Below are 288,358 nucleotides of genomic sequence, written 5' to 3' on the forward strand. Positions count from 1 at the left end.
TTGCCTACCTACATTTGCTTACATTTTCTCAATCAGTATTATTGATTTTATATTTTACTTTGACTCATTTTATTTGCATAGATGTAACAAGAAATGTTGATTAATATGTAATTATCTCTTTGTATGGTTTTTTTAATGGAACAATATGATACTAAGATTCAAGAGTTTACTTCTATCTGTAGGTTTGTAAGGCCCTATGGTTTGTTTTTTGTTTTTGGTTTTGGGTTTTTTTGCGGTACGCGGGGCTCTCACTGTTGTGGCCTCTCCCGTTGCGGAGCACAGGCTCCGGACGCCCAGGCTCAGAGGCCATGGCTCACGGGCCCGCTCCGCGGCATGTGGGATCCTCCCGGACCGGGGCACGAACCCATGTCCCCTGCATCGGCAGGCGGACTCTCAACCACTGCGCCACCAGGGAAGCCCAGGCCCTATGGTTTTAATTTATTTCTATGTGCTTACTAGTTCAGTTGAGAGCAGACTAATCCATCCAATTCATTCTACCTGATTCTGTCTACAGTACTTATAATTTTAAGGGTGTCCTTTTTATAAAAGATACTCAAGTTTCTTACTGTCCTTGTCCTGTCAAGAAGTGGCATCCTTTTCCACCTCCAAGGCTGAGTTCCCTAGTCCATAGAGCAAGTACCAGATCAGGTTCCTGAAGGATGCTGTAGGCATCACTTCTGCATGCAAAACATAGAACATGTTTTTATTACTGGGTCTGTCTTGTCTAATTAAATGGAATTTGTAGCATGGTAATGGTAAACATTTGATTTTTCCAATTATATTCAGGTAAAAAAGAAAACCAGTTCTTACTGAACCAATACAAATAACTACATTGTCATGAAAAGTAAAGGTCTTTATTAAAAGTAACTTTGGAGGGGGGGGAAGTAACTTTGTATAATGTTTAACCATTACAACTAATTTCATGAGTGTTTTAATAGACAAAGCCAAATGTAGCATAAGATTTTACAAAATCATTAACTCTATTTTTTCTTGGAAACTTATTAGTTTCAATTCTATATAAAGAATTTTCATAAGGTATATTTTTCTCAACACTGAGAATTCCAATTCGGAGTGTTCCATTTAGTTTTTACACAATTTAATCTTAAATTGAGGGTTAGAAATAGATTCAGAAGAAAAAAAGGGGTTCTCTCGTGTTCATTAAAATAAAAAATTAGATTAACCCCAACTAAATCACTTTATTAAGTCCCTTTAGTCCTAAGCAATTACTTCTTCTTTTACTGGTCTTGAGCTGTGCAGTCTACCTTCATGAATTCACCTGCTTCTACATAAAAGACTTGGAAGTCCTGACTCATTCACTTGGTATAGTTAGAATATTGTTTGTGAGAACAAGGTCAGCTCATTTGGGAGGCTGATATCCATGAGTCAGTTTCCTGTGGTATCAAGAGTATCTACCGCGTCTGGTACAGTTCTTACTGAAGCTCTTTTGACATTGCTTCTAGAGGCCTTTGTTTTAAAGAGAAAGAAGATGTTGATAACAAGACCAAAAAGTCTGGCTTATTTTACATCACAGTAAACAACCTCACAATGAAGGAGAATGAAATTCTCTTTTGAGGTATAATACAAATTCATTTAACAAAACTTTTATCAGTGAATGCCATAAAAGAACAAGCATATTAAGGACAATAAGAGAATTCTAATACATCTCTAGGGCCTTTAATTTACCCCATAAAGTATATATTATTACTGTCACCAGTTGATAAGGTTATTTTAAAAAAATTAATTGGTGGACAGTTATTATACCAGTCTTTGTACATGACTATAAATATGCCTCAATCCAACCTGAAAAGTACATAATTGTTGCAATGTAGCCACAGTAATTATAAATAATTATTGTGTTTAATTAATCTAGGACTATTTTTACTTGTTAGGTGTTCTTATATTGTGGGCTTGAAAAGCAGAACGACTCCCACTGGGAGTGTTGAGCTAATTAAGAATCTGGAGAATGCAAAATACCACCTTTATTTCTTATTTCTTCTTGTATATGGCTAGAAAGCAGATCTCTGGGGTTGCCCAGTGGTCATCTAGGAAACCTAGAGATATTGTATTCATAAAAAAAATCTTGGGCTTGCCTGGTGGCGCAGTGGTTGAGAATCTGCCTGCTAATGCAGGGGACACAGGTTCGAGCCCTGGTATGGGAGGATCCCACATGCCGCGGAGCAACTAGGCCCGTGAGCCACAACTACTGATCCTGTGCGTCTGGAGCCTGTGCTACACAACAAGAGAGGCCGCGATAATGCGAGGCCTGCACACCGTGATGAAGAGTGGCCCCCACTTGCCACAACTAGAGAAAGCCCTCGCACAGAAACGAAGACCCAACACAGCCAAAAATAAATAAATAAACTCCTACCTGCGACATCTTCTTAAAAAAAAAAACAAAAAAACTTAATAGTCTGCTATTTTCAGTTGGAGGGTTAAATTTTGGAAAAGTAGTATCAAAAAGAGTGTCAACAATAGAGGTTGCAGAGTCAAGAGCCCTGCCATCAGGTAACCCCAGGTGGGCTCCCAACTTAGTTCAGCATCCCAGCTGCAGTGGTGCCACTCTGGGAAAGCACATCTCCTAAAAGGACAAGAATTTTTGCTAGCCCCCTACAACTCCACCCCAGCCTATTACACCCCTGCGCCCACCTTCCCCTTGAATCTCTGTCCGGGGATCAGGTACTGGTGCTTAAGTTGGGAGCTGTCCTGTGAAGGGCAGAATTAAGTAAATTCATCTTCTTCTGAAGCCTTAAGTTTGATTGCGGCCCAGGTGGCACTACCCGTGATTTTCCAGCAGAGGTTGTGGAAACCTTGACCAGTAGCTACCGACCACTCCCCCAAGGGGTTTGTGAGACTGGGCTTTCCCATTGTCAATTAGTGGGAAAGTTCATGTAAATGTGTCCCTGCCTTAGACTGTACTGAGATATGGGGCTTCTGTCTGTCAGAAGACAGACAGCAGGTGATGGGACACTTCAAAGAAAAAAATGTCTTCAGATAACAGTTGATGTGCAAATGATGCGGAAAGCCAATTATCCTAAACTAATCAGGAAATCAAGAGCTTCCCCTTTGGCCCCTGAGGGTTACCAGTTTTGTAACTATAGTGTCCAATGATCTTTACAAGTTAAAGTACAGAAGAGGTCAGAAAATGTTCATTCATTTTATTCACATGAGACTTGTTACCCAAGGATTAGTCATAGAAGCTTTGATTCTAGGTTTTCTCTATTCTGCAGGTAAGAATTACATTAGACCTCGATTCTTCAATGTGACTAAGAACTGAAGCTATTTTCTGGGAGCAGGAAGACAAGACAGTTCTGAAGACAATTTTTTATGAACAATGAATTTTCAATATGTAACAACTTACACTGCATAAGTTATCAGATAGAATTCTCATAGCCTTGGTATATTAAATCTCAAAGTTTTTAAGAAGTTAATTTCCAAATCAACAATCATAAATAGTCAACTTAAAGATATCCTTTGTTGGTGTCTTTCAGAATTTAGGACATAATTTTCTGACTTGTAAATTTTTACTTTCTAGTTAATGGCAGAAAATAATCTGTATTATGCCAAAGCAATCTGAACATTAGAAGTTAGTTACATAATGGATGCAGAAAATTTTTCTATATCTATGTTAAATGCATCACACATTCATCAGCTTAATGTTCTCCAAATAGGGCAGAGTAATTAAGGCTTTCTTAACTCCTTTTTATAATGACCAAAATGACATCAGAGGAGAATGGTCGTGTTGTTATTTAAAGTTGATTCACCACTCTTCACCTCACTCTTATATGGAAACATGACTGCTTTACCACAAAAATAAATATATCAGAGGATATAAATATGAGCGTAAGTTTTAAGCACCTAAGGACAATGAATAATAAAAGGCATAAAAAAAGCACCGCAATAAGAAACACTGATCATTAGAAACAGTGAGACAAAATGGTTATTAAAAATGAGATTTTGTTAAAGAGTATTCAAATACATAACAGAAGCAAAAACATTGAGTGTCTTGACTAAATGAAGAACCTTTGCTATCTGGAAGAGAGTAACTTTACTATTTTTATGAAGAGCATGCTAGTATACAAACATTGATTTATCATTTTATGAAAAAGAAAACCCAAATATTATTACTTTTCTTAGATCATCTATATAAGATTTTGCAATAAGAGATTCAAAAGCCCTTTTACATTTTATATATAAACTCATTAAATTAAAACAATTTAGTCAAAACATTGTAAACATTGTATTGCTCATTTAAACTCATTATATGCAAGTATCATGAACTATATAGTGAATAAAGTTTACTTGCCACAGATATTCTACAATTGTTATATACCCTCAGATTTGTATTTTAAAGTCTAATTTGGTATTATGGCAAACCATAACAATTTTACTATTTTTAAAAAGTTACTCCCTTTTTGCCTTGATAAACAAAAACACATTATCTTGCATGTGCTTTGCCTACATTCACACTGACTTGATTTCTTAAAATAGAAAAAGTGGGCGCACCAATAGGAGTTAAAGATATTTGTACATACTGTTAATTCTTTTATCTGATAGTCATTCTATAACATATAAAAATAAGGGACAGGGATATATTAAAAATTTTGCTTGAGTATCCAGAGATTATTTGTTAATTATCTCAATGTAATATTAATCCAAGTTCTTAAAGTTAAGTGGTATTAAAATTCAATTTATGCTGACCCATTACAGAGAAACAAAAATGTATGTTAAAATTTTGTTAGGTATGAAATTTGAAAAGTTTTTCCCAGAGTGTGTAATTTTGCCTAAACAACGTAATGATTTGTAGCCCTACCTCAAGTTCCAGGAATAAAACTTTTTAAAAGACAGTACTTACTATAATTCAATTTAGTTGAACCATAAAACCAACATGGGACATTTAGAGACTTCTGATTAATTAGGGTATGTTATAAATTAGAAAAAAATGCTAACATTAATTCTAACATTGTGATAAAAACAGGAAGAAAACATATGATTTATTTAGAACAAAACTATCAAGCCATATGCATTTATTCAAGAATTTCCCGTGATTAGAAATATTAGTAAGCTTCATTTTAATTCAATAGTAAAACCCTTCAAATTTTGTTTTAAAGTACCAAAGTCCTTAACATTATTTGATTCCTTTTACCGACCTGCCTTCCTTTGCTTTTTCTCATCTCACATAGCAGTGAAGTCCATTAATTCAACTCAAAACTAAACCTCTGTATTTTTTCCTCTGAGCTGTACACAGGTCAGCAAGTTAGTTTATATAGATATGCCAATGAAAACAGGCACTTCATTAAATTTAAGAGATTGTTTACCCTAATTTATTAATTTTCTCCAAAGATGGTAAAATATATAAGAATTTGTCTAAAAGATATTTATATCACACAACAGAAGGTCATTATCAAATTCTGGGCCAGTGATGATTTTCTCCCTATTTTATTGTGTACCTTTATGTGCTGTTTATTTATAGTCCCCATCCAGTCAGATGGTGGGTCAAGTTAGGGACATAATTGTTGAGATTTAGTAATACCTTATTGTTGGCATACTGAATATCCCTCACATCTTATTTTGACTCATTTTTATATTTCTGTGAGATTTTCCTGTTTTCTTTTGAGAGAAAGGAGAAAGTTATACACTCCAAACGCTTTAGAGTTTTCAGAAGGAGATGCCACTTCAGACAAGTTAAAAGCAACAATTCCCACTACAAAACGTACTCAGGCTCACCAAAAGCTTGGTTTAGACAAACCAAGCAAAACCCTCTCAAAAGTTAGAACTCTCCATTTTACAAGCCATGCAAAACTGTCTTCATTAGTTACTGCTACAACAGTGATTCAACTTGAGTGTGCAGGAGAATCACCTGGAAGGAAGGCTTATTAAAATACAGATTCCTTGACACTCAGTTGGCAATAAGTGCTTTAGTACTTAAAGCCCAAGAATTTGCATTTCTCACAAGTTCCCAGGTAATGCTGATAACACTGGACCAAGGACTACTTTGAGAACCACTGTCCTAGAATGTTCACAGAATGACTGATTTTTGTGCCCAATTAATCTGCCAAAGATTTTGGAGAGAGAGAGAAAAAAATGAAAGAGTAGTAACACTTAAAAACAGACCACTTTAGGGCTTCCCTGGTGGCGCAGTGGTTGAGAGTCCACCTGCCAATGCAGGGGACACAGGTTCGTGCCCCTGTCCAGGAAAATCCCACATGCCATGGAGCGGATGGGCCCGTGAGCCATGGCCACTGAGCCTGCACATCCGGAGCCTGTGCTCCGCAACGGGAGAGGCCACAACAGTGAGAGGCCTGCATACCGCAAAAAAAAAAAAAACAAAAAACAAAAAAACAGACCACTTTAAAGGCTAATTAACCTTTTCTCATAAGAATAGGGAAAAACTTGAATTTCATTTCACATCCACAAAAAGCTTTACAATTTCATTCATGTGTCAGAAAGAAGCAGAGAACACGAAAATTCACTGACCCACATCTCAAAGTGTGACTCTCCATTCCAATGAGTGCAAAAATTTTGAGCTCATGCTGTTGTGCAAAAAGAAAAACAACACAGAGGATGCTAGAAGGTATCAACATCTTCAATACAAATAGACCAGAAAAAAAAAAAAAGGTGTAAAAGACTATCTGCCAGATGCCCTAACACTTCCACCTGACAGAAAAGTGGCTCCCTGACATTACACAAAATCAAAGAGCTGTGGTCTGACAACAAATTTCCAAGAGTCTTGGACACAGAGGCCTAAAATCAGAATGTCTGGGTTCTTCAGGCCTAAGTAATATCACACTTGTGTTATCTCCAGCCCAGTCCACAAGCTGTAGACCATGCCGGTGTCATTGTTATTTGATTCTGTTTTCTCTATTTTTGCTATTCAAGAATTCTAAAGATTTGGAATTTCTTCCTTTTCTCCTAGGAGGACATAAATACATTGATATAATAAAAATTGTTATTCCTTCTTCCTTGAAATTTTATTAAGAATTCCAGAGTAAAAGATTCCATCACCCTCCAATTTTTTTTTCTTAGTTGTACAAAAGCAAGGATGAACGGCTCTCATTCTTCATTGCCTCAACGTAGGCTGACCCCATTTAGTGATACAGTGGAGGATAAATTGGCACCAATGTCCCCAAGGCCATCAAAAATAAGCTACACAAAATGATTCACCGTGCTGTTTTAACAATTTTTGAGGAATTTATATGTAAATTTTTACCCTTTATAAAATCTGTAATAAACTTTATAAATGTAATTTGACTTTGCCACTTAAACTCATATAAACATATTGATTCTCTTACATGTCATACAGTATGAACACTTCCCCAGGTCAATAAAAAAAAAATCAAAACTGTTACCTTACATAACTGCATAATATTTACATATAGATGTAAATAAAATGTATGTATGTGTGTATGTGTATATATGTGAGTGTGAATATACATATAACTTAATTCTACAAGTTATTTAATCATTCTCCTGTTAATAGAGATTCGCCATGGTCTCATATATTTTGCTACTGCAAATGAAGCAGCAATTAACATCTAACTTTCTGGAATATGTATTCTTTCACACTGGTGCTTCAATTTCCATAGGCCCAAATCCCAAAAGTAGAACTTCAAGGTCAAATGGTATTTTGTCTTTAAGAAAAATAATGATTATTGGCAGATTACTTTACAAAAAGTTTCCAATTCACCTTTCTACCAACAATGTATAATGTTGGTATCCCTGAATCCTCACCAGCTCTGAATTTTTAAAATATAATTGGATGGATGAAAAAAATAGTTTCTTCTTCAATTTGAAATTCCCTGTTCACTAATGAGATTAAATATCAACATTATTCCTTTAAAATGCAAATTCTGAAAATATGTATAACTATAATAAATGCCAAGAGTCCTGGTAAATTAAATATCAGAATTCCTGAACAAACAGAGCACTGGCTGTGGAGCTGGAAAGTTCCTATATAAATCCTAGCTCTTCCACCTACTAGTTTTGTAAATGTGGGCAAGTTGCTTAACTTTTCTAAGTTTTAGTTCCCATAATATCTAAACTGGACTAAATCATCATACCTTCTTCCTGGGGTGTTGTGTTCACGTTAAGGAGTAACATCTTGTTAAAGTGGTCAACACAATTCCTGGCACATAGAAAGAAAGCAACGATAAACATTGGCTGGTATTACCAGGATGCTTACCACCTTCTAATACACTCTCTAGGTTCTTGAGTGAAACATGTGGATGCAGAGCAAAAGTAGAATGTCACCTTGGTGATCTCAGTGTATTCACATTTCAAAAATTTTTAAATATTTTGCTGGCAAAACAAAAGACCCCAGGGCTTCCCTGGTGGCGCAGTGGTTGAGAGTCCACCTGCCTATGCAGGGGACACGGGTTCGTGCCCCGGTCCGGGAAGATACCACATGCCGCGGAGCGGCTGGGGCCGTGAGCCATGGCCGCTGAGCCTGCGCGTCCGGAGCGGGTGCTCCGCAACGGGAGAGGCCACAACAGTGAGAGGCCCGCGTACCGCAAAAAAAACCCCAAAGAAACAACAACAAAATAAAGACACCTACTGTCTTTATTGGTTACTGACCCTGTCTTTAAACTCTAGAGGCAAACAGTATAAAGTGAGAACATCAGCAGCCCCCTCCAAAAACAAAACCCCAAAATAAAGCAAAACAAAGTGAAGCAAAACAAACAAACAAAAAAACACATAAATGCAAATCTTAATAGTGAGTTCATGGCATTCTTACTGGTGAGATGGTAGTGTTTCGAAGATTGAAATTTCTTCATAAATGAATAGGTCTCTCCTGTGAAACCATATCATCACCTCATGCATCCACTCACTGTTCCTCTTTCCAGTATTTTACATCTTTGCTATTTGTCTCTGTAAATTCACTCATTCTTACCGATCTTCCATTCTTATACTTTGACTTGTTTTATCAGCTTATAGTAACCTTTATTGAATGGTGGTTTGCATTTGTTTACCCTTGGCTAATTCAGAGCACTTGGTATAATTTCCTGTAAATCATGTTCCTCCCTCTCACAGCACTGCATTATTTTCAATTAATTTCCAATGAACTTTTAGCTGTCCATGCTCTGTTAGAGCTAACAGAGTGAATCCCTGTTTAAGCTAATGGGTTCAACTTCTTCAACAAACAAATCTTTCATGAAAGCTGCTGACAAGCCAGAGATGAACTGAATCTAGTTTCATTACTTCTCACTTTCCTTGATCTTTCTCTTACTCTCTGAGAAAGAGTCCTAACATCCTGGTGCTGATAATAATATGATGAAAAGTAGAGAATACAGTCCAAGGAGCCAGAATATTTTTCTTAAATCTGGTATGATACTTCTTGAGCACCAACATTCAGCAACAAAAAATGTTAAATTTGTATACAGCAATTTCACTGACAGGAATTTATCACATAGATAATCTTGCAAAGGTACATAAACCAAGATTAGACATTAATGTTGTTGGTAGCAGAGGGTTTAAATGAAGTGTTCATACAATGCAATTGTTAAAAGTAAGAATATCTTGAAGATAAATTATTAAGTAAAAACACAAAGCCTAGGTAATCATTTTCCAATGTATATGTATATCAAATCATCTTACTGTACATCTTAAAGTTACATAATGTTGTCAATTCTATCTCAGTAAAGCTGGGGAAAAAGCACAAAGCCTAGGTTCTGAGCATCTTTTTGTGTAATTCTGAAAGATAGTTATATTTTCTATAACTTATTTAAGATATATATTCTATACTGGGGGATATGTGTTAAAATCATTTTTAGAAAGGCAAGAAATTGTTAACAGCTATCTGCAGGGAAAGTTCTAGATGTATGGTGGTGGAAGACTAGAGAAGAAGAATTTTATATTTTATTTTTACCTTAATTTAATTCTTGGATTTTCTTATCTGGTGCATGAATTATATTTTTATGTCAGCGTGAGTTATCAGGTACATGAAATTATGGCTGTTTTTCTGTTTTCTCCCATTTATTTTTGTGTATAAATAAGGAAAAATGTCTTTTTAAAATTTGATAATTTTTAAACCACGATTTTTAGGAAAGTACTCTGCTATCTTCCTAACTTTCCTTTCACAAAGTCTGTTTATGTTGTACAATAATTATTTTTTCAGGACGGAGGTCTTATAAGGTAGATACAAAAAGTGGCATATATCTCTTGGGTCAAACTAATTTCATGTTATGAGCAAGATTGTGTAATGTCATCTTTAAAGACCTTTCTCTGATCTATCAATCTACAAAGTTAAATAGCTGAAATCACTTCCCAAACAAATTCTTTTGCAGTCAGCAAAATGAAGCAATTACATGAATAAGTTTTTCCACTTGGCCTATTTTTCTGCCCATGGTTATTAATCAGTCTCACTGACTACATTTTCCGTTTTACATCCACTTTCAGGCACTGCTCCAGGTGGCCAAACATTTCACATTACGTAAATAAAATAAAACAGAACGTTTGCCCGTTTAACAAATGGATGTACTTCATATCTAACACTTCCAGCCTCTTTCAAAGCACTCAGAAAAACACAATATTGTTTCTATAAAAGGACACTCAATATTTTCATTCTATTTGGCCAACTGGAATTTAAGTGAAATTTTACTCCAGCAATCTTAACCAAATAACTGAATTAATTTAAATTGACACCCTATTATCTACTAGCTTTTCGAGACCTTTGGCTTGATTGTTTTATTGCTTGCCTTGTCTCCTCTGAATTCAAAGTCTGGAAAGTAGCTCTTCTGAAACAGGTGTTTCACATAATGATTGTTTTGAATGCTGGATCTTAACCCTGGCTATGCAACAGAATCGCTATTTCTTTATACTAATACTCTGGACACAATCAGGTAGAGATTTGGATTTTATTGGGACAGTGTGAGGCCAGGGCCCTTTTTTTAAAGCTCTAAACATGATTCTATTATGCCCACACATATGCCTTAGGCCTCAAACAGGACCAAACACCACTCCTGCATTAATGATACTTCTCTTAAATTTAACTCAAGTCCTTACCACTGATAGATTCCTATAGACTGATCTGGCCTAGTGATAACACAGTTGTAACAAATCTACTTACAATATCTGTGTTCTTCATAGGAATTGCACTGTTATAAGGTTAATGGTTCTTGGGTCTGAAAGCTTTAAAAAATAATGATGCTTGTCCTACTCCCAAATTCTAAAGTGTGACTGGGCATTGGGATATTTAAAAATGTTCCCTAATGAGCAGCCAAGGTTGAGAGCCACCCTATAGGACTGAGATACTTAAGAAAATCCAAGTCCTGTCTTGTCAAATATAATGTCCCTTTTTCCCAAAGAGATCCCGAGTATATACCTAACCACAGGATAATGACAGACAAAGGGAAATAAAATACAACAACTATATGGACACATATTCTGCTTTTTGAAACTTGGTTTGAAAATTTCTGTTAGAGTTCATTACTAGAAGTCTACCTCTTGAAAGCATATTTTCACTCTGCAACATAGGGTCTAGGAAAATTAGTGAGATTAGAAAATTTTTTCCATGGCCTCCTCTCAATTTCTTTTATCAGCTTCCCCTTTTTCTCTATCTAGGAACCATTCTTACGTCACAATCTCCAAGGGCTCTGCTCTCAGCTAATTAACTAAGACATTATCTTTCAAAGTATAAGATATTTTCTCACAAGGATGCAGAGTATCAATATTTAATAGGGCAGGTAATGGGAAGATTTCAACTGTCTTTCCAGGGATATTACATCTTCTCGCTCTATTCATCAGAACAGTCAGGTCTCTAGACCAACATAAAAAAAATCACAGTTGAAAAGTGAATTCCTGTTGTGTCCAGTACTGTCCTGATTTTAGCAACAAAGGTTCCACATCCAAAAAACCCCTCATTCCTGAGCAAATTGGGAGATTGATTGCCCCCCTTTCTACCTGTGTCTCTCCCTTTCGTGATTGGCTTATAAACATTGCTGCTATGGTCTGAATGTTTGTATCTTCCAAAACTTATGTGCTGAAATCGTAACCCCCAAAGTGATGGTATAGGGAGATGGGGCTTTGGGAGATGATTAGGGAATGAAGACAGAGCCCTCAGGAATGGGATCAGTGCCCTTATGAAAGAGACGCCAGGGAGATCCCTCCCCCTTTCTGCCATGTAAGGACATGTGAAAAGACAGCTGGCTGTAAACTAGCAAGTGGACTCTCACCAGATACCAGATATACCGCTGCCTTGATCTTGGATTTCTAGAACTGTGAGAACTGTGAGAAACAAATTTCTGTTGTTTATAAACCACCCAGTCTGTGGCAATTTGTTATAGCAGCCCAGCAGACTAAGACAATGGCAAAGGTCACAATTTTTTTAAAAAATTATTTTAGTGCATTACTCATTGCTGTTTTTGTATTTTTTAAATACTATATACTCATTAAGAGACATTAGAAATATATAGAAAATAGTAAAGAGTAAAACCAAAATCATTGACAGAAATAGTCACTATTAAAATCTTAGCACATTCCCTTTCAGTATTTTTTTCTCTGATTTATATTATATAATGTCAAAAGAAAAAAAATCAGAGATTCACTCCTGTCGACCAACTGTCCTTTGCCTCTAGATAATTTTGGACAAATACATAACTTAATTCTATCCAAGCTTCCCTTTTACAGACTCCATGCAGATTAACCCTCTTCTGTTAAGACATCATTTCCTGAGGCAGAATAAATATGGTTACTAAATATATAAGCTTTCTGAGTTAAGCCATAGTTCAGTTATGCTTCCCTAAGTTTGTAGCAGTTGGATTTGGAATGGCCACAGAACATTTCTTGGACAGCTTCTAAGAATGAGTGATATTTTCTTTTGCAATTTGCTTCTTTCTTTTTAAATTCAATTCTTGTAACATAACTATAACTTGGGGTACATTTTTGTCTCATGTTCATATTCTAGCTTTCAAAGTTCATGTATATTTCCATATTTATGTATTTAAATACTATTATGTAAAAGATGTGCAACAATAATGGGATTATACTGTACATACAAATTTGTATACAGCTGTTTTGAAAAGTATATAAAATAATATTTATAAAATAGGTATAAGATATTGACATACATAGTAAAACAATAATGTATCCACCTCTGAGTTTCAAAACTAGGACATTGAAATACCATTGAAGCCACCTGCTTTGACCAGTCCCTCTCTTCCCTGCTCTATTCAATCATTTATTAGGTCCCAAACTAGTTTGTTCTCAGATTGCTTCCTATCTACTCTCCTGCTCTGTTTTGTATTTCAGGAAAATACATTTCCAGGCATCTGTGAGAGGCAGTGGAAGAAGCCAGGGTATCAGCTCTCTGTCTCCTGTGGTATCTCCTGCAAAGCTCGTCTCTTTCCTGGGGGCCCAACTCCTGACAAATGGCCCCTACTTTCATGGAGCCAACTACAGTAGACAGTGCTGATCTCAGCTCTAGCACCTGCCTGAGATTCTGGTCTCCTGTCTCTGATAATGATACCTCCTGAGGCAGGAGACAGATGGGCCCCCAGGGCAAATGGTTTGACTTCGTTCCTTGTGGACCGCTACTCAGAGATGGGAATAACAGGACAATTGAGAGAGGAGGCTGGGCCCTTCCCAGATAGAAGGTAAGAGACCACATATTCCTCATTCTCAAAGTCAGGAGACCTCCCCGACTACACATGAGCAGAAGGGCTCCTTAGAGGCCAAAAGGGGAGTGATGCCAACTAATGCTCACTTACCCATAGGCCTCTTCAGTAGAATCCGTCTTGGCTAAGAGATGTGCACACACACATGGGAAAATCTTGAGATATACCAAATACAGACTTTGAACCAGGCAGATCAAAATGATTGGTCAAAGGAAACCCAGAAGAAATGCCCCATAAAAGTGATTCAAACTGCCACGAGGGCACGACTCTCTCTCTCTGAGCCCACCTGTGTGTCTATCCACATGTACTGTACTTCTTTTTTCTCCTAATACATACTTTACTTGTTTCACTACTTTCCGTCTTTGTGGGAATTCCTTTTCTGCAAAGCCATAGGGCCAGGGCCTTGTCACTGACCACTGGTCTACTGGCTACGATTCAGTGCTCTCACTGACGTGACCTGACCTCAGTCACTGGCCAGGAACCAAAACAATGCTACAAGCCGCTGCAGGCTGAGGCCACCAGAGATCACTCTTACCGTTATCCTTCTAGCCCTAGGGGAACTGCTGGTTTCCTGCTCTTAAGTAGCTAACTCACCATGCCTGGTTTGGCTTCCATCATCTGCGTAATTAATTATCTCCATTAACTCACCTCTACTTGAAAGACCAAGAAGAGTTTCTGATTTATAAGTGGACACTAAAAGCTCTTCTATTTCTAGTCTGCTAGATTCATCAAACTTAATTATTTAATTTTATTGAATTTACTTTCTGCATCTCCTGAAATGATGATTTGCTTTTCTTCATTTCACTTGTTAATGTGAATTACATTTATAGATTTTTTCTATTGTTAAAAGTCCTTGCATTCATAGAATAAACCCAGTTTTCATACTATGTTATCTTTCTTCATAGATTGCTAGACTTCATTTGCTAATTTCTAATTTACAATTTTTGTCTTTAGTTTCATGAGGGAAATTGATTATAATTTTCCTTTATTGTACATTTCTTTTTTTCTTTGCGGTATGCAGGCCTCTCACTGTTGTGGCCTCTCCAGTTGTGGAGCACAGGCTCCGGACGTGCAGGCTCAGCGGCCATGGCTCACGGGCCCAGCCGCTCCGCGGCATGTGGGATCTTCCCGGACCGGGGCACGAACCTGTGTCCCCTGCAGTGGCAGGTGGACTCTCAACCACTGCGCCACCAGGGAAGCCCCTATCATACATTTCTTGTATAATGTTGGTATCAAGATTGTAGTGGCCTCATTAAATGAAGTGTTCCTTCTTTTTCCATTCTGGAATACTTTTTGCTTTTTGTGTGATAATACATTTCTTGAAAACATTTGTTAGAACTCACCAGTAAAAATGTCTGGACATGTTGGTTCTCTTTTTGTGGGAAGAATTTTTAGCTTCTAATTAAATATGTTTAATAGGCTAGGAAATTTTTCAAGTGTTTTATTTCATCTTGAACATTGACAAATTTGAATTATGAAAAGTCCTCAGATATTATTTCCATGGATATTATCTTTCCCTAATTCTATTTTTCTTTTGTTGATATTAGATATTGACCCTATTTCTCTCTCTGTTTCAATTCAATCTCTGTTTCACATACACATTTTCCTTTCCTCCCTTTGCTATATCCAGTATAATTTTTTCACATCTAACTTCTAATTCACTTATTTTATCTTTGGCTGTTTCTAATCTAGTATTTAATCTGTCCTTTAAGTTTTTGATTTCTATGATATTTTTTATTTCTAAAAGTTCTCTTAAATTATTTCCCAATCTGCTTGATATAATATATTTTTTTCTAATTTATATTCCTGGAACACTTCTTTGATTTCTTTAAACATCTTAAATATAGCTTTTATGGTTATATAATAGTTCTAATATCTGAAATCTTTATCATTCTATTCTATGTTTCTGCTCATGATGCCTATATCCTCATGAGTTTTGTGATAGTCTTGTTTTTAATTTCATATTTAATGGAATTTTGTCAGTGGTAATTCTTTGAGACCTGCGATACATATGGATTTCTCCAAAGTTGTTTTGTTTTTGTTTTGGCTAGGTTCTTGGAGATAACACCAATCAGGGACAGCTATAAAATAAATTTTCAATTGAGTTTTTAAAAATTATATAGGTAGTAAGATTTTAAAGTACAAATTCATGTGAAGATGGACTTGTTATTCTTCCTTCTCAACCTAGCATTAAGTTTGGGGCAGAAAATTTTTGTAGTTGGCCCCCTCTGAGAGGCAGGGTTTTTCCTAATTTTCCCTTTCACTGAAATTATAGTCCTTTGGAGTTCTGGCTTTAAGCAGAAGACTCTGGTTGTGGTGGTTGCGTATCTCTCTGGATTCATATAGTCTCCTCATGTTTAGCCTATCAGGTTTACCTTAATTCCTTTACAGGTTAGCAGTACTCATTTTAAAATGACATGTACCTTTTATCTGGTATGAGTACATGTTATATAGCAGATTGGGGGTTCAGCAAATCCAGTCTACCATATTCTTGGTAGAAAAATATCTCCTGCTTTTTGAAAACATTATGTCAACCATTTTTATTGCCATTAATATTTTTTATAAATGTGCTTCCAAATAACTTCACAGCCTTTTTAAATATTTGTTTGTTACCCTGTATTTAACTAATCTGCCCCCTCCTCTCTGTTTTTTTGAAGTGAAGGTTGTACTCAACTCTGTTTTAAGTTAAATTATTCTCATATTTATATCCTGTGAAATTTGTTGGCATTATATATTAATTATGAATAATTGATCATACATAATGTCTTTAATAGAATGTTTTTTCTGTAAATATAAATTTCATAAATCTTCCTTTAAATAGCTTTATAGAATTTCCTCTTGTTTAAATAATTGAAGACAAACCTCTTTCTTCCATTTCCTATTGCTTCTGGTCAGTTGCTCTCTCTTTTTCTTCCATAAGATAAATTAAAAATTTTTAGTACCAGACTCTATGATGTAGTATTTCTTACTCCAAGCCTCCCACAGCATTTTAAGGATTCAAATTGACCTTTTCTTCTATTCTTCTTATTTCAAGTTGCCAGTGTGCCAATACCTGGGAAATCTCATCAAGGGTTTAACAATCTATACCCTACGGACTCATTCTTTATTTCAATTTGATCTTCCTTATTCTCATTCAATTCTATTTTTTTTTAGTAGTATAAGGTCTTCAAGCTCTTTATTCTCTAATGCATTTTTCCAGGTTAGCAGCTGTAACCCTTACTTGCCCTCATTCAGCAAAAAATAAATGCACTAAGCTTCTTGATAGCAAATTATTATAGCAATTTGAGAACAAGAAAATTGATGTACTAATAAACAAATGAGAACCTTAAGGTCGTGTTCCTCACAAATGGAACAGAGCTGGGAATCCCTGGGACCCTCCTGGGTTTTATTCTGAACAGGCTAAACATATCACTACTTAAAATTAAGTTTTTCTACAGTTCTCTGATACTTGTTTACATTTATTCATGTTTACACTTGTCCAGTTTCTAATTCTCTAGATTTTGCTGCTCACAAAGGGGTCCTGGGATAAGCTTCACTTGGGGCTTGTTAAGAAGGCAGCATTTCAGGCCCCTCCCAGAACCATTAAATCAAAATCTGCAATTTATCAGGACCTCCAGTTAATCTGTATGTGCAATTCAGTTCAGAAGCACTGATCTGGCAGACTGGAAGATACTTTTACCTGCCTCATAAGTTTTAGGTGACATAATTAATCAAGCAAAAAGATCACATTTCTTAACAGAAGGAACAATCACTGACTATACTTTGAGGGGCAAAATGATACAAAACAGTATGATACTAGCAAAAAAAACAGAACTATAGATCAATAGAACAGGATAGAAAGCCCAGAAATAAATCCACACACCTATGGTCAATTAATCTATGAAAAAGCAGGCAAGACTATACAATGGAGAAAAGACAGTCTCTTCAATAAATGGTGCTGGGAAAACTGGACTGCTACATGTAAAAAAGATGAAACTAGAACATTCTTTAACACCATACACAAAAATAAACTCAAAATGGATTAAAGTCCTAAATATCAGACTGGATAATATAAAACTCTTAGAGGAAAACGTAGGCAGAACATTCTTTGACATAAATTGCAATATCTTTTTTTGATCCATCTCCCAGAGTAATGGAAATAAAAACAAAAATAAACAAATGGGACCTAATTAAACTCAAAAGCTTTTGCACAGCAAAGGAAATCACAAATAAAACGGAAAGACAACCCACAGAATGGGAGAAAATATTCGCAAATGATGCAACTGACAAGGGATTAGTCTCCAAAATTTACAAACAACTTGTGTGCTCAATATCCAAAAAACAAACCCAATCAAAAAATAGGCAGAAGACCTAAATAGACATTTCTTCAAAGAAGACATACAAATGACCAAGAGGCACATGAAGAAATGCTCAACATCACTAATTATTCAAGAAATGCAAATCAAAACTGCCATGAGATATCACCTCACACCAGTCAGAATGGCCATCATCAAAAAATCTACAAACAATAAGTGCTGGAGAGGATGTGGAGAAAAGGGAACCCTCCTACACTGTTGGTGGGAATGTAAATTGGTACAGCCACTATGGAGAACAGTATGGAGTTTCCTTAAAAAAACTAAAGCTAAAGCTACCATGTGACCCAGCAATCCCACTCTTAGGCATATATCTGGAGAAAAACATGGTTCAAAAGGATACATGCACCCCAATGTTCATTGTAGCATTGTTTACAATAGCCAAGACTTGGAAGCAACCTAAATATCCATCAACAGATAAATGGATAAAGAAGATGTGGTACATATATATTGTATTGTGGTACAATACAATGGAATATTACTCAGCCATTAAAAAGAATGAAATAATGCCGTTTGCAGCAACATGGATGGACCTGGAGATTATCTTACTAAGTGAAGTAAGTCAGACAGAGAAAGACAAATATCATATGATATCACTTATATGTGGAATCTAAAAAAAAAAAAAGATACAAATGAACTTATTTACAAAACAGAAACAGACTCACAGACTTAGAGAATGAACTTGATAAATAGAATATTTATAAATGGAATATTTCCTGCCATATCAATACACAAAGGATGTCACAGTCATCAATGATTGCAACCCTCCAACATGAGCCGGTGAACCCTGAGGAAACTCAGGGCTGAAAAGAATATCTGCCTTCTAGCAGCCGTCAGACTGCAGCCACTCCCTGCAGTGAGCCCTGAGGAAACTCAGGATGTGAAAATACAGGATCCTGGCCCCAAATGGCTTAGGTGCATATCAAAGGAACTATTTCAGTGAGCTCAGACTCTTGCATCTTCCCATACATAGAAAAGCGCTAAATTCCTTAACTTGAGATGTCTGGTTTTCTTTAATTAACAATAATCTTTTGATGTTCCCGACTACCTGCCCTTATCGCAAAACCCCTGTATATCCTGGCTCCCCCCACCTCGCCTCCTCGGAGCAGTTTCTCAGAGTTACCTGAAACACTGTCTCCCAGGCTGCAGTCCTCATTTTCTCCAGATAAAACTTAACTTGCAACTCTCACATTGTGCATTTTTTTTAAGTCAACAAACTTAGGGTTACCAGGGGGGAAAGGTGGGGGGGAGGGATAGACTGGGAGTTTGGGATTGACATGTACACACTGCTATATTTAAAATAGATAACCAACAGGGACCTACTGTAAAAAAATAAAACAGTAAACTTACCAACCAAAAAAAAAGAAAAATGAATAGAATCTTAAGAATCTGTGGAACAATATCAAAAGTTCTCATCTATGTGCACATGGATACCCAGCCAGAGAGTGAGATAGGGGGATAGATTAAAAGTGGACATGAGAAAAATTTCGGAAATTTTTCATTAACTTGATTGTGGTAATGACTTACACAAATGTGGAAACTCATTCAATTATACACCTTAAATTTAAATATAAAAATTTAATGTCAATCGTACGTAAATGAAATTGCTTTAAAATTTTTAAATTACATACTCACACAAAAAAAGAAGAAAAGTAAATGTCCTTACACCCCCCCAAAAAAAGCCCAGAGATGATAGAGACCCAGACGAAGATTTTTTACTTAAGACATGCCTATGATGCAGTTACAATTGCTGAATGAAACTGCTTAAACAATTCGATCCAGATTTCATCTTTCTTTGAGGCAAAGGGAGGAAACAATAGGCTTACAGAACTCTAGGAACTAGAAGTCAGCTAGCAAAAACATACTATCCAACCTACTCCATCTCATCATATTGCTTTCTTGAAAACATTGTACAGAGCCAGTTAGCATTCAAAAAGCCAACGCTTCTAATTCTAAAAAAATTAAAAGACACACTGTAATTTTATTTCAAACGTCTTATAGAATACTACTTAAAATTCTTTTCTTCTTGCTTCATTAAAATCTTATTAGCAATATGTAAAAACTTCCACTTTATTAGCAATCAGTAACCTCTCTTCTTCTGACCAGCATTATTTTCTTTTCTATTAAATATAGAAAATGAGATTCTGGGAAGTATACCTAAACTTTGTGATCCTGAGATTTTGTATTTTCAAATTGAAGTTACTATCCTCTTGTATCACAAAAACAAGTACTTAAGATGGTTTAGATTATATTTAAATATTGTTGGATGAAATGTACTTAGTGGCTGAAGCCAATTATGTTACAAACCATGTGTTTTTCAGTACCAAATTAAACGAAATGGAAAAACGATGACAGTTATATCTAGTATCCCTGCTTCAATATTGCACAAATCAGGATCATACATATTCTGTTTTATATATATATATATATAAGTTCTGGGGCTTCTCTTCTACTTAGAAATAAAATAATTCATAAGTAAGGAAATTGTGTGTTTATGTGTATAATAACAAAAGAATGGGTAGATCTAAAGACCCAAATTGCCTGAATAGCCAGCTGAGTACTTTAAGCAGTATGTATTTTTACTGCAACAATTTTTTATTAAACTTCAGTGATAAGTAAGCAGTGTATACTGAACATCATGAATACTTTCCTTGGCGAGTCAGGATTATCTCAACACAATACCAGTATCATATAGATTAGAGTTAAAAAGCGACTGCTCTTGGGACCTTGGGGTATTTGAGTGATGTTGATAGCACATGAAGAGAAAAACATGCCAGTAGAATTTAGTCTGCCACCTGCATGAACACACTCTTGCTATTTCTGAATGTAAAGGATTCCCTTAGCTTTTGAAGCACTTCGACTCGTGTTTGGATTTACCTGTAATCATGGGGCTTGACAGGCTCTACCTTTCTGGTCCACATTGTGCAATGAATACCTATTTTCTGTTTCTTCCTAATCTCACCCATTTTGATCTCTTCACCTCTAAATCTTATTTGTATTTTACAGTAAACATACATAACACATATGCCAATAAGTAGAGTGGAGGATGGAAAAATTGCCAGACAACTTTGTTTAATATTGTTCTTTTCACGAACTAGACACCATAACACAGAAAAAAATTTAAGAATGTGTGCATGTTCAGTAGCCTTCAGTGCTTACACTGGTTATTGCAAAATTTGCAGGAATCAAAATTTGTTGAAGATTCACTAGGTCTGTGCTGGTTAATTTTGTGTGTCAACTTGATTGCATCACAGGGTGCCTAAATATTTGGTCAACCATTGCTTTGGGTGTCTCTGTGAGGGTGTTTTTGGATGCGATGGATATTTAAACCAGTGGACTAAGTGAAGCAGATTGCCCTCCCTAATGTGAGTGGGCCTTATCTAATCAGTTGAAGGTCTGAATGGAATAAAAAAGCTGACCCCCCGCTTGATTAAGGGATTTCCTGCCTGACTGCTTTTGAATTGGGCCATCAGCTTTTTTCTGCCTTCACATTTGAACTGAAGCATCAGCTCTTCCTGGTTCTTGAGCCTGCCCATCTTTGAACTGAAACTATACCATTGGTTTTCCTGGGTGTCTAGCTTGTGGACTCACCCTGCAAATCTTGGACTTGCCAGCCTCCATAATCATGTGAGCCATTTCCTTATAATGTATATACTATATAATATACAATATCCTTTTAGTTCTATTTCTTCAGAGAACCCTAATACAAGGTGCCTCACATAATTTCAGAATTTTGACTAAGAAATAATAATGAAAATGCATTTCTTATAGTGTTCTTTAATCTACTATTTCCTCTACATGTGGTCTTATTTGTGTGCATGGTTATTGTTATAAGATCAGAGGCTAGTGGAGGTATTTGTCATGACCTGTTAACTTTTTCTTCTATACTCAATTTCCTGACCAATTCATGCTTTCCTTTTGCCCACCTCTGCCAGATTTGGGGACAAGTAATAGATTAGCTCATGGTGGCTATATTAAAGATGAATTTTCCTTCAATCAGTCCAATTTTTAGAAAAGAGACTAGTGAAATTATTTCAGATTATAACTTCAAAATCATTAAGTGGGTTATAGAGCTAGAGAACAGAGTTGACCCTCTCCATTCTCAGATGGTTATAAGGAAAACTGTATCCACAAAAAATATAATGGAAGCAGAATCTCTTGTTGCATATTCAACAGCTATTTCCCATTCCTCCTTTTTTTAAATTTTTTGGTAGCCTTTCAGAAGCTTGAGTAGGCCAATGTCAAATGTGTGTTATTACTCAGAATCAGGCTATTTATTAGCTACCAAGCAAATGTATGTTTACTGGAATCATCTGTTCTTTTTATTTTATTTATTATTTATTTATTTATTTTTGGCTGAGTTGGGTCTTCATTGCTGCACGCGGGCTTTCTCTAGTTGTGGCGAGCGGGGGCTACTCTTCATTGCAGTGCATGGGCTTCTCATTGCAGTGGCTTCTCTTGTTGCGGAGCATGGGTTCTGGGCGTGTGAGCTTCAGTAGTTGTGGCACGCAGCTTCAGTAGTCGTGGCTCACGGACTTTAGAGCACAGGCTCAGTAGTTGTGGCGCACAGGCTTAGTTGCTCCACGGCACATGGGATCTTCCTGGACCAGGGCTCGAACCCGTGTCCCCTGCATTGGCAGGCAGATTCTTAACCACTGCACCACCAGGGAAGCCCCCCCATTCCTCCTTGATAACAGATCCCTATTATCATTTAGGACCCTGGTCTCAGTTGATGAACCATGAAGGAGTCTGAGTCAACAAGGTAATATTTTCTCTTTGCTTGTGGTTGTTTTAGAGGCAGATCTGTGATGTATTTCTGACCTCTGAGATATAAGAAGAAATATGTTGAAGACTTCTGGGAAAGATTTCACCTCTAAATAAAAAAAAAAGAAAGCCTTTTTTGCCCCTTTCTCTATTTTCCTACTTTGGAAACTTCCAAATAAGTAGAGCTGCAAAGCTATTTACAGCTTTGAGGTGATGAGCCTGCTGGTGACATTCGATACCCTGAGGAAGGCAGAGTGAAAGGATAGAAAGAAACTAGTTTTTTAAGATACCACTGAGCCACCAAACCAACCCTGGGACCAAGTACCTTAAGACTTCTTGTTAAGTAAAAATCAAATGTTGCTGTGTTAATTAAGTTTTCTATTGCTTTCAACCAAACACAACCTAACTGGGATAATCTAGAATGATTAATTATGTATTACAGTGCATGAATTTGTCTTTATTTTTCAATGGTTCTTTCTGGTTATGTTGGCTTCATACTGAGTAGCCTATCTTTTCTTGCATTATACATAATTGCATTATGTTAATTTCTGTTATGATGTTTTCTATTGACATTCTCATTAATGTAATACCATATGGTTGCCTTTGCTTGCACAATGTAATCTGCAAACATACATTATTAGAAATATAAATAAAGTATTCTCTTTATACTAATGGTCTAAAGTACCCCTCAGAAGTTCACAGAGTTTAGAGCAAAATGCTTTTTTTTTGGCAAAATAACATTTTTGTTCTTTAAAGAAACAACTCTTGATTTGATTCCAGGCCATTGTAGAGACTGAAGTCCTGTCAATGGAACAAACATGACAACATGAACTGCTTTTCCTGAAATGAGTGCTACCCAATTAACTAGTCTTCTCCATTAGCAGGTGGGAACAACATATGTGGACTTGAGCCAAAACAGATTCCAAAGACACAGTAAGCTGCATGAGCTTACTGTCTGCACTGCTGCCCCTCCTTAATGCTCACCTATGTCTTCATGGGAAGTTCCCTCTGGCCAGTTGACCAATGAGGGGAAAGCTGAGCCTAATTTACAGAAGTCACTGCACAATATATCAGCACCAGAGAAAAGTAGATTGCTTAGGCATTATGGTCCACTTGAGTGTAATCTTAAGAGAACTTCAGGCCATATATATGGTTGTTCACTATTCCTGTAAGGAGAGATAGTATTGATTTATATGTGGTGGCTAATGATTGGCTAAGCGTGTAGGGACTTGGAAGGAACAAGACTGGAGGTTGGTAACAATGAGGGTGGGGGAAGAGACATGGGGATGAATCACTGAGAATGAACCAGAGTAGGAGAACATTTGTGCTTAATGGGAATGCTCACCAAACTACTGTCAAGAAGATTATCAATCAGATATTCACTTCAGGTGTGATACAACCTCTTTCACCAGGCACTACATTACTTGTCAGAAGGCTAGTGACCAAAGCAACCTTGATGGTGGCAGTAGAGAATATGCTTGGGCTCAGCAGCATGCCCCAGTCCTCTCCAAAGCCAGCTTATCTGCAATACTATTAGGTGTCCAATATGCAAGCGACAGGGATCAAGGCTAAGCACCCAATAATATGTCACTGGTGAACGAACCACTCGCTTTTTGGCAGGCTCATTGATAATCCTGGCAATCTTCTGTCACAGTGGCAACAGGGAATTTTATAACTGGAATAGATGTTCATTCTAGGATTACGTTGTCTCCATTACTGCACACCGTGCTTCTCTGATTACCACTCTCCATGAGCATATCAAATACCTTATATGCTGCTGCAGTATCCAATTCTACATTGCTCCTATGCAAGGAACCTGTTTTATAACAAGAGAGTATTCATTGGACTTGCCTGTCTCACCATTTACCCTATCACCCCAAAACAACTGTTATTACAGAACGGTGAATGTTCTATTAAAGTCTCAATTGCAGTGCCACCTGAGAGACAATGGCTTGTAAGGTTGGGCTGATACTAGAGGACGAGGTGTGTGTTCTGAACTAGTAACCAAGCATGAGCTTGTATGGTGTCTCCCACAGAGCAAATACGAGAATCTTTGATCTGGGTTATGGATGTCAGAACGACACCATTCACTGTTAAAACTACTGATCCTTTCCAACTTTTTGTCTCCTATCCCTGAGATTCTAGGCTTTGCTGAATTAGTACCCAAGGGGAAGAGCCAAAGCAAGATTCCACTGAATTTGAGGATGAGACAGCTATGTGGCCTTGAGCGGTCCTCATGCCCCTGGACAAACAGTAAAAAAATTTAAGAGTGGATCCATTGTTGGCTGGGTTAACAAACCTTGACTCTAGAGAGGAATTAAAATTGCAATTCCTGAGAAAGGTAGAAAGGACCCAAGGGTATCCCCTAATTCTGCCAAGTCCTGTGGTAAAAATTAATGAAGACTAATTGCCAAAACCTGGAAGCAGCCAAGATAGCCTTCAATAGGTGGATGGATAAATAAGCAGTGGTACATCCACACAATGGAATACTATTCAGTGACTTTTCAGAATGAGCTATCAAGCCATGAAAAGACGTGAAGAAAATAGATGTATTTTGCTAACTGACAGAGGCTAGTCTGAAAAGGCTGTATACTGTAGTATTCCAACTATATGACATTCTGGAAGCCACATAAAGACAGTAGAAATATCAGTGGTTGCCAGGAGTTGGCAGGGAGGGGGATGAGTACATGGAGCATGAGGTTTTTAGGGCCCTGAAACTATTCTGAATGACACTATAATGGTCAATACATGATATTATACATTTGGCAAAATGCATAGATCTGTGCAACACGAAGACTGAACCCTAATGTAAGCTATGGGTTTTAGTTAATAATAATAATAATAATAATAATGTATCAATGTTGATTCCTCAATTTTAACAAAAGTACCACACCAATACAAGATGCTAAACTTTCTTGGAACTCTGTACTTTCTAACTCAATTTTTCTGTAAACCTATAACCACTCTAAAAAATGAAGGCTATTAAGTTTTAAAAATAAACTAAGAATGACTACAGCAAGCTCATACAAATAAATTATGAAGGACGTTTCTGTCAGGAATGAAGATTTGGTCACTTTACAATGTAAAACCTCAACTAGCAGAGATGTTAGCTAGGGGCACATGGTCATTGATACCTGGTCACCAATAATGACCTGGTGACCATCCACAGAAACAAGGGCCTTAACTTCCACCCACATTTTCTTTCCTGTATTGTCTTGTATATATTTATATATCTTAACAGTTTTTCCATCTTCTTTCCTTTCCATTTCTCCCTCTTTTTTTTATGTAGGGTATATTGAAGGTTAATTTTGAAGCCGTACTTGACAAAATATCAAGATAGTATAGTGATGGACTTAGAAGAGGAATGGACATCACCCAGAACTCTTGGACTTAAAGTAGATGCTGCAACTGGTGATATTTTTGGATTATTCCCTTGTTGTAGAGATGTAGGGAAGTGTTCACTTGTGGAAGAAATCGTGTTATGTTAGGAGGAAGCATGGGTCTTTTGTGATTAATTGAAAAAAATAAAAGTTTATGTTAATATTGAGCAAACCAAAAGATGGGTAATTATTATAATTTGAAGTTTGTTCCTATTTTTGCGGAATTCCCTAGCCTATCAGTCTTGATGGGAGTAAGAAACTATTTCTTGCTTTAGAAGCTAATACACCAAATGCATGCTTTCTCCACCTCCTTTGCAGCTAGGGTACCAGCATATGATTTAGGTTCTGCCAACCTGTTTGCCGGTGCTGAATTTTGACTTAGGAATTCATAGAAAAGAAACAGATTCAGTTAAGCTTTCTCTGTTTCTAGTGGAGGCAACGCAGCAGCTGCTAAAGTGTCTGCGGTGTGCTGCACGGTGGGTGTGATAATAGTTTAACAGTTGGCCTCAGATTGTGCAACAGGTACAGTTGCCGCCTTCTGCGAGCTGCAGCGTTAGTTCTTAGCGACGGTGGCAGTGGTTTCCTCTCTGGACCAGTTCTACAACATGGTTTGGGGCACGTTTCCTGTCTATTTAACTTTAAGTCTGGTTTTACAGCCTTTTCCACAGTTCCACAAGCTCCCCAATATTTCTGTGATAAGCTTATTTACTGTTAAAATCAGGCATATTAGGCGTCTGTAATTTATATTTTAAAAAATCCAAGATATACAGTTATAAGAGAGGCACAGCAAAATTTATCTTTTTAATTTAAGATATAATCTATGTCACATCAGGTAAAATGAACAAAATTCAACAAGTTGAATTGAGGTAAAGACCAAAGATATCTTAAGCCTGGCTGGTCTTAAAAATGTAACTGGATAGGCCTGAGGTTTTTGACTAAGTAGAAAAAAGGTTACATATGTGTGTATATATATATATATATATATTTATTTATATATGTATATATATGTATACATATGTATACATATACTTAAATATATTTATAAACTAACATTTTAAAAGGCCTGGAGTGTTTGGGTCCAAATGTTCTGGCTAAAAATGTTGATTCTAACCTTGTGGGAAAAGTGGAATGTGAAAATATACTGATAATCTGAAATCAGTATTTTTAAGTGCTAGGAAACAACTTTTTTGTAGATTTTCCATGGGTATTACATGGAAAAGGAAATATTGGGTTAATTAATATGAAAACTGTAGGTGTAATCATAATTAGAATTTTTAATTTTTACTTCTTGAAATGTTTAATATGTCTTGTGCTTTGTGAATCTCTAAAAGTGTGAAAAATACAGCTTGATATTTTCTAAATGTATTTGAACATGGACTATTTTACTTATTAAGTTAGCAAGCAAATACTCCCCTAAACACTCTGGCAAATCTGGTATAGATCAATTGTGAGCCAACATTTTAGCACGAATCTATTTGAATGGTTTTGGCTGCAAGTAACAAAAAGCATAATTCAAACTGGCTTTTATAATAAAGAGAATTAGGATAACAAAGAATTAAGGATAGTTTAATGCAAAGGTTTAGCAATGCCACAAAATAAACGCTTCTTGCCTCTCTGTATCTCCCTTCTACATTATTAAGTGTCCGTTTTATTCTATGGCTTGAAATTCTGTGTCATCACAAGATAACTCCCTCATGCTTCCTCTGCTGCCATCAGAGAGAGGCTATTTTCCCCTCAATCATTGAATTAAAAAGCTGTGCTCCCTTCTGATTTGATTAGCTGGAAGCATATGCTCCTTCCCACACCAATGATCATGACCAAGAGTGCTTGACATGGGGGTCATTCCACTCAGATGTTGTCATGGCTGGGAAATTTACTGTCTGGTCAGCAGTATGTGTGGGCAGGGAATACTGAATGCTTAGGAGGCCACTGCATGTATTTCCATTTCAGTAGACTTTGCCATTAAGATACTGCTACAACAACAATCAGAAGAGCAGAGTCTGGGGCCCCCAACTTTGTTGATCTGACAAAATGAGGTTGTTTTCAACTGGATAGTTTTAAAGCTCACCTATGCCCATATGTCCTAGTCCAAATTTATTGTAAACAATTTTCAGACCCATATGTTTAGGATATTCCATTTGTTTGTTTATGCATGAGTGCATTGCGTATTATACATATGTACATCATATGTATAAATATTTACAATATATGCGCATACACACTCCTACATACATTAAACTGTTTTCCCTAAAGAGTGAAGAAAAAAGATGGGTGCCGGAGTCGAAAAGAAAACTTTTACTTTATTTACATTTGTAGAATATGCATCTAAATATTTTACATTGTGGATGTATTAATATTTTTACAGTTTTATTTATTATTTATTTATTTTGACTTAAAATGACAGACATGTATTTTCTCACAGTTCTGGAGGATAGGAGCCTGAAATCAAGGTGTCAGCAGGGCCACGCTTCCTCTGACACCTGTAGGGAAGACTCCTTCATGCTTCTTCTAGCTTCTGGTGTTTGCTAGTGATCCTTTAAATTTCTTGACTTATAGATGCACCGTTCCAATCTCTGGCTGCATCATCACATAGACATCTTCTCCCTCTGTCCTTGTCTTCACTTGGTGATCTCCCATAATTTTAAACACTACTTTAAAACCAGCAGATGAGTTCCCTTAAACAAATTTGGCTCTCACCTAAAAGATATCAAAGTATATGGTAGAGGCACTTTGCTTCTCAGTCTCCTCTATAGAAATTTAGAAGGCCCCTACATTTCAGAAGGGTCTAACATTTGTAATTACACTCATGCACTAAGGTCTACAACTGTCAACCAAATACTGACAGAAAGCTACAGGATGCGACATAGAGGTGGAAGCTCCAGGGTTTGCATTAGCTTCTACTAGTTCTTTCCACTGTGTCTGCCATGTTTCATGTTATTGTTATTTAGTTACTGAGCTAATGTACTTATATTTGTAAAGGGTCTCGTGTGAACCTGTAAATAATTAAAGATGCATTAGCTCCCTGGAGGACCAGCATGAATTCCCGAACAAGCCAAAACACCTAGGGACCTAATCATGCAATTTCCCTAAAAAGCCTAGCTTTGAGGAAGAAGTCACATCACTCAGCAATGAGTAATATAATTACTCAGAGCAGTTTGCCTGGTGCTCTATAACATTCAATTTTCAGAATTAAAGGTAATGCAATTCAAAAGAAAAATAGCTGGTTTTAACAAATGAATGGCCACATCAACTATTGAAAGTGTCTTTGGGTTAGAGCCTCTGTATTAGGGTTTCGCAAGGCTTATACTCTTAATTAACATCCCATTTAGCTTGCTGTAACTTCCAGTAAGCTTCTCCAGGACAAAACAAATCAGAAATTGATTTTTGATTATAAGTCAAAAAGCAAAAGAACTGAGAAAAATTTTGAAGAAAGAGGTCAATCAGGACTAATCTTTCCAAAAGGATAAAGACAAATCAGATAAAAAAAGAAGCAGATATAATAAAAAACCCTATGAAGTGCGCCTAGAAAAAAATCATTTATTTTTTTAAGAAAAAAGGTTTAACCTGCCAGAGGAAAGAGTTAGCAGTTTGGACAGGAAAACAGCCAAATACCAAAGAATTACTTGAAGTCTAGAAGAGGAAGCTTTAAATTTTCTCAGAAAGAATTGGGTTGCTAAAGGATATAGTGTAGTTAAAAGTTGTGACATAAGACTTTCTTATAGTCTAATCTCAACTCAATGATTTCTAACTTTTTAGAATTGTATTATATGTTTAATTTATTCATAAAAATTGTGTTTCATTGTTTATTCATTTTATCATAAACATAACAAATGCAATGGCATTAGATTTAAATAACTCATTGGATTTAAAATGAGAAATAAATGTGCCCCTCTCCCCTACCTACACTATTGCACAGAGAAAGGTGCTGTTAATTTCTTTGTCCTTGTATGTTACATTTCCTTTTCCAAAAATGTAGTGTACGGGGAGACCTTCAAGATGGAGGAGGAGTGAGACGTGGAGATCACCTTCCTCCCCACAAATACATCAGAAATACATCTATATGTGTAACAACTCCTACAGAACACCCACTGAATGCTGGCAGAAGACCTCAGACCTCCCAAAAGGCAAGAAACTCCCCCACGTACCTGGGTAGCATAAAAGGAAAAAGAAAAAACAGAGACAAAAGAATAGGGACGGGACCTGCACCTCTGCAAGGGAGCCGTGAAGGAGGAAAGGTTTCCACACACTAGGAAGCCCCTTTGCGGGCGGAGACTGTGGAGGGCAGAGGGGGAAGCTTCGGAGCCACGGAGGAGAGCACAGCAACAGGGGTGCGGAGAGCAAAGCGGAGAGATTCCCGCACAGAGGATTGGTGCCGACCAGCACTCACCAGCCCGAGAAGCTTGTCTGCTCACCCGCCGGGGCAGACAGGGGCTGGGAACTGAGGCTCAGGCTTCAGTCGGAGCGCAGGGAGAGGACTGGGGTTGGTGGCACGAACACAGCCTGAAGGGGGCTAGTGCACCACAGCTAGCCAGGAGGGAGTCCAGGAAAAAGTCTGGAGCTGTCTAAGAGGCAACAGACCATTGTTACGGGGTGCACCAGGAGAGGGGATTCAGAACACCACCTAAACGAGCTCCAGAGATGGGCGTGAGCTGCGGATATCAGCGGGGACCCCAGAGATGGGCATGAGACACTAAGGCTGCTGCTGCATCAGTGGAATACCTGAATAGAAAACGAATCATCCCAAAATTGAGGCAGTGGATGTTGGGAGCAACTTTAGACTTAGGGTTTGCTCTATGCGACTGACTGGTTTCTGATTTTATGTTTATCTTAGTTTAGTATTTACAGTTTATTATCATTGGTAGATTTGTTTATTGATTTGGTTGCTCTCTTCCTTTTTTTTATGTATATAAATATTGTTTTTTTCTTTTTCTCTTCTTTCAGTGTGTATGTGTAAGCTTCTTTGTGTGATTTTGTCTGTATAGCTTTGCTTTTACCATTTATCCTACAGTTCACTCTGTTTTTTTTGCTTTGTTTTGTTTTGTTTTTTAAGTATAGTTTTTAGAGCTCGTTAGCATTCATGGATTTGTTTTTTGCTTTGGTAGCTCTCTTCTCTCTTTCTTTTTTCTTTTTTTTAAATACTTTTTTTTTTTTTTTTTTTTTGGCGGTACATGGTCCTCTCACTGTTGTGGCCTCTCCCGTTGCGGAGCACAGGCTTTGGACACACAGGCTCGGCGGCCATGGTTCGTGGGCCCAGCCGTTCCGCGGCATGTGGGATTTTCCCATACTGGGGCACGAACCCATATCCCCTGCATCGGCAGGCAGAATCTCAACCACTATGCCACCAGGGAAGCCCGATACTATTTAATTTTTGAATTTTTAATAATTATTTTTATTTGAATAACTTCATTTCTTTTTATTTTCTTCCTTTCTTTCTTTCTTTCTTTCTTTCTTACTTTCTTTCTTTCTTTCTTTTTTTCTCCATTTTCTTCTGGGCCATGTGTGTGACAGGGTATTGGTGCTCAGACCAGGTGCCAGGCCTGTGCCTCTGAGTTGGGAGAGCTGAGTTCAGGACACTGGTCCACCAGAGACCTCCAAGCTCCACATAATATCAAATGGCGAAAGTTCTCCCAGATATCTCCATCTCAATACTAAGACCCAGCTCCACTCAATGACGAGCAAGCTACACTGCTGGACACCAAATGCCAAACAACTAGCAAGACAGGAACACAACCCCACGCATTAGCAGAGAGGCTGCCTAAAATCATCATAATCATAATCATAATAAAATCATAACACCGCAAAACATACCACTGGGCGTGGTCCTGCCCCCCAGAAAGACAAGATCCAGCCTCATCCACCAGAACACAGGCAATAGTACCCTCCCAGGAAGGTACACAACCCACTGAACCAACCTTAGCCACTGGGGGCAGACACCAAAATCAACAGAAACTACAAACCTGCAGCCTGTGAAAAGGAGACGCCAAATACAGTAAGTTAAGCAAAATGAGAAAACAGAGAAACACACAGCAGATGAAGGATCAAGGTAAAAACCTACCAGACCAAACAAGTAAAGAGAAATAGGCAGTGTTCCTGAAAAAGAATTCAGAGTAATAATAGTAAAGATGATCCAAAATCTTGGAAATAGAATGGGGAAAATACAAGAAACGTTTAACAAGGACCTAGAAGAACTAGAGCGCAAACAATGATGAACAGCACAATAAATGAAATTAAAAATTCTCTAGAAAAAATCAGTAGCAGAATAACTGAGGCAGAAGAACAGAGAAGTGACCTGGAAGATAAAATAGTAGAAATAACTACTGCAGAGCACAATAAAGAAAAAAGAATGAAAAGAATTTAGGACAGTCTCAGAGACCGCTGGAACAACATTAAACACACCAACATTCAAATTATAGAGGTCCCAGAAGAAGAAGAGAAAAAGAAAGGGATTGACAAAGTATTTGAAGAGATTATAGTTGAAAACTTCCCTAATAGGAGAAAGGATATAGTCAAGTCCAGGAAGTGCAGAGTCCCATACAGGATAAATCCAAGGAGAAACATGCCAGGACACATATTAATCAAACTATCAAAATTAAATACAAAGAAAAATTATTAAAAGCAGCAAGGGAAAAACAACAAATAACATACAAGGGAATCCCCATAAGGTTAACAGCTGATCTTTCAGCAGAAACTCTGCAAGCCAGAAGGGAGTGGGAAGACATATTTAAAGTGATGAAAGGGAGAAACCTACAACCAAGATTACTCAGCAAGGATCTCATTCAGATTCGACAGAGAAACTAAAACCTTTACAGACAAGCAAGAGCTAACAGAATTCAGCACCACCAAACCAGCTTTACAACAAATGCTAAAGAAACTTCTCTAGACAGAAAACACAAGACAAGAAAAAGACCTACAATAACAAACCCAAAACAATTAAGAAAATGGTAATGGGAACACACATATAGATAACTACCTTAAATGTAAATGGATTAAGTGCTCCAACCAAAAGATATAGACTGGCTGAATGGATACAAAAACAAGACCTGTATATATGCTGTCTACAAGAGATCCACTTCAGACCTAGGGAAACATACAGACTGAAAGTGAGGGGATGGAAAAAGATATTCCATGCAAATGGAAATCAAAAGAAAGCTGCAGTAGCAATTCTCATATCAGACAAAACAGACTTCTTTAAAATAAAGACTATTAAAGAGACAAAGAAGGACACTATATAATGATCAAGGGATTGATCCAAGAGAAAGATATAACAATTGTAAATATTTATGCACCCAACATAGGAACACCTCAATACATAAGGTAAATGCTAACAATCATAAAGGGGAAATCGACAGTAACACAGTCACAGTAGGGAACTTTATCACCCCACTTTCACCAATGGACGGATCATCCAAAATGAAAATAAATAAGGAAACACAAGTTTTAAATGATACATTAAACAAATGGACTTAAGAGATATTTATAGGACATTCCATCCAAAAACAACAGAATACACCTTCTTCTCAAGTGTTCATGGAATATTCTCCAGGATAGATCATATCTTGGGTCACAAATCAAGCCTCGGTAAATTTAAGAAAATTGAAATGGTATCAAGTATCTTTTCCAACCACAACGCTGTGAGACTAGATATCAATTACAGGAAGAAATCTGTAAAAAATACAAAACACACGGAGATTAAACAATATGCTACTAAATAACCAAGAGATCACTGAAGAAATCAAAGAGGAAATCAAAAAAATACCTAGAAACAAATGACAATGAAAACACGACAACCCAAAACCTATGGGATGCAGCAAAAGCAGTTCTAAGAGGGAAGTTTATAGCAATACAGTCCTACCTCAAGAAACAGGAAACATCTCAAGTAAACAACCTAACCTTACACCTAAAGCAATTAGAGAAAGAACAACAAAAAAACCCCAAAGTTAGCAGAAGGAAAGAAATCATAAAGATCAGATCAGAAATAAATGAAAAAGAAGTGAAGGAAACAATAGCAAAGATCAATAAAACTAAAAGCTGGTTCTTTGAGATGATAAACAAAATTGATAAACCATTAGCCAGACTCATCAAGAAAAAAAGGGAGAAGACTCAAATCAGTAGAATTAGAAGTGAAAAAGGAGAAGTTAAAACTGACACTGCAGAAATACAAAGGATCATGAGAGATTACCACAGGCAACAATATGCCAATAAAATGGACAACCTGGAAGAAATGGACAAATTCTTTGAAAAGCACAACCTTCTGAGACTGAACCAGGGAGAAACAGAAAATATAAACAGACTGATCACAAGCACTGAAGTTGAGACTGTGATTAAAAATCTTCCAACAAACAAAAGCCCAGGACCAGATGGCTTCACAGGCAAATTCTATCAAACATTTAGAGAAGAGCTAACACCTATCCTTCTCAAACTCTTCCAAAATATAGCAGAGAGAGGAATACTCCAAAACTCATTCTACGAGGCCACCATCACCCTGATACCAAAACCAGATGAGATGTCACAAAGAAAGAAAACTACAGGCCAGTATCACTGATGAACATAGATGCAAAAATCCTCAACAAAATACTAGCAAACAGAATCTAACAGCGTATTGAAAGGATCATACACCATGATCAAGTGGGATTTTTCCCAGGAATGCAAGGATTATTCAATATATGTGTATCAATCAATGTGATACACCATATCAACAAACTGAAGGAGAAAAACCAAATGATAATCTTAATAGATGCAGAAAAAGCTTTTGACAAAATTCAACACCCATTCATGATAAAAACCCTCCAGAAAGTAGGCATAGAGGGAACTTGCCTAACATAATAAAGGCCATATATGACAAACGCACAGCCAACATCATTCTCAATGGTGAAAAACTGAAAACATTTCCTCTAAGATCAGGAATGAAACAAGGTTGTCCACTCTCATCACTATTATTCAACATAGTTTTGGAAGTTTTAGCCACAGCAATCAGAGAAATAAGAGAAATAAAAGGTATCCAAATTGGAAAAGAAGAAGTAAAGCTGTCACTGTTTGCAGATGACATGATACTATAGATAGAGAATCCTAAAGATGCTACCAGAAAACTACTAGAGCTAATCAATGAATTTGGTGAAGTAGCAGGATACAAAATTAATGCACAGAAATCTCTCGCATTCCTATGCACTAATGATGAAAAATCTGAGAGAAAAATTAAGGAAACACTCCCATTTAGCATTGCAACAAAAAGAATAAAATACCTAGGAGTAAACCTACCTAAGGAGACAAAAGACCTGTATGCAGAAAACTATAAGACACTGAAGAAATAAATTAAAGATGATACAAACAGATGGAGAGATATACCATGTCCTTGGATTGGAAGAATCAACATTGTGAAAATGACTATACTATCCAAAGCAATCTACAGAATCAGTGCAATCCCTATCAAACTACCAATGGCATTTTTCACAGAACTACAATGAAAAATTTCACAGTGTGTATGGAAACACAAAAGACCCCAAATAGCCAAAGCAGTCTTGAGCTGGAGGACTCAGGCTCCCAGACTGCAGGCTATACTACAAAGCTATAGTAATGAAGGCAGTATGGTACTGGCACAAAAACAGAAAGATAGATCAATGGAACAGGATAGAAAGCCCAGAGATAAACCCACGCACATATGGTCACCTTATCTTTGATAAAGGAGGCAAGAATATACAGTGGAGAAAAGACAGGCTCTTCAATAAGTGGTGCTGGGAAAGCTGGACAGCTACATGTAAAAGAATGAAATTAGAACACTCCCTAACACCATACACAAAAATAAACTCAAAATTGATTAAAGACCTAAAGGTAAGGCCAGACATTATAAAACTCTTAGACAAAAACATAGGCAGAACATTCTATGACATAAATCACAGCAAGATCCTTTTTGACCCACCTCCTAGGGAAGTGGGAATAAAAACAAAAATAAACAAATCGGACCTAATGAAAGTTAAGAGCTTTTGCACAGCAAAGGAAACCATAAACAAGACCAAAAGACAACCCTCAGAATGGGAGAAAATATTTGCAAATGAAGCAACTGACAAAGGATTAATCTCCAAAATTTACAAGCAGCTCATGTAGCTCAATATCAAAAAAACAAACAACCCAATCCAAAAATGGGCAGAAGACCTAAATAGACATTTCTCCAAAGAAGATATACAGAGTGCCAACAAACACATGAAAGGATGCTCAACATCACTAATCTTTAGAGAAATGCAAATCAAAACTACAATGAGATATCATCTCACACCAGTCAGAATGGCCATCATCAAAAAATCTAGAAACAATAAATGCTGGAGAGGGTGTGGAGAAAAGCGAACCCTCTTACACTGTTGGTGGGAATGTAAATTGATACAGCCACTATGGAGAATAGTATGGAGGTTCCTTATAAAACTAAAAATAGCACTACCATACGACCTAGAAATCCCACTACCGGGCATATACCCTGAGAAAACCATAATTCAAAAAGAGTCATGTACCACAGTGTTCATTGCAGCTCTATTTACAATAGCCAGAACATGCAAGCAACCTAACCTGTCCATTGACAGATGAATGAATAAAGAAGATGTGGCACATATATACAATGTAGTATTTCTCAGCCATAAAAAAAACGAAACTGAGTTTTTTGTAGTGAGGTGGATGGACCTAGAGTCTGTCACACAGAGTGAAGTAAGTCGGAAGAGAAAAGCAAATACCGTATGCTAACACATATATATGGAATCTTAAAAAAAAAAAAAAAAGGTTCTGAGGAACCTAGGGACGGGACAGGAATAAAGACGCAGACGTAGAGAATGTACTTGAGGACACGGGGAGGGGGAAGGGTAAGCTGGGACGAAGTGAGAGAGTGGCATGGACATATATACACTACCAAATGTAAAATAGATAGCTAGTGGGAAGCAGCCGCATAGCACAGGGAGATCTGCTTGTTGCTTTGTGACCACCTAGAGGGGTGAGATAGGGAGGGTGAGAGGGAGACACAAGAAGGAGTGGATGTGAGGATATAGGTATAGCTGATTCACTTTGTTATAAAGGAGAAACTAACACACCGTTGTAAAGCAATTATACTCCAATAAAGATGTTAAAGAAAAGTAGTGTACTATACTAGTATACGTACGGTCTATTCATGAACTTTGATTTTATCATTTAATATGTCTTAGATCCCTTTTCATAACAGCATATATCTCTACCCATGATTTTTATTTTTTTTTTTGGTACGCGGGCCTGTCACTTCTGTGGCCTCTCCCGTTGCGGAGCACAGGCTCCGGACGCGCAGGCTCAGCGGCCATGGCTCACGGGCCCAGCCGCTCCACGGCATGTGGGATCTTCCTGGACCGGGGCACGAACCTGTGTCCCCTGCATCGGCAGGCAGACTGTCAACTACTGCGCCACCAGGGAAGCCCATACCCATGATTTTAGTTATTGCATAGTGCATCATTCCGATGTACAATTATTTATTTACCCAATCTCTTATCAGTGATTATTTAGATTGTTTCCAGTTTGCCCTTGCAAACAACACTGCAAAGAACAATCCTTACACATATATTATTGTACGTGTATCACAGGGTTTGTTCTACCAAAGAGAATATACATTGCTAATTTTGGTAGATGCCACCAAATTGTACACCAAAAAGATTTAATCAGTACACACACTCTCTAAGATTATGTGTGAGAATAGCCCTGGTTCCCAACCAGGTATTTGACAACCGTAGATATTACCAAATATAAACTTTGCCAATTTATTAGTTGATAACTGGCAGTCCAATACTATTTGGATTTGAATACCTTGAGTTATCATTGAGGCTGAGCATCTTTTCACGCATTCATTGGTAATTTGCTTCTCTTTCTCTGTTGTCTCTCTTTTTCTATGTTATACAGGTTTCCCAAGCTTTCCAAAAATAAAATGAAACCTTTCCTAAGCCAAAATGGCATAAAGCAATGCAATTACCTTAAGACAGATCTTGCTAATGGACACACAAAATAAATCGAGGTAAAGCACAGATGCTCACTGACAAAGTTTGAAGGTATTGGCGGCTTGATGCTGAGATGTTGAGTGTGGAAGGAGCTTAGTGATACCACTCTCGCTGCTGGGCTGCGCTATGCCTCTATAACGGCTCTCAGCAAAACAAACGCTGAAGCCTATTTCTTCTTTTTGCCTTTTTTTTACAAAAGTGAAAAACCTCTTTAGATTTCTTCCAGTTAGTGAAAAGGCAGGTAGTCCTGTAAATCTTTTGTAAAAGAGAAGTGGCAAAAAGTGAACTTTAGAAAAGTGGGGGATATGTGTACTTATTCATACCATCTACCCTTCTGCATATTGGGCTCTTCACTGTTTTCTTAATCATTTGTAAGTTTAAAAAATGATCTATTTATCGGCTGCATTTTAGTCTAATAATTTTTCTCAATTGTTTATCTTTTATCAATGATTATGGAATTTCTTGCTATTTAGAAAGGTTGTTTAAAATATTTTATATAAACTAATTTTATTCTTTGCCATTAATATCGCTGGGTTTGAAATCTTCCAGACCTCCCTGTAAACCAACTACAGGAAATTTTCCTCAGAGATAAATTGCCTTTTTCCCATTTGATTGTTGAGAAAGAATAACATTGGCAATGTGAGGCACTGAAGAAATTTAATCTGTGCATAATTGCTTTTAACCCTCATAATAATCCTATGAGATAAATATTATTTATTATCCCCATCTTAAGGACAAGGAAACTGGTTTAAATAATTTAAGAACTTTGCTTAAACTCATAAAAGAAGTAAATGGTGAGACCAGAATTCAAATCTAGGCAATGTGAATCTGAGCTTGAGCACTTTGCCTCTACATTAACTATTTCCTTTTGAGATTTCTATTACAGTGCCTGCAACATTTACAACACTTATTTTTTACGTCTCCAAGAAATCCTTTGTAGGGTAGGGAATGCATTAATCTCTGCATTCCCCAGAGCATACCACAGGACCTGGAAATCAGAAAATGATGGAAAATATTTACTGAAAGAATTATTAATCTGTGATAGTTGTTATAAACATTCAATTAGTTGTGCATGCTTACCAATTGCTATAAGGGAGTCAAAAGAAAGAAATTACAGATCTTTTCTTGGAGAATTTATAGTTTACTACCGGAAAGTTAAACTATATATACTTCAGTCTTGTGAAAGACTGAAGGATATTTACAAAAGAATATCTACTTAATCCCCAAGAGGCTGTATTAATAATGAAGCAAACAAGTTTGTTCATAAACAACTGAATAAATGAATGAATGAATGGTTTTGCTTTGCCTTGCCAGTTATTTTTTTCCCCCAAGATCTCTACTCTTATATTATTATTTTTAAAAAGTATCGAGTTAACCTTCTAAAAAGAAAAAAAATGAGTGTGTGGCTCAGTTTGGAAACAAAGTATTACAGAGTAGAAATTCAGGATTAAGGTCAGATTCTATGCAACAATGCTGAAACAGAAAAGCCTGATTTTTAGCTCAGTTCTCCAACTGAGTGCTAGGTGAGTGCTGGAGGTGTGAGAACGTAAGCCAGTATAATTGGCTTTGAAATACATCTTTGAAAAATTCTGTCTCGTTATGGCATGCCACATATGCTAGCATTTGACCCCTGGAAAAAAGGATGGTATCACACCGAAATCTTGACTTACAATTTTTTCATATTGCTCGCTAAATGGATTTCTCTCTATTTCATTCTTATGTTGAGAGCAGACAGAATTCTTACTCATACAAAAGGGATAGTCACCTGAAGCTTTTCCTTCAATTATCACTAGAGTGAGAAAGTTAATCAAGGGATTATGTATATTTATATATATCAGATAAATAATATGGATAGGTTGTAGGATATATAGGGTATGTTACAGGCTGAATTTTGCCCCTCCTCCCCAATTCATGTGTTGAAATGCTAACCCCCAGAACCTCAGAATGTGACTGTATTTGGAGACAGGGACTTTAAAGATGTAATTAAAGATGTAATTAAGGAAAATGAACTCCTATGGGTGGTACCTGAACTAATAGGACCGATGTTCCTATTTGAAGAGGAAAGTTGGACACAGCTATGCATGCACACAGAGAAAAGACCCCATGAGGACAAAGGGAGAAGATGGTCATCTACAAGTCAAGGAGAGAGGCCTCAGAATGAAATCAATCCTGCTGATGCCTTGAACTCGGACTTGTAGCCTCCAGAACTGTGAGAAAATAAATTCTGTTGTTTAAGCTGCCCAGTCTGTGGTATTTGTTTTAGTAAACTTAAAGAACTAATACAGGGTACAGATAGATAGATAGATTTTTATATTTATATATGTATAAACATTCTTTTCTGGTATGTAGAGAACAAGAGGAAAAGAATCTCACATCTCTCTTCCTTTCTGCTCTTTTTGGATTGCAGACTCTCCTCGTAAATACAAAAAGTAATAATGCTAACAAAGTAAACAGAAAGGAAAATAATACTATTTTTGACCCCTGTGCAATCTTTTCTAAAATTACTGCATTTTTTTAATTTACATTGAGAAGTTGATGTTTAAAGTTTTATTAACGTGGAAGAACTCACTACTCTTCCAAACATACAGAAATAATAGATAAAATATGATAGAGGATTCTTTTAAAATACACAGCTGAATTAGAATAATAGAAAGTAATTCCCTGCCCCCACCAAGCACAGAGCCAAGCATCACACTGCAGGTTGCTATAAGACCTAGGTCTAAGGACTGAAAGTTAGGATATATATTGAGAGAAAGAAAAAAGGATAATGCAAATTTCATAAAATAATAACAATATTAACAATCAGGATAAAGGGTGTGTGGGTATTATGGGTGCTACTGTTTTTTTCATGTGCTCAATTTCAAACTTAAGTTTGAATTGTTTCCAAATAAAAAATCTTTAAGTTAAAAAACAGAAAGATATTTTTGGGTAACATTTTCACACCTAGGCTTTTCAGATACAGGAAGTACTCCAAGTGCTGAGCAAACTCCATAAGAATAAACGCATACCTACATACACCACAGTGAAATTGCAAGATACTAAAGACACAAAGAATATCTTGGAATCCACCAGAGAGGAAAAGCACATAACCTGCAATGAAAGGCAACTAGATTATTGCAGACTTTTCTTCATCTGCCGTGAGAACAGGCAATAGAGAAATAACATCTTCCAAGTTGACAACCCTCAAACTAGAATTCTACAGCCTAATAAACCATCATTCAATGGACAGGGCTTAAAAATATTACCAGGACTTCCTTGGTGGTGCAGTGATTAAGAGTCTGCCTGCCAATGCCGGGGAAACGGGTTCGATCCCTGGTCGGGGAAGATCCCACATGCCGCAGAGCAACTAAGCCTGTGTGCCACAACTACTGAGTCTGCGCTCCACAACTACTGAAGCCCGCGTGCCTAGAGCCCATGCTCCACAACAAGAGAAGCCACCACAGTGAGAAGCCCGCATACTGCAACAAAGAGTAGCCCCCGCTCACCGCAACCAGAGAAAAAGCCTGCCTGCAGCAACGAAGACCCAACGCAGCCAAAAATAAATAAATAAATTTGTAAAAAAAAAAAAAAAAAAAAAAAAGAATTCCTGACTGGGTAATGGGTAGGACATCATAAGGTTTTCTTTTCCACAGAGTGTCTGACACAGTTGCAATAATTTATTAAATAAAAGTAAAAGTCACATTATATGAAGAGACAGAACAGGTCAAAGAAACTGGGCTTTCTAGATGAGTGTTAATCAATGTGGATCTAAAAGCAACAGGAAAAGCAAAAGGATTTGGGCTTGGAGTGTGAGGAGATTTTTAGGTGCTGCAGAAAGGCTGTGGTGTCTTTCCAGGAAAGCTGGAATTGGGTTAAAATAAGATAAGATAACCTCAGTGAAGAGATAAGTTCTTTTCCACTGAATGTCTCCTTCAGTGGAGAAATTAAAGTAAAAGGGGATTTCTTTATCATAGAAAGGGGAGAGGGAGGCCACTGTTTCAGAGGGAGGAGAGCTGTGAGAGGAGGGATCTGGAAAGAAAACCTGTGAGTCATGAAGAAATGATAGTACACGAGAAGGTGGATACTTTGATCAGTTAAGGTTGCAGTAAAAGGTAAGGGTGTGTGGCTTGACAGAATGTGTTGGCTGCATGTTTTCTAAAATAGTTAATTCCAGCAGTCCCTTGACCCTTCCTGGCTGAGGAAATAGCAGCCTAGTGGATGAAGGTTAGACCTTTCTAGAAGAAGAAAGAAAAACACTGTCTTTTAAAAACTAGTCCAGAAAAATAATAATTATGAGGGGATAATATGCCCATTAATTTATTAAATGTAAAGAGATAGCTCTATCTGCTTCTCTATCTATAGCACCATTGATTTATTTTACTTTTTTTCCTCTCTCTTTCCCACCCAACATTTTCAAGTACTTTTCAGACCACTGAGTGTGCATTGTCTCTGGGGAGGGATGTGAAAAGATAAAGCAGAGGAAAATGTTTTTCAGGCTTTGGTTTCTAAGGTTCTAAGCCTTAGGGAACTAGAGAGGATTCTAGACTTACCAAGGTATTTCGAGGCAGAGCAGAATTTTCCCCCACCTTCTCATTAAACCAGAACCAAAACCAAAATGAGACAAAATCCAAAATACTTTGGGTTCAGATTAGAAGAGAGAGAAGAGAGGATGATGAACTTGGGAAGAAGTAAGACCTGGAGAGAGAGCCACCCTTAGAGTCACGCTGAAAGGAAGGAGGAAAGTTGCAACAGCAAAGACCTGCAGCCACATATGTAATTGGGGGTCCAAGGAGCTGGACCTGAGTGAGCTGACAAGCTTGCGCTTGTATAAGCAGAATGTGCTGCCTCATCACAGGGGTAATGCTAACTGAACTTCCCCTCTGTAGCCTTGTGTAGATTCATTCTCCACAGCATTGTGCCTAAGGATCACAAGTGACCCCTGTCAGTGCCCACAGGTGTAGATAACAACAGCTCTAAAATGCCATTGGATGAAAGGGGGTGGGGAGTTTTATATGGATGAGGAAGTCCTTATTCCTGAACCCTGGTAATGTTACTGAACCAAACTTATGTCCCTTCACCTGACTCACAGCAGAGACAGTTTATTGACACCAGGTTGTGGTGAAGGAAAGTACAGTGTTTATTGTAGGGCCAAGCAAGGAGAATGGGCAGCTCATGCTCAAAAGATCTGAACTCCCTGATGGATTTCAGGGAAGGGTTTTTAAAGGTAAGATGAGGGAGAGGGTGGCAGGGTGCCTGATCAGCTTGTGAACACTCTTCTGATTGGTTGGTGGTGAGGTAATCGGGAGTCAACATCGTCAACTTTCTGGTTCCAACCAGTCTGGGGTCTACATGCTGGTGGTCAGCAGTTAACTTCTTCCACCTGATGGGGGCTTTCATATCTGCAAAACAACTGAAAGATATGGCTCAGGATATTATCTATAACCCTTGACGAGGAACTAAATGTCTTTTGACTTTGTTTTATGGATAAACTATTATTATTTTATGTTGCTTGACTGCTTTCCTTTGTTTCTGCATTTTCTCACTTTTTAAATTAAATTTGCTCTTTGGAACTCGGGAAAGGCCTAGGAGGCTAAAACTTTTCTATAAATAAGAGGTGTGGGGGGCTTCCCTGGTGGCTCAGTGGTTGAGAGTCTGCCTGCTGATGCAGGGTACACGGGTTCATGCCCTGGTCCAGGAAGATCCCACATGCTGCGGAGCAGATAGGCCCATGAGCCATGGCTGCTGAGCCTGCACATCTGGAGCCTGTGCTCCGCAACGGGAGAGGCCACAACAGTGAGAGGCCCACGTACCACAAAAAATAATAATAATAATAAGAGGTGGGGGACTTTGTGTGGGGGCGTGGGCTGTCCCTGGGAAGGCCCCAAAGGGTCCTGCTCAGTTTTAGTAAGATATACCCCGACTACAGAGCCTTCCACCAATGTCAGATAAGCAGTATCTAAATGGCCCCTAGAAGTAGGGTTTACTGAAGAAATTCATTTTAAAAAGAAATCTTTTCTTTTAGAGTTGAGAAAAGTAGAGTAAAAGTAAAATAAACACCTCATTTATGGAAGTGTAACAATGTTTGCTTTCCATCTTTTTGTTGTTGTTCGTTCTGAACTTTCCACGGGAAAACAAATGATCACTTCAAAATCTGTAATTTGAACATCAGGCTAAATTTGTTTAAAATAAACTAAAATGTTTTAAAATGCCAATAATCCTCATAATTATTGAAAATTTAAAAATAAGGAGAAAAAAATTAAGACATTCATAATACCAACATTCAGAGATAAATACTTTTAACATTTTGGTATAATTTCCAAGACACTATGAGACGTAACCATTCAGATGTAAAGAATCTTACTTTGTAAGAGTTTGATTTCACACTGTTTTTTCATCTTACAAGGCATATGTTGAGTGTGACAAAATGGGAGCCACCATGAGGGCATGAAGGCATCTTTGTAGGTATAAAGTTCGTGACTTTTGTAGTAAGTTTTCTTTTCAAGAAACTCACAGTTTTCTAGTGTATACCAGCAATGGTCTGGTGGACTGTTTGCATTGTCTTTATTGATTTATTTTTTCTTTACTGTTTGTGTCGGTCAACAATTACCACCACAATGCTGAGTAACAAATCCACTCCAAACTCTGTGGCTTAAAGCAGCAATTTATTCTTATTAATGTGTCTGTGCCTGATCCAAGCTGGAGTAGACTGGGCTTGGTTCCAAGTTGCAAACTGAATCCAGATCTGCCCTACATTTCTGTCATCCTTCTGGGAACCAACAGATTACCTAGGTTATGCTCTTCTCATGGTGATGGACAGGTGCAAGAGAGCAAGTCTAACCACACTCACACATTTCAAGCTTCTACTTGTTTCACATCTGTGAACAACCTATGGGCCAGAACAAGTCGATGGACCAGCCCAAAGGCAAGGGCAGCAATGTACACTATACCTGGCAGGAGACCAAAGAGAGTCACATGTCCAGCAACAACTAGTAGACTTTGCTCATGCGGATTAGAGGGCAGGAAAATTATTGAGTAATAATGGAATCTATTCCATTAAATTTCAATACAAACATTGAGTATCATAAGTTTGCTTTGTCAATTCTTGAAGTGATTGTATACTGTTAAGGTCAATGGTACTTACATTTTGATTTACAAACATTTCCCTTATGACAACTTTCCATGAATGACTCACTTTCATAAGATAGGAGAAGAAACATACATTTTTATTGACTTTATCATTACTAGGTTGTTTTGTAACCACTTTTCCATGACAGTAACCAGTAATAGCAATATTAATTCTAATTCCTGATTCTATTTTAAATTTCCCTTGTTAAACTAGAAGTTTAAACAGGTAGAACAATCATTTTAAACACAAAGTATTCCCTACACAGGGCAGTAGAAAGGCTAAAGACCCCAAGAGAAGAGAGGGTCAGATTTAGGAACTAAGACCCTATAAACTGGTTTTAGGGATCAGAAACTAGGGGAAAGGGAAGAAGGCTCTTTGACTGCCGTGAGAGCCTGTCCACTGATGACATCTCACGCTTTCATAAAAGCAAAACCCTAAATGAAAACCAACAAAGTGACTCTGAAAAGAGTGCTCTGAGGTAGCTCCTCATTTCAGCCAAATCCCACCTGCAGCTGCTGCTTTCACTATAAGTTTCCATCTCAACAGCCCTGGAAAGAACATGACTCTATTCCTTTTTCCTCCTCCCTCCCTCCTTGCCTTCCTGCCTTCCTTCCTTCCTTCCTTCCTTCCTTCCTTCCTCTCTCTCTCCCCACCCTCCCTCTCGCTCTCAGTCTCTTTCTCTCTTAAATAAACTTTTTTCTATACATATTCATAAAGTTGAAAGCAACGTGAAAACCCATTTAGTGTATACCTCTGCTATTAGACTGGACCACACCTAAAATAATCTGGACAGAAAAGAAAAACTCGGTGAGAGTTGGCAACCTTTTAGTTGGAAGTTTGCTAATGTCAGCATTTCAGGAGGCTGGTGTGCCAGGTGGCAGGAGGAAATAGACTTGTATTATATGGGAGATATGAGCTACTGGCACTGACAAAGTAGTGCTGCTATCATGGCTTGGTCTTGATGGAATCAAGCTTAGGTTGGGCCTGGTGTAGCTCTAGGCTAAACTGTTGGCTAAGATTGATTTGCTAGGACAGGCAATAACTTCCCTAGAACTGCAAGCATTTATATAGGGCGACTGTTTATGTCACCTGCCCAGTTTGCCATACAACACTATTGTTGAAGAACTCTAGCCAGCAGATACTGAGCAAGTCGTGCCATGTGTTTTCCCTTTCAGAATCTTTCAGTGGCTAAGAAATTCAGATGTCTGTGCTTCACACATAAGTTCCTTCATGATTTGATATTTGAGTAGCTTTCTAGCTTCATCTGTAGTAATATTCTGTCCTCATGCTTCATGCAGTGGCATGGTAAATGTTTTAACTGTCAGCTCTCTGGAGAAGAAAGTTGAGGCCCTGCTTTGCAGTGATTCTGACTTCTGTGGTGAATATTCCCATTTTAGCTGATCTCAAGCTACCAGTGTGAAATCAGTGAAGGGAGAGTGGGGAAGAGCTGTGTACCATTGGTCTTGCAACCTTATGGGAGCCAGCTTGGGCACACCACTGACTCCAGACCTTCCCACAGCCGAGAATGTTCTTCACTTTCTTTACTCCTACTCTGCCTCCGATACTCAGCATCACTGATACCCACTTCCCCCCCAGCTCATCTGAGTTATGTGCCCAATGTGCGTTTCACACTCTCCTTCCTTCTTTAAACAAGCACTTATTGTTTTCTGCGTTTCACACCTTAGCTTAAGTATTAGAGAAATACTGTTGAACAGAGCAAATTACTCAGGCTCTGGGCACATTTGCTCAGCCTTGTAAGAGAGGAGGACAAACAGTATGTGTGGTACGTGCTGTTACTGGGGTAAGCGCAGAGGAGGGGCACCAATATGGAGCATAGCATGCAAGTATTCTCACTACTTCACTGTAAGAATAAAATGAGAAGAAATCCAAACTGGGAGGAATAAAATAATACATTTTTTTGAGATATTTCAACCCCCCAAATATTAGTGAACACTCCAGACCCAGTCTAGAGAAATGTAGTAAACTGGTGATGTAGTAAATGATTTTTTATCAGACCAGTAAGAGATCAGTAAGAGATATTGCCTTCATTCTTTCTCACGTGCTGCCCCTAAACGTGAAATGAGTAACGGACTTGGGCCTAACAAATCAGAATACTTCATGCACTTGACCACAGTGATTGTCCAAAGATAGACCCTTGACTGGAGGTGGGTGGCTAATCTCATTACTTTTATCCTGGGATTCATATAGAGTTCCTGGGGAAAAGAAGCTATCTTTTCCCCCCTGCCCGGGCTTAATAAGCTGGAATGTTATAGGGGATTACCAGAGGGCCATTTTCTCTGGTATTTGAAAGTATGAAAATGCCACGCAGAAATGGAAATGGGAAGAGAGAGACAATGGGTTGAGTTGAGTCCTCAGTTCAATTCCCTGAGCTGCTAGGTCTACCAGCTCTTGCTCTGGTCTGCTACGCCACCCAAACATCCTTCCCAGTTGTCAGAGCCAACAAATCAAGTGTTGCTTTTGCTGGTTTGAGTTAGAGTTCTGTGATACAACAAAACATTTCCTGACAAATATAGTGACCCTGGATGTGACCTCAAGGGGGCAAGACTGGGTTATAAAAACTGCACCTCCAGGGAGGCACTTGTTCCACGTCCCTCGAGCTCCTTCCTCTACCTAGAATCCGTATGGGCTCCCAGAGGGCACCAAGTACGTGGGCAGGGCCTACAAATATGAATAAGAGGAAGTCCCTGTGCAGGGACTTACCACTTACTTATGACAAATGCATCCAGACAATATGACAGAAACCTACCAAACTGGGGAAGCCAAGAAGGAATTAGTCAATTGTAGATAGGGGGGAGGGAGAGAATTTTTTAAAAGCAGTTCCTGGGGCTTTCCTGGTGGTGCAGTGGTTGAGAGTCCGCCTGCCGATGCAGGGGACACGGGTTTGTGCCCCGGTCCAGGAAGATCCCACATGCCACGGAGCGGCTGGGCCCGTGAGCTATGGCCACTGAGCCTGCGTGTCCGGAGCCTGTGCTCCACAACGGGCGAGGCCACAACAGTGAGAGGCCCACGTACTGCAAAAAAAATAAATAAATGAAATAAAAGCGGTTCCTTAATAACAATTAATTCTTACTAAGCAACTCCTATATTTCTCTTTACAGGGGCTTATCTCATTTAAACCTCTTCAACTGTTAATGGCTAAGGGCCATTGTTCTTCCCATTTTTCAGATAAGAAAACTGAGATTTTATGTAATGACAAATTGATATTGGATACCTTGCCCAAGTTTCCAATTCTAGTAAGTTGGAGAGTCAGAATTTGATCCTGACTCTTTTACTCCAAAGCCCAGTGGGATGAGGGTTAAAGTTGTTCCACAGTTAATATCGTAAAGAAGAAAAAGAACATATAATGGAAGTTTTTACCTGAATTAAGAAAATATTGAAATTACACGGAACACAATTCATTGCCAACAAACAAACGCAAACCCCAAGTGCTCAGTCATCTAAAGCTGTTTAAATATGCCACATATCCCTCTTAGGTGTATTACAGGCTCAACATTAATTAGAGAGAAGCCTGTTTAACTTTACTTAATCCACTTTCCCTCAAACTTATTTGAATCTGGAACCACTTTGGGGGGAAATCTCATTATATACTATAAAATTAATATCCCATGGGACGCTCTTGGGGAAATGCTTCTCTTTTTCAGAAGAAAGTATGAAATGTCGAAGGTCATAACAAAGTGAAATCAATTAATCAATACATATGTACTGAGTACCTCCAATACACTCAGCAATGTGCCAGGAGCTATTTATGGTCAGTGGAAACAGAGTAAGTAACAGGGGAAATCTAAATTTCAAGGAATTTAAAACAAAGCAATAAAAGACAATAATTAAGGCTTCAAGTCAATCCAACAATTATCCATTAAACTACTGTGCATTATATTAAAACAGGCTCTTCTGTAAGCTCTGTGGTGGTTACTGAAATGAGTAAAACTAGTTCCCGCCTTCAAGGGACTTACAGTCTAGAAATGGTGAGTTTGGAAAAGAGGAGATATTAATGAGCTGGAAAAATCAGGACAGATTTTTTTGAAGAAAAGAGTATGTGGTCTTAAAGGAGTTAGTTTAATTTTTTTTATTATTGTTTTTAATAAAGACTTAAAACTTCTATCTGACTAGAGTACCTATGAAAGAAAAGGTATTGCCATCCAGAAGATATAAAACCTCCTAGGAAAAAAATAATAAAAATCCAGAAGAACCAATAGGAAAACAGAGAAAGCCTATGACAGCCAGCCATACTCAGTTATACTTGTATACTCAAAAGACTACAAATTGCCAATAAACACTTGAAAAAATGCCCAACCTCACTAACAATCAGGGAAGTACAAATAACAACAAGGCAAATATTTTTCATCCAACCAATTAGAAAAAGATTTAAAGATTGATAGTGCCTGTTGTTGGAAATGTTGCAGAGAATTAGGTATTCGCAAAAAACAGTTGGCAGAGTATAAAATAATTTTGAGAGCAATTTGCTTGTACCTATCAAATTTTTAAATTGCCAGTTCCCTGTAATTCAGACGATCCACTTCTAACAATCTACCCAAAGAAACAGCTGAAACTTTGCAGAAAGTGTGCATTTGTTGCAAATTGTTTTAATCACAAAACATTTTGAAAAGCCCATCATGACTGCAGAGGCATGGTTAAAACATATTCAATAAAATATATTTTATTTCATTCAATAAAATTCTCTGCAGGAGCTAAAAGAAATGAGCGAGATCTCTTTGTACTGACTGAGAAAGTTCTCCAAGACAGTGGAAAAATCAAATTGCAAAACAATGTGTATTACGTGGTTCCTTTTAAATTAGAATGTATATGTATAAACCTATGAATATATGTACATTTGTGTGTGGATAGATGAATGCAAGAACCAAGAACGGGAGGATTCTCTTATAACTATTAATACCAGTTACCTTTGGAAGGAGGAGTGGAATTAGGGGTTATGATAGATGGGAATTTTCACATTTTACTCTCTGTACAAATACATGTCTTAAATGGTTTGCACTGAGAATATATTCATGCAGTATTTATGCACTTTAAAAAATAAACAAAGGAGAGGTATTTAAAAGAAAGTAGAATTAATATGATTGAGTGCAAGCTGAGAAATTTAATGAGTTTGTTTGCATGGGATGGTGACGCATCTCATCTAACTAGGGCCGAGGATGCATCTACAGTAGAAACGAGAATTAAAGTTTAATGAGAGACAAATGGGACTAAATTAAAGAGAAACTTGGAACTAGAAAGAGCCGTTCAGGTTTCACACAATAGCTTTGATATTAGTTAAGTTCATTAAGATTGCTAGAAAGTGCCCTAAAACCTCCACACGACCACTGTGCTGCCCCATCTGACCTTAGGTTAGGGGTGGGGTAAGGATTAAATTCAGATGAATTTCATATCAAGCCACCTAAAATCCTCCATTTTCAAGGTTGACTTTGGTTTGCCCCTACTTTGATTGCTAGGCCAATCAGATGAGGTCAAGATAGCAGGATTAGTATCTCTCAAAGAAAAACTACTAGCTGCTTTGTGACAAACTGCCCAAATCCACTTGTTTTAGAAGAGGCCAGCTGGGGCTAGCAGAGATTTTGAATTGGGTGGATTCCTTTCCATTATAGAACAATTGCAAGAAGTTATAGAAATCTAATGATTGACAAGAGCTTTGAGATTGCCTTCCTTCCAGTGGCTTCCCATTTCTCTCAAACTAAATTTCACTTCCCCACTCTGGCTTAAAGGCCCTTGGTGACCCCTTCCCATAGCGACCCCTCCGACACAACCTCTCCCTTTTTCACTCTGATTCTACCACAAATGATCACAGCGCGCTGTTTCCAAGGTCGACCAAGCCTGCTGGGCATTCCCACAGCATTTGCTACTGATAACACCATCACCTATTTGGGAAAGAGGGCTGCTCTCTTTGCTAATCCTGTCTCCCACCCTCTTTTCTTAATCCCCATGGAATAGCAGAGGTCAGGCTTTTACTAAGACTTTACTGAGGGCTGGGATTCATTTGGGAAAGGAAGTTCGATGCAGGAAAGAGAAATATAACTGCTACTAGAAGAGGCTATTTTGAGAGCCCATAGCCTCCAGGCATCCCTCAGAATCCATTATGGGGCTTCTTGTTGGCTTGAGTCCTGGCCTGCTGCCATTAGTGGGGCCAGTTTACTCAGCAGTGAGACTTCTGAACATTTATCTTCCTTAAAGTTCAGTTCAACTGCTGAAAGGTTTGGAGAGAGGAAAAGGTTCATTGCCATCTAGTCCCACCTTAGACAAGCTAATTAACCCTTTTGTGCCTCAGTCTCCTCTTTTGTAAAATGTGCAGAATAATAGGACAGCTTCCATATAGGGTTATTGTGAATTAAATGAGTTAATATATGTAAAGCATTTAGAGCAGTGTCAGGCTGCACTACTAAGTTCTGGATGAGTGTGAGTTATTAATACCCACATCACACCATTGAACTTAATGCCACATTTCCATTACCTTACACTTCTGCAGTTGAGGCTTTTAGCATAGGTGAGGAATTTACTTTTTTTTTCTAGTAAATCCTCTCTGTTGTCTTGGGATCATTTTTCTAAAGCAGTGGGACTTTTTTTGGCTAGACTCTATCATCCAACACATAGAGTATTATTTCCAATTACTACGGCATACCACAGATGTTCTCTCTCATCAAGAATAATGATTTTTTTTTTTTAACAAAGTGATTAAGGGCCTGTATGCACTATGTTCCTGAATGCATGCGAGTGTGTGTGTTTGCACAGAAGTGTTTAAGGCAGGGATATAACCTCTTCCTCATCTCAAAGGTACATAAAGTTTTTAATAAGACCACGGATAATCTAAATGTTTAAATAGGAGTCTGAGATGAGTCAGGGTAAACGGGATGCTGGCTATGAGCAGAGTTGGAAAGCATCATGCCATAAAGATCTAGCATAGGAACATTGATGCCTTGGCAGTTTTTATGAGAGAAACTTATCTTGTAGAAATGCATACTAGATAGAAAAGTTAGTTTTTAAATTTTTTATTATCCCTTAAAATTTAAAAATATTTAAACGTATCACACCTTAAGGGCATGAACAGAGTGAGGTTAGCTTTGTTTAACCAAAACAGGGCAGCCTGTGAAGCTTGAAGAAAAAATCAAATGTAGGACAAATCACAAGGCCTATTTTATGGAGTGAGTGGTAAGCCAGGAAGGAGGTGAGCCAGACCAAAAACATTTGGTACCTTTAAAACTATTTCAAATTTACTTTGGGAATGCAAGCTTGATGGATAGACAACTATAAAATAAATTCTTGTGAGTTAACAGATTTTAAGTTTTTAGAGACGTTAGGGTACAGAATGGAAGGAGGAAGTACGCATGATACCCAGTGTTATGTGGAAGAGAAGAAAGTGCTTTTGGTAGCCAGGGGGCCTACACAAAGCAGCATATTCAGGAAGGACTTGAACCCGTCCTGCCCTAGTCAGGAAGCATTTCAGGAAGGATGTGAGCAGATGTACCGTGACTGTGCCTCTACTACATCAAAGACTGCAGTGGTCCAGGTAATGCAGAGGAATGTTTCCTCCTATAATGCACAACGAATGTGATGTATTCCAGGGCGTACCACAAATCATTTCGTGTTTTCTTTCTGCAAGATAGAGGAGTTGGAGCATATAATTTCTCATTGCTTTTGTCTCTCTAGAATCTTAAGAATCCATCAGGGATCACGGTCATTCCTAATTCTCCTAAAGACATTGTCACTGTCAGTATTAGAACTGTACAGATTAAGGGTCTGAGCCAGTTTGACAACTCTTGGGTACTTATACTGATAAGGAAGCAGACCGAAGCTGGAGTATCCATAAAGAGGTTGAAGGGACGACCATTCATGCATTCAGCCAACATTTCAGCCTCGCTCCTATATTCCAGGCACTGTATTAGGCACTGGGGATGCAGAACCAAGTGAGGCGTGGTCTGCTCAGGGAAGCAGTCTCAGTGGAGAAAAGATCAACAAGCAAAGCGCTGTTAGAGGCCTGTCCTAGGGCATATGGCAGTATAGAGGCAGGGCAGCTACATCAGCCCAAGGTGTTCTTAGGCAGAACAGAAAGTGAGGCTCAGAGCAGTATCTCATTTCTAAACAAGACAACAGGATTGTAGAAGCTTTCCCTTGATTGGCGAAAAAGTGGCTTTTTAAAACAAGCCAAACAGATATCCATCCTTTAGGGAGACCCTGGCACGTGCCAGATGATTCTGCCAATTTTTCATGGACGGAAACACAGAGCAGGGAAGAACTGGTGAGTCTCTGCAAGTAGAAGTCCCTCAAAAGGGTCTGTGTTTCCTAAACGGCGCTCCAAAGGGACTGAACTACTTCCATCCGGGAGAAAAAGACTCTGGCAGTCAGGGCACGGGAGGGTGTACGTCTGGAGGCAATTCAAGGCTTTTTCCATCTTGCCTGATGTGGCAACAAGGAAAGATTTGTTCGTTTTATTTATTTATTTTCCATTTTGAACGCTTTTGCTTTTCCCTTCTTCCCCCCTCCCAGCCACTCGGGTTTGGGTTTTCCATATGACTCATAATTCCTTCCGAAAGTGGAGTCGAATTCATAAAAGTGGTGGTGCGCGGGGGGGGGGGGGGGGGGGGAGGGGCTGGGAGCCCCAGGGAGTCTTCACTACCGACATTCCCAGCCCCCGGCGCGAGCGGCGGCCGGGCTGGGGAATCCAGCCTGCGCTCGGATGGCGGATACTATCAGAGCCCCGGCGGCCGGGACCGGGTGACTTCGCGGCGGGCGCGGGAGGGTCTGCAGCGGGCGACGCTGCAGCAGCCTCGGCACGGTCGCCGCGCCCCCGGGCGGGAGTGTGCGCGGGTGTGGAAGGCCGGCGTGCGGGCCGCGAGGGGTGTGCGCGCGTGAGGCGGAGCGGGGCTCGCCCCTCGCCGGCGCCCGCCGCCCCACGGGCGATCGCTCTCTCGCCGTCTCCGGGACCCCCGGACCCCCACGGCCTTTGGTCCGGGCGGGGGAGGGAGAAAGTGAGACTCTGTGTCATCATCATCCATTGTGAGGAGGGGAAGAAATTGGAATCCAGCAGCGGCGAGCAGCAGCTGGGCGGTCACATCTGGGAATGCAAAGCCGACCTCCCCCCCCTCCTCCTCCACCACCTCCTCCTCTCTCACCCAGGATCACTTCCGAAACCACTTCGCCTTCAGCCCCTGCCTCGGCCAGAGGTTTCATTTTTAACTGAATATTTACGAAAGCTGGAAGCGTGCGAGGGGGTGGGGTGGGGTGGAAATAGCGGCTGCTTCTTTTCCAGGGATTTATTTAATGGGGATGTGTTCAAGGCAAGAGCGAATTCAGAAGGATATCGACGTCGTGATCCAGAAGTCCAGAGCTGAGAAGGACTGCCTGTTTGCAGGTGAGTTCTCGCCTTTCCAGAGCCTCGGACCCAGCGCCAGCTTCCTCTGCCTGCCCGTCACCCCCTTTCCCAGTTTTCTGGCCGCGACGTGTGTGGCTGGGGATAGGGGGTGGGTTGCACGTTCTCATTCCCGGGGTCATTTGGCAACAGCTGCGGGAGCGGGAGCCAAAAGGGGGAGGGGGTGCCAGCCTCTCCCCTTCTCCCCTCCCCCCTCTGGGGCGGCCACTAGCTTTGGGGGCAGAACCCTGATGGCCCGAGCGGGGGTCTAGGCGGGGGAGCCTTGCATTGTATTTTTAGTCCCCGGTGAACGCCCGGAGCGTCCGAGCCCGCCTCCGGGGTTTCAGCAGCAGCGACCCAGGCAGCGGGTTGGACTCGCCGGGTTTGCGCAATGGGCAGAGCAGCGGCGGCGGCTGCCGGGAATGGAGCCCGCTGCGCTGCGCGGCGGTGGCCGGCTGCGCCCGGCACCGAGGCCCCCCGTGGGGCAGCGCTGGGCCGATCTCCCGCCCCTTCTGCTCCCTCTAGTACCTCCGACTGGCAGTGCGATGCCCCGGAAAGAAAAGGGATTCCCGAGGTTCCGAGGCGCGCGCCGCCCCTGCCTGGGGGTCGCCTTTCGTCCATTTTGCTACCCCGGGAGAGGGACTGGATTTTGCTTTCGCAGCCGCGACCTCGGCTGGGGCCGCTTCCGGCTGTCCGGACCGGGAAATTCCCGCCGTTGCCATGGCACCCGGCACTTGTTGCGGGGGGCGGCCTCCCGCGGCACCCGGCACGGGGTGCGCGGCATCCCCTCCCGCACCACTCGGAGAGCGGACCTAGGGGCTCTCCAGCTCTGGCCTCCCGCCCTGCCCCGCCCCGCCAGGTTTCCCTTCGGCTCCATCAAATAGGGGGCCCGAGCCATGACCGGGGTAAAAAATCCACTCCAGGGGTAGCTTTTAACAAGACTTTTCGTTTCAGATTTCAGATACTCAGACTCCACCTTTACTTTCACCTACGTTGGCGGCCCCAAAAGGTACTTATGTGTAGAGTTGCTTCATTTCCTGTTCACAGGCTTGTGTTTCCTTTGTTCTTAGCGTGTTCCGTGTTCCGGTATTTTTTCTTCTTATTCTTATTCTCTTGTCTTTTAGCCACGTCCCAAGCCTGAGGTCCCTCGATTTTAAATAGCAGAGGGGAAAGAAATATGTTTGATTCAAGTGTTTCTAAGATCACGCCACGGGCTATGAACAGAGCTCTCACACTCTTCGTGTTAAAGCTGTTCTACAGTAGTAGCTAGCTCTTGAGGCTTTAGGGGTTGACATAGGCGAGTGCAAAACCTGAATACTGGGCATAAGACATAACATGTCACAGAATAGTTTGATCACATGTGGTGATTCTTCTGGTGAGCTGGGGCTGCATGTTTCCATGTTTTCTGAAGGTTGACATAAACATGCAGTGTGCCAATTCTCCATGCTTTTTTTTTTTTTTTAAGGAGTCCTATTTTGGTGTTCATAGTTGGAAAGAATTTGGGAGTTATATGTAGCTGGAGTGTATAACTTCTTTCTTGAAGAGGAAGAATGAGAGGTGCATATATTAATACTAAGTTGTTAACAGTATGAAAGAAGCCCAAATCCAATTTTGTGTTTAAAGAATTAGAGATGAAATGAAAAGTAATCGTTAAAATATGCTTTGCTGTCTTCACTTGTTGAGGTAGAATTTTCTCCCTGTTAGCCCTTTGGGGACACAGTGGTTTAAAAGAGCAGTGGCCACATATGAGAACTGTCAGAGTTTTAACCTTGCTGTTCGGACTTGACATTCACTACCATTTGATCATATTCCAAAATATGTCTTAGCTAATGGAAACATTTATGAACATATAAATTGCAAAAGAAGCTTTCTTCTGTAAATACATTTTTTACAAGCTTGAAATTGTTACGAATCTTAAAAATGCTTTGGATCTGTGTTGCAATGTACATCTCAAAAAAGCTTTCATTGAAATAGTTATTCAGGTTTCCCATATGCACAGTACACCTAAGTGTCAGGATTGGTATATTGATTTGATTTACTGGTTGAAAATATAACATATGGACTTATTGGGGGAGAATAAAATTACAGTATTTCTCAATTTCCTATAGTACCATCATTTTTGAATAAAAAGAATCAATTAGAAGAGATTCAACTAAATTAACGCTGCTCCTACACTTGCTATCCAGAGAATGTTGGTGTATGACTAATAATCTCTAGAGTTGTTTTAAGAGTTAAAATACGCTGTGTGGCCCACTGAAAACATTCCCCATGCAGTCAGGTTGATACCTGCTTGAGTTGTCTGTTTCACAATTGTGGTTCATCTCATGAGGGGTGCGGACTGGGAAAGCCCTGGGTAGGCTTTTTAACTAACTAGCTTTACTATTTCCAATAAGATAGTAGAGTTGTTTTGGCCTCAGTTTACTTGTCTGTACAAGGGAAAGCCCTGGGTAGGCTTTTTAACTAACTAGCTTTACTATTTCCAATAAGATAGTAGAGTTGTTTTGGCCACAGTTTACTTATCTGCACAAGGAGGGGGTGAACCTTACACTTAATCTCTAAGATCTGTTAGATACTGCACTAAGATTGTTTATCAGCAAATTACTGAACTAGTGTCCACACAGCAAGAGGTGAAGGTATGAACGCCTCCAGGAGCAAGGCCTGGAGGTTGGGATGAATAATTAACTAATTGAGATAACGTCAGTTTTCACTGTAGGAACAAGTTTCCTTTTCTATGTTATCCTACTAAGAGATAGTTTTTTCCTTTGGTTCCTGATTTAAATAATGGGGAACTTGCATATCTAACGTGGAAGAGTCTGCTTTTCAAAGATGTGTTGTGAATTGTTGATGTGATTGCTTTGTCTTCCCAAAAGCTTGTTCTATAAACCAATATATAAAAGATTGTTTTGGTACAGTAATAATAGTACCCTTAATGATTATCCCTTTATGGGTTTGTAGCTAATGGCAGAAAATAAATTTTCCGAAAGAAAAAATATTGTTTTCATGAACTACATTATCTACATTAGAATCTGATATTTATTATGTATTTCTCATTGCTGTGTGTCAGTCGGGCATTTAAAAATCAAATAATCCTCCTCTGTTTTGATTTAATATGCTTATCAACTTGTAATATTCAATTAATAGTGTCATGTCGGGAAAACTAGACTTATTTCCGGATTAAAGGAAGTTGGGGGTCTTATGGAGAGATAGTACATGTTTATCTTGAATTATATTGTACTATCATTTCATCTAAACCATTGAAAACATTTATTTTTGAGAAATGATTTCAAGAATAATTTTCAATTCAAGTTGTAGATAAAGCAATCTGCTCTTTTGTGTCTGACACTCTCCAAGAACAATTACACTTTGTTCTAGGACAAAAGTTGATCTTACATGTTACCCTTCAAAAAAAGAAATAATATTGAGAATTTTTTTTAAATGTAAATTTATTTGTGTTTCTGTGGATAAGAGGAAATGCCAAGAGGCCACTGTGACAGGACTGGCTGCTGTCCTAGTAAATTGGCCTGTCATTCAGAGGTTGTGAGAGGGGCAGAGTTCCTTTCGCCATTTGCTCTCCTACCTGGGTGGACTTCAGGTGAGGATTGAGGGGGAGCAGACGGTCAGCTGCAAGACTGGGTTCACTTAGTTCTCCCTCATGGGAAGGTTCATGGAATTATTATTATCCTCAGTTTTGGATTGGATTTGCAAACTGAGGCTCAGAGAGTTTAGAAAACATGCTCAGATTTACTCAGTTACTGATGAAGCTGCCATATGAACCCTGTTATGTCACACTTCTGAGACCTGTGCTCCTTCCTCTACACCAGTGTTCCCAACCTCTTTGAGACCTCTTTGAGACACTCGAACATCAAAAATATTATGCAGATGTTTACTTGAGAGCTGTAGTGTTAGTGTCATTTGATTGAGAAATAATGAGAAAAGTGTTAAATGTTAAGAATTGATGGGCTTCCCTGGTGGCGCAGTGGTTGAGAGTCCGCCTGCTGATGCGTGCCCCGGTCTGGGAAGATCCCACGTGCCGCGGAGCGGCTGGGCCCGTGAGCCATGGCCGCTGAGCCTGCGCGTCCGGAGCCTGTGCTCCGCAACGGGAGAGGCCACAACAGTGAGAGGCCCGCGTACCGCAAAAAAAAAAAAAAAAAAAAAGAATTGGTAATACCATCTACGTATGCTTGAAAACTTGTGTTATACATAGGGCAAGACTGACTCATTGTAGCAATGGTCCTTATAATGCTTCTGACTCCTGGGCTTCTTTGGAAGAACTCCAAAGTCATCAGTGTTCCAGGGCCTGCTGTAGGCTCCTACCGAATGCTGCCCCCCATTTCAGGGGTGTGCTAAGAACTATAAAACCGGAAGCCTCAACTGTATACAATTTGTAAGTTTATGCAAAAGTCATTCCTTCCTTGTACTTTGTCATGCTGTGATCTCCTGCCTCCTTCTTTCTCCTTTTTTGGTTGGCAGTAAACTCCTTTCAGACCACTAAGGTTTGGGGTTATGGTCCTTCATCCCACTTGCAGTCAGTTGTGCAGTTAGTGGTAGAAGAAACAGAAGGGATAAAGTGGGTGGTGACAGCTACTGAGAGGCTGGGGAAGCAGGCTGAGTGTCTGGGGCCAGGAGTTAACAAAGAGAGCAGGGAGAGAGCCCCACATGAGCCTGGCCGTGGACCCCTGTGGGATTCCCTGATTGTGAGCTTTTAGCAAGAAAAGTATTGTGAAGATATAATTGAAGTTTTAAGTGTAGATTGTTAAAAAAAAAAAAAAAAAGGAAAAAAGATAAGCCAAAAAGAAGAAAATTTTAAAAAACATGATTTCTCCATCTTCTATTAACATATTAGAATTTATTCTTTCAGAATTTTTATGTCTATATGCATATAAAATGTATGTATCCAAAGACGGTATTATACTCTTGAGACCTCAAGAGTTTTTCACCTAAGAATATGACATGAATGTCTTTCCTTTAGAAAGAATATGAAAATAAAGAAATGTTTATTGAATTAGGATTTTTCCAGTCAAGGAGTGTGCATGATAAGAAATCTAAAATTTATATTAGAACTTATTAATAAATTAGAAATTTAGTATTTAGTGGAATGTTCAGAGTTGCCTGTAAATGTACAAACTGTACTGTATGAATAGACACTTTTTCATGTGGTCATGGGTAGATTGACATCTTTGAAGTGCACTCTTCTCATTTAGGAGTTTCTGTCCACATAACTGTTTGTGTGACACTAACAGTAGTACTCCACAATCTCTCAAATGACGTGCTACCTCCTCTTTCTCCTGGGCCTTTGCACACCCATCCACATCCTACCCTCCCACCTCTCAACCCTAGTCAGCTTTCCTTGTCGAGATCTTTGCTAACCCAAATTCCCCTCTGAGAAGCCTTTCCTGGCATCCTCTACCCTGTTTGATTTTGTTAGGTGTTTCTAAAATCATGTCACATTGTATTGTTAGCTACTGTTTACTTGATCATCTGTCTGGCCATAAGCCTCTCTGAGGCAGGGTCTGTCTTATTCATTGCAATTTGCCCAGCCCTTCGTGCACTGCCTAGTACTATATATTTTCTCAGTAAGTAGATGTTGAATGAATCACTAAATGAATGCTAAAAGGGCTTCTGGCAGGTGAAAAACAATTTCCTAACCCAAATGACCAGGTGTAGAGATACTCAGATAGTTCAAAAAGCCCCCAATCTGGTGACGTCACTTGGACTGGAATTTCTTATGAATCCAGAAGTTGCTTACCCAAGTTATAAGCCCCGTTCTCTGCCCTGTTCAAATGCTTTCAGGAGACAGATAATGCAATTGCTTAGGATAATTGAGAGTTACAAGGACTTTGGTACACTGGAGAGTTTGGTTTCTAAAAGTATTTAATTCAGTTAAAAAAATCAACACCACTCTGGTGATCAAGCACATCTTCTGGGGACCCTAACCCACCTGGACTCCCAGTGTATAATTCCTTACTCATGGAATGCTATGGAAAGAGAAAATCTGATTGCCAAAGTGCATTTGTTTTCTTTCGATTTTCTTAGAGAGGAGGCATGTACCTGCGTGCAGGAGTTGGGGAACTGCGAGGGTGGAGAAGTAATTCCATCATCTCGAAAAGATTCGTCAGTTTTCATTATGAAAGAAGTACATGCTCATTCTAAAATCTTGAAATATGTAATTATTTTGAAACCATCAAGTGCCCCTGAAGGTGTCAGAATGAAAAGAAGGATCTTTTTTTTTTTTAAGTAATTAGGATGCTCCTGTTAGAAATGGGGACTTGTTTTCCATAATTTTTGGTTATACCAATTATTATTCAAAATGATGATTTTTTTTAAAAAAGTGTGTGCCCTGGAGCCCTGGGATCCTACCTTAGAAGTTTGGGGTGACCGGTGGAAGGGAGTGTGAAGGAAGCTGAATGTGTGAGAGCCAGGCTTTCACATCCCTTTGTAAATCACAGCTGCTCTAGCTCTTTTCTGTTCCGTATAACATTTTCTTTGAAAAACGTTTCATTGGTAAATGAGTTTTAAAATCATTGACCTAAAATAACCACCAATTTAATACAAGTGTAACGTTATTGAAGCTTATATAGTAAAAACATATTTAAACTCCATTTATTTCATGGATTAAAATAATACTACTAATCATATTTATGGGCATAACCTCTGCTATGCTTTTTGCCTACCTTACATCCTGTATTTGCAACAGAGAAGACCAGTAGGAATTTTGTCAGCTGTTTTACATTTTATAGCTAAAGAAACTGAGGCTTGGGTAGTTTAAATAACAGAGTTAGTAAGAAGCAGAATAGGGATATATTGCAGAGTAAGTCAGTGTTTTTGTGAGGTTTTAAGGGGCATTGATTGAACTGGCAAGACTAGAATAGTAGGGAATGTTTGAGCCTAGGAAGGGATTGCTATTGCTAGTGGAATGTCTGCCAGGGGCAGACATCTCTTTCCATAGCATTCCATGAAAATCTACTGCTTGGCAGGGGAAGTGCCCAAGCCCAGTGCTAAGCATTAATAGTAGGAAACTTAGGTACATTCGCTGTGGAATCCTTATGCAGATATCCGGCCGACCCATTTAAATTCCCCATCATTTCTTTCTGCAGCATTGGGTGAAAAAAATGAATAAAAGTGAAATTTCATCAGCCTTAAAGATATTTTGTAATTCTCTGCACACGTTGGCTTTTGGATGGATATTGTGCTATAGTAGATAAGTATTGCTTTAAAACAGCTGCCACTGACTTTGTGTGGAATTTTAATCAAGTTATTGATATATAATCTTCCTTTTTTTCATTCTCTAAATTTCTGAAATCCTATCTTCCATGTACCCCCAGGAAAGACTAATCAGGAATATGTTTTTATTAATAAGCCTCGTCATTCCTATTTTACTGTGTCATACTTTAGGTTTTCTGTTCAGTCATCTCACTTAAATGCTGGGTACTTCAACCCAACACATGAAACAAATCATCATTTCCTCCTTAAAAGAAGCTTCTCTTCCCAGCCCTTCCTTGGGCGGTATCACATCAATTGAGCCTGGCATGGGGAACCACGGTCTCAGGTTTCATGTATCCCACCATCCTCTTTGCCTCCTAAGCTCCACCAGCTCTTCCTTTGCAATCTTGGTTGGCACCTTCATCCCTCCCCATGTTTACACTTGGTCTGGGCCCTGATCACCTTGACTTAGGTCAATCACTTTAACCAAGTGCTTTAAAATACTTGATTAACAGCTACTCACCAATCCAGTTCATTTATACTTGAATTCTTTAAGCATGAATTTAATCATAGCATTTACATGCTCAGAAGCTTTCAAATGCAACCAAAGTTTATTCCGTATCAAATTTAATCCCCCTTCTTGGCTTTCAAGAGCCAGCTTCCCCATCCATTCATATATTTCTCAGCCTTCTAAACACTGACTCACTACTATTTGTTTATTGACCTCATCTCTCCACTCAACAGCAGTTTGTATTAACTTAGTGCATTAAGCATATATAGCAGCTGTTCAAGGTTTATCGATTGTAACGTGTTGCTTAATATTCTTGGTTTGGCTATCAAGATCGTGTTTTTTATTATCACGAAGACTGGTTCATTTAATCTTTCTTTGACCCCAAGTAGCAACTCCGTGAAAATGTATAATGTATTCACATACAAGAAGAGGATAGAGTGAGGCCCTGAGTGGAACAAGGTGAGACTGAGAAGACAAAATGAAATCTGAGGAGGGTGGGATTAGGCTATAAACAGATTAGTCCCAATCCATTACACAATAACAACAACAGCAGGTCTCAAGTGTAGCTTATTTGCATATTGGTGACATCCTGTTTGTGGCTGACACCTTCTCAGTATTAAATGGAGGATGCAGATTTTCCAGTGTTAAATTTAAAAGGGAGACATCCACTTAAGTCTTTGTGCAGTCAGATCAATTTTCCTTATACCGAAATTAGCAAACAAGATGGTTTCTTTCTGAACATTTTGAAATGTAGGTTGGAAAGACCTTCCCAATGTCCTGAAAATGTTCTTAGGATTTGTCAACCAACTCTGAAGTGCTGTAGTTATTTGGATTTTCATCATCGCTTTGTTTATAAAGCAAATACAGGTTGTTATTATCCAAGAATCGTTTGTAGATTATTTACTGTATTTGAAGTATAGAATTGAGCCAGAGACTAATAGAACTACTTTACATTCGTTAGGCTTTCACATCTGTGCAGAAAAAAGTTCAGGCCAAATTGTAAAACAACAAACCAAAAATACTATTAAGGATAGAGCTGTGTAAAAGAAACAATAAGTCAAATAAAATGTCACACACAAGAAATCAGTACTGTTTAAAGACTAGAACTATTTTAGCAGAGTGCCCAGAATATAGTATTTCCCAATATTTCTTAAATGATAGTAATATTTTTCTTAAGTGCTATGTGATAGTATTTCCCAAACTGTTTAATTAGATGTTAGGTATGTGGCCAGATAATGCCTGGGAAATGATTAGTTAAATAATATTGAACAATTTTAATGGTTGTCTTTTTAGAGACTTTTATATGTTAGTGTGCGTTATGCATACCCAAGAGGTGAATGAAGCATTCAGGGTTTTTCAGACTTATTTGATTACAGATCTGGAACATCTCGAGAGAGTCATTTTGTGGAAGACCCTTTGGTAAACGCTGTCTTATTCATTAAAAATAGTTTTTGAGCTAACAACAGTATAATATAAATGGAAATTGCCGATTCACATTGAGCCCCGAAGAATTTATTTTAAGTAAGTTTTGCAGACCTTGCTTCATGACAGTTAAAGGCACTTGGCATTTCATGCCACCAACATTTCCACATGAGGATTTATCTTTCTGGGTCTCTCACTCCCTCCTCAGTTGTATTGAAGTCACTTATGATGAGGGTTCTCAACTATTCTTCGTTATCAAAGCACCCAAGTTAGCAGGACCCTGTTTGGCACATGATTAGAAGTCAGCTTCATAAAGAAGTATTAGAGATAATGATTCTGTGTAGCAGAAGGATTCATTATGTCCTCTTAAATTCTGCCACTGTAACTGCAGTAGAGCTTCTTAGTGGGCCATCTTTGTTGGAGTATATACTGTGGGAGAAGTTGGTGGCGAGACAAATCTAGAATTTATCTAAATGTTTCATTTCTTTGACAAATTACATTTAAAAAATCAATGTGGTTATCTATTTTGTAAACTCATTTTCCTCCCAGTGACCACATAAGAAAATTACTTGAAGGAGTTTTACAGCATTTCTCAGAATGTTTTCAACATTAGTCAGGAAGCAAACTCCCTCTTTAGACAGTGTCAGTCGTTAAACTTCAGGCAGCCACACGTTTCTTTTGGTAACACATGAATAGAGGATGAACCATCTGCTTTACAGTGCACTCCTGGGGACACAGGGTCAGGTCTGTATTTAAAAGGATGCATGTTAACAGTTGATGTTTTGTCTATACAAACATTTTTGTGATTCAGGAGAACCAGTGGAACCTCACACGTACCGAGATCTGCTTAGTTCTAGGTTTCTTATTTGGAAGTCAGTGTGCAAAATCTTAACAGTGAATTTGTGATTGTGTCCATCTACATGTATTTGTGTCATTGATCTTCTTCAGAACAAAGTCTTCAATATTGGCATGCGGGAGACCTAAGCAGAAGGCTAAAATCTGCTTCATGGATAAAAGCTGATGCAGTCATCCTTTCTCATTAAAATGCACCACAGCTAGATATACAGCAGCAAAAAAAAAAAAGGCCCTCCAGCTGAAAAGCAGTCATTGCTTTATTACTACTACAGAATTTGATATGATTTCTCTAGTGATTGGTCATATTCATTTTTAGCTAACTAAGAAAGAAGTTTGAATAATTCACTGCAAGCCACATTCTTTCTTGATTCTTTTTGGATCAGTCCATCCTTATGAGAAAACCAGCCTAGAATGGTAATTTCAGTGAATTTCGATTAAGCGATTTCAATCAGAGTTACATATTCTTGGCTGAATTTGACCCCCCATTGATGAAACTTTGGTCAAGAAAGATTTTAGACTTAATTTTTTGAAATTATACTAGTTTGATTTCATATGAGCTTTCTGTGTTGACTTCCTATGTCATTAATTTAAAATTTCCAGTATTCTCAATTCTTTTTTTTTTAAATAAAAAATTTATCTATTTATTTTTGGCCGCATTGGGTCTTCGTTGCTGCGCGTGGGCTTTCTCAAGTTGCGGCGAGAGGGGGCTACTCTTCCTTGCGGTGCCCGGGCTTCTCACTGCAGTGGCTTCTCGTTGCAGAGCATGGGGCTCTAGGCGTGTGGGCTTCAGTAGTTGTGGCAGGCAGGCTCAGTAGCTGTGGCTCGCGGGCTCTAGAGCTCAGGCTCAGTAGTTGTGGCACAAGGGCTTAGTTGCTCCGTGGCATGTGGGATCTTCCCAAACCAGGGCTCGAGCCCGTGTCCCCTGCATTGGCAGGCGGATTCTTAACCACTGCGCCATCAGGGAAGTCCAGTATTCTCAATCCTTGATGTCCAATATGTACAAAATTCTTCCTAACCAAAAGTAATTGGTGGGGAAAAATCTACTTAGGGCAATAGTTTCCTAAAGGGGTATTTTTTCAAAACAGAGAAATGTTGACATTTTCAGCCTTTGAGTTATATTCTGGGAGATGTTACATTTCAAAGGTACTTTGAAATCAGAATTCAGGTGCTTAACACTACACAGCTATTAGAATGGCCAAATTCCGGAACACTGGAAGCACCAGATGCTGGCAGGGATGTGGAGCAACAGGAGTTCCTGGCGGGGAGGCAAGGTGTAGGTCCGGTCACTTTGGAAGACAGTTTGGGCACTTTCCAATAAAACTAAACCTACTCTTACCTGTGATCCAGCAATCACACTCCTTGGTAGTTACACAAAAGAGTTGAAAACTGAATGTCCACACAGAAACCTGCACATGATGTTTATAGCGGTTTTACTCAAAATTGCCCAAACCTGGATGCCACCAACATGTCCTTCATGTTGGTGGATGGATAAGTCAACAGTGGTACATCCAGACAATAGTGGAATATTTTTCAGCACTAAAAAGGAACTAGCTATCAGGCCATGAAAAGACATGGAGGAACCTTAAATGCATGTTGCTAAGTAAAAGAAGCCAATCTGAAGGGCTACACATTCTGCGGTTCCAACTATGTGAGTTCTGGAAGTGGCACAACTACAGAGACCGTGAAAAGATCAGTGGTTGCCAGGGGTTAACAGGGGAAGAAGGGCTAAATAGGCAGAACAGAGAATTTTTAGGGTATTGAAACTGTTCTGTGTGATACTATAATGGTAGATACATGTCATTTCACATTTGTGTAAATCCATAAAATGTACAACACCAAGAGTGAACCTTAAAGTAAACTACAGACTCTGGGTGATAATGATGTGTCGCTGTAGGTTCATCATTATTAATAAATGTATCCCCCTGGTGGGGAAAGTTGGTGATAGGGGAGCCTATGCTTGTGGGGAGGATAGAGGGAGCAAACGGGAAATCTCTATATTCTGCTCAATTTTGCTGTGAACCTAAAACCACTCTAAAAGATAAAGTCCATTTAAAAAATTAGCCAGAAAAAAGAGGCAGGTGCTTGCCAAGGCTTTTCCAACTTAAGATTCATAGCTATAGATAGCAATCCACAGATTCAATGCAATCCCTATCAAACTACCACTGGCATTTTTCACAGAACTAGAACAAAAAATTTCACAATTTGTATGGAAACACAAAAGACCCCGAATAGCCAAAGCAATCTTGAGAACGAAAAACAGAGCTGGAGGAATCAGGCTCCTTGACTTCAGACTATACTACAAAGCTACAGTAATCAAGACAGTATGGTACTGGCACAAAAACAGAAATATAGATCAATGGAACAGGATAGAAAGCCCAGAGATAAACCCACGCACATATGGTCACCTTATCTTTGATAAAGGAGGCAGGAATGTACAGTGGAGAAAGGACAGCTTCTTCAATAAGTGATGCTGGGAAAATTGGACAGCTACATGTAAAAGTATGAGATTAGATCACTCCCTAACACCATACACAAAAATAAGCTCAAAATGGATTAAAGACCTAAATGTAAGGCCAGAAACTATCAAAGTCTTAGAGGAAAACATAGGCAGAACACTCTATGACATAAATCACAGCAAGATCCTTTTTGACCCACCTCCTAGAGAAATGGAAATAAAAACAAAAATAAACAAATGGGACCTAATGAAACTTAAAAGCTTTTACACAGCAAAGGAAACCATAAATAAGACCAAAAGACAACCCTCAGAATGGGAGAAAATATTTGCAAATGAAGCAACTGACAAAGGATTAATCTCCAAAATTTATAAGCAGCTCATGCAGCTCAATAACAAAAAAACAAACAACCCAATCCAAAAATGGGCAGAAGACCTAAATAAACATTTCTCCAAAGAAGATATATGGACTGCCAACAAACACATGAAAGAATGCTCAACATCATTAATCATTAGAGAAATGCAAATCAAAACTACAATGAGATATCATCTCACACCAGTCAGAATGGCCATCATCAAAAAATCTAGAAACAATAAATGCTGGAGAGGGTGTGGAGAAAAGGGAACACTCTTGCACTGCTGGTGGGAATGTGAATTGGTACAGCCACTATGGAGAACAGTATGGAGGTTCCTTAAAAAACTACAAATAGAACTACCACATGACCCAGCAGTCCCACTACTGGGCATATACCCTGAGAAAACCATAATTCAAAAAGAGTCATGTACCAAAATGTTCATTGCAGCTCTATTTACAATAGCCCGGAGATGGAAACAACCTAAGTGTCCATCATTGGATGAATGGATAAAGAAGATGTGGCACATATATACAATGGAATATTACTCAGGCATAGAAAGAAACAAAATTGAGCTATTTGTAATGAGGTGGATGGACCTGGAGTCTGTCATACAGAGTGAAGTAAGTCAGAGAGAGACAAATACCGTATGCTAACACATATATATGGAATTTAAGAAAAAAAATGTCATGAAGAACCTAGGGGTAAGACAGGAATAAAGAGACAGACCTACTAGAGAATGGACTTGAGGATTTGGGGAGGGGGAAGGGTAAGCTGTGACAAGGCGAGAGAGTGGCATGGACATGTATACACTACCAAACGTAAGGTAGGTAGCTAGTGGGAAGCAGCCGCATGGCACAGGGAGATCAGCTCGGTGCTTTGTGACCACCTGGAGGGGTGGGATAGGGAGGGTGGGAGGGAGGGAGATGCAGGAGGGAGGAGATATGGGAACATATGTATATGTATAACTGATTCACTTTGTTATAAAGCAGAAACTAACACACCATTGTAAAGCAATTATACTCCAATAAAGATGTAAAAAAAAAAAGTTTCAGGATTTCTTTTCACATTACACAGGCATATAAATTTAAATCAGGAAAGTATAACATTAGCTATTTTGTTTTATTAAATAAGAGTGTCTTGGCACAAAACTAAAATGGGTAATCTGTATTATGGTTTTAGCATTTAGCTAATTATGTAAAAGAAAAATCACAATTTTAAATCAGAAATTTATAAGTATTATTCAAATACAGATCATAAAACTGTACTAAACAATAAGTGTTTCATATTCCAAGAAATATCAGTAACTATACAAAAATTCTATGCCTCCAGAATTTTAGTCACCACGGAAACACAATATTTAGTAATGCCAGTGCACTTCTCAAATAAAACCAAGTAGGACTTCGTGCTATCAGATATTTCTGTGGCTGAATACTGAACTTAAGCATAAAATATATTTGAAATATTTCTCTCTTGTACACACACGCATACGCACAAACCTGCAAAACATTGAAATGACAGTGCATTTTAAGCTTCTCCCCTCAACATACAAAGATAACGTTCTGAAGTACACTTGTACATGTTAAGAAAATAATGTATCTATTTCTTTCCCTCACACACACACATCCCCATATGGTTTTCAAAGATGGGAAGCACTGAGAATTACCCTGAAAAAATTTTTTTAGGGTGGAGGGATAGGTAGGCAAGGAACATCATGTAATTTTTAAAAGTGCCGGTACCATATTACTGCTTTCAGAACCACCACAGACATACATAAAATTCTTAATGAATGTAAGTTGGACAGTGTTTACAAATTCATTATAGTCTAAATATTTTTCAAGGATTATGAAATTGTATTTTATATTTTCCAAAGAAAATATTGCAAATGTAGGTTAACTTATAAGATTATTTTAACAGTTCTTTATAGCCTGTAACATTACAGCACGGTATAGCAGAATTGATTCAGATTCTTTTAACCAACCAGTCAAGTGGCTTAACCTCTCTGAGTCTGGATTCTGTCGTCTGTGAAATGGCAGTAGTTATATTGCAGGGTTTTCAGGATTGAACTAGAGAACATGTTTGGAAGGGGTCTTGAAGACTGAAGGAATCACAGGACTCAGAAAGCTGTTAAACTCACTGTTGTATTTTATCATAACAAAAAAATACAGATTAAAATCAGCAAACGGCAAAGGCGTATTGGGCAAAGTCCAGGAGACACTGGCACAAATTTCCAAGTGTCTGGTCAGTAGAGTCACATGGACGTACTTCGTTTTCCCTGCAGTGACTGGTGATAACACATGCAGAGTGTTGCCAACCGGGGAAGCTCCCCGAGCCTTGGTGTCCAGGGCTTTCATTAGGGGTCAGTCACAGCCGTACTGCACTTTTATGACTGACCCCAGCTACTCAGACTCCAGCCACAGAACAAAAAAAACAGGTGTTTACCATAAATCACAGTTGTTAGCACAACTATCTGAGCAAATCCAAGACCATAGGCCTAGAAAAACACCCTTATCAGGCAGAATATTCCAAGGGCTCAGAGCTCATTTCCTAGGAACTGGCCAAGGACCTGTCTTAAAGACAGACCTTTCTTGGGAATGTGCAGGGTTTGAACATCCAAGGCCTGAGTTAATCCTTTTCTGCAGTGTCCTGCACAGGACAATACTTGTGCTGGACAATAGAGAAGGCAATACTTGATATAATTATTCATAGCACTAGCCTGACTAATTCCTGGAGTCTGGGCCCCAGGAGCAAGCAGAATAAGGGCGGAAAATGACCTTTTTTGGGTAGGACAATTGCTCTGATTGATTTGGAAGTGCAAAATGTTCTCGATTTAAAAAGGCATTAATTTGCAAGATGCACTGTCATTGAATAACAACTTCTAATAAAAACTATAGTTAAGTGTACACAAATGTTAAAAAGATAGCAATAGCATATGTTCATTTGTATAATTGCATGCTATTCTTTTTTTTTTTTCTTCAGTGTCACGAGGTCCAAGTCTAAGCCTTCATCATTTTTAGAGTCTAAAGATCCTTCAGACTCACTTGTGGCTGCTATCAGGTCACCGCAGCATTCCAGTGATACTAATTTTCCTTCCCCAAGTTCTGGGTTCCTGATCTTCACCTATAACTTTAAAATAGTTAGGCCTCCTTTTTTTAAAAACATTTTTGAACAATTATAGGTCTTTGTCTACATTTCTTATTTGCTTAACCTTGTAGTTTTTCCCTTTCTTTCACTGAATTATGTATTAGTGAAAATTAAGTAGTTTCTCTGGAAAATCAGCTAAAATGTGTTTTAAGGCCACCATAAGAGCCCTCCTCTTGGCAGGTCCCTCCTATTGTACCAGCCTCCCCCATCCTTAGAAAGTCTTCATATTATTCTGGTACATTTGGCAGTTCCTCCTGACGTTTCTTGCGTTGTCTGACATGTAACGACCCTCTCCGTAGGAAAAAAAAAAATCTTTTATTTCAGGGTTGTATCATAGCTTTATGCAACAGACAAGTGGTGATTCCAACGCAGCTGACGATCAAATGAGGTGAAATACTCTGTTGAGGTTAAGTTGCTAACACTGGTAGGTAAATGTCACAACTTTTAAGAAGTTTCTTTTGATATATAGTTTAGAGATGACAAGTTAAAAACATGAGTTTTATAATCAAGAAAATTCAATAACCAAGCAAAGGCTTACTGAGCAAGTATATGAGATAGGCAAATAATTCCTAATTTCGGCTTCTAAATTACCCCTCACATTTTGGTCCCAAGCAGATTTCTCATTTATTCCATGTCCTTTACATGCTAGAGAAGCTGTTGGAACAGGTGACTGGAATAACTTTATACATTCTGATAGCCTGGATTGCCTCAACATTTACATGTTTAATTAAAGTATCTGATAAGTTAAATTAATTTGAAACAATATAATGAAGGGAAAGCTCTTCAGATTTTGTGAGAGAGGCTATTTTGGGACCAAATATTTACCGCTAGGCTTACTACTTCTGCCTCTTCCATTACCGTGGATCAGTGCCCCTCGTTCTTATTTTTCACAGCACCCTCCCTCCTGCTTCACATAGCCTATGCGTTTTCTTTTTTGACAGTGACTCTCAAGGCTATTGGAGCTGCTACACCAGGCAAGGTGGGAAACGGGAGGGGTGAATGAACATAGAGGTCATTTGCAAACCATCTGTGTTCTTACTGCTCCTCCAGTCACTGTCTCTCTGCCTCTGTGTGCATGTCTATTACAATATGTATTTTTCATGCACACATCTACAGTTTTTAAAGAGCAACTATTGTCACAGTTAAAACCGGGGGAAATTGATTTTTTTAAAGGAAATACCAATAGGCAAAAAAAATCAATTGATTTTTTTCCCCCTGAAACTTGCTTAAGTGTATTGATGAAACACACTCAGTAAAGAAAAACATCACTGTCTCATAAAGTATGTTTCACTTTCATATGCCTTCCATATTCCAGTAACTCAGACTTCCCCTTTCTAAGGGTTAGTTTCTAAGTGATGTTGGAAGCCATGTATGTGGTAAGAGGACAGAATTACAAAATCATATTTAAATAAAAAAGTAAAATCTTGCTGTATTTGGCACAAATCCATCAGTCCTATGTCCTTTGTTAGGACCTGAGGGCATGCCTGATTTTCATAAAAGCCGTGCATTGCTGTTCAAATAAACAAGCAAAAATTATTTTTGATACCCTACCGAAAAGCACATGAATAACTTAAGTGTATTAGAAATTTTGCAAATGGTTGAAATTTTATAAAATGCTGAGTTTTATCTTTTTTCATGAATCAAAAAGATAGACCCTAGTTTTCTGAAAAAATAATTCACATAGATAATATCTATGTAATTATAGATAGTAATTAATTAATAGCATAGATAATTTCCCTACTAATAGGGCATGAGTGAGTTTTAGTTCCAACTTAAAAGAATATATATTACCAGAGATATAAAAACAGAAGAATCAAATGTATCCGATCCCATTAGAAAATATTACTTTTTCTTGAAATTTTAAATGACAGGAATTTAATGACATACATAAGTCACCTCTTGTTTCATTTTAAAAAATGGTTTCAGTAAAATGCAGTTGAGCAATTGAGATTTGTTTTCCCAGTACCTATGATATTTTTTGGCTAAAAAGTAAGTGAGTTTGGCTTTGAATCCAGTTCATTTATTCTTTAAGGGCTGTTGGATCACTGACCTATGAGGCAAAAGTCATTTAATCATCCTGGATGTGGATAGTCACTTCTAAGCATTTTTTAGATCCTGTTTACTTAAAATGAGAGGGATTAGCATTGGGCACCTGAAAAGGAGGATGAATATTCCTCTTTGATACCTAGAGCAGCAAGTTTACAGATTCATTATTCAGATTGAGAGCTTCATATAAAATTTAATTCCAATTTCAGCTACTTGTGAAGCAGTTTATTTAAAGTAAAATTAAAGTCCTTGTTTTGAAGTTATGGAGGAGACGCAAGAATCAGAACAGAGTTTCTTTCAACCTGAAGTTGCAAGTCTGTGAGTTCAAGGACTAATGAGTAAAAAAGCAAACTATGTAGTGTGATCATTAAGGGGGAACTATTCCTGTAGTTACCCAGTTGAGGAACATTCCAGTCTTGAATCTCCCACTTTCTGTCCTCTGTCTCCCCACACCCCATTCTTCTTTTTCAATTTACTTGTAATACAGTGTGATCGGAAACCAAATAACCATGCTTGTTAGAATTGTGTCAAAAATGGCACAGACTTTGTGCAGGGACCAGAGGGAACATAAGGACACGGCCTTGTGACATATTTTTTGATGGTTTAAAACCATTTTGTGTGTTTTGTTTTCTTCTGTGCTTAATCTCATGGCTATTATTGTTTCATATCCTCTGACTTAGAGCTTTGGCTACAAAGCAGTGTAAATGTTGCACATATTACCATTTGTAATATTGGCAGATGGCAGTGGATAGATAGATGGTTGGAATTTTGCTGTTTGGGCAAGGCTATGCCATTAAAAACTTGTTTTCCCAAGTATCAGTACATTCTCTACTTCTCTGAGTAGAGAAACCCAGATCTGAACTAAGCATAATTGAATACATACCAAGCGAGAGCAGGGAATAACATTCGATGCCACTTCCCTTTGCTTATATATTGTTCATTGCATTTGAATATGAATGGAAAGGTTTTCTACCAAGCATATGAAAGTAACAGTTTGCTGAGCTTAATTTTAATGAAATCATTTGGGCTTATTTATAGTCACTTAACATTTTCGGTTCATGTGTTCATATAAATTCTACTTGCTGGAGAGAAAGTACAGAAATGGTATTCAATGTGAACACCTCGTTACTGCAGACATGTAGAAATTTGGCATTTTTAATATCAGATGTTTTAAGTTAAACAAAACTTGCCAGTGTCCCACAGCATAATGTATGCTTGCTTATGTCCCTTTAATCTTGCCGTTATAAAATTAAGCCTAGAGGCCTTATACGATTTAAAATTTTCAAAATTAGGTCACGTAAATGTTGTGTCAGACTTCTAATTCATAAGTAATATCCTCATGAATAGTGAAGATAGGATATATTTATATCCTACTACTTGCTTAGCTGTGGATCAGCAGAGGTGAATAGAGAACACTAATGGTACTTTGAAATGTTGGTAAACTGTTTTTCTTGATCTCTTATATACAAGTGTGATGACTTTGTTTTTCGTTCCTGAACACTGGAACATATGGTCTGGTAAGTGTGCGTACATTTGGGGAAGGCAAGAGAGAATGCTTCAAATTAGGGCTGACCTGGAAATTTGTGGATTAGGAGGGGGAGGTAGTGAAAAGGAACTTTCAAAGCAACAGAATGAACGGTAAAGAGAACGGATTCGCAGCATTCTCGGGGATCCCAAGGATTTATCCTGAAGAGACTGAGGAGAGTTCCTGTGATTAATGTAGCAGGGGAACAAATTGAAAGCCTTCCACCTAGGAAATGATCTAAATACCCTGATCCTATCCAGAGTGTGAAAACTTTATTTACTTTGAGGAAGATGTTTTGACCCTTCTTACGGATTCCATCAATTTCAGATGTAAGGCAAATACATTTTCCCTTTGGCTGTTTTACAAGGACGTTGAGGATTAATTAAATTTAAAAGAAAGTAGTGCATTGAACTCCCAGGAGACAGAGGAGCTATTTATTATTTTCTCATCATTCATTCCTTATTCATTCATTTTACAAATATTTGTTGAATATCAATTGCAATGAAGACACTATACCAGGTGCTGTAACTGGGAATAAAAAGATGAATAATTAGGGTGACTTCTGCCCTCATTATGTATTGTGTTTATATTTTATTTTAAAAATTTCCATTATAATATGAGTAATGGTGCAGGGATATAACGTTGCCAGTGTGAGCAGTAGCTGATCTTTGACTAACATCACTGACACATATTTTTACTTTATAAATTCATTTTTCTCTTCTAAATTTAGAACTGCTCTACCTTCTACTGTAAGAGAGGCAAAACATAACTTCATTTTGTTTTATATTATAATCAGCGCTATATGAACTATTTTTTCTTACTAAAAAAATAAACACAAATTATAATAGGAAACCAAAATAAACCCCTTACACATTACTTCTTCCATTAAAATACATAGGTATCAGTTTAGATGCCACACTGAGGATGATTTTAATCTTGCGTTCTTATTTGTGAAAATATTAAGTAGAATTTTAAAAGAGGGTCTCTAATATTCATATTCTTTAATTAGCATTAAAGAAGCATAAATTAATCCACAGTTTGCATTAAAATATATGTTAATTATCGAAGACATAAACTTAGACATTTCCAATAAGCATTTGTAATCTATTGTAGTAGAAAAATGCACACTATTTTCCAAAGAGGCTGGCGAAGGTTTCCTAGCTTAGATGACTTTTATAGCTCGTTGGTTCTTGAAGTTCATTGAATAATGGGTGAACAATTTTGACTACCAGCCTGAAAATGTTAATCGTTCATTTCAGTCTTAGCAAGTGAAAGTAGATAAATTTGTAACGTGTGCCTGGTTCTCTCCTTTGCATTTGAGAAGAAATAAAGACTCTCCTTCCTAAATTAGTATAGAAAAGAGGAGAATTTCTCTCCTTGATTATTTCTCAGTTTAGGTTTGTGTTTTTGGAGAAGGAAAATAGTGCTGGAATCAGTAGCCTTTGTCACTGCCAAATAACGCTGTCCTGGACTGGGCTGAAAAAATACTGGATTAAGAATAATGATAAGTGATAAGCTAAAGTTTTATATATATTCATACACTCTATTTCTCTTCATCTTATGTAATGTTATAAAAATGATAAAATGCCTAAATGTAGTCTTGATAGAGAACCAGCGTCCAACTTCTGCTTAAATTACGTGAACCTATCAGAAACCTTATGATGATATTTTGGGGCTAACCTAATGTTATTTGGAACCAGTGTCAGGAGTGATTTCCGGGGCTCACTTGACTTCCATATTTCTAAGATGGATTTTTGAAAACGATCTTTTCAGTTTGGCTACTTTGAAAGCAGGGAGTTTAGTAAGTGTCACAAATGGCATATTTTTCTATTCCTGCAGGAGTCCTGTTCCTTTCCCAGAAGCGGGATACGGGTGAAGTCTCTATGTAGGTGGTGTGCTTGCAGGGCAATCAGGGGACCTGTGGTTCTACTGTAGCTCCATTCCCATGAAGATCAAATCATTCAACATCTCTGTGGCTTCAGCTGTCCCACTTATAACAATTGCTCTCGACTGTAAGCTCCTTTTACAGAAGTGCAGATTTTACGGCATTTCTAATTTTTTTTGCATTTAGTTTAAAGTGTTATTTGTAGTTGATTAGAGAATGCGGAGAAGGAAGCAGGATTTCTGGAATGTGCAGCTCATTCTCAGAGCATGGAACACACACAAGCTGTGTGTCTTGACATTTGTGTATGTCAGGATGCCTTCATTTGAGAATGACGGAATACCCAACTCAATTGGCTGGAATAAAAGAGGATTTTCTTAGTTGTCTAATTCTGGATTTGGTGATAAATTGACTTTCTGGGTTGATGAGTTCAGAGTTTAACAATGTCTCCAACTACTTGGTTTCTTTCCAAAAGTAGGCTCTTGCCTTCCACGTCAGCTAGTATGTAGCACTTTCTCCAGGGACTGCAGGATAGCTACAGACAACTCCAGTGGTTTTTCCTTTCCCATATCCAAACAGGGGAGATGCTTTCAGAAGCTGATTATTTTAGGCCTACATTCCATGTCCCATTGCTAGAGTCGGGGGTAAAATTAGATGTCCTCAAATTAGCTACCCTGCGGAAGATATGATATAGTCATGGACAGTAGGAACATTTCTAAGAAAAAAGGAATAGATGTTGTTGGCGTGACAACCACAAAGTCCACCAGAGAGAGAGTTTTTCCATTTCCATTACATAGTGTATTTTTCTGTTTGGCCTTGGAAAAGCTACAGAACAATTGGATTTATCTTAAGCAAATAATTGTACTGTGCCATGTGAGAGTAGTTCACTCTGACACACAGCTCTGACAAACAAAATACACTCCTTGGTTTGAGTGTGCTCGGGGCAGACTTCTATAACCACTATCATAATTTTTTTTTTTTTTTTTTTCTTGCTGTACGCGGGCCTCTCACCGTTGCTGCCTCTCCCGTTGCGGAGCACAGGCTTCGGACGCACAGGCTCAGCGGCCATGGCTCACGGGCCCAGCCGCTCTGCGGCATGTGGGATCCTCCCGGACTGAGGCACGAACCCGTGTCCCCTGCATTGGCAGGTGGACTCTCAACCACTGTGCCACCAGGGAAGCCCCCACTATCATAATTTTTGCCACGAACCTCAGAGTTCCCTGGTGAGTAGGCATTGCAGAAGAAGAGACTTCACAGGAAATACAGATTCATTGGGAAATAGATCAGAATATGTCATCATGAACCACGCCCTTCCAGTGCAGATGGTGGAGATAATGATTGGTAAATATTTTATTGTTTTGGATAATATTCTACAGTTCATTTGAATTTATATTATTGATGTAGTTTCAAACTCACATGTGTGACATAAATTATGTATTAATACTTTAATAACGATGGGAAATAAAAATCATAATTCTCATTTCTGTATAAAATCTAATTATGAAAGTTCTAAGTTAATATTTATATAGTGCCTAGAAATTAATTCTAGCTTGACTCTTCAAGTGTTCTTCAAGTAGTATTTAAATTCTTTACTGAAAGAAAATATGAGATGAGTCATTATGTTATTTTACTCCTTTTATTATATAGCTTTGTCAATTCAGAAAATTAAGAACATCTTGGTATATTATGGGTTGAGCTGTGGCTCAAGGCACTCAAACAGGAAAATGATCGCTTTGGTGATCTTGGACAAATACCGTCATTCACAATGACTTCCTTGTTTGTGCCAAAGGAATGGGGTAGGGTGGGGGAAGGTGTTTAAATATGAATGATTTTTCTTGCTGAGTTCTCCAGGGGATGCTACATCGTTCCTGGGGGCTCTTAAACTGCCGCTTGACCCTCTGGCCTTCCGAGGAAGAGACACTTCAGTCCACCAATGATTGGAGATGTGATTTTCCAGGAGGCTGGGCTGCCTGAACCTTTAAACCGACTTCTCTGTAATATTTTTCCACACCATCCACTCTTGTCAGCGATCACAGCTTTTGATTTTCTTGGCCAATATGGACGTTTTCTACGTTTAGTGAGTATAGCCTAGTTATGCTGCAGTAACTAAGTAACTCTGAAATCCAAGCCACTTCATTCTATTGCTACTAAGGCTTAGTTCTCTCTTACTGTCTGCATCCGTCTTTGGCTGGTGGGGGGCTCCGTATAATAGGATTGAAGGGCCTCTATCTTGTATGCTCATTATCTGGAAACACACCCTGCTGTGTCTCTATTTCAGGGAAAGAAAGAAGCTAGAGAATTCTACATGGGCCTTTCATTACCTCAGTCCAGACGTGACACACAGCACTTGCTCTCCCGTATCACAGGCTCACATCAGTCATGTAGACCAGGGGTCCCCAACCCCAGGCCGCGGACCGGTACCAGGCCACGGCCTGTTAGGAACCGGGCTGCACAGCAGAAGGTGAGCGGCGAGTGCGCAAAGCTTCGTCCGCCGCTCCCCCGTCGCTGGCATTACTGCCTGAACTGTCCCCCCAACCACCAGTCCATGGAAAAATTGTCTTCCACGAAACCAGTCCCTGGTGCCAAAAAGGTTGGGGACCGCTGATGTTGTCCTGCCCAACTATGAGGGTTACAGTGAAAGGGGGCAAAAGGAATGTCAGTGAACAGTGTTACACCTGCTATACTTCTCTGTACTGGAAAAGGTTGCAATTTCTGAACACTTGGGGAGGTCGGAGGGGACCAACTCATTCCCTCGCCTACCTTACTTGGAGAATGGTCTCTTGGAATTCATGGATCTAGACAGTTCCTAAATGAGGCATATGTCTCACCTTGTACCTGGATTACTCCAGGCACTTTCTACTGGAAGATTACTTTGGAAACATTATTTAACCTTCTAGCCGCTCTCACACTCAGGCTTGTCAGTTTCTAGCCTTAGGTGGCGATTGGGCCTTCCCTGAGGTCATCTTCCTGCAACTCTCTTAAGAAAGCTGCTCTTAGGTAAGATGGCAAGTAGATAAAAGGATTCCCATTTGATGGCTTTCATTTCTTTCTTAAGGAAGGTAGACGAATAGAGAGATTAAGAAAGTTGGAATAGCCTGCTTAAACTGTGGCATATTAAGCCCATATAACCTCACTCTGACATTGTCAATGTGCCGTCTTTCCAGTTCTCACATTATTATTACCACTTCTTTGAGACCTTTGATCTCATGGCCCATTTACTTTCTTTGTTAACTTCTTCCTGATTTTACTCCTTCCCCTTTTAGCCTGTTCTATCGTCTCAGAGACCCATTTGGTAGTATCCTCTAAACTTGTCCTTTTAGCTTTCTGTTGGACCCATTTAGCTCAACTACATTTAAGATTTGTCTACCTACCTACTCCGCTCCTAGGCTGATTCACATTTCTGCAGGTAAAAACTCAGACGTGACAATGTTCCTAAGTGTATGATCTCCAGCCTCAACTGGGCCCTCACATACCAGGTATTACATCAGCTGTTGAAAGAATACTGAAGAGTGAGACACCAGTACAGTCTGCTTCCCTGTTCAGCTCTGTCTCCTGTTTTCCACAGTAGTTGCTCTTTCTCTACCTCCCTTCTCCACCCTCCTCAAACCTCTTATTCCTCCACCTTCTTCCAGATGACATTCCATCAAAATCCTCATTAAAATCAGTAACCAAAAGGTAGCAACTCTTCACTTTTTGCCAGGTACCCACAACCCTGCTTTTGATGATCCTTTCTTCCGTCATTCAATCTCGTTGGAGAGGAGCCCGTGGCTAATGTGTTAACATCCCGCTTTGTGCTCTGGAACACATCTATTCCATGATTTATTCCCCTTTCACACACCTTCTTCTCACTAGTCCCTTTGTCTTAAAAAAAAAAAAAAAAAAGCAAACCAGCTTACAAATAAAAACTCCCTTGTTTCCTCATTCTTTTGTTCCTGCTTTACTCCCCTCCAAAGCCAAGTTCTCTGACAGAAGTGTTTGTGTTCTTTTCTTTACATCCTCAGCTTTTCCCTTCAGCTGACCAGCAATCCTGTCCAGTAGTTGGCCCCTGTGCTCCATTGACACAGCTCTTACTTTGCTTGACTTGCCTGAATGTAGCCTTTGACAGGATTAATCAGGCTTCCTTTTGGAAATGCTCTTCTCCCTTGGCCTCTGTGATGGACTCCTGGTTCTGCCCCACACCTCTGACTGCTACATCCTTTTTATGGACTCCACTCCCTATTCCAGTCTCGGAAATGTCAGTGTAACTTAACATTCTCTTCTGTTCCCTCATTTTTACCTACTCCAAACATCCGGGAAATCTCCGTCAACTCCCTTGTGTTGAGTTAATTTCATTACTGTCATGTCCCAGATCTCCCCACTTCCCGACCCCCTTGTTTTCTTCAGCCCCGATCGATGTTCTGTATATCTGCCTATCTACTAGGCACCCCGACTTGGACATTTAAAGAATCTTCGAACTAAATACGTCAAAAATGAAACTCAGCTTTTGTGCCCTCCCAAGTTCTTATGCCATTGAATGACTCCACTGCTTACCCATATCTCCTACCCATGTGAAAAACTTGGGTGGCATCCAAGATGCCTTTGTCTCCCACACTCCCTATTTATAATTAACCACCACATTCTTCTTGATTGTTTAACTCCTTAATATCAGTCAAATGACTGATATTGAATGGTGGCCACTTTCCATCCCAACTCCCTCTACCTTAGTTCTGACCACCACCACCATTTCTTTCTTTGATTATTCTAATTTTCCAAATTGGTCTTTCTTCTTCCCGTCTTGCTTCATTTCGTTCCATTCCACCATAGCAAAATAATCTTAAGTATAAATCTGATCATAGTACTTCCTCCTCTTAAAGCCCATTCTGGTTTACCCACTGACTACAGAGTGAATCTAGAAATCTTCATCGTGTTATTCAGAAGCCGCCTCTTGATCTTCCTAGCTAATCATTAATCCTCACCACTTTATTTACTTTTGATATTTTATTTTTATTTTGCGTTTTATTTTATTACTGTTTGTTTTGATTTCAGTTTAGATGTCATTTCCTCTAAGTTTTCCCTGAAACCCTCAAGGTTAGAGTATATGTCTCTCTCAGGTGCTACTGTGGCCCCTAATACTTACCTACATGTATAGTAACCTCATTTATGTAAATTCCCTATTTATGACTCTGTCTTTTACACTCCTTAAAAGCAAAAGAAGTTTCTTTTTCACTTAGCATGGTGCCTGTGTGAAGGCAGATAATCAGAACTTTTGAATGAAGGAGTGAATGCTATTGGGACCTAATTAGACAGGCCTATTGATGAGACGTTCTCTTCGTCCCCAGGATTGCGTTTTCTTACATCCATAGGATGGTAAAAATTAATACCCTTTACCTCTCTAATCCATTTGACTAGATCTTATTATCAACATCTAAGATCCAGCTTAAGTAGTCACACTTGGTCAGTCATTACCTTGTCTTAGAGGCACTTAATTTGCACCCCCATGACACCTCATGCTTGCTTGTTATAGCACTGAAAGCAATGATTTATAATTATTGGCTTTCCTGCTTGTGTTTACTTCTTGACTTCAAATTCTTCAAAGCAAGAATGTATATTCTTATCTGTGTCTCTAGATGACTGACCCAGGAAAAGAGGAGCTCTTAAAATTTTTATTATAAAGATGTTGGGGACTGCCCTTAGGAATTCTTTATATATGTTAAACATAGGAGTGCTCCAGATGATTACCAAACTCAAATGCCATTGGTAGATTTCAAGCGAAATTATCAGTTGACAGGAAATGAAAGGGATATTTTAAATGCTGTTTTCCCTTACTTTTCAGTATTTATTACAACTGACCGTAGATTTTCCCCCACTGATTTTTAAATGGCCTGTCTCAAATAAAATTTGAATAAGCATGGGAAGTAGCTATCTTGGCCTGGTGTTTTCTTACCCTTTCTTCATTCATTTAACACTACAGTTGAAAGCATCCCCGGGCATAGGATGGATTACATTTAGCCAGCATTTTGAATCTGAGCCATGTTCTGCAGCCATTAGGAAATTAAGCCTGTCCAGGTGTTGCTGATTGTGTTGATTTTCCTAGGAGGTCATAACCTACCTCAGGATAGAACATAACTACTTTATAGAAGAACATGTTCAGCGTCTAGGGTAGCATTATAGAATTCTAAGCTTTTTTAGTTTGTTATATTCACATCTACAATGCCCATGACTTTAGAGTTACGCATACTTGTTCTTATAATCCTGACAATGCAGAAGGGTATGAAGAAGAAAGAAAGCTGCTTATAATTTCAGCACCCAAAGCTAATGGATTAACCGTTTGATATCTTCGGTGTATTTTTCTATACACACACACATTTGTACTCTCTCTCTTGCTCGTTCATATTTTTTTTTATTATGTGTAAACTAAGATAATCCTAAATTCCTAAATGGTGTTTTGTAAGTAGCCTTTTTTTCACATAACAATAGCAATAAATAATTGTCTACAGTACCATACTTTATGCTTGAAGCAGCTATTTGTGAATATTTTTGTTGCTTTCAATATCCTGCAGTGAACAAGGATCCTTGTACTTATATTTTATTGCACTTGTCTATTAACTCATAATATATTCCTGGAGTGAAAATTCTGAGTCTTTTGACACATGTTGTGAAATTGCCCTTATGAAAGTGACACCGATTTACTTACACTCCTGCCAGCACTCTCATGACTTAGCTCATGCAGGATGTTAGAATTCTTTTAAATTTTTGCCAGTTCCATGCACACAAAGTTGAATCTCATTATAGTTTTAATTTGCATTTATTTAATTGGTAGTCAGTTTGAATATGCTTTCATGTTTAGTTTATTCTCCCAGATTTAGTCAAAATCCCCTTGGAGGGTTTTGGTACCACATTTCCTGCAGAGCGGGTTTCCTCTCTGAATGTCCTTGAGGCATTTTTGTACGGTGGCTTCGGGAACCTTGATTTTAACTATGAGCCTGACAGTACAGCTTCTAGAAACTGGGGCCCATGTGTACCTGGCTTTATATTCTCTATGGAATAATCTGCTCCCAAGTATAGAAGTGGAGTGCCTTGACAATCATGCTGAATTGTCAGTGCTCAGGTAGCACTGAGCTTTAGGTGGAACCATGACCTGATGCAGCACCCAGGATGCTTAGAAAATGAAAAAATGAACAGCCTAATCCAGGTTCCTGCTTAGTCACCCAGACTTCCTAAAGCGGTGAACTAGGTGGTTAATGTCTGAGCAGTTTAGCTAATTGAATATTTATTAGACATACTTCATAAAAGCAGATGGGTAGTTTCTGTAATCTGCACTAATAATGTGTACCAATTAATTATTATTATTGTCAATAAAAGAGCAAAATATTTTTATGTCTTTCTTTTATGGCTCTTTTTTTTTTTTTTTTTTTTTTTTTGCGGTACGCGGGCCTCTCACTGTTGTGGCCGCTCCCGTTGCGGAGCACAGGCTCCGGATGCGCAGGCTCAGCGGCCATGGCTCACGGGCCCAGCCGCTCCGCGGCATGTGGGATCTTCCCAGACCGGGGCACGAAGCCGTGTCCCCTGCATCGGCAGGCGGACTCTCAACCACTGCGCCACCAGGGGAGCCCTATGGCTCTTTTTAAAAATAAATATGAATCATTGTTTTCTTTTGGTTAGTGTTCAGTTTTCTTCTTTTTAATATCTATATCTTTGCTTCATTTTATAATACAGTAACGGATTATTTTTAAACTTTTCCCCCAATAATACATTATTTCGATTTAAAAATAACTCAGTAGATAAGGAATTATTACTTCCAGAAGCACTACAAGTTGATTTACTTTTGAATATGCAAAATATAAGTTTTAGTGTACCTGAGCAATGTTTTTGTGATTTAGAGTTGCTGTGGGATTTATAAATTTCAAAAATTTTCACTTGGGTGAATTCAAAATCATTCTCCACTATGGCATCTTGATATATTTCAGTTGAATTTACTCTTTATTTTTGAACAAAGGCATGATTTAGTTGAAGGAAATACTTGTTCTTCATTATCACGGATTATGTAAATCTTATAAATTAAACCTGTACATCAGCACTTAGAGGACATAATTTAATGCTTATACAGGAGAGATAAAAGATTTTGTTTTAAATGAGGAAAAGAAAAACAATGACTTCAAGTTAATTTCAAATAGACAATGTAGCAAAAGATTGAGGAGAATCAAACTATAACTTAGCTGCTTCTGTGGGTTAATCTATAGTCACTTTTTAGAGTGTTTGGGCTGCCTTACAGAAATAATTTTTTTAAAATGTTATTTATATATTTATTTATATATTTATTATTTTTGGCTGCGTTGGGTCTTTGTTGCTGTGTGCAGGCTTTCTCTAGTTGTGGCGAACAGGGGCTGCTCTTTGTTGCAGTGTGTGGGCTTCTCATTGCAGTGGCTTCTCTTGTTGCAGAGCATGGGCTCTAGGCACACGGGCTTCAGTAGTTGTGGCACGTGGGCTCAGTAGTTGTGGCTCCCGGGCTCTAGAGCACAGACTCAGTAGTTGTGGTGCACGGGCTTAATTCCTCTGTGGCATGTGAGATTTTCTTCTGGACCAGGGCTCGAACCCGTGTCCCCTGCACTGGCAGGAGGATTCTTAACCACTGCGCCACCAGGGAAGTCCCGATTTTTTTAAAAAGTAGAATTTTTTTAAACTTTCTGGGTGAAAGCTAAAAGTTTTAAGATTAGCTTAAACTTGGGTAACTGAAAAATTGTCCCAAATTTTAAATTAAATTTGGTCATCCAAGGTACCATATTTTCATGTATGTGGAAAACATCCATTAAATTTCTTGAATAATTAGCCCATAATCTTCAATATGAAAGGATGAAAACTGTAGGGCAGCCAGGATGATATTATCTAAAAACAAAGTAGCAGTCCTGTTTTACTCATCAGCTACTTCCCTTTCTCTTTCTCCGTTCAAAAATGTTCTGTGCTCTTTATTTTCCATTTACTGATTACCCGCCATGTGCCCTCTGCCCTCGCTGTTCTGATTGATCACCTTCTACTTGGTGTCTTCTTTCTGTGAAGTCTTTTTCCCTTTGACTTTACTAACATCACTCCTGTTTGTTTGTTTTGTTTCTCTTTTCCTTTCCCTCATCGCTTCTCAGGCTTTGACATTTCCACATTTCTACTTTTTTATCTGCCTGCTTGCCCCTTAATCTCCTTGCCCCTTTCTTAATTGACTCTGTAGCTTTTGGAATTTCTTATGCTTTTGCATACTTAGCTCTGGCTATCAGACCCTGAGGACTCACCTGTCTTAGCTCTCTCTGTGCCCTTGGACTTATTGCACTTGCCTTGGGTGTTCTTATTCTCACTGAGGATAGTGAAACCCAGGCTTGCAGCCACATCTGTCACTCAGGACATTAAAAGAATGGGTCTGAAAACATGCTCATACCCTTCTGAGTCAAAAACTCTAGGCTTTCGGAAAGTTATTGAACAGGCTGCCAGAATCCTATCTGGAAATCCTGTCTCTTTTATTTGAAATCCTGGCCAACAGTGTTTGAAAGAAGAAAATTGATACTTAAATCAAGACGTAAATTTAAAAGACATTGATTCTATAAAAAATAAAAAAACAATTATTTGTATCATTTTCTTGATAAATGTGTTGGTGGTAACGGATAGATGTTGGCGAAGCTGTATTTTTTAAGTAAATAATATTCTCATTTGTCATCCATAATGTAATTTAGCATGTGGCTTATGAACTATTTGTTTACTATAACTAATTTCACTAATAATGACAATAATCACTGGGTTGGATCAGTAACACTACTTCCCTTTTGTACCTCCTTTGTAGCTTTCACCGCTGAAGTGTCACAGGAAAGCCTCTCTTTCATTAGGTTAAATCCTCCCATTAGACATCTCTCCTAGCATTGCAACTGAAATTTTACACATTCATATATGATTACTTGATCAAAGTTTAATTTCTCTCTGGACTATGAACTCCACGAGGGCTTTTGGTGTTATGTTGTCCAGGGCCTAGCACAATGCCTGGTACACAATAGGTGCTCAATGACTATTTCTCAGTTGAGTGCATAAGTAAGTAAATGAATGAGCTGGTGCTTCATGACTAAATTAAAGGTGTAGATAAGACAACCTCTGAGAACAAAATTCGTAAAATATTTACTAATTGGTTTACTCACCTATCATTCCAGCAGATTTAGGCATCGGAGAAACAGAGATGAATTCGATGTGACCCCTCGCACTGCAGGTGTCCATAGTATTCCCAAACTTCCCCTATTCTCAGGACTTCCTGAGAATCCTAGAACATCTATGAGTGTTGTAATTGAAATACTCTCAAATGATACCTTCTAGCAGGTTCTTCATATCCCCCTCTTATTCCTTAGCATCTTTTCACTTCTTATCACTTTGTCAAATGCCTTATATGAAGCCAGAAATTATACCTGAGTTTGATAGGCAGCAGAATCTCAATGGAAATGAGAACCCCGCCCCTACCCCTGCCCCCAGCACATTGAAGAGCAGGAAAAAGGCTGGAGACCATTCTCAGTCAAAGAATAATCAATCTCTTATCCTGATCAGATTTTTGCTTTACCCCGTCTCTGAATAGAAGGAAAAACCGTTGAAGGAAATAAATGGGAAACCAAAAAAAATCTGAAAAGAGGCTCTGGTGCCAGGGGTTCCTTGAAAAGGGTTCAGGGAAGGGAAAGGATTAGAAGATTAGGTGTTATATAAGATGTGCTGGCCAAGATGATCTGTAGCTTCTAACCGGTAAGTTAAAAATGTACCAAGTAAATCTATTCAAGACATGTCGTTCCCCCACTGGGAAGACTTAGAAAAGGATTTTGCTTAGTTTCATAGGGGAAAAAAAATTCTTTGGAAAAAGTTCAACTTTGCCTCCTTGGAACTATAGTGGGAAGATACTTTTCCACATTCCTGTGTTCAGGAAATGAGGGCACTGTGGTGTCATTGGATCTTGTGTGTCTGGTTGGAAGAGGGTGATACCTAGAACCATGATAATGTCATTCCCATACAGACAGAGTTGTGTCTGTTTTACTCTCCACTGACTGTAATTCTTATCCTTAACATGGCAGGGCACAGGTAATGTTGTGTGAGTGAGTGTTAAATGACTGACCAAGTGAATGAAAGACTGTGAAGGGCCTCCCACCCTGGAACATGGAAAGGATTGCTGGGTTTGTTGACCCTTTAAATTCCTCCCTTGTCAAGTCCATGATCTAAAGAACATGGATCTCTGGCAGAATTGGGATCTTCAGAAAAAATCACAGGACCAACAGTTATTTAAGACCTTACCGGTTACAAAGTGTTTTGTACATACATTTCCATGTAATCTCATTTCCAGAGCTGCCTCAGTTTCTCAGTCATCTTGAGAGCACATCATTGTGTAGAGGTAGTTGGATCAAAGGAAATGTACGTTTACTCAGCCATCTTCAGTAAGATTCAGATTCAGTGGGTCTGAGATGGGCCAAGTTGTACTATTTCTAATAAGCTCCTAGGTAAGCTGATGCTGCTGGACAGTGGACCATATTCTGAGTAGTAGCAAGTTGCTAGGACATTAGAGGTCTTTGGGTACAGCTAAGGTCTCCCGTTGTTTTTCTCTGGCTGATACATTGTTGATAGGATAACATCACCCATTGGTTAGATAAAAGTCCCATTAACACGCAAAAGGACAGACAGCATGACTCATGGAACCTGTCTTCATTGAAAATGAGTGAATTAAGCCAGACTAAATACATATCCATTTTTAAAAGGCCAACTGGAGGCATTCTGGTGAGAAAAATGAGGCTTTCAGGTGGTGTTACTGGTTTAAGGTCAAGAAAATATTGGACTTAAGTCTTAAATCATCAACATTTGTCCTTCTCCTCCTATACCAAGGGCCAGATGTGCCAGAATCAGCTTCTAGAAAAAAGAACTGCACTGGTTTAGGGGTGAAAGGAGCTGGTATTTTTAACCTGTTGCCACTTTGCTGAAAAAAGAACTTATCTTTATATGATTTTCCTCTTTAAAATTCTCTGAGTGGATAAAGCTCTGCAGAGAAAACTAAGTTCCAACTAACTATTGATTATTCAGTAGATAACTTCATTCACAGTTTGGAGAAAAAATAATAAGTTTGCACATAAAAACTTCTTAAGTAGCCTGTGGTTTCCATCATAAATTTTGTTTTGCTTTTCTGTAATGAACTGAAATGGAGACTTAATTTGATCAGCTACAAGGAAGTAAACATAATATGACCTAAATTTACTAAACAATGCTTTAAGGCAAGTATTTAAATTCTTGGAATATATGTTTGGTTTTCTCTTAACTATTTTATTTTAGTCTCTTGACTATTGCTTATACTTAATAACTGAATGTTTGTGTCAGGCATCATTTCTCAAAATTATATTTACCCCCTATGGATGCAATGTTAAATTATTGTGGTAATGCTAATTCAGCTACTCTTCCATAAACTTCCATGTCTTTTTTTTAATCTGGCAAAAGCTTTCTCTCAAGATAATCATTATACTTAGTAATCTTCACTCTCACACTTGATGTAGTTACTAAATAATCTTCCAAGTAGTACTCCTGATCTATCTGCATACTCATTAAAATATTTATTGTTGGTATCGGAAGTTTCTGAATTTCTGTATCTCTGAGACAATAGAAATTGCCCAGGTTATGCTATGGAGAAATTTTTATATTAGAATTTATATTTAAGTCTCACATTGTTTGAATACTCAAATTCTAATTTTAAACGTGATTTTTTTAAATGACTGACATGAATTCAATCAATTAAATCCACGAATTAAATGAATACAGATTTTAATTTCTGGAGTTCAGTGAACCTAACACAAATTAAAGATTTGACAACCTAAGTCATTCTCCCCCTTCTCACTCATTTTTTCTTAGTAGAGCGATAAAAGGAAAGTGTATATAATTATCTTTAATAAGAGGAGACTTATAGTATGGCTATAAGGATGGGGATAAGTGGATGAATTGATATTAAGTGGCAGAATTTGGTGTTGATTGGATGTGTAGGCTGGGGTATGTTGATTGCATATGTGAGGTGTGAATTGGGGGAATCCATTAAAACGAAGTTCAAATTTCAAAGCATAGTGAATTTGTTTACCTGAGGATAAAGCCTTTATTTAATTCTTCTAATGAAAAGAATATGCTTTTTACCTGAATCCTTTTTATAAATATCAGTTTGCTCTCTGCATAATTTTCAAAAGTAGCATATAATATATATGACACTCAAATTAAGTAATTACCTTTCCATTTTGAATAGTCCTGTTTGAAGTGACTTTGGTTAACAAGATCGGCTCTTTTGAAATCTGGAAATCTGTGTAAGTGGTTAAAGAGATAAAGTTTGCTTGAAAAGACCATTTAAAGCATGTGTTGATTAATGATTCCAAAATAAATCGTTACTCTTCTGCTTAGATAATAACCACACACATCCAAGGAAGACCTTGCCTTGCCCAAGGGGCTACAGAGAGGGTACATTTTGAGAATTTTTTTTGTTTTTGTTCAGCAGCACAGTGATACACAGCATTTAGAACTTCTTCCTTTATTATTTAGAAACTTGGAACCTTTTATATCATAATTTTATTTTTAAAAAATTCAAGAATTTGACCTCATTCTTCCAGCTCTGACTCATGAAAATAATGGGTGTAATTGTGGAGTTGTGACTGTTTTAGCTTGTAAACATAAACGAATACTTTTTTCTTGTTTTTACAGCTGACCTTTTAAATAAAACAGCATTCAGTTTTCCTGCTTTTGTGGACTAATTTGCAGAACATATAATTTGAAACCTGATGAAAATGTATTCATCTTTAGTTGTACAATTTATGTACAATTTACGTTCTTAAATTTGGTTCTTTTAGAAACAAAAGGAGCATCTTCCCTTAACTTCTAATTAGATCTTATTTAATTTCCCTAAGCAAGAATATTAAGGTTTTTTTAAAGGTAGATATTATACTACCCTTAATCATACAGTTGCCATAATTAGACCTAGTCCTGTGTGATCATAAATAACTTGATCTTGGTCACTGATAAAGCATGAAAGTAAAATTATTTTTAAGTAGATAAATAAATTCCTACTTTATTGGTGGCCTCTAGAACAATACCAACTTTAAAATTCACACCTTCCTATCGAAGTGAAAGTATTCTGAAATGACAGTTTTCAAGTCTTGTCACTTTGTTATATGATTTTCTAACACATTTTTATTGTCTATGAAGTATTTAAAATTCATTCTAAGTCAAAAAAACCCTAGTTCATTCCAAACTAAGAATCTAGTAGATGACACCCTTGCTTTTTGACTTCTCACTCTTACCTCTATTTTAAAAATGCATAAAATTCCAAATCCCATTGCTACAGCACTGTTCTTTTTCTCCACCCAGTTTCCCTCTCCACTGTATTCAACAACAGTAGTGGGAATTGTTTCTTTTATTAATGTATGTCTTTAATCCTCCTGTAGAAGTAATTGAGGCACCCAGTAATGTTAAGTGCAAAAACAAGGATCAGGTGAATCCATCAATTACACGGGAGAGGAAACAATAAGGACAATATATGCCTTTCCTCCACGTCATTGTTCCATGAGTGCTTCCTCTCTCTGTGCCAGGCACAGCGGATATAGTAGTGACAGTCCTGACCTACTGACCGGGACCCTGACCTCCTGGGCAGACAGACAAATGTACATATAAATAAACCAGATACTTACAGATGATAGGAGGTTGTTCAAAAGCAAATTAACAGGATGATGTGATAATCCCTGGGAAATGCTATTTCTGATTAAGGAAAAAAATTCTTTTTTAAATTATTTCCTCTATGTAGAGACAAGGTATGATACTCGAACTGTCCAACTAAGTCAGTTCATTTCTCCAGAGGTTTACCTGGGGGTTTGATTTGGCCATTGAAGGAGTCATGATGTTATCACTGACACTGCTTATGCGTCAAGCCACCAATATTGATTGAGTGCCTATTGTATTTCAGGCCCAGGTCTGGCCTTTGGGAACAAAACTGTCAAATTCCCTGATCTCAGTGAGCTTGCCATTTGTTCTCTGCTTTGATATAACCCACCTTGGGAACAACTGGAAGTCTCTTTCCTCTCCGAAGAAAGCTTCAAGGGGAAGCTTTGGCCACCAGGGAACTTGCTTTTCCATTTGTACCCTCCATTAGGCTTGGGAAAGTGAAACAGATGTAGTCAGAGGGTTAGATTTTGGAATTAGTCATGCTTGTCTTATCTCTTTCCTTTTAGTGGTAGTTGTTGTCGTAGCACCTCACATACGCTCTTCACAGGTGAGATGCTGGTGAATATTAATGACTGACTTCCTGTGTGTTCACACCACTGATCTAGTAGTGTATGTGTTCCAGACTTCTGAGGGCCTTTATCTATGTGCCGGACACTAGGGTTTGAACAATAGAGCCTTCTTCAACAAGTCCCTCTTCATTAAAGAGAGACTCATCTGGAGACCTTATGGAATTTTCTTTTGAAGATTTTATGTCAAATATGGAAGGCCATTAATAAGTTTCTGTTTTTACATTTGCCTAATTAATTTATATTTGCCTTGAGACTTCTTCATGCTTTAAAAAGTGCTTTTATTTACTTTTAGTCTTGAGAGCTTGAACTTCCAAAATATTCTTAAAATGTAGGGATGGAGGTTTGTTTTAAATTTACTTTTTAGGTAAGAAAAATGTCATTTGGGGGAGCTTACTAGAAAAGAATAATGGACTACAAAATGTATGGATGCTATAAGTTTTTATTAGGATCCACTATGTGGCAGGCACTTTGCTGGCTGCTGGGAATATGATGACGAGCACAGTGAATGTGCTTGATTTCATTATGCAATCAGGCAAAAATACTCATTGAAATATTTTCAGTACTGTTGTACAAAATGTGATGTGATAATCATTTAGCAAGATCCCTGTTTTCAAGAAAACTGTAATGGGGCAGAGTTCATAAAATTTAATTTGGTGAAGAAATTTTATTAAAGTAAGGTGAATATCATATGATACTGCCTACACACCTGTATATGGTTGTAGTTCAAAGGAAGGAGAAACTGCATTGCCTTGAGTGAGGCACTGGGTTCTTAAAGATAAGTATAATTCAAAAGAGTATCAAGAAAGCTAACAGTGACATTAAAATTGGTTTACATTTATTGGGCACTCACATGGTCCATACAGTTTTACACACACACACACGAACACACTATCTCTCATATACTTTGAGTTGACATTTTCAGTTTTGGGGGTTTAACTTCTTTAAACAAATTTTATTGTTTAAGTATGAAAACTTTGTAGGGAATATTTTCTTCCTTTATTTTATCACCTCAGTTATATCAGAAATGTAATGAAAATGAGAGAGGAAAATATATGACATAAATATGACGAAGCCTTGATGGAGGAAATTTTTGTATAATTAGTGTAATACAAGGACATTCCAACTTAATAGCGGTTAGTAAAGAGAAAATGAATTTAGAAGAATGAACTTTTAAAAAAGCTTTTGGTAGATTTTTCTTCTTTTTTTGGCTGCGTTGGGTCTTCGTCGCCATGCGCGGGCATTCTCTAGATGCGGCGAGCGGGGGAGCAGGGGCTACTCTTCTTGCGGTGCGCGGGCTTCTCATTGCAGTGGCTTCTGTTGCGGAGCACAGGCTCTAGGCGCACAGGCTTTAGAAGTTGGGGCTCGCAGGCTCTAGAGCACAGGCTCAGTAGTTGTGGTGCACAAGCTTAGTTGCTCCGAGGCATGTGGGATCTTCCCGGACCAGGGCTCGAACCCACGTCGCCTGCATTGGCAGGCGGATTCTTCACCACTGCGCCACCAGGGAAGTCCCCCTGGTGGATATTTTAAGATCGTTGACTTTTCATGTTAGATAACCGCTAAATTATTAATTCTTCCAAGTGCTGCTTTGACTTTTCATTTCTCCTTGAAAGTTTGCAAAGCTAAGGAAGTGAGGCATTTATTGCCTTTTTCATTTCAGTTTTTATTCTTAAGGAGAAGGCAGAAATCTGCTAGATTCAGCATTTGACCTGGAACAGTCCTCTGTGTTAGACGGTGAGGAACCCGAGATTGAGCGAGAGGATGACTACTCCCAGGTCACACAGCCATCCCAGCATGGCCTGCAAAGCCATACTTTTTTACTTCAGGACTTTTTGCACAACATGTAACTTTTCTTGGAGAAAACAAATCTAAAAATCGAGCCCTCCTCTCCCCTCTTCTAAGTTTTAGAAACCAAACTGTTTGCTTATTGTAAGAAAACAACTCTGAATACATGAATACAACTCTGAATACATGAACTTAGGTTCCATAATTAATCTTTCATCTTGGAGACCATTAAAAGGTGGGAGTCAACTAAAATTGTAGTCTGCTTTCTCATATTGGTGAACTTGGTGAAGGTGGAACTCACACTGTGGCAAGATTGCGCAGAGGGCTTAGGCTTTGTTTAAGGGACCACTTGACAAGTAAAATAAGGAAGAGCTCGTATTTGTTTTTTTATTTCAGCTCAGAAAATTTCTTCCCAGTTAATATTGTACTTGGTTTCAGCTTCCCCAGATTTCATCTTGAAGTTCAAAGCCTATGAACTGCCCTAACCTTATATTTATACCTTCTCTTCCATGGCTCTCCCAGTCGCACACACTGTTGCCTTTGACATCGTCTTTGGAATTCTGTGTTTTTCAGCACCATTTGTCTATTTAGAGAGTCTGACCTTGTCCATGTCATTGTCTTGATTCTGCCTGCACACATACTCCCCAGTTTTTTTAAAAAAATGAGTAGTTTTATTATGATTCTTATTTTTTCTTTCCATATTTTACTCGGACCTATTAAAATACTAACATTTGAGAAAAATCTAGGTCAAGCCATTTGAATTAGTTTAGTTTTTGAGTAGAATGAGAGTACTGAAGAAGAGGAAAGAAGGTATCATATCCACAGATAAAAAGGGTCACATTTTCAATGCTTTCCAGCAGTGGGTATGTTAACTTTAAGTACTCAGCCTATTTGGTTGGGTGGGTGTTGCCATGTACATTATAGTGCTTGCTATGATGATGTATACCTGAAGGTGGGCCTGGTGACAGCACTCAAGCTTTTCAGCCCCTGCCTCAGTGCCAGGGATGTAGCTCTGTGAGAAACAAGAATCCAGTCACGATAGGAGTAAACCTGCAGTACATTTGCAATGAATTTGCAACAAATAACAGCTTTGCAGTCCACCTGTTGATGTCCATGGGATAATGCCTCAGTATCTCACAACTTACGCTTTTCTTATATGAAAGGTTCTGTATTAGATACTTAAGGGTCCTCCAGGCCCCTCAGTTTTATAACAGTCTGAACATTCATTCTTTGAACATTAATTTTCCATGTTTAGATATGAATTATAGGGGAAAGTACCTGCTGTATAAAGCAAAATTTAAGATTTAATTGATAACATATTGAAATGATTGACTTTGCTGTTGTTGCTGTTCTTTTTGAGCTGTATTTAACATTTGTTTAGCTTGCCCTCATATTAAATCTTTTCCTGCAGTTAGAAGTTGTCTTCTCTGTGCGTTCTATAGGGAATCTGGTGCCAAATCTGCCTCAGGCTGGAGAGTCTGGCCTACTTTTCCTACTTTTAGCCTTTGAGACTCGCGGTGCCTCAAAGTCCTTATCATTCTGGATATCCTGATAATTCTCCTTGGCGTATGTAGATCCTGATCACCAACTGACCATCAAAAGGCCATTTGTCTGTCTTCTTTTCAAATCATAATCAGAAAATGTTGCTTATTTTTCTACCATCTTTGAAAAACTACCCTGACCAATGTGTAATTACCTGGGTAAGTACATGGTCATTTATTTAATATGAGTCTTTATTCCCTAAATGCTCACCTCTAAAGTCTTGCAGTAGTTATTCCTTTAAATCTCTCCTCCCCTGGATAGCAGCCACTAGCTGAAAGTGGCTTTTGAGTACTAGAGATGTAGCTGGATTGAGATGTGCTGTAAGCTACACACTGGATTTCAAAGATTTAGTATAATAAAAAGCATGTAAAATATCTCAATAATTTTTACATTGGTCACATATTGGAATGATACTATTTTGGATATATTGGGTTAAATAAAATATATTTTAAAAATGATTTCATCTATTTCTTTTTACCTTTTCAGTGTAACAATTTAAAATTACATCTGTGGCTTGCAGTATATTTCATTTGGACAGTGCTGCTTTAAAATAGGAATGCATGAAGAATGTTTCAAAATGGTTTTGGAAAGCTGTATTCGTTAATCTATTTGCAGAGATGCAAAATCAGTCTAGAGCAGTGTAATTCTTTTTTTTTTTTTTTTTTTTTTTTTTGCGGTATGCGGGCCTCTCACTGTTGTGGCCTCTCCCGTTGCGGAGCACAGGCTCCAGACGGGCAGGTTCAGCAGCCACGGCTCACGGGCCTAGCCGCTCCGCGACATATGGGATCTTTCCAGACCGGGGCACAAACCCATGTCCCCTGCATCAGCAGGCGGACTCTCAACCACTGCGCCACCAGGGAAGCCCCAAAGCAGTGTAATTTTTAAATTTAGAATCACTTCATGGTCAATAATTTGCTTCCTTGTAAAGCAAGTGAGAGCTTTAATGTTGCATATGGGATGGATGCGACATTTACAAACGGACAAACTACAAACTGCCACAGCAGTGTCTTCGTTGCCATCTTGATTCTCTTCTCAATGTAGATCGAGACTCATGTATACAAGGAAAAATGTTCTGGTGGAAATTGTTGTTTCAGATTTTTAAAGTGTATTATTTTAAAATTGAGATTATTGACCTGAGTAGTACTGTAGGCAGTACTAGTCAGACATTGGCTTTGGGTTTGTGTTATGCTTTGTTGAGTTTCCAGACACCAAAGTAAATCAAGGGGTTTTCTTCATGTGAGTTTTATGTGCGTCACTTGATTATAGGAGAACAACCACAGTAGCTAATTAGCTTGCTTCTTTTTAAATTGCCACTTCCTAATGTGTCACACAGGTGAGGAAAGAAAAATACTAATTTGATAAAGATGTCTGACTTATTTTTAGTTAACTGGGCTCATTTTCTTTTTAAAATCAGAAGGCTGCAATATAGGATATAAAGATTGGAAATGTAATTCCTTGTATGAGATAAATTATTGAAAACGAAGTTTTTAAAGCCAGTTACTTTTATTACTTTCAAAAATAGTTCACTGATTCAGACAGTTGCTCTATCTCAGGCATCATGGCTCAGGAGAATGTGTGATTTCAGAAGTAAAAGATGAAAAGGACATTGGTGATGCCTTTTGGTCACATATGTGGGAACTATTTTCTATAATATCTGCTTAACTATGAAGAGTAGAGAATGGAATAATAAGGCTTATTATGGCATAATAAGGTATATTATTTCAAAGCACCAAGGTCCAACTGAAAAACTAAAAATAATAGCAGAGTTCTTATAGATACAATGTAAACATTGTAAAGGAGGTAAAATAAGATATAAGTAACATGGAGATAACCAGTCTAGGAATTAAAAATTCAGATGTTTAAAAGGAATTGGTGGGATGGGGCTAGGACTTGATTTTCATCATAAGCTAGCTGCATGTACCATTTAATTTGTTGCCATTTGTCTGCATTTCTTTAATATGTATTTTTAATTTGGTCTCGGGCAGTATTTCTTAAAATGTGGTTCAGAATTCTGCATCAGAATTATTGGAGTGCATGTAAAATGCAGATTCCTAAGTCCCAGAATAATTGTATCAGTTTTTCTGGGTGTGATGCCTGGAAATCTGTGTTTTAAGTTGAATCTCAGTGGAATCCTTTTTTTTTTTTTTTTTTTTTTCCGGTACGCGGGCCTCTCACTGTTGTGGCCTCTCCCGTTGCGGAGCGCGCAGGCTCAGCGGCCATGGCTCACGGGCCCAGCCGCTCCGCGGCATGTGGGATCTTCCCGGACCGGGGCACGAACCTGTGTTCCCTGCATCGGCAGGCGAACTCTCAACCATTGCGCCACCAGGGAAGCCCTCAGTGGAATATTTTAAATTGAAGTTTAATTGGTTTACAAAATTATGTTAGTTTCAGGTATACAGCATAGTGATTCAGTATTTTTGCAGATTATTCTCCATTGTAGGTTATTACAAGTTAATGGGTATAATTCCCTGTGCTATACAGTATATCCTTGTTGCTTATCTATTTTTTACACATAGTAGTTTGAATCTGTTAATCCCATACCCCTAGTTTGTCCCTCCTCCCTTTCTACTCTCATTTGGTAAAGATAACTTTGTTTTCTATATCTGTTGGTCTGTTTTTGTTTTGCATATACATTCATTTGTATTATTTTTTAGACTCCACATATAAGTGATATCGTACAGTATTTGTCTTTTCCTGTCTGACTTATTTCACCAAGCATAATATTTTCTAGTTCAATCCAGGTTGCTGCAAATAGTGGCATTTTATTCTTTATGGCTGAGTAATATTTCATTGTATATATATATACCCCCAGTGGAATCTTGAGCACATTAAAGTGTGAGAATCTCTTTGAGATGTCAGAGTATATTTGGTGAAAATTTTCATGTCGTGAAGTATCTCAGCAGTAACTAAAACAAATGTGCACTATAAATTCATTGGTATTGATATAATATACAATTCTAGCCAGCCCTGAACAGCATAATATTGGGATTTACAAAGTGCTTTTTGATAGTGGTGGTTGGGGACCAGCCATTTCTGTATCAGTATAGTAAGATGTCAGTGATCTTATTTCCCAATTCTTGGGGGGCAGGGGGAAGCAAGTCCTTTGTTGGCATTTTATAATTGCAACATTGTGGACAGCACATAGGGGATTAACCCTAAACAAAGTGTGCTTTTTAGTGGGGGGCAGTGTTGTTCTGCTGCGATTACATCAGGGATGGTATCCTTGTCTCAGCCAAGTACCTATGTTATAAACACCATAAACACTACTTCTACTTTGGTTATGGTATTTTGACAGCAAATAACAAAATGCCTGGACTCAAATTGGCTTAAATATGAAGGAAATTTATTATCTCAAATGACTGAAAGACCAGAGCTATAGTAAGATGAAGTCAGGGCATACATCAGGGACTAAGTTATGTCATTAAGGAACTGGTTATTTAGGCTTCATCCTATGGCTGGTTTTCCTCCTGTTTCCAAGATGGCTGCCATTAATAATCAGCACTTTGCTTACTTCCTTGCTCAGATTCAACAGAAAGCGTGAGGGGATTACCTTATATCAATTTCATTGTAGTGGAATTATCATACTCCACTATGTGGTTGTTTCAAGGTAGTGTAGGTACTAATTTTATTGAGCATCTTTGTATGTCTCTTTATTTACTTGAACTAGATTCTCTCTTGGATATATTTTAAAAGTGGAATTGTTGGATTAAGATAGGCACATGCTCAGAAATTACTTCCTGAATTGGTTGTATCAATTTATACTGCAGGCAGAAATGCATGAAAATCACCATTTCCCCCCATTCTTGGCTGTAATTGATGTTACATTTTAAAATTTGTATCAATATTAGGGTGTTAAATCATATCCCATCATTATTTTAATTTGCATCTACTGATTATTAGCAAGTTGGAGTATTTTTTGAGTTTCTTGAAAGTTTGGAACTTTATTTCTGTGAGGTTTTATATTCTTTTGCATATATTTTGTTGGGTCTTAAATACTTTTCTTAGTTACTTTTAGACATTCTTTATATATTCTGAATAGTTGGTTTATGGGAGGCAAAACTTTTAATGTGTTATCAATTTTCTTTTATCTGAAAAATCATGTAATCCTCTTCCTGTCCCATTTGACTGTATCTGGAACCTTTTGATTGTAAACTTCCTGTGACGGTTAATGTCAGAAACAAGCCTACTTAACAATAATTTAGTAGTTAAGATCGGGGTTTTGAATCCAGAAGCTTCAGTTTGAATCCAGGCTCTTCATGATCTTGGGTAGTTACTTCATCTCTCTAATTTCTACATAGGAATAGTAACTTGCTATAATAAACACACACAAACACAAATGTTTAACTCAGAGCTCAAAACTATACCCACAATAAATAGAAGGAATAATACTATTGTTATTAATAAGGAAGAGAATAGCACTGACAATTTTCATTTCACCAAATAGCTTATGCTTTCAGAGTGCTTTTACTTGAATAAAACTTGGTTGTCTGAGCATTTCCTAATTCACATTTTAATGGTCCATTGTGATGCTGGTAGCATCGAGTGATTGATTTCTGCAATTTTCATATACTGAGTCACATATATCTTGCTTATGAAATCACCACTCAAGGGCTTCATAATTTACACAAAAATCGATATAGCTATTTTTTTATTGGGTAGTCTTGTCTAAGTAAGTGTCAGATTTGCATATAATTATGTAGTTCATTAAATCAATATGTTCTTTGTAAACTGACGTAAAATCTTTTTATACAGTTATAAGAGCATGTATTGACTTAATAAATCAGACACTTGTCAACCATGCATCAATGTAAATTGTTGTTTGTATATAGTGTGAGCATAGTTCTTTAGAAAGAGTACATAATTCATCATTCAATTAACATAAATATATGATCAGTCAGTATTTACCTCCCATGGCCCAAATCCTGCAGGAAGGGAACTTCCTTAGATACATAGAAGTTATAATTGTTTCTCGTTTGATGATTCTACTAGGGTGCTTTTGTGTTTTACAGATATTTTAAATTTAGACTTTTTTAAAAACTCATTTCACAATAAAAATTAAATAGACTTGACAGGTATAGAATGAATAATCTTTTTCTCAAAAACAATATGGCAAATTCTAAAGGTTTGATTAAAATCCTTAGGCCATTAAAACTAACCTCTTAATATTTGAATATAATGTTTGATTTTGAGGCAAAATCAAAAATCTAAAGAGATACTCCAGAGAGTATCTGAGAGAGATTCACTCATTCATTCATTAGGGGACATGTTCTGCTACTTTTCAGGGAACAATAGCCAGGTGTAGAGACCATACTACTTGCCAACATCGTCTTTCAAAAGTTGATGATACTGACTGCTTCTTTTGGATTTGAATGCCTGCTGGTATTTCCCTGCTTCTACTTGCTGTGATCTCCTCTTGTTATCAATGGAGAGTTAAAAAGAATTATATATTCATGACCTAAACATATATATAAGTGCAAAATCCGACAGCATGGGCTTATATCAACTGTATTTACCGTAATTTAGAATAATATGCTTTAACTGCTCTTTATTGATTTGTCAGTTTTAGACAGCTTCTACTGAATGCCTGTTATAGTGGTATTTATCCCCTCTTGCATCTCCTTACCCCATAATATCTCCATATAGACATTTCAATACATTGATGCATTTTTGGTTGCATCAGTAAATCAGCATTACATTTACATTGACTATATCATTGTATTATAACTATATATTTTTTCTTATATAACTTTTCCTAGGATTAAAGATTGTCTATGAATTTTTTCCATTAGCTTTTATTTGACTATATATCTATTTTTTTTCAATTATTTCAGAACATTTGCCATGGCTCTCAATAATTTTCCCAAATGGTCAAACACATCAGAATAAATTATCAGTGACCCATCTCTCTCCACTCCTTACCCATCCTGGTGACCTTCCCTGAGTTCTTTTTTTTCCCTTGAGTCTGACCCATTTTCTGTGTACGTCTGATACACATGTGTTATCCTCCATTATAGCTTGTGTTGTAACCTCTGTTTACTGGATGCCACGCTTTCTCTTTTTTGTTGAAAAGTGTACTCTTTTAGCTGCGAAAGAAAAGTTGTGTTGGAAGTCATTTTTTTGAGTCTGGGTATGTCTAAAATATTTTGACTTAACCCTCATTTTAATTGACAAATTGAGAAGGTATGAAAATCTGGGTTAGCACTCATTGTCCCTCATAATTTTGAAGACATTGCTTGACAGTCTTTTACTATCCGGTGCTATAGAGTATACAGTACCTTGCTGATTCTGATTCCTATATACTTAACCTGTCTTTGTATCTCTCTGGAAGCTTGATTTTAGAGCTTTCTTTATCCTTGAAGTTTTGACATTTCACAATGAAATGTCAAAGTAGATTTAGAGTAGATTTTTAGATTTTTAGGTTTAGAGTAGATTTTTTTAAAAAGTCTATTAGACTTGACATTCACAGGAAGGCCTTCTGATATAGAGGCTTCTGTCCTTCTAAGAAATTTTCTTGTACTATATCTTTGATAATATTTCTTCTCCTCCTTCAACTCCTTTTTAAAATTTTGATTCTACTGTTGAACTTCCTAAAACGATCCTCTATGTTTCTTATGTTTATTTTCATATTTTCTGTGTCTTTATCTTTATTCTGCTTTTTCAAGATTTCTTCAATTTTATCTTCCAATCCTTTCTGTTGAATTTTTAATTGTCAGTATATATATGTATATATATATATATATATATATATATATATATATATATATATATATATTCTTTATTTCCAGGGCTCTTTCTTCATTCTTTTATATTTTTTCCTAATTTTTTTCCTTTTGAAAATACTTTCTTAAAACATTTTGTTTTATTTTATGTACGTAATATCTTCTGGCTATCTGTGTCTCTCTGTATCAACTTAAGTTCCTTCTACTTCCTTCATTATTTCTGTTTTCTCCAAGTTTCCTTTTCTTTTTGTTTTGGTCTCTCACATTCATGTTGGAGGCTTTTCTCAAATGTCTAGTGATTGTTCACTGCCTGTTTATGTTCAAGAGTAAGGCAGTGGGTAAAATATAGTAATAATATGTGCAAGCATTATAGTAGGAGGCAGTAATCAATGAAACTCTAGAGTGCAGTAGCCATGTGGTTTAGTGGACTGTTTCATTTCAGGATTCATCCAGAAATTTACTCCTCCCACAAAAAGTACCCAGTGTCATTAAAACCTGCTACTGTTGCAAAGCATAAAAGAAAGAGAAAAATGAGAACAATGGAAAGACCCAGAGCCCCAGAGAGAGAAAGACAGAGACAGAGAGACAGAAAGAGTTGTAGACGACTAAGAGTCAAAGATGGGTAGATGGATTGATAAGGGTGAATTCAGGAGGAAGGGAGAAGGGAGGAAGAATAAATGATAGTGAGAATATATATTCAGAGATGTTTGTGAAGTGAACTTAATGACCCTTCAATAGAGAGAAGCTTTGTGTTAATTTTGGCAAAAAAAAAAAAATGACAAAATTCACATTAATAATTTTCTGGGGTTAATCATTACGTTTTTATTTTATTACATGATTACTCCTGAAATAGTCCTTTCTCAGTTATCTAAAGGTGATAAAGTGAGCACCTTCCATCAGCTTATTATTTATTCAGATCTATTTGCATGTCCGATTCAACCTGAAGTATAAATTGAGTTTTTTTGTAATTTCATGGGTCTTTGCTTAGGTGCTGTCTTCTAAAGATTTTTATCTTTATTTTGGGATGATTTATGAGGCAGTGATTGCTGTTGCCTTAGAACTTTATCAGCAATAGTAATAGAGAAGTACTCACATGCTTCTTTCTATATCCTTTTCAAAAGGAAATCTTTCTATTTAGAAGAATCAGAGACTAGAATGGCTTGAACACCAGTGGTACCCAATCTCACTGAATCCTGCTAATTCTCATTTCTGTACCATTCCTTTGTTCTGGTAGGAACCTTTTAGAGAAAGATAAAGAACAGTGTGTGTGTGTGTGTGTGTGTGTGTGTGTGTGTGTGTGTGTGTGTGTGTGTGTGTGTGTGTGTGTGTGTGTGTGTTTCCTCCTTCATAGTGCGGATTTTCTTGAATTTCATTCTCCTTTTTTAAAATGTCAATATGTAAGTGTGACAGATTAGCAGTGTAACTCTACTACTGACTTTTGAAAAAGAACATAATTTTGTTTCCATGTCTGCAACCTACATATATGATGAAAAATTATTACATCGAAGAGGTTCTGGTTTGAATGACTTAACCTAGCCTCCGTGTATCTATCTCTGTCTCTCTCTCTCTATCTATATATTATATATTCATACACACAGATGGGCATGTCTCAAATATCTTGATATGATCCTCATTTTAATTGATAGATTGAGAAGGTATGGAAGGTGGGTATGTGTACCTACATACATGTGTATGTATATGCACTCAAATATATATATATTTGAATGCTTTCCTAGCCTTAGCACTTAGCACTTTTTAGAAAGTGAATGGTTTCTTGTTACTGGCCATCTGTAAAATGGCATCTTGATTCCTCCTCTGGTAAATGGAACCTACCTCCCTCATCCTGCATCCTCGGAACTTGGCAGTTTGGCCTGTTATAGAGCTAACTCTTACGACACCATTCATCTCCCAAGTTTCAAACATTATCATCTATCAGACATCAGTTCCTACCTTTTTCTCTGCAAAGGGAAAACCTGCTTCATTCAGGAAATCACCCATGGTGAAAATGAGTGACCTTCTCTCCAGTCAGGGGTAAAAGGGAGGTAGTTTAATCCAGTCGTGTGCCTGGCCTCTCTTGCCCACCTTCCCACCCTGATTGATTCAAGGCTGTGGCTGTAGGACTCACATCTGGCCTCTCAGATATGAGGAGTTCCCTACTGTGAAGCTTCTGGACCTGACTCCTGTTAGAGTTGCTCTTAAGAAGGGAATACACACAGGAAGCCTCTTCTGCTTTGGACATGATCATGTCTGGGTGTGATGTTGGGATTGTAGCAACCATCTTTTTGGCCACATAGGAAGTTAACCCAAAGGTGAAACGATAAACTGAGACAGAAAGAAAAGCTGCAAGAAACTTGAGTCCTTGATGGCATTGTTGAACTGCTGAGTTAAACAATTAAACAACCATGGAGTACCCCCTGCCCCTCCCACACACATACTCCAGCATACATTTCTTTGCTTTTTCTTATATGAGATAATTGACGTCTTTTTGAAAGTCAAGTCAGCTTGAGCCAAAAACGTCAAGAGTGAAACATATCACTGCTTTACCTTTTACTTCCGTTTTCCATGGTGATTATTAATACACCTGTTAACCCTCTTTTTGTTTTGAAGCCAGTGGAGTAAATGACAGGCCAGGTTATTTGTCTGGTATTATTGCAATAATGATAAGCCTTCAGAGAAAAAAAAAATCTAAAGGATTTTTCTGCAAAGCTGATTTACCTGTTTCCCAAAGGATCTTATTACTTCTTCCATCTCTGAGAAATATTTATGGTACAATGTGATTTTCTTCTTTATCAATTTAAAGTTTTATTAATCTTCACTTTATTCAAGATGGTTTGAAATAGATTACAAAGTGGAATGACACCTATTATGTCCAAAATAATAACAAACAGTGTATGCTGACCTTTGGTTATTGATTACCATTTTTTATATTTATCCCAGGGCTATATGTTTAGAAATAGGTATTTAGCATTTTATTTTTTTAAAAAAGAAACTTCTGGAAAAGGTTTTCTGTTTCTCCACAGTGAATATATACTGTTTTGTGAAGCACCTATAAAAGCTACAGAATGTTCATATTTTTTATGTTTGAATCACTGTATTGGTGATTGCAGAAACAAAAGAAACAGGAACATTTTAGAATCTATTCAGTTTCGTATTAATTTTATGTTAATATAAGGAGATGTTTTATTCTAAGGAAGGTACAAAATGGTAGCAATTGGTAAAGATTCTTGGCAAAACAACCTACCAGGTTTTTAAATTACTGCGGGTTATTACTTCTGCACTCGTTCATTCAGTAAGCACAGAGGACCAGCCTCTACAGGCCATCCTAAGTATAGAAAGTCCCTGTCCTCATGACGCTCACAGGTCAGGGGACAGATAAAAAGTCAGACATTACAGTACATTCTAATATTGTCAGTGACAGTACAGACAAGGGCAGTGAGCTATGGGAGCATAATAGGATGGGAACCAAATACAGATCTGTAGGGAGGAGAAGAGAGGTGTTTTGGTGTAAGGAGTATTTAATATAGGGAAGTGGGAGGCACTTAAAATGTTTTTAATTTTAAAAAGATCTAAATGCTAACATTGGACTTGATCTTTATCATGTTTTTATGTTTGTGGCATTAGATTTATATAATAAACTCAATGCAGAGATATAATAATAACTAAATATAATATAACAACTAAATATAATAATAATAACTAAAATGTACTGTGTTTACCCCGGTGGTTAAGGAGTGGAGAGGAGATTTTTAATCCCCCTTCTGTCAAATACTTGCTGTGTGACTTGAGGCATAGTTATTGAGCTATATTTTCCTCATCTGTAAAATGGGGATGATAGCGGTCTGTATGTCACAGGGCTACTGTGAGGTTTCAGTGAGTTAAATCTCCAAGGGATTTAGAAGAGTGCTTGGCGTATATAGAGTGATCAATAAGCTTCAGCTGTTATTGTTATTCTTTTGATAATATCGCATCATCTTTTTAATAGTCTGACAAGATAAGGTGGGAGACAGCATAATGGCACCGCAGTGTCCACATTCTAATCCCAGAGCCTGTGAATATGTTCCCTTGAACGACACAGAGGAATTTGCAGATGGGGTTAAGTTAACATTTCACGATGGGGGGGATGATCCTGGATTATCATGGTGAGCCCAGTGTAATGACAGGGATTCTTAGAGGAAGGAGAGTCAGAGTGGGAGACGTAATGAAGGCAGCAGAGGGTTGTAGTCAGAGATTTGCAGATGCTGTGCTGTTGGCTATGAAGATGGAGAGAAGAAAGCACCAGGAGCCAGGGAATGTCATAGCCAGACTCTAGAAGCTGGAAATGCCTAAAAGAGATTTTCCCCTCAGGCTTTGGGGTAGGGGTTGGTGGGGAGAACGGGACATGGCCCTGCTGACAACTTGATTTTGGCCTGGTCAAGTCTATTTTGGAATTGTGACCTCCAGAACTGTAAGATAATCAATTTGTGTAAATTTAAGCCACTGAGTTTGTGGCAGTTGGTTAGAGCAGCAATAGAAAGCAAATACAGATAGGCATTATTCCCCTTTCTCAAATGAGGAAATGAGCTCTGGGAAGTTAAATCACTGGTAAGGTTACTGGAAGCTCTGAGATGTGAGCAGGGCTTGTAGGCCGTGTGAGGGGATAGTCACCGGGTGGACCCGGGGCCTACAACCCTGTGCAAGGCCTGCAGTTAAGCCTTCCTGTAGGTCCTGAGCCTCTCCAGCTCTTAAGGTAGCAAATTGCCTCTCTTCTCCCTGAGATACATTCTTGCAGGTAGCCCCCCACTGGCTTTTCCACTCTGTTAAATCACTTACCACTTTTCTAGCCCCTTCTCTTTTCCCAAAAGTGTTAGACATCTCTTTTCCATGGTTGGCTCTCTCATCCTTCCTGTCCTTGTGAATTTATGCCCCTCCCGCCCCTTTTCCCTGCTTTTAGTCTCATTTTAGTAAGAGTTCATCAGGAAACAGAAATCCGAGGTCAGCCAGCCACGCTCGCTCCAAGCAGCATATTAATTTCTGACCTGTAGCAGTGCCTCCTGTCACTTCAGTACCCTCAAAAGATTGCAAACAGTAGCATATATTCAGCCAGATGACCACAGTAAAAAAAGTCTCACGTGGTCATCATGAAAGCACCCGAGGTTTTTGCACTCTTTAGTAATCTTTCCATACAATCTTAGTGGTAGACCAGTAGGTGGTAGGCAGTCTTTTTCACAGCCTGCCAAAATACACACAATGGATACATTTCATATTTGGGGACAGATTTATATGAATTCACTTATATTTTTTACAGATATTCTGGGCGTTTACTCATACTTTCATGAACTCCTTCCCCATATTGGGGGAGGAAAGAGACTTGCAATGCATACTTTTTAGATGTGTGTGGGTCAGCGTGTCCTGGTATTCATAAAGACCTTTAATAAAAATGAAGTACTGCCAAAGAGACGACCAAAATTGGTCATTTAATAAGGAAAAGACAATATGATTAATCAGAATTTTAAAATGTTCATTTTTAAACAGTTATTCAGACCACCATATCATGGGCAGTAGTAACGAGGGGAGTAAGTAAATATTAATTAAAAGAATATTTTTTAAAAAACCCTAGTGTTTATATTGTAATACATGGTATGTTTACCCTATAACTTAGATTAGCAAATTTTCATGTCTCTATATAATTGGAAGTTGTAACTCTTAGGTCTTTACAGAACAGATATGTAGAGCTGCTATTTCATTCTTGTGTAGTGTACAAGAATAATTCAAAGTTTTTCATTTGTTCTTTAAAGATGAACATTGTTTTAGAGCTTTATTTTCAGTTTTCAGTTCCCAACTTTCTAATTGTAATTCCATTTCTCTTCCACTCTGACATCCGAATGGATGAAACTGACATTGTAACAAGAATCTCAAATTTATTATGCCTTGTTGAAATGAGTAATTCTTTCCAAAATTTTGCTGTGCTTCAGAATGGTCATCTGAGACTCTTGTGCTCTCACATGGAGGCCGAGAATTGCTAATTTGGAGCCTCCTGTAAAGAAAGGAAGATGCTGTTATTCCTTACACTAGAATTCTGTTAAATTACAAAGGAAGATGACTTGATGATGTGGCACAGAGCTTTATAAGTGAGGCAATAATTATATGATACAGGATAGTTCTGATTTAATAGTTGTATCAATATAGTGAATATCATTTTTTTTTTACTTGCTCATCAAAGGGTTTGATGCTTAAATGAGCCTAATGCCTGGATAGCATTGAGATTCTCAGATTAAAGGAATTTGGTAAAATTTTCTTGCTACTAGTGAATGTAAATTGTGTTTGAACAAACGTACTGTAAGTTTACTATGCTTTTAATATTTATTCCATTCATTCATTCATTCAACAAATAGCAAATGCACACCTACTATGTATCAGCAGCTGTTCTTAGAGCCGTGTTAACAGTGAACAAAGCGCAGTAGGCAGAGGAAGATCATGTAGGGCATTTTAAGAAATTTGATTTTTATTTTAACTACGGGGGGGGGGGCCATTGGATGATTTTTGTGGGAAAGGTACATAATTTTCAAATATGTAAGTTGTATAATTTATAAATATTGGGTTAACCAAAAAGTTATTTCAGATTTCTGTGTATCATGTTACGGAAAAGCCCGAACGAACTTTTTGGCCAACCCGATAGATCACTGTGGCTTCTCTGCACAAAGTGGATTATTTGGAGGAACAAAGAGGGAGTTGGAAGACTGGGTGCATGCATTACAGTATTTCAGGGGGGCTTCCCTGGTGGCGCAGTGGTTGAGAGTCCGCCTGCCGATGCAGGGGACACGGGTTCGTGCCCCGGTCCGAGAAGATCCCACATGCCGTGGAGCGGCTGTGCCCGTGAGCCATGGCCGCTGAGCCCGCGCGTCCGGAGCCTGTGCTCCACAACGGGAGAGGCCACAGCAGTGACAGGCCCGCGTACCGCAAAAAAAAAAAAAAAAAAAAATTAAAGTAGTTCAGGGGAAGGATGACGGTGGCTTGCCTTGGGGTTAAAGAAGAGGAGATGCAGAGCAGTGGATAGCTTCAGAAGCTGGTGTCAGTAAGACTTATGATGCAATAGACAGATGTGAAGGGGTGGGTGAGGGAAGGAAAGGAGTTAATCATGATGCCATAGTTTTGGGCCTGAGCAGGTATTTAGATAGTCAAGATAGAGAAGTCTGGGGAAGAGCAGCTAGAGGAGAGGAGAGAGAAGGAGTTGTAAGACTGAGTCCTGGAACATTCCATAATTTAGTGGTCAAGCAAGAAGATGGGTTCAGCAGTTGAAACTAAGGAGGGACCATAGACAAGAAACTAAGAGAGAGGATGGTGTCATGGAAGCTAAGAAAAGGAAGTGTTGCAAGAAAGAGAACATGTTTAATTGTCCAGTGCTAATGAGAGTTCAGCTCTCGTAGGGAGAGAGAACTGACCATCGGATTGGAGAACAGAGGTTGTTGATTATATTAACAAGACAAGCCCAAAATTTGATTGGGTTAAGGAAAAACAAGAGCTAGGAAAATAGCAGAAATAGTGCGTATTGGCAACTCTTTCAAGAAATGTTCGTATGAAGTGGAACAGAGAAATAGGGTGGTAGCCCGGAAAAATTATCCTAGGTTATACTAGAGTATGTTTGTATGCTGATGGAAAGAGGTAAGGAGAATCTGATGATGACAAACAGCCTAATTTTATGCATGAGGTTGTTGAGAAGTTGAGAGTATAAGCATCAAGGAATTATACAGTTGTGACCAATTGAAATTCACATTAAAATCTGGGAATTTGACCATTGGTAAGAAGTTTGGTAAAACTTAATGAATCTTTGTATACCAAATTTTGAAAGTGATACACAGGTAAATTGATCTTAATAGCTCCTTTCTCTCGAAGAAGGAATCTTGTATGTCTTCTTGATAAAAATTGTAAACATACTATTGAATAAATAGGAAGCGCTTTTAAAACCGTGGAGAAAGCATATGTATATCTTATCTCTGAAGGTGTGCCAACAGGAATTTGGCCAGAGAATATTATCAGTATTTTGGTCCTTTATTGTAGGTTTTAAGAAGAACCATATTAAAATTTGTGTCTTTCTCCGCTCTCAGAAGTTAAGTGGTTTAAAAGATAAAGAGGGAAATTATAAAAAATATTTTCAGAGTCCCCAGAGAAAGAACACCCCTTGGAAACAAAACATGCAGTACATTTTCAGAAATCATTTTCATCACGGAAAGTCAAAGTCTACTCTAGATCAGTTTCATGCCGATAACTGAAACCTAAGAGGCTTAACAGAACCTGTAGTGTCTTGTGAGGTATAGCTGTTATAAGCCATACAGTCCTCAGGCAAATTATTTGAAAATATTTGACCTATTTCTGTCCTTGTTATGGATCCCATCAGCAGTCATATATTATCATTAATGGAGAACCTTTCAAAAATAGTGTTTTAGAAATCTTCCTATTATTGCTCCAAAAGTGTACTTTGTATTGCTTACGTTGTAAGAGACGTTGACTCCTTCACTGTCAAGGTCTGGCTCAGGCAGCAGATTGCATTTAGTAGGGATCTAGACTATATGTCAAGGGAAGGTGTGTGTTTCGGACCCTTCTTCTCCCCTCTTGTGTGTTCTCAGCTCCAGCATCTTCCCATAGCACTTTGGCTGCAGTTAACCAAAAACCATAATAACTTTGGCTGAAATGAGAAGTTTTCTTCCTTTTCATGTTGGTTTTTCGGGGCGGGTCTGGTCTCTGTGCTCAGGGACCCAGGCCCTTCCAGCTCGCCCCTTCCTTGTGGGCCAGGATGGTATGTGTGTCCTAGCAAGAAGGAAGAACGGAGGAGGAAGAAGACAAAGGGACATTTACCAGCTGCCTCTTAGAGGAGGCTCCCAGAAGCTGCCGTAGGTTAGTTCTGTGTGAACCATATTGGCCAGGATGTGATCCTATCCTAATTCCTGGGCGCAGTGGAGGCGGGGGAATACAGTCTTGATTCGGGGCAGCAATGTTCCAGGGTAAACATCCGGTTTCCATAGCAAAAGGCGTGAATACATATTGGGGTCAAGGAGCTGTGCCACTGCATCCAACCCCTGACATCACAGAGGTCTGCATTTCCTTGAAATATACGTGCTCTTGATCATCTTTCTTCTTCCCTTCCATGGGCCTTTGACGATGAGAAAATGGCATCCCTTCCTCCCAGCCATGCTGCCCTAGGGTTCAAGTCTTACTGAGCAGAGTGAAGGCTGCATAGCGTTCTCTCGGGAGCTCTCAGCCTGGAGCCCTTGTGTGGTGCGCACTTTGCACAGCTGTACACGGCAGTGCTGTTTCCCTGCTCTAAGATCTTTTTCTCCTGTGTCCTCTCCTACTTTGGGGGAGAAGAGCAATCTAATTATCTAATTAAAGTGATTCACAGGGGGTAAAAATATTTTTTTTTTACCTTCCAACAGGGGTTATTATGAAATATTTTTGAGTTGGGATAAAACCCTTTCAGCCCTTTAATATCCCTGTGTGCAAAACTTTCCAATAGCAGTCTCCCTGTTCTAAAGAGAAGTCTGTCTCACTTAGTATAGGAGTTAAGAGGTTGCAGCGGTGGCTTCCCCCTGTGTTTCAGAAAGCATGCAATTTAAACGCCAGTGCATACAGGAAACTCTAAGTTGTTTGTTTTCTAGAGGTAGCATTAGCTTTTTTTTTTTTTTTTTTTTTTTTTTTTTTTTTTTTTAGCATTAGCTTTTGTAATGCAGTCATACCCATGTAGATGATTTATTGGAAGACGAAAATTGGCCAGTTGTTTAAGAAACATGAAGCTAATTTTGCTTGTGTTTTAGTCCACCAATTCAGTAATTTATCTCAGAATACAGAGCTGACATTCTTGAGACAGAATATTCAATTCACTGGATCTCTCCTCCCATCTTCTCTGAATTCCAAGTACTTGCGACTTAAATAACCAGTTGTATTGTTCCGTGCTTACCACTGACCATGGTTGATTAGTTCCCATGGGTGGATTATAGCTGAAATAGTCAGTACTAATTTGGGAATGAGTTTAATAATATTGTGTGGCTGAAACTATCTTCTCCTGTAACCTTTAGATGGTTTTTGAACACAAGAGTGTCTTATTTAGCACGAAAGTATGAGTGAGTTCATAGAAATGTTTTCTCCTTAGTGAAAAAGAAAAAGTTCTTCTTGGTTGGTAAGAAATCATGCCTTTGTATGCAGCATGAAATGAGTTAAAAAAACTACTAGAAAGGTATTCTGATTTTTTTCAGATAGTTTTTATAATATAGTCTTTTCTTTTTTATGTATTTTGTTTTCTGTGTATCTATATCATGCTCTAAAAATGTTGCAGCTTTGTACTAGTATTAAGAATGTGACTGAGTAGATGAATCAGATTTTATTTTTCATGCCCAAGCTGTTTCCTTTTTCAATGTGTCCAATTAAAATATGTTACAGTTTTCATAGTGAATGTTTCAGTGTAATATTTGAAAGATGAGGGACAGCTGGACTGAAACAGTTGTTTTTTTTTGTGAAAGTTTTGGGGGACTACTAAAATCTGCTTTAAAATTACCTATATTTGTTTTTCCCTGCTGTTAATTTCTAACTAAGGGCACTGCAAAACTGAAGTTCTTTAGTTAATGAAAGAGTTTAAAAGTTATTAAATTTTCCAGTAAGCCAAATGTATTAATAACGTTAAAAGATGCTGTGGTACAAACTTCTGTGTATTCACCAGCTCCCTTTCTTCCTGAGCACACAGCCAGACTACATTTTCCAGCCTCCCTGGCAGTTCATCATGATCATGCATTTGAGTTCCAGGGAATGGAGTATGGATGGAAATGATGGAAATGATGTATATCATTTCAAGGCTTTGCCCATGAAACTCTTCTCCATGGCTTCCGTGTTTTGTTTCCATGTGATTTAATGCTGGAGGTGGATGAAGCCTTAGCAGATGGTTGGACACGACAGACAATAAGCCTGGAGCCCTCAATGACTGTGTGGGGCAGAATTACCCCCTCTTATCCACATACTGTGATATGGATGAGAAGTCAACGTCTGCAGTGTTAAACTGCTGAAAACACATGTAAAATTTGATACCAACAAGTATATGCTTCTCACCCCTCTTGGAGCATGGAATCGAGCTGTGTACTCTGGAGGAAATAGGATTTAGTGAAGACAAGACATTGTCTCTGCCAAAGATAACTTGCCAAAATTTTCAGGCATGGATGTTTTATGTGCTTAAAGATTCTATGCATCTTATATTATCTCAGATGTTCCCTAACCTTGCAAAGTGATACGAGTTGTATACTCACTAGGAATGTTTGGGATAGTCTAGCATCAAGAAGGCATTTCAGTTCAGTCTAAATCATGAATATTTCTGCAGCAAATAATTAACATTGGTAATTGCACCTCTTCAGAGCCAGCTTATTGGAATGATCTGTAATGCAACTTGGCAACTGTCAACAGCTATCAGAAGCCATTTGAAATAATTTACTGATTAGAGATAAGTTCTTAATTCGTGCCCAGCTTTTTTACTCGATGAATGCGAAAGCAGATTTTTGCCTCTTAAATACAGTAATAGCTTTTCCTTGACAAGCAAATAATTGTTATAAACTAAAAATTCCTTTCCCTTGAGAATCAACTTTCAGATGCTTTTAATGGATGATACTTTTTCAAAAATGTTATCCTTTGGTTCACAGATGTTTGTTTTAGAGTTAGATTTGTTTTAAAAACTCACTCACTTCCCCTGGAGTGAAGTTCTGTCTTTGCCGTCTCAGGAAGTGATGGAAGGACATTAAATTTCTCCTTCTTATACTCTTGCCCAAGTGTTTAACTAGTACATTTTCTACCGGAATAGATCATTCTTTCTCAGTTCCTAGATGAAACAGTTGCCTTCTTATGACTTGGTGAAGATGATGATAATATGATTAGGTGTTTGGATATCAAAGGCCAGTGGCCTATCTTTTCTGAAAGAATTGGTTTTTTGGTTTTGGCTGGTTTACATTTAATTTCTTTTAAGTGGTTTGGGTCTGCTTGAATACCAGATTCTGGGCCTAATTCTATAACTTTCTTGCTGTACAATATCAATGCTTTCTCATTCATTCATTCGTTCGTACCTGTAACAGGAAAAGTTAGGAAGCCCTTTAAAGCTCTGTGATCATGTGATCCATTGAATTTATGATTTACACATGGCAGGTAGTACCAGTATCCTTGGTGATTGTAATCCTAGAGGTAAGAATAAGTTCTTGAAGAAGGATAATAACAAAAGAGAAAACTGAATGAGAAAAATAAAAAATATATGTACATCAGTGAGGAATATTTTCAGATTTCGCCAAAGAGGTTCATTTCTATTCCTTATTGGATTGAAAAAAAAAAATCTTTCAGGAAATGCGGAGGGACATTTTTAAAAAGTTCGTCTCAAAGTGTTATATCCTAGAAACATCGAAACTTTTCTAACATTCATTTATGAGAAGTTTAGTTTTGTTTTACGGTCTAAGTAGAGAATTTGAAATCCTCCAGGAGAAATTCTTCTGTTTGGGTCCACGTACATCTGTGCACTGACATTCATATAAGCATTCTTCAGGATCAGCTGTAGAAATTCTTAAAAATATGATTGTCTATTCAGATTACATGCCTTTCCTTTCTGCTTTTGGAATGGACAGACAAATATATAGCTCGGTGAAATTATATTATGTGTGGAAATTGATTCTTTACTCTTACCTACCTTATTAAGCATGCAAATTGCTGACGTTTCAGTAGATGCATTTAAAATAGATCATAGCTAATCAAATGTGTCGCTTTGTTTCCTTCTAAATGACGCAGTGTATGTGCCAGCACAGCAAAGGAAAGAAATCAGTTTGGTTATCCTTTACTGGAGACAGAAGTTGATTGGTTCAGAAATGAATTTGCAGCTACATGAATTGATATTTATGAATTGCTGTGTAGATGAGTAGGAATCACAGTTTTTCAAAAACAAATGATGGCTTATGAATATATGGTGAAATGTTAGATAATTCTTCCCTGTTCTACCCATCTGTGTGTAGTTTATTAGTGGAAAATAATGTAATTATGTTATTTGTGTTAAAAATTTTTTGTGAAAGCAATACATAATACAATTTTGGCTGTATAGGATACTCTTTTACTTTATAGTTTTATTTGTATAATTGGAGTTAAAATGTCTGAACTTTTTTGATTGGAGTAGTAGTCTAATACCAGTTAAATGTATTTAGTTGTTTTCCATGAAGCGTTTTACTTAATGCCTGTGTACATGTGTATTACCTAGAAGTGAATGTTGACTAACGTCTAAAGTAAGAAAAAAATTAGTAAATTATTTACCTATTTATACTTTTAATAAAATATTTATACATAGGTTCAAATAAAAATCTTGTATTTGGGGACTTCTCTGGTGGCACAGTGGTTAAGAATCCTCCCGCCAATGCAGGGAACATGGGATCGATCCCTGGTCCGGGAAGATCCCACATGCTGCGAAACAACTAAGACTGTGTGCCACAACTACTGAGCCCGCGCTCTAGACACGCGAGCCACAACTACTGAGCCTGCGTGCCCTAGAGCCCACGTGCCACAACTACTGAAGCCCATGTGCCACAACTACTGAAGCCCGCGTGCCTAGAGCCCATGCTCCGCAACAAGAGAAGCCACCGCAATGAGAAGCCCACGCACCACAACGAAGAGTAGCCCCTGCTCGCCACAACTAGAGAAAGCCCATGCACAGCAATGAAGACCCAACACAGCCAAAAAAACCCACAACTTATATTTGATTTCACTGTTAATCATTACAGTTAATCTGAGAAAGTACTGACTAACTATTGCTTCCTCACATAAGTACATATTCAATCAGGGCGTGTCTGTGAAATTCAAACATAATTTCCTGAGTTTACTGCTAGTAATGGCTGTTAACTAAAGCAAAATGAGTGGGCTAAATAACATAAATTAAAGGGTAATGCATCAATTTACTAGTTCTCTTTTCCGTGGCAGACATTTTCAATTGTTTATGCAGTACACCACACTGGTGCTAAAAGAAGTATTTACAGTTTAGTTACGTTGCCATAGCAGTAGAAGATCTGTTAGGCCCTAAGCCAGTCTTTCTAAAATATAATCAGTATGTTCTTTTCTATTGGTGTTTGTATTTCAGTATGGCAGTGCTAATGTTGGCCTTATCAGTTTGTAAGCAATTCTGCTTAGTTTTTCTAATTCTGTTCATGTAAGTGAGATTTCCTTCACGTCATGACTGTAGAAGCCTCCCTTAGAGCCTGAGCTGTTTACGGCTATGGAACCTACTCCTCTGGTATTTCCATGCCTCTTCTAAGAAAGCTGACAATTTGTTTGCTTTATATGTGGTTATTCCACAGTTATACCATGTTGATTCAAGTTGTCCTCTTCCCAACTTAAAAAAAAAATTCTGTTACTTAGCTGTGTGTTGGACAGATCTGGGTTTGAAGCTTCACTTTTTCCCTTGGTAGGATGTGACTTTGGAAGTTTGTGTGTGTGTATACACACACACACACACACATACACACACACATATATTTATTTATTTGGTTGCACCGGGTCTTAGTTGTGGCACGCAGGATTTGCGTTGCAGCATGCGGGCTCTTTCAGTTGCTGCATGCGGACTCTTAGTTGTGGCATGCAGGATCTAGTTCCCTGACCAGGGATCGAACCCAGGCCCCTGCATTGGGAACGCGGAGTCTTAACCACTGGACCACCAGGGAAGTCCCTGGGAATGTTTTTATGGTTTTTTTTTTTAAATTTTATTTATTTTTGGCTGTGTTGGGTCTTCGTTGCTGCACGCGGTCTTTAGTTGTGGCGAGCGGGGGTTACTCTTTGTTGCGGTGTGCAGGTTTCTCATTGTGGTGGCTTCTCTCGTTGTGGAGCACAGGCCCTAGGCACGCGGGCTTCAGTAGTTGCAGCACGCAAGCTCAGTAGTTGTGGCGAGCGGGCTCTAGAGCGCAGGCTCAGTAGCTGTGGCGAGCGGGCTTAGTTGCTCCGCGGCATGTGGGATCTTTACGGACCAGGGCATGAACCTGTGTCCCCTGCATTGGCAGCCGGATTCTTAACCACTGTGCCACCAGGGAAGCCCCCTCGGGAATGTTTTTAAACTAGGAGTCTAAACTGTACAATAATACTGAATTTAGGGTGTTTCATTAAATGACATATTTAAGTGCTTGGCATATAAAACATATTCAGTGAAAATACACTGAATGAAAGAAGTATGTGTAAACTGTTTCATTAGCTGTCTTCCAAGCTTTCTTTCTTTTTTTTTTTCTAACATCTTTATTGGAGTATAATTGCTTTACAATGGTGTGTTAGTTTCTGCTTTATAACAAAGGGAATCAGCTATACATACACATATATCCCCATAACTCCACCTTCTTGCATCTCCCTCCGACCCTCCCTATCCCACCCTTCTAGGTGGTCACAAACCACCAAGCTGATCTCCCTGTGCTATGTGGCTGTTTCCCACTAGCTATCTATTTTACACTTGGTACTGTATATATTTCCATGTCACTGTCTCACTTCGTCCCAGCTTACCATTGCCCCTCCCCGTGTCCTCAATCCATTCTCTATGTCTGCATCTTTATTCCTGTACTGCCCCTGTGTTCTTCAGAAACTATTTTTTTTCTTAAATTCCATATATATGTGTTGGCAACGGTATTTGTTTTTCTCTTTCTGACTTATTTCACTCTGTATCACAGACTCTAGGTCCCTCCACCTCACTACAAAAAACCTCAATTTCGTTTCTTTTTATGGCTTAGTAATATTCCATTGTATATATGTGCCACATCTTCTTTATGCATTCATCTGTCGATGGACACTTAAGTTGCTTCCATGTCCTGGCTATTGTAAATAGAGCTGCAATGAACATTGTGGTACATGACTCTTTTTGAATTATGGTTTTCTCAGGGTATATGCCTAGTAGTGGGATTGCTGGGTCGTATGGTAGTTTTGATTTTAGTTTTTTAAGGAACCTCCATGCTGTTCTCCATAGTGGCTGTATCAATTTACGTTCCCACCAACAGTACAAGAGGGTTCCCTTTTCTCCACATCCTCTCCAGCATTTATTGTTTGTAGATTTTTTGATGATGGCCATTCTGACTGGTGTGAGATGATATCTCATTGTAGTTTTGATTTGCATTTCTCTAATGATTAGTGATGTTGAGCATCCTTTCATGTGTTTGTTGGCAGTCTGTGTATCTCCTTTTGAGAAATGTCTATTTAGGTCTTCTGCCCATTTTTGGATTGTGTGTTTGGTTTTTTGATACTGAGCTGCATGGGCTGCTTGTAAATTTTGGAGATTAATCCTTTGTCAGTTGCTTCATTTGCAAGTATTTTCTCCCATTCTGAGGGTTGTCTTTTCATCTTGTTTATGGTTTCCTTTGCTGTGCAAAAGCTTTTAAGTTTCATTAGGTCCCATTTGTTTATTTTTGTTTTTATTTCCATTTCTCTAGGAGGTGGGTCAAACAGGATCTTGCTGTGATTGCTGTCATAGAGTGCTCTGCCTATGTTTTCCTCTAAGAGTTTTATAGTTTCTGGCCTTACATTTAGGTCTTTAATCCATTTTGAGCTTATTTTTGTGTATGGTGTAAGGGAGTGTTCTAATTTCTTTCCTTTCCATGTAGCTGTCCAGTTTTCCCAGCACCACTTATTGAAGAGGCTGTCTTTTCTCCATTGTATATTCCTGCCTCCTTTATAAAAAATAAGGTGACCATATGTGCATGGGTTTATCTCTGGGCTTTCTATCCTGTTCCATTGAACTATATTTCTGTTTTTGTGCCAGGACCATACTGTCTTGATTACTTTAGCTTTATATTATAGTCTGAAGTCTAGGAGTCTGATTCCTCCAGCTCTGTTTTTCTTTCTCAAGATTGCTTTGGCTATACGGGATCTTTTCCTTTTTTTTTTTTTTTTTTTTTTGGCGGTATGTGGGCCTCTCACTGCTGTGGCCTCTCCTGTTGCGGAACACAGGCTCTTGGACGTGCAGGCTCAGCGGCCATGGCTCACGGGCCCAGCCGCTCCACGGCATGTGGGATCTTCCCGGACCGGGGCATGAACCCGTGTCCCCTGCATCGGCAGGTGGACTCTCAACCACTGTGCCACCAGGGAAGCCCTATACGGGATCTTCTGTGTTTCCATACAAATTGTGAAATTTTTCATTCTAGTTCTGTGAAAAATGGCATTGGTAGTTTGATAGGGATTGCATTGAATCTGTAGATTACTTTAGGTAGTAAAGTCATTTTCACAATGTTGATTCTTTCAATCCAAGAACATAGTATATCTCTCCATCTGTTTGTATCATCTTTAATTTCTTTCATCAGTGTCTTATAGTTTTCTGCATACAGGTGTTTTGTCTCCTTAGGCAGGTTTATTCCTAGATATTTTATTTTTTTTTTGCAATCATAAATGTTTCCATTAAGTAGTGTTTCCGTAATTTGTCTCTCAGATTTTTCATCATTAGTATATAGGAATGCTAGAGATTTCTGTGCATTAATTTTGTATCCTGCTACCTTACCAAATTTGATGATTAGCTCTAGTAGTTTTCTGGTAGCATCTTTAGGATTCTCTGTGTACATTATCATGTCATCTGCAAACAGTGACAGCTGTACTTGTTCCTTTCTGATTTGTATTCCTTTTATTTCTTTTTCTTCTCTGATTGCCATGGCTAAAACTTCCAATACTATGTTGAATAATAGTGGTGAGAGTGGGCAACCTTGTCTTAGTGGACATGGTTTCAGATTTTCCCCATTGAGAATGACGTTGACTGTGGGTTTGTCATATATGGCCTTTATTATGTTGAGGTAAGTTCCCTCTATGCCTACTTTCTGGTGGGTATTTATCATAAATGTGTGTTGAACTTTGTCAAAAGCTTTTTCTGCATCTATTGAGGTGATCATATGGTTCTTCTCCTTCAGTTTGTTAATATGGTGTATCACATCGATTGATTTGTGTATATTGAAGAATCCTTGCATTCCTGGGATAAACTCCACTGGATCATGGTGTATGATCCTTTGAATGTGCTGTTGGATTCTGTTTGCTAGTATTTTGTTGAGGATTTTTGCATCTATGTTCATCAGTGATACTGGCCTATAGTTTTCTTTCTTTGTGACATCTTTGTCTGGTTTTGGTATCAGGGTGATGGTGGCCTCGTAGAATGAGTTTCAGAGTATTCCTCTCTCTGCTATATTTTGGAAGAGTTTGAGAAGGATAGGTGTTAGCTCTTCTCTAAATGTTTGATAGAATTTGCCTGTGAAGCCATCTGGTCCTGGGCTTTTGTTTGTTGGAAGATCTTTAATCACAGTCTCAACTTCAGTGCTTGTGATCAGTCTGTTTATATTTTCATTTCTTCCTGCTTCAGTCTCAGAAGGTTGTGCTTTTCTAGGAATTTTTCCATTTCTTCCCGGTTGTCCATTTTATTGGCATATAGTTGCTTCTGGTAATCTCTCTTGATCCTTTGTATTTCTGCAGTGTCGGTTGTTACTTCTCTTCATTTCTAATTCTGTTGATTGGAGTCCTCTCCTTTTTTTTCTTGATGAGTCTGGCTAATGGTTTATCAATTTTGTTTATCTTCTCAAAGAACCAGCTTTTAGTTTTATTGCTCTTTGCTATTGTTTCCTTCACTTCTTTTTCATTTATTTCTGATCTTATCTTTATGATTCCTTTCCTTCTGCTATCTTTGGGGTTTTTTTGTTGTTCTTTCTGTAATTGCTTCAAATGTAAGGTTAGGTTGTTTATTTGAGATGTTTCTTGTTTCTTGAGGTAGGATTGTACTGCTACACACTTCCCTCTTAGAACTGCTTTTGCTGCATCCCATAGGTTTTGGGTCGTCATGCTTTCATTGTCATTTGTTTCTAGGAATTTTTTAATTTCCTCTTTGATTTCTTCAGTGACCTGTTGGTTATTTAGTAGCATATTGTTTAGCCTCAATGTTTGTATTTTTTACAGATTTCTTTCCTGTAATTGATTTCTAGTCTCATAGCGTTGTGGCTGGAAAAGATACTTGATATGATTTCAATTTTGTTAAATTTACCGAGGCTTGATTTGTGACCCAAGATATGATCTATCCTGGATAATGTTCCATGAACACTTGAGAAGAAAGTGTATTCTGTTGTTTTTGGATGGAATGTCGAATAAATATCAATTAAGTCCATCTTGTTTAATGTGTCATTTAAAGCTTGTGTTTCCTTATTTATTTTCATTTTGGATGATCTGTCCATTGGTGAAAGTGGTGTGTTAAATTCCCCTACTATGATTGTATTACTGTCAATTTCCCCTTTTATGGCTGTTAGCGTTTGCCTTATGTATTGAGGTGCTCCTATGTTGGGTGCATAAATATTTACAATTGTTATATCTTCTTCTTGGATTGATCCCTTGATCATTATATAGTGTCCTTCTTTGTCTTTTGCAATACTCTTTATTCTAAAGTCTGTTTTGTCTGATATGAGAATTGCTACTCCATCTGTCTTTTAATTTCCGTTTGCATGGAATATCTTTTTCCATCCCGTCGCTTTCAGTCTGAAGTGGGTATCAAGGGCTGAAGTGTGTCTCTTGCAGACTGCATATATACGGGTCTTGTTTTTTTTGTTTTTTTGTTTTTTTGCAGTACGCGGGCCTCTCACTGTTGTGGCCTCTCTCGTTGCGGAGCACAGGCTCCGGACGCGCAGGCTCAGCGGCCATGGTTCATGTGCCCAGCCGCTCCGTGGCATGTGGGATCTTCCCGGACCGGGGCACGAACCCGTGTCCCCTGCATTGGCAGGCGGACTCCCAACCACTGCACCACCAGAGAAGCCCCGGGTCTTGTTTTTGTATCCATTCAGCCAGTCTATTTCTTTTGGTTGGAGCATTTAATCCATTTACATTTAAGGTAATTATCGATATGTATGTTCTATTACCATTTTCTTAATTGTTTTGGGTTTGTTATTGTACGTCTTTTCCTTCTCTTGTGTTTCCTGCCTAGAGAAGTTCCTTTAGCATTTGTTGTAAAGCTTTGGTGGTGCTGAATTCTCTTAGCTTTTGCTTGTCTGTAAAAGTTTTAATTTCCTCGTCGAATCTGAATGAGATCTTTGCTGGGTAGAGTAATCTTGGTTGTAGGCTTTTCCCTTTCATCACTTTAAATATGTCTTGCCACTCCCTTCTGGCTTTCAGAGTTTCTGCTGAAAGATCAGCTGTTAACCTAATGGGGATTCCCTTGTATGTTATTTGTTGTTTTTCACTTGCTGCTTTTTATATTTTTTCTTTGTATTTAATTTTTGATAGTTTGATTAATATGTGTCTTGGCGTGTTTCTCCTTGGATTTATCCTGTATGGGAGTCTTTGCGCTTCCTGGACTTGATGACTATTTCCTTTCCCCTATTAGGGAAATTTTCAACTATAATCTCTTCAAATATTTTCTCAGTCTGCCCCCAGTGGGTAAGGTTGGTTCAGTGGGTTGTGTAGGCTTCCTGGTGGAGGGGACTAGTACCTGTGTTCTGTGGATGAGGCTGGATCTTGTCTTTCTAGTGGGCAGGATTGTGTCCTGTGGTGTGTTTTTGGGTGTCCATGCCCTTATTATGATTTTAGGCAGCCTCTCTGCTAATGGGTGGGTTTCTGTTCCTGTCTTGCTAGTTGTTTGGCATAGGGTGTCCAGCACTGTAGCTTGCCACTCGTTGAGTGCAGCTGGGTCTTAGCGTTGAGATGGTGTTGTCTGGGAGAGTTTTTGCTGTTTGACATTATGTGGAACTGGGAGGTCTCTGGTGGACCAATGTGCAGAAGTTGGCTCTCCCACCTCAGAGGCACAGGCCTGACACCTGCCCAGAGCCCCAAGACCCTGTCAGCCACATGGCTCAGAAGAAAAGGGGGGAAAAAAAAAGAAAGAAAGAAAAATAAAATAAAATAAAGTTATTAAAATTATTTTTTAATTATTAAAAATAAAAAAATTAAAAATAGTAAAACAAAGAAAGAAGAGAGCAACCAAAGCAAATCCACCAATGATAACACACATTAAAAAAAAAAATAACGGACAGAACCCTAGGACAAATGGTCAAAGCAAAGCTATACAGACAAAATCACACAAAGAAGCATACACATACACACTCACAGAAAGAGAAAATGGAAAAAATATATATATTTCTATATTTAAAAAAAAAGGGGCTTCCCTGGTGGTGCAGTGGTTGAGAGTCCGCCTGCCGATGCAGGGGATGCGGGTTCGTGCCCCGGTCCGGGAAGATCCCACATGCCACGGAGTGGCTAGGCCCGTGAGCCATGGCCGCTGAGCCTGCGCGTCCAGAGCCTGTGCTCCACAGCCGGGAGGGGCTGCACAGGTGAGAGGCCGGCGTACTGCAATTAAAAAAAAAAAAGGAAGAGAGCAACCAAATCAATAAACAAATCTACCATTGATAATAAATGCTGAACTAAGATAAATATAAAACCAGAAACAAATTAGATGCAGAAAGGTAACCCCAAGTCTACAGTTGCTCCCAAAGTCCACCGCCTCAATTTGGGATGATTTATTGTCTATTCAGGTATTCCACAGATGCAGGGTACATCAAGTTGATTGTGGAGATTTAATCTGCTGCCCCTGAGGCTGCTGGGAGAGATTTCCCTTTCTCTTCTTTGTTCAGCTTTGGATTGGCCCTCCCTCTGCATGTAGGTCACCTGAGGGCGTCTGTTCTTCGCTCAGACAGGACAGGGTTAAAGGAGCAGCTGCTTCGGGGGCTCTGGCTTACTCAGGCTTGTGGGAGGGAGGGGTACCCGCGGCGGCAGAGGCCGGCGTGATGTTGCACCAGCCTTAGGCGCGCCGTGTGTTCTCCCGGGGAAGTTGTCCCTGGGTCACGGGACGCTGGCAGTGGCGGGCTGCACAGGCTCCTGGGAGGGGAGGTATGGAGAGTGACCTGTGCTTGCACACAGGCTTCTTGGTGGCGGCAGCAGCAGCCTTAGCGTCTCATGCCCATCTCTGGGGTCTGCGCTGATAGCCGCAGCTCACGCCCGTCTCTGGAGCTCGTTCAGGTGGTGCTCTGAATCCCCTCTTCTCGTGCACCCCGAAACAATGGTCTCTTGCCTCTTTGGCAGCTCCAGACCTTTTTTCGGACTCCCTCCCGGCTAGCCGTGGCACACTAGCCCCCTTCAGGCTGTGTTCACGCAGCCAACCCCAGTCCTCTCCCTGCGATCTGACCCGAAGCCTGAGCCTCAGCTCCCAGCCCCCGCCCGCCCCGGCGGGTGAGCATACAAGCCTTTCGGGCTGGTGAGTGCTGGTCGGCACCGATCCTCTGTGCGGGAATCTCTCCGCTTTGCCCTCCGCACCCTTGTTGCTGTGCTCTCCTCCGTGGCTCTGAAGCTTACGCCCTCTGCCCCCCCCCCCCGCAGTGTCCGCCCATGAAGGGGCTTCCTTTCCTCCTTCACAGCTCCCTCCCACTGGTGCAGGTCCCATCCCTATCCTTTTGTCTCTGTTTTTTCTTTTTTCTTTTGCCCTACCCAGGTACATGCAGAGTTTCTTGCCTTTTGGGAGGTCTGAGGTCTTCTGCCAGCGTTCAGTAGGTGTTCTGTAGGAGCTGTTCCACATGTAGATGTATTTCTGATGTATTTGTGGGGAGGAAGGTGATCTCCACGTCTTACTGCTCTGCCATCTTGAAGGTCTCTCCCCAAGCTTTATTTCTTTTCCCATTTTATAAATACGTTTTTCCTGATATGAGTACCTCAGATTTGCTTTCAAAGTCTGAGAGGGCAGGCTGCTTTTTCTCATTTAAGCACATTAATTAGCATCACTGACCACTATAGAGCACATTTTATATTGCCAATGATGTCCCAATTAAAAAATCCCCGGGAACAAAGCTCCACTTAATAAAGTTGGCTTGGGCATAGCGATGGTTGAGAAAGTTCCCCTTGCCCAGTGCAGGAAAACCCACAAGGGAGCTGTTTGCCTGCTGGTCTCTTGGAGACTTGCTGGCATCTGAATGTTCTCCGAGAAGGGCAGTTCAGGCTGGTCACAGGCAAATGCAAGAGGCACTGATCGGTGCTTGGATCATCTCTGTCCCCACGCTGTAGACCTGTCCCAAAGGGCAGAAGCCAAGCCACTCTACTTGCCCAAAGGGCAAGACTCCTTTATTTAGAGGGAAAGGGTGGAGGTGCACTGGGGAGAGAATTCACATTTTAGAATAAATGCATCCCTGTTTCCTTTATTATTTCTTCTTGTGGAAGCAAACAGAAGAGTGTGCCGTTGGAAACTACACTCCTGTGGGTAGTTTAAGGACAAGGTAATCCCAAAGGGGAAAAGTTGGGGGGGGATAAATTCGGAATTTGGGATTAACGTATACGCAGTACTCATGTAAAATAGATAATCAACAAGGACCTACTCTACAGCACAGGGAGCTCTACTCAATATTCTCTAATAACCTATATTGGAAAAGAATCTGAAAAAGAATGTTGATATATGTTCATGTGGAAAAAAAAAAAAGGACAGGGTAATCCCATGCTATGGTGTCGTTTATAGTCATAAATCAAAACCATCTCAGATTTCTCAGGGCCTTTGATGTGTGTAAGAGAAACACAGGCACTTCCTTTGTGGTAGTGTTTTGTGAGTGACGGAGCATTGCCCTGTTAATGGTTTTGGTAATCGTTTTATCCTTAGCTCCCTATCAGCAGGGCTCTAGTAGTTCTACGACCACTTCCCCCTTTTGTAATGAACATTTGAGCTACTTCCTTGCACAAAGAGCTGTAGGCCCATTTGGACACGATGTGAGTCAGCCCTGGCTCTCGCGTGCCAAATACCCCCTTCTGCTGAAGTTTGCCCAGTCCCCGCGCCTACTGCTTCTGCTTCTCCCCGGGCTTGGCTTCCTCTGGAAAAGGTGAACACTGACCCACTCAAGCTGTGTCTCTCTTTTGGGGTTGTTTTTCTTTGTGTAGATACTGTGTCAAGTGCTTTGATCAAATGTGTTGCAATGGTAGATGTGGACAGTATTTTTTAAAAGTAAAATATATCAGGTAATCTACATTACTCGTAGGCTTGCGTGCAGTTCTTTTCAACAAAATGTTTTAAGGTTGATTATGATTTGCACCTTCTGCTGTGCTGCAGGCTATCGGTACTACAGGTACACAGAGGAATAAAATGCAGTTTCTGCCCATGAAGAGGTCTGGGTTCTGCACTTAGTTTGGAAGATAAAGGCTAGAAAATGAAAAATTTGAAGAATGAAGATGGTGCATTTAAACTCCTCCAGTCTTTTTCCTTTGCTCATCTGCAAATTTCTGCCCAATTATCACTTTGTCTGGGAAACTTTCCTTCCCCCGCACGGCGGGAAAGTCACATGCCCTTGTTTTATGCTCCAGTGTATGGTGTAGTCTTTCCTTCAGAGCATTTGTCATAACTGTAATTTTCATTTATTTGGGTGATATTTTCATTGTGTTTTCCTTCGACGGACTAGAAAGTTCCTGAGTTCAGGGGTCCTATCTATTTTAATTCAACTCTGTTGGCACAGTGTAGGTCTTCAACAATCATTTACTCCATACTTGGTTGAATGAATACTGAGTTCTGACTATTAAGGACTGGTGAGAACTGATTGTTGAATGCAGTTTCTTTTTACATTCTTTTCACTCTGAATGTGAATGTCATTTCTCTCAAGGGCCTAATATTTGTAGTGTTTTGGTAAAGACTCTCATGTGTGCTTTTAAAAGTTTTCTTTTGTTTTGTAGTAGTTTTAGTCATAATGGGATAATCAGTTTGAATTGCTTCCTCAGAGTCATGTTTGCGATTGGTCGAGTGTGTTAAGATATTTGAGTGCATTATATTTAAGTGGGTGCATATGAGAGAAGGAAAGTTTTGGGACTGGAGCTGGGTAGACATGATCATCGCCTGCATTCATTAGTTCTGTGCCATTTTTCTAGGTGGAAGGAAGTTAAGGCTTAAGTATTTTCCTTTAAATTCTAATGAGTATTTCTAAGCCATTATTTTGTTTCCTTTGTTAAATGACAACATCCAGTGAAGACACTTCATTGATACTTGCAATTTTAGAAAACAGAGTGGGTGTAGGTGATGCGTGGATGCTATTGAATTAGGCTGACATAAAAGAGTGATGAGAATGTTGAATTATCTAGGAACCAACTCCTTTAAAATGGTAAAAGTGATTCTATTGATCTTAACATTTTGAGTTCTGATCAACTTTTGTCATTTTGATATTTTTTTATACAATCTTTTTAAATTGACCTTATTCTTGTATTCTTTTTCCTCTCTGTTATTCTGAGTGAAATTTAATTGGTGGTTATCTCAGCTTCGCTTTTGCTATTTGTCAAACTATCTGTTTTTATGTTAGGCCCTTGTTTCTTAGGAATCACACTTTCAGAGTTAAGGTCCTACGGTTTCCTCAGTTTGTAAAGAACTACACAGATTGATTTTATTTTATTTTTGTTTCTTTTTTTTTTCTTGGCACCCATATGGGACTTTTGGTTACACCCTTTCCATTATTGGTTGCCTTTTCTTTCCCAAGAATGCCTGATATAGAAATAGTTTTAAAAAAGAAGTAAAACTAATATTTTAATATTTTTAATAATTTAATCTCTAGGAATTGAAATATTTTTGAATTGATAGCTTCTCCAGCAAAGTTTAAAATGTTGTGTAAATTTATGAGATACAATTTTGATAACACTCAAAATGAAATTTTGTATGAAGTAGTTTAGAGTTTTTCCATATCCTTTCATATCAGAGACACCTATGTTAACTTTGAAAAATATTTAGTGTGATGAGACAAATCAAAGTTCTTCACTGATGTAGAAAAAAGTAACCAATAGCTCACTTTCTATTCACACTGACTGAAGACTTAAACTTTTTTTTTCTCTTAAGTGTACTTAGCTGTGTGGTAATTTTATGGTTTAATCTTGTGGTACACATATAAGTGTGCAGTTGTTGAAAATTACCCCTCTTCTAAAGTGAAAATCTCATTCATTTAAAAAAATAGACAAACTTTTGCTCTCATTGCTTTGGCAACTATGAACTAAGAAAAAGTTTTCAGCAGTCACCTCATCATCATAGGAACTTTCCTTTGATAACTACTATACAAAGATTTGCAAAGTTGATGCCAAATAGCATTGCACATATCTTCATTCACAAAGATTTCTTTGCTAAGGAAACCATATACAGAGGAACGGTAACTTTCTCTTCACATTTGGCTGTTAAATACATTTTATGATTGATTTAAACTGAATGACTTCTGACTTGGAGCAAGAGCTGGTGTCTGGTACATATAAATGTTAATAAATATGCTATACAGATTAAATTAAATAATTGTGAAAGATGATACAATTTAATGAAAGGCATCAGTATCAAAGAAGACCTAAGTTTTGGATCAAGTGTTGTGTAACCAAGGGCACATTGATAGACCTCTCTGGGCCTTAATTCCCTGACCTGTAAAATGAGAGGCCCAGAGAGATGGTCCGTTTTTATGACTATAATTCTGTGAGTGTTATGAGAGTAAATTTTATTTCTCTTTGCAGTTCAGAAAGTTTACTCTTTGAATTATTTCTTTTCAGTTAGATATGAATATCTCCTGCAGGCATCTTCCATCCATCTCTTCCAGATTAGCTGTCTCAAACATTTTTCCTTCCTTTTCTTACCAATAAATTTGGACTCTGTCTTGACACTGATGACAACTTCAGTATCCTTCTTGTCACCTGACAGACTTTAAACATAAAAATCCTCATTTTATAAGTATGCATTAGGACTATGAAGGCTGGCCCTGAAAATTTCCTACCTTTTAAAAAAATCTTCATTACCTGAGCAGAATTTATTTTAGAATGTAAAATGGGAGAAGAAAGGAGATAGATGCATTTGAGAATGCACTTATAGTAAAATAAACGTTTCAAATACTTTCGTAAAGCGAACACATATGGAAATGTATTAACTAAGGTATGAAGAAGTGTTTTAGCTTGTCTCCTCCTAATTAGGGCAAGCACCTGGCTGTATTTACTCTTTTAAGATTGCAATAGGTTTTGGTTTTTTTTTTTTTGCGGTATGCGGGCCTCTCACTGTTGTGGCCTCTCACTGTTGTGGCCTCTCCCGTTGCGGAGCACAGGCTCCGGACGCGCAGGCTCAGCGGCCATGGCTCACGGGCCCAGCCGCTCCGCAGCATGTGGGATCTTCCCGGACCTGGGCACGAACCCGTCTCCCCTGCATCAGCAGCTGGACTTCCAACCACTGCGCCACCAGGGAAGCCCTGGAATAGGTTTTTAAAAAACATAAGAGTCATCAGCATAGATTGTAGATGGATTTTAACTGGATTTTGTTTAGTCTTATCAATTTTTTCTTTGTTAGTCTCTGTCATTTTATAAATGTCAAACCTACTTTTATGTCTTGAAAAAGCTGATATGACAGAACTGAGTTATGTGTGGATTATTAACCAGTACATGAGCTGTTTAAATATTTATTCATTGCCAAAAATCATTGAGATTTTTTTGTTATATTTTAAATGATTTCCTTTGGAAATAATTTATAATTCTAGAATATGAATAAGTTCTTTTGTTACGATGATCAAAGGTGAAATATAACAGATGAAGAAATAACTGCATACACTTAGGCATGTTGATTAGAAGCCAAGGTGTAACCTGTGAGGGAAAGGGTACCTGGTGGGGTTGGGCTTACTTTGGGACAGGAACTTTATTCTTTTGTCTCTATGTTCAGAAATACTTTGAGGAAGAAGATGATTAGATCTTGTCACAAAATAATCAGAAGTTTCTTGCCGTAACAAAGCTCAGTGTGCAAAATTCATAAGAGGCCAAAAGACTTAGAGGAAAATATCAGAAAACCTAGCTCTGCTTCTGGTTCCACATGGAATTGAATGAATCCCTTTAAATTTATGTTTCTTCATCTGTAAAATGAGGGTGTGCATGAGGTGATTACTGACTTCTGTTGTAGTTGAACACACTGTGAAATCCAGATCATATTGTGAACATTTTTCTTTTCCATTTCCAAAACCTTTTTTATCCTTTGGTTGGCCTTCAGAGAGTGAAATCAAAACAACCTCTCTCCATTTTGAATATCTTTGTTCAATTGATTTCTCTTTCGCTCTTCTGTCCAAAAGAATGAGCATGTTTGTCTGTTGGACTTGAGTCAAATGAAAATGTAAAATAGGAAATTCATAGCATTGTGCATTTGCTTGTACAGGTCTGGCTCATGTAAATCTGGTAAGTCTGGTAGACATCTTAAATTTATCTATATGCTAAAGAAGAAAGATGTACTTATTGAACTTTGAATAAAGGACTGCTAGAAAGCTTTTTGTCCTTTCCGTTGTGAAGATATACTCATCCTGATCTTACTGTGAAGGGAAATGTTCATTATCTCTTTCAGATATTTTTCTTTTTTTTTTTGATACAGTTATTGGGAAAGCATAAGGTATAGGACTTATTGCTTAGGTGTCTAGATTTCTTATTATAATCAGTTATGTATTTGCTTAATTATAGAATGTGACCTATGAATCATCCTTTTAAATATTAAAAGTTGAAATATTTCAATTATCCAAATTCATTATCCAGAATTTCTAAATCTAAAATGCTCTGAGAATTGAAGCAGAATTATTTTGTAAATTTGGCCCATGTTAAGTGGCAAACTGACCTGAACTGACATGAGGTTATTTATAGTAGCAACATTCATGCATCTCTCTCCATATATATTATTGTTTTTGATGGTAAGGTGTAAAATATGCACTCTGTTACCTTTCTAAAATACGAAAAACTCTGAATTTCAAAACACATCTGGCCACTGGGGATTCAGATAAGAGACTGATATCTTTATCATTATTAATTTTCCCATGTGAGCGTAAGAATATTGGTTTCTTACACATTATTGCTGGTAGTGGAAATACAATGCAATAATTTAGTGCTTGCGCCTAAGAAAGGTTGGAATTAGAATCTGGAAAAATAAAATACATACAATATGTGGGAGAATCTTAAAGAACACAGAACATATGATAGTACTTATGTATCAAAATTGTGATTTTTAAAACCAGTGTTGTTTGCTATAAATGTAAATAGTGTTTTGTACAGATTTGCTAAATGGTTAAAAGAAATTCTAAATAGAAATAGTTGATATGCAGACTGATATTTGCATAAAAGCTAATTAACGGACTGCTTTGGAAACATTCAATATTTTGTTGAGTAATTTGGCTTTGAAAACAAAATAGTAAAAATTGTTTTCTTAAATGACAAATGCAAATGACATACAGTAGTTTTGACTCAGCAGATTGTATTTTTTTCAGTAACTATAGGAATGAAACTGTGAATAATTTTCACATAAGGATGCTTTTAAATTTCTGATCTGTGCTCATAGACAACATTCAAAATTGATGAAAAACTTGCTCCTGACATAACAGATGGTGTCTATTGGGCTGTCTGATAGGCAACTTGACTTTAAAAAAAAAATTGAAAATTCAATTGCTAGTACCAACATTTTTTTTAATTGAATATAGTTGATGTATAATATTATATAACTTACAGGTGTATAGTATAGTGATTCACAATTTTTAAGGGTTATACTCCATTTATAGTTATTATAAAATATTGGCTATATTTCCCATATTGTACAATACATCCTTGTAGCTTATTTTATACCTAATAGTTTATACCTTTTAACCCCCAACCTCTTTGTTGCCCCTCCCACCTCGCTTTCCCTCCTGGTAACCACTAGTTTTTTCTCTACATCTGTGAGTCTGCTTCTTTTTCGTTATGTTCACCAGTTTGTTGTGGTACCAATACTTTCTGAAAATTTTATTTTGCTTAAAAAGCTTTATATTTTAAAATTCTTTATGAAATAGTTTTTTAAAAGCTTTAAAATGTTTCCCTGATTGATTGACTTTAATTTAATATTCTTATTTTATGACTTTTTTGAAAAATTATATTAAGCTGTAATAGCTACATATATATATGTTTAGATTTCAATTAAACTATACTCAGGGTCAGAAAAGGTAGTTGTAAAATTATTTAGGAAATAGCTTATCAATTATTGACTCACTACCTCACAATTTGTTATACATAAAAAGGGGCTTTTTGTCAATACAGTAGAATCTAATGCCTTTATTATCTTTTTCAATCTCTTATCACGTGAGGCTTCATTTTAATATTCAGTATGATTACTTGTTTTCCTACTAAGTCAGATTCTCTACAATGCCCTACATATCTGGTTCTCACACTTGTTCATCTTTTCCTTAAATCTGTAGGACTCATCAATTTCCGGTGTATTCTCAGGTATTATAGTTACCTCCAAAAGCCTTCCGTAAGTGGCCTTGTGCCATATAGAGCATTTCCTTACTTTGCTCACACTCTGTACAGTAACTAGTAACTTTTCTAATGAGGAAGGGGAACTTAAGTGACATACTTTGTTATGAAAAATAATGTTGGAAAATCTTGTGGAAGCCTATGATCTAATGATGTTAAATGCAAAAATGTGGATAAGAGTGGTACAGAAATTTTTAACATTGAACTTTATCTTTCTCTTTTATGGAGGTTTTACTTCAGATCCCATATGGACATTTGTCTTTTTTTCTATTATTATATGTGAACTTTGTAATAATTTATGAAGGATCTCTTGAGGGTAGAGTTGGGGCTTGGGAAATCTCGTAGAGGAAATTTCATCATTTTCCTTTTCTCTGGCCCTCTTAAGAAAAGGAAAGGAAAGAAAGAGAAGAAAAGACCTTTGTGATGGTGCAGAAGTAGAGTATCCAGTTCTTCATTTGCTTTGGGCTGTCACTGGATGAGTAAAGGAATCATAATAATCATAATTATACATAGTCAGTTCTACGTGATAACAGAGGGAGGCATATAGGTGAACTGTTTGCAGAAATAATCACAATCATTTCAAACAAGTCAATTTGTCACTAATGTATTTACTGTTATATAACATTGATTCTCCTTTCCTATTTCATGTCCTTAGGGCTATATATTTCCCAACCAAATCGCAAATGTCCCCAGGATGGCTAGTGCACATTTTCTATCTCAAATTGACTGAACAAAGACAGTTAATGTGCTTTCTCTTATTCTCTCTCCCTCTCTGCTTTGCTTTTCTCTGCATTCTTTGCCCTGAGAAATTTCTTCATTGACTTATCTGGGGTTAAGAGGTTTATCAGTTTTTATAAATAGAGAAGTGACTTTCCATGGGTGCTGGAGTTTTCCCATGTTCTTCAGTGAATTCACAGTGCCAAAATCAAGGACGCCAAGACACGGATTTATTCTGTAATGATGCATTGCCTAGAAAGGGAAGTTAAGAGATTGGGGTCTTTTTGCCCACCCTAAATTCAAACCCTAAGAAGGTTAGGTATGCAGAACCACGTATCAGACAAACTATATTCTAGAGTCTCAATATCATTACTATTACTATAATAGAGATCCACCATGAGCAGAAGGGTTTGTAGTGATTGGAAGAACATTTTTATAAGTGAGATTGATGGTTGCTTCTCTCATTTGGTAGTGCTATACTAGGATTCCAGTGTACATTTGTATGGCTCCTGGGGAGCTGGCCGAACAGAATAGTTTCTGTAATTTATTTAAACATATTTGCATGGCTTGCAGATACTGAAATTTCAAGACCTTCAAGTGCCTTTTGCTGTTTGTTCAGATTTTATAATCAATATTGCAAATATCAGGTGTAATGTTTTCATGATTTTGAGCATGTTGAATTATAGATGCATGTACTTGAACCCTCTGCACATAATATATAAACACAGGCAATGTGACTCCTGTCTTGTCTCATTCAGGACATTATACAGTACAATAAAATTCCATCACAATGATTTGTTTCATGCAGACACATTATAGGCCAAATTATATCCCTTAAAATATTTCATATGTAAATAAACAATCTGTTGCATGAGTGAAAGACGGCGTTGTTCATCTCTCCTAAAATTAGACTTATTAACAGACTTAGTTTAATTGGATTTAGGTTGTTTATCTTTGATAAGACATAAAATACTTATTCTACCATATTTTAAGAGTCATTCAGTGTACATGGGAAGAGAGCTATACGTATATTTTGAGTGCCTCTTAGGATACAATATGCATAATACTGAGCTTCTGGGACACAACAGTGAATGAGCTACATAGACATCTAGTAAAATAAGATACATGAGATCTAGTGTCAGAAAGAAGCATTGATCTGATTTTCACCCAAATTATAGCTGTGAAAGTTTTAGGAGGCGTTAGGATAGGGCCCTATGAAAGTGTTTATTAAAGGGACAATCCGGTCTGGGTCAGGTTGGACAGAGCGGGGTGGAACCCGAGAGGGAGGACCTGAGAAAGTAAAAATGTAAACTAACTCCTAAAGGATGCGTAGGATCTAAGCAGGAGATATAGAGGAGTTTGCCCCATTTTATTAATGAATATATCTCACAAGTATTTGATTTGTGAAATATAATTTTTAAATTAATTCTCGTAGTTTTTCCCTATAAATATACTTGATTACTATTATAAAGTTTATTCCAGAAAAGTTAGGAAGAAGAGAAAAGCAGACATCATCAGCAATAACAACAATGATTCAGGAAACCTTCAACCAAAAAGGACACCTTAGATCCTTCTTCCCCACCAAAATGCCCTATACAACTATAAATTGATCTTTTAATAAGTATATATAAAAATTGGAATTTTTAACAAAAATGGAGTCACAGCATCATTAGATTACAGTTTTACATCCTTTTATTGTCTGCACCATCCTTGTCATAGATGCACCATTATTTATTTAACCATTCCCTATTTGTGAACTTTTTAGTTACTTCTAACTTTTCAACAACCCAAAAGTATTTTAGGCAAAGTGTACAGTATTTATGAAGTTGACTTTATCATTTTAGCACCTAAATTAATCTGAAATAAGGAAGCATTCATTTATAAATTCCAAAGCTTCTTTATTTATGTTTGCATGATTCAAATGAGAATTGGAATACAGATATTTAACTTCCTGAGATACACATTCTTTATCAGAAAAAACTCATTTGTAATGCCATGAACAGAAATCATTTGCATTACGATCAGTGTTTTTACAACTGAGCTTTTATCCTTATATAGTATAAAAATAGCTGAGGTGATCAGAAATCCCTTTAGAATCGGATACTCATTTGCAGTGGCCCATTGTTCCAATGGAAAACCCTCAGAATCCTTTTTGCCCATTTTCATGTTTTTGACAGTTTTTCCTTGTAGTCTTCCTCCTGTGATCATAAGTAATTTCCAAAGGCAATTCTTCATCACAAAAATCTTCAGCAAGAGTGTTAATCGGCTATAGAGGCCTCCTTGAGTTTGCAGATCTAGAATCATGACCTATTGAGGGGATAGAATTTAACTTCTCTCCAGAATTTTTCATTAGGAATCTTAGATTGGAGTTTTAAAAGCCTCTATTATTTGCTTCTCTGAGGCTAGGAAAACAAAACCAAGACACCCTCTACAACAGATTTCACCTTGAATACCTATGTAATTGGATGAATAGCTGTTTGGTTGAGTCCTGCCAGAAAGCAACCTTTCTCACCTGCTGTAACTCTGGGAACCTACCAGCCCGACAGTTTTCCTGGCAGAGATTTGTAGGCATTAGTTGCACATAAAAGTCAATTCTTGTTTCCCAGTAGTTGCTTGTCATTTCTGATTAAATGAAAATCATTTTGAAATATATTCTAGGGATAGTTTTGGTTACACAATTGCTTTGTCCAATAATATACTGGTAAAAAAGAGAGGGCAGATTCTTACTGAACCTGTGAAAATAACTATAGGGCCATAAAACATAAGGAGTCTCATTAGGAGTTTCTGAATTCTGGAGCGATCAGTGAGAATTAGATGCTCTTTCTAAACGTTTCATTTTAGTTTATAAAAGCAGTGTCTACAAAATTGAAGTTAGTTACAGCTCAAAAATAAAGAAAAAGATGAAAGTCTTCCTCATCTGTCTGTTAGAAAATAGAATATTAAAACAGGAACAATATCTCAACAAATAGCTGATCAGTTAACTCAATTATATGTAATTCTTTTTTTTTTTAACATCTTTTTTGGAGTATAATTGCTTTACAATGGTGTGTTAGTTTCTGCTTTATAACAAAGTGAATCACCTATACATATACATATATCCCCATATCTCCTCCCTTTTGTGTCTCCCTCCCACCCTCCCTATCCCACCCCTCTAGCTGGTCAGAAAGCACCGAGCTGATATCCCTGTGCTATGCAGCTGCTTCCCACTAGCTATCTGTTTTACATTTGGTAGTGTATATATGTCCATGCCACTCTCTCACTTCGTCCCAGCTTACCCTTCCCCCTCCCCATGTCCTCAAGTACATTCTCTACGTCTCCGTCTTTATTCCTGTCCTGCCCCTAGGTTCTTCAGAACCACTTTTTTTTTTTTAGATTCCATATATATGTGTTAGCATACCATTAAACTGCCACCTTCCCTTGGTTAAACCATCCACATGGCTCTCTCTGTGTTAAATATTTGTTACTTTGAGGCTGTCTTTTAGTTACATATTCACTGGCTTAAGAATGAATTGCATTTGCTAATTGAATATCTAGTAATCAATTAACTTTGTGGTCAAAATATGTCAGATTTAAGTACATTACCCTTGTTTTCAAATAATTATACTTTCCACATTAATCTTGTGAGAACAAATCAGTTTTCAAAAGCTTAATGAAGAGTGAAAGGCTAATTGATTTTAGTAAGCACTAGGAAATACTATTCTACAGTCTGAAAGTCTCCTGTTTCATTGCTGATCTCCCAAAAGGCTGTAGTCCAGAAAGAAAGAATCAAGAAAATCAGCAGATAGGACTACAGCTTTCCAAATCCAATTTTACATACATACAGTATTGAAATAAAATGGTAAATCGAATGCCCATGAAGGACTAACAAAAATCATTTCACCACAAGGAAGAAAATGTTATACCCTAAAGAAAATGACCTCATCTTTGACAAATAGAAAAATAATAAATAACTTGCAACTTTTATTTTATAATATCTAATGTATCACAATTGCTTTCAGGTCATAAGTTCTGTAAAAGTTATGAACAGTACTTAAAACCCCAAATCACTAGTGTATTCTCTACTTTCAAATAATTAGGCAAAAATTATGAAATTAAACCATGGGTAAATGTCTATTAATTTTTTGTTTGTTTTTTTTTTTATTTATTTTTTTTAAACATCTTTATTGGAGTATAATTGCTTTACAATGGTATGTTAGTTTCAGCTTCACAACAAAATGAATCAGTTATATATATACATATGTTCCCGTATCTCTTCCCGCTTGCGTCTCCCTCCCTCCCACCCTCCCTATCCCACCCCTCCAGGCGGTCACAAAGCACCGAGCTGATCTCCCTGTGCTATGCGGCTGCTTCCCACTAGCTATCTACCTTACGTTTGGTAGTGTATATATGTCCATGCCTCTTTATCGCTTTGTCACCGTTTACCCTTCCCCCTCCCCGTAGCCTCAAGTCCATTCTCTAGTAAGTCTGTGTCTTTATTCCTGTTTCACCCCTAGGTTTTTCATGACATTTTTTTTTCCTTAAATTCCATATATATGTGTTAGCATACGGTATTTGTCTCTCTCTTTCTGACTTACTTCACTCTGTATGACAGACTCTAGGTCTATCCACCTCACTACAAATAACTCAATTCTGTTTCTTTTTATGGCTGAGTAATATTCCATTGTATATATGTGCCACATCTTCTTTATCCATTCATCTGTCAATGGACACTTAGGTTGTTTCCATCTCCGGGCTATTGTAAATAGAGCTGCAATGAACATTGTGGTACATGACTCTTTTTGAATTATGGTTTTCTCAGGGTATACGCCCAGTAGTGGAATTGCTAGGTCATATGGTAGTTCTATTTTTAGTTTTTTAAGGAACTTCTATACTGTTCTCCATAGTGGCTGTATCAATTACATTCTCACCAACAGTGCAAGAGGGTTCCCTTTTCTCCACACCCTCTCCAGCATTTATTGTTTGTTGTCTATTAGTTTTGTTTTGTTTTTTTTTTTTTGCGATACGTGGGCCTCTCACTGCTGTGGCCTCTCCCATTTCGGAGCACAGGCTCCGGACGCGCAGGCTCAGCGGCCATGGCTCATGGACCCAGCCGCTCCGCGGCATGTGGGATCCTCCTGGACCGGGGCATGAACCCGTGTCCCCTGCATCGGCAGGTGGACTCTCAAGCACTGCGCCACCAGGGAAGCCCTTTTTAATTTAAATAGCTTGTAGTTGTTTACGTTAAAATAACTCAAGCAGTTTAATAGGTCCGTGTCCAAATTAGGATGATTTTGGTTCTAAGAAACAAAAATATTTTATGCTGACTTAAACTGTAAAAGCAAAGTGATTTGTTCCTGCCACGAAAACTTCATTGATAAAGAGATGTAGGTTTATTTTGGTCAGGGCTCTGCCTCTGTCTCTGTGTCTGAAATTTTCTAAGTTCCACCTTTCTCTGCTCACCATGGGTGTTAGAAGGCTACCAGCAGAAACTGTGGCTGTATACTTCCTCATCCGCATACAGGAGGAGCAAGTGTCATTTCCCAAAACCATTAAATAGAAGTTCCAAGCTTGACTCTGAACGAATTACTCTGAACCAACTACTGATGCCAAGGTATAGGCTAGGTGACTTCTCTTTCCTACTTTAGGAGAGGGTTTGGCAATTCTGATTGGCTTATGTCTCCACCTGAGAGAAGGGATTCTCCTCCCCCAAATTCAAGGGCTTCTTCCTGCAGCAGGGAGGAGAAGGAGGGGAATGGAGAGTGAAGAGGCCTTGTGGATGTCTGTTACAGAATTATTTTACGTCTTCTCATGCTTGAATATTTGGGGAGGGGAGAAAGTTGAGAAATCATTTTCATTGATCACTGTCTTCCATTCCACAAGCTGCTTTCTTCCACATGACAATCTCCATGTAATACTCTCTACAAGATGAGGAAGTAGATGTTATCTCACCCAACAAATAAGCAGGAGAAAGTTAGCCAATTTAATGTTCTCAGGTTCACGTGGTTCATAAAGGCATATTTTAAAGTCCGTGCTCTTTCTTCTGCACTCTTCAGGTTGTAGACTAAATCATATTTGCTAAGTAATTTTCTGAGGAAGGTTATTCCAAGTTGGAAGGTCAAAGGATGTATACATTTTAAATAAACATTCATTCTGCAAATAATGACAATGTTCCTACGATGTGCTGAGTACATGGTAGGTGCTGGCATACTGTGGTGAAGAATATAGGTGCCTTCTAACCTCACAGATTTCGTGGGAGAAGCAAATGTTAATGTCACGCAGTTAAGTTTAAAATTACAAACTGTGTGACCGCTCTGTCATAAGATCTGTCCAAGTCTGGGAAGGTTGATCAGAAACCTTTTTCCTGGGAGGTGACATTTGAGTTGAGATCTGAAGGATGAGAATGAATTCACAAGACAAAAAGGAGCGGGCTTCCCTCGTGGCTCAATGGTTGAGAGTCTGCCTGCCAATGCAGGGGACATGGGTTCGAGCCCTGGTCTGGGAGGATCCCACATGCCGCAGAGCAACTGGGCCCGTGAGCCACAACTACTGAGCCTGCGCGTCTGGAGCCTGTGCTCCACAACAAGAGAGGCTGCGACAGTGAGAGCTCCACGCACTGCGATGAAGAGTGGCCCCCGCTTGCCACAACTAGAGAAAGCCCTCTCACAGAAACGAAGACCCAACACAGCCCAAAAAATTAATTAATTAATTTTAAAAAAATAAATAAATACAATATATCATTAAAAAAAAAAAAAGGAGGAGGGGGAGAGAATTCCAGGCAGCGGGAACAAGGCATGGCGAAGAACTGAAAACGTGCTTTTTGTCTGAGCATAGAGAGTGAAGCAAGAGGGTGAGACGAGGAGATAGGCTGGATCCTGCAGGGTCTTCGGGTAGTATTAAGAATTGTGCTTCGTATTCCACAAGAAATTGTTCCTTAACTCTTGGAGAAAGTCGGTGAGATAATATCTTAGTATTTGTTGCAGTTATGTCTCTGAATATTTATAATGTTTTCTTAATACATGTTTTCTTGCCTCTACAAAGCCCTTACTTCAGTTACAGAATTGTTCCATCATATCCGGCATTTCAGCCTTGACGTGCTGTGCAAATCATTTGTAGTAGCTTTAGACTTTTTATAACCACTTATAACTTGAACTTAGATGTAAAATGGTGAAGGCAAAGGCCTCTACATTCTAGTGAATATTTACCAAAAGAGTACTGAATTAGTTATAGTTGCAAACTGTGCAGAAAACTCCAGACATTAAACTTAGAGGGAAGAAATATGGAAATTACATATATATTATACATATTTATATATCTATAAATTTAATGTAGGTTTCAGGTAATATTTATATATAATTAACTTAATGGAGGTGGCCTGGCATGTTGTCCACTATTCATGTCCTGTTGGAGTTGCGCTTGTGACCTCCTCTTATTTCTGGTTATGATTAAAGAAAGAGAGAGAAGCAGAACTTTGTTTAAATATACTGTTGGCTTTTGCATTCGACTAAGTCAGTATAAAAGAATGATTTTGCTCATACCATATGGTATATTAATACCATAAATAAAGCATGCATCTAGGTTACTAATTAAAGTTGGGCTGAGGTTTTTAGAGTTCATCCTTGTTGAGAAGATGGTTTACTTAGAAGTCTAAACATTCGAGCTATAGTGTAACATTTAAGCATAGAAAGTTGCTGACTCAGCCACTTCCCTAAAATCAAACAAAAGAACACCATGGCTTTTGATTCTATTACTTCACGTGCTGCAAGTATAACTTTAAAAATTATCAAAATAAACTTTGAAAATGGGAACACGTATATTATTGAGAAACAGTATTTATTGGGCAAGCGTCTTCACCCTTTACCTTTGTCAGGGGTGGTATAAATTGCATTGTATCAACAATTTATTTCCGGGCTTCCCTGGTGGCGCAGTGGTTGAGAGTCTGCCTGCCGATGCAGGGAACACGGGTTCGTGCCCCGGTCTGGGAGGATCCCACATGCCGCGGAGCGGCTGGGCCCGTGAGCCATGGCCGCTAAGCCTGCGCGTCCGGAGCCTGTGCTCCGCAACGGGAGAGGCCACAACAGTGAGAGGCCTGCATACCGCAAGAAAAAAACAAAAAAACAATTTATTTCCTTGGTGGGAAAGATGAGCCTTCTGTTCTGGAGTGAGAGCTTCCTGCTCTTGTCTTCATGTTGAGAGGAACAGAGGAAGGGAGGCAGATATATTCGCAGGCTTTTCACTGGAGGCCTTGAGTAAATCATGCTTATTCCTTGCATGGAATATATGATGTTGCAACAAATTCCTGCTCAAACATTTTGCATACCACTGCCTCTTCTGTCCAGGAGAACTGACATTCTTTCTTCTATACTTTCAGGATAGGAGTAGATTAAATAAAGACTTCCATGTGTACTGCTCTCCTACAAGTAAATTAATTAAACTACTGATCAGTTTGAAATGCTAACATGTCTATTCTTTGTGAAAATAACTGGTGCTTCCATTTTTTAGAGCATCTCAGAGATCTTCCTCTATATCGTGTCGGTGAATTTCAGCTCATGCTATCAGGTCTGGTAGTAATTCAAGTATCATCCTCATTATGTTGATTTGAAAATGAAAAAGACAGAGAACACACATGACCTGGGTGTTCAGAACCACTTCTACTTCTGTATATCACAAAAAGCCTGTGAAGAGAATGTGATGAAAGGGCCTGACACTCACATGAACAGTGGTGTGTACCCACAGGGAGAACTGCTGGGTACCTGCATTTGCTGATTTTTATCAAATATTTGAGCACTTGCCTAGTACTTGGTAGGTATTCTGTCCAGGACTGTCATGGTATATCTTCAGGTAATTTAGGAAAAAGATATGATCTGTTCATTTATTCAGAAATTATTTTATTGATAAGTTACTCTGTCAGAGCCCTGGGAATTTGAAGATGAAAATGTTTGGTCTGTACCTTCAGTCTAAGGACAGTTAAGGTCAAGGTGAAGTGGGACATGAAGGAAAGAAAACCCAAGTCTACCTGGGTTATTGAAGTTTCATGGGAAGTTGTTCTTCACACTGAATCTTGAGGGTGGAGGGGCGTGTGTTCTAGGAAAGTAAGTCTACGTGCAGAAGTAATAGTCAATTAATAATATTATTAATGAAGCAGCTAATGTTTATTGACTACTTTGGTGTCAGTTTTTTTCTTCTCAGTGCTTTACCTGTATTCACTTGTTTACTCCTAACAACAACCCCAAAAGATAGGTACTACAGATGAGGAAACTGAGGCAGAGAGCAGTTAGTTATCTAGCCCTCGGTCGCACAGTTAATAATGGCAGAGCCAGCTTCCAAGCCCAACAGTCTGACGCCACCACGTTCCTTTGTGTGAAAACGCTGACCTGTTTCGGGAATGGTAGAACCTGAAATGGTTGGAAGTTAAGGTCTGTGGGTATTTATCAGGGTTTTGGCTGGTCAGGTGCTTAAAGGTCAGATCGTGAAGAGCCTTGGGAGACATGCTAAAGAGTTAGAATTTTATTCCACAGGATCAGTATTTATATGTTTTTGAAAACAAGATCCAGAGCTTACCTTCATCGGTATCGCTTGGGGTGCTTTTTAGAGATGCACACTCCCAGGTTCCACTTTAGATCTACCATATCAGAATTTCCCTGCTCCAGAAAGTGGCCAAGGGGCTTGTGCCCTGAGTGGTCAAGTGGTAAGTTGATCCCTAGCTCCTAAGAGCAGCCGCTGCTCTTATTTTTACCAAGTTTCTTGGTATTTAATTTGCTGAGTTGAAAATTAACGTAAAGAAGGCTATGAGTTTTGTTTTGTATGTGTTGGGTTTAATATGCTTTCAGAATATCCTATGGGAAATGTGAGGAAAAAGAAGAAGCTGCCTGCTTGATTTAGAGATAGGGAATTTTTGAGTCTTCTGCTTATAGCTGGTTGGAGACACTTATGGATATAGTTGAGATTACTCATGTGAAAAAATAGAGCAGTCAGCATGGCTGGAAAGCATTGAAATATGAAAACAACATGAAACGTGAAATATTGAAAGAGATTAAGAAGACATCAAAAGCAAGCGGGACCCTGGGAGAGGGGGAGTTCAGGAACCAAGGAAGGAGGGTTTCATGACATCTTCGTTGTTATTGAATGCATCTGAGAACTTGTGTAAGAAAGGAACTAGAAAAATAAAAAAGGTCAGTGGTGACCTGAAGAAGCAGAATTTTGCGGGAGTAGTAGTACCAGGCGTGGAAGCCGGATTGTAATGTGCATGTAAAGTGCGTGGCTAGTGAGAACAGGTGAGATTATTCTTTGTAAAAACTTAACTTTCAGAAGAAAAGTATGGTGATAAAAAAGGCTACAAGGTAAAGGGAGAGCTTAAACATTACTAGCTTTTTTACTTTTTACACAGTTCACATTTATTATAAGGATTGAAACAATACAGATATAAACAAAGAATAGAGTTCCCTTTCATCCAATAACCAAAAGATAGCAACTGTTGAAGTTTGTCATTATTTTTCAAGCCATGTTTCTATCTGTATATGTTTGTAGTAGATATGCATTTACACATTTTAAATGAAAATGTTACAGCAGTCTACATTTTTGTATGTACCTTATTGTAGTAGAAACACTTACCTCTTTCTTTTTTTTTTTATAAATTTATTTTATTTATTTATTTATTTTTGGCTGTGTTGGGTCTTTGTTGCTGCCCGTGGGCTTTCTCTAGTTGCGGCGAGCGGGGGCTACTCTTCGTTGTGGTGCACAGGCTTCTCCTTGCGGTGGATTCCCTTGTTGCGGAGCACAAGCGCTAGGTGCGCGGGCTTCAGTAGTTGTGGCACGTGGGCTCAGGAGTTGTGGCTCGCGGGCTCTAGAGTGCAGGCTCAGTATTTGTGGCACACGGACTTAGTTGCTCCGAGTCATGTGGGATCTTCCCGGACCAGAGCTCGAACCCGTGTCCCCTGCATTGGCAGGAGGATTCTTAACCACTGTGCCAGCAGAGAAGCCCAGTTATCTCTTTCATTACATATTATTTTACACCATTACTTTTTCACAGTTGCCTAGCATCACATTGTGTGTATATAATAGTTTGTATAATCCTATTATTGGCACTCTTGGTTTTGGGGGGCACTTTTTCATTTTAAATAGTGCTACCATTAATATCTTTGTGGACAAATCTTTTCTCATTTGCATAATAGCACATTTTTGATTAATTTCAAATGGTGGCATTGTTAGATTAAATTAATAGAAAAAGGTACCGAATGGAGTGTGGGTTTATGGGATCTATAAATCGAGATGATATTAGTCTTAGATAAAAAGACAGACATTTCCTTCTTTCTGGATGCAAGGAGGGTGGAGGACTGCTTGCCATTACCTGCAATTTTGTGTTAGTTTCTGCATTTTGCTTTCTCTCATGTAAATTCTAAAAGTGATCTAACTGGGAGAGAAAAGATAGGAAAAGATTTGGTTTATCGAAGAAATTGCTTTAGATTTTAGAGGATAAGGTAAAAGGTATTACTCAATAAAATACTGTCTTTTTCTTGCTCTGTCAAAGCCCCTGGGTGAAGTATGAGTTCAGGATCTGGGAGTTTTGAGTTAGAGATGGCAGAAAGTCACAGCATTTGGGGGCCCACTTGTAGAATACAGATATTGAATTCAGTACCACTGACAGGTGTTCTTGGTCTAAAACTCTTTCAAGTCTGAGTTCCCTTCTCTGTTGTGTTAAAACTGCCATCTTCCTTTAGCTCCTTCCTGTTCTTAAAGAATTTCCTTAGATCTGCGAGCTTGAGAACTAGATCTCAACTCTATCTACTTTCAGCTCTCTGCAGACATTTCAAAAGGAAGAGGATGGTAATGGAGCAGATGGTGAATTGATACAAGAATGACCTTATGAATGATTTTAATGACCTTATGCATGATTTTAAAAAAATATATAAACAAACACAAGATTAGGCAGATACTGAACATCTAAGGGCTCTCCCAGGAACTTCTCCAGAGGCTCTTGGCTATCAGGAGGTATCTTTAACTGGGATAGATGCTTTCAGAGGAATAAGAGGTGGAAGCAACCATTTTATCTAAAAAGTTATTGAGGTTATGAAATAACTTACAGATTCTAGTTTTAAACTTGTGATATTAAGAACCTAGTACTGTGCGGTGTATACAGTATACGCCAAACACACATAGACGGACCTTAATTTCTCTGGCAAAGCACCTCAATGTAATTGTAATTCAGCGAATTCCAAATATCTGAAGGCATTTTTGTTTTTTAATCAGAATTTTAGAGTTTGCTCCAGGTTTTTCGTCCTTCTCATGTTCACCCTCTTTCACTTTGACTTCTCAGTATTTTTGCCTGCTTTAGTATTTATTATGTACAGCATATGCTACCCTTACTCTCCTATCTATTTAAGCTTGGTCCTTTGCTCTCTTTTTGGTCCTACCTTTTAGGTCCTTTAGTTTAATCATGCATGTCTGCTTCTATTGATAACTAGATTGTTTCCCTAAGGACTCTGTTAGTGAAACTGAATTGGATTTTACAGCTCTGGTGATATTCCTTCTGGTGTACACCAAGAAGATGCTATATATCACAGGGGCTGATGCATTACTTTGTAGGGCTTTTGTTTTCTATTTTGTATTTGAAAAATTAGGTGTGATCATGAACATGGGAATGTCTCTTAATATCATGAGGATAATACAATCATAAAATAAAATCATCCATGTTAGCTTTGGTCTCTGAAAAATGTAATATATTGTGATTTTGAGCAAATCGAGTTCCCCAGAGAACATTCAGTCATGTAAAATTTCACTTCTGTAAATTTTCGTTGCTTGTACTGGAAGCTGACTAAAATTACTTGGCACCTGCCGCTGTGTGTCTGGCGTTGTCCTGGGGACTTTACAGCTGTTAAGCCATTAAATCATCACAGCAGGCTTGTAAGGTAGGTCTGGATTCCCCCATTTTACTGAAAAGGGATAGAAGCTGAGTGTATAGAAAATGACTTTTCTTATGCCACCCAGCTCAAAGCTGGAATTTGATCCTGTTTGTTTGGCCCTAATCACAGCAGTCTTCCTAATTGGAGTTAGACATGGGAATGTATTAAGGCTTCACTTTGGATTTAAACATTGATTCGGATGAAAAATGAAACCAAGTGCTGTTGGTTGAGATGGTAAGCTATTGAGAATTAACCCAATTTAGTACTGAGTATAATCTCTGGCAAGGTTCCAGGTTCTGTCACATAGTACTGCCAGATAAAGGGTTGCCTTGATCATCAGTGATTTCATTTCTGCAAGTACAGTTCCATTGTAGAAGGGAATGAATTGTGGGGAAAGAAATTCACACGGGATCATGGTGTATATTTCCCCCAGCTTGTCTGAGGCTCCACTGGCCTGGTTATTTTATCTTCTAAGTTTTGGCATTTGATTCAGGGCCCAAAGCTGGGCTCTTGGCTGGGGTTCAACATCTGCCATTTGTTCTTCCTTCTCCTTTCCAATAGGCACCTCCTCACTGATATTTGCTCATTATTTTATTACTAAATTCAATGTCTCTCCTCTTCAGTCTATCCTAAATGTTTCCAATCACAGTAATTTTTTCAAGACACTTATTTTGTCTTAAACTTCTATTATGCTTCACAGTCTGATTTCACTTATATAATACTCTTGAAATGACAGAATTACAGAGGTGGAGAATTAATTAGTGGCTGTCTGGGTTTAGGAATGCTGGGGTGAAGGGAGACAGCCTTGACCCTGAAGACGGCAGCATGAGGGAACTCTCCGAGTGATCAGATAGTTCTGTATCTGGATCAGATAGTTCTGTATCTGGATTTCTGTATCACTCTCCGAGTGATAGGCACACGAAGCAAATGTGAACAAATGACATAGATAGAACTGCACCCAGATTTTACACTAATGTTGATTTCCTGCTTTTGATGTTGTGCTGTAGGAAGAGAAGATATAATCAGTGGGGGAAACTTGGTGAAGATCCGTGAGACCTCGCTGCACTGTCCGTGTAACTTCGTGTGAATCTATAATTATTAAGAAAGAAAGGACTGTTGTGCTTTAAAATATTCAAGTTCCTTTGTCTAGCATATTCATTGTGTTTCATATTCTTTGCTTCCCTCTGAATTAATCGTTCAGTTATCTCCTGATTTTTTTCCTACCTAAATCTTATTTGGCATTAACACAGTGTTTGGCTTCTACCAGGTTACCAAGAAATGCTTCTTGAATTAATTGAGCAATTAAATATGCTTTATGAAAGAACAGTATATCAGCACTTGGTCTCATTACTAACCATCTTTCTTTCCTACTCTTTTCTTTATTTAGTCTTTCTTGTCTCTGCCTAATCTCTTTCCAAGGACTAAGCAACATGCCAGGGATTTGGCGGGTGGAGTCTGGAGACCTGGGCTTGCCTGGGAGGGTTGCATCGCCTGTGGCCACAGTCACAAAGCCCAGTCACAAATTCTAAAAGGCAGTGGCTTCTTGAGGACTTATGACTTAGTGTCATAGGACAAGATGAGCCAGGAAACCCAGGATATAAACTACTGAATCCTGATCATCCATCCATTCAAATTTATTAAGACTAGTTTTACAGACCAGTGTATGATTTATCTTGGTGAATATTGCATCCATGTGTACCTGAAAAGAAAAAGATATTCTTTTGAATATCTTTTGTGGTTGTAGTTTTCAGTGAAAATCTAGTTTAGATCATCTGTGTCTTTAATGAGTTTTTTGGGGGGGGTTGGTTCTGTCAGTTTCTCATACTATGACTGTGGAGTTGTCTGTTATTCTCTTTAATTCTGTCAGGTTTTGTCTCATGGTTTTTGAAGCTGTGTTGTTAGGTACATATGCACATTCATGATTATTGTGCCTTCATCCTGATGAATTGACCCGTTTATATTATGAATGATCTCTTTGTATCTTTGTCTTGAGGTCTTTGTTAAACACTTCAGTCTTCTTATGCTTACCTTTGCATGGTATATCTTTTCCATTTAAAAATTTTCAAACTACCTGTGTCTTTTTATTCAATGTGGATCTCTTAAAGACAGCATAGAGTTGGATCTAGCTTTTTTTAATCCATCTGTCCACCTTTGCCTTTTATTCAATGTGTTTATTAGTCCATTAGCATTTAAGGCAATTCTTGCTATGGTAGGATTCAGGCACCATTTATTATTTTGTTTTCTATTTGTCCCTTGTTTTTTGTTCCTCTGTTCCTGCTTTCTTTTGGATTAAAGGTTCCAAAATGCTTTTAGAATTCCATTTAATTTATTATTGTTTTTAATCTTATTTTGTGCTTGCTTTAGGAATTACAGTATATATTCGAAGTTTTCTTAGAGTTATTATTTAGGGTTAATATTATACCATTTACCATAAGATTAAGGACCTTGAAACTGTATGTGACCGTTTAACCCCTCCCTGACATTATGCTGTAACTGTCATGTGTACTACATTTACATATGTTATAAATCACACTATGAAGTGTTAGAATTTTTACTTTAAACAGCTATGTATATTTTAAAAACATTAAGAGAAAAATAGTCTTTTATGTTTACAATTTTTTTTTTTTTTTTTTTTTTTTTTTTTTTTTTTTGCGGTACGCGGGCCTCTCACTGTTGTGGCCTCTCCCGTTGCGGAGCACAGGCTCCGGACGCGCAGGCTCAGCGGCCACGGCTCACGGGCCCAGCTGCTCCGCAGCATGTGGGATCTTCCGTGACCGGGGCACGAACCCGTGTCCCCTGCATCGGCAGGCGGACTCTCAACCACTGCGCCACCAGGGAAGCCCTATGTTTACAATTTTTGGTGCTCTTCATTCCTTCTGGGTATTTGAATTTCTGATATCATTCAGCTTGAAGAACTTCATTTGGGATTTCTTGTACTTTAGGTCTGCTGGGACATGTTTCCACAATTTCCTCGTATCTGAAAGCTTCTTTATTTGCCTTCATTCTTGACAGATATATAGCTTGGATAAAGAATTCTGGTTTCATAGTTGTTTGTTTACCCCCCTGGTCCCCTCCCGCCCCAGCTCTTTACTGTTCAACTGTCCTGTGTCCTCCATAGTTTCTTATGAAAACTGAACACTGATTCTTGTTTCCCTATATGTAATGTGCCATTTTTTTCTCTTCTTTAAATTTTTTTTCTTTATATTTGGTTTTCAGCAGTTTGACTATGTGTACCTAGAATTAATTTTCTTTGCACTTATCCCGTTTGGGATTTTCTGAGCTTCTTCAATCTATACATCTATGTCGTTCACCCAAATTAGGAGATTTTCAGCTTGTTTTCCCCTGCATTATTCTCTCTCTTTTCACCTTCTAAAACTCTAATTATATAAAATATTTGCTGTTTTGCTAGTGTCCCACAAGACCCTGATGATGTCTTTGTTTGTTTCTTCTTGAGATTGGATTTTCCTTTACATCCTTAACCATACTTATTAACTGTTTTAACATCATTGAGGGCTAATCCCAACACTTGGGTTAAATTTTCTCTCGAATGTTGGTTCAAGGTTCCTGTTGGTTCATGTCAAGTAATTTGGACTGTTTTCACTTTGTGAATGATACGTTACATAGGCTCTGTATTCTGTACGTTTCTTCAAAGAGAATTGGTATTTTTTTGGTCTTAACGGGCAGTTACTTTGGCTGAACTCGAACTCAAGTTTGACTTCTCTGTGACAGGTGGCAGCTCCACTGACCCATCCAAAAAGCTAATATTGAATATGTGCTGTGTGTCATGCTCATGTGTTTACCATAGGTAATTGTGCTGAAAATACAAATAGACATGGACCGTAACCTCAGGAGACTTGCAATCTACTTGACACAGAGAGGAGAGTAAACAAAGTATGACAAATCCCCATATGTCCTATGAGATAGGTACATAGAGACAGTGGAGTTAACTGAAAAAGGAGTTGTTAAAAATGATTTTTGAAACAACTCAATCCTTCTGAGAACAGGAGGTAGTTTATTTATTATATATAGTAATGATGAAAGATCGGCTGATGAATAGCTATTAGTTACACTGTCATAATTTTGTTAGTTCTTTGAAGAAAAGGAAGTGTTTCAAAAGCACAGCATATTGTGAGGAAGCAATATTAAAAATAAATGTTTAAATTTATAAATGTTTAAATTCTTGAGTGCCATACTAAACAGGAGAAATACTTCTCTTCTGGTAAGAAAAGATGATTTGATAAAACCTGAGCAGACAATGCACATGATCATAAATTACTGAATGTTAGGCATTGCTGAGATAAAAGACCTAGCTATACTAAAAAAAGTATCACAAAAGATATATATTACTATGTCATATATCTTAAAAATCTGTAAGTTTCCTGTGTCAAATATCAAAGACGTTTTCTAATCCATTTTGGTATCTATATTTTATCTATATAAAGTAATGGGGTTGGTTGTCATTGTGTAAAAGCATGTTTGCCTTAGCAGTAACTTGAGCCTTTCTTTTCTCTCTCTCTCTTTTTTTTTTCCTGTTTTAACAGTGTATCCTATTCAGTACATGTATCTGAAGATTACCCAGGTATGTTTTTCTTTTTCTTTTTATTACAAATATTCATGCCATGATTCTTTGAATAGTTTTTTCTTCTGGAGATGTAAAATGTATATAAATATATCTAGGGGTGAAGGGTTGGCAGGGAAAGACAATATAAAAGAATTCTGTTGATTGCCTGTGAGTTACATGTCTCACCCTGAGACACAGTACAGAATCAAAATAGTTCTCCCGTGAAACTACTTTCCTTGAGTCAATATGATAGCTTCATCCTGTATATTTACCTCATTACAATTAAAATGAATAAACTGGTTTAGTTGTTGGCTTTCATACTCTAAAAATAATGGGTAGGAGTAACAGCTAAAATAGTAGCTAAAAATAATAGTAATATTTGAAAATAATAGGCCTTTCTTAATTTCTCTAAATTTATATACAGTTGAACACATCTCACAACAACTCTCTGAGGTTGTTACTGTAATATCCTCATTTTACAGATGAATGATGACACTACTAGTAAGAGGAAGAACTGCAATTTGAACCCAATAGTCCAGAGCCCGTGGACCATCCTGCTAGACTGTACTAGGCTTCTTGCATATGCACAGCTGTCCTCACCGTGTGTCCTGAAATAGATTACTAGATCCACACACATTTGTCCATAGAAAACTGAATATAAGGTCACTACAGATCTATTTTTCTATTGATCAAACCAGTATCTTTCTTCTAGGCCATGTTCAGTCTTACTTTCTAGACTCACTGTAATCTCACCAGAGCCCAGGATGTGTATGCCAGTATTTAAGTCATGATAATTTGGACTTTATCTTTAGTGTTTTTCTCACTCATGATGTCTGTAATTTTATCTTGAGTAAGAGCACGAGCACTGTAGACTTAGTGTAGATCAAATATGACTTGATTAGTTTACCCCAAAGAAAAAAGTATAATGCAAGAATCTATTTTTTTATCATATTCTGTGGCAAAGATTAGCAAATTTTAACTGCCTATGTTTCATATATATATTTTTTACTCCAGCATTCTTACTTAATAAAATCTGATGGTTACCACACTAACTGTTCTGATCTCTCAGGGTCATAAATTGAAATCACAATTCCAATTCCTATTCAAATCTAGCCATTTTATTCACTTACTGTGCATGACTGGGATCATAATTTTCTGTATAAAATGAGTAGATTGCTATAAGTAACTTTGATTACGTATACTTTGAGTATTTTTTAAAAAATAATTAGTTAATAATGTGGTATGAGGATATTGTAATATATTTTTTTAGCCTTTAAGCAAAGTATTTCCAGTGGCAATTTGCATTATGCATTTAACCTTTTTGTAAGATCAAATGTTACATTTTAAAATAATTTTCACATATCATAAGTTCCCTTACAGTTGTTTTGCTATGATCTCCATATGTTTTAAGCATAACATTCTATAAAACTATGGTGCAATTTTACAAGGAGAGTTATTCATTATTAAAAATATGCCTATTTTTAATAGTATAAAAAGTATTCTAGGCAGATATTATTGGAAGAACCAAGACATGAGATGTGTAAAGAAAAAAAATTTCTTAGCTGGTTTTGCAATCAGCCCTCTCCCTTATTATGATATAGTATGTTTTTGATGCTGAATTTTGCTTAAATATATTAGGAAAATAAAAGCCCCACTATTTATTGTAAATATTATGATTATTATGCTTCTCATCTGAGGCAGCTCCTAGAGATGTCAGCCAAGAGAGATGCAGGACATTTAAGTCAGGGTGATAGAAATAATGCCACAAATGAAAGCCCCCTGAAGACAGTAAGTGAATTATTCTGTAGCGCAAGAAATACGGTAGATGCCTTTAATAAACCAAGTGAACCAAATGTTTAGCTCCCTCTTGTGGTCAAGAAGTATTACTCTGGTTTCTCTCGCCACACGGGAGCCCCACTGGAACTACAGTATACAAAAATTGAAATTAAAACATAAAGTATTGGTTATCATTGGTGCTTTTAAAAATTGAGTTTACATCACGAAACAAGTTCATAGTGAACTGGCAATATAATTTAATTTATAAAAAAGAAGTGTAAATAAAACACAGAGATGGAGAGAGAGATTAGTGCATTTGGGGATAGAATTTTGAATTGGTTGATGCCAAGTATTTTCTTATGCATGATTGAATGGATTCTAAATACCAGTTTGTGTATAGAAAGAACAAGTGCTATCATGACATTCTATACTTGAAGAAGTGTGCTGAGGGAAGTTAACTATTCCCCAAGGATGTGTAGTTTGGTGGTAACCAAGTCTATAATTCAGTTCTGATTCCTCTCACTTCTGCGGAAGAAGTAGTAGTAGTATTTTTATGGAGCGTTCTTCAAAGTGAATACTGCTATGATAATATTTTCCCCATTATTAAATTTTAATCCATAGTTATTTGTACTAGGAGTTCAGTTAATATGCTTGATTTCTTATATAGATAATATTATATAAAAATGATATGTTTGCTCTTCCTTTCCAGTATTCATACCTGTATTTTTTTCTCCTCTTGCACTGGCTAGAACTTCCAGAATGACTTTTAATAATAGATAGGAAAATTGGCAGCTTTGTTCCTTTTCTCAAAATTAGTGAGCTTGCTTCTAGTCGCTTTCAGAAGAGCAAGTATCATTGCTTTTCTCATTTACTAAGCTTTTTTTTTTTTGAGAATGAGTATTAAGTCTTTATCGAATTCTTGTTTGGCATCTAATGAGGTATCGTGTATGTTTTCTCCTTTGAATAGAAGGTGACAAGATATATTAGCAGATATCTTAAGGCTGCTCTATAAGAACTACGTGTATTTTGTCATGTACTCTGTTACTAAATACTTCAAATTGATGACGGAATTAAACTGTTCTTTGGCATTTGATAGAACTTGCTAGCAAATCTATCTGAGCCTGTATCTTTTTTCTTTTTTTTTTTTTTTTTTTGCCGTACGCGGGCCTCTCACTGTTGTGGCCTCTCCCGTTGCGGAGCACAGGCTCCGGACGCGCAGGCTCAGCGGCCATGGCTCACGGGCCTAGCTGCTCTGCGGCATGTGGGATCTTCCCGGACCGGGGCACGAACCCGTGTCTCCTGCATCGGCAGGCGGAAGCTCCACCACTGCGCCACCAGGGAAGCCCTGAGCCTGGTATCTTTTTAGGGATGGTTCTAGAGCAGTTGTCATATATTTCTGCCATGATTGATGAATCTGTTCTTTGTTTCTATTTCTTAGTCATTTTTTAACATGTGTTCTTCTTGAAAGCCCACTATGTTGGAAGAATGTCCAAATTTTTCAGCAAAAAGTTTTTTTAATAGTATTCAGTCTGTAAGTCTAAAAATCTTCTGCATCTCTGTGGTTATTTCTCCTTTCTCATTTCTGTTATTTTATATTTATTCTTGTCTTTTTCTCCCCTTGCTTTTTCTTCCAAAAAGTTTGTCTATTTTAAAAATTATTTCAAACAAATGCTCTCTTTTATGTTGCTTTTAATTTCTAAATGCAGTAATCTTGATAGTACTTTTATTAATTCCTTCTGATGCTAATGTTCCTTAGGATTTTTTTCCTACTTTTTCTAGATAATACGGTTCAGTGCTTATCTCATCATCTAAGTTTGAAAATACAGTATGGAATTTTTTTTGCCCTATGAACATGTATTAGCATAATCCTCCAAATTCAGGATTATGCCATCCTATTTATTCCTTAGCAGATTTGCCATTTTATAGTTTTAATCTATTAAGTTACGTGTGCCATCTATTGGAACTCATTTCATAGTTTGTTTTTGTGAAAATTAAAATTGAGAGGGTCTTCAGTTTTAGGTACATATAATAACGTATATAAATGAAATACTAAAGATATATTGGCTATTCAAATAAAATGAAGAAATAAAGCAGCCTTCTAGTTTACCTGTGGAGTTTCTACTGTAGACAATTTTCTGTTTTTTAAAGGTAAGTATATTACAAATCACAGATAATTGACTCTGTTGTGACCAGCAGAATTCTTTCTCATCAGTTACCACCTTTAGTTGGGAGGCTTACCTACTGGAGGGTATGAATTCTCTCATTTCTCTTACATGTTTTACAAGATACTGCAATTGTTGAGTGACAATATCCTGATATAAAAAAACATAGCAAAGCATTGATGTTTGGATTCAGACAGTTTTACCACTTACTACGCTATGTGTAATTACTTTAGTTACTTAAATAATTTGGGTGAATTAATTTTTCTGAGCCTTGGTTTCCTCACCTTTAAAATAGGGATAATAATTGATTGGCTTGGTGGTTGACATGAATATCATATGTAGGGGAAATATGCAGATTGTATTATAAAACCAGTATAGTTATTATTTATAATTATTTCTATTAAGTTACATAGTAATGAATAATGGAATGCTGGCTTAAATTAGAAATAGAATAAAAGCAGTAATTTAAGAGATGCGTTTCCGTAGCTCTCTACTCACCTCTCCCTTGTCCACAGAAGTTCCAGTAATGCTTGCATAGTCTGGTAGGGAAGGGAAGAGAAAATATTCATACTGTTAACAGCCTTTAACAAGAATCTACAGGTTCTCTACAAAACATACACATTAAAGAACCTAACTGTCCCCGGAAGCTTTCAGAAAAAGAAATTGCCAGCCTTAGACTCAAGTGGGAGACTCTTCCCGTGAAGGAATTTGAGTTTGAAAGCATTCTGTTCTGTCACTGGCTCATTCTGTTACCTTAAATGCATTCTTTATCCTTTTGTGTCCTACTTTCCTATGTCTAAACAAAGACAACGTATTATTACAGATATCAGAATAGGTTGAGGAAGATTTAGAAATAATTAGTTAAACAACAACAAAAGAAAACATAGAATCAATTCAGACAGCTGGGACGCTCCTCAAAGATCATCAGCAAACCTCTTCATTTTATAACCAAGCAGACAGTGGCTTAGAGTTAAAGGGATCAACAGCTAATTGGTAGCAGAGTCTAGATTTGAAGTGCTTTGTCTGCTCTTACATTTCTGTTCTTGACTTGAATACACCTCTGTGATCTGGCCTATTGTATCATAATGGTTATTTAATGGATACTGTCATGCAAACTGAAAACATTTTGGTTTGGGTAAATTAAGCCAAAAGCAGAAATTAAAAGTGTTCTAATGCTTAAATACTAATCAAACTACAGACTGGTAGAAAATCTCTTAGAAAATGATATGTCGAATGCCTAATCCTGTCTTTCGGTGTTATGCAACAATTATTTACTGAGTTATATTGTCTTGAATCACACCTCACTGCCTTCCAGTGTCAACACTTTGTGTGAGCCATTTGGTCCTTTAAATTGAGTTACTCATTTCCCTGTTTTCTTAAACAGAAAGTTCTCATTTATTTGCCTCTTGATGCTTTAGTACAATCCTCCTCATTCCATGACACTGAGATATTCCATGATATGGAGTCCACTGTCCAGATTTTTCTGGATCTTTCCTTCGAGTTGGTGGTCAGCATTGCTTCCATTGCTTTTTCTTCTCAAGTTTGCGTCAAGGAATCCATTGTACATAGGGAAAACCAAACTATGCACAATGAATCAGTAAGGCTCTGAATGAGGGTTTAAGAGGTTTAAAAATGGACTGAACCCTCTGAATGAGGGCTAAGAAATTTAAAAACTCTGTTTTAACAGAGCAGCTGTTGATCCTCACCTGAAGGTATGACTTTACTGACCCCAGATAAGCAGTCAAAGGCTCACCTAATATGATGAGACAGTAATTAAAAAGTTACATTAAATCTGTTTCTTAATCCGGGGTCTCACCTGATAAACACAAAAATCCTCACACCCTCCTAGATGCTACTTGAAAAGGAAATAAGGCAAAATTTGTAATTAGAACAAATCAAAATAATGGGGCAAACCTGTTTTGTTTCAAGTCTAATCCACCCGCATCTCCTCTCAGATTCCTGAATAACTTAAAGCCTTTGACTTTGAGAGTCTTTTGTGACTACGTTGTGAATACATATCACTGTCACTACTCAAGGTCTAAAAACAGTACAGATGTTTCTTTGGAAATAAAGTAATGACTTAGCTATCTATCAGTTAAAAATCATGTTCTCATTGTACTGACACAATATTATGAAAACTGGGCTCAAGATCTTTTATCATGTGTTCGGTAAGTCATCTGAACACTCATTTCTCCTAGCAGAAATTGATACAGGCTTCTGTTGTTGGTTAGGTCTATTTTAGACTTTTATTTTTTATATATATATATTTACATTTTTTATACATCATTGATGAGTGTATTATAGGACCATTATTTAAAAATTGGTTAAATATTTGTTGAATAGCTGTGTCACAGATGCCCTGTAACCATCAATGAGCAAAAAAAATAACAGTCGTGTGTCATATTACCATATACTTGATACCGATATTGGGAAGGATGCTCTTCAACGAGTTGAGGCAACCAGTTGCGTCCAAATGATCCATTACTGCATGGGATGTTAGAGATGTGTTTGGATAGTCTCTATCCAAAGTCCATATTTGTCTAGGAGATGCAAACATCTTTAAAGAAGCTATTTACAATTAATTCGCACATAAACCTGCAATTCACTTCATTTTTTTTCTGAGATTAATCAGAACAGTAGTGTGTGCCTTATGAGTGTTGGAAGCGATGTGGCTATACCTTAATTTTTTTTAATAAAGGTTGTACTTTTTCAAGTTACTATGCCTTTAGTTGTCTATATTTCTTTTGCAGATAATACATATGTGTCAAGTTCAGAAAATGATGAAGATGTATTAGTTACTACAGAGCCAATTCCAGTCATTTTTCATCGAATAGCAACAGGTAATAGGAATACACTATTTTCTTAAATTCCAGGTTAATATTTTCTTGATTATAGGTAGCTTTGTTTTTCGGTTTCTTTTAACCCATATAGTATTTATCTTTGGCATCTATAAATCTGGTTTTCCATACAGATTTTCTATTTAAAGTCATTAATTTGTTTTTCAACAATTTTAAAAATGCATAAATTAGTACTTTTAAAAAGTCCCATTTAAATGCCTTATGCAGATATTTGCTTTTGTGAAAATATTTTCATTCATAATGATACTGCCAGACAAACTGAATATTTAAAAAACATACTGAAGGCAATGTAGATCCCATGAAATATATAGTGAGAACTGAAGGAATTTGTACTGTGGCCACTTCAGTTTGAGCACATTTTTATGGGCAATGAAAAATCAGAATAGTTTGTATGTAATATAATTCTCCAACATAATATAATTTCAAAATATCCCTTAATTTCTCTTGCAAAAGAAAGAATCATCTATGGGGTGTTTTTATACTGAAACTTATAAATATTTGGTAAATAGTATACTGAAAACTAAAATGATTCTTTAATTATAACTTTCAGAATTAAGAAAGACAAATGACATTAACTGTTGCTTATCCATAAAATCCAAATTACAGAAGGAAAATGGGGAGGTATGTAAATTACATTTTATGTTTTATTATATTTCTTCAAACAGTATAGATATATTTGAAATTTACTGTGTATTTGTAGTTAATATCATCATTATTTAGGTTAAAATTGCATATAGTGAATGAAGTACACGCTCCTGGCTTAGGGACTTATGTATGGGAAAGATGGTGGCCTAAAATTAGCTACCTTTCAAGTAATAGAAAGAACATCTGGTTTAAATCTAAATAAAGTGCATACAAAACCTAACTTGTTCTCTGTGTTTTCATCAAATAATGTAGTTGATTGAAGAGCGCTTATGTAACATATTTAGAATAACCGTATGTTATTCTAAACTGTATGTTTAGATTAACTGTATGTGGTATACATAGTTTTGATCAGACCCTTAAAATTTCGTCTGTAAAAGATGATCTTTCTAGCTAAAGGGGCACAGAGCTTGGGTATAGTCTTATTTTTGGCCAGTGTTAAAACAACAACAACAAACTTATCCCCTTTCCTCACCTTCAAGAAATTTACTTCAATCTGTAAGTAAATACGGGGACATTAAACAAGCAAAATGAATGTGGTGGGACCCGACAATTCTTTGGTTTTAAAACTATGCACTGAATGCAACCCTGCCTTCCCCTCAGTGTTGTACCATTCATAGTGCTCTTCAGTAGCCAAACTGAGAATCACTGATTTAGCATTATTGCTGCTAAAACCAAAAACTGTTTGCATTTTATAAAACCCAAATTCCCTTTTCTAGGTTTTTTGTTTGCCTTAGTAATTTGAAATTTGATCTAGAAATTTAAGGATAATTACAAAACATTGAATTAATAGATTCCTGTGTCTAAAAGCAGCTACCTTTCTCTTAATTATTTTAAAAGGGTCAGGGATAGGAATAGTTACTTTAGATGAATTTTTGTCGTTTGTACTTTAGACACATAACAGATACGGTTCAGTTAATTAGAAACTCAAACTTCAAGTTCAAGCATATTTAATTAAATATCCTTTTGAAATCTGAAATCTAAAATTATTTCTACAAAGTTCTCTTCATAATGTGATTTGTATTTATTTTCATAATTTGAGTTTTATATTATTAGATTCAAAGTGCCTTTTCTTTCATACCATTATGTGGTGTTGGCAGTGGAAGTGAGAACAGTCTGGGATAAATAACGCTGAGGAACTTTTTAATAAAAAATTGAATCAGTGTGAGCTGCTCAGATGTTTTATCAGAACAAACCCAAAATTGTAATTGATTGATGTAGCTTTTTATATACATCAAATATTAAATTGTACAACTCAAGACCAGTGAAACGTACATAGAGCTTAATGCACCCACAAAATTGTCTCTTACTACCTTTTTGTTTTTGGTTTGTACTGCACCAACAATTCTTTTATTTAAAATCCATATGGTATGCATAAGACCTACCTATTATGGCCACTTGTTACTTTAGTTTCAGAAGGAGGAAAACTAGTTTGACCATTAAAATTGCCTTCTTACTATTATTTTAAGGAGTCAAGACAAAATAGTACGGTGGAAGAAGATTCTGAAGGAGATAATGATTCTGAAGAATTTTATTATGGAGGACAGGTAAGCACATCAGCTCCTCCGAATAGCCACTCTCAAAGGCAGCAGTAGCCATACACGTTCTAGTGGAAATCTGTGCTTGTCATCTGAAAGACCTGTGTGTTGTTCAGGGTTCTGTAACTAACAAGGAAATTCCTATAATTTGTCTGTCGCTCATTTTCTATATATTTTCAGAAATTAAGGTTACTTTTGCAGTTATTTGACTGTAATCATTTATTTACATTGAAGTTGTCTTAACTTCATTACAGATGTTTTGCAGACAGCATCTTATTATGCTTTTAACTTTTACATTTATTAAGCATATTGTGCTCAGTCAATATTTTGAAATGGTGACACTAATAAAAGCATGAATTGTTAGTTTTAAATAGAAGGTGATTAACCTTTATAAAAACTGATGGGCCCTAATTATCGAGCATCCTCATTATTTGTATTCATTATCTTCCTTTTCCTTCTATACTAAAGTGTTTGTTTAAAAATTGTTATGAAGAAACATCATGATTTATATATATGAAAATAGCGTAGCCACATATGCATATATATGAAAGAATTCATTATATTTTTCCAGAATAATGTTAAAATTTTAAACTGAGCACTTGATTTTAGGATATGGCTATATAAGTTGTCTTGTTCTGTTTCTGTAAACTTCTTGATCCAATATGCTTTGTAACTTGGATAGTTTAAGGGAAAGGTAATATGTTAAAGAGATGCTTTAAAGCCAGTTATTATTATGTGAAGAATGCAAGTCAGTTTATTCATTCAGAATCAGAAATTAGTAATCTGTCAATCAAGTGTATGCAAGGCAGTAGAGGTATGGACGGACATAAATAAAACTAGATTTCCTCTCTCCAGAATGCCTTACTAGGAATGGGGTACTTTTCCTAATGATTCTTTAACCGATATAACACTCTAACATTCTGCAAAATAATTCTTCCAGTTTCGATTTTTGTTTACACTGCTAATTCTTACGGGGGAAGTAAATGTTTTTTTCAGTCTAGAAGTTTTTCAGATTATCTGCCACTTCACTCCTTTTAACATTGGCATTGTCTTCGTATCAAAGTAGGCAAATATTACTTTTTAAGCATAATAAATTATACTAGATGTATGTGAACCTAAGAACTTTAGTGAATATATTGCTCAACTGTCTATACTTTTTTTTTTTTTTTGCGGTACGCGGGCCTCTCACCGCTGCGGTCCCTCCCACTGCGGGGTAACAGGCTCCGGACGCGCAGGCTCAGCGGCCATGGCCCACGGGCGCAGCCGCTCCGCGGTACGTGGAATCCTCCCGGACCGGGGCACGAGCCCGCGTCCCCCGCATCGGCAGGCGGACTCTCAACCACTGCACCCCAGGGAAGCCCTGAACTGTCTATACTTTTTTCATGAAGGCGACAGAGAAAATGCCCATGGCAGAATTACAGGGTCACCTGTCCAAGAGATTGTTTGTATTTCGATTTTTTTGATTCTCTTTACCCTAAGTCATTTCTAAATTATCCCTTTTCATCAGGTGAACTATGACGGGGAGCTGCACAAGCACCCCCAACTCGAAGCTGATTTGTCGGCAGTGAGAGAGATATATGGGCCACATGCAGTTTCTCTCAGGTAAATAAATACCTTCGGTGAAAACAACTTAAAATTATTTGGAAAGTCACTGGAATTTTCTGTTGGAGTTAAGTGGAAATTTCCTTGGGCTTAATTATATTTGAAAGTATATGAGAGTCTATTATGTTTCTACTTACACAAAATGGCATATTTATGGCTATGATTTTTTTGTGTGTACACATGGTTTAAGATTACATTGATTTCATTAAAGAAATTAGTTATTTTTGGAGAGTTAGTCTGATAAAATATCAGTCTTGAGTGGCATCACAATCAATTCCTGTAACAGATTTGGCCAGCTGAGCCCATGTCGTTATCATAAATTAAGGACATATTTGTGTGAACAATAAAAGTCAATAATGCATAACCGCTGGTATCCAAATCACATTGTGATATGTAATCTGGCCCCTAAGAAAAGAAAGGAAAAAAAGACATAAGTTTGTGCAATGTGTGTTTGAATGATAATTATTTTTTGTTGTTGCAGTTACTTAATATATTATTTGGTGATAAATTTCCAGGCCATTTTCTATTACTTTAATCATTCAGAAGACCCCCACCATCCCTATTTAGACTTTCTTTTCTCTCCTTAATTTAAGAAAAACCCTTTTCTGCCATCATACTTGTTTCCTTCCATGAGTCAGATCTGATGTTTCAGATTTTTGTTATCTTCCTAAAGGGTGGTCTCCAAGTCTCCAGACTCCTCTCACAGCCTGACCTCAGTTCCAGCCTCATCCACCCAAACCAGGATTGTTTCTGTTCTCGAAACGTGCTATATTTCCCCTTGACTTTGTCCATTTGCCCAAGCAGTGCTTCCCTCTCAAACCCGGTTGCTCTCTTTATTCAAGCCCCAGTCTAAAGGTCAGCTTTTCTCTGAGCCTTCCTTGAATCTCTGATGCAGACTGGTTATTCTGCCGTATGCACTCCCATCACATTTGGCTCTTAATCTCATTTATTAGTCTCTTCATGTCTTGTTGTTATGGGTTTACTTCTCCCCCTCTAGACTCTGAATTCTGTGAGTGCTGGGGCAGCACACTTTTTTGTTATTTGCCTTTATTTTGTGTTGGTTTGGTTTTCAATCCTGCTTGTACTCCAGTACTTAGCCTAGCACAGGGCACATATGAAATATAAGCTGGGGGCTTCTTGACTGTTTTCAGTGGAACGTCTGTGAAAAATGTTCGTATTATCTGGTTATATTCTTTTCAGTGAACATATGCAGATTTTGAGAGAGCAAACGAATACTTAAGGGAGTATAACACAGCTGTAATTTATAATTGCTAACTGTTTCATTTTACCTGCAGAAACTCACAACCACCTGTGGCCTAAATAAGCCGGGATCGTACACCCGGACCCTCTCCCTCCTGCTTATGGAGGGATATTAGGCTACAACTGAGTGAGGGTGATTGGGATTATACTTGGAAAAGCAAATCTTTGCAATTTCCAAAGTTTTGGCGGATTAGCTGTGATCATTTCACAATTGATCTATGCTCTGGCTCCAGGATAAGGAATATGGAGATTCCATAAGTATTATAGAATGAATAAATGAAGAAGGCAACAGGGACTATCAATAAATTGTCCAGGGATTCCCTGGCGGTCCAGTGGTTAAGACTCCGTGCTCTCACTGCCGAGAACCTGGGTTCGATCCCTGGTAGGGGAACTAAGATCCCACAAGCTGTGTGGCTCGACCTAAATAAATAAATAAATAAATAAACTGTCCAAAACAATGACTAATTTTTTTAACTTTAGTCAAACTTTGGTTGAAAGCTTAAAACTTTAATCGCAATAGTTTAACCCTCTCCCCCATGAAAGAAAAACGTCTGTATATGATTAATTCAATACAACATAGAATTTAGCTGCTTTTCATTTGAAATATGTATTTTTGTTTAGAGAATGACTTTACCACACATTGATTGCTTTTATAAAGTTTTTTTACATATATTTCCATGCTATCTAGGCCTCAATCATATCATATATATATGTATATATATATGAATATTTTTGTTTCTTCAGCAAGCATTTGATAATTTCTTATATTACTATCATAAGGTAAATACTTATAATTTCTATTAGTATCTTCCATTATTAATAAAATATTGATAATTTATGGGCTGTTGAAATTAGATAAATATCTGGAATTTCATTCAAGTGAAGTATCTAAAGTCATAAACGGTTTTGATTATTTTCCCCTTGCCTCTTTCACTTACAAGTTTTGGTCCAATTTAACTCTCAATGAATGCAAGCCATGTTCTCGCCTGCTCTAGATTTCCTCTAACTACAGAGGATGTTTCCAGAATAAATAACCTCCCAGAGGCCTCATGATATAAAGGGAAATCACAGCAGGACTAGTGTGATTTACTTAAAATAAATAAGAATGAATTTACTGTCTGGTCTCAAATACTGTGGCTTGGACATATGGGAGAAAGGAGTAGTTAGGCCTAAGATCTTGAGTCACCTTCTTTGCAAAGTTTTAAGTCTATTGAAAACAGACTGTTCTAATTAGCTGTTCTATTACTTAATTGAGTTTCATAAGAACTTAATGGAGTTTGAAGAGCAAAAGTACCTCAATATGCATAATATGCTATTTGCTGTCATTTTTTTTAATGTGACATCTAATGAGAAAGGCAGCTAACCACATCTAAGTTCTCTTTAAGAGAAGAAAATAACAGAGATTGCCTCAATTGAGGCAAAACTCTCTTTTAGTAGGTTGAGGGAGGCTATAGAAAAAGTGACCGATGATAAATTTATTACTTAAGTAGGTAATTTTAGCTTTACGTGGCCAAATCATTCAAAAGCAGCCTTCTGGCTGGGTTGAACCGTACTTGGAAACATTGATGACAATTCTGATTCACAGGCTCTTGTGCAGGAAGTGAGTTAGGTCTCTGGGGGGGCATGGTTAACCCCCTGATCAGTCTGCATGTGTCTCATCTTGAATCATGCAACAAAATGAGGTTATTTTACGTTTTTATTATAAGTTTACTCCTATAGTCATGTATTCATTTAAAAAATGATCAGTGCTATTGAAAACAATTTGAGATTAATATTTTTAGAAAGCAGGGAATTACAAATCACAAAATTCTCATTTGGTTGGGAATGAAATGATTCTGATAATTTGCTGATGATGTTTCAAACTTTCACCCCAAATAAAATATCCTTTGCTTTATGATCATCCATCATCCATTTAAAGAACTGAAGGCAGCTGAGTAATATTCTAATCTTTGTATTGTGGCTAATGTTAAAGTAGGTTGGAAGATTGCAAGATTTTGACTATTCATTTTGATCTTTTTGTGGTTGGATGATTGTAATTTTGGAGTTGATGTATTGGAGGACAGGGCATGCAGAGGATTTTTTTAAGGTTTGAGGAAGCTATACCACTGTATTCAGGCTCACCACCCAAACATATATCTCATGGAAAAGAGAGAGAGAGAGAGAGAGAGAGAGAGAGAGAGAGCGAGAGAGCGAGAGTGAGAGAGAGAGAGAGAGAGAGAGAGCGAGAGAGAGAGCGAGAGAGCGAGAGCGAGAGCGAGAGCGAGAGCGAGAGAGAGAGAGAGAGAGAGAGAGAGAGAGAGAGAAAGAAAAGGAAAGAAAAAGCCACATAAATCAGGGTAGACCACTTTAATTTCTCTGGATTTCCATTAGTAGTGGGCCAGTAGGACTACTTAACAAATCTCTGGTTCTCTTCTTCTGGCAGGTGGCAGGATTGTATTTCCCTATCTCTTTTTTTTTTTTAATTAATTAATTAATTTATTTTTTCGCTGCGTTGGGTCTTCATTGATGTGCGTGGGCTTTTGCGGTGAGCAGGGACTACTCTTCATTGCGGTGTGCGGGCTTCTCCTTGCGGTGGCTTCTTTTGTTGCAGAGCACGGGCTCTCGGTGCGCGGACTTTGGTAGTTGTGGCACGCAGGCTCAGTAGTTGCGGCGCACGGGCTCTAGAGCACAAGCTCAGCAGCTGTGGCTTTGCACGGGCTTAGTTGCTCCGTAGCATGTGGGATCTTCCTGGACCAGGGCTCAAACCCATGTCCCCTGCATTGGCAGGAGGATTCTTAACCACTGCACCACCACCAGGGAAGTCCCGTCCCTCCCTCTTATAATATCAGCAGTGGACACACAACTAGTGTTGGCCAGTAAAATGTGAGCCAAAGTGCTAGTGTGTGAGTTCCCACATCTTCAATACTCCACCACTCTGGGCCCCTTGGCGACTACAATGAATAGCATTCTTTCTAGTCCTCTGATTCCATAGTAAGCAGGTAGTGTGAGTGAGATATAAATCCTTTTTTTGTGTGTTAAACCAGTGAGATTTTGAGGATGTTTGTTACTACAGCATAACTTAACCTACACCGAAGTATGTCATTCGTCAAAAGATCTTGGGTTGGATGTTTGTAATGTCCTTTGCAGCATACTGATTCTCCCGCTTCTGCCTCTGGAGCCCATGGAAAAGCAGTCTGAACTGAAAACCAGGGGAAAGTGATGGCAGGAGGCACACAGAAGAAAGAAACAAACAGGAGACTATTTTTCAAAACCACTGGCATAAAATCTAGATGCAGGCTTCACAATGTGAGATCCCAGACAGTCACCTCTTCTTCCAATGCCTGTGCTTTTCCTCAAGCAAAACCAAGGACTTTTAAACGGAGGGCAGAGTTGTAGCAAGTGTTTACACTGTACCTCTTATACACTGTTATTTTATATGGGGTTCCTTTCTTATCTGGATCTAATTTTTAAATTCTTCTTAGCCCTGTTGTCCTTTAGAGAAATTTATAGCTACCATGAATACAGTCTTGCAAATGCTTTAATCTGCCAAGAGTTCTTCCCAACTACTGAGTTTGCATATTTCTTGGCCCATTCACAAACATCTCTCCCACACTGAGCATGAAACACACACTGAGTAGGCATGCAGAGATAGACACACAAGCTGTTGAGTTTCAGATGTCATAGGAAGGTGTATGTTTCTTCACAAAATATATTTCTTCTCCAAATATAACTGACTAATTGTTGAAAGCAGAAATAACTAAATAGCAATAGAGGTTTATTTCCCAAGAACTTGTGATAGAGTTTCATGTATGTGTGTGTACGCATATAATTTCCTTGACAGTTGATGAGGGAAGGCTATCTGTCTAAAATATATTTTTATAACCAGCACGGTCCTGCTAATTTTTATCAGATAGTATTATAAAACATCACAACAGTATAATAAATAAGCTGTGGTTTTATAGAGAAAGGAGGACCAACATAGATGGTCTAACATTTAATATATTGTAAGTATGTATGTGGTATCATTAATGAGGATGTTGTCTTGATTAGTTCCACTAAAAAACAGGAGAATGAATTGCTAAGAATTCTAACGCATAGTGCCCTCAACAATGCATGTTCATAGAAAAATATATTTCATACATATGTTCTTAAATGAACTAGGTCACATGCAAGTAGTCCAAATCAGATGGCTGGATTTCAAGATATGTCAATTCAAAGACTAATAACTCAGATGCTGGAAAGAAATTTGTGGAGCAATTCTTCTTAAGCCCTCAGTCCCAGAGTGAAACAACTGCATCAGATCATTTCTGTGTAGTCTCCCTTCTCTTAAAAAAGTATTCAAGTTCAATTTGATGTGATCTTTTCATAGTGAATAAATATAGGCAGTGCACGGAATTGTTTTGAATTATTATAAACCCGATACAGCATTCAGTACACAATCAGATATCAAGATTCACAGTTCAAGTTGCATTCGTATTTCAAGCATTCGCCTTGATTCTGCGTTTGCTATTCATGAGATCTAGGGCTACTGAAAGATACTCAGATACAGAAGCAATCCTGATGACTGGGCCGCTGCATCTGGACAGACTGTAATCACGCTTTGTAATCTCGCAGTGGGAAACGTGAAATTACTGGCAATATATAAAAAGGGCATCACAAGGGAAATTGGTTTGCATATACACAGTGTTGTTGTGAGTTCTTTGAAGTGTGGCATAAAAACAAAAGTGTAACTATTTACAGATCTACACCTGCAGAATCCAGTTAATTGCAAACCTTTAATGCCTCTGCCTCCTTAAAATTCTGTATTTATGCTCTGCTGTGGTGAAGAAGAACACTTGTAACCCTTTAGTTACTTTTTTTTGGAAAGAAATTGATAGTATTGGTAACTGGGAAAATACTAACTTTTAACCTGAAAAGTGCTGAAGAAATCATATAAGGAATACTTCAGAATTCACATATTAAAGGTTTTATAAGGAACGTATATCACATTCTGATCATAACGTTATGATAAATTCCGTTGAAATGATCTGGAAATCTATTTTTGAAGAAAACAGCTGTGGGTAAGGTTTGTGCTGACTTTTGTTATCTCTGATTCCTTTTTCTCTGCCTCTAAACATACCCAAGTCTTGCCATCATAAATAAATCCAAAATTATTCTCGCCTCTGAAATTGGCAAAGATGGGAGAAAAAAATGCCTGGCGATGATGAGCATGTGGAAAATGGTCACTGGGGGATCCTCGCTGGTGCGATTATAAGTTGTTTTAACCTTTTAAAATAGTAACTAAACAGTATATATTAAGACTCCCAAATATAGTTATACTATTTATTTTACTCAGTAATTCTAGAAATTATTCTCTGGGAAGACAGCTGCACATCGATTTTTACCCAGAGAGCTATTTATCAATATTTATAGTGTAAAAAAGTTGAAAGCAACCTAATGTTGTATTACATAATTTTATATAAATACAGACATTTAAATTTATGGTTTTGAAGAATATTCCACAATATAAAAAATACTCATAGAAAAAGTGAAAGAGCAGGACAAAAATCTTTACATACCTTATTATCCTTAATAATAATCATGTGTATTACATGATATATTAATATATGAAAGAGACTGGAGTGAGATATAAGCAAAAAGAATTGTCTCTGAGTGACCGTGTTACAAGTTATCTATTGTCTGTTTTTCTCTTTCTCACATTTTATATAATGAGTCTATATTACCATTGTAATCAGAAAAAGTAGATATTTTTAGAAAATACATAAGATTTTTTAATAAAGTAAATTTTATCCACAACCTATAGTTAATATATAAGTACTCTTTATACTTTTTTGGTTTTCCTACTTCTATTTTATCTAAATAAAGTGTTTCAGTTTCCATAGTGTTTTGGTAATCTGCTTGCTCAGTGAACAGTATATTTGGAACATTTCCCTCAGGATACTAAATGTTTTTATATCAATATTTTTAATAATGGGTAATTTTAAAAGATTATATTAACGTGCCATCATTTATATCCTTATTATTCAATATTCTTTTTTTTTCCTAATTTCTACTCTTACATACATCCTTCTAGGTAAAAGTTTGCACGTGTTTGTTATAATTTTCTTGGGAATGGTTGTTGTCAAGGCCTCTTTGTCTCACCAAAATGTCTTTTGCACATCATTAGTGATCTCTCCTCATCATTGTATTTAATGGCTCTCTTTTAACATGCCTGGCTGTAGGTTATTTGACTTCTTAAGAGAGACTCTATGTGGCCTGAAAAACCTAAAATATTTACTCTTTTGACCTTTATAGGAAAAGTTTTCTGAACCCTGAAGTAGAGGCATAAAAGAAATGGTTCTTGTGCTTGGTCCTTCTTCTTGTCTTAGTTTCTGTATAATTTCATAACTAAGTTGGCATACTTTTGTATCTAAATTTGCATATATGTCTATATTTGTAAAGGGTTATAAAGGTTTTTATCCTTTATGAATAGCACAGATGTTTTGACGCAGGCAATTAAAGAATTCCTATGTGAATAATTTTATCCCTTTTCTTCTTTATGTAACCTTTAAAAATATGACCATGAAAAAACAAAAAGTAATTTCATAAATAGTGAAAATGTGCTCAGTGTTTTGATATATTTCTAAGGAGAGGAAGGAGAAAGCATAGAGGCTGAGTTATTATTTTCTAACATGCTGCATGTTTTTGGTCATTGTTATCAAAAAGCAAAAGGACCCTCTAGATTCCTTTATTCATCAAATTACATAAAGCCATTTAATCATTAAAAATGCCTTCTCTAAACCCTATAAAAGTGCCATAGTTTTGTACTCTGTTAGCATTATTTGCATATATCATGCACAGAAATCTTCATTGAGTACCTACTATGTGCCAGATACTGTACTGTACAATTTTGAAGTTGAACGTGAGTTCAATGCCTGGCTTCCCACTGACTTCTTATCTGCCCTTTGACAACTTGTTTCGCTTTCCTAAACCTCAGTTTCCTCATTTGCGAATGAGGATAATTATAGCATCCCTGTCAGAAGGCTATAATGAGGACCTAATGAGATCATCCATTAATGTTTGACCTGGTTTCCAACACAAAGTAATAAGTGATAGTTTATTGAATATCGAATCGGCTAAGCACTTGCATAAGTAAATAGGATACGTGTATTCACATCCCAGCTCTGCTACAGAGTGATGACAGGTGAGTTACTTTATTACTCTGAGCCTCAGTTAATGGACATATACATTGGAAATAGTAGTAGTACCTGTAGGGCACTATGATCGCAGGTATGCAAAATCCTTAGAACGATTTCTGGCATGAAAGTGCTCAATAAATATTGTCCATTAACTTTTATAATTTCTGTTATCTCTGTAGTTTTCTCCCTCACTATGATTTGTATTTGTAACTTAAGAAATTTATTACAATATCAAAAATAGGGATGTGTGTATGGAGAATATAAAAATTGCTGTTTTTATGATCTTTGTTAACTATATGCTAGTTTGTGGCACTATGTTGACTGGAGAAAAGTTGGTCTCCATCATGTCTTTATGTGGAATATACTTGTTTTAATTTTGATACATCAGACCTTTAGAGCTGGCTGTCAAAACATAGTGACATTTAAGTGGCAGAACACCTGGACCAGTTTCAGAACCACCGTCTAATGTGACAGGAAAATTTATGGGCACTTTATTGTGGCAGTCACTTATCCCTCTACCCCTTCCTTGTGTCAGAAACTCCTTTCTTGTCCTTAGAGGCAGCTCTTCATCTTCAGAGTACAGTGAAAAGCGAGTGGTCACATAAGAAGATTGTTTAATTTGTCACAGGGAACTGGGAATGTTTGAAACTATGAACCAAATAAGTCCTGAATTTATGTATGCATTTGCCTGAACATGAAGATGGAAAGATATCTGTATGGTATAAAGAGGTCACATAAGACCACAATCCAACTAAATTGAGTTAGTTAATTCATGTCCACAGTCATTTCTGAGCTATCTGTGGAAATCAGAGATGAAAATTCATGATCAAATTTTAATTTAAAATAAGCTAGGACGCTATCTTTTAAGCAAAATGAAAAAAATAATGTTAATCTTTGCTTCCAGGGAATATGGAGCCATTGATGATGTAGATATTGATCTGCATATTGATGTTAGCTTTCTTGATGTAAGTATCAATTGAAGCAATATGATTGGTACATTTAAAAAACACACTTTTATTCTTGGAAGAAATTTAATTTTAGTTTCTCTTGTACATAATACTATAAGTAACATAATGACTTTGTCAAAGTGACTTATGAAGAAATGCTATGACTTGTCAAAAAAGCAGAGATTTTATATACATATATATTTTTTCCATCAGTTCTTGTAATATATTCTGAAACTTATGGGCTTGTAGTATATCATTATTTCTTAAGTTTTCACTTTAATTTTCAGATTTAGAAGGCAAAAATTAAGAGTACTTTGGCTTTCTTTTCACAAGCGAATAGGTTTTGAAATAATTTATAGGCCTTAATGATTTAAAATAAGTTTAAAAAATTTTATCTGGAAAAAACATCAAGAACTCTAAAAGATGACTAATTCATCTTTCAAATATTTGCACAGGAGGAGATTGCTGTGGCATGGGAAGTGATTCGAACAGAACCTATAATTGTCCGACTACACTGTTCGCTTACACAGTATTTAAATGGCCCAGGTTAGTTTTATTTCTCTATTATTTTGAATGTTCATTAGTTGTGCATTATGTAAAATGACTGTTCATTTGGTAATTCTGAACATAAATGCAGCTATCTTCATAATGATACTTAAATATACTTGCATCCTAACAGAGGTGCTTTATGACCAATATAACTATTGGAAGCAGAAACATATAACATTTAGTTTTATAGTTTTCAGAAGTTGACAAGTTGCTGTGAAACAAACACAATAAAACCTAAAAGAGAATTTTGCATATAATAGATTCTCAGTAAGTATACTTAGGGTTGCTCTTAAGTTTAATTATTTCTGTCTCTGAACCTGAGATTTAATTTTAATGTTTACTTATCTCACCTTTGATTACTGATGAATTTAGCCTAAGTGTAACGTATTTCTGTTTTTGAAAATGGAGATCATAATAATATTTTTGTTTTCCAATACCTGAAGGGATGATTTTGCTTTATCTCAAGGAATAGTTGTTTATAACACAGGACCCTATTATAAATCTTGCCAAGACTTACTGGATTTAAATGTTTTCTCTGCCTACTAATACTCTCTCTCTCTCTCTCTCTCTCTCTCTCTCTCTCTCTCTCTCTCATACACACACACACACACACACACACACACACACACAAACACACACACACAACTGCATCTATTCATATTATTGCAGTTATCTACTGCTGCAGAATAAACCACTTTAAAACGAAGTGGCTTAAAACAACTTCTCTCTCACCATTCTTTGGGGCTCAACTGGGCAGCTCCTGCCTGGGGTCTCCCGTGCCTTTGCAGTCAGGTGGTGGGCGGGGTTTATGTCATTAATGGCTCCACTAGTTGGATGCTCAAGATGGTTGGATTTCAGATGGCTAGCAATTGATACAGGTGTCAGTTCGGGACCACGCAGGGCTCAGCTGGGGCTATTAACTAGAGTGTCTCCTTACACAAGGCTTCTTCGTGTGGTTTGGGCTTCTTGTAGTATGGTGACAGGGATCCGAGAGCAAGTGTTCCAAGAGACAGGGTGTGCTAAAAGGCTCAACGGCTCTTTCACTGTATTCTGTTGATCAAAATTGTCAATGGACCCACCCAGAATAAAGGGATAGGGACATAGACGGCACCTCTCGAAATTGTGGCCATGTTTGATCAGCTGTGCACACATTACCGTGGTCTCTGCACATTTCTCTTTAGGCATATCAGGGAACTTATATCTACTGTTAGTTTTCACATAAGAAAAATATTTGCCCTTTCAAGTTCATGAAATATATAGGAAAGTCTCTCATTTTGAAAATGTCTCTGTTGTCACCATTTTTTAATTTTTGGGTAATGTATTCTACTTAAATAATCAACATACCGTAACACATAGTAACTGATGTGATTTATTGCTAGGCAAAGACAAATAGATGTTACATATCTTTATTCTGATTACTTCAAATATATAGAAATGTAATAAAGAAGAAAAATAATTCCTCATAATCCCTCTATACTGAGAAACCTGTAAATCGGTTGGTGTTGTTTGTTTTCTGTGCACATGTGGTTTATTTTCATAAAGTTCATATCAAATTGTATAGATATCTGTGTGCCTTAATGTTATGTCATGAACCTGTCCTCCAGTCGTTAAATATTCTAAAATGGAATGATTTGTAGTATCTGCACAATATTCCAGCCTGTAGGTGTATGCGTTTTTGCTGTTTTCGCACGTATTCTGCTGTGTCGCTAATATTTTTCTTTCTTTAGTGATTTGAAATGTACTTATTCTATTTTATTCTGATGGTGGTTAAAAGCAAAAGAATCCCTCATGTCTGAACTTTTTTTTTAATTAATGGGGTTAGGAAGAAAATTGGGTCATTTAATCTCTACTAACCCCAATTCCATCTGTGCAAGATGACGATGTGGCATGCTTTTATGTAATCTTACCACTGTTACTCATGTGTTTATGTAATCTTGAATTTTAGGCAGAGATTTTCCATTCACAGTATCTCTTTAAAGATTTGTCACATTTGCATGGTTTTATATTTCAACAATTATATTTTAATTCACGTTTAGATCATTTTATTGCTCAATACTATTTATTTAGTATCACAATTCATCTGTAATTTCTTATTTTTTCATCTTTGTTAGTTGATTTACATGTTTACTAGTTTGTAAACTAAAGAAACATGAGGGTTATGCTTCATTTTTCATACCTAAGAATGACTCTTTGTTTTGTGAACGAGACAAACTTGACCAACTATAAATTTATGGGCTCATAACAGTTCTCCCCAAAAAGGCAAAAGTGCTTTAAAAACTTCTGCTAGTCTGTGTCTGAACTGTTTAACTTTGTTCATTTGTAAGAAATCTATCTTGGTTTTGTTTATGTTTTGTTATGTGTACTTATCGAGGTATTTTTTTCTCTTTCTCCTTGATACTACTCTTTATATATTTATTTTTGATTGGTATGCTTACCTTCTTTATCTGCTCACCCCAGTATATGTAGATTGGATCTAATTCCTGTATCCTCCATGCTGTTTATCATTTCTCTTAGTCTTTCATCCGTCACCTCTAATTTTCTAAGTTTTTTTCATTTGTCTTCTACTCCATTGAGTGAATTTTTTTCATAATTTAGTCTTTGATATAATGTTCCCCTATTTTTAATTTTACTACAATCTCTGCTGATACCATATTTTCCCCTCTTTATTATCAATTGCTTTCATTTTATTTATGCATCATTTTGAATTTTGTTCACAAAATCAATAATTGTTCAAGAATTATAATTTTGTTCCTATAGATGTGAGTTTTGTTTTCCTCAGAATTCAAGCAGTGTCGAAATGCACTTCTTTCAGAAATTAGTGTGATTTGTGTATAATTTCTTCCGATAAGAAGAGTAAAAACTCTTTATAATGAAAACAGGAAATACAGAGACAGTGTGGGGAAAAAAAAGGGATAGTAAAGAAAGAGAATTCCAGGGACTTCCCTGGCGGTCCAGTGGTTAAGACTCCACACTTCCAGTGCAGGGAGTGCGGGTTCGATCCCTGGTCGGGGAATTAAAAGATCCCACATGGTACGCGGCCAAAAAATAAAAATAAATAAAATATTAAAACTTCTTTAAAACAAAAAGAGAATTCCACATTTACTCATTTACTGTACTCTAGAGTTAGTTCTGATAAGAATTGAAGAAATACACCTCCTTATCCAATTTGAAGTTAAAAATAAAGATTATTTTTATTGTACATGGGGAAATATACTTTAAAAAGACAAGGTTGTTATGATTCTTATGGTACTATGTATTTTTTCCAGAATTGCTGGTATATAAGTCTAGTTTATGATCTCAAGGACAGGGCTGCTTTTAGTTTAAAGTGATAAATAGCTGATGTTATTAAAAATGTTTGCCTGTGCAGATCCTCTCATTATTGATACCTGTACATTTACACGATCACAGTGTGGGACTAATTTCCACATATCTTGAGCGACCCTCACTTATTGCCTTCCCAACCTAAATTATGAGACAAGGAAAAATTGAACAACTTCTACCTTTTGTAAAACAGAGAATATTTTACTAGTATATCTTTCTCATTCTATTGCCCCCCAAACTGAATGCTGTGGGGAGTTTGGTTGAGGTAAACTTTTAATTTTGGAAGAATAGACATTTCTATAATATTTATTACTTTTCCTATAAAGAAGCATTTATCTGTAGATTCTACTTTTAAATGTTGTACAGTTCTGTGTTTTTTGGTTTTCGTTTTGCCTTAAATGACTGATTTTAGCTCAATTTATTCCTGAATATTTGTGTACTACTTGTTTGCTTAATGGCACTTTAATATCCCAGTTTATTTTCTAATTGATTGTTTTGGCTATCAAAAATCTATCACCTTCCTTTTTTAAATTGTGGTAAACATAATATAAAATGTACCGTTTTTAAGTGCACAGTTCAGTGACATTAAATACTTCCACATTGTTGGGCAGCCATCACCACCATCCATCCCCATAACACCATGTGTTCTTTTTTTTTTTAGCATCTTTATTGGAGTATAATTGCTTTACAGTGTTGTGTTAGTTTCTGCTGTATAACAAGGTGCATCAGCTATACATGTACATATATCCCCATATCCCCTGCCTCTTGTGTCTCCCTCCCACCCTCCCTATCCCACCCCTCTAGGTGGTCACTAAGCACTGAGCTGATCTCCCTATGCTATGCGGTTGCTTCCCACTAGCTCTCTATTTTGCATTTGGTAGTGTATATATATATGCCCATGCCACTCTCTCACTTCAAAGGAAGAAAAGAATATATAGTAGACCTAGGTTTTATATTTCTTGTGAACCCAGTTAGGAACTAGAATATACTCCTATACATATAATATATTCTAAGAAAATACTTAGTAGTAATTTGATAATTATTAGCATCATGATTTAACTTAGTAGATATAGTACAGGAACAAATTTTATTCTGTATGTGACTTGCTTTTCGTATGATGGCATACAATTACTTTTGTTTACTTCTCACCAACCATCTTGTACATTGCAATTTGGAGTTTTAGTCCTCAGCATTGAAATGTTTTTGGTATTTCTTCCTGTTCCAGGACAAAAATCAGAAGAATAAAAGGTATTTGTTTAATAAATTGCTGTACTTTAAAAAAAATCTATTACCTTTACAAACATTAAAAAAAATTAATCTAAAACATTTTTAGGTTTACAGAAAAACTGCAGAGGTAGTACAGGGTCCTCATACACTCTACATCCAATTTCACTGATTACTAACATCTTATATGAATACATTAAATACAATAAATTACAATAATTAATTGCATTAATTTTAATAGTAATAAGAATTTTGTCACTTGAATTTTGGAATATTTTTAGAAGTAACATCTTGTTAGCTCTTTCAGTGTATTCCAAAATTTGGGGTCATTCAGATTTTATACTACTAATTGAGTCAATGTTGGTGACATTTATTTTCTAGCTATTCATAGTATGAATAAGTTTTGGCCTTTGTATTATTAATTTATAGGATAATTAGTATATTCTGGATAAACAGTTGTGTCTGTTATATCTCTTCTTTCTCTCTATATGTGTCTTATACAATTTTCTTCAGTGAAGATTTCAGTTCTAGTGTGTTTTGGATTTTTCTGCATTTTTTTAAACCAGGTCCTTTTTGCTTCTTTGCCTCCATCTTCCCAGTTACTTTTCCCATCTGCCTGAGAAGAAACTGTGTCTTCTTAAATCTTAGAGAGAGCACACTGTGTTCTAGTTTTGTCATCTTTTTCTTTAAAAAATAATTCCCCTGAGTTTTCAAGTTAGGATTTTTTATTCACTTTTCTATAGCCTTGGGTTTGGGACACATGGGATTGCAGTGATGTACTCTCTCTGTTAAGGATTAGAATGTTTTCAGGAAAGAAACTGGTGGCTGATATAACACCCATTTTCTTTGATCAGTGGAGTGTTTGTATCTCAGACTAATGGCCAAGATGGTGAGGCAGTTGGGGATACCAGCCTGGTTTACTATGTGGAGCATGTGTGGTCTGAGACTGTCCTATTAATAAGACAGTCTTTGCTCTGTCTTATTAATAACTAACAGTTATCCCAACTGTTAGTATGAATGGTGCTACCCGTGCCCCTGTGCAATATCATCCTTGCATTTGCATGCTAGCTTCCATCTCCTTTCACCTAATAAGATACCCTTCCAGTAGTTGTCTCTCTCCTTCTTGTACTGTTCATGTCTCTTTCTTCTGAAAGATTTCCTTCAGAAAAAGAAAAAAAAATCCTCTCATCTTTAAAACAAACACCTTTAGACCTCAAATCACTCTTAACTTAGTCCCTAACACTCTGCTTCCCATGCCTGTTAAATATCTTCATTAAAGTTGTCTCTATTAGCTTACTTCAGTTTTTTTTAAATTCTATTTTTTTTTCTACAGCAGGTTCCTATTAGTTATCTATTTTATACATATTAGTGTGTATATGTCAATCCCAATCTCCCAATGCATCTGACTACCACCACCTCCCCACTGCTTTCCCCTGTTTAGTGTCCATACATTTGTTCCCTACATCTGTGTCTCTATTTCTGCCTTGCAAACCGGTTCATCTGTACCATTTTTCTAGATTCCACATATATGCATTAAATATGATATTGTTTTTCTCTTTCTGACTTACTTCACTCTGTATGACAGTCTCTAGGTCGATCCACATCTCTACAAATTCGTTCCTTCTTATGGCTGAGTAATATTCCATTGTATATATGTACCATGTCTTCTTTATCCATTTGTCTGTTGATGGGCATTTAGGTTGCTTCCATGACCTGGCTACTGTAAATAGTGCTGCAGTGAACATTGGGGTGCATGTGTCTTTTTGAATTATGGTTTTCTCTGGGTATATGCCCAGTAGAGGGATTGCTGGGTCATATGGTAATTCTATTTTTAGTTTTTTAAGGAACCTCCATACTGTTCTCTGTAGTGGCTATATCAATTTACATTCCCACCAACATTGCAAGAGGGTCCCTTTTCTCCACACCCTCTCCAGCATTTGTTGTTTGTAGATTTTCTGATGATGCCCATTCTAACCAGTGTGAGGTGATACCTCATCGTAGTTTTCATTTGCATTTCTCTAATCATTAGTGATGTTGAGCAGCTTTTCATGTGCCTCTTGGCCATCTGTATGTCTTCCTTGGAGAAATGTCTGTTTAGGTCTTCTGACCATTTTTCTTCTTCTTTTTTTTTTTTTTTCTTGCGGTACGCGGGCCTCTCACTGTTGTGGCCTCTCCCGTTGCGGAGCACAGGCTCCGGACGCGCAGGCTCAGCGGCCATGGCTCACGCGCCCAGCCGCTCCGTGGTATGTGGGATCTTCCCGGACCGGGGCCAAACCCGCGTACCCTGCGTCGGCAGGCGGACTCTCAACCACTGCCCCACCAGGGAAGCCCCTGACCATTTTTCAATTGGGTTGTTTGTTTTTTTGATATTGATCTGCATGAGCTGTTTATATATTTTGGAGATTAATCCTTTGTCTTTTGATTCATTTGCAAATATTTTCTCCCATTCTGAGGGTTGTCTTTATGTCTTGTTTATAGTTTCCTTTGCTGTGCAAAAGCTTTTAAGTTTCATTAGGTCCCATTTGTTTATTTTTGTTTTTATTGCCATTACTCTAGGAGGTGGGTCAAAAAAGATCTTGCTGTGATTTTTGTCAAAGAGTGCTCTTCCTATGTTTTCCTCTATGAGTTTTATAGTGTCTGGTTTTACATTTAGGTCTTTAATCCATTTTGAGTTTATTTTTGTGTATGGTGTTAGGGAGTGTACTAATTTCACTCTTTTACATGTAGCTGTCCAGTTTTCCCAGCACCACTTATTGAAGAGATTGTCTTTTCTCCATTGCATATCCTTGCCTCCTTTGTCATAGATTAGTTGACCATAGGTGCATGGGTTTAACTCTAGGCTTTCTGTCCTGTTCCATTGATCTATATTTCTGTTTTTGTGCCAGTACCATATTGTCTTGATTACTGTAGCTTTGTAGTATAGACTGAAGTCAGGGAGTCTGATTCCTCCAGCTCCTTTTTTTCCTCTCAGGATTGCTTTGGCTATTTGGGGTCTTTGTGTCTCCATACAAATTTTAAGATTTTTCTTCTAGTTCTGTAAAAAATGCCGTTGGTAATTTAATACGGATTGCACTGAATCTGTAGATTGCTTTGGGTAGTTTAGTCATTTTCACAATATTGATTCTTCCAACCCAAAAACATGGTATACCTCTTCATCTGGTTGTGTCATCTTTGATTTCTTTCATCAGTGTCTTATAGTTTTCTGAGTAGAGGTCTTTTACCTCCTTAGATAGGTTTATTCCTAGGTATTTTACTCGTTTTGTTGCAGTGGTGAATGGGAGTGTTTCCTTAATTTCTCTTTCTGATCTTTCATTGTTAGTGTATAGGAATGCAAGAGATTTCTGTGCATTAATTTTGTATCCTGCAACTTTACCAAATTCATTGATTAGCTCTAGCAGTTTTCTGGTAGCATCTTTAGGATTATCTGTATATACTGTCATGTCATCTGCAAACAGGGACAATTTTACTTCTTCTTTTCCAATTTGTATTCATTTTGTTTATTATTCTTCTCTGATTGCCATGGCTAAGACTTCCAAAACTATGTTGAATAATAGTGGCAAGAGTGGGCAACCTTGTCTTGTTCCTGATCTTAGAGGAAATGCTTTCAGGTTTTCACCATTGAGAATGATGTTTGCTGTGGGTTTGTCGTATATGGCCTTTATTTATGTTGAGGTAGGTTCCCTCTGTGCCCACTTTCTGGAGAGTTTTATCATAAATGGTGTTGAATTTTGTCAAAAGCTTTTACTGCATCTATTGAGATGATCATATGGTTTTTATTCTTCAATTTGTTAGTATAGTGTATCACATTGATTGATTTGTGTATATTGAAGAATCCTTGCATCCCTGGGATAAATACCACTTTATCATGGTGTATGGTCCTTTTAATGTGTGTTGGATTCTGTTTGCTAGTATTTTGTTGAGGATTTTTGCATCTATATTCATCAGTGATACTGGTCTGTAATTTCCTTTTTTTGTAGTATCTTTGTCTGGTTTTGGTATCAGGGTGATGGTAGCCTCATAGAATGAGTTTGGGAGTGTTCCTTCCTCTGCAATTTTTGGAAGAGTTTGAGAAGGATGGGTGTTAGCTCTTCTCTAAATGTTTGATAGAATTCACCTGTGAAGCCATCTGGCCCTGGACTTTTGTTTGCTGGAAGATTTTTAATCACAGTTTCAATTTCATTACTTGTGACTGGTCTGTTCATATTTTCTATTTCTTCCTGCTTCAGTCTTGGAAGGTTATACCTTCCGATGAATTTGTCTGTTTCTTCCAGGTTGTACGTTTTATTGGCATAGAGTTTCTTTTAGTAGTCTTTTATGAGCTTTGTATTTCTCCGGTGTCCGTTGTAACTTCTCCTTTTTCATTTCAAATTTTATTGATTTGAGTCCTCTCCCTCTTTTTCTCGATGAATCTGGCTAAAGGTTTATCAATTTTGTTTACCTTCTCAAAGAACCAGCTTTTAGTTTTATTGATCTTCGCTATTATTTTCTTTGTTTCTATTTCATTTATTTCTGCTCTGATCTTTATGATTTCTTTCCTTCTACTAACTTTGGGTTTTGTTTCTTCTTCTTTCTCTGGTTCCTTTAGGTGAGATGTAAGGTTAGATTGTTTATTTGAGATTTTTATTGTTTCTTGAGGTAGGCTTATATTGTTCTAAACTTCCCTCTTACAACTGCTTTGCTGCATCCCATAGATTTTGGATTGTCGTGTTTTGTTGTCATTTTTCTCTAGGTTTTTTTTGATTTCCTCTTTGATTTCTTCAGTGATGTTTTGGTTAGTTAGTAACGTATTGTTTAGCCTTCATGTGTTTGTGGTTTTTGTGTTTTTTTCCCTGTAATTTATTTCTAATCTCATAGCGTTGTGGTCGGAAAAGATGCTTGATATGATTTCAGTTTTCTTTTTTTTTTTTTTTTTGCTGTATGTGGGCCTCTCACTGTTGTGGCCTCTCCCGTTGCGGAGCACAGGCTCTGGACGCGCAGGCTCAGCGGCCATGGCTCACGGGCCCAGCCGCTCTGCTGCATGTGGGATCTTCCCGGACCAGGGCACGAACCTGCGTCCCCTGCATCGGCAGGCGGACTCTCAACCACTGCACCACCAGGGAAGCCCTGAGTTCAGTTTTCTGAAGTTTACCAAGGCTTGATTTGTGACCCAAGATGTGATCTGTCCTGGAGAATGTTCCTTGCGCACTTGAGAAGAAAGTGTAATCTGCTGGTTTTGGATGGAATGTCCTATAAATATCAATTAAATCTATCTGTTCTATTGTGTCATTGAAAGCTTGTGTTTTCTTCTTAATTTTCTTTCTGGATGATCTGTCCATTGGTGTAAGTGAGGTGTTAAAGTCCCCCACTATTATTGTATTACTGTCGATTTCCTCGTTTATAGCTTTTTGCATTTGCCTTATGTATTGAGGTGCTCCTGTATTGGGTGCATATATATTTATAATTGCTGTATCTTCTTCTTGGATTGATCCCTTGATTATTATGTAGTGTCCTTCCTTGTCTCCTGTAACATTCTTTATTTTGAAGTCTCTTTTATCTGATATGAGTATTGCTACTCCAGCTTTCTTTTGATTTCCATTTGCATGGTATATCTTTTTCCATCCCCTCACTTTCAGTCTGTATGTGTTCCTAGGTCTGAAGTGGGTCTCTTGTAGACAGCATATATATTAGTTGTTTTTCTGGGGTTTTATCTTCTTCCTTCATCTGGTACATAGTCCTCTGCCTTTTCATTTGGTCTGTCTTTCTGTGAATGTCATTTTCATTCCACAGGCTGCAGGATTGTAGTTCTTCTTGCTTCTGCTGTCTGCCCTCTAGCTTCCTTCATTTTCTTTCCTCATTTTTTCTCCTTGAATACGCTGTAGATGTGCTTTGGATGCATCATTTCACAAACACTGCTCTTGTCAATGTCACCAGTGACTAGAATATTGCTTAGTGACCCCATGACCAATTTTGAATCCTCATCTTAATTAACTTAGCAGCATTTGATAACAGTTGTTTACCCCCTCCTTGGAAATTTTTTTTGAATATATGTCCAGATTAACATATTAATTCTGGAATCTTCCACCCTCCCAGCCATTCCTCTTCAGCCTTGTTTGCTGAGCCTCTACATACTGAATGGCTCAGGCTGAATCCTTAGACTTCTCTCCGCCATCTACACTCACTCGTTTCTCATCCAGCCTCGTGCCTTTAAGTACATATGTATTTTTGCTCTTCCACATATAAGTCTTTTTTTTTTTTTTTTTGTCTGTGCTGTGGGACTGGTGGGATCTTAGTTCCCCTACCAGGGGTTGAACCCGGACCCTCGGCAGTGAGAGCTCGGAGTCCTAACCACTGGACCGCCAGGGAATTCCCCCCACATTGATGTCTTTAGCACATTCCTCTCATCCGAAATGCGTAAACACTGGATTTCTTTATCCAGTTGCCTACTTAACTTTTCCACTTGAGTGACAAATAAGCTTCTCAAATTTACAATAGCCGGAGTCAAGTTGGCAGTCTTCCCCGCTGCTCCAAACCTGATTCTCTTGCAGTCTTTCACGTACCAGGAATTGGTACGTTTCATCCTTCTGGTTGCTCAGGCCAAAAATCCTTTGATTCATCCCTGACTCCTTTCTTTTTCTGACACTTTAAATTCAGTCCATCAGCAAAATCTGTCAGCTCTCCCAGAGAGTGTGAATCCAAAATGTTCACCATCTCTGCTAATCCAAGCCACTCTACTCTTCCCTTAATTACTGTAATGAGTTCCAGACTGATTTTCCTATTTCTGTCCTTGCTCTTTACAGGGAACCTACACTGTTTGTGGTCCTTTTCTCATCTCGTCTCCTAATGAGATACCTTGTTCACTCCTCTCCAGCTCTCCCTGCTGGTCCTAGAATACTGAAGCACATTTCTTCCTCAGGGGTACTGCCCTGTGTTTCCTCTGGCTGGGATCCTTTTCTTCCTGCCATATTATCTGATGTGGAAGTCTGTTTATGCCCACATAACCTTCAGCCCCCCCACCCTTTTCTGTCTTTATTTTTATCCAGAGCCTTTATCACCACGTGACATTTAATCTATTTTCTTATATATTTTTTGTCTGTCTCCTTCTCTTTACTAAGGCTCATGAGAGCAGGGATATTGGTGTGTGTTTTTTGCTACTCTATCTATAGTGGCTGGCACAGTGAGAAAACAATAAATACCCTTTAAACCGGTGAATAGTGAATGGTGAGTGACTCTTTTGGAGGTTATCAGTTTCATAAGCAGCATAGTTATTAACTTATAGAAATCTATATATCTGATAAAAATATGAAGCACACGAGAGGGTGTGCAGTGAAAAGTGAGTATCCTATGCCTACTGTCATCCTCCATTGTTTTATTCTTTAAAAAAGGTCTGTGTGTATACCAACATGTCTCTCTTCCACCTAAGGAATAGTGTGCAAACTATCCTACACATGGCTATTTACACTTAATATATATTTTTGGAGATCATTCTTCATTATTATATATATTGTGCATTTACATATGCGTATATTACACATTAGTATATATAATATATACTAACCTAGAATGATCTCCAAAATCTCTCTATAAAGCATAAATAGCCATGTGTAGGATTGTGTGTGGACTATTTTAAAATGTGTATGTATGTATATACATATATATTACATATACATAGTAATATATATATATATATATATATATATATATATATATATATATAACTTTTCAGACTTTTTCCTGGCTGATGGTTGAGTTTCAACTCAACATTTAGGCTGATTTTTTTTCCTTTGCAGTGCCCACTGTTGATGTCTTTCAGATTTCCACAAAAGAGAGATTTGGACTGGGACATCAGCTGAAAAAGTAAGTTTTCCAATGACTAAAAAACAAATTTCTATTAAAGAGAACTGAGTTCTCATTTTGCTCACCACTCCCCGCCCCATTTTTATTCAACAAAGCTTTTTGAAGTAAATGCCTCAGGAGCGGAAGTTGTCCTGATGCTAAGAGCTGCATCAATAATTTAGTTGGCAGAGCTCACCTTAGAACTGAGCCAGATTCCTTCCATCTGCCCCCCCCTGGATTCACTCTCCTCCCTCTAACATCCTGCCTTCCACCTGAGGAGGTGGGCATATAAAAATTAGAAGATAAACCCTTAATGTTTAGAATTCCACATCTTTGAAACTAAATTCAATTTGCAACATATATTTAGCACATTATATTATGCAGTGTTTTCTTTTTAAGGACTCAATATAGATTCATCAGTTGTAACAAATGCACCACTCCCGCGGGAGATGTTGATAATAGGGAAGCTATGGGCAGGGGCATATGCGAAATCTCAGTACCTTCCTCTCAATTTTGCTGTGCACCTAAAACCGCTCTAAAAAAATAAAGTCATTAAATTAAAAATAATTTTTAAAATGAGGGAGAAAATTGGATGAGGGAAAAAAAATCACAGGGGAAATTTTCTCAGTTTCCTGTACCGGATTAGGTATCCTTTTCCAGTGCAACTGGCTTTGTTTTTTCAATTGGATTTTGTTTTTCAAGCCAGTATCTTACAGGTCTTGGAACTAAGCATGGAGCCTGCCTTCTATGTTAAGCCATTCAGGTTGGCCACCACCTCATCTTAGCACATGTTTTTTTCCCCCCCTATGATTTTTTTCCCTCATCCAATTTTCTCCCTCATTATTTTAAGAGCGGTTTTAGGTGCACAGCAAAATTGAGAGGAAGGTACTGAGATTTTGCATATGCCCCTGCCCATAGCTTCCCTATTGTCAACATCTCCTGCTGGAGTGGTGCATTGGTTACAACTGAAGAATCTGTATTGACTATGATTATCACTCAAAGTCCGGAGTTCTACTTTATGTACTTTTGTAAGCCACTTAAGAACTTTTTTTGGGGGGAGGGGTGAAATGCCATTGGTCCAAATGAGACAACAATTATAAAAGCACAGAAGTCTAGGAATAGATAGCTTCCTACCCTTAATGACATTGAGCTCAGAAAAAGAAATTATGTGTGTAATCCCAACCCTGAGAAATTAAGGAAAGCTATACTCTGTACTCACTGTTGAATCACCTTGTAGAATATGTAACATTTTATTAATAGTTCCACCCAAATGTTTAACATTTTTAAAAAGTTATTTACTTTTATGGGCAGATTTTAATTGTATGAAAAGTTTGGTATATGAACTAGAACTTTATTTAATGACCCTTGATTAATTTTAGACTAATTTAGTTTCTTACCTTAATTATAAATAACTGGGTTTGTCTGTGATCTTCTAGTCTAAAATTATATATAATAAAATTTCAAAATCTGATCTCATCCTCACAATGTCCTAAAAGGAAATTGAAATATAAAGAGGTTATTTTCCAGAAACATACAGCAAGTTAGGAAGGCAGATTTAGAATCTAGGCCCTTTGTTTTTGCTCAGGAAATAAGAAACACTCATTAAACTTTTTCTGTGATTCCTTATCTTGTGTGTTCCTGGCAGTAAGCGTCTAAACAACAGCAACAGCAAATGCTTATGCAGTGCTGCTTACATGTCAGGCACTTAGAATAGTGACATACATTAGCTCCCTTGATCTTCACGACAACCCTATCAAGCAGGTACTGTTACTCTCCATGTTTCCTAGATGATGAAGCCCAGGCCCTGGGAGCTTAAGCAACTTGGTTAAGCTCACACACTGAGAAAGTGGTACAGCCAGAATTTGACTCCATATCAATACTTTTGATCCATCCACTAATCTGCCTTTCATATAATCCTAGATACTCCTTTGTCTTAATAAGGCTTGGAATATATTTTCATCATTGAATGGATATTGGGGAAATGTGACGTCATTAAAAGAGCCTGAAAGAGAAAATACTGACCCCAAACAGATGTAATAAAGTGATCAGCCTTGAATAGGGTATCTGTCAATCAAAGGCGAAGCATATCACAGACTCTGGAAATAATCTTAAACTGTGTGTGACTTTATGTTGAATTGATGTTGATCAAACTTAAGTTGCTTTTTTCTGTTTTTGGTTTTGGTTTTTTTGCGATACGCGGGCCTCTCACTGTTGTGGCCTCTCCCGTTGCGGAGCACAGGCTCCGGACGCGCAGGCTTAGCGGCCATGGCTCATGGGCCCAGCTGCTCCGCGGCATGTGGGATCTTCCCGGACCGGGGCACGAACCCGTGTCCCCTGCATCGGCAGGCGGACTCTCAACCACTGCGCCACCGGGGAAGCCCCTTAAGTTGTTTTTAAAAGGAAAAAAATACATTGCAAATCTCCAACATTGCCTGAAGTATATACAAACATAAAGAATGGTGTAAATTCTTCATATGTTGAGTTCACATTTATAACACAAAATTCAATTTATAACTGATGTGCAAATCAAAATGAAACATTCAAATTTCAAATTAATATACTAATTTAATTTGATGGGTGGTGTCATTTCGCTGAAGCTATTTCACCACCACAGTTTGAACACAGTACTGACTACTATAGTGCCCATTTCAGCATGTAGAGGATCATCATGTGACCCACGTGTATTCCCTTTCTCTTCTGAACTACCCTGGAAGCTTTGTTCACATAGCTGGCTGTGACCTCATCCGGTCTTCAGTTGATGTGAATGTATAATTTACCGTGAAGTCTTTTTCCCTTCTTTTATCATCAGCCAATGGCAATTATAGTAGTTCTTCTTAGTGACAGCACAAACTCAAACACCAGTGTGAGCACTGAAATCTCTCGGTGCCTCTCTATTATAAGGGGGTGGTCATTATACCAAACGTGCTCATATGTATATTTCAGATCACAGTTGAAATGAAACACTATATTGAATTTCTTATAGGAGGTAGTTGACTCCTCCCTTTCGAATCCAAGAACATGTAGGGATTTGGGTGTGCAAGTTTAAGAATTACTAGTTTTAGATGTTGAAGTCACACTTTAGAACGCTAATGTAATATGAAAGTGGGAACAATTTTAGCTCTTTTACTTGTTATTTTTTGTTCCAGTTAGTCTGCCAAGAATCAGAGAAGCACTTGCTTGGTTTCTTAGGGAGTGGTACACAGGAATGGCAATTTTTCATAGGAGGAAAAGAATCTGAATCTGCTTGGTACAAAGGGTGGTGTCACTGGAGATTTCAGGTTAAGTACAAGGGAAAATGATGACCTTAATATTACTGTTACATTTAAATCTTGATGAAATCTTGGAAGAAAAAAACCTTCAAAGATTAAGTGGAAAATAAGAACTTTCCCTCGTCCTGAGCTCTAGGGAGAATTTACTGCAAATTTGGAATCATGCATCACTGACTGCAGCTTTACCCCCTTCTTCCTCACTACCTCTACAGCTAAAAAGACCGCAAATAATTGCACATTTCCTCTGAATTCAACTAAGCTAGCTCACTAAAGTTTGGGGTGGTTAGTCTGAGTGATGTAGTTTCTGGCGATCTGAGTTAATGTGGTGAGACCTGAAGGAGCTCAAGAAAATAAAAATTGGCCTAGTGCTAAGAGTCACAGCTGCCCCTTTTGAATAACATACGTTAACATAGGTCTCTCCGTGTTGGATAACATAGGTGTTACAGCTCTGCTCACAATCCAGGCTAACTTGGACAGATTTCATTTCCTCACCTTACTTGTGAAATGTGTGGAAGGAGAAAAAAAATCTGTATATAAAGTTCCTCTTTCACACCCTGCTGTATTGTAAATAGTAGATATCGGTACCATCTTCCTGGTACAAAAGCAATCTGTGTTAGAAACAACTGGAAAGAGCAGGAAAGCAGGACCTGCTGAATTGAGTTGGGAAAGAAAATCAAAGTGTTTAATTTACTGCGCACAATGTTTAATTGTAAAATTTTGCCTCTACTTAAGTATCAACCTTAAGGGACTCTCCTCCATTGTCACTGGAGGGATGGGATCCAGAGAAGCTGTCACAGCCTGAGACCCTTCTCAGAAAACAAGGCTGTGTCTTTCTTAAATCCACCTTTGACGTTCTAGAATTCTTTATCACAAAACAGTGATGCCATGGTCTTGACTTAGAAAATATTGAGATCAGAAGTTACCAAATTCCTGCCTTAGGATAGGAACTAAAAATTCTTAGAGGCGCACCATCTTTTAAAAAACCAGCACATTTTAAAGTGAATGGCAGCTGTGCTGAACGTAAAACTTGCTGACCTCCTAATTCTCCATAGAGTCAATTTTGCATGGCTTATTTTTGTTTACGATTTTGTACTTTCATTTTGTTTTCCTTCTCACGAAGAAAAATACATAAGCAAATCAAGGAGAAGGAAAAGAACTTTACTTTATCTTAATAGATCATAATTACTAACAAAACATTTTTTAAAACCTGTGTTGCTAGCACCAACAAAATAATTCAGACTTTTCTCTTGCCACCTCAGCTAAAGGTGTTGATCCTAAAGGCCGTCCTTATAAATCTCCTTATATCCTTATTCTTTTATCAACTTCTTAATCGTTTGTATTTTTAATTATGTCACAGTAATTAATTAATTATTAATCGTAACACAGTAAAATCATAGAAATTTTCTATAGGATGCTTTCCTACACAAGAAGACATCTTGTATGGTTCAAAATTAAACTCCGCCTAATTACCATGCATTTATTTTCCTTTGATAAATGTATTCTCTACATAATCCATACAGAAATCTGATATTAAATGACCTTGGAACTGTGATAACAAACTGACCTTTGGTTTGACAGAATCATGCAGACATTTGTTACACAGCAGTGGAAACAGAGCAAAGAAAAATCTAGTTGCCTGCACAACAAGAAGCTGTCAGAGAAGAAAGTGAAGTCTCCCCTGCATCTATTTTCTACCTTGCGCAGGTGGGTAACAGACGTCTTTCCATCGTCTTACTAAACGCTGCACCTGTGATATTCCATGCTTATTTAATTCAAAGCATTCTTGCTACAGTGTTGGCATCTGTTTATTTTCTTTATGACTTTAAAGAACAGACCAAGTTACATCCATTCCATCAAAAAACACGGATACTCATTTCTATGTTTTGAGTTTGTGTTTCCTTTACATGGGTTAAATTTACTAAAGTTACATTGTTTGGTTTCTAATCACATAGTTTTCCCTACCAAAATTAGTCCTTCATAGGGCTCTGGGATAGGTAGGAGGGAAAAACGAACTGAACAAAGCTTTTTTGCTTTCCAGGAAACATAGAATTCAGTCCCTGTGATCTTTCCATACATATTTGGTTTCCATTTTGGCTGGATAAGCTGGATTAAAAAGACATGGTATTTGTAACAGAGTTGAGTTGATTGAGCCTGACAAGTGTTCTCCATGGTCTGTTGCACTCACGATTTGCCCTGTTAATTGTTGCATTTTGAAGGTCGCCAAGCTATCCTCCCCCTGGTTGTGGAAAAAGCAAATCCAAACTGAAATCGGAGCAAGACGGGATCTCCAAGACGCATAAGCTGCTGCGGAGGACTTGTTCCAGCACAGTCAAGACGGAGGACGTGTGCGCCCCGAAGCCACACAGGACCTTCGGTCGCTCGCTGTCCAGCGACCCCCGGGCTGAGCAGGCGGTGACGACCATTAAGTCACACAAGCTCTTGAACCGTCCCTGCCCTGCAGCCGTCAAGCAGGAGGACTGCCTCGCTCTCAAGTCGCACAAACTCTTGACTCGCTCTTGTTCTGGAGACCCGCGCTGTGAGCACAACGCCAGCCTGAAGCCTCACAAACTGCTAAGCAGGTCTTATTCCAGTAACCTCAGAATGGAAGAATTATATGGACTCAAGAATCACAAGTTGCTCAGCAAGTCTTACTCCAGTGCCCCCAAGTCATCCAAAACGGAGCTTTTCAAGGAACCCAGCGCAGAGGGCCGGAGGCTCTCTCTTACCTCAGGGCTCATTGGTATCTTAACACCATCATCATCTTCATCTTCCCAGCCTGCTGTGCGTACATATTTTCATCTTGAGTTCTTAAATGTCAGCTAAGGGGCAGTAGAGGGTTTTGTTAGTTTGTTTGTTTTGTAAGATCTGGGAAAGGAAAGAAGCACAGTTTTGTTTTTGTTTTTTAAAATTTACAATTTTTTTCTTTTGGATGTTATTTTGCATACCAGACATTTGCAACTGGTACTGGAATGTTGGTTTTGATTCTGAAAAAATAAATGTGGCTGTCAATTTGATGTCTAGTCCAGAGTCCTGTCACGGGAATGAATGCTACTAAAAATGGAAGGAAGTCCATTGGATTCACAGAGCCTGTCCTTTTAAGCAAGCATAGCATTTTTAATGTTTTATTGAGTAGGTTTATCTAATCTCTGGTTTTCTCACAAAAGTAGTGGAGCTCAGAGTTTGTCTGATAATTTTTTTTTTTAGGATAAAAATTGTTGATGTTTTATTTTATTTATTTATTTCCAATAATTAAGAGTGGTGTCCTTCCTATTGTATATAAGAGGACAACTTTGCCCATGAACTTGTGGAGAGAAGTAACAGTTACAGCTGTATCCCTGAGACTCACTTAAAGCTGCTCTCAGTGTCTACTTTATGAAACTGAAGTCACTTTGTCCTGAAGCTGTTTTGCATGGGGAGATGGGCCTGGGAGGTGACTGTATTAAAGCTTAAGTACTTTGGGTGGTATTTATTGGGAGTCAGTCTTACACAAAGTTTACCTCTAGAGTAATCAGCATTATAGCCAGTTTCAGATAAAGAAACAGACCTATCTTATGTATATTAATTACATAAAAGAATTGACAAAAAGTTTTGTTTTTCTTTTAGTAAATTTGTGTTTGTGTGTGTTAGGGAGGAACGTATTTAACTCTTTAACTATTAATACAGATATACCAAGCAATAGATGAAACTGAAAAAAAATAAGATACATTTTCAGAAAGTTGTGGTGCTCTTGTATAGATTCATTTCTAAAATTACATTGTAAATTATACCATGAAATTTTATTTGTGTTAAGAAAATGTATATGAGTATGTTGGTAATTTTAGGTGGATATCCCCAAAGCCCATTTCTTCTCAAAACTAAGTATTAAAGACATATAGAAAAGTAATTTTGTCAGAGTTACATAGTAGAAAGTTTCCCATGGTTAGTTTCACCTAAGAAAGATAATTTCGGATATTCTGTAAAAGAATATGTTTTAATGTCCTCCTGTATGGTTAAGCCTAATACAGTAGTTTAGTATTGTACCCCTTACAGCAGCTGTCTAGTACGTCCTTGGAGAAATAATTCTATCTGATTGTAAAATGAGATTGAAATAATCTAAATGAGGAAGTGGGAGCAATCAGTGATGAGTGATAGGGGCAATGAGTTTTTGTGATCATTTAAAGATGCCACTCATTTTTATTAGAAGATCAGAAATTAAGAATGCTGCTCATTTAGTTTAAACAAAGATTGCAATAGTAATGGAGGAAAGGGCATTATACTAAATTCTAAAATCTCGATGTCATAATCAGTGATTTAATTCACATTACAGGTGATCTTAGATCACATCTGTATTCACTGTGGCAAAAGTAAAAGGCTATAATTTATATATTTTCCTAATTAAAAAATTATTTTCTTCTCCTTTGCTTTTTATAGCCAAATGGTGCCAAATGTATTCCAATACGAGACCGTGGCTTCCTAGTGCAGGTATGAGCCAAGCCTCCATCTGTTGTAGGAATAGTTTAGCCTTTAGTGGGTTTTCAAATCCTTCATGAACTTGACTTCATTCTTTCTCTTTATTGTCTTATTCAGACGATTGAGTTTGCTGAACAGCGGATCCCTGTGTTGAATGAATACTGTGTGGTTTGTGATGAGCCACATGTGTTTCAAAATGGCCCCATGCTTAGGGTAAGTTCTCATTGGTGGAATGGCAGTTTAGAATATAAACGAAGAGGGTTAAGATATAAGAATAAATAAGTAAATAACTGCATTTACAGTAAATACTCTCTATTGAGCCAGTTACGTAATACACAAAGTCATAATTTTGACAAATGAGTCACTATTTCTGAAGGAGTCTGTGAAAGATCAAGCTGTTTCATATTAGCAAAATGTTTCGTTTCTCACATGTGCTTATTTATCACTTCATTGTCTATTCATCTATCTCTATATCCATCCATATCGATATGTATATATATGTAAACTTGTAAACACTGTTTTTTCAAAAAAGCACAATTTAAAGATAGTTAATACAGAGAGTAGACGGTAGTCATTGTTCCAGTTAGAAGAGGTATGTAGTAGAATCTGGAGAATTAGAGTAAAGATTTCAAAAAAATGCCAACTCACTAACACATTTGTGGCATTATTGAGTATGGAAATAAGAATCAAAGTATAAGTGGTATTTTGGGGGAGAATTATCCAATATCCTATATCTCAATTGGATAATTGGAATTATTATCCAATTATTTCCTTCAAAGAGTTTATAGTTTATATCTTACATTTAAGACATTGATCCTTTTTGAGTTAATTTTTGCTTATGGTGTGAGGTTGTTGTCCAGATTCATTCTCTTGCATGTAGACATCTAGTTGTCTAAGCACCATTTGTTGAAAAGACTCTTCTTCCCCAATTAAATGATCTTGTCTCTCTTGTTGAAAATGATTTGACCATAGATATTTTTGATTTACTGGTCAACTCTTAATTTTACTCCACTGATTCGTATGTCAGTCCTTATACCTGTACTATACTGTCTTGACTAACTGTAGCTTTGTAGTGAGTTTGAAATGAAGAAGTGTGAGTCCTCCAACTTTTTTTTTTATAATATTGCTTTCACTGTTTGGATCCCTTGCATTTCCATATGAATTCTAGGGTCAGCTCATCTGCCAAAAAGGCAGATGGAATTTTGATAGGGTTTGCTTTGGGTCTGTCAGTCAATTTGGGAAGTATTGCCATCTTAATATTAATCCTTCCAATCCACGAATGCAGGGTATCCTTCCATTTATCTAGATCTTTTAAAATTTCTCTTTACACTGTTTTTTAGTTTCAGTGTTCAAGTCTTGCACATCCTTCGATAAATTTATCTTTAAGTAGTTTATTCTTTTTGATGCTGTTGCCACTTCTAATCAACATTGTACTGGAGGTTCTAGCCAGGCAATTAAGAAGAGAAGAATAATAGAATGTATCTATATTGGACAGGAAAAACTAAAGCAATCTGTTTGCAGATGACTTGAGCACTGTGTGCCAGGCACCCTGTATAGATATTTTGCATATTGCTTCTTTATTTGATTTTCACAAAACTCTGTGGTTTAGGTAGGTATTTTTGTGCCCATGGTGCAAATAAGGCGGTTAAGATTCAAAGAGATTAGCCGATTTATTTAGCATCACCCAGCTATATGAGTGGAAGCTGAACTTTGAACCTGATTTTGTCTGACTTCAAAAATGCATCACAAACATTTATTGAAGGCTTTATGAGTATAACGCACCACAGTAGATTCTGTTGCACTTTTTAAGAGAGATTTGTCCTGTCCTTAGGAATATATGTTTGAAGAGATGAATTGCAAAGCCTTAGAAATAGGTACTTTTATTAGAAATTTTTTGTATTTCAGGATTTATACTTTAAAAAACATATATAATATCCATTTATGACCATAACGACTCAGGCTTTATGATATATTTGTTTCATTTTATTTGTTTATGGGAAACATATAAAAGAGTTTTTTCTTGCCACCCATATGCTATTTTTTTCCATATGCTATTTTTTGACAGTCAGTTATTCCTCTCAAAGAGATATATTGTTATTCCGAAACCCAACGTAACTAAATCAGAATTTATTAAATATTTGTGCAAGATTGTTATTTTGAGTCAATACACGGAAATGTATAGTTACGATGAGAGGAGAGAGGACCCTTTAACCATGTCAGTTTATCCCAGTAAGGAGGCCTGTTTTTACTTTGTGGTTGTGCATCTGTGGCTCTTGATTTATTTCTTGATCCATGGCAATGACATTTTCCTTGCCGTAGATAATAGTAATGTTATTAATGGCATAAGCTTTTTGAATGCTTTTTATGTAATCATGTTTTTGAAGTGCCTTATATGGATTATCTTATTTAATCCTCAAAATAACCCTATTAGGCAGGTATTAATACTGTCCCTGCTCTATAGATGAGGAAAACCGTAATTTTTTTTAATGTCACACTGCTTGTAAGTAATAGGGACAGGATTCAAACCCTGGCAGAATGGCACCAAGGCCACGGGTCTTAATCATGATGCTACTCTTGACTCATGTGCTTGAATTAACTACATTTATGTCCTGGAAATTTACCACACATATTGTTGGGAGTTTGCTCTTTACGGTTTAATTGCTGTTGGTTCATTCCTATAATAGGTGATAGAAATATCATAGTTGATGTTAGTATTCTCTTTGCCTTGCTTCAAGTTCTGTTTTACTTTATCTTTCTGCACCAATGAAGTTTGCTGTCTCTTTCTAGAAATGGAAATGTTTTTGTAAACAAGAGAGAAAACGTTTTCTAAATAAATGTAGCTAGTTATCAGGTGGTTTTATGTTGCTTCAATTCAGACTGTTATCTAAGGAAATCAGAAAACTTACTTTGGTTTCTTAAATAGTAAGATAAGTGACATATGAAATCAGATCAGGAAATGAAAATAGAGAAACATCTCATAGTCAAAAGAAGAAAAGTAAACAAAACTACCTCCTTCACCTAAATCAGGTATATATTCATTTTTTCTCTCTCTTTCTTATGTTTACATCGCGATATGTTTTACTATAATTTCAATAATGTACATAGTGTATAATTTCAATAAGGTATAACAATTATTACAAATATAATATTCAGCCCATATAACACATTAAAAACTGCAGTAAATCCTCGAGCTATAAAGAGGATAAGTCATAGCCCCATAGGGTGATTGAATAGGTTAGATAAAACTCGATTTCCATAGATTTTTCTGCCTAATGTTTATTACGTTTGTTAGATCTTTCTCTGTCAAAATTCAAATTGTTTCTTATATTTTGTCTCTTTTCTTCAAGGCTGATTGTTTTTTAAATAACCTAAGTCCCCTTTTACCCCTATTTCCCAAAAGTCCTAAAATTTTACTCCTTTCCTATTCTGCCACTTTACTCAGAGGTCTAGGTAAGCATGTCACACTTTTGCAACATGAAGAACTACTTATTTAGAAATACCACAATGCTCTGATTTTCTCTTTTGTTTATAAAGGTTATAAATATCACTCTCAGGTGTGAGTCCTGACATGTAGTGCTGTGGATCTGCATAAAACTCACAATATCAGGAGGGTTGTTCAGAGTCCCAGAATTGCAGTTCGGCAGTACAGTCTGCATTGTGATCAGAAAACCAAACCCCTGGTTCTCTACGTTTTGGAATCAGCTAGTGTTAATGCGCTGGACTGTCTTGGAGATGCTTTAAAATGTTGATTTTGGTCTTCAAGTGTGTTCGCAAAACAAGAAAACAAGGAGTTACTGCCAAAATCACCACTGCTTTTATCAGCCTCTAAGTTCCTAGTGCCCTTGTCTTTTTGTTAGTGTCACATTAAACACCCAGTTCTTGGATCAATGCAGGTGTTTGTCTTCTCTGAACCCTGTACGTGAGCTGCTGAATCCTGTTGGAAAAAACCACTCGTGGTTGTGTGGCTTACTATCCCTACAAAGTTGGAACTTTGTCAGTGATATTGGAGGCTCATTCTCTGTGTCCCTGGTTAACAGACTTTCCTGTTTCTCACATCAGTATGTGATGTGGGAATTATGATTTCCTTTTCTTCTCCTGCTGTGTGAAAATGTCCCACATTACTTGCTCTGGATTATCAGGCCTGAGATGCTACTGTCACCTCTTGAGAATAATGCTCTTTCCTACTAAAGCAAGGTCAGAGAAACCTGCGAGTCTAATAATTTTGTGGTCCAGTCTTGGCCGTGGACCATAGACAAATGTTTGTAACTAAGGTTCTTATTTTCAAAGTGAAAATTGACAATACCCAGCTATAATTCGGTCATAGCATAAGGCACTCCCATGACCATTTTTTTGGAAACTGAGTGTGTGGGTCAACCTGGGTATGTCCCATTTTACCTTGAGGAAAACAGGTAGGTCTTCTTGTATTTAGGTCTGATGTTAAAGAATGGATGAAAAAGCATAGGCTATTTTCTCCCTGCTCCCCCTCAACGCATTTTGTAGAAGTTAACATTTCAAGTTCTGAAATAAAGGCTAAACTAAATAGTTATGCCAAAAAACTTTCAGTTCAAAAATATAATTATTTTTACATCCAAATTGAACAGAAATTGGTTTTAATGTTCAAACAACTTTAGTTTTATCGGGCAATAGGGATCACCATGTATAGTGGGGACTAACCAGGTCTGATCCTATTTTATTGTGGATCTGTCTTGATCTCTGTGGGATTCCTGTCTTTCTTAATGGACAGTAAATCTTTCCCTACCCCAAATGTGTCTGTCTTCCGAACCATGAAAAGCAGCCAAAGTACTGACTATAAAACTGGAAACACAGAGAATTAAAGGCATATAGGTTTTGTGTTTCCAGTAGATATTCTTAATTATTCTCATATGTTTTCAACACTTGTTTTTAAATTATGAAGTTGTATTTACATTGTTCATTTCTTTTTTAGCAAGACATAGTGTAGCAACAAATTAAGAATTTTGATAAACTGCGGGTATGAAAATAAAAATACCACTTCATGATATGCTTCAATGAAAATTCTTATTAAACACTAATTTTTGTATATACATTGGGTTAAAACAAGTAGAAGAGACAGCTTATCCAGGTTACCTAATACTGTTAATATTTAAACGGCTCTGTATGCCTCAGGGAGATTTTATAAACCATATCTCACTTGGTTCTCTTTCTCACTTAGTCCTTTTATCAACCTGGTGAACTAGATCTGATTTTATCCCTGTTTTATAGCTAGGAGAACTGAACTGTGCACATATGCTCCAACTGGAACAGTATCCACTTTTATCTGTTTTATATATTGGGCTTACATGAAATATTTTGTTTGAAAAAAAAGACCATGGCAAAAAAAGGTTTGAAAACCACTCACCTACACTGTGTTATATATAAATACATAGCTAGATTCTCTTGAGTTGTGTCATTTCTATTTTCAGTAGGAAGTAATTTAAATTCATTGAAAACACAAAGTTTCTAAAGTGCAGTTAGGTTCTAAAATATTCTTTAGGGCTTAAAGCCATTTTTTTGAAACATGTTTTTACTGCTCACATTTAAATTGCTTTGATTCAAATAAAATTAAAAATGTATTCATCTTAGCTTAAAAATTTCTAAAATGAATCTTAACTTAGGGACATATAAAGTTCCCCATGTTTTTAAATGGTGCATAATGAATATTATATTGCGGATATATTATGTATGTTATGTGTAATGGCAGGAGGGAATTGCCATGGTTTTGCAGTTTACATTATAGGGACTAATTTTTTGAAGGCAATATAATAGTATAACCTTAAGAATAGATAATATTTTATAAATTGAAGCTAATAGATTTATTGTAAACTCGAATTAGTAAATAATGTACATTTTGGGTGACATTTAGGCATACATACTTTGCATTAAAGTATGTTTAATAAAATACACAATTTCACTTATCTAGCGATAGCTATTCAATGACTACATTTTACTTTGAATCGATGCTGGAGTTTTCTGTGCAAATGATATAGTTATAGCAGAATTTGTTGGGAGCACGGTATTGGCTGGAAGTTGGCTCAAGGTGGGAGAATGCTAATTACAGTATAACTGCATATTTTATTAAGGAAAAATGAATCAGTTTCTTTCCTTGAATAGGATGTGCTTTCTGTGTAATCTAATCTTGATTACTTACAATTTGAGAACTTTCTTTTAGTACGCCATCTTGTGTTGACATTTTGAACTCCTCTCAAATAAAATGTGGATAAACATGGGAGAGGGTCAGTGATCTACAAAAACTAGTTGGCAAATTGTTGTATCAAAATTAAACTCATTTGTATCTTGAATACTCTATAGAATGTTCAAGTAAAAAATGATTGATAGAACATTGTTGCTTTAAAAATTCACTGGCATTTACTTAGTATGGTGTTAAATAGTACATAAATTATTCACAATATTGCTACCTCTATAGTTGCTATTTTAAAAAGAAAGGAAGAAACATAGGCAGAACACTCTATGACATAAATCACAGCAAGATCCTTTTTGACCCACCTCCTAGAGAAATGGAAATAAAAACAAAAATAAACAAATGGGACCTAATGAAACTTAAAAGCTTTTACACAGCAAACGAAACCATAAACAAGACCAAAAGACAACCCTCAGAATGGGAGAAAATATTTGCAAATGAAGCAACTGACAAAGGATTAATCTCCAAAATTTATAAGCAGCTCATGCAGCTCAATAACAAAAAAACAAACAATCCAATCCAAAAATGGGCAGAAGACCTAAATAAACATTTCTCCAAAGAAGATATATGGACTGCCAACAAACACACGAAAGAATGCTCAACATCATTAATCATTAGAGAAATGCAAATCAAAACTACAATGAAATATCACCTCACACCAGTCAGAATGGCCATCATCAAAAAAATCTACAGGGCTTCCCTGGTGGTGCAGTGGTTGAGAGTCCGCCTGCCAATGCAGGGGACACGGGTTCGTGACCCGGTCCAGGAAGATCCCACATGCCGTAGAGCAGTTGGGCCCGTGAGCCATGGCCGCTGAGCCTGCGCGTCCGGAGCCTGCGCGTCCGGAGCCTGTGCTCCGCAGCGGGAGAAGCCACAACAGTGGGAGGCCTGCGTACCGCAAAAAAAAAAAAAAAAAAAAAAAAAAAAAATCTACAAACTATATGCTGGAGAGGGTGTGGAGAAGAGGGAACCCTCTTGCACTGTTGGTGGGAATGTAAATTGATACAGCCACTATGGAGAACAGTATGGAGATTCCTTAACAACCTAAAAATAGAACTACCATACAACCCAGCAGTCCCATTACTGGGCATATACCCTGAGAAAACCATAATTCAGAAAGAGTCATGTACCACAATGTTCATTGCAGCTCTCTTTACAATAGCCAGGACATGGAAGCAACCTAAGTGTCTATTGACAGACGAATGAATGAAGAAGACGTGGCACATATGGAATATTACTCAGCCATTAAAAGAAACGAAATTGAGTTATTTGTAGGGAGGTGGATGGACCTAGAGTCTGTCATACAGAGTGAAGTAAGTCAGAAAGAGAAAAACAAATACTGTATGCTAACACATATATATGGAATCTAAAAAAAAAAAAAAATGGTTCTAAAGAACCTAGGGGCAGGACAGGAATAAAGACACAGACATAGAGAATGGATTTGAGGACACAGGGAGGGGGAAGGGTAAGCTGGGACGAAGTGAGAGAGTGGCATGGACATATATACACTACCAAATGTAAAATAGATAGCTAGTGGGAAGCAGCTGCATAGCACAGGGAGATCAGCTCCGTGCTTTGTGTCCACCTAGAGGGGTGGGATAGGAAGGGTGGGAGGGAGATGCAAGAGGGAGGAGATATGGGCATATATGTGTATGTATAGGTGATTCACTTTGTTATAAAGCAGAAACTAACACACCATTGTAAAGCAGTTATACTCCAATAAAGATGTTAAAAGAAAAGAACCGTTATAAGAGGAAATTCCAAATGCTAATGAACATGTCTAAAAAGGTTATTCCACGAATAATCAAAGAAATTCATAATATAGCACTTTCCTTACCAAATAAAAAAAAGGAAGATAAAATTATTCTTATAAGAGTGTAATGTGTAGTTCTACTTCAGATTTTTCAGTATGATAGCAAACTTTCTCTTCTTCCCGCCAAAAGCAAGTTTTCTATCGTACCTGATTTCCTTCTTCAAACAGTTGCAGTAACAGGATATTCCTAGAAATCAGCCTTACAAATTTGAGTATGGGAAGAAAGTCCACTTTTCAGTAAAAAAAAATGCGGGAAAGAAAAGGAGTGTCTATAAAGTAATTAATCCATAGCTTTACATTAAGAACGTAGGTTTATTTTTTAAAATAATGGGTCAGCTGGTAAGTCCATGTAATTTGGAGATTTAGAGGTTTGAGTATAAACAGATGTGGCAGCGGGATGAAATAGTAATTCAGGAGAAAACATCGAACTGTTGTTGCTCACCTGTTAGCCAAGATAAAGACCAGGAGGTCTGGGTGAAATTGGTAAAAAATCATTTGAGACAAAGTCAGGGTGGCACATGAATACCTAGGATTGGCTACAAAGTGTGGTGATAGAATATTCGAATTTCAAATAATTATCTTCCCAAAAAATTATCTTCCAATCTAGTTTAGCAGAATATTTTATTTCATTTTCATTTATATTGCATAAGGCAACAATTTGGTACCAAAATGGTAGTTTCTACTTATATTCCCTGAATATGTGTGTGAACACACGTACATACATCCATATATTTTAGGATGATCACAAAGTAAGTATAATTAATTATCCAGGGTTCAAATAAAAAAATAAAAACCAATCATTACTCATATATACTAAATGAGCCTTATCCTGATGTTCAGCTTTGGGATTGATGGATTTTAGTCATAAAAAATTTATTTGGCAGTAGTATTATCAAAAACGAAGTACCTTCTGTGTCTCTGTTTACTTCCTCAGTGAACTTTGGGTGTCTGGTAGAGTACACGTATTAATTCCTATGGCCCTTTATGATTTCCAAGGTTTATGTTCCCCGAGTTCTTGTTTGTGTATAGTTTCACTATCCTCAGACACCAGTACAGTGTTTGACACTATAGTAAATATGCAATAAAATGGTTGATGTTATTATTTCAGACCATACCATGCTCCCCTAAAGTAAACAAAAGAAGCAACCCAATGTCAGCGGGGGAAGTTGAGGAGGAAACATACATGCACATACACATGAAAAAATAGATTAAGAATAGGTTAAATGGTAAAGTAAAAGAAAAAGTAGTAGAAATTGAACGGTCTGCTCTAAGTATATCCAAATATATGCAGCAGTATATATCGCTTGAGGCTGGATGAAGAAATTTTTCCAATTCGTTTCCTACCATAGGTAGTTTTTCCTGATGTTTCTGAAATAGAATCAAACTGTCCTTTTAAGGCTGACAAAGGAAATATATCAATTTATTTGTTTTGAAGATTCTCTTTGGGGAATGTCAATCAGAAATCTTTGTGTGATTGGTCCTGCTTTTTGTCTGCAAGGCTACCATGTGGGCCTATTCTGAACATAGAGGATGCTCAGAATGGGGCCATCCTTCCCCACTAGTTAAGCAGTAGATGAAACTATCCTCTGAAATGAGTGAACATAGGAGCAATGGCACTAACAAATGCGGCTGTCTGCTGTGCCGGGCACCACAGGCTGCATCGTGTTAGGCCTCATCAGCTGCCTAATGCAATGTAACTTGGGAGATAAGATAAATCAGGCAGATGACACTGTATCAGATTTGAAAGATGAGAGCTCTTCCAAAGCAATTGCAGAGTGTATATTTCAGTGCTGTTGACTCCAGGAGGTTATTGAAGTCAAAAGTCTTTCCAACAAAACCAATCTTTCAAGAGCTGGGTAGCAAGTAAGCAGAGTCATGCTATTTCTTCCAGAGAAAATTACCTAGGAAGAAATGGAATTCTCCTTTTTATATTTGTTTTACACAGCTTTGTGGTTAATTAGTATATCACCAGCTTAGGTATCTGCTTTTTTTTTAAGTGCATCTCATGTGCAAATGTGTATTAAGCAGGCGAGGTGGATTTTCCAATTAAAGGATATTTTCATCTATTGCTAAATCATTCCAAGTGCAAGTGCCTAAAACTAACGAAAATGAATTTTTTAATCATATTTGTGACTCTGTATCAATAAATGATTATTTACTAATTGTTACCTAAATTTAGAAATTTAATTCTTTAAAGTGATATTTCTTCCCTTTTCCCCCGTCCAGTTTTATTGAGATATAAGTGACGTACAGCACTGTATAAGTTTAAGGTGTACAGCACAATGATTTGTCTTACATGCATCATGAAATGATTACTACAATAAGTTAGTGAATATGCATCATCTCATATTAATGGAAAATAAAATAACAAAAGTATATTTTCCTTGTGATGAGAACTCTTACGACTTACTCTCTTAACTTTCATATACACCAGTGTTAATTATATTAATTATGTTGTACATTATATTCCTAGTAGTTATTTATCTTATAATTGGAAGTTTCTACCTTTTGACCACCTTCCTCCAATTCCCCTTCCCCCCACCCCTCCACCTCTGGTAACGGCAAATCTGATTTCTTTTACTACGAATTTGTTTGTTTTTGAAGTATAATTGACTTACATACAACACTTCGTTAGTTCCTTGTGCACAACATAGTGATTTGAAATTTCTATACATTACAAAATGATCACCATGGTAAGTCTAGTTACCATCTGTCACCGTACAAAGATACTGCATTATTACTGACTACCTTCCCCACACTCTACATTTCATCCCTGTGACTCATTTATTTGGTAACTGGAAGTTTGTACCTCCTAATCTCTCTCACCTATTTCTCTCATCCTACCACCTACCTCCCTTCTGGCAACCACCTGTTTGTTCTCTGTATCTATGACTGTTTATATTTTGTTATGTTTGTTCATTTGTTTCTTTTTTTAGATGCATGTAAATGAAATCATACAGCATTTGCCTTTTCTCTGTTTGATTTATTTCAGTTAGCCTAATGCCCTCGAGGTCCATCCGTGTTCTCACAAATGGCAATATTTCGTTCTTTTTTGTGGCTGAGTAATATTCCATTGTATTTATACATATACCACATCTTTATCCATTCATCTGTCATTGGGCACTTAGGTAGCTTCCACATCTAGGCTATTGTAAATAATATTTCTTTTTAATATTCTAAAACTTTGCATTTTCTATTTATTATGAAGAATGTCATACATTTAATTTAGGAATTGGAGGATGGGGAAAAACTGTTGAATTGATTCCCTTTTCTTTTGTAGCCTACTGTGTGTGAACGAGAGCTGTGTGTATTTGCTTTTCAAACCCTGGGAGTAATGAATGAAGCTGCTGATGAAATAGCAACTGGAGCTCAGGTAGTAACATGTGATACTAACTATTCTATATTTTTATTTGAAAAATTTATTCTGATCCACTAGCTAACTTTACCTTTCTTTGGGATGAATTTTTGATAGTTTCTTGATAGATTAAGAAAGCAAACCAGCATTTGATATTTCTAGATAGAAACTAAATTTTGCCAGCTTTATCTAATGTGTGTTTTTTGTCCTTTTGCAATTGCCAAGAGGAGAAGTTAAACCAACTTTAATTGTTTGAAAAATAATTACGTTTATTTCTTATATGGTGAAATTGAGATACTGAAACCCTTGCACTTGCATTATGTAATGTTTATTTGTAAAGTTATAGTGCCATAAAATGGAAGCCAATTTATTTTTAAAACTTAGGTGAAAAGATAATGGACAGAACATGTAATAAAAAGAGAGCATTCAATTTTACAATAGCAGTGTTTATGACATAGGAAGGAAAATATAAAAACAAAGAAACAACTTGAAAGTAGAGAAGCATCCCATGTTTCTGGAAAGGAAAAAAATCTGTTGTAAAGATGCCAAAATTTATTACTTCATGCAATGTCATTAAAATTTCAACTAGTTTTTGTTCATTTATGGAACCTGACTGAAATACTAATAAATAGATGAGAAAAAAATTACAGAAAACAAAAAATAATGAGTGTTAATTAAGTGAGGCTAGACCAACCAAATACAAAACCATATTATGTAATCCTATGATATTTTGAAAAAATATAGTACTGGCAAAGAGTAGAAAGTCAGATTATCCCCAAAATAGGTCAAGTTATAAATACATTTAATACATATTAAAGGAGGTATCACATTATATTGTAAAATAAAAATGGTTTAGTGAAGGTGGGAACAAATGACCTACAACATGGGGGGGGGGGGGAAACAGGTTATCTCTTTATGCTGTGTGCAAAAACAAATTCCAAATGGCTTAAAGAATAGTTTTGTTTAAAAATATTATACCCACACTAGAGGAGGGTTGAATTAAGCGTGCACAGCCTAGGTAGGGCCTCAGGTTCATGCATTTATGCAGATACAAAAAATCATGAAGAAAAATATCAACAGATCTGAGTCCATACATACTTCACACTTTTTACTTGAAAAAATAGTGAACGCTAAGAGCTAACACACTTATGAAAAAGTGTGTTTTGCTACAAACTTAATTACATAGAAGCTCATAAAAATTGAGACAAAAAACATGAAGATCATCACAAATTAATAGAGGAAATGAATGCACAATTCACAAATATGGACGTATAGTTAGTAAAGAAACATAAGAAAATACTTAGTCTCACTAAAAATCAAAGGAAGCTAAATGTAAAGGAATTTTATAAAATTCACAAAGATGGGTGGAAAGAATGATCACGCAACAGACATCTGGTCATTCTTATAGTAAGTATCAAATGCCTGCTATGTAACAGGCAGTACACTAGACTAAGATACAACAGTTAACACAGACAGCCCATGCCTCATGGATTTAGACTCCCTGAACCTCGTTATTTCACTGATTACCTAGACTGAGATGCATCCACTTGATGAAATTTTAAGGACCATATTTGTGATGTAATGGGTTATAAATGAAAATAATGCAAACAGAACATTGATCATATGCGATGTGAAAAATGATTCCATGATTAAAATAAATTTCAAAAATGCAGCTTAATATTGCCCCTATACCCAATGTGCACAAATTTGCATACTAAAAGCTCTGAGAATCCCTAAAACTGAAGAAAATGACTAGCCTATACTTAGAGGGTTTCTCAAATGTATCTATCCATGGTGAGTCTTTATCTCTTTTTAAAAATGGTAACATTTTTCTCATCCCTTGAAACTAATATTGCTCAAAAAAAGGTACTTCAATATATGCTATTTATAGCTATGTAAAAATAAACTTTACACAGGTGTGTGTATGAGTGTACATATGCACATACATGTATATTTACATGGATATATGTGTGTATATATATGTATAATTTTTCAAGTAGTATAGTTAATATTTATGCATTTTACTGGAAGTAAAGTATCCCGCATACAATTTGAAAAGGGAAGGAAGTAAAGCCTAGAAATAAGGAATAATTGATTAGAAGGAAAACTAACATATTAACGGTAGGCTAGGTTGAAAGAATAATAGGTGCTTTTTCCCCTCTTACTATAGATACATCTCTAAAAATAATGGTTCTTAAAGTGAAATTACTTTTGGATTATATAATGATAGTAACAAGGCACAAATACTCGATCAGATCAATTCAGTGATTCAACTCTAAAGATCAGTATCCAAAAATCTCAGAGAATTTAGTGATTCTGCTCCAAAGTCAATGCGGAATATTCCTTTCACCACTTTAAAGGAGATACCCCAATATTCTGGTTATAATCCTGGAGATTACATGGAAATGGATTCCTTTTCTAAATAAAAACTGTATCTCTGTAGCCTTGTTGCATCAGTTGACTCCTGGATTTCTAATGGTGCTCTGAGGAGCTCTGGAGGTTGCAAGAACATTCTTCAGAGGGATCTGCAGGAGGCTGCGCTGTGATGAGAGTGTCTCAGCAGCTGGGATTCCAGGCCTCCGAGTACTGCTTTAACCAGAACAGCAGCTCCATTTTATTCTTTTATGTTTGGGGGCTCTCATATACAATTTTCTTTTTAAAAAAGAAAAGATAAAAGGAATTACTCTTGAAATGTTTGAAGGCCATTAGTCTACAATTTTAAATTCACTTCTTTTCCAGAATACATTGTACATCATTTTACTCTGTGGAAAAATTAGCATATGTAAATAGAGTACAAATCCAAACAGTGTAACGTAAACCTTTCTTTGTTCAAAGATTCTGAATGCTAACTCCTATAACAGATAAACTATAAAATTAAAGTGACTTAACATGGTAGGCTTTTATTTCTAACTCACACAACTGTTCGGTTAGAATGTTTGTTGGGCAGCTGTGTGATCTCTGAGGGAACCGGATTCCGTCCACCACATGAGTCTGCTGTCTTCAATACTGGCATACAGTAGAGGGGAAGGGAGAAAAGGGGAGAAAGAGCGCCTGTTTCTTCATCAGCTCAGCCCCTTTCCACTTTCTGTCCATTGGTTAAAACTAGTCTTATGGCCTGACTTAAACAAAAGGGGTAGAAATGTCGCTTGCAGTGCAGTTGCTCCCAGGCAGTAGTAGCCCTATACCTTGAAAGCAAGGGGTATGTAACTTCGGTGGACAGCAAGGAATTTTGCCAGGGTAGTTACACTGTTTCTTTTCAGTTAGGTTAAGACATATATTAACAAAAATATTCTGTTAATTAACTTCTTTACCCCTACATCCATTATTTTCATTATAATTTACTTAAGTCCACTAGTGAAATTATTGGCAAAACAATGCATTTGCTTTTTTTGGTAGTTTTGATTGTTTTGAAGCTTTGGGCACAAGGTTTTTAATTAAAGTATTTGATTGAAAGGGGAACATTATTCAGGTTATTTTGTATCCATTTGTGCCTTCCTTGTTGTAGTGAAAAACACATGATGTAAAATTTACTCTATTCATCATTTTTAAGTGCACAGTTCAGTAGTGTTGAGTATAGTCACATTGTTGTGAAGCAGACTTCCATAACTTTTTCATTTGCAGAACTGAAACTCTATACCTGTTGAAAAACTCCCATTTTCTCCCTACCCCCATCCCTGACAACCACCGTTCTACTTTCTGTTTCTGTGAATTCGATTACTTTAGATCCTTCACAAGTGTAGGCATATAGTATTTGACTTTTTGTGACCGGCTTATATCACTTAGCATAAAATGTCCTCATGGTTCATCCATTTTGTACCAGGTGACAGGCTTTTCCTTCTTTAGGGTGGATAGTGGTTCATTATACGTGTATACCCCATTTTGTTTATCCATTCACCCGTCAATGGGTATTTTGGTTGCTTTCACCTCTTGGCTGTTGTGGATAATGCTGCTGTGAACATGGGTGTGCAAACATCTCTTCAAGATCCTTCTTTCAATTCTTTGGGACATATACCCAGAAGTGGGATTGCCACTTACAGCAGGATCATATGGAATTTCTACTTTTAGGTTTTTAGAGGAACCTCCATACTGTTTTCCATAGTGGTTACACCATTTTACAGTCCCATCAACAGTGCACAAGGGCACAAATTTCTCCAGCTGCTCACCAACACTTTTTATTTTCTGTTTTTTTGATAGTAGCCATCCTAATGATTGTAAGGTGATATCTCACTGTGGTTTTTATTTGCATTTCTCTGATGACTAGTGATGTTGAGTATCTTTTCATATGCTTTTTGGCCATTTGTATGTACGGCTTCTTAAAAGAAATGTCTATTCAGTTCTTTTGCCCATTTTAAAATTAAGTTTATATGATTTTTTATTGTTGAGTTATAGGAGTTCTTTATGTATTCTGGATATTAACCTCTTATCAGATAAATTATTTGCAAATATTTTCTCCCATTCCATGTTGTTTTTTCACCCTCTTGATTTTGTCCTTTGATGCATAAAAGTTTGATAGAGTCCTATTGTCAATTTTTGTTTTTGTTGCCCATGGCTTTGATGTTATATCTAAAAAATCACTGCTAGATCCAATGTCGTAAAGCTTCCCCCTGTTTACTTGTAGGAATTTTACAGTTTAAGGTTTTATGTTTACATTTTTATTCTATTTTGATTTAATTTTTGTGTGTGGTGTAAGATAAGGGTCCAGCTTCATTCTGCTGCATGCGTATATCCAGTTTTCCCACCCTCATTTGTAGAAAAGACTGTCTTTTCCCCATTGAGTGGTCTTAGCACCCTTGTCAAAGATCATTTGATCATACATACATGAAGGGTATGTATTTTTACAAAGCTTCAAATGCATCCTATGACATATAATTTTTTAAGGTATTTATAAGATTGTACCAATTCATGGCCCCAAAAGTTTCAGAAAAGGCTCTTTTATGTTACTGATGATTCTTTCTCAGGATTCTTGCTTGGGTTTTACTATATTAGGAGACCAGATAATGCTGAAGACAATTTGTATCTGGGTTACGGTGCATCTTTCTGGATGAGTATGAGTATGGGAGAGGAAAACAAAAAGGAGGGTTTTAATTTGTCTTTATTATTATTATCTGTTGCTTGGAATCCAATTTACTACAAACACACACACACACACACACACATAAATGGAATAGTGTGGTAGAAACATACTAGCTGTTTCAGTTCTACTGTTTTCTGAGTAAGTCCTGTGGGTATCTATGTCTGTGTACTTTGGAATGTGTTACTTATAGATCCTATACCCGATGGCTTGAGTGTTGCTAATTATTTTAGGTCACTGGAAATTCTGGATGCTGTGATTGGGTGGATGTGTTTTGTGAGTATACACACAACATAGTGAGCCCTACTGTCATTAGGTCAAAATACCCCCTCGTTAACCATAAGAATCAAAAATTGTCCTACTCTTACTGTGCATTTTTTAAATGCCTGTTTCAAAACTTTCTGGAAATATCTTTCCCTATAAAGATTAAGTCAGCTGCTTCCTTATGAAGTCTCTTGTCTTTACCCTATAGGTACGTCCGTTCTGATGAGCTCTGTCCATTTAGACCGTATCGGCTTTCTTGATTCAGTTGCTAGAGCGTGTTGTTTTTGGGAACTAGGGAGGGGAGCCACGCTCTTGACTGCTGTGTCGCCTTGCCTCTTAGTGAATTGTGCGAAGGAGTCATAGACGCGCATAGGCATAAAGCCATCTTATTTAACAAATCAGAGGACATTAATAGCCTTTGTCAGAGGAGAGTAGGAAGAAGTAAGATGGTGTCAGGAGATTTACTGTCCTTGGGGCATGTCAGATTCATTTTCTGCAGTTTCCTTCCCCCGGAATGGTTTCTCCCCAGTTAGTCACGTCTCCGTCTCCCACTTCGCTCAGGTCTCTGTTGAAATGTCACCACATTTCCTGACCACGCTAAAATCGTCCCCCCTACGGCTTAAGTCTCTAATGCCAGCTTTATTTTTATAGCATTTAACACTGCCAGACACTGTATGTCTTTAAGCATATATTTAACTGATTTTTCAGCACGTCTTCTCCATTGAAAGGAAAATTTCACGAGACCTTTTCAAGGACCTGCCTTGTTCATTGTCCTTCCACAGAACCTACAACAATGTTAGCATGTAGTATGTGTTAATGACAAAGACATGTTAAAGACAGATATGAAGACGTGAGTAGTTGGAAGCAACACGTATTAGTCACTTTAATATGTGTCACTTTAAATAACACATATTAAAGTAACTTTAAATATTAGTTACTTTAAATTAATAGTCAGGTTTGGTCAAATTTGATCTAAAGTCCCAAATTACAGATTTCAGAGATCGCTAGCCATCCTGAATCTTTCCTAATTAACTACCATGAGAGGGAGAAACAATGGCAAAGCATTTGATGAAACCTGAAGGGTAGTAACTATCTTATGTATGTATTTCAAGGTGGTAGATCTACTAGTATCCATGTGTAGGTCCGCATTGGAATCTCCTAGAAAAGTTGTCATTTTCGAGCCATATCCTTCTGTGGTAGATCCTAACAATCCTCAGATGCTGGCCTTCAACCCGAGGGTAAGTAGTCGTCCTGGCACGTCAATCACAAGTTTCCTTTAACGATAACTGAGATTTGGGTCTCATTAGCTTTCTTCTTTCTTAGCTAAATTACTGTCTCATCGTATCCATGATCTGTCACGAACTCTGTATCCATTTAGCAAATATGATTCTTTTTCCACAAATTTGATTTACTTCCACCTTGTCTTTCATGTATCCTGTTACTTCTCCTCTCCTTTTCTCCTTTAAAATCATTTTCCTAACTTTGCCTTCATGAAACTAGACCCATTTAATCCCCTCAAATTCTGATCTTTACACATCCCATCTGCATGGAAGGTAGGTAAATAACTATAATAAATTGGTTTATAATGGTCAATATGATTATTTTCATTTCATCATATATTTTTTGAGATTCTAACTTATGTAATCTCATTTTAATTTTAAGGATCATGGGTTAAGGGACAAATTTTCCCTTTTCTTTTGTACTTTTAGTTCATCCTCTCTTGCCCTCCCCTCTCTCCCTCCCCAGTTATCTGAAGGTTAGTGAAAGTTTATTTCATATTGTTGATCAACTGACATTTCTTGAGAAAACAGTTTTATAAATATTCAGGGAAGTTTGGCAGAATTCTTCTGAAATAACATGATTTTCAAATTACATGAGAGTCCAAATTGCCTTAGTTTCTATTACTATTCATCTTGAAATCATTTTATGGAAACAAGGACTATATAAAATTCTCCTGGAAACACTTTCCCTCCTTCATAAGTGGCAACAGTGCACATATTTTCAGTGTGCTTTAAAATGAATTATCAGTTGAGTGTATGGTGTCATTTACACACTTATTAATCATACTTGTTTGGTAACAATCTTCCAATCAAAAGGAACTAAAAGCAAAATGAAACTGTAAGATTTAAAGTGGATTTTTGTGTTTTAGAAGGATTCTGTGCTTACTTTATTCATCCTGGCTTAATTTTTTAGTGGTGACAACAAGAAGCAGGAGCCTGATATCTTTTGTGTATTTATAGCTTTTCCCCTGTAAGCTGAACATCATTTCATGTATTTACACTAAAATTGGCATTATTTTCTTTTTTCTTCCCTCTGACTCAGTTATAAATCCTATGTCCTTGAGCCATCTTATTAAAGTCTTCCCTTTTTTTTTTTTTTTTTTTTTTTTTGTGGTTCGTGGGCCTCTCACTGCTGCGGCCTCTCCCGTTGTGGAGCACAGGCTCCGGACGCGCAGGCTCAGCGACCATGGCTCACGGCCCCAGCCGCTCCGCGGCATGTGGGATCTTCCCGGACCGGGGCACGAACCCGTGTCCCCTGCATCGGCAGGCAGACTCTCAACCACTGCGCCACCAGGGAAGCCCAAAGTCTTCCCTTTTGTGTACACAACACAGTCATTGCTTTCAAATTGACCCTGATGGAAAATTCAGGTACAGAAATAATATGTCTCTCAAGTAACGTGCAGACTTGCAAAGGCTTACGGTGAATACTATTTTTTCCCCCATTCAAACAGAAGAAGAACTATGATCGAGTAATGAAAGCATTGGACAGCATAACTTCTATTAGAGAAATGACACAAGTAAGTTTATCATCTTGTGGTCTTGTACAGTTCAGTTTTGTTTGAGTGAAATTATATTTTTAAAATATCTGAGAGTACTGGCCATGTGGTGAAATGTAGACTTTTCTATTATATGAGAGTATAATTAAAATCATAAAAAAATGAAAATTGTTTTGTACTAGGATGTCTTAATTAAATTACATCAGTGTTTTGGCATGCTACCACTGTGACTTTGGAGGGTAATTGCATAATCATAATCTGAATGCTCGGCTCTCAAACTCAGACAAGAATTTGTTGGAATATCTTAAGGTAAAAGTTAAATCTGGTACCATCTTCCTCGACTGCCAATTTTAATTAATGGTAGTACTTTCAAAACATTTTAATGTTAAAATCAAAACTAATTTTCTGTCAAATGTAAATTACACGTAAATAGTTTAGATGTAACACAGAATCTCAAAAGAACTTTGGAAGACACCAGACTCCTTGAGAGCATGAGTTTATATTTTTGACCATTAGGGAGGTTTTGGTGGAAGAGTTTGATGAGCAAGGATCAGGGTTTATTATGAAAGTCCAATATATCCCTGGGCAGGAGTCCAGCACTAGGAAAAGCACATCTTATTGAATTATTGAGACCTTTCTACTGCCAAACACTTGGAGAAAGGTTTGAAGCTCATCATTACAAGTAGAAATTAACAATCTAATTGACAATACCACACATTATGGGTTGAGTTTGCATATGGTGGTTTCAAGGCTTGCACTGCCTCTAGAGGCCTTTGCAAGTTTATGGTAAGTATTACTCTGAGTCATTGCCTTTCTCTGGGGAGGGAGGGAACAGTGATTTCTCCAGTCTTGGGGCCCACAAAGCTTCTGTGCCACTCCCCCACCCCACTACCCCATCTACTCCATTTGCAGATGTGCATCCAAAGTACATTTTTTAAAAAGATTTATTCTTTCTTAAAATTTATTTATTTTATTTATTTATTTTTTGGCTGCATTGGGTCTTCATCGCTGTGTGCGGGCTTTTCTCTAGTTGTGGCGAGCAGCGGCTACTCTTGGTTGTGGTGCACAAGCTTCTCATTGTGGTGGCTTCTCTTGTTGTGGAGCACGGGCTCTAGGTGCACGGGCTTCAGTAGTTGTGACTCGCAGGCTCAGTAGTTGTGGCTCACAGGCTGTAGAGCGCAGGCTCAGTAGTTGTGGCACACGGGCTTAGTTGCTCCACGGCATGTGGGGTCTTCCCGGACCAGGGCTCGAACCCATGTTTCCTGCATTGGCAGGCAGATTCTTAACCACGGCAACACCAGGGAAGGCCAAAGTACATTTTCACATTCCCAAATTTGATTCTTGGTTCTTTTGATAGTTATTTATTTATAAAGTCAAATACTCATTCATCCATTCAACAAATGGTATGTGTCAGACAGTGGTAAACAAGAGATCCTTTAATTCACAAGTTATATTATTTGCTTAAAAGCCGTCATTCTTTCCACCTGTTTTTCTGTGCCCTTTCTACATTATCAGAATTCCTTTTCAAGCAAACATTTATTATTTGTATAAGGAAAAGAAAACAATAAATGCATTTCCACTTAGGGGGAAAAAAGAACCTATTGCAGTACCTTACATACAATTAAACATTTTTGGTCACCAAAGACTTTGGTATAGGATATTTATACTATACGGTAGATCCAGAGCATTCTTGCATCTAAAAATAGCTACAAACCCTGACTCTGGGATCAGCTCTGTGCCAAGAATTGCTTCCTTTATTCTGGGTCATGTGTAAGCTATTTTAATAGGAGGCAATGGAGATGATTGCGTGTCAGCTTGGGAAGTTGGAGGCCCATGTGGTATAATTTGCTCATCAGTGACGTGGCCTGCAACCTTGAGCAAGTTGCTTAATTGCTTGATGCCTCAGTTTCTTCATTGCCAAGATGGTAAATAGTAATGTTGGCTTCTCCCTCAGTGTACACTTCATAGGGATGCTGTCAGGTTTTATCCTGTCAAATTCTTTAAACTTCTCCAAATAAATATAACATTATACTGGCCTAAATTGTCACAGACAGATTACCTTTCTTTCTAGGAAAATGTTAATTGTCTGGGTGAATTCCTTTTAAATATTTGTTAATTGTTAATTGTCTGGGTGAATACTTTTAAAAGAAGGGGTCATCGTCTTATGTAAATTTTGTCCAATTTTCTCATGTAAAGATCTACCCGAAGTCAGTACCCTCAGATATGAGCCTGAGTAGTAGCTATTACAAGTTTCGCTTTAATGTTAGTTAAATGTTAAAAATGTCAAAGAGAAACCAGACACTTGATAAAGGTGACAAGACAGATTTATTCAAGTACTGCAGTAGGGGAGAGAAACTTGCCGTGTGAGCTGAGATCACCTCCGAGTAAGGCAAGGTGACCGAGATTTTTAAAGTGAAAACAGAGAGGGAACAAAAAGGGGCTACAGAGAAGTGAAAATAGGGGGGGCTCTGGGGAAATGGAAATTTCAGGGGGGATAAGAGAATTACTGAAAGGTTAACTGTATGGGTTGGTACCTTTTGTGTTTTAGCAACATTGGGTTTTCTTGAGCAAAGACTCAGCAGTGGTCCAGGGACTTCCAGCCTAGTGCATGGAAGCCAGGCTAAAATTCCATTGAGCCTCTTATCAAAATGTTCCGGCAAGTCCTTTGTCCTGCATGGAAGGTCAGAGTTCATATCATCTTGGGGAGAAGCAACTAGGGTAATGGCTGCCATTATCATGTCACAACCACAGGTCTTCACGTTTAACTGGATAAGGCATACCTGTTCAATCTGATTTTCCTTTTGCAAAAAAAGAAAAAGAGAAAAGAATTTTTAAGAAAAATCAAAACGTATAATGACTTTTTTTTCAGGCACCGTATCTGGAAATCAAGAAGCAGATGGATAAACAAGACCCCCTTGCTCATCCCTTACTGCAATGGTATAAAATTTAGTTTTCCTCTTAATGAAAACAGCATCACTTCCTACTGCCTGCTTTAAGGAAAAAAAAAAAAAAAGCCTATGTTGCAAGACCTGCAATGCTACAGTTCTACAAGCCTGTGAGGCCTGGGGATTTTACAGTCCAAGAGTCCTTAAGGACTCTCACTTTAATTAAAATTTGGACATCACAAGGGGAAGAAAGTGCTGTCATATGCACTGCAGGGATATACGATGCAGTCGACAGCAGTTTGTTATCTATCATTTTAAAAATTTTGATTGGTTAGATTACATGGTGAAGCCATTTTGGCTCATTTAATTTTCTAGTGTGATAAAACTAATTTTCATCTAATTTTCTGTGCGATAAAACTGTTTCAAACACTTACTGAAAATCTCTCTATAATGTGTGTTTTGCATAATTTACTTCCTTAACAAAGATAGTGTAAATTTGATAAACTCTGTGTTGGATGACTGCAGATGAGGCACTGTTTCAGAGAAAGTCGGGTAAGGCACACAGCATTAGTCCAGGCTAACCCTAGAAAAGAAGGGTTAGGCTATAGTTGAGGGGTGGGTTGAGAGCTCCCCTTGCTCTACAACACTTACTTCAGATAATTTGCCCTCTGGTTTCTCATCTGCAAAAAGAAAACAGTAGTATCTACTCACCTACTCACCGTACCTGTGGGGGTTTTAGGTGCGTCTCTTTGAAATCACTGACAACTCAAAGACTATGGAATTTACCATGATTATCAGGAAGTAATACAAATGTAAAGATTATAAGAAATTGGTCTGAATGAGTACTTGTTCCATGCTACAGCCAGGAAGTTTTTTAAAAAATATGTAAAGATGGGCAAAGGAGGAAGAGGCCACCTCACGACTCTTAAATACTTAACTTTCACTTAGGCAGAACCTTACAAAACACATTTAATATAGTCTAGTAAAACCATGACAAGAGTTAGGTTTTAGAAGTCTTTCTTCTTTGTATGTTTTATAATCTATCTTTAAAATTCTGACGAATTGAGTAAAATAACACATAGTTTTTATTTTAACTTTTAAAATTCTCCTATTAAGTCATATTCAAAATGAAGGTAAAAATTTCAAATATCTAATCTCTTTCTTTTTTTCCCTGAAGTTAGCCTGATTGTTCACTTTTAATTATTTGTGATCATTTCCTTCAGCTTGTTAGTCACTCTTCCTTCAAGGAGGAGAAAATTTACCAACATGTTTTACAATTTTTTTAGTTATTATTTTCTATACTGCAAAGCATAAAACAATTAGTCCTTTCAGATACCTGAGGTTTTGATTTTTTTTCAACTTCATTGTCTACATAGGGTGAACAACAGTTTGTATATAAACCATTGTATCAGCACAAATATCCTCAAATATTTAAAGAAAGGAAAAATATCTTCATAAAAACTCATTCTTAGTTAGACAGTGTAGGGAGAAGCAGATGTATGAATCAACTTCTAAATTTTGTATTTAGATTACCATTATTTGAAAGCATATTCATGTTCACTTTGCTGACATCTGAGGTTGTGGTTATTAAAAATTATATCTCTTAAGTTTTAAAGAGCTACGTCTGTGTTTGCAGGTTTAAGTATCTTGTTTATTATATCAGCTCTTTAAATTGTTTCAGGAAGCAAAGCAAAATGATGTAATTAAGTAAAATTGTTACTCAATTTAGTTTATGTCACAGCAAAAATAAGTTTTAATCACTTGCCGACAGGGGAAAAACACTTTAAATATATGTGGCATATATTTGTGACTGATGACTTATTTTAATTAATTTCAGGGTTATTTCAAGTAATAGGTCACATATTGTGAAACTGCCAGTTAACAGGGTAAGTTGTTTTTTCACATATACATACAGAAATGTGAGGGACACTTACTAGTCGGGAGAACTGACCCCTGTGATTTTTAGGCAGCCTCTCCAGGAAATGGAAGTTAACTCAGGCCAAGCCTAATTCTTCAGTTAGAAATGACCACATGCGCCCCAGCTCTAAGTTTCTCCAAGATACCAATTTCAGGCTGCTGCCCTGAACTTTTAAGTAAATGAGTCAATGTGAAACCATTTAGTTATTCCACATGTGATAGAGAGGACATTATCTAGAGATTGACCAGAAAAAGGTGATGTGCTTTTTTATGATTGTCAGTTTAATGTTGGTACAGCTTTACTTTTCTATATTGGAGAAGATATTGCCTCCAGATAGCTTACTTATCGGCCTAATATGCTTACAAAATAAAGAAAAAGCTAATGGACTCTGATTTCAGTTCTGATCGTCACCTAGGAGCAGTATCTAAAATCTCAGCTCACCCATCTATGAATCTCTAAACTATGAGATTCCTATATATTGGATTCCTGTATAAGTACATATATTCTTAGGTGAAAGGGCAGCAGTTAGAAAATTTTGTTAAGCGACAAAAGACTTAACAAAAGACTTTGTTTCAATTTTTTCCATGAGCAAAGTGGGAAACTATAATTTGAATGTAGGCAATTTCTAATTTTACAAATATATGTAAATAAAGCATGATGATGATAATTTTTGCAGTTTTAAAATCTTGAACTAACTTTTCTGCTTGGCAAATTCAGATATTTCCCCAGTTGAATAGCTGGTGGATACTTAGGGAATTCAATAATAAAAGTCTCAAAAAGAAATGTAATTAGGAAGGCAGATCTGCTTGAATGTGATTACATAGCATATTCCAAAGCTAAATATAAATGACTTTGGATTGTCTGTCTCCTGTTCCTTTTCCATTAGCCTAAAGAATTATCCTTCAAATCAGCAATTCCATGCGATTTATCATTTATGCAGGGTTTTTGTCAAATGAATGCCCTATTAATCTAAATTATTATGGTTTGAAACTAGATAATTCTTAAACCAGTAAAGTTTGAAATTGTCATCAGCCTGATTGTATGTTAAATTTGACATGTTTTCCTGCATCCTTATTTTAAATGGCAGCAACTGAAGTTCATGCACACTCCCCATCAATTCCTTCTTCTCAGCAGTCCACCAGCCAAAGAATCCAATTTTAGAGCTGCTAAAAAACTCTTCGGAAGCACCTTTGCATTTCAGTGAGTATGGCTTAATGTTTAGGGGTGTGTGTCACCCACTTAGTCTTCCAGAAATGTGTAGGGAGGAAGTCATCTTCTTTTAGTAGTCGGCTGTTAGCACTGGACAGTTCACTACACGATACTTGATTAGGAAACCCAGAACTCTGAGAAGGCACCATGACTTGTTATATTGAGACCCCCATAAAAAGGTCGTTGATTTTTGATTTTGCTTTTTCCTTCCCCTCCCCTGTGTTTTAGTGGCTCGCACATTGAAAACTGGCACTCCATCCTGAGAAATGGTCTGGTTGTTGCTTCTAATACACGACTGCAGGTAAATTTTCTGCATGCTTTAACAAGACTCATTATTCTTCAGTATTGGAGTTCAGTAAGCAGTCCGTCCTGGTGGTGTTTTCACTTGCAAAAGGGGATGCGTGTATGCTTTAAAAAATTACGTGGATTTTTCTAATAGGCATACGTAATTTTCACAAAATAAGTCAAGCAGAATTGATCGATACACAACATAGGGATGAAAAGAAAAAGAAAACTGAGTTCCCCTATGAGAAAATAGTGAAACCACTTTAAACTTAATAGAAAAAAATTATCACAAAAGAGGTAAAACCTTACACAAATTCTCTCTGCTACTCCAACTCAAGTATTTTGAGCACAACCTCAGTGTGAATACTTTAACAGAAGAAAAGGTAGGGCTAAGAATAAGCAAAATGGAGATTGGACACCAAAGAGCCATCGGCTACCCGCTTTTCAGCCTGCAGGGCACCACATGGGCAGGATACTGTGGGTGTGGTCTTCATCTTTATTTACGCCCTTCATCTCCAGCATCCCACCTCACTCTCATTCAGCTGATTTTCATCTGATGATGTAAGGAGGTCAGGAGATGAAATCCTCAACCCGGTCACCTGTGCGAGATCTCATATTCTGATGACAATTGGGATGACACAACTAAATATAAATGTTCATAAATACACATTTAATATAAATATAAATGTTCATAAATATAAATGTCCATAAATACGTATTTATTGAATTAATATTTGGTGCATACTAAATACGGTATGAGGGCCCTAGGGCATGGAGATAATAAGAGACAGTTTTAATTGTTCTGAGTAGTAGACTGGTCGAAGAGTTTCAGTTAATGAAACTCTCCGTAACTTGAAAAATTTAGAGGAAGTAAGGAATGGGATGACAGTGCCGTATAATGAAAATCTAAGATATTTTGTTGATATAGTAGCAGATGAGTCCTGATCAACCTTCTGTCACATGTGTTTCAGCCACGTTTACTTTCAGTATTTTAGAGTCATTAACATAAAAGCCTACTCCAGGGCTTCCCTGGTGGCACAGTGGTTAAGAAAACGCCTGCCAATGCAGGAGACAGGTTCCATCACTGGTCCAGGAAAGATCCCACATGCTGCAGAGCAACCAAGCCTGTGAGCCACAACTACTGAGCCCGTACTCTAGAGCCCATGCGCCACAACTACTGAGCCCGCATGCCTAGAGCCCGTGCTCCGCAACAAGAGAAGCCACCGCAATGAGAAGCCCGCGCACTGCAACGAGGAGTAGCCCCTGCTCGCCACAACTAGAGAAAGCCGCGCACAGCAACGAAGACCCAATGCAGCCAAAAATAAATAAATTAATTTAAAAAAAAAAAAGCCTACTCCAGTACTTGATACTAAGTGACTCTTTGTCATCAGCTGGGTGGAAACTCTTTACTAAGGATTTTTTCTGGCTGTCATTTTCCATATATCAATGCACTCTGAATTTTAAGAACAAGAATATTAGTACTCTTTTCAAATTAGACCTTGAAATCAGAGCTTTATCATTTTATTAAGAGCTAATGTTCCAGCATAAGACCAATGGTCTTCTTTTGTGAAATATTAACATTTGAAACCATAAACTGACTGTTTCCTTTCCCACCTCCTCTCATTCTAGCTCCACGGTGCAATGTATGGAAGTGGAATCTATCTTAGTCCAATGTCAAGCATATCATTTGGTTACTCAGGTAAGCTTGTATTTCATTTCAACCTCAAATATATTAAGTTTTTGTTGTTGTATATTCTAGGCACACTTTTTTATCGAGTGAATGAAGCTTATTTGATGTATTTGTATTAAATTCATTTGATAAATGTCAGAAGTGAAAACAAAGCTCACGTGTCAAGATGAATTTATAATACTTCCCCTAGCATATAAGATGGAGCATATGTTTTGTCAGTTTCAAAATTAATTTTAATTTTGTCTCAATAGTTTCTACATTTATTCCGTCTACAGTAAACATTGAAAATATAGCACGTACAAAATATTATGTAGAGCACTGAAAAATGTTTACACATTATATTGAAGAAGTTTTAAGCAGTATGGAAAACTTAGGATTAGAAAAACACCCTCAGAACCATCCTACTTATGGACAACTTCTTGTTAATATTTTAGTGAGATTGTTTGAGAAAAATATATTGGAATAAACTGAAACCATGTGCCGAGGAGGAGCCTCATAAATTCAAAATATGGAAAGAACGATTACCAAATTGTTAGCGTTCGTAATCCTGAGGTAGTAAAATTCAGAGTGATTTTTTCTTTGTACTTTAAAAATTTTTGGAATGTTTCACAATGATCTGTGTGATTTTTTTTTTTCTCAGAACAGAAACTTATTCTGTTTAAATATAAACTAATTATGCCCATTGTAAAGAAATCGAAACTACACAGAATCGTATAAAATAACAAATGAAACATTTTCCTCCTAACAACCTCAGGGTTTGGTGAGTTCCCCTTTAGACTTAAAGGCTTTTATATTCGTATACCTGCATAGATAGTTGGTTTTGCTTATGTGCTTGTGTTGTGTGGGGTTACATGATTCCATTAAACAACTTCAGGAGATGTTGTTCACATGGTGCCTGGATGGTAAGTCTTAAGATCCATATATTATAGAAAAGGAGACTTAGAGAGATCTAATAACTAGGAGAACGTTGAGCAGGCTTACCTGTCTGATTCTTTTGCCCAAGTTCACACTCTTTCAGCCACAGCAAGTGGTTTCTCAGTGTTCCACCTCGACCTTTCCCAGAGCACATGTCCTAAGAGGACCAGGTGGGCTCTGTATGCCTCTTCTGACCCAGCCTCAAAACTCACGTGGCGCCACTTCCCATGTACAGTATTGGACAAAGCAGTCACAAGCCCCCCCATATCCAGGGGCTAGGGAATTAGACTCCATCTCCTGATGAAAGAGTGGCACAGTCGCATTGTAGAAAGACATACTGTTGAGAGCTATTGTTGCAGTGATCTTTGAAAATACAATATGCCAAAATAAAACTAGGAAAATAAATATCAGAAGAGTAAGATAGTATAGGAAATAAAATCATGTAGTTCAGTGGGAAAGATGATCAGAATCAGCTTAAATCAGACTCTAAATCTTTTTAAAACAGAACACAGTAAAAAAGTAATATCAAACCATTTTTAATAAATAAATACAATCTCAGCATAGATAAGGACAACACAACACATCATCGAGTCCTGTGATTTTCTGCTTCTTATACGAGTGTACTGACTCCTTAAATGGGTTCATGGAAAGGTTTTTGAGGGATTCAGATGAATGTGAAATTGGTCTGTGTGAATGTTTGTCTGGAAAGAGGGTAGATAGCTTCCATCCAATTCTTTCAGTGTCCTTGATCTGAAAAATAAAAGGAAGAACCTCTACAGTACATTGAAGTAGCTTCATACTTGGTTTGGAGGGCTTCAGGTCTAGGAGTTAGAGAGCAGAACCGTCTTTCTGCACTAATAGCTTCGCCTGTTCCTCAGCTTGACCACACCCACTTCTGCCCCTTTGCGGGAATGTCTGCCTTGGGAAGTGCCTGCATCCACACCATTTGCAGTTTGGTCCATAGGCTTTGCCCCATTTTCATTAAGCCTTTTATTGAAACAGCAGCAAACAAATAGGCTTCTCAACTTCAGGATAGTAGATGAGCATTTTTAAATACACTATAGCTACAAATCTACCTATTCTAAAACAGACAGGGATTTTAATTCTGTTTTGTCTGAAATATTTCACAGTAAAAAACCATGGCATTAACAGGTTAAGGTAAGACTTGTGAGTATCATAGACACAAGGACTTAAATAGTTTTCCTTTATTAGGAGGAATAGTAAATTCTACAGGAATTGAGCATGAAGTTAAGTTGCAGTATAAATATATTTTTCTGAAATCGTTTATATTTTCCACCCCTTATCTTCTTCTAGTCACCAGATGGTAAGAATAAAATTTAGGTCCTAAATGCCTTTTAAAATCAAGTTTTAAGAATTTTCTGATTATATCAATTTTATGCAAGGGAAGGTCCTAGCCTTCTTTTCAATGCAAAGAAAAACAAAGTGTATTTTCTACTTTGTAACTTGACCAGGATTTCCAGAACCCACCAACTTTCCACCCTGCTTGCTCAGGGCACAGCAGCTGCTCCTTCAGGAGCCCTTTGTGATGGTCTGTGGCCTGATGCTGTCAAACCTTTTGCCTAAAGTGGAACTTTGCAGTGTAGATGGATTGTATTTTGAGCTGCATCATACGGCTTTGTCCCTAAATTATTATCTTGCTGATGTTTTTAGGGATGAACAAGAAGCAGAAGGTGTCAGCCAAGGATGAGCCAGCTTCAAGCAGTAAAAACAGCAACGCATCACAGGTGTTGTAGCTAATCGGGTGACTGCCTCTGACGAGTGAACTCTAGCTCCCTTAGCTGGCAGGACTTCGATAAATACTCAGGCTTTTTAAATCTGCAGAATTATTTTAAGTGGTCGTTACTCCTGCAGGAATGAAACTCACCCTAAAATGCCTTTATTCGATAAATATTCAATAAGTATGTATTGAGCTTCTACAAGAGTGCTGGACATCTCCAAGATACTGGGCTACAGTGATCATCAGCGATAGACAAATCCTCTTGGTGCCTGTGTTCTACTGAGTGGATATAAATAAACTAAATATATATTTAGACAGAAAGAATGCTAGATGGTGGTAAATCTTACAGAGAAAAATCAGGGGAAAGGGATGTTGAATGCTGTGGGATGCAAGATGGAACTCGAATGAATTTTAAATGGGGTGATCAGGAAAGCATGCTCTGAGAAGGTTCTATTTGAGTAAAGACCTATAGGTGGTGGGTGCACGAGCCATATGGCTCTCTGGGAGAAAGAACACTCCAGGCACAGAGAAGGGCCAACACAGATCCCTTGTTGTTTCAGAGAAAACAAGCATTCTGGACAAATTAAAATCCATCTGATGAATAATGTGACTTTAGGTTATTTTTAAAAGAGTATATAGCTAGTCTAGTGTCTGAAAACAAAAACAAACCCCCAGATTTTCTACATGAAATGTTTCTGAAACCTCTGTGGCTTAATGATGCTATAAATATGGGTTTGTTTTGGGTAGTTAGATGATCTAGAATAATTCATTTTAATGTTTGAAAAGATTATGCAACTTTAATTTTGTTTCCCTCTAAATAGAGATGCTAGGCTTCTGGTAAAAATAAATTTGAGTTCTAATTCTATGTTGTGAGGCTATTGAACTTTAATTTAGTATTTTTTAATTTGCTTATTTTTGAGAGTAATTTAATTATGATTATGTACAGAAATTAAGTGATATAACAAATATAGATTGACATTAAGAGAGAATTCAAGGATTTTGCTGCTGGTCGAGATAGACCTTTTTTAAACCTCTGGAACTATCTTAGTGACTATTACTTTTTAATGATGATTCTTTTTTTTCACTTGAATGACTGTCCCATTTTTACTCTAATTTTTAAATTCTTTTGGACTTTAGTCACAGAAAAAAGGACAGCAATCCCAGTTCCTGCAAAGCCGTAACTTAAAATGCATAGCCTTATGTGAAGGTAAGTTGAAAGTTTTACAATTCTCATAGCGTTAATTCTCTCTCTTATCTGTATTTAAAAGTTTAAGTGTGTTTACAGAATGCTCACAATGGACTAGTGAAAGCTTTATTCCTTATGACCATCTCTAAGGGCACAAATGGAAAATACTTACAACAGAGATCATAAAGGTTAAAACCAAAAAGCAGAATTGGCAAGAATTCAACTAGTGCTATATTTTATTCTTGGCAGATATTTCAGAATGGTAATTATCTCTTCCTGATCAAGTATTGCTTTTCTCTTTTGTTAATATACCCCTTCCTCTTTATGTTGGTTTCTGAATGTATAATACCATAAAAAATCTGAAAGATGAACCAAGTGCTGAGTAGATAACCCAGTAGGCCTTTCTCATTCCTACACTGAAATTATTCTTCGATTCTGAACTTAGGACAGAAAATTGACAGGCGATTTGCAAGATCATATACTTTCCTTTGTTCTTGCTTTAAAATCTGACTTTGGCTAAAAGTTCATTTTTTTTTCTTCTTGTGTTGGGAGTTTCGGTAGCCACTGTTTACTGTCTTTCAAGTTTTTCAACGTTTGATGGTTATAGAGGACGCTAAGTTGCTTTCTACATAGTTCCCAAGTCAGGACCTATTTGCCACCATAACACAAAAGTGATTTCTTTCCTATTGTTATGCTAATCGTGTTCCAGACATAAAATTGTTACTTGGCATGTCACTGTTTTTATTTACATTTCTTGATAGCTTCATAAGGTGAAAGAAACATTTTCCATATGTTAATTTGTGCATGCATTTTTGCTTTTAGATTTCTAAGAGAAGGGATACAGTAACTTAGAATAAATAGTTCTTTAATTTTCTCTTCCATTTACAGTGATCACCTCACCTGACCTGCACAAACATGGAGAGATATGGGTCGTCCCAAATACTGATCATGTCTGCACACGGTTCTTTTTTGTGTAAGTGTAAAAACTTAAAATCCTATGTTACTGTCTTCTCCATAAGTGAGGTAGTAGTGACTACATTATTCTTAGGTCACTTTAGCTGCCAAAATATAGCAGACACGTATTTTCTCATCAACTCAATGTTTTTGTTTTATTTTACTAAGCTGTGAAAAACGGGGGTGTTTAAATGCTATTAACTTAGAAGAATTGAAGAAAAACATGGTCTCTTTAACCACTATCTGTGTGTATGTATGTATACCTGTGTATATAAGTGTATATATACATACGTACAGATCTTATATGTATCTAGATAGATATATACACACACATAAATATACACATATATTATCTATAGATTTAAAAAAATATTAGACCTGGGAATGAGGAAAACAATGAGAAAGTCTTCTTCCTATAAAAAGTTGATCTGCATTCCATATGATATAGGCTGGCAATGCCGGGCATGTTAATGTGGGTTTTTTGACACAGCTATAGCATAAGAGCTGCATCAAAATACAAGAGTGGTATTTTTCTTCCCTAAGTAAATGAGTGTAGTAGATCTGTCTGATTTTTACCCACCTTGCTTAACTCTCAACTTTTTCCCATGCCTGAGCCTTCCTCATCCACGGTCCTGTCACAGAAAGGACCTCAAGGAAGAGTTGAGTATATCTATTTTGTACGTTTATGTAACTTTCTAAAAAGAAGCTGGAAAAATGCACTGACTTGTTTTATAAGCCATGTCAAAATGACTGTATCATGATTACTTCAATACATAGCATAGCTGGAGCAGGCTACATCTGCAGCATTTGATCTGTTAGCTTATTGACTGACGGTTCACAATGAAAATTTGATGAACTGCCTGGTTTTCTTTTGGTTGGTCTGAAAAGTGTGATTTTCTTATGATCCAGATTTATATATTATGTATTTATCTATCTTTTGTGTTTATGTTACATATTAATATATAGATTACATAGTATGAGACATATACATACCTATAGATTTCATTCTTAGTGGCAAGACAGCAATGAGTATAGTAAAAAGAACCCTGCTGCTTTTGATCAGACAGTTTGTGTCTAGGCTCACCAGTTATTAGTGAGGTGACATTGGCCAAGCTGCATAACCTCTCTAAGCTTCCTCAGTAGACGCAATATAACATCATCAATAGATTACAGTAGAACAATATACCGGTATCAGTTAGAATCCCAACAGGAAACCACTGGCCCTTAAGGAACGAGATAATTTCTATCATTCACAGTTAGATCACTTACAAAAGTGTGATTATAGGGAAATCATAGGTCTAGGACAGTAACCTGGAGCTAGTAGCACCAGAGCTATTATACATCCTCAGGTCCAAAAAGATAAGAATAGGAAGCAGTTATCAGAACCTGGTAGGAGAGCCATTTCTAGTTCATCAGCTTTGACAGGAGTCATGGCCTTCAGTTCAGGGACTAGGCAGCCCAAGGTGACCTTGTGGGGCTGGAACCAAGCAAAACCTTGACCTCGCCCTCCGCATTGGCCAAACTCTACCAGAAACTAGAGGGCAAGGGAGCATATTGACCAAGTCCATAGAAGTCACCCTCCTGGGGCAGAAGGCAAGGTAGAGAAGTGTACAGCCATGGCTCTGGAGGCTCCCAGGATAGCTGTCTGCTTTTTAAGGTTATGATTCAGATTAAGGTATAGCACAGTGCAGGTCTCCACTGAAAGGCACTCATTGAATATTTTTTCCCTTCTTCTTTCTTGCTCATCTTGACTCTTATCCATTGTTAGAAGGTCGGCCTTCCAAAAGACACCTCCAATCACAAAGTTATTTCATTGTGTGAGCTGGAGATTTTCATGGAAAAGTAACTCCAGAGGCCTTTCCTTAGCTTGTCGTTAATCAGTTAATCTGCTCCTTTTAGCATCTTGCTAAAATTCGTAGTTGTTGAGCTAAATAACATTAGACATGGAAGTAGGCAGTAAACATTTCTCGTGTTATCTCTTGGCAGTTTTACATAAATTATATGTAAACTAAATCAGTGGAGGTATATGTGTGGGTGTGTGTATGTTAACTGGAGAGAAGGATTTCTATATTTCATAAGAAAAAAGCGAGGAAAGACCATCTGAAGAAAAGAGAAGAAAAAGCCTTCAGTACACTCAGATACTTTCCAAATAATGCAAAGGAAAAAATTCTATTAAGGTAATGATTTTCATTCTTTTATAAACACAAATGAGACTTCATTCTTTTTTCCTGCTCCCTCAGGAGAGAAGGAACTAATTAAGGAAAATTGATGAGATTCAAAACACATGAAAAGGAGAATCCATTCACTAATGTACATTCTAATTACAACCATCAGTTTTCCTTCTTTATAAAAGATATAATCACAGAGTTCTGCTACTGATGTGCCTGCCTGGTGACTGGCACTATCTAGGAAAAGAATAAATTGAGGAGAAAGAAGTGAGTTATCAAATATACCATAATCAGACAGAAACTCAATTTCTATTCTTAATTTCATCCTTTCTTTTTTTTAACACATTATGTGATCTCTAAAGTTAGATGCTTTGCCTGATGACTAGGATATAAATTGGTGAGGCCTCCTTTTTATCTGTTACTAACTGAAAATATTAAAAATTATATAAATTCTATGCTAATCTGACTTCCAGAGTGGAGATAATAAAATGTATAAAATTAAATAAATAAATAAAACAGTCATCTACTATCCTAATCACATTCTTCCCAATAAGTAAACAATAACAGAGAATGAGAGAAAAATGGGGGAAATTTTAGAACAGGGTATCAGAAAAAATTAAAAGTAAAATTTAAAGGAAGATATCTGTTAGGAAAAAATAAGAGAGTAAGAAGTTTGAAAAAAATTTGTTGGAAGACTCCAAAAATGAATAAACTTAATCAAGGATAAGTGCTTCAGGCAAAAGGTAATAATTCAGATGTTAAGAACAGATTCCAGACGGTTCTAAGGGTCTAGGAATTGTTGCTAGAGCTTGATTTTGTTACTGACCTTGAGACACGTGTATAAAGACATTAAGGTCAATATGTAGAAATAAGGCAGCTATTTTAAAAAGGGCCAGAAGTTTCACAGGGGGTGTGAAAACCACAGAGACGTATGGTGCTCCAGTCATATACAACAAAAATGTTATGAAATGGGGATTTTAAAGCTAGAGAGGAAAACTTATTATTGGTGTTTTCCAGAAATAGGAATAAATAATAAAATCCAAGAGAAGGTAATTGATGATTTGGCAGGTTAACAGATTAGGTGTATCTAGTGCCATGGGCACCCCATGTTACACTGCCCCCACCACTGCCATAGTGTAAACTCGTAGAGATAGGAGTGTGTCTTCTCCCTCAACTGTCTGGGACCAAGGAAAGGTTAAGAACCGCCAGGTTTTTGTATCTTGCTTATTATCTGGTGTTACAACCTACATGTTTGATGCTTTAGTGGTTCCCTGATTTAGAGCAGGCAGATCTGCAAATGAATCGTTTCCATAGTTTCTCTATTACGTCGATTTAAGGTATCTATTTCTCAAAATATTTCAAGAAGTTCAGAAATTTAGGAGCAAGAAGGACCAAATAAAACAAGACTATCTGCAGAAAAGTGATGCAGGGTATTTTCAGTTCTTGCGTCAAGCAGATGTCAGTGCTAAATAAATTTCAGGAATTCCTATCTAAAGTCTATTCTATCTTTTAAGGTCTAGCTCAAATAACACCTCTTCTATGAAGCTCCTAATCAAAATTAATCTCTCTTCCTGGTATTCCTACAACTCAGTGCAGAACTTCAATTTAAAATTCAGTTTATTCATTGTATCTGACTCTTCCACAAGACTGTGAACTCCTAAAAGGCAGACTCCTACTCTTGTGTTTTTACTGTCCTGCGTGCCCTGCATCACCTTGCACGGTACCTGATGTACAGCTGCTTGTCAGCAAATTTTTTAATGAATGAACAGAAGAAGGCCAAAAGGAAAATATTTTGGAATATGTATTGTTTTAATTTTAGGTCAAAGTTTGAAATATATCTAAAAAGGTAGCTACAGGAAAAATTTATAAAATAATTGTATCATGGCTGTTACATGAAATAAGAGATACTTTGCATCATGATTTTGCAAAAGGTACACAGTGTTTGAATGGGAACATAGCAAGGAGACAGCTTATTTATGAAGTTAAAAGATAGGACATTCAGTCATGGCTCAGTGACATAAATTGTGTGACATCAAGCTGATACGATCTGGGAGCTTTGCTTTATCCCAAGTCTATAATGAATCCAATTTCTCTGTCTCTAACCCAGATCTCTTTCCAAGATTGAAACTGCCACATCACTCCCCTGCTTAAAAGTCTTTGATAGCTGCTTACTACTTATAAGATGAAGTCCAGTCTCCTTTACAAAGGGAACCAACTGATTCCTTGGTGCTTTGTTCTTCCTTCAATACCACTGCGTTGAAGGTGGAGGAGATCCAATCTCCAGCTGCATGGCCCACCATTTTTCATTGCCCGCTGTTTCTCACCCCAGGATGTTATGCTGCACAACCTGAACTGTATGCTGGGATTTCCACACTCCATGCTTTTGCTCTTTCCTTTCTCCATTAATCTTGGATTCTCTCTTCCATTTTCTTCCCTCATATTGTTTATCTAATTCCCACTCCTCTTTTAAATCTTAATGTATGTCTTCCCTCCTCCCAGAAACTTACCTTGATGCCTTTGTGCTGCCCCCTTTTGTTACTGTGTAATACCCTGGGCTTGTGTTTATTACTGGATTGTTCTTTTTTATGTATCGTCTTCTCCATTAACTCTGTATACCTCCTGAGGTCAGGGACTATACAGCTCATTTGTGTTTGCGTACCTAGCACAGCGCTTGGCAGGTACGTAGGAATGAATGAAATGCCCATTTTAGAACTGCTTGCTGGATATTTTGTCCCTCAAAGTCCACTAATACCTTAAAATCATTATGTACAAAGTGGAACCCATTATTGCTGTAGTTTTCAATTCCTTTTTCCATGCTCACTAGTCACCAGTTCCCAATTACATCTTTTCACAGTTTTCTTCTATAAACACCTTTGTTTCAGTGTGTATCGTTCTCTCCCCTAGGGTACACCAAAAGGTTACTAGTTATTTTCCATGCTTCTGCTTTCTTCATTGCTCCTAATCTGTTTTTTAAAATGCCAGATTTTTTAAACATTGCCATCCTTACACCAGTGATGCCTGTTCAATGTACAGAAACTGAAATCAGAGGTAAGCAAAAAGAGAGACAATCACCCATCGTATTCCCACTTAGAGTTAGCTATGGTTAATAAGATCATACAATTTATACCACATTATTTTTCCAGAAGGAGAGTTTGATTATTCCTTGCTCATACAGGCTGATAGTTATTAACAAATAAAAACATGGCATTCTGCAATATAGTGCCCATCTGACTTGACTTCAGTTACCCATACAAACCACTGATTGAATAAAATTATCATCCAAGCTGTTTCTTGAAAAAAACTTGGAATTCTTTTCCCCGCTAATGTGCCTTTGCTCGGTCAGTAGGAATGGTTGGCTTTCTAACCAGCTCAGCCTTTAGCCAATCTTTCTAGACTTAACTGCATGGTCTTTTCCGTGGGGCCTCTCCCGGTGTCCCACTCAGACAGGATCTGTCTTTACTGTCAGTTCTGCTTGCCCTTTCTTTGTATCACCCAGGGCTGCCTTGTCCTCCAGTTATTTGCATAACTCTGTTATCTCCCCTCGTAAAATGCAAATTCTGTCCGTGTTTGGGAATCTTACATCTCGTGCAGAAACATGTAATACATATTGAATGAAAGCAATGACAAAAGACTGAATGTTCTAACTTAATAGACAGATTTATACACGGGCTCTGAAGCAGACAGTACACTACAGCATCAGATTTCTTACAAGAACTTTGGAGAAGTGCTGGATATCATTGAGTTCACATTGAATTTCTCCTCTCTGTGACTAATGAAAAACAGTGCTATCATTTCTGGCTTCCAGATTTAGGGAGTCAGAAAACAAGTGTAGGGCTTCCCTGGTGGCGCTGTGGTTGAGAGTCCTCCTGCCGATGCAGGGGACACGGGTTCGTGCCCCGGTCCGGGAAGATCCCGCATGCCGCGGAGCAGCTAGGCGCGTGAGCCATGGCCGCTGAGCCTGCGCGTCCGGAGCCTGTGCTCCGCAATGGGAGAGGCCACAACAGTGAGAGGCCCGCGTACCGCAGAAAAAAAAAAAAAGAAAAGAAAACAAATGTATGTGAACCGATCTTAAAACTGTCACAGAGCTGCTATAATCAGTTTGAAAATAAAGGTTGTCAATACATTTAAGTTTTTGTCCATGAAATTTCCTGACATACCCAAGAGAGTTCCAGATAGCCAGATTCCATCTATTGTCTCATAGCTTTTAAAGCAAATTGGTTTATTATTTATTAAAATTTCAGTTATCTTTTTATACTCCTAGGAACATAAGTAATTTTTGTCTTCTTTTAGATGGTTTCATTTTTCCTTCTGTAGAAAACCCCAGTCAAGTGTATCATTTCCCTATTGATATCATTCTTGCTGTATTTCTTTTTTTTAATTTTGTTGCTGCCTGGACGTAAGTGAACTTCAGTGTTATATTAACAACTTAGTGTTTGTCTGCAATACTAATAAATAGCTGCAAAATAATCTGTATGCTATATTGTAATAAATATCTTAATGCCACTAGTAATTCATTTATCTAAGCCCTGCTGGTTGACCAATTCAAATGGTAGTTGGTTTTACCGTTATTATTATATATGCTTCATAATTTAAGACACCTGAATGCCTTTGACTGATTTTATCCTTCAGCCCGCAGCTGTTGTGTTTCCTTATGGGCTTCATAGACAATGGAAAAATCAGCATTTTTCTTAATACTTTCAATCTCATTCTCTCACTCTTGCTCTCTATTCTCTCCTCCTCCTGTGTTCTTTCTATAAATTATTATAGTTTATTTAAAGAATGTGAGTCTCATCTCCTCTCCATTAACTTCAAATGCTTTTTATGTGTCAATGAATGTGTAATACTTGGATATAGCAAACCCTTCCGTTTGACTGGGAAATAGAGTGAGGGAGGAGTGATGGGTCATGACTAGAGAAGAAGTTTAGGTTTGGATTATGAAGGACCCAGGTGTGCCATGCCAGTGACATTGGATCTTGTTCTGCAAGTGAAGCGAAGGCCATTTGCATCACTCTAGCAGGGCAGAGAATTGTCTTGTAGGAGGGATGGGGGGATAAGTGTAGAGATAGAAAGATCAGTTATAATGTCATTACAATAGTCTAGGTCAGCGTTTCTCACTACAGAAAAAAATGAATTTGACATTGTGACTTGGGAAAGAACAATCTTACTTTGTGTGGTGCAGTCAGTACTCTCTGTCCTACTTTATTCTAATTTCATTGGAAAATGCTAGCCCGGACAACCTAATTTCAAAGCCTGCTAACTGTACACAACCTGCCACTTGAAAGTCACCCGTTTAGATGAATGATAATGAATGCCTAAACGAAGGTGATGGTATTAGATGGAGAGAAGATGCAAGTGGGAATAACTAGGGAAATGGAAGCAACATAACTTGATGATGTATTGGATTTGGGCACATGGAATAACCAAGAATGACTGAAGTTTTCTTGTTGGTGGGGTGGGTAGATGATGGTAGTTCAAACTGAGATATTGACAGAGTAGAAAAGAACAGTCAGTTTTGTATTAAGAAGTTAAGTTCAACTTTGAATATACCACCTCTGTGATTTCTGTAGGAAATTTATAGTTAGAGAAAGATGTAAGGACTGGAGATACAGTTTTAGGAATCAGCATGTGGGTGATAGTTACAACAATGGGACAGACTAAAGTAAAGTGAGTTTGCATATCATAAAAAGAGGGAACACTGAGGAGGGAATTGTGGATAAAACCAGCATTGAAATGGGAGGCCAGGGGAGAGAATGCAATGAAAGAGACTGAGAATTAATAATCAAAGGGCCAACTAGGGAGGGAAGAGATGATATAGCTTTAAGAAAAAGAGCAGTCAGCTGTATCACATGCTGCAGACATAGCAGATACAGTCTCCTGAATTTATCAGCTAGGAGGCCATGGGCAACCATTGTCAGTACTTTTCAGTAGAGTAGTAGGATCTGAAGAATGATTGCAGTGGGTTGAGGAAAAAATGAGAAGTTTTAATGTATTACAGGCAAACCTTGATCAAGGTCAACTTTAAGTTGAAAAGAACAGAGATGGTAATATGTAGGCTGGTATCTATTAAGCTGAAAATATCTTATATAAACACCTATTAGGAAACTTAGGACAGAGATACATGGTAGACTGGTGTCAGAAGTTGGGAAGCCATCAAGAACCAAAGCAGTTCTGAGACCTGCCACTCTTCGCGCTTCTCTCAAAGCACTATGGTTTCCTTTGTGTCTGGTTCATTCTCTTGTCGTCAGTCTCTTTTGTTTTCCATAATCTGTATCCTAGAGGAGCTAGGCCAGTTGGTTTGATAAAACACCATTATCTCATGTGGGCCAAGCCTGCAAGCCAGGTTGCTTCCCCAGCCTTGGCTCAGAATTACGGATGGCTTAGCTTACCCTTGGTCCAGTGAGTAGCCTGGATTTATACAAAAACCAGGCTAACATATTTTACTTGCCCAATAAAATATATCTTTACACAGTTTGCTACAAAACACCCGATTAGATCTAGGTCTAAAGCGTTTCACTTTACACATTCTCTAGTTTGTAACAGAGCACTTATTGTTTGAACTCCTGAGAAAATAATTACAACTGGGCTTTGTACCACATATCCCATTCTTTTTTTTACAATAATGTCTCACCATTGGGTGCCTTATGTATACGTATGTGTGTGTATATTTGCACGGTAAAAATTAACCAAGTAGGCAAACTTGGGCCACTTCTTAGGAGTTTAAACTCGATATAGATGCAACCATCACTAGGTTTTTAAGTAGTTGATTATGTAAGGACCTAAGTTCTCATTGTTATGTGTCATCTATTTCATTTTTCTGCTGTGCTATTTCAGGAGAATTTAAGCATGGTGAGGAAAAGACAGTGGCACACATTAATCTTTGAGACACTATGCTTACACCCCTGGTTATCTATTTTGAAGTAATTACCACTTCTCTAAAGCTTCTGTCTTGAAGTCATTTTTATGAAGTAAAATTAATTCATCATCTATTCTACTCTGAATATTATCATGGAAGTTTAAAAATTCATTCTTGGGAAATTCTTATTGCCCAAGTAAGTTTATTTGAGGAAATGAATTATCATCTAAAATGTAATTACTTCTTTCTAAAGGACTTAGTAATTGCTGTCCTTTAAAGTTATATTTTCACTTCTATTGCTTAGCTAAACTTAGCAGACTGGCATTCTTGTATGTAGTACCAGCATAAATAAGAATATTGTTGTAGTCGGACTAAATAGAGCAACCAGTGATAAAAAAAAATGCAGCACTGATTACAACAGAATAATAATTAGAAGGCAGGAATGGCAAAGGAGCAATGGTGGAAATTGAAGTGATTTTTCTGAGAGTGTCACTGATCAGAAAATAAATGATTGAAGTAGGAGTGGAGTTAAGAAATCCAGAACCCAAGGAACATAAAACTGAAGTCAGTATCTTCTTTCTCAGCAGGCTTCTTATAACAACTGCTGTGGAAAAGGTTTGCAGAGCCAAAGACACTGGGGCGCTTCCAGCATCTCAGGCAATGCTTTATGTGAGGTTAAAAAGTTAAAATTAAAAAGGAAGGGTCAAATCAGGGCATGACGTAGAATAATCACGTGTTCAGTAATGTGAGCACATTATTAAACCCAACTGAGAAGCACCTGTCTCTGGCTCTTGATTCCCTTGGGCTGTACTTTAGGTACCAGACAGCATTTCTAAGCTGTCTTAAATGCTTTGGGGATGTTTTTGAATGTTTCTTCTTTTCGAATGTTTTATGTTTCTGTGTCTTGTGTTTTAGCTACGAAGATGGCCAAGTGGGAGACACAAATATTAACACACAAGAAGGAGGCATTCACAAAGAGATCCTTCGAGTAATTGGTAATCAAACTGCTACTGGTTAAAGGACCACCATTTAATTAACATGATTTGAAAGCCTTCCTCGGGTTCAAAGCTGGATTTTGAACTGAAGAAGATGATAAAATAATTTATTGTTATTATAAACAAAATTAACCCTTTGAATACTGATTTTTTTCTTAGTATTTCTAAGTTTCTCATTAAATACCTAAAATGGTATAAAATTTATCAATTGTAGGGTTATGGAATCTAGTAATAAAATTACAACAGCACTTAAACTGAAGTTTGGGTTCCTCACACAATAAACAGATTGAAAAAACAGTTTTGTGCTGATATTTTTATATTAAACTCTTTAATTGGAAATTTGGTATTATATACCGACATCTTAGGGTACAAAAATAGAACTGAAAGCATTTTATAATGGCGTCTAAATCTATAAGATACTTTGCAATAAGTGTAATGTTTGCACATTCTGATGTGCTATATAATTAGCGGTATGAACATTCGAATGTTTGGGGGAGGGATGTTTCCTAATCTGTTACTTTTCCATATACAAAAGCAATTAGGTCTTAGATACAGTGCTTTGCCCAAAAGTATGTAATATACATATCTATAGATTCATGCATCAAAATGTATGATCGTGCATATATGTGTGTATGTACACATACGTGTATTTTAACAACAGATGGCACAGCTCCACAATTCTGTTCTCATTCAATGGAAAGAAAATAATGTTCAGTAAGAAAATAATATTCTCTCTGGACATAAACCAAGATATGAGCCAAATTCACCACTGCTCATTCACTGAAAATATTTGCAAACAAGTTTTCTATTTGTTTAAAGAATTTTCCCCTCAGTTAAAATTTAACTCTTTATAATATTATAATTTGGGGAACATCTTTATTCAAATGATAATATGTTTAAAAGAAAGGCCTCAGAATTTAAAACAACAGTATATATATTTTTATTTCCTACTGTGGAACGTTTTTTACATTTATTTGTACCACACCAGCATTTTTATATTTTTCATCTAATACCTCTGCTTATTTTTTTTCATATTGAGAAAGAAGACAAACTTTGAAGTTTCTTTTATATTAAAAGAACATGAATAAGTTTATATAGAGAACAATAACACCAGCTCTCAGCATTCTCTTTTCAAGAGTCATGTGTGCATCAAAATCGTTACTATTTCTTTGGGACCTAAGTTCTTATTCATTACAATTTTTAATTGACAGTGTTTCTTTTCCTACATGATGTTTTTGGAATAAGGCCATTCATGAGAGCAGTTTAATTAGCAAGTCTGCCACTCTATTCAAACCCTGAATCAAGGCTCATATCTGACTCTAATTTATTTAGAAAGAAAAAATAAAAATGTATCCTCATTTGCAAGTGTAATATAAATTCTGTGCTTGTTCCTTTGGTATAAAAGGTGAGAACAAAGGTCATACACATTGTTCAGGATTGCTATCTAGGAAGCATTTACTAATTGTTTGTTTTCTTATATTGTAAATAATTGATATGCCACTTATTTCTGCAAAAATAGACTTGAAGGGATATTAATCATTGTGATAGGATCCACCTAAAACATTGATCTGTTTTGACTTGTGCCTCTGAACTCAAGGCCAGACTGAGGGATGATATTGGTGTGGTAGGTCCAAGATACAGTATCTTCAGTTCTGTGACCAAATATTTGAAGACTTTACGTGGGACAAGAGGACTCCTTGCTTCTTTCTGCCAAGATTCCCAAGTCTCCCAAATCCCTTTACTGTGTTTTAAAAATAGTTTAAAGCAACAAAATTACATTTTCAAATTAATTTTGTGGGACATTCATGTATATATGACATACATATGAGGATGTAATAGTAGGATTTGGAAATTGAAATCTTGAAACCCCATGTGTTTGGCCACTAGGACCACTGAGGCACCTCCAAAAACTCTTTGAAGTGCCTCCAAGCATAATTTAAAAACCACTAATCCACTAAGGATTTACTCAACAGTTGAGTGACCTGTAAGGGGTAGAGTATTAGAATCTGAACTGGAAGGGTAGCTTGGAGGACTCAAGGGAGACTATTTAGGGGAGATAAAACATTATAATACAAACTTCTACTGTCAACTTAAGAATAAAAGTAGATTCATCTATCAGAGCAAGGAAAGTAATTGATAGTTTTAATGTCCACTAAATATTACAGATAATAGACATCTTTTATGATAGTAAGATGTCTTCTCATGATAATTGAATGCTTTTGCAATGCAGAATGACAGATTTTAGTTTGTTTTGAAAAATTGTCAAAACTTTTTAAGCCTGTATCTAAAAATAAAGCCAGTCTTCTCATTGGACTTTTGATATTGGGAATACTATAGTAAACTGATGTTTATTTCTACAGAATCTAATTTCAATACCCATTAGTAGATGAATATGCTTTCAGAATCCAAGCAGGTCCTTAAAATTTAGAACTTTAAACATTATCATCATGCCTTGATTGAGTTACCTCGTTAAGATATTATCTTTTGACTTATTTGATAATTCCAAACATGTGATATTGTATTGTACTTCTATAATCACTTGAAGTCTGTTCACTGATTCTTTGTAATAGTTATACTAATTATGTAGTCATTACTACTTCATATTAACCCACTGAGCAAAGGCAATCATTTCTTTTCATTCTTCAAGTGGGAGAAGAAGAGCCTTAATTTATTAGTTCTACTTTTTTTCCTGCATTACTGATTTTGTGAACATTTCACTATGAATAATTTGTCCTCTTTCATTGTCCACTGTATTTAAAAAGAGAAGAAAATGATTGAACGTTCGAGAAGAGAAAAAGTAATAATATACATATAACCTAGTGCTGTAGAATACATTATGGTAAGGTACTTTGGTGCCTTAGATTGCATTATGTTAAAATTTTTATTTTGTTGCTCAGCAAATCTCAGTCAAATGTTGGATTTGAAGGTGGTTTCTAAATTTAAAATTTAAATATAAGAGTGCCACATCCTTAAATTCACTCTCAAGTACTGTGTGATATAAGAAACCTACTCAAGCTATTGTTAATGCTCTGAATATTTCTCATTGAAAAATTTAAGAGTTTAGAGAAGAAATCCCTCAATTATTCTCCCCTTAGCTAAAAGAAAGGAAACTTTTAATATGTAAGTCTATGAATCTTTATTATCACTGAAAGAATTTTATCAGTACTTTGTACCATAACTTGTACCATAACTTGCCTTAGGGCACGGGGTTTCAGAAAGTTCTAAGGAAGACCTCATCATCCTTGTTAAAGTCTGGATGACTTCATCAGATAGTGATTTAATACATCATGAAGGTCCCTTCAACCTTGGACTGTCTACCATCTAAATGTATGGATTTCACGGTGGCACTTGAAGCACACTTAAAAAATATTATGATGTTATTCTATTGTCCTGCTGAATTCATTATTACACTACCTCAAGACAAATGATAGACTGTTTGTCAAGATAAGTTTGGGTTTTCAGTATAAGGATCAAATAAAATTTTACAAATAGAAGTCATCAAATAATACGACAGTCAAGACCATGCTAGATCTATGTTGTCAATTACCTCTTGACAATACAGTAATATGGATATTTCAATCACCAGTGATGAATAACATAGTCATCACCCAAAGAGTAAGTGAAGGGGTTTCAAGTTGCAAAATTTGAAAATAATTAGTTCCCTTTAGGATTGGTTTTCTACGTGGGCCCATTTTATGTCCTTTCACCTGAAGCCACAAAGAATTGCCCACCCTAAACAGTTAAAGGATTAAAATACCCAACTGCTGTGCCAGAATGGCAGACTGAATATTCAAATATTCTTGAATGCCTGCTAAATTTTTGTCAGATTATATATAAATTTGATGTATATTATTATCCAGTAAATTTTTCTTGGGAATTTTGTATACACTCTGATATATTAGGATAAGTTTTTGTAGTTCAAAGGAATTTCAAGTAGTTTTTAGACAAAACGTATCATATCCATGAGTGTGAAAAAGCTGTGTTGAAGAATAGATTACATTACACATTTACCAGCAAGTCAGTAAAAAATAGTGCTTATTTACATAGTCAACATAATTTAATGTTCTAAAAATAATTTCTTCAATCTGCCCGATATTTAATGTGTCATTTGAGATTTTAAAAACGCAGCCACTCCTTTATGTAAACATTAAGATATGCCTATGTTTCTTTAATTCTACAGCCTTCTTTACAATAAATTTCTTGACTTCTGTGCACAAAATAGTATTGCAACCTGCTCTTTAGCCTCTGGTGCCTTAGAGTTATTATAAATATTTAACAATATGTACATAATGTAAATACTGCCAAAAGATCACTAAGGCCAAATATTTTCTCTATTCACTTTTTACTGCACTTGCTTTCTATTGCTACTTAAGCCTCTTTTATCCAGCTTTGTAATAGTTCTAACATTGTAGCCAATGTAAATGTTTACTTTCAATAAATCTGAATTTGTTCAACAAGTACGGTATATGTGGGCACTATTTTGAAAACTCGGTTAGACCTTAGATACTCCTCATGATGAATCTTGCTTCTGGGGACTAGATATTTGAAGTTCTCAATAAACTCTAAAAAGGATGCTGCCCTTTTCACTTAAAAATACTTGTAAAATAAGAGGGAATAAAAGAAAAAACTCTTCTTGCCAGTATTCCCCAAGTAGTTGCGGTAGATTTAATTGGTCATGTGAGTACCATTGTAATTTCAAGTTCTGTCAAGAAATACAGGATTGAAACAAAAGATTTTTGTACATTTTACATATATGCTCTATTTATAAACACTTTGTCATAATACCAACTGGAGCATTTCAAATGAACTGTCTTGAATTTTCTAAGCATTTCTGACTTGGTTAGTCATTGGAAAATAATTGTTAAAGCACCACTTTATAAAATACATTTCATTAACTGAATAAGATATTAGTCCATAAATAAATATGGTTCTCTAAACACTTTAGTAGTAAATATTTATGAGGAGCTAAATTTACATTCTTGTAATAAATAAAATATTTTACTCATGTTACATTTGTAGCTGCAAAACCATAGATAACACACTTCGGGTTTTTAGACTTGATTTCAGTTACTCTGGAAATACTTGTTAGAGTCTAATATGCATCTTGACATTCAGTATAAGGAATAGAGAGTATTAGATTTTGTGTTGACCTTAAGGAGCCTTCAGTCTATTTGGGAAAGGAAAACACACACGTTTGCAAATCATTCATGAATAGCACAAGGCCAGTGATGCTGAATGGGAAAGACCAACAATACAGGCAACACTTAGGGAAGGAACAGATCATCTACATCATAGCAATGGGGGAAATACCATGTGAGATCCTTGGGCATAAGCAGAACACTTAATAGACTGTCCCCAGTCTGAGGACAAGTAAAACAAAGATAGGATGGAAAGTAGGCTTACAGATGAAAGAATCTTGAGTGAACCTACAAAAACTCATACTTTTATATTTGTTGAAACAGAAACTGCAATCCAAATGACAACTTTGATCCTTTAATCCTTTATTAAAAAGACATTTAATCCTTAAATTAGTGTTAATGAGTAGTGTCTTACTAGTATTTCCATTTACTTATTCAGCACTTTTCATAATCTTTTTGCAGCAAAATTACAATGATTTGCTTGTATTTGCTTGTATATCTGCTTTTGCTTTGTTGTAGATAATACGTATATTAGAAAGCACTTAACTTTTTTGAGTTTTTAGTTTTTGATTCCTCCACCAAATTTTTGATAATTATCTTTTTGACTTCATGGCTCAATCTTACAGACTTGTGGAGCTGTCATTCCCTGTCATGGGGAATGATATTTCTCCTCATAGGAATATAACTGGCAAGAGTATAGTTCTACATTCCAGGTTAACTTAAAAGTTACACAGGCTGCTTTTTTGGAAAGCCGATGTTGAGAATTTGCTGAGTATTTGGCCTCTGTTTCTGCTTCTAACTTCCGGGTCCCTTTTTAAAATTATTTCAAATAGTAGTGATTTGTAACTTGTATCTAAGAAGACTGAAATTTTCAAAGATACTAAATATATATACCTATCAATAGTTGAAAAACCAGGTATCCTTGAGTTTCAGATAAGAGAATTTTTTAATTAGATAGGATTTGTTTTATGAGCTCTCGATAATTTAGACAGCACATTCACACAGATTGTCTCATTTTCCCATCCACATAACTGTGGAATGTGTTAGCAGATATCTTTATCTCTTGTAGAGGAGAAATTAAACACCTTGCCAAAGGGATCACTAGGCTCCAAACCTAGGGTCAGTGTTTCTGAATGTAATCTTTGTGCTCTTTCTAATAAACTGTGTTTATCCCTGTTGAGATCCTAGCTTGGCAAAATGGATAACAAGTGTAAGAATTACAGCAGACGGATGGGAAGGGTCAGTGAAGAGTTAGGTCTGGTTGCCTTGAAGAGTTCTATCAAGGGGTCATTAAATACCATTGCACACGCTGGGTGTGGTTTTATTCTGGAGAATCTGGAAGGAAAGAAGTCTACACTTGACTGCAGTGGAAAAATCGTTGTCAGCCCTTGGGTGAGTGACATCATGAAAGTGGAGTTTTGGAAGCTTGCTGACAACTGTATTCAGAAGGATTTCAGAGGAGGCAGAAAGCAAGAAACGTTAGAAATTGGTTTTAGTAATTCTGACGGGTACAAAGGCCTGGAGAAGGAGGAACTGAGAAAAAGAGTGGATAGAAGAGATGGAGAGGATTTAGGAAAAAGCAGTAAATTAGGAAACAAGAGATCCAATTTGTGTGTTAGAGATAACGATATAAATTGAGAATATCCCCCTGGACTTTGTACTGGAGATCAATTAAAATTCTCCTATTCCTTTTAGTATTCAGGAAAGAGAGGATGACCTGAAGACGATGGCCTAACAATGCTATCTACACCAAGAAGCCTAAAAGCACACATTTAGCCAAGTGAAGGGGAAAGGTAGAGGAGGGATGTTCTGGACACTAAGGGGACATGTTTGCGAACACACTTCACCCTCCTCCTGTAAATCAGGCTTGCTCAGTACTGAGATCTGCAAGAGAATGGTTGTGGTAGTTTAGTAAGTTTCATGTCTGTTGTGATGTGACTTATCATTTCCCAGATCCATCATATTGTCAAGTTTGTGTGTGTGTGTGTGTGTGTGTGTGTGTGTGTGTGTGTGTGTGTGTGTGTGTTTGATGTACTGTAGCCTGGGCGACACTGAAGACTCATCACCCAGGATGGTGGCATCTTACTCTTCTGCTTGGAAGACGCTGTCCACCATGGCTCCAGATCCCACCTGTAGTCTGATGACTCCTAAACCTGCACTCTTATTCCTATCTCTCCCCTGAGCTTCAAATTCATATGATCAAATACTGCCACACAAACATCTCTTCCTCGGTGCTCCTAGGATACCTCAAATAAACTCCAACCAGTGCCCCCAACCCCCCACCATTTGACTCTCCTCTCAAAAAGCCAATGAACACCAACCACCTGTTTACTCAAGCCAGGAGGCAAGTCATCCCCTAGTGTCTCCCTGTCATTCAATCCCCACCAATCAGTAGCCAGGTCATTTTAATTCCTCTGTATGAGTGTCTTGAATGCATTCAATTTTCTTGATCTCTCCTGTGACTTCTTTTGTTAACTTTTATGTGGGTTATATCAATATCTTCCCGTGATTCTCCTTGACTGAATCCGGGACCCTCTCCCCAGAGCAGACATTCAGCTAGAACATATGAGTACAGCCTATGACTGTTAAGATTCTGAATGTTAGTTCTGTATGTTAGTGAAGAGACACTGCCTCAGTCCCACATGCCCAGATGCAGCAACTAAAGGGTTAACTCAGCACACAGGAGACCCTCCTACATTTTGGTCCCCACTAAATAAGCTACTAGATTTTTAAAAAAATTTTATTGAAGTATATTTGATTTACAATGTGTTAATTTCTGCTGTACATCAAGTGATTCAGTTAATAATATATATTCTTTTTCATAATCTTTTCCATTATGGTTTATAACAGGATATTGAATATAGTTCCCTGTGCTGTACAGTAGGACCTTGTTGTTCATCCATTAATATCACAACTGTCTTGACCCCCTTACATAATACTGAAGCTAATGTGATCTTCCTAAAATGCAAATCTCATTTTATAAACCCCTTACTTAAAATCCTTCAATGTCTTCCAATTTATTACTCAATAAAATAAGAACTTCAGGCCCCTGTTTCCCTCTTCCGTCTCCAGCCTCATTGTTCACCACCACCACAACGATCCTTACACTCAGCTTTGGAACCACCCTGAATGATTTACAGTCCAGAGGACAGCCGGTCGCTACTCATCTCCTTTCACAGGCTTTTTCTCTCTGCCTAAGACAGCCCCACTCCCAGTCTCCAGGTGTTACTCCTCTTGGCCCTCAACCTGTTTTCACTTCTTTCAGAACCTCCTCTTGTCCTCCCAGTCTGGACCAGATGTTTCTTCTAAGTCTTCTCAGAACATCTGACCGGCACTTATCTGTCTCACTTAGCACACAGTGAAAAGGTGTATTGATTTGCCTGCTGCTTTGTCCTGGTCACCCTCCTCCATGCCACGAGGCACAGATTATTTCCAGTACTTGGTAAGTGTTTGACACTAAGTAGGCACACAAAAAAAGTACGTTTTAAATGTCCATCTGATGAAAATGGTCTTCAAATAAAGTGACATTAAAGCCAAAAATATGTCTTGTAATTGGCACATAATATATTCATAAATCTAAACAACTACCCAGCAGGGGGAGTATAACAAGCCAAAGCTAACGTCATCGTCATCACCCTGGGCTCCAGCTCTATCGCCTGCAGAAACTGGAGGAATCCCTAGATGTGGGTAACATTTTCTCTGTCACCCTTGAATTATGTATTTTCATCTTCCCATTATTTAACTTTGGAACAAGCAATACCTGGATTGTTAGGTCATTTTGAGAGCCCAGAATGAACCATAAAACTGGATACCTACAACTTTATAACTGAATGTCAGTAATTTGCATAACCAAAGGATCATTGCTTTGCGAAATAATTACTTTAAATAATGAGCGTCCTTAGCATATTTAAGAGTTAATTTACAGGTCATTAACTACTTGACATACAAGGAAGAGAGATATTTTAGGCTAAAGTACTAATATTCATTACCAATAAAAACAAATCAGTGATGGAATTAAATACATCTTATAATTATGTCAGTGAGGAAATAAGGTTCTTTCCAAAGGAACTACATTCTTCTAACTTGGTATAAATTGCAAGGAACCTGAATTTTATTATATATACTTACTACTTTGTGACATCTAACTTAATTTTTGCAGCTGTGTAATTGGGAACATTATGTTCTTTGTGTGTTTCCTGGTTAACTTCTGGGATACATATTTCTTTTTTTTAACTTTTTATTTTATATTGGCGTATAGCCGATTAATAATGTTGTGATAGTTTCAGGTGTACAGCAAAGCGACTCAGCCATGCATATACATGAGGGATACATATTTCTTAATAGTTGTAGGCTTAGAGCATAACCAGTTTTCTAGTTCTAATCTGCAACAGCCGTGGAACAGCATAGCTTTCTGCAATTTATTATTTGGAATCTTTTTCCTTGCATTCCTGCCTATTGTAAATCTATCTATAACTCAAGGCCGTAATTCTCATACCCTCAAGTACATGAATACTTTCTGGATCACTCAGCCATAAATGATGTCTCCCTGCTCCAAATTCCTGCAATACTTTGTGGTTTGGGGGAACTGACTTATAGTTACCACTACTTCTGGGTTTTTTTGTATAAAAAATTGCATTCCTCAAAATTACACCCTGCCTACCACCACCAATAATCTTTCTTTGCTAATGTTGTGCTTAATTTCATAAATTTAACCTGTTAAACATTTAAGTGTTTAATTTTTTAAAACCATGCAATTAAATAATATTTAAATTTTTATTAGTATTGCTGAAACATGTGACGAAGAGTAAGTCCAACCACTTTGCGCTGAAGGTGACCACAGTCCATCTCCACCTCTTTCATACCTTCACTTCTGCTACCCAACCAGGATGATTTGGGGGAAGTAACAGGACAGAGTCATCATTTATTACCATAAATAGTATAACAATTATTGCCATACGTAACATAAAAATTCAATGAATAAGAGATCCACCACCTTCCATCCTCTTTAAGTTTCCTTAATTTGTTCAGAGTCAAAGAGACTGTTCATACATTGGACCTAAGGCAAAATATTAAGCTGCACATAGACATTCAAACAGCATCAACAAATGCATGATTCATTGTTTAGTATACAACAGTTCTAAAAAATACGTGTGAGCAAACATGAACTTTCATAAACATACTGATTTTCTTTTGTAATGTCTGACTGACACCTGTTTTCAGGGATCGGGAATGCTATTTCAGCTTGCATAATTCTAAGGATGAGGGTTCGGAAGTGTGCACCAGCACATTTCCCATTGAAATAGCAGTGCTGAGGGCTCACTGACAACCTTATTTCTGTTCAAGACTACCTTCATTCTCAAACTCACCGGGTTGAAAACCATCTCTCTTCCCCATTGCATCCACTCGGTCTCCAAGAACTGTCAAGTCTCCATCCAAAAAATCTCTGCTTTCCCTGGACTACTACAGTATTTGTCAGCCCTAATATTTTCATTTATCTCTTCAAAACACTTCTTTTTCTTTTTAGCCCATGGTATGTACCAGACTCTGTGACAGGTGTTCTCCAGATGCCCATCTTTCACTTTCAAGAAGTAGTTCCTGCCTTGAAAGTGTCTACAGTCTTTAAGAGAGTACCTACAGAGGTAGTTACAATCCAGGATGCTGCGTGACGTGATAGGTGGGTACATGGAAGGAAACCTCTCACCGAGCCTTGAAGACCTCTTTGTCAGGGTACTATCCTGCTCAACGATCCTGTGGTTTCTCATTACTGTATAAACCACACATCCTAGCACAGCATTCAAGCCCTCTATGAAGAAACCAAACAGTTTCCATCTTTATTTATCACAAAATCACTACACATGATTTATTTTCTGTCAAACCAGTTTCCCCATTAATCCCTGAATCCACTAAACCTTGGACATTGTTAATTCTATGTTCTTCCTCACACTGTTTCTCTTTGATCCAAATCATTCTACCCATTCCCACTGTCAGATCAGTTGGCCTTAATCCTCTTTTCTTAAAAATCTCAGAAGAAATCCTATCTCCTCCCCGAAGTCCATCACCAGATACAATCTCTTTCTTCCATACAATTTGATAGCCATTAACTTGAACATTTCTCGTGGCTTCCATCACATTCTGCTGTAGGTAACAGCACCAGACTTGCCTCCTTTCTTCCACTAGAATGGAACCGCCTCCAAATAAAAACCTGTTTATATTTGTTTTTTGGTATCCTCCACCACCCCGAGTAAGTGAGCAGCAAATATTTTTGGATGAATAAATTAAGAATTATAATGTGAGAATGTTGCAGGCAAAGCAGTGTTACTGTATGCTATAGACACTCCCTTCAGTGATTTCTGCCCTTCTACCCCAATGGTACCAAATTATAAACTGAGGGAAAATAATATATCTAAATCTTGTTTTGCAAATTCACTATAACAAAATGGTGACTGTTCGCAAATAGCAATTAGAAAACCCCTCTGGGAAAAGAGAAAATAGTTGAACCTCAACTTGGGATCCTGGTTGTTCTCTATATTGCCTAATTTGCCTTGAAAATATAGCTACCTTGTTTTTGTTTTTTGTTTTTTTTTTTTTTTGGTACGCGGGCCTCTCACTGTTGTGGCCTCTCCCATTGCGGAGCACAGGCTCCGGACGTGCAGGCTCAGTGGCCATGGCTCACGGGCCCAGCCGCTCCGCGGCATGTGGTATCTTCGCGGATCGGAGCACGAACCCGTGTCCCCTGCATCGGCAGGCGGACTCTCAACCACTGCGCCACCAGGGAAGCCTGGAAATAGCTACCTTGATACGTTTTTCTCACAACCTGTTTCTCACATCAAATAGTAGAGTGAGGGTTTCAGCAGCACCGTCCCGATGACAGGAGGGGGCTGATGAGAGACCACAGAGTGTGAAGGACCAGCAGGCAGTGGGGTGGCTGGGGAAAGAGGAGGGGCTGGGGAAAGAGGAAGGGCTGGGGAAAGGCGCCAGCAGGGGAGGTACTAAGTGCACCAAAGGCATTTCCTGGGCTCATGTCAAAGCCTGGCCAGGCCTGGTCAGGATGAGTGTAGTTGTTGGCTACAGAAAGGAAACGAAAAGTGGAGTAAATCCTGAAGATTCTCTTCCTTAGAGCCGTGTAGCCTCCAGTTTCCACTGGTGCCTCCCCCTCCGACTTAGCCATAAACCTCCTGTTTCACCCCGGGTATCAAATTCCCAGGAAACTCACAGGACACAAAAAATCTCCTTTGACATATTAGATGAGGTTGCTTCATTCCTTTGAGTATTTATGGGACTGCTTTTTTTTCTGTAGGCCAAACAAACAAAAATAAAGAGTGTTGAAAAGAGGGGTTTTAATAAGCTAAAGTCCTTTTACACAATTGGGAAAGCCCTCAGAAAACCTGGAAAAATTAGCCATGTGTTTTGTTTTGTTAATTAATGTGGGGTGAAGAGGTGGGCGTGAGGCCTTTCATTCCTTAAGCAGCCAACAAAGGAAAGGAGCCCAGGTGAAAAAAGACAGGGAAAGTGGGAAGGCAAGGAGGTCTCTGGCAATAAAGTGGGAGCCTTCTGAAACCAAGAAGAATTCCAAGAGAAATTTGTTTCTCAGCCCTCTAGCTAGAGAAATCATATCAATCCTGACTCTATCCCACACATTTCTCATGCTACTTTTTATAAACAAAATTCAACTTTTGTTTAAATGCTTAGTAACTCACTGGGTTTTTCTCTGCAGCTCTGGTGCTATTATTTCTTTCAGGTTGTCTAGCTACTCAAGTCAAAAAAAATGAATGTTTCTATTCATCTGCTATTTTTCATATTTATCCACGTAAATAAGCATTTCCCTCAGCATGACTGAAACTGCACTTTTACCCACACTCTATCTCCACAATCACACTCCAATTCATATGTGTTGACATATTTTCAAAAGCCTCATTGTGGAAGGTGAGAAGGTGAAAGGTTGGCCCATATAGGGTTGTGACATTGTTGACAAGCTGTCATCGTCTTAAGACTTGCAGACAAAAGGGAGCAAGGTGAGCACAGTTTAGGAATCCAGGTAACCACGATGTTCTACGCCACCACAAAGAGATCTCACAACAACAGAGGTATCAAAGCGAGCAGGTTTAAAGGCAGCAGTGGGGACTGACATTTCATAAAGATGGCCATGGCAAGAAGTTAAATATGAAGTCCAGGCTACAAGATATCAACTTCTTTTCAAACAGAGCTATCTAGTGTGTTCAGTTTGCCAAAGAAAACCTGTAATTCCTTCATTAGCCCTTTGTTTTCCCAGAAAGTGGAGAATGGGGTCCTGGGCAGAGTATGTACTACATACGCTAATTAACTGAACTTTTTCTCCTGGGATTTCTGGGTCCTGCCTAATTTGACCTCTCCCATCAATCCAACCTTATCTCCCACTACCTCCCCCTCCCAACACCCTAAATTCAGCCATTAGTTTTTTCCTGTGTCCCTTCAACACACCGTGAGCCTGTCCACTCTCCAGAGGGCCCCAATTTTCTCCCTTTGCTTAGAAGTTTCTCTTCTTCTGACCTCCAGGTACCAACCAATCTCCAATACACTACCTGTAGGCTCAAGCTAAGCTCCACCTCCTCCATGAACTCTTTCCAGACTGTAATGTATGTTAAGAGGGGCTTCTTGGGCTTCCCTGGTGGCGCAGTGGTTGAGAGTCTGCCTGCCGATGCAGGGGACACGGGTTCATGCCCTGGTCCGGGAAGATCCCACATGCCGCGGAGCGGCTGCGCCCGTGAGCCATGGCCGCTGAGCCTGCGCGTCCGGAGCCTGTGCTCCGCAACGGGAGAGGCCACAACAGTGAGAGGCCCGCGTACTGCAAAAAAAAAAAAAAAAAGAGGGTCTTCTTAAGGTTTTTTTGTCTCCCTAATATTTTGTAAAGACCCGGGGAGAAAGAAAATACTATTTATACTTCAAATTTCTGAAACGTTCAGAATATAGCAAGTACTCAATAAAAAATTCTTGAATAGACGAACTGTATTGACCAGTTAACTGAGAATGAAGAGAACAGAATGAGAAAGTTAGGGTGTGAGGAAGGCACCTATATATACTTTTGTTTAAAGTTCTCTTACTAACATAATTATTCATTTACACTGATGTCTCTCTGTGTCTTCTGACGCTAAAGCCCTAGACTTACACCTCTGTCTTGTGCACCTGAATCCAGTGGCTGCTACAGGGTAAGACGCTCAATATGCTATAAATGAGCAAGTTACCCAGTGCAGGATGAATTAATGAGTGAAAACAGCAAGATCACGTTTGGGCCTCTAAGCAATACCTACTCAAGCTTCTCAGGAAATTATGTTCTGTGTTGAAAATTCTCCTATGGGCCCCAGGAGGAGCACATCCTTGGACCAACAGAGATAGTTAGATTTGAGTGCCTGGAGGAAGGAGCAGGCAGGCCCTCTACTAAGCAAGGGGACCTACGTGAGGGCCCCATGACAGTGGAAACAGAGTGCACAGCGCAGAAGCATGAGAAGAGTTTAGTTTTCTGTTAGTTTTATTCCCCTTGGGGGCCTTGCTCTGTGGCCACACTCCATCCACTTTGAATATCCCTTTCTTATCTCTGTTTTCTCCCTTATCTTCTCCACTCTTTCTTTTGATCTCCTGTTATCCTGAAATGCAAACTGAGGGTGGACAGAGAGTGAGAACTAGGAGACACCCTAGAGGCTGAGATGCTGTATATTGTACAGATTTTCCCCAATTGAATGAATCTGGGTTGAAATTAGGGCATTTTCTAATAGGATAGAGGAAGCAACTTGAGGCATTTCACTGCATTTTAATATCTCTAAAAAAGCTAAGCAGCTACTGTGCTGCAGGTTCTCCACTGGGCACTAGGTGGATACAAAGGGGAAGATGCCTCAGTCCTGCAAGAATGTGTTAATAAGAGTGCTTATTAGTAAGAGTGATGATGATGATGATGTTTACTAACACTACATACAAGGCATTGTTCTCACTTCACTTAATACTCACAGTAACCTCTGAGCTTGATACTATTAGTATCCACATTTTACATATGGGAACACTGAAGCAGAAAGGCACAGGAATTTGGCCAAGGTCCCATTTCAGTGAATGGTGGAACCAAGGCCATCCAACTCGAGCTCAGATGCTTAACTGCTCAGTGATTTTGGCGCTCTCACCCACTGATCAGCAAGCACAATTCCAAGCACAGGCTCAACATGCCAAAGTGTTTGCTGAACTAGATCTCTTTCTACACAGTGTTTATGAAATCTGTGCCCTTTGAACTAATTTTGGCATTTATAATGGCCCAGAAAAAGACCTTCACCACTGAGAGGATCTTTATAGAGTAAGAAGAACAGCTGCTAATATAAATGTTTTGCACAACACTTACAGAGTTTTGCCAGCAAGTTGAGTAGAATCCTGGATATGTCTGCTCCAGAAGCGCTTGAGGTCGGTTCCAATGCCCTATCCCCTCCCCAGGCTGCTGCAGGTAAATCTATTTGCTCCGCTCACAGAATGTTGAGTGCGTTATCTGCCAGAAAAGCTGTTGTTACAGGCTACGTCCTGCAAAACACAACAGAACAAAACCCAAACATTGTCACAGCAGTTCACATCTCCTGGAATACAGTGACCTTGAGAATCCTCAGGACTCTAAAGCCTTGGGATGGGATCAGATATATGAGGTCCAGAGCAAAACACCACAGAAAATACAGTCTGTAATAAGAATCACAGATACCCGTGCGGGAAGTAAATCTGGGATCAAGAGATAAAGCTGCCACCCAAAGTATTTTCTCATGAAGTTGTTGGTCAGTTGTGGAGGGAACCATAGGATCATCAAGATGATTTGTTCTGAATTATTTTTTCATTCATCAATTAAGGCATTCAAGATGTAAATTGGCCACCAATCACGCGCAATTACTATGTGAGGAGCTGGGAATACAGGGATGAAATACAATGAAATGCTCATATGTTCATGAAGAGAGGGAAATGTCTTTTTATTTGTTTACCTCTGTGCCGATCCTGGGCATCTTGGTCTTCAGATCCATTCTGCACTCTTCCACTGCTCTGCGTTGCACGGGGAGCTGAGCCTACTTCGTTTCTCATGCTCCTGCGTCAGCCGCCTTCCAGGTGGACTTGGACAGCGCGAAGCAAAACAGGAGACTGGCAAACCGGAGAAGGGAGAAGATGGGGTATTCCTCCCTCCATTTGTTCCTCTGGTGGCCTCTCCAGCAGAAGCTGTTTCGCCTTCGTGCCTCCAGCTAGCTCCTGCAGTGCACGCTAACTGATATTAGGAACCTCTGGGCCGTTTCCTCAGGCCCTGTTTGGATTCTAATCTCCTCCATCACCCGAGTAACCAATATCCTGCATTGAATCCCCTCTGTTATAAATACTCAAAGTGCTTTCTATTCCAGACCCTGACTACAGATGTGTATTCCCTATGCATAGAACGAGCCTCACACATATTTATTGCTCAATATTCGTTAAGTGAACAAATAAATTAATAAAGGGAGACAAACAAACATATGCATGATTATAACATACTCATTAGGGATGATAAAATGGATATATACCACAGGAATACAAAAGACAAAGGAGTTCTCGGTGTATTTGAGAGTTTAGGGAAATTGAATTTTGAAGGAGAAATTTTCAGGTCAACGGTAGGTAACGTGCTTTCCAAGAATCGGAAACCACGTGAGTAAAGACAAGAAGATAAGAGACAGATATGAGTGCTCAGGGACCTACATAGTATTTCTCCATGGGTTGGACATAAGATTACTGCCTGAGAATTGTGGAAATTGAATTAAAAGATGGTGAGATTTAGACTACAAAGGGCCTCATATCCAAACTAAGGAATTGGATTTATCCTGCAGAATTACTGAAAAATTACAAGCAAGGAAATTACATACACACACACACACACGAATTTGCTGCCCATGATATACCTATTCCAAAACCAAAGCGAGCATTTTATGATGACTTAATTTCTACCTTCTTTGTTTGTCTGTTGTTTATTTTTGTTTCAAAAAGCAACCGTTGCTGAAATATTTCATCTAGTTAAAAATGATTTTCAGTAACAGTGGGTGCTTCAGTCTGAAGATGCCTTTGTGAATACTGATTAGTTAATCCCCTCAGGGTTTGCGCTGCTCCATTACAATAAACATCAACCACCTTTCGGTTTGTTTTTAATCACTGATGCATCATCTTATAATGTCAAAAGTGTGCTTCTCCACTGCCTGCCAGATGGCCGCAATGTGCCAATTGCCTAAAACTCCACAAAAAAAATGTTATGTACAGACTAGAATTATGCAGAAATGGCAAAAGAAACTGCAGGGTATCAGGAAGCCGTGGTTTTACAAGCATGTTAACCTGGAATCTTTGCTAAGAATACTAATACTTATAGCCCCAATTGCTGGAAGCAGCATCTGAGCCATTTTACTTGTGCATCTGGAAGAGTAAAAGCAAATCATGATGACTTGGGTCTGTGAAGCACAAAGATTCTGTGGTCCCACGTGCTTTGAAAGGATTTTTACAAATATCTTATTTCCGCCATACTCCTTGAACTTTTTAAAAAAATTAATTTAATTAATTAATTTATTTATTGGCTGCGTTGGGTCTTCGTTGCTGCATGCGGGCTTTCTCTAGTTGCAGCGAGCAGGGGCTACTTTTCATTGCGGTGCGCAGGCTTCTCATCATGGTGGCTTCTCTTGTTGCGGAGCACGGGCTCTAGGCGTGCGGGCTTCAGTAGTTGTGGCACCCAGGCTCAGTAGTTGTGGCTCGCGGGCCTAGAGCGCAGGCTCAGTAGTTGTGGTGCACAGGCTTAGTTGCTCTGCGGCATGTGGGATCTTCCCAGACCAGGGCTCGAACCCGTGTCCCCTGCATCGGCAGGCGGATTCTTAACCACTGCGCCACCAGAGAAGCCCTCCTTGAACTTTAAATACGATTGGCTTAAATGCCTAGGTCAAAACCTTATGGAAATCCGAAGCCTGACTCAAGATTTCTGTGGACTGTTCATGTGAGCAGGTCACCTTCACCTCCTAGATTCTGACAATGTACTGTTTCTGTGTCATACATGCTTACGTTCAGACATGGAACTCAGTCATTTCCTCATTTTCCACACTTGCATTGGGGCAGGTGCTTCATTGCGATGCAAATGATTTCCATGTCAACATCAGCAAGTTCTTTCATCCTTTCAGCCACTTTGTCATTGGAATTTTCTCACTGGCTCTTCACCAGCTACCTGGACACTATATATCAGCTCTCTCACCAGGATACTTAACAAAGAATTTAAATGATAAAGTGTTCGTCTTCTTAAATGATTACCTCTTTATTCTAGTTTATCCACCAAAGGAAGAAACTCCTTGAAGAAGTTAACCCAGCTTAAGGGGTTAATATGAGTGATTTTATCATTGAAGATACTGCTATGGTTTAAACATCTTTGGGTCCTGGGGCCCTAGAGAATGTGATGAAAATGTTGGACTGTCATCTCATTACTACCAGGTGCGAGTGGAAGTCCAGGTTCCCCACTCAGCCTCCTAGGCACCTGAGCAATTGGACTTCTCCTTGCTGTTGGATAGAGTGGGAGTTCTGACTCCACACTGGGCCTCCACTAACGCCTCCCTGGCTGGCAGATGTAGGAGTGCCTTGTAACTGCTCCTTATAAGACCACCACCAAACCCACAGAGGGAGGCTGTCCACACTCCCTGGGCAATGATGAAAGCTCTGACAACTGGGTATCCTCAGACAACACCCCACTTGGGGAGTGGAAGGGATACTTCATGACTGCCAGGTGGGAATGGAAGTCCAGACTCTCCACTAGGCCTTTGCTGGTGTGGGCAGGGTGGAACCAGACGGTTTTGTTTTTTTTTGCTTTTGTGTGTGTGTGTGTGTGTGTGTGTGTGTTTTCTGTGATGCTTAGGATGGAGCGATTATTATCTAAAACTTCTCTTTTTTGTTAGGCTGCCCCTTTCTTGGTCCTTTGGCTAGAGAGAGAGGGCTTTTTTGGGGGCTTCGTTTGTCTGCATCTGTTGACACTTCTGGGTTGCTAGCTTCTTCAGCTCTGTGATATATGAGGGAAAAAGACAAAAAAACCCCAGAGAACTCACCACTCTTTTGTCCCTTGGATCCTCAGGTCTCTAGTGAGTCTTTCTTCTGTTCACCTTCCATAGACTTCTTATATTTGTCTCATATAAAATGTTTAATGTTTTCATTTGTACTTAGTCGAGGAATAGGGAAAATATATCTACTCCATCTCCTGGGAAATAGAAGTTGATTTGATCCTCATTTTTTTTGGTGAGATTTTTGGTCCTATTCTTTCATAAATTTTCTGTTCATTATCTTTATGTATTCAATTATTGAATTATCATTGCTATTTTTATTTCATTACCTATCTATAGTTAAGGTTATTAACAATGTCATTTGGTTGCAAATACTTTAACCAGCTTTTCGATGGACTTTTAATTTTGTCCATAATGTTGAAATATAAAAGTTTTAATATTTATGGAGTTAAATCCATTGGTAATTTTCCATATTTTTCCCCTTACATAAAACATAAACAGTCTTTCTCTATCCAAATATCGGTAAATATTTGTACATAATTCCTTTTAGAGTTTTTAAATGACTTTATCATTTTATTTTACTTTGAACTCTTTTAGCCACCTCAAATTAATATTTGTCTTTTTTTATTAATGTATACTTGATTTACAATGTTGTGTTAATTTTTGCCGTACAGCAAAGTGATTCAGTTATATATATACATATATTCTTTTTAATATTCTTTTCCATTATGGTTTATCACAGGATATTGAATCTTGTTCCCTGTGCTATACAGTAGGACCTTGTCGTCTATCCATTCTGTATATACTAGTTTGCATCTGCTAACACCAGCGTCCCAGTCCATCCCTCTCCCTTCCCTCCTCCCCCTTGGCAACCATACATCTGTTCTCCATGTCTGTGAGTCTGTTTCTGTTTTGTAGATAAGTTCATTTGTGTTATATTTTAGATACTAATATTTAGATTTAATATTTTTCTATAGACTTAGAGGAGAAATTCTTGGAACTATGTTTTTAGGGGAAGAATTGTTGACTGTGTTGAAGACTTGAAAATGTTTCCAAATATTCTCTAAGCCAGTACAAAATCTTGCTGCAAAAATGTCAGACTGTATCATCTCTTTACTCCATGGATGAGCAGTACCAGCCTTCCTAACAATGTGTCTGCATTCACCTCAGTTCATGTTGAGGATGATGGGAAGGGAACTTTGCCTGCACTGTTACACCCAGGAAAATGGCCGTGCTGAAAAACCTATGTGGGTGATGATGGATTCCTTGACTGGGCTGTCAGAGGATACTGGTTGAACCATCTTACCAGGTCTCCTATCATGTAACACACCATTGGAAGCTTAGCAACAGAAATTAACTCTGCTGAAATATCAATGAAGTTAATACTTCAAGCGTCTTGACTCGAATTTAGGTAAGTTTTGAAAGACAAACAAGCGTGCACTATGGCTCCTTCAGTTTGCCTCACAAGTGTTAGTCTTTGTTAGGCACTCTAGGGCTGTACCAAGGTCATTTTTTGCTACTTTTTAGGAGGCCAGGAACTCTGTAATCATCTCTGAGAATACAAGTGTGTCAGTGTGGTATTGCCGTCTTGAAACACCAGGAAAGGATTCTGTGGTAGTGGGCATAAATCCTTTAGAGCTCTCTGCCATTGCTCCATTGTTGTTTGTTTGTTTTTGGTCTGTGCTTCTAAGTCTTCATCAAAGCCATAGACTGAATAAAATAACAATTCTTCTTTGCTTAATATATCAGAGAGAGAACTCACAATTGTATATTAACTAGGGTAACTCAAAAATGGAGTCACAAAAGAGAATCCTGTTCCCGAAGTGAGAAAAACAGTTGTGTTACTATTAAACATGACAATCATAAAGACTTCATAGAAATGTGGAAAATATTTTGGGGGTAAATTAAGTGGAAAAAAAAGCAAGACGAGAAATAGTATGCTCACCATATTAGGAATAATACAAATTATGATAGTAGTAGCTTCCAGGTGTTTTTTTCCCCCTCAGTCTTACGTAATGTTGCCTATTTATGAGACAGCCTAAAAATCACATTTTAATTAATTAAGGAAGAGGAATTATGTAAATATGGGAGTTTCCTTGGTGTACTTTGTTGTTGGTTCCCTAGAGTTACAGACTTCAGAGGAAGGCTCCCATTGGCTAGTTTTATAGCAATAAAATGCTGTTTTATTGAATGTTGCCTCATCACTGCCTGTATTTTTATTGCTACACAAGCAATGGTAGATTAAAAATAACTCAAATATTACAGCATTTTATAAATTTCAGCGTTATTTTATAAACAATGCCCAGATAGAAGAGAGTATGAGACAAAAAGAGCAGCTTCCTGAAGTAGCCCTATTGCTTCTGTCTCTGAGCTGTGAGAGGAATGTTTGAAACCAATGAAACCAGAAAGTTCCAGCAGAGCAGGTTTGTCTCCTGGAGGGTGTGCTTTACACAGAGGCCTTTTGCCAGGAAGCCCAGACAACAGAATTTCTTTAGGGACAACTAGAGCCTTCAGCTCTGCCAGGAATTACTTGGGAAGAAAACCCCAGAAGCATTCCGTTCTCCAGAGGGCAGGTTTTGGTGCAGATTGGGACAGATCTATGACTGTGTGTGTCACTCCAGGGCAAGTGAGTTTCATGCTTCACAATAGAAATGGTGAGCCAAGCTCAAGAGTTATTTGCAAGCTGAGAACAGAAACTCACATAAATGGTTACAAGATAAAAAATGGAAACTTCATCAGCTATACAGAAAAAATAAAAGAGAACACAGTTGCTGGCCCAAACATACACACACACACACACACACACACACACGCACACACACACACACACACACACACACACACACACACACACACACCCCTCAAGGGCTGAGTGCTGTTAAAAGTATTTGTCAAAGAGAAGAGGAAAGCCCTCTGGAGCCAGAAGAGGGAAAAACTCTCTAAAAAGAAAACAGAATGGGAAACAGAATGGGAAGTCAAGAGAAATTAGGTCCTTAGGTCCCAGTCATGTCCCCATGACTCCGGAGAGAGAACATTGATCAATTCTCTCTGAAAAACAGCTAAACACTCAGACTTTTCTAGTAGCCCATGAAAATGTACTAGAGTGAATCTGAAATATGAGGGCTCTCTATTAGCTTTATATTTATGAAGCAGATCCTTTTATTTGTTATGTCTTGGTTAAGGATTCTAATAAAATTCTATAAAAACCTGTGAAACTTGGTGTGCAAACAAACATGTCACTGAACCGATGCCCAGAGAAGACCAGATAGCCCTTAGAGAAGAAAGGGAAGTTAGGAGACTGGCATCTCAGAAAGAAAGACTTTACATCCTGTGCTTTATCTCGATGCTCCTGGGTGTGTTATTATCATACATAAAATAAGGATGTTCACAGACTTGCCCAAGGCCACATGGCTAGAACTACTCAGTTTGAGATTAGTACGTGAGTTGTTGCCTCCCTGCCCTCCTGTCAGGTTTAATGTATTTATACTCACATTTTCTCAGTTGCTTAAATAGCCCCCAGAAAGACCATTCAGGGACCATTGCTGTAGGCACTAACCAGGAAGGGGAGAGGGTTCTGCTACTGCCCAGTGGGCACCAATAACAGAACACAGCAAATCCTCACCTCTGTCTTGTGTAGCCTCCATGAGGTCATTTTAACTCTATAGCTGATCCTTTTTTCTGTGTTGCCTGATGGGTCATTTACATGGCACACCAGTGCCTCCTATTAAAAATAAACACACACATTTTTCCAGTCAAACCACACCGTGTATTTTTAGTTTAGAAAAATGAAAAGGGGAATGTAAATTTTCCAGACTAGCATTTCTCTAGGACACATTCACCTAACCTATTTTTTTCCTGCATGCCTCACTATTTTTTCCATATTACACTAGTCCTGAAATGCCATCAATATTCTGGTATATGTCACTATTCACCTGACGCTTTCCTCCTGTGGGGACATTTTATTTGTGCACAGTTGTGTTATTTCACTCTTGGTATCTCTATCAGATTCTGCAAATGTTAATGTTGTATCTGTCACAGTAACATTCAAATCATAGAAATAAGTACTGGAGGCTGGAAACTTCAAAAGTAATCAGAGAGATAATTCTCATAACTTTCTTTCAACTTTAAGGTCATTTTTCTTTATTGGCTGATTGGGTTTTACAAAGAGAGGGTAGAAGCAAGAGAAATGATTGTATTTTTTTAAAGTTTTTATCTATGCAGTTTCTCCTACTCCTACTTTTATTTTTCTTCTCTTCTTTTTATTTGCCCTAACAAGGTATTATTTGTAATATACTGAAGATGTATTATTTGCAGTGCCTTGAAAAGGAAAATTTGAAAAATGTGTATGGTTTCACATGATTGATTTTTTCTTACCTAGGGTTGTATGAGTTGAATTTCTAATACAGTGTCATTCCTTATATTTATCATTTTCTTAGCCATTGGTGCAGAAAAAAATATGGCTACATTTCAGATTTTAAAATGCATTACGGTTATTCTCCTGAACAGAGTGAAATTTTGGAAAGCATCCTTTTCACAAAACAAAAACATCCTGAGGCTAAGTCTGGGGTGTGTGTGTGTGTGTGTGTGTGTGTGTGTGTGTGTGTGTGTGTATTGGTCCAGCATTCCTGGGCTGAGCTATTCATCCTTGTGCCCTACAGAGACCTGGGTTGTTTTGTGGACACCTGTCTTTGTACAGCTTTGAGAGTTTGCTGTGGAGAGCACACAAAGGAAACATTAGGAGAATGGTGGCAGGTGGATCAGCTCAGCATGCAATTCATTTTCGAAAGGAAAGAGAATGGTAGAAGGTTTGACGTTCAGAGACTACGGTGGGAAGATTCCTAAGTCACTCTAAAGTTGATTATGGAATTTAACATGCCTGGCATGGAGCACATAAGAATAATCCGGTCTGGTATTTTTGTCATAGCATCTTTGCTGTAAACATTTTTTGCTGTAAAAGATAAAATAATGAAAAATAAAAGAGGGACATTAAAAAAGACATACTGGAATATGAAAAGTGAATAACAAAGTTAAAAAGACTTTACTGCAAAATACAAAATATTTGAATACACTTAAAATGTGTGTAGACTCATGGCAATACTGTGCAAATAACTGATTTTATTTTGTGGGTTGAACCTAAGCACTTGTCTTCCAAGTATTTTTGTTCATTTTCTTTTTGCTGTTGATTCATCTCCTTGTTCAGCATCACACTTTTTCTTTGTTGTTAAAATTTCTTTGTTAAGAGAGGTAGCAGTTTCCAAACATCAGGATGCACATTTGTAACTGAGCTTTGCGTTGCGTTGTGAGAGCCTCTACATATTGTTTGTTCTTGGCGTGTTGTCACCTGTCCGTTGATGGATGTTCCAAAGTCCTATGGGAAATGTGGGTTCAACTCTGTGCCTTCAAGTCAACTGAAGAATTTGCGAACTGGTATGTTATCATTTTTTTGTAAGGTATGCAGTCTGGCTTTACACTCTTATTTCGCACTTCCGTTTTATCACCGTGTTTCCTATCAAGTTGACATACATGGTTGTTATCTACTATTTTAAGACCACCATGTTTACTCATCACCGTAGAGACCATTATGAGGTCTCAGATCCATGTAATACAAAAATGGGAGCACTGGGTCAATGGAGAAAGGAAACCAAACTGTCAGTTATTTTATCTTTTACAGTAAAATTGCCTTATGGCAATTCGTTATGCAGTGAAAATGATCCCAGCGAAGATATCTACCGCAAAGATGCTTATGGTGAAGGTACCTAGAACCCCAAATAATCACAGATTGTAATAAATTACAAGAACTTTTAAAGAGCTTAGTTTCTCTCTAAGTAAAATAGATTTCTTACAATACTGTATTTGTTCACAGCAATTCCATGTAGGAATCATAGAAACTTTGCCTGTTCTAGGGAACTAAGATGGGCAAAGGCTATGAAATCTTTCTGCTGGTTTTTCTTTCATGTCATAACGACCTTCTTTTGTATTTTGCAAGTAGAGTGGTGGCAGTAAGTTCTACCTCTTTGCCTGGTTTTTGCTTATTTACTTGAAATGATATTTATCGCTTCTCAGTTTTACTTGTTATAGCAGTAAACATCAAAGAGATGTTTAACTACATGAACTACAAGTTTTTGGAGTCCTTAATGACTGAACATCTTGAAGTGAAATCAGAAGTTTGAGAACGGCTGTTCTGAGTTTCTTCTACCCTAATTTAGTCTCCTCTTTCTTTAATTTACCTTTGGGTGGCTAACTCTTATATACGAGCTACACTTTACATTTTTCTGTTCTACTTTGTCCACAAACCTTGACTCTCCCCCTACGCCCAGGTTCCCCAAGTGTGTGGAACAGACCCACAGAGGTAACCAACTCAATTATGCTGTGGGAAATAAGAAACTAGAGGAAAACGGAAAACATCAAAAGGGGTAGTGTAATAAAAAAGAGCACAGGTGTTTAATAGATGTGTTCAAGAGATGTGGGCTCTGATCCTCTCACCATGGGAGCAAATTAACGTTCCTTGTCTGAAAAATGAAAGAGGAGATCAGTTGTTTTCAAAATACATTCCACAGACTTTTATGGTTCTGAAGAGGTGACGGTGGTTCCAGGTGGAATGAGAGACAGGGTGGGTAGACTTCCTCCTTCCCTGTCTCAACCAAGACAGAGCCACTTCTAGATCATCTTATAGATCAGAGTTTGGGATAAGACTTCATTTGATAAAAGAGCCCTTTTGCATGAAAAAGTTTGGAAACCACTGGACTAGATGATTTAAAGGCCTTTCCAGCCCTAACTTGACAGAAGAGAAAGGGATCCTGACAGGAAAATATGTCTACTTCGACTAAGACAATATAATTTTGGTTTTTGTTCTAAACTTTATGAGCTGAAGAGGTTGTCTCAAATGAATCTGAGATGAAAACTGTGCACCGATCCTAAGTGAAGAGGTTGTGAAGAGAATTTTCCTGTGTTCTACTGGTGGTCCTTGTGGCTTTGATATATGAACACAACCCTCCAGCCAACACTTGGTTACACTTTCTTTAACAGGATCCCTAACACCAGAGAAGCAAGTTTGCCTTGATCTGATAAAACATGATTCAGTAGAAAATCCAGGAACCTGACAGAGAAGTTTCTTTACTCCATCGGAGTTTATGGAACATTTGCCTTGCTATTGAGGTAAGAAAAAAAAAAAAAAAAGAAGAACTGCAAGGTCTAAATAAGGTGGAGGACATTTAATAGATGAATCAAAGCAATAAAATATTGCAACAAAGTAGTATGTTTTAACTTTGAGATCTTATATGTCCTGTTTTCTTTTCCTCTGCTTAATAAATATTTGGACAAGAGACTTTCTACCTTGCCAATGTAAATATTGAAGCATAGATGTGTGAAACAACCTGTGTGAGTATACGAACAAAGAGCACAATAAAAGAGACAGAGCTTCAATGCAAGGGTTTTGATTCATCACCTGAATTCTTGGTTTTACATTCCAGAGAATGGATTTCTTCTTTGTTACTGACTACACCAATACTAGTAAGTGCCCTAGGAATATGTTTTTACAACACAAGATATTTCCTGAAGGAACAATTCTCTTGGGAGGAGAGAGCCCTTCTGTTTTCATCTCTGGCCCAGCTTCCACTCCAAGAATCTAGCCCACCCCCAACTTTTGCTGTGTAAGCATCCTATACATTCTAATTGAAAGAGTTTCAAGTAACCTAAATTATCATTTTCATGAGAGGGAGGTTGTGATTTTTTTAACTTCCATTATGGTATTATATCTACTTAGAAAAGCTCTAGCATTTTCAAATGTTTATAGTTTAAAACATAACGAGGGATTCCCTGGTGGCGCAGTGGTTGAGAGTCCGCCTGCCGATGCAGGGGACGCGGGTTCGTGCCCCGGTCCACGAGGATCCCACATGCCGCGGAGCCTGCGCGTCTGGAGCCTGTGCTCCGCATACGGGAGAGGCCAAAACAGTGAGATGCCCGCGTACCACAAAAAAAAAACAAAAAACAAAAAAAAACATAACGAAATGCATGACCCTACTGTCTGAGGTTCTCCTAGGAAGGAGGCAAAATATGCTCATTTCAATTCCAGATAAAATAGTGTTTGAATTCAATTTCTCTGGAATTTGAAAATTGCTGTTCAAATTTCTCTTCTCTGAGACCTTTTAAAACACAGTAGCACTTTTGTTTAAAACAAAATCACAAAGTTTAAAATCTTTAATGAAGAACTGTTATAAACGTAAGAGATTTTTCTCATTAGTCATAGCTGTGTCACTTTCAAGATGTATCTTCCAATATAGCTCTCTATAAATTTATGACATTCTCTAGCTTGATTTTCTTCTCATGTGATGAGTACTTAAGTTTTCACTTGGATCATGAAAAAAAACCTTGAAAGTTAAACAGCATTTTGCAATTTTGATACTATACTCTTCGCTGATCCACAAAAGTTATGAATGGGTTAGTCATTTCCTGCAATTATAAATGACCTTAATGTGATCACGTGATGAACGTCATGCTATCTTAGTCAGTTATTTTGGGGGTCTTTGGGGAGTTTTTTGTGTTTCTTTGGACCAGTTCTGTAGGGAGCTAAATTAGTAAATTTATGTCTGCTATTTCAGCTCTAAGTTACACATGACCCAGTTTTGTATGCTTATCTGGGAACAATCCATTATTGACTTAGTTTGGAGTAGACATAATGTACTAATCTTAGTCATCAGAAATATGCCCTACTTAGAGAAGTATTCCATTCACTTTATTTCTCAAATGCACAGACCACTTTGAACAGCCCTTATCTACAAACAACAGAGAGGAGTAGTTTCACACTCCAAGAATTTATCATAAGTCACTGGAGAATTTGACATATTCCTTGTGCTTCTAACTTTTCTGCCTGAAGCTAATTTCAGCATAAACTCTTACATGATTAAATGAATTTCACCCAACCATTTACTCGCATGGTTTGAAGATCATAACAAAACTGATGGTTATATTTTGGGAAGAAACAATATGGCCTCAACTGCTTGGTCTGACACAAAACCAAACAAAATTACTTCAAGGTTTTCAAATGCTTATAGGCTTCTGGATTTAGAATGGTGATGAGTTTTTGCTTTTCTGTTCCACCTTTATCTTAATTTCTTAATTTCTTTCCACCCCTCCTCTTCATCCATATAATCCCCATCTCCCTTTGGTCAATCTGCTACTATATGTCATGTACTACATTTCTGTGGGTGACTTCAAAACTTTTTGGAACTGGGCATCATCCCCTTCTTTCCACATTCCTCTTCTTCCTTGTTATTCTGAAGAAATGTAATCAAAGAATGAAAAGACCAGATTTATCTGACTCAATAGTCTACCATCTGAAAAGACTGTCAGGACTCTATCAGAAAAAACATCGTATGTCTTTGTGGGGAAAAAAAAGCAAGAGAAGTATTTCTTGCTCTATAGAAGTTAGAGTTTTAAATATGACTTTTGATTTTCCATTGTATTAGTTTGCTTGGGCTGCCATAACAAAACACCAAAGACCAGGTAGCTTAAACAACAGAAATTTATTTTCTTACTGTTCTGGAGACAAGAAGTCTGAGCTCAAGGTGCTGGCAGGTTTGGTTTGTTCTGAGGCCTCTCTCCTTGGCTTGCAGACGGCCTCCTTCTCACGAGTTCATGCATGGTCTCGCCTCTGGGTGCATGCGCCCCTAATGTTTCTCTGTGTGTCCAAATTTCTTCTTATAAGGATATCAGTCATATTAGATTGGGGCCCTTTCTAATGGCCTCCTTTTAATTTAATCACATCTTTAAAGGTCCTATCTCCAAATACAGTCACATTCTGAAATAATGGGGGTTATGGCTTCAATATATATATTTTTGGAGAACTTGGTTCAGCCCCTAACACCAGTGTTTTGGTAAAACCCTCCTCAGGTAGCCACAGTAGATCTTTTCTAGCATGATCTGGTTTTCTATCCACATAAACATGAAAATGCCCATTAGCCATCTCATTACATCTGAGATGTAATGAGTAGCATTATTTTTGGAAATTGGAAGAGCTTTTCTCTTTGTCTTAGGATGGATTAATATATTTATGTATCCTAGAGGGCACTGTAGGTGCAGTGTTACTGTTCTGACTTTTTTGATTTACTTTAAATAAATACTATGCTATTTCGGAATGGAGTTAACCCAGGAGGTAAGACTGCTAAAGGTCAAGTTTTAAACACTTGTGGTCATCTAGCTTCTATACTTGAAAAGGAAGATCCACACTTAACCAGAGAGAGAAGCTAGATTAGAAGTAATCAGGGCCCTCCAGAGAAACAGAACCAAGAGGAAATGTATCTCTATCTCTATCTATTATCTACCTACCTATCTATCTATCTATCTATCTATCTGCCATCTATCTATCATCTATCTATTTTAAAGAATTGGCTCATGTGATTGTGGGCACTGGCAAGTCCAAAATCTGCATGGCAGCCTGGCTGGCTGGTGATCCAGAGAAGAGTTGATGTTGCAGTATTGCATCCAAAGGCAGTCTAAGACAGAATTACTTTCTCTTGCAGGGACCTCAGTCTTTGCACTTAAGGCCTTCAGCCTACTGGATGAGGCCCATCCAGATTATGGACGGTAATCTGTTTTACTCAAAGTCTACTGATTTAATTGTTAATCACATCCAAAAATACCTTCACAGCAACACCTAAACTGGTGTTTGACCAAACAACTATGTACCATAGCCTAACTAAGTTGACATATAAAAGTAACCATCACAGGTGGATTTTAAAATACAGTGGTGACAGTTCATTGTGACACTATGTCCAAGAGCAAGGCTCATGTTCTCGCTGTAAGTTAACCACTCTTAGTCCTCCAATGAAGGTAGTGTTTTCAGCTGATCTGCCAGGCAGCCATGCGAATGTGGGAATAGTCAGTGTTATAATGACCTCTTCCACATGTGCCAGCTATATAATGCATGCAAGAAGGCCACCCAGAGACTGGCTATGTACTGTGAAAGTTTGCCTTCTTGGAGGCACAGAACCATACCACATGACCTCTTGCCATTAGTTTGGTTTTTTGAATCCATCATGTACCACGTATGATTCTATCCCAATGCCATTTTATGGAAGTGATTCACATTTTGGAGGTGGGAGCTTCTTGAACCCTTTCTTCAAATGAAATCTGGAAGCGTAAACAAACAATGAAATGGAGCAACAACACTATGTGGGTGCAAGTGGATTCTTCACTGCTGGCCCCTACCTGTGCCGATTTTACATCTTATTGTAAGTGTAAGGAAAGGGCTTGTTTCTCTGTAGTTCACATATGGGGGATATCAGATCTTCAGAATACACTCCAAAGTATGAGAAAAGCTAATATTTTCTCTGATAACTTGAGATAGCTATTGCAAATCCCTGACCTATAACTGGTGCTTTATTATTTCAGCCATTGTGTGTGGCCTCATTGGTCCTAATTTGTTATTTTGCTCTTCACTAAGCCCAGGTATATGCCTTCTCAGGCCGTAGTATATTGTGTTGGTGAACAGACTCTTACTTGAAAGGAGAGGCTACATACTAGGTAGCTTGTAGGCCTTCTCCCTGTGATTTAAAGGGAGAGAGTTCCAGGGAGAAACAATGACAGGCAAGACAAAGGCGGGGAGTGATGTCTGTATTGGTAATATTGAGTCAAACTAGTTTAATTTATATTTGGTAGCCTCTAAGAGAGCAGAGGAGTATTTTAGAGAAGTATTTAGAAAGTATTTCAGAAATACTTCAGAGGAATATTTTAGAAAACTTCCAAATAGATTGATTTCCTTTTTTTTTAAGTTTCAGCATACATATGGGTTAAAGTCAGTTTTGAGAAAACTTCATTTACATAAAACTCTGAGAATACTGATTAAATAATGCATTTATTTACATGACTATTTTACAATAATCTGTGGAAAGATCAGGATGGTGCTAATGCCTGCCCTAATCTGAGAACCTGGGTTAAGGTTTACATAAAATTTCTTGCAACCCATGAAAGCCACATTTCCCACACTATTTACTACAGGGCCCCAAGGCACCTCAGGTAACTCACAGGGTCACAGCAGGATATTTTAAATTTTCAAGGAAAACACAGCAATGCTTACTATCTGTCAGACACAAGTAAATTATTAATTTAAGGACTTTCACAGTTTCAAGATTAAATTGTACTACATTCCTTTTAATGATGTCATATCTAAGAAGCTGAGTGTTCTGAAGTTGCTGTGATTAAAAGCAAGTAGCATGCAGGAATGAATATACAAGAGGAAATAAAAGTGGCAGTGTTCAGTCTGATTGCAAGGTTTGAGATGCAATGCAGTACCCAAGAGGCACATACATCCAACGCATTAGTACATAATTCTAGTCATTTAAGGATGAAATAAAGTTTTTCTTCCAGTTTATGTGTATATGTTTGTGTGTATTTGTGTGTGTGTGTGTGTGTGTGTGTGTGTGTGTGTGTGTGTGTACTTAAGTGTCTATTAAGTTGCTGGAACAAAAATACTAATTTGTTTGGACTAAACTACTTAAAAAACTATTAGGGGGCTTCCCTGGTGGCGCAGTGGTTGAGAGTCCGCCTGCCTATGCAGGGGACGCGGGTTCGTGCCCCGGTCCGGGAAGATCCCACATGCCGCGGAGCGGCTGGGCCCGTGAGCCATGGCCGCTGAGCCTGCGCGTCCGGAGCCTGTGTTCCGCAACGAGAGAGGTCACAACAGTGAGAGGCCCGCGTACCGCAAAACAAACAAACAAACAAAAACTATTAGATAATTCTATTGGCCTTGCTGCTGCCATGAAAACATCACACCAAGGGCACAATGAACTGAGAAAGTTTGCAAACCTTTATGCTAGAGATTATGGCTGCATTTGGTGCCTGCTACCAATTGAAGAACAGGTTTCAAAATATTCTAAATATGTAGTTTTTCACAGGTAATTGTGTATGAAAGACAGAAAGTGCGTGGGAGAGAGGGAAAGGAGAGAGAGAGGAGTTTTACATGAACGTTGTCCATATTATGCTTTTTCTGTTTATAAAAAAGGACTATATATAAAATAGATAATCAACAAGGACCTACTGTATAGCATAGGGAACTCTAGTCAATATTCTGTAATAACCTATATGGGAAAAGAACCTGAAAAATAATGGGTATATGTATATGTATAACTGAATCACTTTGCTATACACCTAAACCTAACACAACATTGTAAATCAACTATACTCCAATATAAAATAAAAATAACATTTAAAAAAAGCATTGTGATGTTTAATCTCACATCAGAATCTCCTGCTCAGGACTTCCCTGGTGGCGCAGTGGTTAAGAATGTGCCTGCCAATGCAGAGGACATGAGTTCGAGCCCTGGTCCAGGAAGACTCCACATGCCGCAGAGCAACTAAGCCAGCGTGCCACAACTACTGAGCCTGTGCTCTAGAGCCCGCGAGCCACAACTACTGATCCCAGGAGCCACAACTACTGAATCCCGCCCACCCAGAGCCCGTGCTCTGCAACAAGAGAAGCCATCGTAATGAGAAGCCTGCACAGCCCAATGAAGAGTAGCCCTCGCTGGCCACAACTAGAGAAAGCCCACACACAGCAACGAAGACCCAATGCAACCAAAAATAAATAAATTAATAAAAAAAAATATCTCCTACCCATTCCTTACCTAGTTTGCCCCACCTTGGCAAAAATGGTGTCACCATCCAATCAGAAACCTAAGCAGCATCCTTTATTCTTTCCTCTCTATTACCCTCCACAGTGGCTTTATCACTGAGTTTTGTTGTTTCTACCTTCGTCATATAGCTCCTGCCCACCCATTTCTCTCTGGCCTCACTGCCAACCCCTTGCGCAGACCACCCTCCTTCCCCCTATAGACCTTGATGATGGCAACAGCTCTCAACAGGTCTTCCTGCATCCACTCTTCCCCTGTTCTCAGCAAAAGAGCTTCTATAATCTTTAGAAAATATAAATGGAATCATAATTCCCCCTTACTTAAAACCTTCAGTAACGTCTCATTTCACTTTATGAAAAAAAATATATCAAAGCTCCTTACATGACTTAAACAAATCCTACATAATTTGTCTCTCCTTTGCCTCTCTGACCTCATCTCCACGTCAGGCCCTCAGACTCCATGCCCCAGCGCACTGACTTCTTTCCGTTTCCCAGGCACTAAACTTTTCTCCAACGCAAGGCTTTCTTGCCTCTCTCTGCCCGGAATGCTCCCAACCATCACCACCGATATGACTGACTCCTTTCGTTTTTCAGTAAAAACTGTGATTTTCTCTGCAAAATGTTCTCTAACCGCACGGCCCTAAGTTAAACCTCTCTACATAATCTCACAAGGAGAAACCTTCTCACGGCCTGCACTGATTATGGTTTTTATTTGCATTTGTCTGTTGATTATTTTATTGCCTGACTGGCCTCACTAAACTAGAAGCTCTGCTAGGGTAGCTTGTGGTCTTTGTACTTATCGGTGTAGACCTGGTACCTAGCAGTGTCTCTGGTTGTGTACTCAGTGATAATTGGGAATAAATGAATGAGTGAATGCATGAATGAATGGTGGGATACCCTCCATTCTACCAGATGTGTGGGTTGGGATCTGGGATTGGTCTGTTTGATCTTTTCTACTCTGCTGGCCATTCCATCTAGTCTGGTCTCCTTGCCCTTGGCCCCTGCATCATCTATAGATGAAATTTAAAGTGATTCAACAGTGTACCAGCTGAAGACAAATTTACAGACACAAACAAGGAAGCAGAGCCCCCCTTTCCCCTAAAATAACTCTAAATTCCCTAACTTTGCAAGTACAAATAAAGATTTCAGATTGTTTTTCTTGAATCACTCTTTCTTTTTCCTGTTAAGAACATGGCTATTTTAAATCTTTTCAAATCTGAAAAGATTTGAGTAATTACCATATGTAAGAGATTTCTTGAGCAACTGTTTTTTTTGTGCTAAAAATTCTACCCTGGCTTTTCTCTTTATAGAAGTCCCAGTAATGTTGTTCATATGAACAACATAGGAGCAAAACTTCTTGGGATGTCTGCTTGTGGCAAAGCAATATTTCAGTTTTCTAAAAATAAATCTTATCTCTAACTTTCCACTGTATTAAAAATAGTCCAAAATCCTAGGAAAAAAACTTTATTTGGTTCCTGAAAATGATGGGAAATTTGTGCAAAGTTGCACTGTAACTATAAGAAAAGGATTTTGAGAGAACGTGCATTTGCATTCTATGTATGAAGCTGTTTTATTAGTTTTAGTTTTTTAATCTTAGTAAAGCATATGTGTATGTATTTCTATTAATTAAACATTTTATAAGTATGTAAATATTTATTTCCTAAATACTAGGGGTAAAGCTCTAGAGTAAACCCTAATCGACAAATAAAACGCATATATTTAAGGTGTACAAAATGATGTTCTGATATATATATGCATTGTGAAGTGATTACCACAATCAAGCTAATTAACACATCCATTCCCTTACATAGTTACCTTTGTGTGTTTGTGTGTGTGTGTGTGTGTGTGTGTGTGTGTGTGTGTGTGTGTGTGATGAGAACACCTAAGATCTACTCTCTTAGCTAATTTCAAGGATTACTAACTAGAGTCACCATGCTGTACACTAGATCCCCAGAACTTACTCATATTACGTCTGAAAGTTTGCATCCTTTGACCAACACCTTCCTATTTCCCTCACCCCCCTGCCAGGCCCTGGAAACCACCATTCTACTCTCTGCTTCTCTGAGTTCATCTTTTTTAGATTCTACGTATGAGATCATGCAGAATTTGTCTTTCTGTGTCTGGCTTATTTCACGGGGCATAATGTCTTCCAGGTTCATCCACGTGGTTGCAGATGGAGGATTTCCTTCTTTTCCATGGCTAAGTAATATTCCACTGTACACAAATACCACATTTTAAAAAATCCATTCATCTGTTGACTGACACTTTGTTTCCATATTTCTTTCAATTCTTTTAATTAATGAAAATGCTGTGGAAAAGATGGGATGCTTACTGGAGCTTGAAGGGTAGATTCCTTTATAAACATATTTTTAAAAAGTATTCTATAAGGAAGGACTGGACAAAGAAATAGCTGTCTTGGGAAAGTAATAGTAATAGATGAAGAAAGGCAGAAAATTTCAGAGGTCTCTTAAAGTGACGTAGGCTGCAGTCATTGATGACCCAAATAATGATCAGTTACTTGTGCTGACATCCACTTCACGTATCAGGGGTACATTCAATGCAAAATATGCCCTGGTAGCAATGGCCCTCTCATCTTTCCCACCTCTGCTTAGCAGAAGAATGCTGGGCTCTTCCCTGGCACTCATTCTTCTGCTCAGAAAAAAAAAAAAAAAAAGGAAGAAGTTGAGTAGGTAGATGCATCCTCAGTAACTTCCAAGAATGTTCCAATGATGTTGTAGCGGGAAGACACTGGTTCTCCCTTCTGACTCTTGCCTTAGACTGTGACCTGGTCCAGGTTGCTCTGTGATGATGAAAGACCCAAGACGAGAATGTCCCTGAGCAGATAGCGAGAGTTTCAGTGACAGAGTCTCTACCAAGTGTTTACCTTAATAGCATTTACCAGAAGAATCCTGATCAGTATCTCTCAGCAGGAGATGCTACTTATCCTCTTAGAAGATTGTTCTGATTAGGGAGAATTGTTTCAGAGGAAGGGATAAATTCAGGTGAAGCTGGCGACAGAACCTAAGATTGCTGACGGCAAATTTTACCCGAGGCATGGCATAATTTTGTCTTCTGTTTCACTTAAAATATTTTAAATGTTGTAGAAATATGGAGGTTTAGCATTTTATAAAGATCATTCAAAATTCAAACTAGACTCCCGCAAAATAAGGAATGGTGAATAGCATTGTGTTTGTGCCCTTCAGTGTTTGGCTGGAAGATTCAATTTAATCTAAAAAATGCAATTAAAATGTTAAGTCCCCCCCCCCACCGAAAAAAAAAAAAGTTAAGTGCTTTGTGTTTCAGTCAACAGGCAATAGATGTTACTATGTATCAGGTACCACAAAAATAGCTGTGGAAGATTTGAAAAGTTTAATGCAGGGTCTCTGCCATCACTGGGAAGGAGAGACACAATCACAGGAAATACAAAATGTGTAAGGCAATGTGTAAGCAGCAAGCTAAGTAATTCAGCAATTGAAATTTATAGACTGAAAGCCTCATTTTAATTGCAAATTACATAATTGCATTTTCATGTTTTACAATAAATGAGATGAATTTCTCTCCAAATTGTTCTTCTCTTGGAGAGTCGATTTGGCCTGCATAGTCCACATTGAAAGCCAGAAAGCAGCACGCCCGGCACAAACATTGTTTTTCTGGAGCTACGCAGCCCCACACACACTCGCTGGGTTGGGCAGGCTGAAAAAGGTCTGCCTTAAATAAAAAGTGAAATATACAGTTATTATGGACATCTGAATTTTGAGATAAAAAATTTCCTCTTCTCTGGCACTATGAAAATGAGTTAAGATGTTCTCCCAGTAAACACCCAGGAGAATGCATTTGGAGATAATTACACTCTGGTGTTTAAAATTATACTTGGAATTTTGAAGTATTTGGATATGAGGAGAAGCTGTGGTTCAAATGTAGGGTTCAAGACTAAGAATCTCGGGGTAGATTTTGCAGAGTGGAGAAACTGTGACTATAGGATAATTTTCATTAGCTAACATACAATGTGTATTGGCTTTGGATATTTTCTCTGATAATCAAGAGAACTAAACAGTGCATGTTAGTCCTATACCTGTTATTATATTGGATGAGACTTTCTGGGTGAACTATTCAGCTATTATTTTAAATATTAGGAGGCTAATTTATGTAAGCTTGAGCCGAAGGTCAGCTCACTCCTGGGATTCAGAAATGTTGAGGAATGTCTGATAAGTTGGTAAAATAGGCAGCACACATATATTCACTCACAGTCTTTGATTCACATGGGGAAAAATATTTGTGTAGAAAAAGTGGAAAAGAACTGGGATGGGCATCACGGTATCTGACTCAGGTAGGGGGTTCCATGGTGGACCCATTGGCTATCTGTTCAGTCCACCGGTCTTTTCCCCTTCTTTCAGATTTACTGCCACCCCCTAGGGGCTGATGCCCTGCAAATATACTTGTATTATATAATCCCAGCCATGGCTGATTGGACCTGGACAGGACATTCTACTCAAGATAGGTCAGTCTGATTTTCTTTCTTGAGAATCTGAAATTGAAATTCCAGGATGACCAGGAATTCTCTCCATGGGACTGAATCATATAAACCATTGTAATCACAACAATAGAGTCTGTCTTGTGAAAGGGAAGCAAAAAGAGCTGAAGAGTGAAGTAGATGTACCAGAAACTTGAGTTCCCAAGTTGTGCTCCAGTGGTTCTCAGTGACAAAGCGCAGCTCAGAGAGGAGAAAGGCATTTACACATTAACATGGAACCATCCTTGGCATAGACAGCAGTGCTCTGATGGAGGGGACAGTGAGCAATGGCAGTGCAAGGACACTGGGAATTGACTCTTGAGGGTCAGGTCAGTAGTTACCAAAAGGAAAATGGTGCAGGCAGATGAATTTAGGAGCAATACCTGGAGACCTCAAACTACAACAGTGTAAGATTGGCATCAATGAGATGAGTAGTGACTCACTGAACTTCGGGTAAATAGCATTAAAGTGACCCCTTTAGTACCGGTGATTGGTTAGGTGTAAGGAAACTTGCAACCATATGAGCAAGGGCTCTATTTCCAGAGCAGTCACTTTGCAAATAGTAACCAAAGGATACAGCACGGTGTTTATTTTTCATCCCAGGTGGACTTGTCCACTTGAATAAGTGTCACTCAATGGCTAGGTGGCTTTCGTCGTATCTGTTACCTTCTCAGGACCTCACCTGCATTTGTAAAATGAGGCATCTGGACAAGATGCAATGTTTCTGGGTCTGAAACATATTTCTGTGAAACTAGAAATATCTTACATTTGTTCTCTTCCTTCGTGAAAAGCATTCACACACAAAAAAATTGTCGTAGCTAATTCATTTATTTTGTTTTTCCCCTACTCATAGAATTTATTGTCTGTATGTTTTTTTTATTATAAATCGACATTCGTTAACAATCTTTCTTATAAGCTGAAATGCGAATGGGCAGTTTTCTTAAGATAGGTTTTCAAAACAGTAGGTTTTTTACTATGGATTAAAAAAAAAAAGACTGTGCTGAAATGAATCTTTCCTCTATGAGGTATGGGACCCAAAATCTATTATAAACTTGCCTCTGGTATATATCAGTGACTGAACATTGGAAAGACATAATTCAGCTGTTGAAAATCTGATTTGTGTTTGCTGAAGTGTTCCAGGAGCCCCTTGAATGGAGATTTTCTTGAAGTTCTCATCAGTGGTGGAAGTCTCCTCACAGAGAAATGAAAGGTGGGTAGGAACACTAGGAAAGAGAGGATGATAAATACACCTACATCTTTGATAGCCTGTGCAAGGTTACGTCGATCATAAATCCAAGCTTGCTAGATGAGTCAAAAAAAAAAAAAAAAGGCAGAGACACAAGAATGCAGAACAAAAGATTTCCACTGGAGAAACAAAGAGAATCAGAAATAGTGTAAAAGGTTACCTTACATGGAATTAGTAGGATAGCTTAGGACCAGCCTTAGGAGAACTTTGAAGGAGACAAAGAGTGTTGGGGAATAGCTCCATTGTTCTAAAAACTAGAGGACTTCTTTTCCAAGATACAATTTGTGTGTGTGTGTCTGTGTGTGTTAAAGTGCCAAGCTGGATGTATGGATATGACTTGAAAATGAATTGCAAAATCACCACCTCTACTGTGGGATGAGAGTTCCTCCGTATTTTTTAATTACTCTCTTTGCTGGAGTCACAATGTCCCTGTGTTCTGTAGAAATACATAGACATAATGACAGTTTAAGAGCTAGGTGCATTAAAGGAGTAGAAGAAGAAAGAGGGGGAGACAGAAGGAAAGAGAAGGGGAAGGAAGGAAAATTCAGAATGCCATAGCATATCAGGCAGTCTGCTGGAATATTCGTAAATGTGATATAATTTTTACCATGAAGGAGACCATGTTGAATGCTGAGAATCGTGTGGGATAAATGTCCTTCCTCTGGGGAAGAATGGAGATTTTTAAATAATGTATCAAGTGTCAAGGAGACAATATTATATACCAGTTAAGGACATGGATGTAGGAGTCTGGGAGATGTGGGTTTGAATCCGAGATGCTGCATTTGCCAGTTGTTCTAAGCATCAGTTTCCTTTTCTCCAAAGTGAGCCCACCCTCGAAGGGTTACAGTGACAATTACTGATCATAAATGCTTAAGGTTTCCTACACTGCTGCTCCCTGAGTAGGCATTCTTTACCCATTATCTCATTTAATCCTTACAACTAACATCTGAAATGGATATTATGCCCATTTTACTGAGGAAGTCCCTGATGGACAGAAAGGTTAGGACTTTTTCCCAAAGGTCAAAGCTGGCCCGTGGCAGCAAACCCAGGCTTTACGACTCCAAGTCTAAAGCATTTTGACTTACCTGGGATTTTGACCAGGGAAGCCAGAGCACAAGGAGGCAGAATGAAATTGGCATGGCACTGCTATACCTCTCCTGTCTTCACCGTCCCTTCTAAGGTCTGATTGTTCTCATGGGGCCGATGTTTATCTGGACTGTCCCCTTGGTAATGGCCCATGAGTGACCCTTCTCAAGGGTCACTGTAAGCAGTAACACAGAAACAAACACAGTGACTTTCTCCCCCAAGTTAATTAAATCAGCAGAGTCCCATTTAAATGCTCTTTACCTGAAGTTCTGTCTTTAAGAACTGACCTTCTCTAAGATGTGGCCTCACTAGCAACTCAAAGCTCACCTCAAACACGTCTGTTAACAGCTGTTAAAGTTACAAAAGCTCTTCTTCTGGTTCCATTCAAACTCACCTGTGCGTGAATGCTGTCCCTCAAGGAAACTTGGAGAGGAACTTTATGTTTGGACCCTCTCCCATGATAATGATTAGAGGGCCGCCACCCCTGCTTTGTCTCAGGTTTTTACAATGATTCAAAATAAATTTGGAAGTTCCTGAAAACTCCCAAGTTTTGCATCCTCATAATGCATCCTCATGTTCCACTCACAGGTTTATTTACCAAACCACACGGTCATCAGGAGAGATGGTTAACCTCCTGCATTTACCGCCGCTGTTGTCAGTTTGCAGCTCATAGCTTTGGGAAGCCAGCCTTTGGACCGGGCTGGATTACTCTATATAACTGTTTTCCAACACTGGGTTACTCAGAGTGGTTTTCTCCTCCTCAATGGATAAGTTCGTGTTTATTGAGTACCTCCTATAAACTCAGCATTAAGGTCATAGAGAAACATAAAATGCCATGATTTGACCTCAAGGACTTTTGAGAGTACCCTAAGGAAGGTCAGGTCAGGTCAGGGGACAGTGGATTTTTTCCGGCCATCTATTACTGTTTGTTGCTCTATGTAACTAACTCTTCTTCTACGAGACTGATTTGAGCCAATCAATCAGAAAATGATAATGTTTTTTGTTTGTATTAGAACTTGCAGCCACATAGAATGCTATTAGACTGAGGGAAATTTAAGATATCAATAAAGAATGATTCCGGATTCATTTTCTGACTTTCCCAACCTTCTCACAGAATAATCTGAATTTTTAAAGGCTCATTATTGAAACCACAACTTAAAATAGAAGACCTAGATTCTAGTCTTGGATCCACCAGTGAGTGGCTGTGTACTCTTAGACGAGTCACTTGACCTCTCCGGATCTCAGATCTTCATGTTTTATAAAATGAAGGGGCTACCATGTGTGAGAAATTGTGTGCCTATAAGATCTTTTTTCAGCTATAATTATGAGCTCCTGGGGCCACTCTCCACAAAAGGTATTTTAAAATAAAATATTTAATTATCATCATGACAGATGTGTGGACTTGGCTGCAGGTGCAACCTCTGGTCTTAAAGTTTCAGGTCTCTGCAAGTAAAGGGGCACCTGTGGGATCCACAACACACAAGGACTGAAAGGTGGGTCCTCTGACCAAGGATCATCTGGCTCCACCAGCAGCCTGTGAGACACCCCTTAAACTGACAGGCCCCAGACTACACTTAACCATAATCACAGCTTAATGAAAAGAGATTGAGAACTAAAGAGTTTTACTCCCTGCTCTGACGCTAATTTGAATTATTATTCTAGACAAGCTACTTACACTGTCAATTTCACATTTTCCCCCTTGGCCAAGAGGGAAGAATAGCACTGATTCTAATCATTTCATCAGATTGTTGTGAAGACACCCCTACACCTCCTGCACTACTGTACCCAGATACAAAACTACTTTCAACATCTCTGGTACGGGTGGTCACAGTACAGTTTGTGATGACAGATCTCATTGGTTCAGAATATATATGTCACTCACTGGCTTACCCACAGGATGAATCTTAAAGGACCACTCTTAGCTTACCATGTCCCTGCTCAAAAACCTTCTATAGCTCCCACTCCTTGACACATGTAGTCTGAAGGTCAAGGTCGTAGATACTGTTTAGGCTCAACATCTGCCTCTCAGCGGTCGTCAGCTGTGTACGCCAAAGTCTTTTGCACTCTTTTTTCTCCACTCTTTCTTTAGGCGCTTCCATGAGGCTGTCCAGTGATCTGACAGATCAGCCTGGGTTTCTGATCCCTTCCTATTGCCGGTCTGTGTCTGTCTTCCACTGAAGGGCCGACCACCTCACGCTGGTGCAGCTTCTGCTGCCAAGAGTCATCAGGTCCCTTCTCCAGCCTCCACTCCCATTGCTTCTGCCTCTGCTGCCTCAGGCGCTCACTTCTTTTTCCTGTTGGGGCTGCAGTCACAATGCCCGAAGTCCTAGGCTGCCATCCAAGGTCAAGAGTCTGACCCCAATCTCCTCCAGGCTTGTTTGCCTACCTCTCCTCACGGGAACGTTTTGTTCAGGCTAAATTTATTCCTTAACCCAACACGTCTTCCCCGCTTAGAATAACCTCTGCCCTTCTTACCTTTCCACAAGTCTCAAATGTTGCCATCTTGAAAGGTTTAATCAAAACCTCACCTGCTCCAAGAAGCCTCCCTTACGGCCTCATGGAGACTCAGTAACCTTGTTTTCTCTCAACATCAATAACTTTTATTCTTTGTACTCTGCTTCTGACACTGCAATACTGTCCTAGGTGACTTCTAAAGGCAGAACTTCAGTCCTGCTACAAACTTTGTAAATCCTACCATTTAAAGAAGTGTTTTGGACTCTTAAAGTCCAGCTGAAATCTGTATTACTTGGGACAAAAGGTTGGGCAGAGTAAAAATACAGAATAATTTTATCTTAATTGATAATTTAAAAAATCAGACCTAGAGATGATGAAGTGATGGACTAAATAGAGTCACGATCTATTTCCAAATCGTTGACAACACTCTTTTCCCAACTACTTCAAAAGATTCTTCAAAAGCCTAAGCAAGGAGAGTGGGAAATAAGGCAAAAGCAATGACAGCAGTAAGTGATGGCTGGGCTTCTGCTGCTTCTTTCAATGCCTAGGAGACCAACACAGGTATGGATTACTCAACTGCTTCCTTTCAGGGACAAGGCCAGGGATGTACCAAATTATTTGACACATCCCTCCCCTTGTATCTAGGGGATGCTGTAACTGCCTTGATGTCTTAGTCTATTTGGGCTGCTATAACAGAAGTTTTATAGGTCTTAAACAACAGAGATTTATCTCTCACAGCTCTGGAGGCTGCAGAGTTCAAGACCAAGGTGACAGCAGATTGGGTGTTTGGTAAAGGCCACATCCTGGTTCATAGACTGACATTTTTTCTCTGTGTGCTCACACGGCAGGAGTGAGGGAGCTCTCTGGAGTCTTGTTTATAAGGACATTAATCTCATTGATGAGGACTCTGCCCTTATGACCGAATCATCTCCAATGGGCCCCACCTTCAAATACCATCACACGGGGGATCAGGTTTCAACATGAGTTTTGGGAGACACAAACATTCAGTCTTTATCACCGACCAATGGAATCCAGCAGAAGTAACCCTGTGCCACTTTCCAGGCCGATGCTCTAAGAGACTGGCAGTTTCCACTGCCTCTTACGTTCACATCTGAGATTGAGCCACCCTATTTGAAGAAGCCCAAGCAGTCCCATGGAGAGGCCCACAGGAGAGGAGTGAAGACCCCTGGCTGAGAGCCCCAGCGGAGTTCCCAGATGACAGCCAGCACAACTGCCTCCATGCAAACGAGCCATCACAAAGGTGGAAACTCCAACCCTGGTCAGGCCACTCCAGCTTATGCTTTGAGGATCAGAGATGAGTGGTCCACAGACAAATTTTTTATCAAAATGAATACTTGTTGTTTTAAGCCACTAAGCTTTAGGTGGTTTGTTAGGTGGTTATAAACAACCAGAATATAGTTAGAATTAGCTTCTGTCATTCTGCTTGAAAACAGAGTTGGCTGAGTTGACCTGACACACTTCATAATTATACGTTGAGTAGAAAAATCTACCAAAAATGTGGACGTTCTCACATTCGGATTTTTTTGGCCAAAAGAACAATTAAACAACACAAAAAGCATCGGCTCAAATTCTCAGTGAAACGATTACAAAATAACACTGCTTTAATTTCTCATATATATTCTGTAAGTTGGAAGAAGAATACGAATGCCATTTAAATAATGTCCGGTCTAAATTTTCCACTCTCCTGTAATGACAGAGAATACCAGCCATTAGAAATAAGGTCTAGGGAGTTCAGTGCTTACTTTGGAGAGGATGTGTGGATGTTAAGAGTATCCTATTTGGGGGGACCTACTAGGCTATGTAAGGATTTGGTGCCATTCTACATTCACCAGATACTTAGTGAGCTTTGATTACGTATGAAGTACCGTGCTGAGCTTTGGGGGTACAGTGTGACAGAGAAGATGTTGTTCCTGCTCTTATGGGGCTTACATGAGGTAGGAGAGAGAAACAGTAAACAAAGAATTATATATCAAATCACTGTATCACAACAATTTTGTTAAATGCCATGGAGGAAAAATACAGAGGGTATAGAGGGCATATTAGCAGAATTGAATCGAACTTGGCGGTAAAAACATCCTCCTTGGGAAGTGGCATAGGCTGACATATAAAGGTGAGTCAGAATTAGCCAGGTGGAAACGGGGCGGGAAGGAGCTCGGGGGTCTGGCCAGAGCAGACTGACCAACGTGGGGAGTGATGGGGGATGAGGCTGCCCCGGGGGTTTAGTGGTTGGATTGTGTGGCTCTTTTAGCCCAAAATAATAATTTTGAATTTTAATCTAAAAAAATGACACTCATGACAAGCTTTAAAAATGGAAATGATTATATTGATTTTTTTTTTTGAAATTGATGTAAAAAGTGACCCGATACATCTTTAATTTAACGAAGGAAGGTTTGGAGGGAGAAGAAGTTGGGGGGATGTTGATACCTGACTTCTCTACCCAACACATCTGCCCAGGACTTGCCTTCCCCGTAGCTTGCTCCCAGGTCCCTCCAATCTATAAAACTCCAAGTGGCTCTGCAGCTGAGGTCAGTGAGGACCCGCTGGAGGCAGCAGATGTTGCAGTCCACTGGTTCTTTCTGGAGGTGGGGGAAGAGCGTGACGTGGGTCCAGCAGGAGGAACAGACCGTGAGATGGCTTTCTTCTCCACATGAAGCCGGACGAGGAGCAGATAACCTCTTGCCACCGATAAAGAAATAGAACTGATTATTCCGTAGGTGGCATTTTCTTTTTCAGTATCGAACTAATCAAGGTCCTGCTGTGGTGGCAAGAGACACTGAATTGCTGAGGTTGCTGCCTTCAGATGAGAAAAAAATTGAGCACCTGAACTTAGCTCCATAAATAACTGACAGTTATTTGCCCTGGGGATGACGTTGCTCTGAATATTCCTACCAAATGCTAACTTAGAGATTACACTGTGTCTGTCAAAATGGCCATTGTAATTTCAGGAGAAAAGCTTCTCTTTGGCTAGGGCAAAAATGTATTTTAAGAAGCATAAGTTTATACCTGAAATAGGACTTTTGCCTGAATGTCTCCAAATGCACAAAACCCAAGGCAAAATCTTCTCTATAGTTGTTCACCCTTTTTTGTACTTGAATATGCCTAACCTCAAATCTGTTTTGTTGTTGTAAAACCAGTGTAAGTCTATAATTATTCTCAAGTTCATTTTATTCATAATCAAATAAGCATTATAATAATAACTACACGTCTAAAACTATACTAGCAATCAATCCTCTTACACCAGGTAGCATTTTAGGAATTAACTTTGCCCATCCAAACCTACTTTTCTAATAAAGTAATTTCAGCATCACTTCTATGCCAGGCACATAGGATGCATTTAGGAACTCTTTTTGCATATGGAAAGATGACCTTTAGGTTATAAAGGTTTCTCTTCTAAAGCTATGAAGTATTCTCTCTTCTCGTGGACTTTGGCTTAAGTATTTATAAACCTACTATTATCATAAGTGTGTAATGTTTTGTTCATCTTTCAAATCTTCCCTAGATGCTTGTTCCCAGATATATTTGAATAACACTTTACTTTCCATGAAGATATTCCAGAATCATAAAGCCAAACCTGGGATCCTTCAATCTTACTCTTCATTTTAAAGAGACCTTACAATAACAGGGTGATGCCTACGCTGTAGCAATTAGAAGTGGGGTTCCTGAGAGCATCCCCCAAGAGCATTCTTTCACCTTTCATATCCAGTTCATTTGGGATTTCCCAGTTGTACTTTGGCTCTCAAATGGTTTATAGAAAAGGCACTTCCCTCTAGCCTCCCTATCCAATCACATGAAACATTCACTCCAAATCAGTCGTCAATGGCTCCCTCCTGCCTTTTGTATTTATTTCAAGTCTTGCAGCTCAGCCTTCAAGGCCCCCTTCAAGGCCCCCAGTGGCTCCCACTGAATCCCTGTTCCTCAAAGGAACTCTTCCTTTTTCATCATTTTGGTTTTCCCATTGCATCTGCCCCCTACACGCCCAACGCATACATATAACCCCAGTTCATTTCAGCTCCGTGACTCTAGTCAAGATATTTCCCTGCAGGCAATGCTCTTTTTCTCCTCATTCCATTATTTCAGGTGTTGAACTTAGGCTCCTGTCTTGCTAAAGGCCCACCTCCTATATAAAACATTATCAGGTGTGTTAAACCCATGTAAGTAGTGAAGGAAAACATACTGTGCAAGGAGTTAACAGAGAGAAGCAAGCCAATCCCCATCGCAGGCTCAGAAGAGGCTCAGGATGTGTCATCACATTTGGCTGAAGGTAGAGCCAGGCAGGCGGCAGAACACAGGGACCTTGTTGGGCAGTTTGCTTGGAGCTCCGTGCGGGTCCCACGCTGTAGAGCCGGGTGATCCTTCCCCCACCCCAGCAGGGTATTTGGGATTCTGCAGAAAAATCGAACTAGAGGGGCTCAGCACCAGGGGACACCTGGGACACTGAAGGGAAGGAAGAGACACTATCCTGGAAAGAGGAGAATTAATTGAAATTCTACAAACTGAAATGAAACTCTTCAGCAACGTTGCACTCTTCAGTTTGAAGAATACTGTGAACCAGGCACATATTCCAGCCAGAGGACTGGAAGATTCTTCTCTGGAGAAAACAAATACTCTCAAAGGAAAAAAAAGATCGAATGCTACTGGCATTTGGAAACAATCCCCTGATGAAATGGCCAGATTTCTACCCAGTCCCTCTGTGCTGAAGTCTACCAATTGCAAAGTTTTGCCAAAGCACAAGAGATTCTGAATTAGTATTTTATTAATTTTAGGAAGGTCCCTCCTTGAGAGACAGAGATGAAAACAACCACAGAGAGGAAAAGGAATTTGAAGGAAACAGAGGTAATGCTGGGAATATAAAGAAACATCAGAACTCTGATCAGTTTCCTTGGAGACAAAAGAAAGTATTATATCTATGGAATGATAGAAGACTATTAAAAATTAGCAAATAAGAGTAAAAAAGAACTTTTGAAAAATAAAAATGATTCCTCATGTAAACAAATTGAATATAATTTTGGAATATAATATTGAAGATATATTTCGAAAAAGTAAAACCAAAAACATTGAAAATAGAAGAGTCCAAATAAATGAAAATTTGATCAATACGAGATGGATCAATATGAGATATTCAACTCTCAAATAATAGGAGTTCCAAAATAAAAGAGAATAAGGAAAAGTTAATAATGATGATGATAATAATATCATTATTTCTTATTTGAAAGGCGTGAGTTTCCAACTTGAATGAGCCCAGCATCATAAGTGAGAAAAGACCCACACCAACTCATGTTATGGTGACATTTCAGATAATGGGAATAAAAAAAATATTAAAAGCTTTGAAAGAAAATAAAAATATTCCCCATAGAAAGGATAAAGAATCAAAATGTTAATAGACTTTTCAGCAGCAACACTGGAAGCTAGAATATAATGGGGCAAAGGAATCAAAATTTTGAAAGAAAATGAATTGCAACCTAAAATTCTAAAATCAACTAAGTTATCAGTCAGGTATAAATTTAAAGAAATAAATTTTAAGATCCTTTCCCACGCATAGCTATTGGAAGAGTTTCTCCAACAAAATAAGGAAATAAACCAAAATGAGACAAAAATAGATCTAAGAAACATGGAATAGTGTCTCAGAAGTGCAGTTCCAGCAGGCCTTCCAGGCAACCAGACCAAAGTAATGAGAAGGTTATTTAGGAAGATCTTAACTTTAAAGACCAATATGCATCTGGCTATATTTACTTTTAAAGATGAAATGCATACAACTAGAACCAGCTTCTATTTCTATTGCTTTGTAAACTAGGCTGAGTCTACCCACTCACTGTGAACACATCTATAAATAAAATGTGGCCAATGGCAAACTCTAAACACAAGAAAAAAAACAAACAATGTAGGTTGGTGATGTTACAAATACAAGTTTCCTCAGTCCAACGTAGAGACTGTGTTTGTTTGTTTCCCCTAACGGGTTTGCCTGTGTATCCAGTCCACAACTGTAGGCCCATAGTTAGTGCTGTGACATGACCCCAGTGGGCCTTTGGCACATACTTACACGGTCTCTCCATTGAAGTCCTGTCTCTGATTCTCTCCTGCCTCCTCCTACTATTAGTGTCCACTGACCTCTCCCTCTGTTAAAATGTGCCCTCTGCAATTCCTCTAGCCCTGGGAAAAGTACCTGGAATGCTAACAATTTACCCATCCTTAGGAGCATGTCTTTGACAAGAACCAGACTATTCTCTCCTACTCCCTTCTCCCCAAAGAAGACAGACAAATTCTTCCCCAAATTGGCACCACTACTTAAATTTTCATCTAGTTCTTCTAGTTGTTATTCTCAAAACCCTTGGGAGAGCAGAGATGTGAGCGTGATTAGAAATCTTGTCAATAGAAATTACATCAGTTTCTTTTAATCTCTTGATCAGTGAAGAAACAAACAAATAATGCAAAGCATTGTGGGTTTTCTGTCTGCAAGAGGAGTTAATGTGCACAGATCCGATTATCTTAAAAATCAGTGTCTCTTACCTTTTAGTGAGTTTGTCATGTTGATCCATCAGGTGAATTTAGCCAAAGGCTGCACCACCAATTTAATTTCATTTCGTTATACTGTCAGTTTAGAAGTGTCTTTACTTTTTAAATAAATCAAGGTTAGTATGGTTTTATTTTAGATTTCAATTGGTTAGGATTAGTTATACCTGTTTATGTACCCAAAAGGTAGGGATTTATAAACTCTTGCCATATGGGGACACATTAAACGGTATCAGGTGCTAGTGCTGTACTTAATTGTCAATTGGTAAATTCAATGAAATATTCTTTCTTGGTAGAACTAAGTAAAAAAAATTTGGAAGTTCAACACTATGTGGTTCAATATAATACATGTTAGTATTATTTTGAAGGGTTACTGCCTTCAATGACTACTGGACTGGAATCAAAAAGCCTTGGTTCGTTATGAACTAAATATGTAATATTAAGAAAGCCCCTTAACCTTTCTGGATATCAGTGTTCTCATCAGCAAATTGAAAGGGCTGAACAAAATTATCTCTAATATCAACCTCTAGAAACATATGATTCTTTTCGTCTGCGTTGGGTCTTCGTTGCTGCATGCAGCCTTTCTCTAGTTGCAGTGAGTGTGGGCTACTCTTCGTTGCTTTTTTTTTTTTTTGAACATATGATTTTATAATTACTATTTTTGTGATAGAAAATTACCAATAAAAATAAGAGAATACAGGTTGAGAAATTTTACTTCAGGAGTGAATACAAGTGACTGGCTTCAAGTTGATAATCTAGGTAAAAAGGATGTATGTGTTTCTTGAACAAATTATTCTAATTCAGAAGGAAATGTGAAATGAGAGTTCCAAATTGTTGTTTTCTTTTTGAGTATCATCACAAGTTTTGAATGTTATAGTTCTTTATTAATATCATAATATTGGGCTCATATTTACATAGTAATTTAATTTTCCAACTCTCATCCTTTATTTAATAACAAGAGCTATCATAGACAGAGGGCTTATTATGAGCTAGGTATTTATTATGAGCATTTTATACACATTTTCTAATTTAATTCTCACAGTATGCATATAAGGTTAGTATTATCATAATAATACATAATAATACAAATGTACTGAGCAATAAACTGAAGCCCAGTGAGGTAGGATAATTGTTCAAGGTCATAAATTAGCAAATGACAGACTTTTTACTCTGAATCCATCAGCCTCCAAAGGCATCTCTTAGTCACTGTGGTACCTTGTTTATAATTCTTCATAAATATTTTAGCAAATAAATGTGCTACATTTATTTAATTTTCTCCAATTTCTAGTCAGTCTTTAAAATGTTGGAGATCACTTTTTTTTTTTGCTGAGCAAGATTCTCACCATTACAAAAATTAAGTGTCATTTACGCATAAATGAAAATGTTAACAATAGAAGAGGCTTCTTAGGCTTTATGTAAATCCAAGATCTTGTGAAACAAGCAGAAAATTAACACAAGACTTTCTTGCCAAAGTCAATGACAAGTTAGAGATGAGCAAATTTTCATGAGGCAAACTGTTAACTAAATGTAATACCTAGTTCCAAAAGTAATGATGTTATGGCCACCTGACAATTTCACTTTCAAGTGAAAAAAGTAAAAGTTAAATCTTTCTTTTTACGTAACCCATGTATTATGGATTGAATCATGTCCTCCAAAATGGTATGTTGGAGTCCAAATGCCCAGTACTTCAGATGTGACCTTATTTTGACACAGGGTCTTTGCAGATGTAATTAAATTAAAATGAGGTCATTAGTGTGGGCCCTAATGCAAATGACTGGTGTCCTTAAATAAAAAGGGGAAATTTGGTCACAGACACAAAGGGAAATGATGAGAAGAGATGAAAGGAGAAAATGGCCATCTAAAGCCGAAGAGAAAGGCCTGAAACAAATCTTTCCCTCACAAATCTCAGAAGAAACCAACACCTTGAATTTAGACTTCCAGCCTCCAGGACCGTGAGACAAATTTCTGTTTTTTAAGTCACCCAGCTTATGGTACTTTGCTACAACAAGCCTAGCAAATTAACACACCATGTTTTCTAGGCCATATCAACTGTGCATTAAGAACTTGAAGGTAGAATATCAGTGTTTTTCTGGCTCTACCCCTTTTTAGAAAAACCAGACATCAATTTACTCACAAATAGTTATCAATCCTGTGCACTCTGAAGCCTTTCCACTTTTTTCTCCTTATATTTTCATTGTCCGATTGTAGTCCCTGTTTTATGAATACTGCTCTTGGCTTCCTGCATTTCACTGGTGGAAATCAAGATGAAGACTGACAATAGAGGGCACAGGACAGGCCACAGGGATGAGGGATACTCGGGACTTGGGCATGGTCCAGCACACTTCATAAGGAGACTACAGTGGAGTTTGAATCCAAAGAACACAGTATCCTCAGGGCGTATAACCCTTGGTGATCTCAGAGCTGGTAGGTGGCTGCTCTCAGACTCAGAGACCCTAATCTTGACCATAACGGTTACAAATACCGTGTTATGAAATTAATAATTAAAGAGTACTATGTTTTCAAGAAATCTTAATATGCAGACCGGCATTACTTGCTATTTGGCTATGCATAATTAAATATTTAATACAAGGCTAAAGCACTTATGTATATATTAAGTCAGTAAATATTTACTAATGATCTCCTGAGTTCCAGGCATTTAAATCACTTGTAGAAAGCCATGATTGTAAAGGTTTTCTGCTATGTGCTTTTGAGCATGTCATGTAATCTCTTGGGCCTTGTTTTCTCTACTTGTATGAAAAGGGAATTGTATGATATTACCTGTAAAGTCTTCCTAGCTCTAAACTTCTATGACGTTAATGATTCCATTCATTCCATACTTTAATAATCCTTTGTTTCCACCTTTTGATATCTTCAATTTGTGCAGAATTCATTATCCTCATTATAAATTCCAAATGCGTGGCTGATTCTTCGATCTGCTTAAGGCTGCTCACGGGCTTCGGGCTGTTAAAATTTTTTAGGTCATAGACTAAATTTGGAAAATGGCAAGATTTTAAGCAGCTACTGCTTTAAGATTTAGTATCATACTTTCTATTATCCCCAAATAGCCCTTCTTAACATTTACCTTCTACTTCTGAATATGCTATAAACAGTCTACTTACCTTGTCAAAATTAACAGCTATCTTGAGCACATTAAAAGGGCACCATTGTGAAGTTTGTTTTATGTTTCTTTCCATTAAACGTATTATTCTCAACATCTCGCTGTTTTACATCTTTTCCCTGGTGTTGAGCACAATTACCACTATATTCTTATGACTCTGCTCTAAAGCTCTCCTTCTAGCTGAAAGCCACACTACATCGTTAACTCCACAAGGTCCAATAACATTTTCCCAAACATGTTGTGACTGTCACCACTGGAGAGCAATGCTTTTAGGGGAAAACATAGAGTTGGTATGCAGCACGTTCCTTTCTTTTATGCTTTCCTAATTTCAGATAATTATTGAGTTGAAGTTTATTAGCTAATTGTGTACATGCTGCGGTATTCAAGTACTTTCATTTATGTAGTTGACAGTAACTAGAGTTTTCTTCAATACAGGTATTTTTCTTCAGATTTGGGAGGTGAAACTGCACTCTACTAATTGTGGTTATTGGAAGCCCAGTATGGCTCTAACTAGAATTTAATCAGTTGTAGTTATTAGGGAATTATTCCATGCACCTTGGGGAATTATACTAATTTTTCTCTACCAAGATATCATCCAATTGGCGCTCCACTGATATGTCCACAAATCATGGGCATTGTTTTACCTGTAACAAGGGGAGCAAGGTCAGGGGCAGGAACTTGAACCACTTGAGCTAAATAAACTTAAGTTCAAGTTCAGTATTGTGGTAACATTTTAACATTTCTAGTTCTGCTCTTCTCAGTGGTTTCAGAAAACACATAACTTTTATATCAATTAAAATTAAGTTATTGGATATATACTTAGAAAGCTCTTAGCTTAGTTAGAATTGATTTATTGGTCACTATAAAATACATTTTAGAAATTGAGTTTGATTTCACTGCTACCTTTAGCAAAGATTTGTAGCATACACTCTATGTTTACACAAGGTGCCTCTTGACTTACAGGTATGAAAAGGTCTCTTTGGTAAGGATGAAAATTTGCCAGACATGTTTAAAAACATGTTCTTCCTTTCTTCAAATTGTCCTCAGGCTCCATACTTGCCAGTGTTCTAATTGGGAATTCATATAATGGTTGGTCATCTGGTAGCCTTGAGTACCCCCAAGATCATGTCTCAAAAGATACTCAAAGAAGACCTAGGTTCCTGACCAAGATCAAATGAGAGAAAGCAAAGTGATTTAAGGCATAAAGACATCCTATGGTGGTGGTGATGATGATGATGACTCTTTTTTATAGCCTTATGGAGGAATAATTGACACATAATACACACCACATATTTAAAGCTTACAATTTCATCATGAACCCATCATCACTCCCAAACATTTCCTCTTGCCCATCTGTAACTCTCCTTCCCACTTCCATCAGCTCCATCCCCAAACAACCACCAATCTGCTTTCTGCCATGATGGACTACATTTTCTAGATGTTTATATAAATAAAATCCTATAGTATGTATTCTTTATTTGTCTGGCTTTTTTCTCTCAGAATAGATAGCTTGAGTTTCACTCATATTATTGTGTGTACTAATAGCTCACTGCTTTTGTGGCTGAATTGCATTCAGCTGTATAGATATACCATGATATGTTTACCCATTCACTTATTGATGATAACCAGCAAGAAAATGAGCACCTCAGCCTTATAACAACAAGGAAATTAATTCTGCCAATAACATGAATGATCTTGGAATAGGATCTTGAGCCTTAGGTGAGGCTGTACATATCAACACTTTAATTTCAGTCTAGAGAAACTCTATAAAAAGGACCCAGCTAACCTGAACCCAGACTCCTGACCCATGGGAACAGTGAGATAATGTTTGGGTTATTTTAAGGCTCTGTGTTTATCATAATTTGTTACATAGCAGAGGTCAGGAAATGCTTCCGTGAGGAAGTAGCATATGAAGAAATCAGAGTCTGCTACGGGGGTGATAGGAAAGAAGATTGCTGACAGAGGTTGCATCCTGCCCAAATGCCTGGGGGTGGAAGGAAAGGGGGAGGATTCAAGGAACTGAAAGAATATGATTGGCTAGAGTGTAGCTATTCAGAAAGGGAATGAATTGAGATGAGCCTGGAGAGGTAATCAGGCCCTGTAAATGTTTGGTCTTTTTGTTAAGAGCGCTGAGACCTCAGGAAGGTTTTTAATGTGTTGTAGGGTGAAGAGGTGGAATGACTGATGTGATCAGATTTGCTTTTTTGGAAAGATTATTCAACCTGCAATTTGGAGGCTGGGCTTGGAGAGGGCAACAGTGAATGTGGAAACCAGTTAGGAATGCAATGCCATATTCCTGGAGAGAGAAGTGGGCAGTACACAGTTGAGTATTAGCAGTGGAGGCCAAAAGTGAACAAATTTGAGTTAAGAAAAGCCTTAGACAACCACATGGAGATATCAGGTAGAGAGTTGCATGTACTGATTTGAAGCTAAAAATGTGGGTCTACACAGAGACAGACTCATTGACCTGTAGAAGGTAATTGAAGCCATGGGCATGTACGAAACAACCTAAGATATCAGATTCTTCAATGCTTAGTTCTGCAGGATAATATTGCAAAGAAGACTTTTAGTAGCCAGAGATACTGAAAGAAAAAAGTGTGGCAAGGAGGCCAAGAAAAGAGTATTCTGAAAAGAAGGGAACGGTTCACAGTATAAATAAATACTAAGAAGCCAAAAAAGTATGAGCTCTGAAGATGTCTGCTGTGTTCTGAAGGTCTTACAAAGAACTGTTTGGGTGAGATAATAAGGGTGGTGAGGAAATAGAAATATGGTAATATAGACAGCATTTTGGAAAGTTTGTGAAAAAGAGGATGAAGAAAGGACTCTAGCTTCAGGAGAAAGGAGGTCAATGAGATTTTTAAAATTTGTTTTGCTTGTTTGTTTAAAAATAGGAAAGATTTAAATACCACAGGAAATATCCAGTGAAGGAGTGAACCACTGTCATTTATTACTACTGTGGTTTTATTACTTAGTGTGACTATTTGTCCTATGGAAAATGAGAAAGATTTTATTTATTTTATTTTATTTTTTTATTTTAATTTTATTTATTTATTTTATTTATTTATTTTTATTTTATTTTTATTATTTTATTTTTTTTATTTAACAGCCTAGGTAGCCTTCCAAGACTTTAGAGCTATTCTTTTTCTTTAGGATCCTGGCTTAAATTTTAATTACAAAGAAGTCCAGAGGAAGTTTGTGCAATAAGTAAGCAAACACAGGAGCTCATTCAGAGCTCAGTGTTTGTTGTTATAGTTGTTCTATGACCTGGGTTAATCAATTAATGAGGCAGTACCTTTAATAGCAGCCCCTGTCTTCGGAATACTGTCTAAGCATCTGTGATAATTATTCAGGCTCTAAAAGAGTACTGTTACTCACCAGGAGCTCAAGCTCTAATGGATGAACAAATAAAAGCACTGGAAGGTTTGTGGAATACTAATAGGAGGAGAAACTGGAGGAGAATTCCTATTTCCTATAGTATTATTAAATCTTTCTCTTAAAATTAAATTCTTGTTCAAAGAAGTCTCTACAAGGTTGTTGGGTTTTATGTTTGCTTGTTTGTTTTGTTTTTTGTTTTTCTGATACACATAAGAGTGAGCCAAAATTCCATCATCGCCATCCTTAAAATAAGGCTGTATCCATGCCACACAACATTTATAAGAAAGTTGTGGCAGTCATTGTTCGTTGATTAGCGAATATTATGAAGTCAGCCTTAGCCATCGTACATTTTTGTTCCAACCTTTACTTTCCCAAGCTTCTATTTTCCTCCTGAACTTCCGATGACTATTCAGGAAACAGTCAAGGCTTTGTTATATGCCCTGCCCTCGGGGCATTGTTGACATTGCAAAACTACTGAGTAATTGCTCACTGTGAGGTCTCAAAATAAACTACTGACAAGGACGACAGAACCTATAGCTTTCAAATAAATGAACCTGGATATTTTGAGTGCCAAAAGTCTGAACTTTATATCATAGAGGAAGAATATATGAAGAGATCCAAAGGTCCCCAGTCAGCTCTGGGAGACTGCCTAAGAGCTACCGCGTAAAGCACCATCTTTGCCAATGCTAGGAAGCCCAGTGGGAGTCACATCAGCTTGTAGGTGGTTCAGTGACCATTCGAGGATGCACTGAACAATGATTGTGCAAGGAAAACCTTCTCGTGGC

At 37.8% G+C, this 288,358-nt stretch overlaps 1 protein-coding gene across 1 annotated transcript; it reads left to right on the top strand.

The window, feature by feature from the left end:
* The first annotated feature begins 53,885 nt into the window (after positions 1-53,885).
* On the top strand, positions 53,886-235,478 carry PARP8 (poly(ADP-ribose) polymerase family member 8). The gene is made up of 27 exons (XM_079915680.1): positions 53,886-54,383; positions 54,470-54,571; positions 55,523-55,577; positions 149,599-149,636; positions 156,307-156,396; positions 156,965-157,035; positions 158,526-158,603; positions 160,102-160,196; positions 169,518-169,578; positions 170,016-170,106; positions 182,421-182,487; positions 187,314-187,439; positions 187,952-188,516; positions 190,146-190,196; positions 190,302-190,397; positions 201,495-201,587; positions 208,017-208,142; positions 209,636-209,701; positions 212,550-212,617; positions 214,403-214,451; positions 215,571-215,683; positions 215,921-215,993; positions 217,607-217,676; positions 220,254-220,327; positions 221,458-221,527; positions 222,395-222,479; positions 232,397-235,478. Exons 1-27 carry the CDS (start codon positions 54,281-54,283, stop codon positions 232,497-232,499), a joined length of 2,679 nt encoding a protein of 892 aa, XP_079771806.1. The 5' UTR covers positions 53,886-54,280; the 3' UTR covers positions 232,500-235,478.
* Positions 235,479-288,358: the final 52,880 nt, after the last annotated feature.

This window comes from Stenella coeruleoalba (assembly GCF_951394435.1).
Source record: "Stenella coeruleoalba genome assembly, chromosome: 3".
Lineage (NCBI taxonomy): Eukaryota > Metazoa > Chordata > Mammalia > Artiodactyla > Delphinidae > Stenella > Stenella coeruleoalba.

Excerpts from the sequence above, each read along its gene's own strand:
- PARP8 (XM_079915680.1), top strand. The coding sequence starts at position 54,281 with ATGCAAAGCCGACCTCCCCCCCCTCCTCCTCCACCACCTCCTCCTCTC. Across the intron at positions 54,384-54,469 it reads AGCCCCTGCCTCGGCCAGAG|GGATTTATTTAATGGGGATG; the intron begins GTTTCATTTTTA and ends CTTCTTTTCCAG. Across the intron at positions 188,517-190,145 it reads CTTCATCTTCCCAGCCTGCT|CCAAATGGTGCCAAATGTAT; the intron begins GTGCGTACATAT and ends TGCTTTTTATAG.